General features: G+C 37.6%; 13 protein-coding genes, 3 long non-coding RNA genes and 6 pseudogenes across 19 annotated transcripts; 7 read left to right on the top strand and 15 right to left on the bottom strand.

The window, feature by feature from the left end:
• Window positions 1-43,594: 43,594 nt before the first annotated feature.
• Window positions 43,595-44,787, bottom strand: LOC145239207 (uncharacterized). 2 transcript variants are annotated; one of them, XR_013862244.1, is made up of 3 exons: window positions 44,709-44,787; window positions 44,525-44,635; window positions 43,595-43,920 (listed from the first exon to the last, which is right to left on the bottom strand). It is a non-coding gene; the product is annotated as an uncharacterized LOC145239207 (long non-coding RNA). The 2 variants fall into 2 exon arrangements; XR_013862243.1 differs by lacking the exon at window positions 44,709-44,787 and having other exon boundaries at window positions 44,525-44,679.
• A 21,326-nt stretch (window positions 44,788-66,113) lies between these two features.
• Window positions 66,114-68,374, bottom strand: LOC145209557 (uncharacterized). The gene is made up of 4 exons (XM_080079870.1): window positions 67,707-68,374; window positions 67,000-67,152; window positions 66,589-66,699; window positions 66,114-66,293 (listed from the first exon to the last, which is right to left on the bottom strand). The coding sequence occupies exons 1-4, from the start codon at window positions 67,756-67,758 to the stop codon at window positions 66,196-66,198; spliced, it is 414 nt and encodes a 137-aa protein (XP_079935996.1). The 5' UTR covers window positions 67,759-68,374; the 3' UTR covers window positions 66,114-66,195.
• Window positions 68,375-71,411: 3,037 nt separating this feature from the next.
• On the bottom strand, window positions 71,412-74,755 carry LOC145209556 (uncharacterized). Its single transcript, XM_080079868.1, has 3 exons — window positions 74,544-74,755; window positions 72,692-73,946; window positions 71,412-72,294 (listed from the first exon to the last, which is right to left on the bottom strand). Exons 1-2 carry the CDS (start codon window positions 74,597-74,599, stop codon window positions 73,562-73,564), a joined length of 441 nt encoding a protein of 146 aa, XP_079935994.1. The 5' UTR covers window positions 74,600-74,755; the 3' UTR covers window positions 71,412-72,294; window positions 72,692-73,561.
• LOC145209558 (uncharacterized) lies at window positions 72,705-78,452 on the top strand. Its single transcript, XR_013855119.1, has 4 exons — window positions 72,705-72,771; window positions 77,246-77,327; window positions 77,643-77,732; window positions 78,314-78,452. It is a non-coding gene; the product is annotated as an uncharacterized LOC145209558 (long non-coding RNA).
• A 14,175-nt stretch (window positions 78,453-92,627) lies between these two features.
• LOC145209559 (protein dead ringer homolog) lies at window positions 92,628-115,504 on the top strand. 3 transcript variants are annotated; one of them, XM_080079872.1, is made up of 13 exons: window positions 92,628-92,827; window positions 95,506-96,021; window positions 96,230-96,349; window positions 97,384-97,554; window positions 106,477-106,549; window positions 110,939-111,122; window positions 112,507-112,620; window positions 112,908-113,026; window positions 113,133-113,275; window positions 113,481-113,626; window positions 113,810-113,886; window positions 113,974-114,053; window positions 114,443-115,504. In XM_080079872.1, exons 1-13 carry the CDS (start codon window positions 92,804-92,806, stop codon window positions 114,518-114,520), a joined length of 1,845 nt encoding a protein of 614 aa, XP_079935998.1. In that variant the 5' UTR covers window positions 92,628-92,803; the 3' UTR covers window positions 114,521-115,504. The 3 variants fall into 3 exon arrangements, with proteins under 3 accessions (XP_079935998.1, XP_079935999.1, XP_079935997.1); XM_080079873.1 differs by having other exon boundaries at window positions 113,133-113,269; XM_080079871.1 differs by having other exon boundaries at window positions 113,810-114,053.
• Window positions 115,505-117,097: 1,593 nt separating this feature from the next.
• LOC145206212 (uncharacterized) lies at window positions 117,098-122,973 on the bottom strand. Its single transcript, XM_080078505.1, has 3 exons — window positions 121,030-122,973; window positions 120,274-120,391; window positions 117,098-120,097 (listed from the first exon to the last, which is right to left on the bottom strand). The coding sequence occupies exon 1, from the start codon at window positions 122,575-122,577 to the stop codon at window positions 122,026-122,028; it is 552 nt and encodes a 183-aa protein (XP_079934631.1). The 5' UTR covers window positions 122,578-122,973; the 3' UTR covers window positions 117,098-120,097; window positions 120,274-120,391; window positions 121,030-122,025.
• A 1,541-nt stretch (window positions 122,974-124,514) lies between these two features.
• On the bottom strand, window positions 124,515-125,431 carry LOC145209911 (intelectin-1a-like). Its single transcript, XM_080079956.1, has 3 exons — window positions 125,138-125,431; window positions 124,690-124,953; window positions 124,515-124,568 (listed from the first exon to the last, which is right to left on the bottom strand). The coding sequence occupies exons 1-3, from the start codon at window positions 125,381-125,383 to the stop codon at window positions 124,515-124,517; spliced, it is 564 nt and encodes a 187-aa protein (XP_079936082.1). The 5' UTR covers window positions 125,384-125,431.
• A 2,673-nt stretch (window positions 125,432-128,104) lies between these two features.
• LOC145210072 (intelectin-1-like) lies at window positions 128,105-129,480 on the top strand. Its single transcript, XM_080079967.1, has 4 exons — window positions 128,105-128,168; window positions 128,340-128,695; window positions 128,843-129,106; window positions 129,241-129,480. The coding sequence occupies exons 1-4, from the start codon at window positions 128,105-128,107 to the stop codon at window positions 129,478-129,480; spliced, it is 924 nt and encodes a 307-aa protein (XP_079936093.1).
• A 6,654-nt stretch (window positions 129,481-136,134) lies between these two features.
• On the bottom strand, window positions 136,135-137,037 carry LOC145210233 (intelectin-1a pseudogene; annotated as a pseudogene).
• Window positions 137,038-140,381: 3,344 nt separating this feature from the next.
• On the bottom strand, window positions 140,382-140,956 carry LOC145209287 (uncharacterized). The gene is made up of 3 exons (XR_013855055.1): window positions 140,693-140,956; window positions 140,513-140,575; window positions 140,382-140,445 (listed from the first exon to the last, which is right to left on the bottom strand). It is a non-coding gene; the product is annotated as an uncharacterized LOC145209287 (long non-coding RNA).
• A 13,471-nt stretch (window positions 140,957-154,427) lies between these two features.
• LOC145210552 (intelectin-1-like) lies at window positions 154,428-155,938 on the bottom strand. Its single transcript, XM_080079995.1, has 4 exons — window positions 155,875-155,938; window positions 155,291-155,646; window positions 154,903-155,166; window positions 154,428-154,670 (listed from the first exon to the last, which is right to left on the bottom strand). The coding sequence occupies exons 1-4, from the start codon at window positions 155,936-155,938 to the stop codon at window positions 154,428-154,430; spliced, it is 927 nt and encodes a 308-aa protein (XP_079936121.1).
• Window positions 155,939-158,414: 2,476 nt separating this feature from the next.
• LOC145210713 (intelectin-1 pseudogene) lies at window positions 158,415-159,523 on the bottom strand (annotated as a pseudogene).
• Window positions 159,524-162,045: 2,522 nt separating this feature from the next.
• LOC145210872 (intelectin-1a pseudogene) lies at window positions 162,046-162,872 on the bottom strand (annotated as a pseudogene).
• A 2,522-nt stretch (window positions 162,873-165,394) lies between these two features.
• On the top strand, window positions 165,395-166,686 carry LOC145211033 (intelectin-1-like). Its single transcript, XM_080080021.1, has 4 exons — window positions 165,395-165,458; window positions 165,623-165,819; window positions 166,072-166,251; window positions 166,447-166,686. The coding sequence occupies exons 1-4, from the start codon at window positions 165,395-165,397 to the stop codon at window positions 166,684-166,686; spliced, it is 681 nt and encodes a 226-aa protein (XP_079936147.1).
• A 6,038-nt stretch (window positions 166,687-172,724) lies between these two features.
• LOC145211191 (U-scoloptoxin(05)-Cw1a-like) lies at window positions 172,725-174,250 on the bottom strand. The gene is made up of 4 exons (XM_080080030.1): window positions 174,199-174,250; window positions 173,898-174,050; window positions 173,451-173,561; window positions 172,725-172,822 (listed from the first exon to the last, which is right to left on the bottom strand). The coding sequence occupies exons 1-4, from the start codon at window positions 174,248-174,250 to the stop codon at window positions 172,725-172,727; spliced, it is 414 nt and encodes a 137-aa protein (XP_079936156.1).
• A 12,152-nt stretch (window positions 174,251-186,402) lies between these two features.
• Window positions 186,403-187,995, top strand: LOC145211351 (uncharacterized; annotated as a pseudogene).
• Window positions 187,996-197,674: 9,679 nt separating this feature from the next.
• On the bottom strand, window positions 197,675-198,334 carry LOC145211832 (uncharacterized). Its single transcript, XM_080080069.1, has one exon. The coding sequence runs from the start codon at window positions 198,332-198,334 to the stop codon at window positions 197,675-197,677; it is 660 nt and encodes a 219-aa protein (XP_079936195.1).
• Window positions 198,335-206,930: 8,596 nt separating this feature from the next.
• LOC145211992 (intelectin-1-like) lies at window positions 206,931-208,581 on the top strand (annotated as a pseudogene).
• Window positions 208,582-212,818: 4,237 nt separating this feature from the next.
• LOC145212108 (intelectin-1-like) lies at window positions 212,819-214,778 on the bottom strand. Its single transcript, XM_080080174.1, has 6 exons — window positions 214,775-214,778; window positions 214,427-214,485; window positions 214,100-214,184; window positions 213,573-213,928; window positions 213,204-213,395; window positions 212,819-213,058 (listed from the first exon to the last, which is right to left on the bottom strand). The coding sequence occupies exons 1-6, from the start codon at window positions 214,776-214,778 to the stop codon at window positions 212,819-212,821; spliced, it is 936 nt and encodes a 311-aa protein (XP_079936300.1).
• A 637-nt stretch (window positions 214,779-215,415) lies between these two features.
• On the top strand, window positions 215,416-217,842 carry LOC145212202 (intelectin-1-like). The gene is made up of 6 exons (XM_080080280.1): window positions 215,416-215,475; window positions 216,430-216,514; window positions 216,667-216,939; window positions 216,982-217,022; window positions 217,271-217,465; window positions 217,615-217,842. The coding sequence occupies exons 1-6, from the start codon at window positions 215,416-215,418 to the stop codon at window positions 217,840-217,842; spliced, it is 882 nt and encodes a 293-aa protein (XP_079936406.1).
• An 891-nt stretch (window positions 217,843-218,733) lies between these two features.
• LOC145212279 (intelectin-1-like) lies at window positions 218,734-220,133 on the bottom strand. The gene is made up of 4 exons (XM_080080400.1): window positions 220,070-220,133; window positions 219,555-219,907; window positions 219,033-219,296; window positions 218,734-218,952 (listed from the first exon to the last, which is right to left on the bottom strand). The coding sequence occupies exons 1-4, from the start codon at window positions 220,131-220,133 to the stop codon at window positions 218,734-218,736; spliced, it is 900 nt and encodes a 299-aa protein (XP_079936526.1).
• Window positions 220,134-236,795: 16,662 nt separating this feature from the next.
• Window positions 236,796-237,808, bottom strand: LOC145212367 (intelectin-1 pseudogene; annotated as a pseudogene).
• Window positions 237,809-241,573: the final 3,765 nt, after the last annotated feature.

Here is a 241,573-nt window from a genome sequence, read left to right on the forward strand (position 1 = left end):
CTGTAGATATTATGCGCTTTTTTTGGAAAAACGTAATTTTTGCAAAGAATTCTGAATCTTGTAGCCAAATTTCAGGAGCATGTATCTCATTAAAAATAAATTGCTAGAAAATTTCGCCTGTTTTTGAGTCATTTTTTTTGTTTGTGCCCAAATTTGCAGCACGTGGTGAGCCACGAATCGCTATTCAATAAACATTTGGGCCACAGACCAAAAAAGTATGGGAACCCCTGGACTAGACAATTGGTGATTTCAGTTTAGTCCAACCCGGGGTTTTGCTGCTTAAGAAAACACAAGCGACCGAGATAGGGTTAGACCCACAACCGTGTGAACACACTTGTTACAACACAAATCAAGTGATTGCGAATAATATACACACATACAAAACCGTGATCGGGATTCGTCTCCGGGAGTTGCTGGTTTAGAACCCCGTAAAAAATATCTCACAGTATAATCGTAGCAATTTATTTCTTGTGAATACTTTGGTACATTCCAAATCAATGCTTAGTGAGCGAGTATAAATGTTTTGAAGATACACTATGTATAATGATGTGAAAATTTGATTTAAAGCTTCGTGAAAAACAGACCAACCACCAAAGCCAACATCATTGTAAGAATGTTGATCTTCACACTGATTGATCCGTTTCCACCGTCACTGGATGGGTCGTTTCCGGTGTTGCAGTTATCTGCAAAAATATCAATCGATGTGAACTCGGCAGCAGGGTTTCATACTTGCTGACGGTTTGCTGGTGTTAAAATTTGAGTCATATTTTAAACTGGTTCCAAAAACTGGTATTTGTAAGCACAAGATCTTTTTTATTTACGGAATTTTATCCCTGTTCATCCCGCTAACCAATCTAAATTTATTTGGTCTAGTTTTACCTGTTGTGCAAATGGTGCAAATGTCAGCTCCAGGGATACATACATCAGTGGAAACAGCAAGATCAGGAATATCATAAAAAAAACCAACATCATAAAAAAACCAGTCACTTAAAAACCGTATACGTACGTGGTCGGATAGACAAAAGCGTTTGACATGTTGACACTGCGTTGATGCAGTCAGACTTAAGTGACACGTTTGGTGAAGGACCCACGCAACCCGAGGGATCAAATACCCTCCCTGACGCGATAACGTAGCTGCACATGAAACAGCTGATTCCAGCAGCTAAAACAAAAGGGTTCTTACCCTTCCTCGGTCACTGTGTTTCCTTGAGCAAGAAACTTGAGCAGCAATGCTCCAGTTGAACTGAACTGAAATCACCACTTGCCTGATCGAAAAAATCAAATAAAAAAATGATCTAATAGAGAGACACCTCAATGGCGGGACCAAACGCATTCAGGCTTTATGCGCCAAAAGAAAAATGAAAACAAACAAACAAACAAACAAACAAACTATATAATCTTAACCTACATGACACTCAAACGCGGCTTAATATAGAGTATGGTGTGTAGTAGTTATGGTGCCAAAAGCAAACCGCTGACAAAATGTCTTTCTGGTTGCTAAAGAGCCAAGTTTTCTGCAAATCCCAATCGCAGTTGTATGAGATTTTGCTTTCGACTTTTCTTTTTACTAAGGAAAGCAAATTCAACTAAACTAAAAAAGCAGACCTGATCCGAAGAATGAATCTGTTCATATCACTTATGAAAACAAACACCTGATCCGAAAAAGAATCTGTTCATATCACATTATGATGACATGAGCATTTGCCGAAACGTTTAAACAATAATGTATGTCGCTTTATGAGTCTATTTGGGCCGCTATATTTAAAACTAATAAAGCTCATCTCAACTAAAAAACTGAAACACAGGAAACAGAACGCAAGAAAATTTAACAAAACTTAATATGCAAAGCTCTTACCATCTGCCTACATAGTCTATGCATTGAAGTGATACATTTTTATTAATTTATTTCTTACAAATAATTTTACACATTCCACACCAATGTATGGTAAGCGATTAGAAATGTTTTGAAAATACACTATGTATAGTGATGTGAAAGTTTTTAAAGCTTCATGAAAAACAGACCAACCCCCAAAGCCAGCATCATTGCTAGCATGTTAATCTTCACGCCGGTTGATCCGTTGGTGGTGTTGCAGTTATCTGCAAAGCAACATCAATTGATGTAAACATGGCTGTGCCTGTATAATTAGATGGTGAGCACAAATTTCATTCGGGAAATTTTATTCCTCGTTTTTCAGTGTTAAAATCTGAATCAAGTTCAACCAAAAACCCTGTGTTATATAAAGGTACGGCCAGCGACCTAATCATGGCAATTGCATTTGGGCCCACAGTGGCAAAGGTTGCACACCCCTGGTTTAGAATGTCATCAATACATTTTTTAACAATGTAAGGTTTGGTTTTAAACATCCACCAGAATAAGGATTTTGGGTTTGACCTAATTCGGTCGAAACTACTCGACTTTAAAGCCAAATATTCGGTTTCGGTCGGACCTTTTTGAGACAGGTTCGGTGCATAACTAATTTTTCGTTTTTCAACGGCGTTTGGTGAGCCAACTTTTGCCACTAGTTATCCAGTTAACTTGGCCTAAGCTCACCTGTTGTGCAAGTTATTACGTTGCAGGCGATGTTATTTGGGACACCTGCACATAAATCCACTGCCGGGTTGCCACAGACGCGCGTGAGAGCGGTTCCCTCAGCACCGGAAACTTCACAAAACAACAATGTTCAGTAAAAGTATATTTCGCCTAATATATGCAAGAATCTTTAGTGTCTTATTCAAATAATGTGGAAATCGTTATAAGACTGTTAACATAATTGAGATCGATTCCCAGTATCAATTTATAAGGATTAATTATTACTAATTGTATTGTAATTATCATTGGTCCACTAAATATTCATCCAGCAATTCTACTTTTACGCACCAGATGATATGACAACAGCCGTTTGGCATGTTGACACTCCGCTAGTGCAGTTTACAACGTGCGTTTGACTTGGTGAAGGGCCCATGCAGGTTGAACCAACCACAATCCCTGCTGCGTTGCCGTAGTTGCACACGAAACAGCTGCTTCCGGAAGCTACAACAAAAAATAAAACGTCAAAAAATTTAAAAAAAAATGTTTTTGTAACTTTATATTTCTCTGTCTCAAGCATTCGTAACGTGACGCTTTCAAGGAATCAGGAAAAAAACAATCGTACACAATAATATCGTGCATTATGCTGCAAAAGGTCCTTTTGGACCTGTCGTGTAAACGCATTCAATAAATAATTAGGTTCAGTTAAGATGCAATAACAACCTCACCAGTTGATGCGAGGGCAATCAGGAAAACTGCTGTCAAAACGATGTTTTGCATGATGTTAAATTTTGTTACAAGTCAAACGTTCACCTAAATATACCTGAAATGGGTATTTATTTTTAATTCAACTTATTGAATTCGACTTTATTTGAAGCACAAATCAGATCGCTGTTTTAAGCACACTTTGGCAGTTAAAACTCAACTTACAAGCAAAACGAGATCTCATAATCTAAATGATGCCCCTCTGACAAATATATTTTCGAACCAACGGTTCAACGAGACTTTTTCGCGTGACAATTAAAAAGGTGTTTCGCTTGGCAGGTCACAAAGTCAAGTCTGCGGGGATTTTGGCAGTGAAAAAAAGCCCAACTTTTTTCCGTTAAACCGCAATTTATTAACACGATGATACTAACTACTAACTTTTTTTTTAGACTTGTTCGTTGTGTTTGGCCTTAATTAAATGAGCATTCCTTTGTTTTGCATCCCTATTTTTTTTCATCATTGATTGCAATAGTGAAGTCTAAGTGGCTTTAATAGTTTTTTCATGTTTTGCACAAAGTTTGTCAAATTTTCCTAAATGTTTGTCGTGAACCCTATGTCATTTGTTAAATTTTCATTTTGCACAAAAACACAAAAACAAAAGGTACCTCAACAACCCCACTATCACCACGGTTATTAGCCTTGTTATGTTCCCTGCTCTGGCGCATAATTCACGGATCAATGCATCTCTTTTGGTGCGTATTTTGTTTTGAAAAAAAGGCGAAACATTTTTTGCCCTTTACTCGGTTCTGGCATTAGGGCAGGGGTCGGCAACCTTTTAGGCGACGCGTGCCAATTTACTTGTTGCTTCCATACGTGTTAATGACCTGGCGTGCCACGTTTTTCTAAAGAATATTGGTTCGTGCCAGCTGATATCAATAATCAAGAGAAAGCAGAGTGTTTTGTGCATGTAAGACTTAATTTTAAGACAATGGTATGATAAAAACAATAAACAAGCAGTGTAACAGGCTAAATTGTTACTTCAATATAAAGACGCAAATCGGTTGGCGTGCCATGAACAACCACCTCGCGTGTCAATCTTGGCACGCGTGCCAGGGGTTGCCGACCCCTGCATTAGGGTATGTGAGGAAACTACCAGGTTTCACTTTGAAGTTCAAACTAAGATTATACTGTGAGGTATTTTTTACGGAGATCAAATCCAGGAACTTGCCGGGGAACGAATCCCGATTACGTTTTCTTGTGTGTATATTATTTTCCTTTATCATTATTTCTTTATTTAATTCATCAAGCTAATTTATTTTGCTCAAGCATCAATTTGCAATCACTTGGTCTGTGTTGTAACAAGTGTGTTCACACAGTTGTGGGTTCTAACCCTACCTTGATCGCTTGTGTTTCTTTGAGCAGCAATACTCTGGTTCACCTAAACTGAAATCACCAATTTCCTAAATAGTTGAAAAAATAAAAAAAAGATCCAACAGACTTGCAATAAAAACAGGCAGCTCAACGGCGGATTCAAACGCATTCAGGGGTTTATTCGCCAAACGAGAAGTGAAAACAAACAAACTATATAATCTTAACAAACATGCCACCCAAACACGACTTAATATGAAGTAGTGCGAGATAGATATGGTGCCGAAAACAAACGGCTGACAAAATGTCTTTCTCGTTACTACACCTGTACTTTTCACCAAGCAAAACAGACTGAACTAAATTAAAAACACCCACACACAAACTCAGACATATTACATACGGATCCGTTCATAAGTTGTCCGATTTGTCTCATTCATATCACTGATCATGGCATGAGCATTTGCCGACACTTTTGAACAATAAAGTGTGGCGAAATTTTATTTGCTTGTTGGTTTTTGTCACCGTCACTTATTGTTTTCATTCTTTTTCGTTGTGGCACCCTAATTACGTTTTTTTTGGGGGGGTGATTGGTTTGCAAGGCGTTGATTGCGCCGGAATGTGCCTTCTTGTTCCACATGCCTTAAATAGGGCGTCGTCGTGGTGGTGTTAGTGTTGGTTTTGGTGGTGGGTTGCCACGTGCCCGGTGTAACGTACGTCGTTTTTACATTGTTTTAAATATAAGTCGCGCCCATAAGCTAAACCAGTGTGCGGGAGTAATTGGCTGTGGTGAGCCGTTATTGCAGGGTTCTCGACCGGTTGCGAATTAAGTAAGCAGGCTTGGTGTATAAGATCGATTTATCAGGCCTGCCGAAATAATTCGGTAACAAAAGCGTGTCGGTTTTTACGTCTATTTGGGCCGTTATTTTCATCATTAAAACAAACTTAACTCAAATAAATACTAAAACACAGATATCAGATCTAAAGTTAATTTAACAAAATTTCATGTACAAAGCTTTCATGTTGTACAACTATTGCGTCACCCATGCTCTGTGGCGCCCCCAGTCTCTCGTTTTGTAAGCCGTGACACTTCACGTGGCAGGAAGTTCACGGAGTTGTTATTGGTGCTCGTGGAAGACAGATGTGTGATATATGCTTTAAATACACATTGCAACAACTGACAACTGCAGGTCTACACCAAACTACAAAGGCGTGTTACATTTATACCAGCTACAATCTACATACATAGTATTTGTAATTAAGTGATGCGTTTTTAATAGTTTACACTTCTCCAGGGGTCACCTAACATTTTTCACTGCGGGCCAGCTAATTTTAATCATAATTCGAGTGGGCCGCATAGTTTACAGGCACTTGCGCCATTTTTCCAAACTTAGCCCGCGAGGCGATGTTTATAGTGACGCCACGATACGGCACCCATATCCGGACGTAGGGTACACGTCTGGTAACCATGCATTTCCCTTCCGGCAAATTTCGATGGCAATTTGTTTCTCGCGAGGCGCCGAGTTTCTGAGGGTACAACCTTAAGCACCAACGCCTCATCAATACCGAAACCTTCTCCAGCGTTGCACTGGGCTAGGTATCGCAATCAGCGTCAAACTTAATGCTGTTTCCGCCGTCAGTCTATGCTCGACTATTGGCAGAGTTCGCAGGCATAACAACTCACTTCACAGCCGCTTCCCAAGCATGGAGTTCAGCATTTCATTCCCACTAACTGCCCACCAGTGCACTCTCTCGCCCGTCGTCTCCCTTCCGAGAAACTCAGCATCGCTAAAAAGGAATTGCACAACATGCTGGAACTGGGCATTATTCGACGTTCTTCCAGTCCATGGGCCTCGCCACTGCACATGGTTCCAAAGTCGTCCGGTAGATGACGCCTCTGCGGCGGTTACCGCTGTCACCCAGCCTGATCGTTACGCCATTTCTTACATTCAAGACTTTTCAGATCGGTTGGTAGGATCTAGTTTTTTTTCAAAATGTGACCTTGTTCGCGGCTACCACCAGGTACCTGTGGCATCTGATGACATCGCGAAAACCGCGGTCATTACCCCTTTCGGCCTTTTTTAATCCCTTCGCATGCCATGCGGCCTAAAAACAGGCCTTATAGCAAATGCTGGACACTGTATGTCAATCTTTGGACTTTGTGTTCGTCTAGTCTAGATGATATCCTGGTCACAAGAAAGTCTCTGTCCAAACACTACGACCATTTAAAGCGCTTTTTAAACAGTATTTCGACCATGGCCTTGTCATCAACCTGGAAAAGTGCACGTTTGGAGTTTCCCAAATTGATTTTCTGGGGTATCGCGTTAGTACCGGCGCTACCGGCGCCCGGCCCCTTCCCAACAAAGTCGAAGCTATTCAAACTTTTCTGCGTCCCACTACTGTCAAAGGCCTTCTGGAGTCAGGTGTGGCAAACTAACCGTTTCATTCCTGGCGCAGCACGCATTTATGACTCCTATTTATGAGGCACTTACGGGCAATCCTACAGCGTTGCTTTGGGGTAACAGGTTAGATTTAGCTTTCCGCCCTAGCGCACGCTACGCTGTTGCATTTGTCTCCAATTTTTCAGAAGCTGCCAACCAAAATAAACTAATATTTCCCAACAAAATCACGGTGAACCATGACTAGTGGAGACGCTACACCGAATATATTGAACTCTTTAAATTGCTCCAAATGAAATTTAACTTACTGAAGACACCAACTGATGTTTTGAACTGAAAAACACACCAGCCGCTGAACCGCTGAATTACACTGGTAAAACGTTTATTTTAAAATAACATGTGGTCAGTTAGTGCACAAATTGAGAAATAATTGAATGTATGTTTAACACTTTTTATTTAGAGATTGGTTAGTGGTACAACACAACCTATTAAATGATGAAGTGTTATTTTGGCACGTTGCTATTGTCATGACAATCAGACAGCTGTGGCAAAACTTATCGCAAAAATTAATGTACAGTCATTAAACGTTTTTTTCAAAGCTTCATGAAAAACAGACCAATCACCAAAGCCATCATCATTGCCAGCATGTTAATCTTCACACCGGTTGATCCGTTGATGGTGTTGCAGTTATCTGCAAAGCAAAATCAATTGATGTAAACATGGCTGTGCTTGTATAATTAGATGGTGGGCACAAATTTCATTCGGGAAATTTTATTCCTCTTCTTCAGCGTTAAAATCTGAATTAAGTGCAAACAAAATATGTTGCGACCCAAGTCCAATTTAGATATCGACCGTTTGGAAGTTTTAGACCTAATTGTTGTATCTGAAACACACGAGACACGTTGTCTGGAAAATATTAGGTGTTTTGTTCAACTAACGTTTTGTAAACGTTCAATAAATTTACGTGCAATAACAATGTGACTGAGCGTTCTTATACTGGGCAATATCAGACCCTCCAACAGGCAACATGGTCATTGACGATCACTGTTTATGACAAAAAATAACTGAGAATGGAAAATGATTTCCAAGTAACAGAATCGGTGAATGAATTTACATGCAATACATGCGTTTCGCCTAAATCTTTAGGTTTTACAAAACGTCTACATAACCACTGGATAAAACATAATAAAAGATGAATACGCAAGGTTCGGTTTAAAACATCCGTAAGAAGAAGGGATTCTTAAAATGTTCGGTTTTGACCCGAACATTTTAAGAAGAGATTGGTTTTGGCTCACCTGTTGTGCAAGTTACTGTGTTGCAAACGATAGTACTTGGGGCACCTGCACATACATCCACCGCCGGGTTGCCACAAGAGCGCACAATTCCACTTCCAGTAACGCCCGCAACTTCATAAAACATACACATAATAATTAGTCTGTAAATTAAGCAACCAGTTATCGAGCACCCTTTTATACGTACTAGTTGATGAGGTAACAACAGTTTGGCATGTCGTCACTGCGATAAAGCAGTTGACAATATGTGATGAATTTGGTGAAGGGCCCAAGCAGCTTGCTGAACCAGCTGGAGCTCCCGTTAAGTCGCTGAAGATGCAAGTGAAGCAGCTGATCCCGGCAGCTACAACAAAATATTTCTAATGAATTCAGAAAGTACAGTTTTGTTTTCTGTTTTGGTAAATTTCTCTGACCATTCGTAACCTGACGCTATCAAAGAATCTGGAAAAAAACAATCATATAGTATAATATCGTACTTAAAGAGTATGCTGCAAATGGTCCTTAAAAGGTCTTTTGCTGGAACTGTCGTATTCATTTAGCATCCATTTAACAACCAGGTTTAATTAATTTAATCACAAACATAACTGATTACTTGTGTATGTAGAATACATCACGCAGACGTTTTAACAATCGCTGTTGCCATTATTAATGCAGTTTGTCAAGTTAGAACAGGGTTTAATACAATTTGCGTGGATGAAAGTTACAGGCAGTAACACGGAACGGGCGATTAGAAGGGTAGCGTTGACAAAAAGATAAAAACAGGAGATATGGGTTATTACTTTTTAAGTAAGTGTATAGTGTTCATAGGTGTACCTAGTATGTAATAAACTTACCAGTTGATGCAACAGCAATCAGGACAAGCGCTTTCAAAACGATGGCTTGCATGATGTGAAATTAAATGAGTCAAGCTCACACTTAAATATACCTGAATTGGATGCCCATTTTTAATTCAAATTGTCGAATCCAACTTTATTTTAAAGTACACATCACATCGCTGTTTTTAAACACACTTCACCTACTCTTACTCTCGTTAAAATTCCAACTCACAGGCTAACCGATATCGCAATACACCCACGTTGCAACGAGACTTTTTTTTGCGTGGCAATTAAAAAAAATGTTTCGCTTGGCAAGTCACAACCCTCAGTCAGCAGGGGCTTTTGGAAGTGGAAAAAAACAACTTTTTTCCGTTAAACCGCGATTCAAGTACCCGAAGGTACCAACTTTTTGGCTTGCTTGCAGTGCTCAATCTTAACTAAATGAGCATTCCTTTGTTCTGTATCTCTAATTTTTCACCAATGATTGCGAGTGCAACTAAAAAGCATTTAATGTTTGTATAATTAATAATGTTTGAAAAAATAAAATAAATGGACAAAGAGAAAATTCCGGGATAGAATTTTTCGCTGAAATTGTCCCAGAATCCCGGGAAAGAAACTCTAGTGTCAATGCTATTAAGCGAAATTTTTTGTCATAAACCGGACAGTTTCAAAGCTTTAGAACCAGTACGGTAAATTATGTGCAAATAGTGTGCAATATTATTGGTGAATTGTAAATGCCGCTACACCAAGCCTGTCCGCCGTAAACAACCTCAATATATAAGCTATTGCTGCCAGGCATAATATGAAGTTTGTAGAGCTTTTCTGGCAAATGTAATTTTATTCCGACGTTTCGACGTCCTATACAGGTCGTCTTCATCAGGGTAAATAACACTGAGTGTGACTAGTACAGTACACGAGAAACAAAATCCATTGAATCCTTTGTTTATCGTGTACTGTACTAGTCACACTCAGTGTTATTTACCCTGATGAAGACGACCTGTATAGGACGTCGAAACGTCGGAATAAAATTACATTTGCCAGAAGAGCTCCACAAACTTAGTAAACAACCTCAGTTGTGAAAAGACCATTAAGTTCAAAATTGGCAACTTCAAAGCCTTTTTTCAGAATAATGCTTAAAGTGGAACTGCAATTGTCGGCTACTTCTATGCAATAGTAGTTTTAAGCCGCGCTCTGTATTATGTTCAAGTTGCTGGAAAAAGAACTATTTGTTAAGTCTGTAAGTTGACTTTCAACGACGTTTTACCAGGAACTGTTTGTTGGCAAAAGTAGCAAAGTCATTCCAACTTGAAACAATAATTAAATGAATTTGCATTTTAGAAATGCAAGTTGCATCTTGCAATAATCAGTGTAAGCTTATTTCATCAAATCCAACATCATGCAACGCATCCTTTTGACAGCAGTTGTCCTAATTGCTCTTGTATCAACCGGTAAGTTCGTTTTCATGTTATAACTGAACTTAGTTTTTACTGGCACATGTAAGACTTAAAAACAAACAGCCTCTTGAAGAATAATTTGCATGTTTATGTTTCGTTTGTCCTTTTATATGATCAGGTCGCAAGACTTGAGCTTGAGACAAAAATCTCAAAACTAAAATTTATATTGGACATTAAATAAACTATTTTGTTTCAGCTGCCGGCATCAGCTGTTTCGTGTGCAGCTACGTTATCGCGTCAGGGATGGCATTTGATCCCTCGGGTTGCCTGGGTCCTGCACCAAACGCGTCACTTACAGTTGAATGCATCAACGCAGTGTCAACATGTCAAACGCTTTTCTCTATCCGACCACGTACGTATACGATTTTTAAGTGACTGGTTGTTGTTTTATGATGTTGGTTTGTTTTTCATGAAGTTGGGAGTGCCAATGCCACTTTAATTACCCGCCTGTGTGGTATTCCTGATCTTGCTGCTTCCACTGATGTATGTATCTCTGGAGACAACTGCACCATTTGCACGACAGGTAAACTATACCGAATAATGTTTGATTGGTTTGCGGAATGAACAGGGGTAAAACCCTGCAAATAAAAAAAGATCTTGTGCTTACAAATACCAGTTTTTGGAACCAGTTTAAAATACGACTCACATTTTAACACCAGCAAACCGTCAGCAAGTTTGAATCCCTGCTGTCGAGTTCACGTTGATTCATATTTTGCAGATAACTGCAACACCGGAAACGACCCATCAAGTGACGATGGAAACGGATCAACCAGTGTGAAGATCAACATTCCGACCATTGTGTTGACTTTGGTGGCAGGGCTGTTTTTCACGAAGCTTTAAAAACTATTAAACTGTCACATCATTATACATAGTCTTCAAAACATTTATACTCGCTCACCAAGCATTGATGTGAAATGTACAAAACTATTTGAAAGAAAGAAATTAATAAAAACTTATTACTTAATTACATAGACTATGTAGGTAGATGGTAAAAGGTCTGCATATTAAATTTCGTTAAATTGTCTTCAGGTCTGTTAACTGTGTTTTAGTTTTTTAGTTCAGTTTCCTATCGGCTTTTGAAACAAACGGCACAAATAAACTCATAAAGCGACATACCTTATTGCTCAAACGTTTCGGCAAATGCTCATGTCATCATCAGTGATATGAATCAGTCATTAAACCTTTGAACAGAACCGTATGTAATCTTCAGATAGGTTATCTGTGTTTTGTTTTAGAAGTTTAGTTGTACTTGTTTTGCTTAGTGAAAAGAAAAGCAAAACATCATATTGCTGCGATCGTAATTTGGAAAAAACTTGGCCTTTGTAAGTACATGTTTTCCAGATAGACAATTTTTCAGCGGTTTGCTTTCGGCACCATATCTACCACGCACTACCTTATATTAAGTCGTGTTTGGGTGACATTTGTTAAGATTGTATAGTTTGTTTTCTTTTCTCGTTGGGTGTTGGGTCATTTTTTGATTTGTTTGACTAGACCAGTGGTTCCCAAACTGTGGGCCATGGCCCAGTAGTGGGCCACCAAGACATTTTCAATGGGCCACAGAGCCATTTGAATAGATTCTACTGTTTTGTTATACTGTAGATATTATGCGCTTTTTTTGGAAAAACGTAATTTTTGCAAAGAATTCTGAATCTTGTAGCCAAATTTCAGGAGCATGTATCTCATTAAAAATAAATTGCTAGAAAATTTCGCCTGTTTTTGAGTCATTTTTTTTGTTTGTGCCCAAATTTGCAGCACGTGGTGAGCCACGAATCGCTATTCAATAAACATTTGGGCCACAGACCAAAAAAGTATGGGAACCCCTGGACTAGACAATTGGTGATTTCAGTTTAGTCCAACCCGGGGTTTTGCTGCTTAAGAAAACACAAGCGACCGAGATAGGGTTAGAACCCACAACTGTGTGAACACACTTGTTACAACACAAATCAAGTGATTGCGAATAATACACACACATACAAAACTGTGATCGGGATTCGTCTCCGGGAGTTACTGGTTTAGAACCCCATAAAAAATATCTCACAATATAATCGTAGCAATTTATTTCTGATGAATAGTTTTGTACATTCCAAATCAATGCTTAGTGAGCGAGTATAAATGTTTTGAAGATACACTATGTATAATGATGTGAAAATTTGATTTAAAGCTTCGTGAAAAACAGACCAACCACCAAAGCCAACATCATTGTAAGAATGTTGATCTTCACACTGATTGATCCGTTTCCACCGTCACTGGATGGGTCGTTTCCGGTGTTGCAGTTATCTGCAAAAATATCAATCGATGTGAACTCGGCAGCAGGGTTTCATACTTGCTGACGGTTTGCTGGTGTTAAAATGTGAGTCATATTTTAAACTGGTTCCAAAAACTGGTATTTGTAAGTACAAGATCTTTTTCATTTACGGAATTTTATCCCTGTTCATCCCGCTAACCAATCTAAATTTATTTGGTCTAGTTTTACCTGTTGTGCAAATGGTGCAAATGTCAGCTCCAGGGATACATACATCAGTGGAAACAGCAAGATCAGGAATATCATAAAAAAACCAACATCATAAAAAAACCAGTCACTTAAAAACCGTATACGTACGTGGTCGGATAGACAAAAGCGTTTGACATGTTGACACTGCGTTGATGCAGTCAGACTTAAGTGACACGTTTGGTGAAGGACCCACGCAACCCGAGGGATCAAATACCCTCCCTGACGCGATAACGTAGCTGCACATGAAACAGCTGATTCCAGCAGCTAAAACAAAAGGGTTCTTACCCTTCCTCGGTCACTGTGTTTCCTTGAGCAAGAAACTTGAGCAGCAATGCTCCAGTTGAACTGAACTGAAATCACCACTTGCCTCATCGAAAAAATCAAATAAAAAAATGATCTAATAGAGAGACACCTCAATGGCGGGACCAAACGCATTCAGGCTTTATGCGCCAAAAGAAAAATGAAAACAAACAAACAAACAAACTATATAATCTTAACCGACATGACACTCAAACGCGGCTTAATATAGAGTATGGTGTGTAGTAGTTATGGTGCCAAAAGCAAACCGCTGACAAAATGTCTTTCTGGTTGCTAAAGAGCCAAGTTTTCTGCAAATCCCAATCGCAGTTGTATGAGATTTTGCTTTCGACTTTTCTTTTTACTAAGGAAAGCAAATTCAACTAAACTAAAAAAGCAGACCTGATCCGAAGAATGAATCTGTTCATATCACTTATGAAAACAAACACCTGATCCGAAAAAGAATCTGTTCATATCACATTATGATGACATGAGCATTTGCCGAAACGTTTAAACAATAATGTATGTCGCTTTATGAGTCTATTTGGGCCGTTATATTTAAAACTAATAAAGCTCATCTCAACTAAAAAACTGAAACACAGGAAACAGAACGCAAGAAAATTTAACAAAACTTAATGTGCAAAGCTCTTACCATCTGCCTACATAGTCTATGCATTGAAGTGATACGTTTTTATTAATTTATTTCTTATAAATAATTTTACACATTCCACACCAATGTATGGTAAGCGATTAGAAATGTTTTGAAGATACACTATGTATAGTGATGTGAAAGTTTTTAAAGCTTCATGAAAAACAGACCAACCACCAAAGCCAGCATCATTGCTAGCATGTTAATCTTCACGCCGGTTGATCCGTTGGTGGTGTTGCAGTTATCTGCAAAGCAACATCAATTGATGTAAACATGGCTGCGCCTGTATAGTTAGATGGTGACCACAAATTACATTCGGAAAATTTTATTCCTCGTTTTTCAGTGTTAAAATCTGAATCAAGTTCAACCAAAAACCTTGTGTTATATAAAGGTACGGCCAGCGACCTGATCATGGCAATTGCATTTGGGCCCACAGTGGCAAAGGTTGCACACCACTGTTATAGAATGTCATCAATAAATTTATTTGCATTAACAATGTAAGGTTTGGTTTTAAACATCCACCAGAATAAGGATTTTGGGTTTGACCTAATTCGGTCGAAACTACTCGACTTTAAAGCCAAATATTCGGTTTCGGTCGGACCTTTTTGAGACAGGTTCGGTGCATAACTAATTTTTCGTTTTTCAACGGCGTTTGTTCAGCCAACTTTTACCACTAGTTATCCAGTTAACTTGGCCTCAGCTCACCTGTTGTACAAGTTATTACATTGCAGGCGATGTTATTTGGGACACCTGCACATAAATCCACTGCCGGGTTGCCACAGACGCGCGTGAGAGCGGTTCCCTCAGCACCCGAAACTTCACAAAACAAACATGTTCAGTAAAAGTATATTTCGCCTAATACGTGCAAGAATCTTTAGTGTCTTATTCAAATAGAATGTGGAAATCGTTATAAGACTGTTAACAGAATTGAGATCGATTCCCAGTATCAATTTATAAGGATTAATTATTACTAATTGTATTGTAATTATAATTGGTCTACTAAATATTCATCCAGCAATTCTACTTTTACGCACCAGATGATGTGGCAACAGCCGTTTGGCATGTTGACACTCCGCTAGTACAGTTTACAACGTGCGTTTGACTTGGTGAAGGGCCCATGCAGGTCGAACCAATCACAACGCCTGCTACGTTGCCGTAGTTGCACACGAAACAGCTGATTCCGGCAGCTACAACAAAAAATAAAACGTCAAAACGTTTAAAAAAATGTTTTTGTAACATTAAATTTCTCTATCTCAAGCATTCTTAACGTGACGCTTTCAAGGAATCAGGAATAAAACACAATCGTATAAAATAATATCGTGCATTATGCTACAAAAGATCCGTTTGGACCTGTCGTGTAAACGCATTCAATAATTAGGTTCAGTTAATCTGAAATAACAAACTCACCAGTTGATGCAAGGGCAATCAGGACAACTGCTGCCAAAAGGATGTTTTGCATGATGTTAAATTTAGTTACAACTCAAACGTTCACCTAAATATACCTGAAATGGGTATTTATTTTTAATTCAACTTATTGAATTCGACTTTATTTGAAGCACAAATCAGATCGCTGTTTTACGCACACTTTGGCAGTTAAAACTGAACTTACAAGCAGAACGAGATCTCATAATCTAAATGATGCTCCTCTGACAAATATATTTTCGAACCAACGGTTCAACGAGATTTTTTCGCGTGACAATTGAAAAGGCGTTTCGCTTGGCAGATCACAACCCTCATCAAGCCAGGGGGAATTTTGGCAGTGAAAAAAAACAACTCTTTTCCGTTGAACCGCGATTCATGAACACGATGGTACTAACTTTTAGACTGGTCTGTTGTGCTCGGCCTTAACTAAGTGAGCATTACTTTGTTTTGTATCCCTATTTTCATCAATGATTGCAATAGTTAAGGTTTTGACGATTTTTGAATGTTTTGTACAAAGTTCGTTAAATTTTCCTAAATATTTTTCGTGAAACCTATGTCATTTGTTAAGTTTTCATTTTGTACACAAACACACAAACAAATTGGGACCGGGAAAGAAACTCCGGTGTGTATGCTATAAACCCGACAAATTTAAAGCATTAGAGTCAGTACGCCATATACTTCCAGTGGCTTTGGTTATTATTTTCGTGTTTAAAGAGTTCAAAACTGGTAAATTATGTGCAAATAGTGTGCAATATTATTGGTGAATTGTAAATGCCGCTACACCAAGCCTGTCCGCCGTAAACAACCTCAATATATAAGCTATTGGTGCCAGGCATAATATGAAGTTTGTAGAGCTCTTCTGGCAAATGTAATTTTATTCCGACGTTTCGACGTCCTATACAGGTGTGACTAGTACAGTGCACCCTAAACAAAGGATCGATAAACAGAGGCTTCAAAGGATTTTTCCTTTGTTTTATCGTGTACTGTACTAGTCGCATTCAGTGTTATTTACCCTGATAAAGACGACCTGTTAGGACGACGTCGAAACGTCGGAATAAAATGACATTCGCCGGAAGAGCTCAACAAACATGGTAAACAACCTCAGTTGTGAAAAACTATTTCAAAGTTGGCAAACCTCAGTGCCCTTTTTCAGAATAATGCTTAAAGTGGAACTGCAATTGTCGGCTACCACCATGCAATAGTAGGGTTAGGCCGCGCTCTGTATTATGTTCAAGCTGCTGGGAAAAGAACAATTTGTTAAGTCTGTAAGTTGACTTTCAACGACGTTTTACCAGTAACTATTGATTGACTGAAGTAGAAAAGTGATTTCAACTTGAAACAATAATTAAATGAATTTGCATTTTAGGAATGCTAGTTAAATCCTGCAATAATCAGTGTGGGCTTATTTCATCTAAACCAACATCATGCAGCAACCTTTTGACAGCAGTTGCCGTAATTGCTCTTGTATCAACCGGTAAGTCTGTTATCATGTTATAACTGAAATTAGTTTTTACTGGCACATGTAAGACTTAAAAACAAACAGCTCCTTGAAGAATAACTTGTATATTTGTGTTTCGATTGACCGTTGCTTTGATAAGGTCACACGACTTAAGCTTGAGACGAAAGAATTAACAAGGAAACCAAAATCGCAAAAAATAAAATTTTTATTAGACGTAAAACAAACACTTTTTTGTTTCAGCTGCGGGCCTTAGCTGCTTCGTCTGCGGCTACGTTGTAGTGTCAGGGATGGTATTTGATCCATCGGGTTGCATGGGCCCTTTACCAAACGCGTCACTTAAGTATAACTGCACCAACGCAGTGTCAACATGTCAAACGCTTTTGTCTATCCGACCACGTACGTATAAGATGTTTGTGTGACTTGTTGTGCATTTTTTTGTTTTTTTATGATGTTGGTTTGTTTTTCATGAAGTTGGGAGTGCCAATGCCACTTTAATTACACGCCTTTGTGGCATTCCTGATCTTGCTGCTTCGACTGATGTATGTTTCCCTGGAGCTGGAGCTCACAACTGCACCATTTGCACGACAGGTAAAACTATACCAAATAATTTTTGATTGGTTTGCGGAATGAACAGGGGTAAAATCCAGCAAATAAAAAAAGATCTTGTGATAGCAACTACGGGTTTATGTAAACAGTTTGAAATATGAACCACATTTTAACATCAGCAAACCGTCAACAAGTTTGAAACCCTAGTGCCGAGTTCACGTTGATTGATATCTTTGCAGATAACTGTAACACCGGAAACGACCCATCCAGTGACGATGGAAACGGATCAACCAGTGACGATGGAAACGGATCAACCAGTGTGAAGAACAGCATTCTGACCATGGTGTTGATTTTGGTGGCAGGGCTGTTTTTCACGAAGCTTTGAAAACTATCAAACTTTCACATTATTATACATAGTTTGTCTTCAAAACATTTATACTCGCTTACCATGCATTGATGTGAAATGTACAAAACTATTTAAAAGAAACAACTTAATAAAAACGTATCACTTCAATGCATAGACTATGTAGGTAGATGGTAAAAGGTCTGCATATTAAATTTCGTTAAGTTGTCTTCAGGTCTATTATCTGTGTTTCAGTTTTTTAGTTCAGTTTCCTATCGGCTTCTGAAACGAACGGCACAAATAAACTCATAAAGTGACATACCTTATTGCTCAAACGTTTCGGCAAATGCTCATGTCATCATCAGTGATATGAATCAGTCATTAAACCTTTGAACAGAACCGTATGTAATCTTCAGATAGGTTATCTGTGTTTTGTTTTTGAAGTTTAGTTGTACTTGTTTTGCTTAGTGAAAAGAAAAGCAAAACATCATATTACTGCGATCGTGATTTGGAGAAAACTTGGCCTTTGTAAGTACATGTTTTCCAGATAGACAATTTTTCAGCGGTTTGCTTTCGGCCCCATATCTACCTTATATTAAGTCGTGTTTGGGTGACATTTGTTAAGATTGTATAGTTTGTTTTCTTTTCTCGTTGGGTGTTGGGTCATTTTTTGATTTGTTTGACTAGACCAGTGGTTCCCAAACTGTGGGCCATGGCCCAGTAGTGGGCCACCAAGACATTTTCAATGGGCCACAGAGCCATTTGAATAGATTCTACTGTTTTGTTATACTGTAGATATTATGCGCTTTTTTTGGAAAAACGTAATTTTTGCAAAGAATTCTGAATCTTGTAGCCAAATTTCAGGAGCATGTATCTCATTAAAAATAAATTGCTAGAAAATTTCGCCTGTTCTTGAGTCATTTTTTTTGTTTGTGCCCAAATTTGCAGCACGTGGTGAGCCACGAATCGCTATTCAATAAACATTTGGGCCACAGACCAAAAAAGTATGGGAACCCCTGGACTAGACAATTGGTGATTTCAGTTTAGTCCAACCCGGGGTTTTGCTGCTTAAGAAAACACAAGCGACCGAGATAGGGTTAGAACCCACAACTGTGTGAACACACTTGTTACAACACAAATCAAGTGATTGCGAATAATACACACACATACAAAACTGTGATCGGGATTCGTCTCCGGGAGTTGCTGGTTTAGAACCCCATAAAAAATATCTCACAATATAATCGTAGCAATTTATTTCTTACAAACAGTTTTGTACATTCCAAATCAATGCTTAGTGAGCGAGCATAAATGTTTTGAAGATACACTATGTATAATGATGTGAAAATTTGATTTAAAGCTTCGTGAAGCCCAACCACCAAAGCCAACATCATTGTAAGAATGTTGATCTTCACACTGATTGATCCGTTTCCACCGTCACTGGATGGGTCGTTTCCGGTGTTGCAGTTACCCGAGGGATCAAATACCCTCCCTGACGCGATAACGTAGCTGCACATGAAACAGCTGGTTCCAGCAGCTAAAACAAAAGGGTTCTTACCCTTCCTCGGTCACTGTGTTTCCTTGAGCAAGAAACTTGCGCAGCAATGCTCCAGTTGAACTGAACTGAAATCACCACTTGCCTCATCGAAAAAATCAAATAAAAAAATGATCTAACAGACAGACACCTCAATGGCGGGACCAAACGCATTCAGGCTTTATCCGCCCAAAGAAAAATGAAAACAAACAAACTATATAATCTTAACATACATGACACTCAAACACGGCTTAATATAGAGTGGTGTGTAGTAGTTATGGTGCCAACAGCAAACCGCTGACAAAATGTCTTTCTGGTTGCTAAAGAGCCAAGTTTTCTGCAAATCACAATTGCAGTTGTATGAGATTTTGCTTTCGACTTTTCTTTTCACTAAGGAAAGCAAATTCAACTAAACTAAAAAAACAGACCTGATCCGAAGAATGTATATATGGATCTGTTCATATCACTGATGATGACATGAGCATTAGCCGAAACGTTTAAACAATAATGTATGTCGCTTTATGAGTCTATTTGGGCCGCAATATTTAAATCTAAAAGAAGCTCATCTCAACTAAAAACTGAAACACAGGTAACAGAACGGAAGAAAATTTAACAAAACTTAATTTGCAAAGCTCTTACCATCTGCCTACATAGTCTATGCATTGAAGTGATACGTTTTTATTAATTTATTTCTTACAAATAATTTTGCACATTCCACACCAATGTATGGTAAGCGATTAGAAATGTTTTGAAGATACACTATGTATAGTGATGTGAAAGTTTTTAAAGCTTCATGAAAAACAGACCAACTCCCAAAGCCAGCATCATTGCTAGCATGTTAATCTTCACGCCGGTTGATCCGTTGGTGGTGTTGCAGTTATCTGCAAAGCAACATCAATTGATGTAAACATGGCTGTGCCTGTATAGTTAGATGGTGAGCACAAACTTCATTCGGGAAATTTTATTCCTCGTTTTTCAGTGTTAAAATCTGAATCAAGTTCAACCAAAAACCCTGTGTTATATAAAGGTACGGCCAGCAACCTGATCATGGCAATTGCATTTGGGCCCACAGTGGCAAAGGTTGCACACCACTGTTATAGAATGTCATCAATAAATTTATTTGCATTAACAATGTAAGGTTTGGTTTTAAACATCCACCAGAATAAGGATTTTGGGTTTGACCTAATTCGGTCGAAACTACTCGACTTTAAAGCCAAATATTCGGTTTCGGTCGGACCTTTTTGAGACAGGTTCGGTGCATAACTAATTTTTCGTTTTTCAACGGCGTTTGTTCAGCCAACTTTTACCACTAGTTATCCAGTTAACTTGGCCTAAGCTCACCTGTTGTACAAGTTATTACATTGCAGGCGATGTTATTTGGGACACCTGCACATAAATCCACTGCCGGGTTGCCACAGACGCGCGTGAGAGCGGTTCCCTCAGCACCCGAAACTTCACAAAACAAACATGTTCAGTAAAAGTATATTTCGCCTAATACGTGCAAGAATCTTTAGTGTCTTATTCAAATAGAATGTGGAAATCGTTATAAGACTGTTAACAGAATTGAGATCGATTCCCAGTATCAATTTGGATGTATAAGGATTAATTATTACTAATTGTATTGTAATTATAATTGGTCTACTAAATATTCATCCAGCAATTCTACTTTTACGCACCAGATGATATGGCAACAGCCGTTTGGCATGTTGACACTCCGCTAGTACAGTTTACAACGTGCGTTTGACTTGGTGAAGGGCCCATGCAGGTCGAACCAATCACAACGCCTGCTACGTTGCCGTAGTTGCACACGAAACAGCTGATTCCGGCAGCTACAACAAAAAATAAAACGTCAAAACGTTTAAAAAAATGTTTTTGTAACATTAAATTTCTCTATCTCAAGCATTCTTAACGTGACGCTTTCAAGGAATCAGGAAAAAAAACAATCATACACAATAATATCGTGCATTATGCTGCAAAAGGTCCTTTTGGACCTGTCGTGTAAACGCATTCATTAAATAATTAGGTTCAGTTAAGATGCAATAACAACCTCACCAGTTGATGCGAGGGCAATCAGGAAAACTGCTGTCAAAACGATGTTTTGCATGATGTTAAATTTTGTTACAAGTCAAACGTTCACCTAAATATACCTGAAATGGGTATTTATTTTTAATTCAACTTATTGAATTCGACTTTATTTGAAGCACAAATCAGATCGCTGTTTTAAGCACACTTTGGCAGTTAAAACTGAACTTACAAGCAAAACGAGATCTCATAATCTAAATGATGCCCCTCTGACAAATATATTTTCGAACCAACGGTTCAACGAGACTTTTTCGCGTGACAATTAAAAAGGTGTTTCGCTTGGCAGGTCACAAAGTCAAGTCTGCGGGGATTTTGGCAGTGAAAAAAAGCCCAACTTTTTTCCGTTAAACCGCAATTTATTAACACGATGATACTAACTACTAACTTTTTTTTTAGACTTGTTCGTTGTGTTTGGCCTTAATTAAATGAGCATTCCTTTGTTTTGCATCCCTATTTTTTTCATCATTGATTGCAATAGTGAAGTCTAAGTGGCTTTAATAGTTTTTTCATGTTTTGCACAAAGTTTGTCAAATTTTCCTAAATGTTTGTCGTGAACCCTATGTCATTTGTTAAATTTTCATTTTGCACAAAAACACAAAAACAAAAGGTACCTCAACAACCCCACTATCACCACGGTTATTAGCCTTGTTATGTTCCCTGCTCTGGCGCACAATTCACGGATCAATGCATCTCTTTTGGTGCGTATTTTGTTTTGAAAAAAAGGCGAAACATTTTTTGCCCTTTACTCGGTTGTGGCATTAGGGCAGGGGTCGGCAACCTTTTAGGCGACGCGTGCCAATTTACTTGTTGCTTCCATACGTATTAATGACCTGGCGTGCCACGTTTTTCTAAAGAATATTGGTTCGTGCCAGCTGATATCAATAATCAAGAGAAAGCAGAGTGTTTTGTGCATGTAAGACTTAATTTTAAGACAATGGTATGATAAAAACAATAAACAAGCAGTGTAACAGGCTAAATTGTTACTTCAATATAAAGACGCAAATCGGTTGGCGTGCCATGAACAACCACCTCGCGTGTCAATCTTGGCACGCGTGCCAGGGGTTGCCGACCCCTGCATTAGGGTATGTGAGGAAACTACCAGGTTTCACTTTGAAGTTCAAACTAAGATTATACTGTGAGGTATTTTTTACGGAGATCAAATCCAGGAACTTGCCGGGGAACGAATCCCGATTACGTTGTTTTGTGTGTATATTATTTTCCTTTATCATTATTTCTTTATTTAATTCATCAAGCTAATTTATTTTGCTCAAGCATCAATTTGCAATCACTTGGTCTGTGTTGTAACAAGTGTGTTCACACAGTTGTGGGTTCTAACCCTACCTTGATCGCTTGTGTTTCTTTGAGCAGCAATACTCTGGTTAACCTAAACTGAAATCACCAATTTCCTAAATAGTTGAAAAAATAAAAAAAAAGATCCAACAGACTTGCAATAAAAACAGGCAGCTCAACGGCGGATTCAAACGCATTCAGGGGTTTATTCGCCAAACGAGAAGTGAAAACAAACAAACTATATAATCTTAACAAACATGCCACCCAAACACGACTTAATATGAAGTAGTGCGAGATAGATATGGTGCCGAAAACAAACGGCTGACACAATGTATTTCTCGTTACTACACCTGTACTTTGCACCAAGCAAAACAGACCGAACTAAATTAAAAACACCCACACACAAACTCAGACATATTACATACGGATCTGTTCATAAGTTGTCCGATTTGTCTCATTCATATCACTGATCATGGCATGAGCATTTGCCGAAACTTTGGAACAATAAAGTGTAGCGAAATTTTATTTGCTTGTTGGTTTTTGTCACCGTCACTTATTGTTTTCATTCTTTTTCGTTGTGGCACCCTAATTACGTTTTTTTTTTGGGGGGGGGGGGGGGGGGGTGATTGGTTTGCAAGGCGTTGATTGCGCCGGAATGTGCCTTCTTGTTCCACATGCCTTAAATAGGGCGTCGTGGTGGTGGTGTTAGTGTTGGTATTGGTGGTGGGTTGCCACGTGCCCGGTGTAACGTACGTCGTTTTTACATTGTTTTTAATATAAGTCGCGCCCATAAGCTAAACCAGTGTGCGGGAGTAATTGGCTGTGGTGAGCCGTTATTGCAGGGTTCTCGACCGGTTGCGAATTAAGTAAGCAGGCTTGGTGTATAAGATCGATTTATCAGGCCTGCCGAAATAATTCGGTAACAAAAGCGTGTCGTTTTTTACGTCTATTTGGGCCGTTATTTTCATCATTAAAACAAACTTAACTCAAATAAATACTAAAACACAGATATCAGATCTAAAGTTAATTTAACAAAATTTGATGTACAAAGCTTTCATGTTGTACAACTATTGCGTCACCCATGCTCTGTGGCGCCCCCAGTCTCTCGTTTTGTAAGCCGTGACACTTCACGTGGCAGGAAGTTCACGGAGTTGTTATTGGTGCTCGTGGAAGACAGATGTGTGATATATGCTTTAAATACACATTGCAACAACTGACAACTGCAGGTCTACACCAAACTACAAAGGCGTGTTACATTTATACCAGCTACAATCTACATACATAGTATTTGTAATTAAGTGATGCGTTTTTAATAGTTTACACTTCTCCAGGGGTCACCTAACATTTTTCACTGCGGGCCAGCTAATTTTAATCATAATTCGAGTGGGCCGCATAGTTTACAGGCACTTGCGCCATTTTTCCAAACTTAGCCCGCGAGGCGATGTTTATAGTGACGCCACGATACGGCACCCATATCCGGACGTAGGGTACACGTCTGGTAACCATGCATTTCCCTTCCGGCAAATTTCGATGGCAATTTGTTTCTCGCGAGGCGCCGAGTTTCTGAGGGTACAACCTTAAGCACCAACGCCTCATCAATACCGAAACCTTCTCCAGCGTTGCACTGGGCTAGGTATCGCAATCAGCGTCAAACTTAATGCTGTTTCCGCCGTCAGTCTATGCTCGACTATTGGCAGAGTTCGCAGGCATAACAACTCACTTCACAGCCGCTTCCCAAGCATGGAGTTCAGCATTTCATTCCCACTAACTGCCCACCAGTGCACTCTCTCGCCCGTCGTCTCCCTTCCGAGAAACTCAGCATCGCTAAAAAGGAATTGCACAACATGCTGGAACTGGGCATTATTCGACGTTCTTCCAGTCCATGGGCCTCGCCACTGCACATGGTTCCAAAGTCGTCCGGTAGATGACGCCTCTGCGGCGGTTACCGCTGTCACCCAGCCTGATCGTTACGCCATTTCTTACATTCAAGACTTTTCAGATCGGTTGGTAGGATCTAGTTTTTTTTCAAAATGTGACCTTGTTCGCGGCTACCACCAGGTACCTGTGGCATCTGATGACATCGCGAAAACCGCGGTCATTACCCCTTTCGGCCTTTTTTAATCCCTTCGCATGCCATGCGGCCTAAAAACAGGCCTTATAGCAAATGCTGGACACTGTATGTCAATCTTTGGACTTTGTGTTCGTCTAGTCTAGATGATATCCTGGTCACAAGAAAGTCTCTGTCCAAACACTACGACCATTTAAAGCGCTTTTTAAACAGTATTTCGACCATGGCCTTGTCATCAACCTGGAAAAGTGCACGTTTGGAGTTTCCCAAATTGATTTTCTGGGGTATCGCGTTAGTACCGGCGCTACCGGCGCCCGGCCCCTTCCCAACAAAGTCGAAGCTATTCAAACTTTTCTGCGTCCCACTACTGTCAAAGGCCTTCTGGAGTCAGGTGTGGCAAACTAACCGTTTCATTCCTGGCGCAGCACGCATTTATGACTCCTATTTATGAGGCACTTACGGGCAATCCTACAGCGTTGCTTTGGGGTAACAGGTTAGATTTAGCTTTCCGCCCTAGCGCACGCTACGCTGTTGCATTTGTCTCCAATTTTTCAGAAGCTGCCAACCAAAATAAACTAATATTTCCCAACAAAATCACGGTGAACCATGACTAGTGGAGACGCTACACCGAATATATTGAACTCTTTAAATTGCTCCAAATGAAATTTAACTTACTGAAGACACCAACTGATGTTTTGAACTGAAAAACACACCAGCCGCTGAACCGCTGAATTACACTGGTAAAACGTTTATTTTAAAATAACATGTGGTCAGTTAGTGCACAAATTGAGAAATAATTGAATGTATGTTTAACACTTTTTATTTAGAGATTGGTTAGTGGTACAACACAACCTATTAAATGATGAAGTGTTATTTTGGCACGTTGCTATTGTCATGACAATCAGACAGCTGTGGCAAAACTTATCGCAAAAATTAATGTACAGTCATTAAACGTTTTTTTCAAAGCTTCATGAAAAACAGACCAATCACCAAAGCCATCATCATTGCCAGCATGTTAATCTTCACACCGGTTGATCCGTTGATGGTGTTGCAGTTATCTGCAAAGCAAAATCAATTGATGTAAACATGGCTGTGCTTGTATAATTAGATGGTGGGCACAAATTTCATTCGGGAAATTTTATTCCTCTTCTTCAGCGTTAAAATCTGAATTAAGTGCAAACAAAATATGTTGCGACCCAAGTCCAATTTAGATATCGACCGTTTGGAAGTTTTAGACCTAATTGTTGTATCTGAAACACACGAGACACGTTGTCTGGAAAATATTAGGTGTTTTGTTCAACTAACGTTTTGTAAACGTTCAATAAATTTACGTGCAATAACAATGTGACTGAGCGTTCTTATACTGGGCAATATCAGACCCTCCAACAGGCAACATGGTCATTGACGATCACTGTTTATGACAAAAAATAACTGAGAATGGAAAATGATTTCCAAGTAACAGAATCGGTGAATGAATTTACATGCAATACATGCGTTTCGCCTAAATCTTTAGGTTTTACAAAACGTCTACATAACCACTGGATAAAACATAATAAAAGATGAATACGCAAGGTTCGGTTTAAAACATCCGTAAGAAGAAGGGATTCTTAAAATGTTCGGTTTTGACCCGAACATTTTAAGAAGAGATTGGTTTTGGCTCACCTGTTGTGCAAGTTACTGTGTTGCAAACGATAGTACTTGGGGCACCTGCACATACATCCACCGCCGGGTTGCCACAAGAGCGCACAATTCCACTTCCAGTAACGCCCGCAACTTCATAAAACATACACATAATAATTAGTCTGTAAATTAAGCAACCAGTTATCGAGCACCCTTTTATACGTACTAGTTGATGAGGTAACAACAGTTTGGCATGTCGTCACTGCGATAAAGCAGTTGACAATATGTGATGAATTTGGTGAAGGGCCCAAGCAGCTTGCTGAACCAGCTGGAGCTCCCGTTAAGTCGCTGAAGATGCAAGTGAAGCAGCTGATCCCGGCAGCTACAACAAAATATTTCTAATGAATTCAGAAAGTACAGTTTTGTTTTCTGTTTTGGTAAATTTCTCTGACCATTCGTAACCTGACGCTATCAAAGAATCTGGAAAAAAACAATCATATAGTATAATATCGTACTTAAAGAGTATGCTGCAAATGGTCCTTAAAAGGTCTTTTGCTGGAACTGTCGTATTCATTTAGCATCCATTTAACAACCAGGTTTAATTAATTTAATCACAAACATAACTGATTACTTGTGTATGTAGAATACATCACGCAGACGTTTTAACAATCGCTGTTGCCATTATTAATGCAGTTTGTCAAGTTAGAACAGGGTTTAATACAATTTGCGTGGATGAAAGTTACAGGCAGTAACACGGAACGGGCGATTAGAAGGGTAGCGTTGACAAAAAGATAAAAACAGGAGATATGGGTTATTACTTTTTAAGTAAGTGTATAGTGTTCATAGGTGTACCTAGTATGTAATAAACTTACCAGTTGATGCAACAGCAATCAGGACAAGCGCTTTCAAAACGATGGCTTGCATGATGTGAAATTAAATGAGTCAAGCTCACACTTAAATATACCTGAATTGGATGCCCATTTTTAATTCAAATTGTCGAATCCAACTTTATTTTAAAGTACACATCACATCGCTGTTTTTAAACACACTTCACCTACTCTTACTCTCGTTAAAATTCCAACTCACAGGCTAACCGATATCGCAATACACCCACGTTGCAACGAGACTTTTTTTTGCGTGGCAATTAAAAAAAATGTTTCGCTTGGCAAGTCACAACCCTCAGTCAGCAGGGGCTTTTGGAAGTGGAAAAAAACAACTTTTTTCCGTTAAACCGCGATTCAAGTACCCGAAGGTACCAACTTTTTGGCTTGCTTGCAGTGCTCAATCTTAACTAAATGAGCATTCCTTTGTTCTGTATCTCTAATTTTTCACCAATGATTGCGAGTGCAACTAAAAAGCATTTAATGTTTGTATAATTAATAATGTTTGAAAAAATAAAATAAATGGACAAAGAGAAAATTCCGGGATAGAATTTTTCGCTGAAATTGTCCCAGAATCCCGGGAAAGAAACTCTAGTGTCAATGCTATTAAGCGAAATTTTTTGTCATAAACCGGACAGTTTCAAAGCTTTAGAACCAGTACGGTAAATTATGTGCAAATAGTGTGCAATATTATTGGTGAATTGTAAATGCCGCTACACCAAGCCTGTCCGCCGTAAACAACCTCAATATATAAGCTATTGCTGCCAGGCATAATATGAAGTTTGTAGAGCTTTTCTGGCAAATGTAATTTTATTCCGACGTTTCGACGTCCTATACAGGTCGTCTTCATCAGGGTAAATAACACTGAGTGTGACTAGTACAGTACACGAGAAACAAAATCCATTGAATCCTTTGTTTATCGTGTACTGTACTAGTCACACTCAGTGTTATTTACCCTGATGAAGACGACCTGTATAGGACGTCGAAACGTCGGAATAAAATTACATTTGCCAGAAGAGCTCCACAAACTTAGTAAACAACCTCAGTTGTGAAAAGACCATTAAGTTCAAAATTGGCAACTTCAAAGCCTTTTTTCAGAATAATGCTTAAAGTGGAACTGCAATTGTCGGCTACTTCTATGCAATAGTAGTTTTAAGCCGCGCTCTGTATTATGTTCAAGTTGCTGGAAAAAGAACTATTTGTTAAGTCTGTAAGTTGACTTTCAACGACGTTTTACCAGGAACTGTTTGTTGGCAAAAGTAGCAAAGTCATTCCAACTTGAAACAATAATTAAATGAATTTGCATTTTAGAAATGCAAGTTGCATCTTGCAATAATCAGTGTAAGCTTATTTCATCAAATCCAACATCATGCAACGCATCCTTTTGACAGCAGTTGTCCTAATTGCTCTTGTATCAACCGGTAAGTTCGTTTTCATGTTATAACTGAACTTAGTTTTTACTGGCACATGTAAGACTTAAAAACAAACAGCCTCTTGAAGAATAATTTGCATGTTTATGTTTCGTTTGTCCTTTTATATGATCAGGTCGCAAGACTTGAGCTTGAGACAAAAATCTCAAAACTAAAATTTATATTGGACATTAAATAAACTATTTTGTTTCAGCTGCCGGCATCAGCTGTTTCGTGTGCAGCTACGTTATCGCGTCAGGGATGGCATTTGATCCCTCGGGTTGCCTGGGTCCTGCACCAAACGCGTCACTTACAGTTGAATGCATCAACGCAGTGTCAACATGTCAAACGCTTTTCTCTATCCGACCACGTACGTATACGATTTTTAAGTGACTGGTTGTTGTTTTATGATGTTGGTTTGTTTTTCATGAAGTTGGGAGTGCCAATGCCACTTTAATTACCCGCCTGTGTGGTATTCCTGATCTTGCTGCTTCCACTGATGTATGTATCTCTGGAGACAACTGCACCATTTGCACGACAGGTAAACTATACCGAATAATGTTTGATTGGTTTGCGGAATGAACAGGGGTAAAACCCTGCAAATAAAAAAAGATCTTGTGCTTACAAATACCAGTTTTTGGAACCAGTTTAAAATACGACTCACATTTTAACACCAGCAAACCGTCAGCAAGTTTGAATCCCTGCTGTCGAGTTCACGTTGATTCATATTTTGCAGATAACTGCAACACCGGAAACGACCCATCAAGTGACGATGGAAACGGATCAACCAGTGTGAAGATCAACATTCCGACCATTGTGTTGACTTTGGTGGCAGGGCTGTTTTTCACGAAGCTTTAAAAACTATTAAACTGTCACATCATTATACATAGTCTTCAAAACATTTATACTCGCTCACCAAGCATTGATGTGAAATGTACAAAACTATTTGAAAGAAAGAAATTAATAAAAACTTATTACTTAATTACATAGACTATGTAGGTAGATGGTAAAAGGTCTGCATATTAAATTTCGTTAAATTGTCTTCAGGTCTGTTAACTGTGTTTTAGTTTTTTAGTTCAGTTTCCTATCGGCTTTTGAAACAAACGGCACAAATAAACTCATAAAGCGACATACCTTATTGCTCAAACGTTTCGGCAAATGCTCATGTCATCATCAGTGATATGAATCAGTCATTAAACCTTTGAACAGAACCGTATGTAATCTTCAGATAGGTTATCTGTGTTTTGTTTTAGAAGTTTAGTTGTACTTGTTTTGCTTAGTGAAAAGAAAAGCAAAACATCATATTGCTGCGATCGTAATTTGGAAAAAACTTGGCCTTTGTAAGTACATGTTTTCCAGATAGACAATTTTTCAGCGGTTTGCTTTCGGCACCATATCTACCACGCACTACCTTATATTAAGTCGTGTTTGGGTGACATTTGTTAAGATTGTATAGTTTGTTTTCTTTTCTCGTTGGGTGTTGGGTCATTTTTTGATTTGTTTGACTAGACCAGTGGTTCCCAAACTGTGGGCCATGGCCCAGTAGTGGGCCACCAAGACATTTTCAATGGGCCACAGAGCCATTTGAATAGATTCTACTGTTTTGTTATACTGTAGATATTATGCGCTTTTTTTGGAAAAACGTAATTTTTGCAAAGAATTCTGAATCTTGTAGCCAAATTTCAGGAGCATGTATCTCATTAAAAATAAATTGCTAGAAAATTTCGCCTGTTTTTGAGTCATTTTTTTTGTTTGTGCCCAAATTTGCAGCACGTGGTGAGCCACGAATCGCTATTCAATAAACATTTGGGCCACAGACCAAAAAAGTATGGGAACCCCTGGACTAGACAATTGGTGATTTCAGTTTAGTCCAACCCGGGGTTTTGCTGCTTAAGAAAACACAAGCGACCGAGATAGGGTTAGAACCCACAACTGTGTGAACACACTTGTTACAACACAAATCAAGTGATTGCGAATAATACACACACATACAAAACTGTGATCGGGATTCGTCTCCGGGAGTTACTGGTTTAGAACCCCATAAAAAATATCTCACAATATAATCGTAGCAATTTATTTCTGATGAATAGTTTTGTACATTCCAAATCAATGCTTAGTGAGCGAGTATAAATGTTTTGAAGATACACTATGTATAATGATGTGAAAATTTGATTTAAAGCTTCGTGAAAAACAGACCAACCACCAAAGCCAACATCATTGTAAGAATGTTGATCTTCACACTGATTGATCCGTTTCCACCGTCACTGGATGGGTCGTTTCCGGTGTTGCAGTTATCTGCAAAAATATCAATCGATGTGAACTCGGCAGCAGGGTTTCATACTTGCTGACGGTTTGCTGGTGTTAAAATGTGAGTCATATTTTAAACTGGTTCCAAAAACTGGTATTTGTAAGTACAAGATCTTTTTCATTTACGGAATTTTATCCCTGTTCATCCCGCTAACCAATCTAAATTTATTTGGTCTAGTTTTACCTGTTGTGCAAATGGTGCAAATGTCAGCTCCAGGGATACATACATCAGTGGAAACAGCAAGATCAGGAATATCATAAAAAAACCAACATCATAAAAAAACCAGTCACTTAAAAACCGTATACGTACGTGGTCGGATAGACAAAAGCGTTTGACATGTTGACACTGCGTTGATGCAGTCAGACTTAAGTGACACGTTTGGTGAAGGACCCACGCAACCCGAGGGATCAAATACCCTCCCTGACGCGATAACGTAGCTGCACATGAAACAGCTGATTCCAGCAGCTAAAACAAAAGGGTTCTTACCCTTCCTCGGTCACTGTGTTTCCTTGAGCAAGAAACTTGAGCAGCAATGCTCCAGTTGAACTGAACTGAAATCACCACTTGCCTCATCGAAAAAATCAAATAAAAAAATGATCTAATAGAGAGACACCTCAATGGCGGGACCAAACGCATTCAGGCTTTATGCGCCAAAAGAAAAATGAAAACAAACAAACAAACAAACTATATAATCTTAACCGACATGACACTCAAACGCGGCTTAATATAGAGTATGGTGTGTAGTAGTTATGGTGCCAAAAGCAAACCGCTGACAAAATGTCTTTCTGGTTGCTAAAGAGCCAAGTTTTCTGCAAATCCCAATCGCAGTTGTATGAGATTTTGCTTTCGACTTTTCTTTTTACTAAGGAAAGCAAATTCAACTAAACTAAAAAAGCAGACCTGATCCGAAGAATGAATCTGTTCATATCACTTATGAAAACAAACACCTGATCCGAAAAAGAATCTGTTCATATCACATTATGATGACATGAGCATTTGCCGAAACGTTTAAACAATAATGTATGTCGCTTTATGAGTCTATTTGGGCCGTTATATTTAAAACTAATAAAGCTCATCTCAACTAAAAAACTGAAACACAGGAAACAGAACGCAAGAAAATTTAACAAAACTTAATGTGCAAAGCTCTTACCATCTGCCTACATAGTCTATGCATTGAAGTGATACGTTTTTATTAATTTATTTCTTATAAATAATTTTACACATTCCACACCAATGTATGGTAAGCGATTAGAAATGTTTTGAAGATACACTATGTATAGTGATGTGAAAGTTTTTAAAGCTTCATGAAAAACAGACCAACCACCAAAGCCAGCATCATTGCTAGCATGTTAATCTTCACGCCGGTTGATCCGTTGGTGGTGTTGCAGTTATCTGCAAAGCAACATCAATTGATGTAAACATGGCTGCGCCTGTATAGTTAGATGGTGACCACAAATTACATTCGGAAAATTTTATTCCTCGTTTTTCAGTGTTAAAATCTGAATCAAGTTCAACCAAAAACCTTGTGTTATATAAAGGTACGGCCAGCGACCTGATCATGGCAATTGCATTTGGGCCCACAGTGGCAAAGGTTGCACACCACTGTTATAGAATGTCATCAATAAATTTATTTGCATTAACAATGTAAGGTTTGGTTTTAAACATCCACCAGAATAAGGATTTTGGGTTTGACCTAATTCGGTCGAAACTACTCGACTTTAAAGCCAAATATTCGGTTTCGGTCGGACCTTTTTGAGACAGGTTCGGTGCATAACTAATTTTTCGTTTTTCAACGGCGTTTGTTCAGCCAACTTTTACCACTAGTTATCCAGTTAACTTGGCCTAAGCTCACCTGTTGTACAAGTTATTACATTGCAGGCGATGTTATTTGGGACACCTGCACATAAATCCACTGCCGGGTTGCCACAGACGCGCGTGAGAGCGGTTCCCTCAGCACCCGAAACTTCACAAAACAAACATGTTCAGTAAAAGTATATTTCGCCTAATACGTGCAAGAATCTTTAGTGTCTTATTCAAATAGAATGTGGAAATCGTTATAAGACTGTTAACAGAATTGAGATCGATTCCCAGTATCAATTTATAAGGATTAATTATTACTAATTGTATTGTAATTATAATTGGTCTACTAAATATTCATCCAGCAATTCTACTTTTACGCACCAGATGATGTGGCAACAGCCGTTTGGCATGTTGACACTCCGCTAGTACAGTTTACAACGTGCGTTTGACTTGGTGAAGGGCCCATGCAGGTCGAACCAATCACAACGCCTGCTACGTTGCCGTAGTTGCACACGAAACAGCTGATTCCGGCAGCTACAACAAAAAATAAAACGTCAAAACGTTTAAAAAAATGTTTTTGTAACATTAAATTTCTCTATCTCAAGCATTCTTAACGTGACGCTTTCAAGGAATCAGGAATAAAACACAATCGTATAAAATAATATCGTGCATTATGCTACAAAAGATCCGTTTGGACCTGTCGTGTAAACGCATTCAATAATTAGGTTCAGTTAATCTGAAATAACAAACTCACCAGTTGATGCAAGGGCAATCAGGACAACTGCTGCCAAAAGGATGTTTTGCATGATGTTAAATTTAGTTACAACTCAAACGTTCACCTAAATATACCTGAAATGGGTATTTATTTTTAATTCAACTTATTGAATTCGACTTTATTTGAAGCACAAATCAGATCGCTGTTTTACGCACACTTTGGCAGTTAAAACTGAACTTACAAGCAGAACGAGATCTCATAATCTAAATGATGCTCCTCTGACAAATATATTTTCGAACCAACGGTTCAACGAGATTTTTTCGCGTGACAATTGAAAAGGCGTTTCGCTTGGCAGATCACAACCCTCATCAAGCCAGGGGGAATTTTGGCAGTGAAAAAAAACAACTCTTTTCCGTTGAACCGCGATTCATGAACACGATGGTACTAACTTTTAGACTGGTCTGTTGTGCTCGGCCTTAACTAAGTGAGCATTACTTTGTTTTGTATCCCTATTTTCATCAATGATTGCAATAGTTAAGGTTTTGACGATTTTTGAATGTTTTGTACAAAGTTCGTTAAATTTTCCTAAATATTTTTCGTGAAACCTATGTCATTTGTTAAGTTTTCATTTTGTACACAAACACACAAACAAATTGGGACCGGGAAAGAAACTCCGGTGTGTATGCTATAAACCCGACAAATTTAAAGCATTAGAGTCAGTACGCCATATACTTCCAGTGGCTTTGGTTATTATTTTCGTGTTTAAAGAGTTCAAAACTGGTAAATTATGTGCAAATAGTGTGCAATATTATTGGTGAATTGTAAATGCCGCTACACCAAGCCTGTCCGCCGTAAACAACCTCAATATATAAGCTATTGGTGCCAGGCATAATATGAAGTTTGTAGAGCTCTTCTGGCAAATGTAATTTTATTCCGACGTTTCGACGTCCTATACAGGTGTGACTAGTACAGTGCACCCTAAACAAAGGATCGATAAACAGAGGCTTCAAAGGATTTTTCCTTTGTTTTATCGTGTACTGTACTAGTCGCATTCAGTGTTATTTACCCTGATAAAGACGACCTGTTAGGACGACGTCGAAACGTCGGAATAAAATGACATTCGCCGGAAGAGCTCAACAAACATGGTAAACAACCTCAGTTGTGAAAAACTATTTCAAAGTTGGCAAACCTCAGTGCCCTTTTTCAGAATAATGCTTAAAGTGGAACTGCAATTGTCGGCTACCACCATGCAATAGTAGGGTTAGGCCGCGCTCTGTATTATGTTCAAGCTGCTGGGAAAAGAACAATTTGTTAAGTCTGTAAGTTGACTTTCAACGACGTTTTACCAGTAACTATTGATTGACTGAAGTAGAAAAGTGATTTCAACTTGAAACAATAATTAAATGAATTTGCATTTTAGGAATGCTAGTTAAATCCTGCAATAATCAGTGTGGGCTTATTTCATCTAAACCAACATCATGCAGCAACCTTTTGACAGCAGTTGCCGTAATTGCTCTTGTATCAACCGGTAAGTCTGTTATCATGTTATAACTGAAATTAGTTTTTACTGGCACATGTAAGACTTAAAAACAAACAGCTCCTTGAAGAATAACTTGTATATTTGTGTTTCGATTGACCGTTGCTTTGATAAGGTCACACGACTTAAGCTTGAGACGAAAGAATTAACAAGGAAACCAAAATCGCAAAAAATAAAATTTTTATTAGACGTAAAACAAACACTTTTTTGTTTCAGCTGCGGGCCTTAGCTGCTTCGTCTGCGGCTACGTTGTAGTGTCAGGGATGGTATTTGATCCATCGGGTTGCATGGGCCCTTTACCAAACGCGTCACTTAAGTATAACTGCACCAACGCAGTGTCAACATGTCAAACGCTTTTGTCTATCCGACCACGTACGTATAAGATGTTTGTGTGACTTGTTGTGCATTTTTTTGTTTTTTTATGATGTTGGTTTGTTTTTCATGAAGTTGGGAGTGCCAATGCCACTTTAATTACACGCCTTTGTGGCATTCCTGATCTTGCTGCTTCGACTGATGTATGTTTCCCTGGAGCTGGAGCTCACAACTGCACCATTTGCACGACAGGTAAAACTATACCAAATAATTTTTGATTGGTTTGCGGAATGAACAGGGGTAAAATCCAGCAAATAAAAAAAGATCTTGTGATAGCAACTACGGGTTTATGTAAACAGTTTGAAATATGAACCACATTTTAACATCAGCAAACCGTCAACAAGTTTGAAACCCTAGTGCCGAGTTCACGTTGATTGATATCTTTGCAGATAACTGTAACACCGGAAACGACCCATCCAGTGACGATGGAAACGGATCAACCAGTGACGATGGAAACGGATCAACCAGTGTGAAGAACAGCATTCTGACCATGGTGTTGATTTTGGTGGCAGGGCTGTTTTTCACGAAGCTTTGAAAACTATCAAACTTTCACATTATTATACATAGTTTGTCTTCAAAACATTTATACTCGCTTACCATGCATTGATGTGAAATGTACAAAACTATTTAAAAGAAACAACTTAATAAAAACGTATCACTTCAATGCATAGACTATGTAGGTAGATGGTAAAAGGTCTGCATATTAAATTTCGTTAAGTTGTCTTCAGGTCTATTATCTGTGTTTCAGTTTTTTAGTTCAGTTTCCTATCGGCTTCTGAAACGAACGGCACAAATAAACTCATAAAGTGACATACCTTATTGCTCAAACGTTTCGGCAAATGCTCATGTCATCATCAGTGATATGAATCAGTCATTAAACCTTTGAACAGAACCGTATGTAATCTTCAGATAGGTTATCTGTGTTTTGTTTTTGAAGTTTAGTTGTACTTGTTTTGCTTAGTGAAAAGAAAAGCAAAACATCATATTACTGCGATCGTGATTTGGAGAAAACTTGGCCTTTGTAAGTACATGTTTTCCAGATAGACAATTTTTCAGCGGTTTGCTTTCGGCCCCATATCTACCTTATATTAAGTCGTGTTTGGGTGACATTTGTTAAGATTGTATAGTTTGTTTTCTTTTCTCGTTGGGTGTTGGGTCATTTTTTGATTTGTTTGACTAGACCAGTGGTTCCCAAACTGTGGGCCATGGCCCAGTAGTGGGCCACCAAGACATTTTCAATGGGCCACAGAGCCATTTGAATAGATTCTACTGTTTTGTTATACTGTAGATATTATGCGCTTTTTTTGGAAAAACGTAATTTTTGCAAAGAATTCTGAATCTTGTAGCCAAATTTCAGGAGCATGTATCTCATTAAAAATAAATTGCTAGAAAATTTCGCCTGTTCTTGAGTCATTTTTTTTGTTTGTGCCCAAATTTGCAGCACGTGGTGAGCCACGAATCGCTATTCAATAAACATTTGGGCCACAGACCAAAAAAGTATGGGAACCCCTGGACTAGACAATTGGTGATTTCAGTTTAGTCCAACCCGGGGTTTTGCTGCTTAAGAAAACACAAGCGACCGAGATAGGGTTAGAACCCACAACTGTGTGAACACACTTGTTACAACACAAATCAAGTGATTGCGAATAATACACACACATACAAAACTGTGATCGGGATTCGTCTCCGGGAGTTGCTGGTTTAGAACCCCATAAAAAATATCTCACAATATAATCGTAGCAATTTATTTCTTACAAATAGTTTTGTACATTCCAAATCAATGCTTAGTGAGCGAGCATAAATGTTTTGAAGATACACTATGTATAATGATGTGAAAATTTGATTTAAAGCTTCGTGAAGCCCAACCACCAAAGCCAACATCATTGTAAGAATGTTGATCTTCACACTGATTGATCCGTTTCCACCGTCACTGGATGGGTCGTTTCCGGTGTTGCAGTTACCCGAGGGATCAAATACCCTCCCTGACGCGATAACGTAGCTGCACATGAAACAGCTGGTTCCAGCAGCTAAAACAAAAGGGTTCTTACCCTTCCTCGGTCACTGTGTTTCCTTGAGCAAGAAACTTGCGCAGCAATGCTCCAGTTGAACTGAACTGAAATCACCACTTGCCTCATCGAAAAAATCAAATAAAAAAATGATCTAACAGACAGACACCTCAATGGCGGGACCAAACGCATTCAGGCTTTATCCGCCCAAAGAAAAATGAAAACAAACAAACTATATAATCTTAACATACATGACACTCAAACACGGCTTAATATAGAGTGGTGTGTAGTAGTTATGGTGCCAACAGCAAACCGCTGACAAAATGTCTTTCTGGTTGCTAAAGAGCCAAGTTTTCTGCAAATCACAATTGCAGTTGTATGAGATTTTGCTTTCGACTTTTCTTTTCACTAAGGAAAGCAAATTCAACTAAACTAAAAAAACAGACCTGATCCGAAGAATGTATATATGGATCTGTTCATATCACTGATGATGACATGAGCATTAGCCGAAACGTTTAAACAATAATGTATGTCGCTTTATGAGTCTATTTGGGCCGCAATATTTAAATCTAAAAGAAGCTCATCTCAACTAAAAACTGAAACACAGGTAACAGAACGGAAGAAAATTTAACAAAACTTAATTTGCAAAGCTCTTACCATCTGCCTACATAGTCTATGCATTGAAGTGATACGTTTTTATTAATTTATTTCTTACAAATAATTTTGCACATTCCACACCAATGTATGGTAAGCGATTAGAAATGTTTTGAAGATACACTATGTATAGTGATGTGAAAGTTTTTAAAGCTTCATGAAAAACAGACCAACTCCCAAAGCCAGCATCATTGCTAGCATGTTAATCTTCACGCCGGTTGATCCGTTGGTGGTGTTGCAGTTATCTGCAAAGCAACATCAATTGATGTAAACATGGCTGTGCCTGTATAGTTAGATGGTGAGCACAAACTTCATTCGGGAAATTTTATTCCTCGTTTTTCAGTGTTAAAATCTGAATCAAGTTCAACCAAAAACCCTGTGTTATATAAAGGTACGGCCAGCAACCTGATCATGGCAATTGCATTTGGGCCCACAGTGGCAAAGGTTGCACACCACTGTTATAGAATGTCATCAATAAATTTATTTGCATTAACAATGTAAGGTTTGGTTTTAAACATCCACCAGAATAAGGATTTTGGGTTTGACCTAATTCGGTCGAAACTACTCGACTTTAAAGCCAAATATTCGGTTTCGGTCGGACCTTTTTGAGACAGGTTCGGTGCATAACTAATTTTTCGTTTTTCAACGGCGTTTGTTCAGCCAACTTTTACCACTAGTTATCCAGTTAACTTGGCCTAAGCTCACCTGTTGTACAAGTTATTACATTGCAGGCGATGTTATTTGGGACACCTGCACATAAATCCACTGCCGGGTTGCCACAGACGCGCGTGAGAGCGGTTCCCTCAGCACCCGAAACTTCACAAAACAAACATGTTCAGTAAAAGTATATTTCGCCTAATACGTGCAAGAATCTTTAGTGTCTTATTCAAATAGAATGTGGAAATCGTTATAAGACTGTTAACAGAATTGAGATCGATTCCCAGTATCAATTTGGATGTATAAGGATTAATTATTACTAATTGTATTGTAATTATAATTGGTCTACTAAATATTCATCCAGCAATTCTACTTTTACGCACCAGATGATATGGCAACAGCCGTTTGGCATGTTGACACTCCGCTAGTACAGTTTACAACGTGCGTTTGACTTGGTGAAGGGCCCATGCAGGTCGAACCAATCACAACGCCTGCTACGTTGCCGTAGTTGCACACGAAACAGCTGATTCCGGCAGCTACAACAAAAAATAAAACGTCAAAACGTTTAAAAAAATGTTTTTGTAACATTAAATTTCTCTATCTCAAGCATTCTTAACGTGACGCTTTCAAGGAATCAGGAAAAAAAACAATCATACACAATAATATCGTGCATTATGCTGCAAAAGGTCCTTTTGGACCTGTCGTGTAAACGCATTCATTAAATAATTAGGTTCAGTTAAGATGCAATAACAACCTCACCAGTTGATGCGAGGGCAATCAGGAAAACTGCTGTCAAAACGATGTTTTGCATGATGTTAAATTTTGTTACAAGTCAAACGTTCACCTAAATATACCTGAAATGGGTATTTATTTTTAATTCAACTTATTGAATTCGACTTTATTTGAAGCACAAATCAGATCGCTGTTTTAAGCACACTTTGGCAGTTAAAACTGAACTTACAAGCAAAACGAGATCTCATAATCTAAATGATGCCCCTCTGACAAATATATTTTCGAACCAACGGTTCAACGAGACTTTTTCGCGTGACAATTAAAAAGGTGTTTCGCTTGGCAGGTCACAAAGTCAAGTCTGCGGGGATTTTGGCAGTGAAAAAAAGCCCAACTTTTTTCCGTTAAACCGCAATTTATTAACACGATGATACTAACTACTAACTTTTTTTTTAGACTTGTTCGTTGTGTTTGGCCTTAATTAAATGAGCATTCCTTTGTTTTGCATCCCTATTTTTTTCATCATTGATTGCAATAGTGAAGTCTAAGTGGCTTTAATAGTTTTTTCATGTTTTGCACAAAGTTTGTCAAATTTTCCTAAATGTTTGTCGTGAACCCTATGTCATTTGTTAAATTTTCATTTTGCACAAAAACACAAAAACAAAAGGTACCTCAACAACCCCACTATCACCACGGTTATTAGCCTTGTTATGTTCCCTGCTCTGGCGCACAATTCACGGATCAATGCATCTCTTTTGGTGCGTATTTTGTTTTGAAAAAAAGGCGAAACATTTTTTGCCCTTTACTCGGTTGTGGCATTAGGGCAGGGGTCGGCAACCTTTTAGGCGACGCGTGCCAATTTACTTGTTGCTTCCATACGTATTAATGACCTGGCGTGCCACGTTTTTCTAAAGAATATTGGTTCGTGCCAGCTGATATCAATAATCAAGAGAAAGCAGAGTGTTTTGTGCATGTAAGACTTAATTTTAAGACAATGGTATGATAAAAACAATAAACAAGCAGTGTAACAGGCTAAATTGTTACTTCAATATAAAGACGCAAATCGGTTGGCGTGCCATGAACAACCACCTCGCGTGTCAATCTTGGCACGCGTGCCAGGGGTTGCCGACCCCTGCATTAGGGTATGTGAGGAAACTACCAGGTTTCACTTTGAAGTTCAAACTAAGATTATACTGTGAGGTATTTTTTACGGAGATCAAATCCAGGAACTTGCCGGGGAACGAATCCCGATTACGTTGTTTTGTGTGTATATTATTTTCCTTTATCATTATTTCTTTATTTAATTCATCAAGCTAATTTATTTTGCTCAAGCATCAATTTGCAATCACTTGGTCTGTGTTGTAACAAGTGTGTTCACACAGTTGTGGGTTCTAACCCTACCTTGATCGCTTGTGTTTCTTTGAGCAGCAATACTCTGGTTAACCTAAACTGAAATCACCAATTTCCTAAATAGTTGAAAAAATAAAAAAAAAGATCCAACAGACTTGCAATAAAAACAGGCAGCTCAACGGCGGATTCAAACGCATTCAGGGGTTTATTCGCCAAACGAGAAGTGAAAACAAACAAACTATATAATCTTAACAAACATGCCACCCAAACACGACTTAATATGAAGTAGTGCGAGATAGATATGGTGCCGAAAACAAACGGCTGACAAAATGTCTTTCTCGTTACTACACCTGTACTTTGCACCAAGCAAAACAGACCGAACTAAATTAAAAACACCCACACACAAACTCAGACATATTACATACGGATCCGTTCATCAGTTGTCCGATTTGTCTCATTCATATCACTGATCATGGCATGAGCATTTGTCGACACTTTTGAACAATAAAGTGTAGCGAAATTTTATTTGCTTGTTGGTTTTTGTCACCGTCACTTATTGTTTTCATTCTTTTTCGTTGTGGCACCCTAATTACGTTTTTTTTTTTTTTGGGGGGGGGGGTGATTGGTTTGCAAGGCGTTGATTGCGCCGGAATGTGCCTTCTTGTTCCACATGCCTTAAATAGGGCGTCGTCGTGGTGGTGTTAGTGGTGGTGGTGTTAGTGTTGGTATTGGTGGTGGGTTGCCACGTGCCCGGTGTAACGTACGTCGTTTTTACATTGTTTTAAATATAAGTCGCGCCCATAAGCTAAACCAGTGTGCGGGAGTAATTGGCTGTGGTGAGCCGTTATTGCAGGGTTCTCGACCGGTTGCGAATTAAGTAAGCAGGCTTGGTGTATAAGATCGATTTATCAGGCCTGCCGAAATAATTCGGTAACAAAAGCGTGTCGTTTTTTACGTCTATTTGGGCCGTTATTTTCATCATTAAAACAAACTTAACTCAAATAAATACTAAAACACAGATATCAGATCTAAAGTTAATTTAACAAAATTTCATGTACAAAGCTTTCATGTTGTACAACTATTGCGTCACCCATGCTCTGTGGCGCCCCCAGTCTCTCGTTTTGTAAGCCGTGACACTTCACGTGGCAGGAAATTCACGGAGTTGTTATTGGTGCTCGTGGAAGACAGATGTGTGATATATGCTTTAAATACACATTGCAACAACTGACAACTGCAGGTCTACACCAAACTACAAAGGCGTGTTACATTTATACCAGCTACAATCTACATACATAGTATTTGTAATTAAGTGATGCGTTTTTATTAGTTTACACTTCTCCAGGGGTCACCTAACATTTTTCACTGCGGGTCAGCTAATTTTAATCATAATTCGAGTGGGCCGCATAGTTTACAGGCACTTGCGCCATTTTTCCAAACTTAGCCCGCGAGGCGATGTTTATAGTGACGCCACGATACGGCACCCATATCCGGACGTAGGGTACACGTCTGGTAACCATGCATTTCCCTTCCGGCAAATTTCGATGGCAATTTGTTTCTCGCGAGGCGCCGAGTTTCTGAGGGTACAACCTTAAGCACCGACGCCTCATCAATACCGAAACCTTCTCCAGCGTTGCACTGGGCTAGGTATCGCAATCAGCGTCAAACTTAATGCTGTTTCCGCCGTCACGTCAGTCTATGCTCGACTATTGGCAGAGTTCTCAGGCATAACAACTCCCCACACTTCACAGCCGCTTCCCAAGCATGGAGTTCAGCATTTCATTCCCACTAACTGCCCACCAGTGCACTCTCGCGCCCGTCGTCTCCCTTCCGAGAAACTCAGCCTCGCTAAAAAGGAATTGCACAACATGCTGGAACTGGGCATTATTCGACGTTCTTCCAGTCCATGGGCCTCGCCACTGCACATGGTTCCAAAGTCGTCCGGTTGATGGCGCCTCTGCGGTGGTTACCGCTGTCACCCAGCCTGATCGTTACGCCATTTCTTACATTCAAGACTTTTCAGATCGGTTGGTAGGATCTAGTTTTTTTTCAAAATGTGACCTTGTTCGCGGCTACCACCAGGTACCTGTGGCATCTGATGACATCGCGAAAACCGCGGTCATTACCCCTTTTGGCCTTTTTTAATCCCTTCGCATGCCATGCGGCCTAAAAACAGGCCTTTTAGCAAATGCTGGACACTGTATGTCAATCTTTGGACTTTGTGTTCGTCTAGTCTAGATGATATCCTGGTCACAAGAAAGTCTCTGTCCAAACACTACGACCATTTAAAGCGCCTTTTAAACAGTATTTCGACCATGGCCTTGTCATCAACCTGGAAAAGTGCACGTTTGGAGTTTCCCAAATTGATTTTCTGGGGTATCGCGTTAGTACCGGCGCTACCGGCGCCCGGCCCCTTCCCAACAAAGTCGAAGCTATTCAAACTTTTCTGCGTCCCACTACTGTCAAAGGCCTTCTGGAGTCAGGTGTGGCAAACTAACCGTTTCATTCCTGGCGCTGCACGCATTTATGACTCCTATTTATGAGGCACTTACGGGCAATCCTACAGCGTTGCTTTGGGGTAACAGGTTAGATTTAGCTTTCCGCCCTAGCGCACGCTACGCTGTTGCATTTGTCTCCAATTTTTCAGAAGCTGCCAACCAAAATAAACTAATATTTCCCAACAAAATCACGGTGAACCATGACTAGTGGAGACGCTACACCGAATATATTGAACTCTTTAAATTGCTCCAAATGAAATTTAACTTACTGAAGACACCAACTGATGTTTTGAACTGAAAAACACACCAGCCGCTGAACCGCTGAATTACACTGGTAAAACGTTTATTTTAAAATAACATGTGGTCAGTTAGTGCACAAATTGAGAAATAATTGAATGTATGTTTAACACTTTTTATTTAGAGATTGGTTAGTGGTACAACACAACCTATTAAATGATGAAGTGTTATTTTGGCACGTTGCTATTGTCATGACAATCAGACAGCTGTGGCAAAACTTATCGCAAAAATTAATGTACAGTCATTAAACGTTTTTTTCAAAGCTTCATGAAAAACAGACCAATCACCAAAGCCATCATGATTGCCAGCATGTTAATCTTCACACCGGTTGATCCGTTGATGGTGTTGCAGTTATCTGCAAAGCAAAATCAATTGATGTAAACATGGCTGTGCTTGTATAATTAGATGGTGGGCACAAATTTCATTCGGGAAATTTTATTCCTCTTCTTCAGCGTTAAAATCTGAATTAAGTGCAAAGAAAATATGTTGCGACCCAAGTCCAATTTAGATATCGACCGTTTGGAAGTTTTAGACCTAATTGTTGTATCTGAAACACACGAGACACGTTGTCTGGAAAATATTAGGTGTTTTGTTCAACTAACGTTTTGTAAACGTTCAATAAATTTACGTGCAATAACAATGTGACTGAGCGTTCTTATACTGGGCAATATCAGACCCTCCAACAGGCAACATGGTCATTGACGATCACTGTTTATGACAAAAAATAACTGAGAATGGAAAATGATTTCCAAGTAACAGAATCGGTGAATGAATTTACATGCAATACATGCGTTTCGCCTAAATCTTTAGGTTTTACAAAACGTCTACATAACCACTGGATAAAACATAATAAAAGATGAATACGCAAGGTTCGGTTTAAAACATCCGTAAGAAGAAGGGATTCTTAAAATGTTCGGTTTTGACCCGAACATTTTAAGAAGAGATTGGTTTTGGCTCACCTGTTGTGCAAGTTACTGTGTTGCAAACGATAGTACTTGGGGCACCTGCACATACATCCACCGCCGGGTTGCCACAAGAGCGCACAATTCCACTTCCAGTAACGCCCGCAACTTCATAAAACATACACATAATAATTAGTCTGTAAATTAAGCAACCAGTTATCGAGCACCCTTTTATACGTACTAGTTGATGAGGTAACAACAGTTTGGCATGTCGTCACTGCGATAAAGCAGTTGACAATATGTGATGAATTTGGTGAAGGGCCCAAGCAGCTTGCTGAACCAGCTGGAGCTCCCGTTACGTCGCTGAAGATGCAAGTGAAGCAGCTGATCCCGGCAGCTACAACAAAATATTTCTAATGAATTCAGAAAGTACAGTTTTGTTTTCTGTTTTGGTAAATTTCTCTGACCATTCGTAACCTGACGCTATCAAAGAATCTGGAAAAAAACAATCATATAGTATAATATCGTACTTAAAGAGTATGCTGCAAATGGTCCTTAAAAGGTCTTTTGCTGGAACTGTCGTATTCATTTAGCATCCATTTAACAACCAGTTTTAATTAATTTAATCACAAACATAACTGATTACTTGTGCATGTAGAATACATCACGCAGACGTTTTAACAATCGCTGTTGCCATTATTAATGCAGTTTGTCAAGTTAGAACAGGGTTTAATACAATTTGCGTGGATGAAAGTTACAGGCAGTAACACGGAACGGGCGATTAGAAGGGTAGCGTTGACAAAAAGATAAAAACAGGAGATATGGGTTATTACTTTTTAAGTAAGTGTATAGTGTTCATAGGTGTACCTAGTATGTAATAAACTTACCAGTTGATGCAACAGCAATCAGGACAAGCGCTTTCAAAACGATGGCTTGCATGATGTGAAATTAAATGAGTCAAGCTCACACTTAAATATACCTGAATTGGATGCCCATTTTTAATTCAAATTGTCGAATCCAACTTTATTTTAAAGTACACATCACATAACTGTTTTTAAACACACTTCACCTACTCTTACTCTCGTTAAAATTCCAACTCACAGGCTAACCGATATCGCAATACACCCACGTTGCAACGAGACTTTTTTTTGCGTGGCAATTAAAAAAAATGTTTCGCTTGGCAAGTCACAACCCTCAGTCAGCAGGGGCTTTTGGAAGTGGAAAAAAACAACTTTTTTCCGTTAAACCGCGATTCAAGTACCCGATGGTACCAACTTTTTGGCTTGCTTGCAGTGCTCAATCTTAACTAAATGAGCATTCCTTTGTTCTGTATCTCTAATTTTTCACCAATGATTGCGAGTGCAACTAAAAAGCATTTAATTTTTGTATAATTAATAATGTTTGAAAAAATAAAATAAATGGACAAAGAGAAAATTCCGGGATAGAATTTTTCGCTGAAATTGTCCCAGAATCCCGGGAAAGAAACTCTAGTGTCAATGCTATTAAGCGAAATTTTTTGTCATAAACCGGACAGTTTCAAAGCTTTAGAACCAGTACGGTAAATTATGTGCAAATAGTGTGCAATATTATTGGTGAATTGTAAATGCCGCTACACCAAGCCTGTCCGCCGTAAACAACCTCAATATATAAGCTATTGCTGCCAGGCATAATATGAAGTTTGTAGAGCTTTTCTGGCAAATGTAATTTTATTCCGACGTTTCGACGTCCTATACAGGTCGTCTTCATCAGGGTAAATAACACTGAGTGTGACTAGTACAGTACACGAGAAACAAAATCCTTTGAATCCTTTGTTTATCGTGTACTGTACTAGTCACACTCAGTGTTATTTACCCTGATGAAGACGACCTGTATAGGACGTCGAAACGTCGGAATAAAATTACATTTGGCAGAAGAGCTCCACAAACTTAGTAAACAACCTCAGTTGTGAAAAGACCATTAAGTTCAAAATTGGCAACTTCAAAGCCTTTTTTCAGAATAATGCTTAAAGTGGAACTGCAATTGTCGGCTACTTCTATGCAATAGTAGTTTTAAGCCGCGCTCTGTATTATGTTCAAGTTGCTGGAAAAAGAACTATTTGTTAAGTCTGTAAGTTGACTTTCAACGACGTTTTACCAGGAACTGTTTGTTGGCAAAAGTAGCAAAGTCATTCCAACTTGAAACAATAATTAAATGGATTTGCATTTTAGAAATGCAAGTTGCATCTTGCAATAATCAGTGTAAGCTTATTTCATCAAATCCAACATCATGCAACGCATCGTTTTGACAGCAGTTGTCTTAACTGCTCTTGTATCAACCGGTAAGTTCGTTTTCATGTTATAACTGAACTTAGTTTTTACTGGCACATATAAGACTTAAAAACAAACAGCCTCTTGAAGAATAATTTGCATGTTTATGTTTCGTTTGTCCTTTTATATTATAAGGTCGCAAGACTTGAGCTTGAGACAAAGAAATTAACTAGGAAACAAAAATCTCAAAACTAAAATTTATATTGGACATTCAATAAACTATTTTGTTTCAGCTGCCGGTATCAGCTGTTTCGTGTGCAGCTACGTTATCGCGTCAGGGATGGCATTTGATCCCTCGGGTTGCATGGGTCCTTCACCAAACGCGTCACTTACAGTTGAATGCATCAACGCAGTGTCAACATGTCAAACGCTTTTCTCTATCCGACCACGTACGTATACGATGTTTAAGTGACTAGTTGTTCATTTTATGATGTTGGTTTGTTTTTCATGAAGTTGGGAGTGCCAATGCCACTTTAATTACCCGCCTTTGTGGTATTTCTGATCTTGCTGCTTCCACTGATGTATGTATCTCTGGAGACAACTGCACCATTTGCACGACAGGTAAACTATACCGAATAATGTTTGATTCGTTTGCGGAATGAACAGGGGTAAAACCCTGCAAATAAAAAAAGATCTTGTGCTTACAAATACCAGTTTTTGGAACCAGTTTAAAATACGACTCACATTTTAACACCAGCAAACCGTCAGCAAGTTTGAATCCCTGCTGTCGAGTTCACGTTGATTCATATTTTGCAGATAACTGTAACACCGGAAACGACCCATCCAGTGACGATGAAAACGGATCAACCAGTGACGATGGAAACGGATCAACCAGTGTGAAGAACAGCATTCTGACCATGGTGTTGATTTTGGTGGCAGGGCTGTTTTTCACGAAGCTTTAAAAACTATTATACTGTCACATTATTATACATAGTCTTCAAAACATTTATACTCGCTCACCAAGCATTAATGTGAAATCTACAAAACTATTTGAAAGAAATAACTTAATAAAAACGTATCACTTCAATGCATAGACTATGTAGGTAGATGGTAAAAGGTATGCATATTAAATTTCGTTAAATTGTCTTCAGGTCTGTTAACTGTGTTTCAGTTTTTTAGTTCAGTTTCCTATCGGCTTGTGAAACGAACGGCACAAATAAACTCATAAAGCGACATACCTTATTGCTCAAACGTTTCGGCAAATGCTCATGTCATCATCAGTGATATGAATCAGTCATTAAACTTTTGAACATAACCGTATGTAATCTTCAGATAGGTTATCTGTGTTTTGTTTTTGAAGTTTAGTTGAACTTGTTTTGCTTAGTGAAAAGAAAAGCAAAACATCATATTACTGCGATCGTGATTTGGAGAAAACTTGGCCTTTGTAAGTACATGTTTACCAGATAGACAATTTTTCAGCCGTTTGCTTTCGGCACCATATCTACCTCGCACTACCTTAGATTAAGTTTTGTTTGGGTGACATTTGTTAAGATTGTATAGTTTGTTTTCTTTTCTCGTTGGGTGTTGGGTCATTTTTTGATTTGTTTGACTAGACAATTGATGATTTCAGTTTAGTTCAACCGGAGTATTGCTGGTTAAAAAAACACAAGCGACCGAGATAGGGTTAGAATCCACAACCGTGTGAACACACTTGTTACAACACAAATCAAGTGATTGCGAATAATATACACACATACAAAACCGTGATCGGGATTCGTCTCCGGGAGTTGCTGGTTTAGAACCCCGTAAAAAATATCTCACAGTATAATCGTAGCAATTTATTTCTTGTGAATAGTTTGGTACATTCCAAATCAATGCTTAGTGAGCGAGTATAAATGTTTTGAAGATACACTATGTACAATGATGTGAAAATTTGATTTAAAGCTTCGTGAAAAACAGACCAACCACCAAAGCCAACATCATTGTAAGAATGTTGATCTTCACACTGATTGATCCGTTTCCACCGTCACTGGATGGGTCGTTTCCGGTGTTGCAGTTATCTGCAAAAATATCAATCGATGTGAACTCGGCAGCAGGGTTTCAAACTTGCTGACGGTTTGCTGGTGTTAAAATGTGAGTCATATTTTAAACTGGTTCCAAAAACTGGTATTTGTAAGCACAAGATCTTTTTTATTTACGGAATTTCCCCCCCTGTTCATCCCGCAAACCAATCTAAATTTATTTGGTCTATAGTTTTTCCTGTCGTGCAAATGGTGCAGTTGTCAGCTCCAGGGATACATACATCAGTCGAAGCAGAAAGATCAGGAATGCCACAAACGCGGGTAATTAAAGTGGCATTGGCACTCCCAACTTCATGAAAAACAAACCAACATCATAAAACAACAACCAGTCACTCAAAAATCGTATACGTACGTGGTCGGATAGACAAAAGCGTTTGACATGTTGACACTGCGTTGATACAGTCAGACTTAAGTGACACGTTAGGAGAAGGTCCCACGCAACCCGAGGGATCAAATGCCCTCCCTGACGCGAAAACGTAGCTGCACACGAAACAGCTATTTCCAGCAGCTAAAACAAAACATGTTTGTTTAAACCTGGCATAAAATTTAGTTCTGAGATTTTCATTTCCATATTGTCTGTCAAATTTCTTTTGCTAGAATTTTGGATGCTAATACCTTACGCCGATCCGAATAGCCCGTGCATTTTTAGAGATGTAACGTTTTAAATTGGAAAAGTGCTCTTTCGCCACCTATCGAAAATTAGCTAAATGTGGATCTACCCTGAGGTATGGTGTTAGTAGATTTTCCCAAATTTCTTTTTTTCCCAAAAAAAACGCCACCCTCATGCTTGCTGGCCTTTATGCTGGGTCCCTTTGCGTTGTTGACAAATGATTCTATTGTTTAAACCATTTCGTTATCTGTGGTTCCCAACCTTGGGTTCGCGGACGCGTAATCTTTGCCATTAAACTGACAAAATGTCCTTCTGGTGGCTAAACATGTACTTAATGGAGCCAAGTTTTACAAGTCGGACTTAATTGTGAATTTGCTTTCTAAAGTTTTCGGGTTACCAAGCAAAGCATACTCAACTCATCTAAACAACCAAAATACAGTATAGATTTCTGAAGAAAATGTAACAAAATTTAATGTGCAAAAAAGTGTTTGCCGTATACAATCTACACAATATGTACAATGAAACGATGCGTTATTGTTTAATTATTATTTGTAAAGAGTTTACTTGATGAAAAACAGACCAGTCAGCAAAGTCAACATCATGGTCAGAACGTTGATCTTCACACTGGTTTATTCGTTTTCATCGTCACTGGATGGATCGTTTACAGTGTTGCAGTTATCTGCTAAAATATCAATCGATGTGAACACGGCAGCAGGTTTCACATGTGCTGACGGTTTGCTGGTGAACACAGATTCTTTTTCGCGGTAAAATGTGAGTCATATTTTAAAACTGGTTACATAAACCGGTATTTATTATCACAGAATTTTTTTTATTCTGCGGGATTTTACCCCGTCTCATCCCGCATACCAATCTGAACGTATTCGTTCTAGTTTCACCTGTTGAGCAAATGGTGCAGTCGACAGATCCAGCTCCAGGTAAACATACATTAGTGGAAGCAGCAAGATCAGGAATGCCACAATAGCGGGTAATTAGAGTGGAATTGATACTCCCAACTTAAAAAACAAACCAACATCATTACAAAGCCATAAAATGCACAACAAGTAACTCAAACATACGTACTAAGTCGGATAGACAAAAGCGTTTGACATGTTGACACTGCGTTGGTGCAGTCAACTGTGAGTGATGCATTTGGTGAAGGACTCATGCAGCCCGAGCAATCAAATACCTACCCTGACGCGGTAGCAAAGCTGCACACGAAGCAGCTAATTCCGGCAGCTAAAAAAATATGTTTATATAAATTTAATTTGAAGTTTGGTTTCGAGATTTTCATTTCCATATTGTCTGTTAAATTTCTTTGTCTCAAGCTTCTGCTTCTCGTCTTTATCAAAGCAACGGACAAGAGACAGCCAAACATACGAGCACGTACATTACTCTTCAAGAGGCTGCTTGTTTTTAAGTCTTCCAAGTGCCTGCCAAAACTGAGTTCAGTTGCAACATGATAACAAACTCATCAGTTGATACAAGAGCAATTAGGACACCTGCTGTCAAAACGATGCGTTGCATAATGTTGGTTTTAATGAAATAAACTTACACTAATTACTGCAAGATGACACTTGCATTTCTAAACTGCAAATTCATTTTGATTCACCGTTAATATTGTACACTAATTACACATAACTTACTAGTTTTAAACTCTTTGAACACGAAAATAATAATCAAAGACACTGGAAGTATATGGCGTACCTGACCCTAAAGCTTTAAAACGTTTAGGTTCATTGCATTGACACTACTTGTTAAAACACTTTACTTCGGAAAACGGAGACAAAACCGTCATGACCACACTAGGGCGCCCGTAAATTTACAACGCTCCACTGGGCGCCGAGCCCCGAAAGGTATTTCAGGGGCAGCAAAATCAAACGCCAACCAGTCAATGTTCTGCCTATGCGCTCTTTGATAGAACCACATCGCCTTCTTATTGACACACCGTCTGTCTCTTTGAACCACCTGGGAGAAATCAACACTTGCAATCTCCTTTTGATACAGGACAGAACGGAACTGCTGGAGGTATCTCAACAGGTGATAACCAGGACCAAAGATAGTGGCGTCGTAGAATTCCGAATATTTGGGAACGTTTTTGAGCTCACAGGTCTTGAGACACCACAGCCAGGTTTGAGTAGGCGCCCACCACTTGTATAAAGGAAACAAGGGATGAGACACCGCGGCGTTGCCTAGATAACGTCTCTCGGAATCAGAGAATTCTAAGGCCATATTTAAAGGATCTTCAAAATCTGACAAATCGTCTTGCCTTTCTGCTAGCTGCCCGTATGTGCCTGGCACAGCTTCCGGGAGATCGTAGTTCGAAGAATCACTAAGTTCGCCTTCTAAAATGCCTTCGTCGATTTCTTCTTGGTCAATCAAGTTATTCTCAACAGTAGACATTATTGCAACTCGTAACTGTGCTGCATAACATTGTCCACAAAGTGTTTAATCCTTCTCTGTATTTTTTATTTACGCACCAAGTCTCATTTTCTCAAGGTAAAATAGAAGGCCGAAATGGAATAAAACACTAGTTTTTATAGTTAGATTTTCCCTTTTTCTACGATTATTACAAAGCAGTCCCTTCTTTAAACCACATTAGTTATTAGTTTGTTTTAACTTAAAAACTTGCAAAAATGCAAAGGGCGAAATATTGGCTGCAATAAATTGCGCAACTATTTCGCAATAACCAGCTTGCGCAACTACCCAGCATATAGCCAGGCGGCTCTGGCACAACAGGAAAACGGGTACATGAACTAGTGTGGGACTAGCGACACTGAACATAAAATTCCAACCATTACTCAATCACAAGAAGACACGAGCAAGTAAATAACACTCGATATCCAATGTCGTCGTGGATTTCACAGTTCTGCAAAGTTGACAATTTCATTGCAGACGAACACATTACAATAGTGAGAAACATGTTTGCAAGAATTGCAGCATTTGCAGCGTTTGCCACGCTATCCAAAGTTAAAATTTTCCATCGCTTAATGCTTAGCCAAACCAAAGTGTTAAAACGATGGTTTAAAAACACGTGACCGCTACAAACTAAACTTCCAGCTTGTGCTCATCACCATGACAACCGAATTGCACAAGAAAAAACTTTTATTCAAACTCTTATATAAAATACAAATTAATAATCTGACATATCTACAGTATGCATATCCAAACAAAATTTTAAAAAAATAATGTGCAAAGTTTTTACCGTTTTCGTTTTATCTTATATGTACATGAAGTGATGTGTTTCCTATTCATTCATTTCTTGAAATATTTTTATAATTTGAAATGCTTGGTTGGGGGTATAAATGTCTTGAAAATAAACTATGTATAATAATGTGAAAGTGAGACTCTCTAAAGCTTTATAAAAAACAGCCCAGCAATCAAAACCAACATCATTGTCAGAATGTTGATCCGCACACTGGTTGATCCGTTGCCAGATGAGCCATTGCCAGATGAGCCGTTTCCGTTGTTGCAGTTATCTGTGAAAACATGATAACAAATCAAACAAAATACTCAAGAAGAGAGGCAGACGATCAGCGTTAGTGTATTTTTTTTATTTACGAATTATAAACATTATTTTCCCTTATTTAGAAGACATTTTCAGTTTCCGTCTAAAACAAAATAAAATAAAAAGAAACATAACACTACATAATGAGACTACAAATCGTTGTCATTTGGAAAAAGAGTTTGTTTATGTGCACAAGGTCTAAAAATGTGTGTTGATAGTATGTGTTGACGACATACTACACTTTCAGTCTCATTTTGCCAAGAAAGTGACATTTTCACGCGCTTTGAAAGATCACGACCCCGCGTAAGAGTATTTTTTTAGGGACAGGTGACTCTTGATCGATATTACTCACCTCCTGAACAAGTTGTTGTACAAACACTGCCTGCTAGGGTGTTCACACATCCACCAGTTGCTGAAGAACTCCCACAAGAGCGTGTGATTGTGGTTGAGCTGACAACTGCAAGAAGAAAAAAATAAAACTTTTAATACAACGAAGAATTAGAACTTTATGAAACAAAACTCAATTATAACTATATAAATTTAGAAGGACTGAATTCCAACTTAAAGAAGTAAAAAAACGGGAAGAAACAAAACTAAATGAGAACTTTATCAATTAGACAACCATTAGAATTTAATTAGGAAAAGAAGTATTCGAATTTTATGAAACAAAAAATAATTATAACTTAAAACAAGCACGAATTGACGAAAGTGCGAATTTTTATACGTACGAGTGGATTTGGTGATAACTGTTTGACACGTTGTCATTTCGCTCCCACACGAACTCGACAATGAAGAACCCGAAGAAGGACTTAGGCAGTTTTGACCAGATACGAATCCACCCGTATTCGCATAAGTGCACTTGAAGCAATTAATGGCGGATGCTGTGGAAAAAATGTTTTTTTAATGAGGTCAAAATTGTATTAAAACGTATTGATCTATTATCTATTATTATTCTGTGATTCTATAAGTGCTAAAATGGCTTTTAGGTGGAATATATGTTTTAAATATTTTCAAAGATTGATTCTGTTTCTTTAAAACGATTTTCCCTTCTCAGTTAAGTAAACTTGAAAGCAATTTAAAATTTAATGATATTTTTTTGTAACGGCAATTTTCATTAAAATCACTGCGTTTTAGTGTTTTGCGTCGGTAGACTATAGCTGAGTCAGCTTCAGGCCATTTTGTATTGGCAAAGACGACTGCTTGCAACTAATGGTGCAAAAATGGTTGTTTACCAGTCAGTCAATATATACGCGTTTTTAACAGATAGATATGTTATTAGGTATAAAGTATTATAGGATATAGCAGACTTACCAGTTGATACAAGAGCAATCAGAACAGCTGCTGTCAAAAGGATGCGTTGCATGATAATGTTGGATTAGATAAGTCAAACTTAAGGATAAATCAGATGTACATGGAACGTCTGGAACGTTATTTGTTTTTCTGTTCAAAGAATAAAAAGAAAGTTGTTGTTGGTAAACTGGAGTGCCGTTGGATGGCTACACTAGACAATACGACCTATCTTCCGTAACCTACTGCACTGATGAGACCTTGTAAAACGAAAAGTGTCTACTGTCTCCAGCTTGTTTTGGCTTATTGCTTTCAAAATTTTTTTATTTGCAAACAACTACTTTGCAAACATTAACACTCTACTTTATGACAGGCCTGTGCAACTAACTCAGTCACTACAAACTCTTACCCCATGAACAATTATCTGTTATGAAAAAGAAACATTATGTGTGATTCATATCTAGCAGACAAAACAACATGACACCATCTTAAGTTGGTGATATAGTTTTGTCATCGTGTCATCAGGGTGACTTTATTGTTGTTATTGATCAACCTTACGTTTACCTTAGTCCTTAGCTTACCGACGTGCATGAAACCCAGACAGGCCAAGAATCAAATGACTCACTACATTAAATCATCTACTGAATGCAGCTTGATCATTTAATCAGTACAAAAGTTTGTTTGTTATGACAAATCGAATCAGAACGTTGTGTAAGGTATGCGCTTTTAATGTATGACGTCATCTGCAAACGGCGATAACAACAACAACCTATCTTGATTATGGATGTGATTGGAATGAAATGATAAAAGGAAGGGTCAAAATAGACAATGCAACTGCTAAACTACTGCTATAGCCAGTGACCAATTAGAACTAGTAAATTTGTTCTAATACTTAATTTTAATGATACAACACATGTATTAAATGTTTTGTATCCTAAAACACAGATATTAAACCTACTGGCAACATTGATCAAACTGATTGAGCTTTCAACGCAAATGGTGCACCTGTCGACTCCAGGCCAACATCCTATCGGAAAACGCGGGATGCCACAATTGCGGTAACTACAGTTGCATTGAGACCTCAAACTTCATGCAAAACAAACCAACATCATAATAAAACTAAGAAATGAACAATCAGCCAGTCAATCATCTACTCCAGGGATCACCAAACTTTTTTCACTGCGGCCCGGATAATTTTAATAATCATTCGCTTGGGCCGCATAGTTTACATGCCCTTGCGCCATCTTTCCAAACTTAGTCCGCGAGGCAATGTTTATAGTGGCGCCAAGATATAAGCGTCATACCTCCGACAGGATTAAAGTGCCGCATCAATCCTCTCGGAAAACTCTCGCTTCGAATGGCACCCAGATCCGGACGTACGGTTCACGTCTGGTAATCATGCATTTACCTTCCGGCAAATTTCAATGGCAGTTTGTTTCTCGCTAGGCACCAATTTTCTGAGGGTGAATTCCCTGTTAGTTGACCTCAAGCACCGACGCCTGTGACCGACGAAATTTCAATGCCGAAACCTTCTGCAGCGTTGCACTGGGCAAGGCCTCGCAATCAGCGCCGAACCTTCATGCTGTTTCCGCGGGCACGTCTGTCTATGCCCGACTATTGGCCGAGTTTCCAGGGATAACAACTCCCCACTTTTCACAGTCGCTTCCCAAGCATGGAGTTCAGCATTTCATTCCCACTAATGGCCCACCCGTGCACTCTCGCGCTCGTCGCCTCCCTCCCGAAAAACTCAGCCTCGCTAAAAATGAATTTCACAACATGCTGCAACCGGGCATTATTCGACGTTAGTCGTCCGGTGGGTGGCGCCCCTGCGGCGATTACCTGCGTCGCAATGCAGCTAAACAGCCCGATCGTTACGCTATTCCTCACATTCAAGACTTTTCGGCTCGGTTGGCAAGATCTAGCGTTTCTTTTCCAAAAGTGACCTTGTTCGCGGCTAACACCAGGTACTTGAGGCACCTGTATGACATCGCGAAAACCGCGGTCATTACCCCTTGCCCACACGCCTGTAAGCGAATGATGGACACGGTATGTCAATCTTTGGACTTTGTGTTCGTGATATCTTCGTCGCCAGCAAGTCTCTGTCCAAGCACTAGAACCATTTAAAGCGCCTTTTAGAACTGCTTTCCGAACATGGGCTTGTCATCAATCCGGGAAAGTGCAAGTTTGGAGTTTCTCAAATTGATTTTCTGGGGCATCGCGTTGACAGTACCGGCGTCCGGTCCCTTCCCAACAAAGTCGAAGCTATTCAAACTTTCCACGCCCCACTACTAACAAATCGCTTCTGGAGTTAGCAGGTATTGTAAACTTTTACTACCGTTTCGTTCCTGGCGCTGCACGCATTATGACTCCTATTTATGAGGCACATACGGGCAATCCTACAACGTTGCTTTGGAGTGACAGGTTTGATTTAGCTTTTTCGGAGGCAAAAACCGCCCTAGCGAACGCCACACTGTTGCATTTGTCTCCAATGTTTGAGAAGCTGCCAACCAAAATAAACTAATATTTCTAGACGAACTGAGAGTGAACCAGAACTAGTGGAGTCGCTACACCGAATATATTAAATCTTTAAACTGCTCCAAGTGAAAATGTACTTACTAAAGACACCAACTGATGTTTTCAACTGAAAACACACCAGCCGATGAACTGTTGCTTGGACTGTTACCATAACGACTAAATTACACTGGTAAAAAGTTTATTTTAAAATAACACCTGATCATAGTGCACAAATTGAGAAATAATTAATGTACAATCTATATTCAACACGTTTTATTTAGAGATAGGTTAGTGGTAGAACTCAAATGATGAAGTGTTTTTTTTGACACGATGCAAACTAAGCACATTGCAATTGCCATGACAATCTTTCTTTAGCAAACTGTAAATTGCCGAAAAAACCATATATGTACATATATGATGTTTTTTTTTCAAAGCTGCATGAAAAACGTCCCAACCACCAAAGCCAGCATCATCGCCAGCATGTTAATCTTCACACGTTGATGGTATTGCAGTTATCTGCAAAACAACATCAATTGATGTAAACATGTATTCACTGTGCTAATGTAATTTGTTCAGCTAACGTTTTGTAAAAGTTCTTTTAGAATCTCTTAAAAAAAATTACGTGCAATAACAACGTGACTAAGTGTTCTTATACTCATCAATATCAGACCCTGCTACAGGCAGCATGTTCATTGAAGATCTCTGTTTATGACAAAAAATAACTGAGAATGGAAAATGATTTTTAAGTAACAGAATCAGTGAATGGATTTACATAGAATATATTCATTTCGCCTTACTAGCATCTTTAGTTCCTACAGAACCACAGGATAAAACATAATCGCATTCAGTCTTATTTACCCTGAAGAAGACGACGTGTATAGGACGTCGAAACGTCGGAATAAAATTACCCTTGCCAGAAGAGCTCTTGATATTATACCGGACAGTAATAGCTTACATAATGAATACGCAAGGTTCGGTTCAAAACATCCATAAAAAAGGGATTCTAGAGATGTTCGGTTTCGACCAGAACATTTTAAGAATAGATTGGCCTTGGCTCACCTGTAGTGCAAGTTACCGTGTTGCAAACGATGTCATCTGGGACATCAGCACATAAATCCACCGTCGGAGTTCCACAAGAGCGCACAATTCCACTTCCTGTAACGCCCGCAACTTCATAAAACAAACACATAATAATTGGTCTGTGGATTAAGCAATCGTATAAACGCATTCATTCAACAACTAGGTTTAATTAATTTAATCACGAGTGTATACTGATGTACGTAGGATACTTTATGCAGACGTTTTAACAATCGCTGTTACCATTATCAATGGTGTTTGTCAATCGAGTTAGAACAGGGTTTAATGCAATTTGTGTGGAGTAACCTCACAGGCAGTAACACGAAACGGGCTATTAGAAGGGTAGCGTTGACAAAAAGACAAAAACAGGAGATATGGGTTATTCCTTTTAAGTCTGTGTATATTGTTTATAGGTGTACATAGTATGTAACAAACTCACCAGTTGATGCAAGAGCAATCAGGACAAGTGCTTCCAAAACGATGCCTTGCATGATATTCGATAAAATAAGTTAAGCTTACACTTAAATGTACCTGAAATGGATGCCTATTTTTAATTCAAATTGTTGAATCCCACATTATTTTAAAGTACACATCAGATTGCTGTTTTTAGAAACACTTCACCTACTCTTACTCTCGTTAAAATTTAACTAACAGGCCAATCGATATCTCCAAAGATACCTGATGCTCTTCTGACACATAGATTTTTAAACCGACGTTGCAACGAGATTTTTTTCGCGTGACAAAAAAAATGTTACGCTTGGCAGGTCACCCCCCTGAAGTCACAGGGGCTTTTGGAAGCGAAAAAACCAACTTTTTTCCGTGAACCGCGATTCATGAACCCGATGTACCAACTTTAGGACTTGTCTGCAGTGCTCGGCCTTAACTAAATGAGCATCCCTTTGTTTTGTATCCCTAATTTTTCATCAATGATTGCAAGAGTGAAGTCTTAGTGGTTTTGGCAATTTTTGAATGTTTTACACAAAGTTTGTTAAATTTTCCCTAACGTTTGTCGTGAAACCTATGTCATTTGTTAAGTTTCATTTTGTACAAAAACACAAAAAAGGGAACCGGGAAAGAAACTCTAGTGTCAAGTTATAAACCCGAAACTTGTTGTCACAAACCCGACAACTTTAAAGCTGTAGAGTCAGTACGTCATGTACTTCCAGTGGATTTGATTATTATTTTCGGTTTTAAAGAGTTTAAAACTAGTAAGTTATGTTTAAATAACGTACAATATTAATGGTTAGTTGTAAATGCTCGCTACACCAAGCCTGCCAAAATTGGCAACCTCAGTCCGTTTTTTTAGAATAATGCACAAAGTGTAACTGCCTTCGTCGGCAGCTACTATGCTCCAGTAGTTTTTAAGCCGCGCTCTGTACGTTCAAGTTGCAGGAAAAATAACTATCTGTTAAGAATCTAAGTTGACATTCAACGAGGTTTTTATTAATTTATTTCTTACAAATAGTTTTGTACATTCCACATCAACGCTTGGTGCTGAGCGAGTATAAATGTTCGGAAGATACACTATAACAGTAGTTCTCGACCTAAAAAGGGCGTAACAGGAGGTTGAGAAACACTGATGTACAATGTAAAAGTTCGCTAGTCTTTAAAGCTTCATGAAAAACAGCCAAGCCACCAAAGCCAGCATCATTGTCAGAATATTGATCTTCACACCGGTTGATCCGTTTCCACCGTCACTGGACGTAACATTTCCAGTGTTGCAGTTATCTGCAAAAATATCAATCGATGTGAACTCGGCAGCAGGGCTTCACATTTGCTGACGATTCGCAGGTAAACACAGTTTTTTTTCGCGTTAAAATGTGGGTCATATTTTAAAAGTGGTTACGTAAACGAGTATTTGTTATTACTGGGTCTTTTTTATATTCTGTGGGATTTTACCCCGTCTCATCCCGCATACCAATCTGAACGTATTCGTTCTAGTTTCACCTGTTGAGCAAATGGTGCAGTCGACAGATCCAGCTCCAGGTAAACATACATTAGTGGAAGCAGCAAGATCAGGAATGCCACAATAGCGGGTAATTAGAGTGGAATTGATACTCCCAACTTAAAAAACAAACCAACATCATTACAAAGCCATAAAATGCACAACAAGTAACTCAAACATACGTACTAAGTCGGATAGACAAAAGCGTTTGACATGTTGACACTGCGTTGGTGCAGTCAACTGTGAGTGATGCATTTGGTGAAGGACTCATGCAGCCCGAGCAATCAAATACCCACCCTAACGCGGTAGCAAAGCTGCACACGAAGCAGCTAATTCCGGCAGCTAAAAAAATATGTTTATATAAATTTAATTTGAAGTTTGGTTTCGAGATTTTCATTTCCATATTGTCTGTTAAATTTCTTTGTCTCAAGCTTCTGCTTCTCGTCTTTATCAAAGCAACGGACAAGAGACAGCCAAACATACGAGCACGTACATTACTCTTCAAGAGGCTGCTTGTTTTTAAGTCTTCCAAGTGCCTGCCAAAACTGAGTTCAGTTGTAACATGATAACAAACTCATCAGTTGATACAAGAGCAATTAGGACACCTGCTGTCAAAACGATGCGTTGCATAATGTTGGTTTTAATTAAATAAACTTACACTAATTACTGCAAGATGACACTTGCATTTCTAAACTGCAAATTCATTTTGATTCGCCGTTAATATTGTACACTAATTACACATAACTTACTAGTTTTAAACTCTTTGAACACGAAAATAATAATCAAAGACACTGGAAGTATATGGCGTACCTGACCCTAAAGCTTTGAAACGTTTAGGTTCATTGCATTGACACTACTTGTTAAAACACTTTACTTCGGAAAACGGAGACAAAACCGTCATGACCACACGTCATGAGTCATGACCACACTAGGGCGCCCGTAAATTTACAACGCTCCACTGGGCGCCGAGCCCCGAAAGGTATTTCAGGGGCAGCAAAATCAAACGCCAACCAGTCAATGTTCTGCCTATGCGCTCTTTGATAGAACCACATCGCCTTCTTATTGACACACCGTCTGTCTCTTTGAACCACCTGGGAGAAATCAACACTTGCAATCTCCTTTTGATACAGGACAGAACGGAACTGCTGGAGGTATCTCAACAGGTGATAACCAGGACCAAAGATAGTGGCGTCGTAGAATTCCGAATATTTGGGAACGTTTTTGAGCTCACAGGTCTTGAGACACCACAGCCAGGTTTGAGTAGGCGCCCACCACTTGTATAAAGGAAACAAGGGATGAGACACCGCGGCGTTGCCTAGATAACGTCTCTCGGAGTCAGAGAATTCTAGGGCCATATTTAAAGGATCTTCAAAATCTGACAAATCGTCTTGCCTTTCTGCTAGCTGCCCGTATGTGCCTGGCACAGCTTCCGGGAGATCGTAGTTCGAAGAATCACTAAGTTCGCCTTCTAAAATGCCTTCGTCGATTTCTTCTTGGTCAATCAAGTTATTCTCAACAGTAGACATTATTGCAACTCGTAACTGTGCTGCATAACATTGTCCACAAAGTGTTTAATCCTTCTCTGTATTTTTTTATTTACGCACCAAGTCTCATTTTCTCAAGGTAAAATAGAAGGCCGAAATGGAATAAAACACTAGTTTTTATAGTTAGATTTTCCCTTTTTCTACGATTATTACAAAGCAGTCCCTTCTTTAAACCACATTAGTTATTAGTTTGTTTTAACTTAAAAACTTGCAAAAATGCAAAGGGCGAAATATTGGCTGCAATAAATTGCGCAACTATTTCGCAATAACCAGCTTGCGCAACTACCCAGCATATAGCCAGGCGGCTCTGGCACAACAGGAAAACGGGTACATGAACTAGTGTGGGACTAGCGACACTGAACATAAAATTCCAACCATTACTCAATCACAAGAAGACACGAGCAAGTAAATAACACTCGATATCCAATGTCGTCGTGGATTTCACAGTTCTGCAAAGTTGACAATTTCATTGCAGACGAACACATTACAATAGTGAGAAACATGTTTGCAAGAATTGCAGCATTTGCAGCGTTTGCCACGCTATCCAAAGTTAAAATTTTCCATCGCTTAATGCTTAGCCAAACCAAAGTGTTAAAACGATGGTTTAAAAACACGTGACCGCTACAAACTAAACTTCCAGCTTGTGCTCATCACCATGACAACCGAATTGCACAAGAAAAAACTTTTATTCAAACTCTTATATAAAATACAAATTAATAATCTGACATATCTACAGTATGCATATCCAAACAAAATTTTAAAAAAATAATGTGCAAAGTTTTTACCGTTTTCGTTTTATCTTATATGTACATGAAGTGATGTGTTTCCTATTCATTCATTTCTTGAAATATTTTTATAATTTGAAATGCTTGGTTGGGGGTATAAATGTCTTGAAAATAAACTATGTATAATAATGTGAAAGTGAGACTCTCTAAAGCTTTATAAAAAACAGCCCAGCAATCAAAACCAACATCATTGTCAGAATGTTGATCTGCACACTGGTTGATCCGTTGCCAGATGAGCCATTGCCAGATGAGCCGTTTCCGTTGTTGCAGTTATCTGTGAAAACATGATAACAAATCAAACAAAATACTCAAGAAGAGAGGCAGACGATCAGCGTTAGTGTATTTTTTTTTATTTACGAATTATAAACATTATTTTCCCTTATTTAGAAGACATTTTCAGTTTCCGTCTAAAACAAAATAAAATAAAAAGAAACATAACACTACATAATGAGACTACAAATCGTTGTCATTTGGAAAAAGAGTTTGTTTATGTGCACAAGGTCTAAAAATGTGTGTTGATAGTATGTGTTGACGACATACTACACTTTCAGTCTCATTTTGCCAAGAAAGTGACATTTTCACGCGCTTTGAAAGATCACGACCCCGCGTAAGAGTATTTTTTTAGGGACAGGTGACTCTTGATCGATATTACTCACCTCCTGAACAAGTTGTTGTACAAACACTGCCTGCTAGGGTGTTCACACATCCACCAGTTGCTGAAGAACTCCCACAAGAGCGTGTGATTGTGGTTGAGCTGACAACTGCAAGAAGAAAAAAATAAAACTTTTAATACAACGAAGAATTAGAACTTTATGAAACAAAACTCAATTATAACTATATAAATTTAGAAGGACTGAATTCCAACTTAAAGAAGTAAAAAAACGGGAAGAAACAAAACTAAATGAGAACTTTATCAATTAGACAACCATTAGAATTTAATTAGGAAAAGAAGTATTCGAATTTTATGAAACAAAAAATAATTATAACTTAAAACAAGCACGAATTGACGAAAGTGCGAATTTTTATACGTACGAGTGGATTTGGTGATAACTGTTTGACACGTTGTCATTCCGCTCCCACACGAACTCGACAATGAAGAACCCGAAGAAGGACTTAGGCAGTTTTGACCAGATACGAATCCACCCGTATTCGCATAAGTGCACTTGAAGCAATTAATGGCGGATGCTGTGGAAAAAATGTTTTTTTAATGAGGTCAAAATTGTATTAAAACGTATTGATCTATTATCTATTATTATTCTGTGATTCTATAAGTGCTAAAATGGCTTTTAGGTGGAATATATGTTTTAAATATTTTCAAAGATTGATTCTGTTTCTTTAAAACGATTTTCCCTTCTCAGTTAAGTAAACTTGAAAGCAATTTAAAATTTAATGATATTTTTTTGTAACGGCAATTTTCATTAAAATCACTGCGCTTTAGTGTTTTGCGTCGGTAGACTATAGCTGAGTCAGCTTGAGGCCATTTTCTATTGACAAAGACGACTGCTTCAGACTTGGACAACTAGATAATTCTAGTTGTCTAGTTGGGCAAATTAGAGCAAAATGGCGGTAATTCTAGTTCTAATCTAATTTAGAATTATCGATAAGCTCTAATTCTAATTTTAATCTAATTCACAGTTTTCCCAAAATCGCTAGTTTGTCCAACGGCACTTTTAGGCATGTGATCTGAGCATGCATTTTGTAACCAAAGCGCACAAAACCATGCAATTAACAAGACCAAACTACATCACTGAAACACGTTATTCAGTGAAATTTGACACTCAGCTTCGTTTAAACACGTTTTAGATGCACCGAATCGTATTGTTATAAATGTGCAAATCTACAAGTTCAAATTTGAAACAAACTAATGTTGGTTGGCTTAAATCTAATTCTAGTTTGAATTCTAGTTTAATTTCTAGATTTTGAGAAAATTCTAATTCTAATTCTAATCTAATTTGCAAAAAAGGAGATGCTCTAATTTTAATTCTAATCTAATTTGAAAAACCGAAAAAAAATCTAGTTGTCCAAGTCTGGACTGCTTGCAACTAATGGTGCAAAAATGGTTGTTTACCAGTCAGTCAATATATACGCGTTTTTAACAGATAGATATGTTATTAGGTATAAAGTATTATAGGATATAGCAGACTTACCAGTTGATACAAGAGCAATCAGAACAGCTGCTGTCAAAAGGATGCGTTGCATGATAATGTTGGATTAGATAAGTCAAACTTAAGTCAGATGTACATGGAACGTCTGGAACGTTATTTGTTTCTCTGTTCAAAGAATAAAAAGAAAGTTGTTGTTGGTACACTGGAGTGCCGTTGGATGGCTACACTAGACAATACGACCTATCTTGCGTAACCAACTGCAATGATGAGACCTTGTAAAACGAAAAGTGTGTACTGTCTCCAGCTTGTTTGGGCTTATTGCTTTCAATTTTTTTTAACTACTTCGCAAACATTAACACTCTAGTTTATGACAGGCCGGTGCAACTAACTCCCAAGCAAACACATTTATCTGATACTCAGTCACTACAAACTCTTACCCCATGAACAATTATCTGTTATGAGAAAGCAACAATATGTGTGAGTCATATCTAGCAGACAACACATCATGCAGACAATTTCTTAAGTTGGTGATATAGTTTTGTCATCGTGTCATCAGGGTGACTTTATTGTTGTTATTGATCAACCTTATATTTACCTTAGTCCTTAGCTTGCCGACGTGCATCAACCCAGACAGGCCAAGAATCAAATGACTCACTACATTAAATCATCTACTGAATGCAGCTTGATCATTTAATCAGTACAAAAGTTTGTTTGTTATGACAAATCGATTCAGAACGTTGTGTAAGGTATGCGCTTTTCATGTATGACGTCATCTGCAAACGGCGATAACAACAACAACATATAAATTTGTCCTGCAAGTTATGTCATTATCCTGATGAAGGCGTCTTGTATAGGACGTCGAAACGTCGATTGTTTACAATAAAACTGCTGGATGAGCAATACTTGGTCAAACAACAACATATCTTTATTATGAATGTGATTGGAATGAAATGATAAAAGGAAGGGTCAAAGTAGACAATGCAACTGCTAAACTACTGCTATAGCCAGTGACCAATTAGAACTAGCAATTTTTTTCTAATACTTAATTTTAATGATACAACACATGTATGTTTTATAAAAATGTTTGATATCCTAAAACACAGATATTAAACCTACTGGCAACATTGATCAAACTGATTGTGCTCTAAACTGTTAAACTGCAAACGTATAAAGCAAGTGACGATCATATGATAATTTGAGTATCAATGCGTTTCTCAGTTTGCCCGATTTGCCAAGTAATCTACCTTGATGTATATGATCTCAGACAAAATACATCGGTTCCGTTGAAACCAGCTAACCGCATCGCTTATCACTTTTGACCAGTGGTGGGATTCAATTTTTTTGTCAGCCGGGTCTATCACAAAAGTCATATTTTTCAGCCGGTTCTGTTACAAAAAGTTTTTGGCAGTAAATCCGATAGGTGACGCTACGGGGCAGAGGCTTTTTTGGGGATAATTGTTTTTGCAGGAAATTAGCTGAATTAGCAAATTATTGTCCATTAACGCGTTCACAAATTCCACGCTATGCTACCTGTTGTTTCAACTTTCTGGTCACTATATTTAATCATTTTTAATAAATGTTTGGGGCTCCCAACTAATAGGTTAGAAAAAAAGATTGTAAAAAACAATAAACTGGTATCCTAGTCAAAAAGGTACGACTTTTTTAAATGCGAACTTCTGGTTTTGTACGGACTAACGTGCAGTTGTTTTTAGCACTAGCGTGTCGTATATACTGTCGTCGGTCTATAATTTCTCGATGTGCTTTCATAGTTTGTGAAACAGCGGTTGATTGCCTTTTGCAGTAACATCTATGGAGCTTTTGCATGAATTTGTGACAAAATTAACTGCTCAACTAATTCTCATCTTTTGTGACAAAGTAATCACACGGGTAAAAACCTTTTATTCAAACTTATAAGTCACAAATAAATCAAATCTTGTAAATCTAGTTTTATAATTTCCACAGCTTTGCTTGGTAGAAAAAAATAGAATTTGGAAAAAAAATCTATGTACAGTGACGAAATTTTGTCTGTTTAAAGCTTCATGAAAAGAAGGCCGGCAATCAAAGCCATCATCATTGCCAACAAGTTGATCTTCACATTGGTTGATCCATTGGTGGTGTTGCAGTTTGCTGCAAAAAACATCAGTCAACGTGAACTGAACGAACAGAGCTTGACATAAACTGGCAACTATATGGTGAAACTGGTAACTGGTATATCTTGTTTAGTGTTTGTTGTTTTAATTTTAACCAACTAACAATTACTTTTGCTTGGAAACAGAATTATGCCTTAAGGTGTTTTTTACTTACAACCATGTTTTTAAAACACATCGTTATGCGAAAGTTCCCAAAGGTTTAAGATTTGTTTGCGGGCTTTTAACTCCTATTTTCCCGCAAAAATTACCAGGATCGTTCAGGCTAGATTTACCTGTTGTACAGGTTGTGGTACAGGATTGTCCCCCACTCACATTTGTACACCCGTCAGTTGTTCCCGTAACACCACAAGTACGGGTAATGCTTGAGGTAGTTATACCGAGAACTGAAAAAAACATACAAAAAGCAAATATTATAACTAAAATTGCAAAGTAAAATTATTTTGCCAAGTACACAAATTGTTTTTCTCTTAGTTTAAAATTAAGTAGTATCTCTAAGACAATGCACACCAACTGCTAGGTGATATAGGTTAAATGAGGCTACACTGTCTGCAGATTACTAAATAATAATGACTCTATGTTAGAAAATATAAATAGAATAGTATTTGACTTGGGAATAACGTTTTATTTGTGAGCAAAACAACAAACAAACAAACCAGGCAGACATAAATTAAATTATAACGTACGAGTTGCAGATGAGCAGACTGTTGTGCATGAATCGACAGAACTGCCGCAATCGAACTGATGCGATGCATCGGGAGTCGGGCCTCGGCAGTTGGTACCGGTTTCAACCCCGGCAATGCTCCCATAGGCGCAGACGTAGCAACTGATGGCCGAGGCTGCGAAAAAAAGTAATTGTCAACCTTATAAAACCTTCAAAATAATTTTAGTTTCAAGATGCATTTAATGATGGAACTACAAACTCCTACCTCACAATTTTCGACAGGTGGCGCAATGGAGTACTTTTTTAAATTTATAACGCTATATCCCAAAAAATGATTACGATTAGGGCTATTAGGGTCGTGATAAGGTATTAGTATTTATTATTCAATAAAACTAGCAAAAAAAACTTAGTTACTAGTTTAAAAAAATTAGACAGTTATTTTCCAACCCAAACACCCCTTTAACCGCTAAAAAACAGCTCTTTACGCCCCCTTGTGAATGTGAATCTCCGGTGGGGTATGCTGTTGATAGCTCTACCGCATTGAATGGGTTGGTAAACTTTTGATAAATTTACCTGACAAAACCGAACGGTTTAAACCAGTTGAGTTGGAGGTTTATAAAAGAAAACAACAACACTATTTTTGCTTCATAACAATGTTAGATATAACTTTACTTAATTATTTAAAAAACTATAATTTATAAAATAATTACTTTACCAATACAAACTCACTGGCCGATACGAAAGAAATTAGGACAACTGCAATCATAGCAATGCGTTGCATGATGTTGGATTTGATGAGTCAAAACTTAAACTAAAACTTTAAGGATGTCTGTAATGTAAAATCAACCTACGTTACATTTTTAAAATCAATTCTCTTTCCATTAAATAACACTTCACTGCAGTTTGTCTGATCAGTTTGTCAACAGTTACTAAAATTCAATGGCATTTATCGATGCATTAAAAGTTGTTTTCAACAACTTTTCCTTGATAAAATTTAGCAGCGCTCAGCTTGTTTGACTTTCACGAATGGCATCAGCAGCGTTTGCAGCTTTACGGAACGGTAGCTGGTGGATACTGGTACACAACAGCGGAAGAACACTGTCACATATCCTGTTGCCGTTGCCATGGGAATAACAGACGCACCCCAGCTGTTGCCAACAAAAACATAGCAACCGTTCGTTCCCGTTGGAACTGTATCATTGTTCGATGCTTGTCGTGTTTTGATTGATTCACCAATCACAACCAGTCGGTGGGAGCTCCTACTTGTCTCCTTTGTTGGGACGGGCGATCTTTAGAAAGAAACGTTCGCGTTTTGTTGTCAATAGGCGTGTGAAGTTACAGCTCGCACAATCCGCTCACCCTGTTCTCGTATGAGACCTAAGACCTGTCTTGATAACCGCGTCCAGTATTGATTTTGTCACAGGGGCTACTCTTAAAAACGAAATCTTCCAAAAAAAAGCGAGTGAAAATGATAACGCCTGGGCTATTGGGGTTGGGGCGAATGTTTGTAATTGCAATAAGGTTATAATTTAAATTAAAAAACCTCTTTGAGGTTAATTGTAAAAGCTTTAAAAACGGGCACCATACGACGTTAAGTACCAGCCCCAAGATATGTAGCAATATAACCCCAAAGAAGGTATCTGTGCTGTCTTGAAATATAATCTTATTGGCATTACAAACCCTCATCTCAAACCTGTAAGCCTTCAAAACTATATCACCAAACTTGTGTTTAAAAACGAAAGCTGTTATTAGGAGCAGCAAAACGTACAAAAGCTCTCTAGCATTTGTTTTTGCGTGCTTTATATTGGACGCAACGAAGTTTTTCTCTTAACACAAAGCAAAACGGAAAACGAAATTACCAAGTATAGTCATTATGTTTGAAACCACATATGGTACGGTTTACAGTGTTGGTAACAGAGTTTGGCCAACGTTTTTAGAATGGTTTGAAACTGCAATCTCCCAAACTGGATTTAAGTAAAATTAATTTCCTTACGCACACGAAAATTTAATATTTGGTCACTTTATTATTAGAGGGTGGAACTGTAATGTAATGTAACAAAACGAAAAATCAATGTTTGGGGGCGTTACTATTTGTTCTATCTTTTGTACCGTGTCCCGGTATTGGAAAATAAATATTATTTTTCCATTGACTGGGTCTGCAGCATCACAATCGTTGATTGTCACGCGCAAAGTGTTATGACTACGCGCATGTGACAGTAGCGGACGCTTCAACGTGTTTCAAACTCTAAACAAACATTGTGTGAAAGCGAGTTCTGATTAACAACGTCTTTCTGTTAAATACAAAAGAGGGGAGAAATTGATACCTAAGTTTTGCTGCGCTACGGGTGTTTCAATTGTCCTGATCACTGTTCAATCTAAACAACAAAACTTAGGCGCTAGGTACGCCGTTTAATCAGAGAGCGATAAAATGACTGTCGGAATGCGAGAAATAGGTTTCCAAACCAGAGTTTCCCAACCTGTTATTCTGCATATTAGGTATACCTGGGCCGTTATTTTCACCATTAAACTTACGAACAGATCCGTATATAGTGTTCCAAGGTATAACTATAGGTATACAATTTTAGTGCGACACAGTTTATAAGCTGCCCTTTTCGATGTACTCTTTTCGATTTTTTCTTCTTAATATTTTTCCTTTCGATATTATGTTGTTTAACTCCGAAATTCCACATGGCACACGAGAGCACCGCTGGGCAGTCAATAACCCCGTTTTCACATGTGCTTAACGCAGTGGTTATAAAACTTATTAAGCAAGTCGGGCATAAACGTACTAAAAACTTATCGCACGGCAGACTGTGCAGACCCAAATAATCCAAAAGTTTTTGAATAAAGGTTTGTGGCAACTTTGTGTGTTACATTGAAATTGCTCAATATGACTCCTAAGAAATACAATGTTGTTATGCAAGTTTGCATTTCGTCATTAAGTTCAAAACACTAGAGAATATTTGCACTTTAAAACAGCGAAACTTTCGCGGCACACTTAAAAATCGCTTGTGGTGTACTGCTAGTGTGCCGCGGAACACAGTTTGAGAACACAATGTGTTTGTGTCGCATATATGTAAAGCAGGGGTGCCCAACCTTTTTTGACTCAAGATCGACTTTTGGGGTAGTCTCTCGAGATCAACCATTCCAATACAAATTAGCAAAGACGCAGCAAGTACCCGAATAAACCTAAAATTACTACTGCAACTATAACTATTGTAACGTAACAAAGCGCCTACTTATGAACTGATTAACATATCCTTATGAATAATTCACACAATAAAGGCATCTATGTATAGCAACCCGTTACAAAGCAACTATTTTAAATAATTTCTGCAACCCTCGCAAACGACTTAAAATCAGTCCGAGATCGACCAGTCGGGTTGGGCACCCCTGATGTAAAGGTATTTGCGAGAGGTGTGGCAATCTCTGCTTTAATTTGAGGAGTAAAAATAGCGCTCCGTTGTGTAACTAAACCCTAGGTTGGAAGTCACCTTCCTATGATTTTATAAATGAAGGTTCTTAGAAACTGCGAAAAGAACGTAAAACGAAACCCTCAGCACATTTTGAGATCAGAGTTCACAAACGTTCATGTTACAAGGGGAAAGTGCACAACCAAACAACAACTATCAAACTCCCCTACTCCTTCTCTCGAGGTCAGTTTTCCTGTTATAGCTTTACATCAACATATTAAGACAGCACATAAAGTAACCGATACTGCAAAGGTCAACTGCCTAGCGAAGCCAAATCGGGCTTGTACATCTTTTCTCGACCTGTATGTTCGATACTGTTCCACCCACAGAGATAATTTGTAACACCATCTTTATTTTTTTTACGTTAATGTATTTAAAAAAACAAACGTTTGCTTTTGAAGGACTTTCACACCGAAATAGATGGTAGGTTATCTTTCATAATGTAAAGTATTAACGTCAAAACAAACATTCAAATAGATTGTTTTGATTAATAATCAAATAACTTCTCCTCTTCGTGTCGTTTGTTTGTTTACCTTTATATCAATATACCTCATCATCGCTCTAAAATACCTAAAACCAAAACGCTTCAAATGCAACAGTTATACTAGTTCTATGTTTTACAGTTTCCCGCCAAATGCACAAAAACAACATTTAGCATTTTAGCTGTATGTTGTGCGGTGCCTAGGTTCGTTATTGAAAGTCACTTATGTTTTTTTTTTCATGAGATTAAATCTAAATCATGTACCCCTTTCTTGAATTGATAGAAAATCCCTAGTAAGACAGATGTTCATGTAAGACCTAATGTGTTTATCTTTCTTGGTATACTTCTACTATGAAGCCATACATGAGTTGAAAAAAAAACAAAACTTGAAACAAACCAGATCCAGCAATTGGAAAATAAAAACCAATAATAAAAGGTACATACTCCATTTTGTTTACATCCTTTTTTAAAATCTCCATGATGAATTTGCTCATTGTTTATTGAACGCACTTTTATTTGAGTACATGTAAATGCATATGTAAACCATATGTTAAAATTAACCTACATGCTTATCTCTCTTCAGAATGTTTTTAAGTATAACCTATTGGAACTTGATAAGCCTAATAATTCAACACACTTAACAGCCTTAGGTGAAAATGGTACTATTTCAATAACAGCTATTTGTAACTAAGTAGCAATATGCAATTTTCTGCTGTTGTTGTCAGTTGGGCATCATGAAACCATAGGCTATTACTAGTTAAGAAAATCTTTGTCGAATTGCATAATCTGATTTATCAGACATATAACTTGTCAAGTTGGCAATGCCATTAGTAACAATACATAACTGCGATTAACAAAACACAACTGTCATTAGTAACAATACATAGTATATATTACATGTTATTTAACTGCGAAACAGATTTAATAGCATTTTTATGTTTTAAATTTTGGTATGATTTGTTTTCTTTGGTACAGCACATTTGAAATACAGTAGAAACGGGCCTTCTAAATATTTTTGTTCTATTGTGTTGCATTTCATTAAACCAAAACAATAGACACTTAATGAGAATGAAAATATGACAAAAATGTAACAGCACCGATTAAACAGTTTTCTTGCTATTTGCTTATTCCTGCATTTCTTTATTTTGCCCTAATTGTTTGACTAAGTATACATATGAACAATTTGTACTGTATATACCATCACTGGCAGATTTGATGTGACTTACACTTCACGTTTCTGTTGCATTCAAATATTTCAACACTAATGCAGAATTTGAATCTTGTAAATAGATATTGTTGGTGTTTACTTTAAATTCCACAGTCATAATAAGACATATTTGTCTAGATTGGCTTTGATTTTCTCCTGAAAAGCAATGAATGTGGCAATAAAAGACAAGAAAAAGACTGCTGCAATTTGCATTAAGGGATAATGTTCTGTTGATTAATTGATAAATTCTTAAAAAATAACTTAACTTAACAAAAGACTCAAAAAATGACTCTAGTTTGAGGTTTACAATTCCTCATTAAAATAATGGAACATGTAATTAACTAAAACTATGAGATTAACTGAAACTATTTGCACTAACTTTGGTATTGCTAGGTTTCATCTGGGCATGCATATGTTTGTCTGTAAAACTGTTGTGTATTGTACTTGTGCTGCATATCTACAACTTTTTTACTCATCGCATGTAAAACAGTTTTAAAACTTACATATTAGTCCAGTTATTTATTCATTCATTTATTTGTTTCAAGGAACTTACCATTCTGATTGCGGCAATCCAAAAACCATAGATTTCATCACACATAGCAGCAAAAATAAACTAATATGCAACATTACTAGGTAAGCACATTATTGTTTTATTATATGTTTAAATAGCATCAAAATAGCATGAATTACCATACAACTTAACACAGAATAATTTACAAAGGACTTCAGTAAAGTAAACACTGCATATAACATGTTTAATTTTTAGAAATACCTAATCAATGAAAATTTAGAATGACTGATTGTTTTTTTGTACCAAACTCATATGATTTAGAATATTGAGTTTCAAACAAGCGTGAATAAATATTGCCGCTGTTTTTATAGACCATTTATATGAAAGGATTTGCTTCATGATGATTAGAGTAATCCCGGGATATAATATAAAAACAGCAGTTCACAGTGCTATAAATACTGTAACAAATACAACAATAACATACAAAATTGTAAAACACAATAAAAAAGTTCCAAGTAAAGGAACAAAAATACACAAATTCTGTTTTAACCCAAGATTCTAGCATTGATTATACTGTTTGGTTCAATAAATGTAAACAATGATCGTCAGTTTGAGCCATGCTGTTGATGGTTTTGATTCATTACTGAAACTTTGTTTTGTGTCAAAACGTTGTGATGTTTTATACACAAATTGGCTTTAATTTTTTTTGATAAACATTTAGTGCAGGTGCATTGTCTACCCATGTCTCAAAAAAATAGGTCCCATTTTGTTGAAAATTGCAAGCACAGTTGCTTGTGCTTTTTATCTTACTATTGTAAGCAAAAAGATTACATCTTCGTTCGCAGTATGTGAAACTGCGATTACATCTCCTTACAACTAACAACTCTGCAATAGCGCTTTTGATCATTTTTTTCAGAATAATGTGTTTTTTCGCTTTTTAACTCGTTTGACAAGGCGCCTTAGTCCCTCTCCGGCAGTTGTTTTTGACCTTCGAACTTTGCTCCGATTGGTCGATTTGTCGGCGTGCTCGTCTTTAGAGGTGACTTCCCTCTCCAGCAACGAACACGTTTCGTCACAATCGTCAGAGTCTGTCATCCACACATCACCGTCTATTATGACGTCACTGTTCTTGGTGATGTAGTAACGCGCGTAGTCGAGTTCACCGTTCACTCGGAAGGTCACAGTCTTCAAGGTCAAACTAGGCCAGACGTCACCGCACGATATTTCTTGTAGGTTTGGATTAAATTTGTTTTCAGTTGAACCGTCGCTCAATCGGATTGTTAAGCTGTCGGTTTGTCTGGAAAATGAAATAACGTTTGATACCACCTAATGTTGGCTTGTTGTTTTATACGATTTGCTTTCAGTTATATGTTTGTTTTGTTTGTTACGGTCGAAGGATGTAGTAACTCGCAACCGCATGAGGAGCCCGTCTTCACAGTGATGTTTGCGTTGTATCATTTTTTGCTTAATTGTTTCTAGAGAGTTTATGACTTAAATGTTTTATAATTCAAGTTGATTTAAGGGAAAAGCAAGAGGTACGTTTGGAAACCACAACCTTGTGACGTATCTTTTACTCGACCAACACCAGTTTTATTTTAAACTTGGCGTAACTCCTGTTCTCATTATAACTTTGGAACCGTTGATAAGCTATATTTGCCATAGAAAATGTATTTACCCGAAGAATTATCATAAACATATTTATGCTACGCAGCAGAAACTTATACCAGTGGTTCCCAACTGAAAGTACATATACCCTCAATAGGTAACTTTGACGAGTTGCACATTTAGTTATTTGGTTATGATTTATTTAATTTGTTAGCGCGTTAAAGAAGCTTGAGGTCTGCAATCAGAGAAAAAAAGTTGCGAAAAAGGTGTTTGTTTATACAATTCTCACCTTATTGCAAACGTCCTTGCTTCCACCACTCGCTCGTGGACACCACGTGGCGCCATTTGCAGCCAAACACGCGCCTCGGAGAAAGAATTTGCGTCACACAGGAACCACGTGATCGCAGTTGAAGCGGAAGTTGCGTGAGTTCTCTTCGCAAACGCAACGGAAGTGACGAGTTTTTGAACCGAAAGTTGTTCGTCTCGAGGAATCGTTGCTCTCAATCTAGAAAAAATGTAAAAATGATTTTAAATGTTTTTGTTGGAATGGTTGAAGTGACTGGCTTGTGCTTGCAAAAATTGTTGGGTAAAATTATGTTCAATTTCTCGCTTTGTTTCGCATTAAATTTTACATCCACATCTGGCAGATACCGTATCAATCGTGGTAAAAATTTGATTCGCTGCACCACAATTATTTATCAAGCCTACCAAGTTTTAATTTTAGTGAGTTTTGAATGGTATTTATGACAACCTGCAGTTCATGACAGTTTTAAATTCCACGAATCTTGAATTGGTGTTTGACACTTCCGTAAGGTGGCACCATTTCCTTCCATGTGAACTCCACTCAATCTTAAAAATAATAGTTTTGAGTTACGAAAACATCCTTCAAAGACAGCTTTTATCGTGGGTCTAAGAAGCTGAAATCCGTGCCTGTTCGGGCTTACACCGCAGAAGAACTGGTCTACAAACCATGGAAACCGAACTGATATATGGACAGTGTCAGGATATCAATGGATATAAAGGCGATGAATGATAAGTAAGCTGCATACAATGCATACATATTTGACCTGTAAGGTCATGACTTTTCAGCCTGTTTTTCCCAACAAATTGTGGTTTTAATGTGGCAACACTAGCCAATATGTTCAATATGCCATTTCATTTAGCAAATTTGTCGTTCAACTGGTGTAATGCTAAACAAAATACTAGCTGTTGTTTCAAGAAACTGTAGTATCTTGTTTAGCATTGCACCAGTTGAACGACAAATTTGTTAAATATGCAACCTGGTGGAAGAAACGCCTGTTCAGTATTCTCTCATTTCATTGTTGTTGTTATGAAAAAAGCATTTTACTTACTGCTATCTTCGCTTCACTGCCAATGGTAGAATAACACGTAGGCAAAAATATACGTGCCGGTTTGTCGCTGACGTCACTATCACGTTCGATAAGCAATGTTGGTGAAATGACCATATCCCGTCCCTGGTTGGCCTGCGGAAAAACATCGTAAAACTGTAAACCGACAATAAAACATATAATTCTTGTAGATGATATAACAGGGGTAATATTTTTAGTTTCATATTTACATAGACTATTTATTTATTAACTACTTGTGTTCTTTTCTTTTAGTACTCTGCGAAATAAAACGGTCCGATAACGAACGCACAAATCTCCACGAAGGCACTACGCCGAACGTTATAATTGTTGAATGAAATTCCGAATTCATGCTTTTGTATACGATAGCCTCTTATGCATTGGTCAGTAGCTAGTTTACATCCCTTGAAGTTCTGTTGTTCGAAACATTTCGGCCGAAATGCTCCTTACAGACAGCGTTTCGCATTTTTCAAAAGTTTTCGGTTGGCCAAAGACTTCGCTAACCTCGTTCGTAAACCAGCAGGTCAATTTCACTTCTTCCTCTTTGCTGCCGCCGTGCGGAACTCGTAAAATGCACCCGCCGACACTCGCAACTCCACCAAGCGGACCGATGCGCTCAGTCGATACCAGAGCGTCTGCGGGCGGCTTGTCTGCTTCGAGACTATGTCTACGGACGAATTCTGACAACTTCGTCGGCGTATTACGATAAGATAACAACGAAGACCGGCTGATTATACTTTCCGGGCGAAAAGGCAAAGTTTTCACAGAAAACTCGCTTGCGCGCCGGGAAAGATACGTTCCTGGATTCGATACGGTGTATAAAGGAACCGGATCGTCTGATTCGAATCTCCATTGCTCGAAGTTGTCGTTCGTGCACAACGTGTCAATGCTGTACATGGATTTTGTTGTAGGTAGGTAAGATGGAATGCTTAGTGGACGGTCGACTTGGTTTATCAAGTATCTTTCAGTTAATCGGAATAACTCTACATCTGTAGCGTCACGCACAGGAGTCACATCCCCACTGTGCATCGGTGTGTTGGGCAGAGTTAATTCAATGACATCTGTTGTAGTTTGGTCAGTTTTGGCTGTGGTTTCAATTTGAGCGTCATCAGAAAGTTGCTTGTCCGTAATTGGATGTAAATTTTGTGGGCGTTCAATCCTTCGTACATTCTCTTCATAGTTGAATTGTTTCCTTTTACTTTTCTTATTTTTTCTTCGATTTAACGCAGTTTGTCCGGCATTGAGCACCATGTTAAAATTACCATCATTGGGAAACCTCTCATTCACACTTATCCAATCCTTATTTGTATTTGTTGCCTCATGTGTAGCGCTTGAACCAGTGTGAGTGCGGCGTTGGCGGGCAGCTTCCCCGGCATTTACAGCCATTTCCAAATCCCAGCTCTCGTCTTTTTGGTCCTCAAATGCTGTGTTGTCGAGCTGTATATCAGGATGAGCTTCGTTGACATTGTTAAATTCTTAATGTGGATTTTGGGATCGTGTTTAAACCAGTTAGATCGGGCATTTTAAACGTGTTACGTTCTCTCTTTGTCCACTTTTTTACAAAAACAAATTCACATTTACATCATTGTTTTGTCATAATGACGCGCACTTTGTTGTTTTCCAGCCCGTACTGGTTACCATGCATACCACTTACGCCAACCAACTCACCGTGGGTCTCACAGCTGTGACGTCATCTGAAAAAAAGAGTGAGTAACTTTTTTGTCAAAACAATAATTTAAGATCATAAACATAAGAGATTTCCGAAGTTATATCTCTCGTTTTTTTTTGACGAATTAATTCCGCTAACCAACTTTTTACTATTTGCCTCCCCTAAAAACCCTCGGTTAGAAATCCGTTTTAACGCTATAAAAGTTTACATACAATAAAACTGCTTCTTGTGTTCAAGTTTCTTACCCTTATTTTTATTTTTGCATTTCACTACGTTTCCTTCCCAAACCTATAAAAAAAGAACAAACCGTTTAGATTTTGTTTCTTAATTATGTCTTTGTTGTTACGTTTAGTTCATCAAACACGTCAGTTTCTTTTTTCAAAGTTGCCATGCACATTAAACACTTACCTTTCTGAAGAGATGATTTACCCTGTAAAACACAGTAAGTTTAAATTTGATTTGGGTTGCATGTTTTGGGTAGCTCTTCTTCTATTTAATACGTTTGAGAAGCGAATTTATTGACGCATTAGTAAAATAAACCAATGTACCTTTTCTGGCAAATGCACTTATGTTACTGCTATATCCCAGAAAAGGACTTTGCAACGGTACGCAAAAGCGACAGTCAAAAAGCAACATAAGGTTCGTGTTTTCTCCGTACGAGCCGAAGTTCACATACTACAAACATGTGACAGAGGCACAGAAATTGCCCATCAGTTTGCTGCTAGTTAATGGCTATTCATTGAATTCAAATGTGTATGGAACTAATGACTAATTGCGGGTTTCAATTCACTGAGGTATAGCGAAACCGTGTTTAAGTTTCGTGTTGAGTTACCCAATGCTTTATTGAAACTGCTACAAGTGTCACAATGTGCTTTACACATTGAACTTAAAATAATTTATTGTAGTTAATTTTTTGTGCACAAATTAGGCATTGAACTTTTTGCACCTGCGCCAAATACAGTTTAATGTGCGATAGATTTGTTTAAGTCGATACATTTATGTTTGTACAGTTTGTTCTTGCAGATTTTCGGTTTGATGTGTCAAATGTGATGAAACAGTACGTCACTTGTGACGCAACAAACCCTTCCACAACAACAAACAATTCAATTTTTGTGGCAGTCAGCTACACCAATGGTATGTTTTTGTATGTTTTATAGTTTAACAAAGCCAAAATCACAATAGAGAAGAATCTATCCTATTTTCAGTCACTTTGACCAGTGGCAGCATGTATACAATGCATGATTTGACCAACGGTTTGTTTGTGATTTTAAAAAAGCATGTAAATAGCGTCAGCAAACATAACAAAAAACAACAACATTTGGGGTTAAAAACTGAACTGGCTCACAATCAGTATTATACAAGCTAGAAACAGAAAAACATATAACTACCCAATACCGTGCACCAATGTGTATTCCACAAAAAAACTTTTTTTGCAACATCTGTAGTTGTTGCATATGTTAATCAAAAACGTACAAAACACGGACAACTTACAGTATTGCGATGACCAGGGTCACTGCCCCTCTCAGAAGCACCGCAAATGCTTCGTAGTCATCCATACTTCAGCTTTTCATGTCGCTATATTGTCTATCTCTAACACCTCACTTACTAACAGTCACAACCAACAGCTATCTTCCTTCCAAACTTATCCAGAGGCAGCTGGCTGGGTTGTTGTTTACAAAATAGTTAGTGGTGCGCTATAATGGTGCAACCTACGCCATACCTGTATCACGTGTGTTGTGATGTCACAATGGGCCTAAACGCGATGTGAATCATCCTCGCGCGTCAAGCCACTCGCACCAAACGCTCCAAGACAAGTAGGAGATACGGAAATTGCAATGCATGGATGGGTTACAACTGTGTTGCATGCCATGATGACGACATTCTTTACAAAAAGCTTTTAAGATTTTCTGTTACAACTGAACTAATTTAAATTGCTGTTTTTGGTTGTTTGTCTGCCGCTAATTACAAATCCAATTTACTGCATTTCGGGCTAAACAGCAAACAGCGAATGTTTTACTTAAAGATGGATATTTCACATTTCAGTTTTTCCTCAACTGACGTCAAAACCATGATGCGATTATTATGACGTAGAAATGTAGCGGCGTTGTGACCTCACAATAACTCTTGTATGAGTGATTGTCACACGCTGTCACAAACTTATTGATCAAACGCCCACGTTAATGCCAAATTACGTCGCCTTTGCATGACTCCAAAACCTTGTGACGTCACACCCATCGTTTGTGACGTCACAGTAAAACCTTTGATTGGATGACGTCGATCACCTAAAATCATCGTGAAATTTAATGTTTGGAACTTAAGAGCAAATTTAATGTGGAAAGGCACCATTGCCAGGCGAAAAATTCAATCCAAATCTATAATTAAGTTATACAATGTTTCGGGTGTATCCAAGCAATCCTGTAACCTCTAGCCAAGGACAGTGACACGGCATTGTTTCGTCATAATCGCACAGGCATGTTCATCATAACAGCATCAATATTTATGATTCGCCGCCAAACGCTTCGGCATCTGCTTTATATAAAACCGCCGCCTCGAATTTCGTGTAATGGTGTCGAATTTCTCATATTACATCAATTGGCCCCGCGACCCAGACGTATTAAAAGCGGGCTGACTTTAAAGGTAGACTGCTCTGATTTTTCACAGACTTCTAGGTTTTTGTGAATAAATGCCCCGCCCCTGTCACGCCTTTAAATGCGTCGGTGCTTATTTCTTTGCTGCAAGGTTATTTGTGCAATGAAAAAGTGTAAACCAACATCAAAAAGGATAATGTTTGAAGATGGTTGATTTAAACACATTCGATTACTGCAATAGCAGTTATCAATGTCATTGGAATCAATGTGAACAGCAAATCCTGTAACAGTTTCATCATAATGAAGTATTTGTGGCTTAGCTTTTTAGCTGTCGTTTAATAAAAATATAAAGTGAACGATGAATTTGTTAGATACAAAAATTTTGAGGGTGAACGCAAAAAACGGTTCGATAAACGACTGAACAAGTACAATTTAGCTTAGACTATGGGTACAGAACCATTTTACTATTGTCGGTCACATAGCATATTCTTGTTTAAAGCTAAGTATAATTAAAGGCACGACCACAAGTTGTTTAAACCTTGATTTAGTTCATTTTAATGGGTAAGTCATCCGGTGGTTCCTATCAGTTTTACGCTGGTTCCTGTTCACAATGCCCTATAGTGTTCAGTTTCTGGTGCCTTATTTGTTGCGCAAGAAATTTTAGTCTTTAATTTATTAAAAATTCTTCTGGAGTCTTTGGGTTCGTATTGTTGTCTTTTTACTCAACGTTGATACTTTTCAGTTGTACATACCTCAGCCGTAATTTTCAAAACTGATATGTCAATACGTTTACCGATTGCACAACGAAAGACCGTGCTGCATTTTTGGGCGATACATTTTAGAACACATACCCTGAAAAATGATCCATGTATTGTATTGGATCATCCAATATACCCAACGCCGGAAATATTTTTGTCGGTTCCCCTTTAAACGGGCTATAGGTGGCAATCACTGGTACTCAAGTGACAATTTATTACATCCCGCTAAAACAACATACCTCAATGATTTGCACGTGTCAGACTGCCGATGTATTTAAGGTTCTACATACAACAGATTAAAGCGGGCGAAAGTCAGATGCGACGAGAAGTTGAAACTTTGTGCAGAGTATTAGATGAGTGATCGGTCGTAACGTTAAGACCAGTGGTTCTCAGTTTGTGGGGCGTCGAAGCTTGTTAGGTGGTACGCGAGTAGCTTTCTGTCATACTTATTTAAAGCCAACTAAGATCTGCGACTAAACTGTGGCACAATCCATGGTTTTTGACGAAACTCCTGTGTTGGACATTCATTTTGAATTGCTAGCATTTCTGTTTGTTTTTGTATTGGTGTGTAGTGGGTCTTATGTTATAGCGTCTGGTTTGCCCTTACTCGTGTAATTCCGTTAAGCCGAAGCGAAATAGTTTGTTTAAGTGGTGCAGTATTTTGCAAGATGCCAAACCGACAAGGGGTGTTATATAATCAAGTTAGTTTCCCAAACAAAATTTTCCAAATGTACAAGCGTGTAAAGCTTAAAGAGGCTTTTTTCTTCCTATATACAGTTGTTGATAAAACACACTCCCAACCAGCAGAAGACGTGCTGATTTAGCAAGCGCGTATTTCTAACCCTATCGCTTGAAAAAAATCCTGATGGCGTTGATACTGGTGCTGACACAAACAAATGTTTTTTATGGTTTAAAGCCAACTATGGTAAATCGCAGAATATGTTGTTTCCCGTCATTGTAGTCCGCCACGTGCAAGGCTTGTGATTTCCGACTGGTTAATCTGTTATAGTGTTGGTAAATATAACCTTAAGATCAGATTTTAACATAAACATCATGCTTGTTAAATTACAGAAGGTTTGTGTGATAAAAAAACTAAGTAGTTTCTTGCATTTACCATTTCTAGTGTTTGGTAGCGAGAGCTAAATTATTCCGCGGCGGGGCGCCAGAGGGTTTAACGGCCAACTCGAGTTTTCTGTAATGCAAATCGCATCTGTACAAGTTTCGTCTACTAGAGCCACACAGAAACGCTAGTGGCGTCTGAAACTGTAGATTTTTGTCTTCAACTGAACAGATATCGCGATATTCCTATACTATCAAATTGATCTTCTCTTCTTTTGTGACGTCACAAGCCGTTAAAGCCCTATTCTGACTGATCAAAGTACCTGTGTTTATTTTTGCTGTAACTGAGTTCATTCTGGGTTTTCTGAGACGCAGTACATTGTTATAAACACAATGATAATAATCATTAACAAACATTATACCTCTAAGTTGAAACAATTGCCACTGAGACATTACCTAATACTTGCAGTTTGCACCTAATACTTGTACTTTAAACTACTATCTCCTAGCTCGTTGCTTGGTGGATGAAAACTATAATGAATCTAAAATATGTTTATTGATTAAAGATCATGCAAAACATAAGTATATTTAAAAATAGATATGTTCTATTTCAATAAAAAAAACTGATAATGCAGTAAAGGCGACATGTATATATCGTAAAGTCTTAAGATTTTCTTAAATTAGATATTACTTTGTGATTATCTTAAATTTGTTTTTGTGTGAATTTTTCTTTGTTTTTTTGTCACTTTGCTGTCAAGAGAATCGAGCGATGTATAAAAAATCAATGAGATGAATCTAATTACCGACAAACATAATTGTATTGAACGATCATCGATTTGATTCCGTAAATATCCGTCGATTACGACACCAAAGTTAATTATATATGACGATATAATGCTTGAAGTTTTTTCCGGCTTTAAATACCTCCCAGAAAAAGTTTTTTTGATGCTAATAACTGCCGCTTTCCTTTCGTCACAGAAGTAAAAAAGTTACACTTGTGTAAAATCTGCAAAGTTGACGTTTTTGTAAATATGTGACAAGCCTGAGGTGACAGTATGCTGAGGTCAGTGGTTCGATTCTAGGCACAAGCTTCTTGTGATCATTTCGGTCGGTTCCGATCCGTCAAAAATGACATTTTGTGGATAAAAAAATGGATATTTTTCTGTTTATTTTTTGATATGCTTTGAAGCTTATTTTTTTGTGTCAGCAATTGGAATATGCCATTGGGACCGAATATTAGAAACCTGCGTTTTATGGACCAACTAGTTTCACCTTCGGCGGCGTTAATACATATGGCTAAATGTTTCAATCTTTTTACCACCTATAGATCAAAATATAAGAATAACAATGACAAAAAATAATATTGAATGCGGTCTTCACGGACAAAGGTTCCCTTACCCTGGTTTAGATAAAAAACAAAATACTTGTGAACACCTCGCTTTAAACGTTTATTTTTATGATTTTAAACCACGATTTGTGGCCGATTTGCGAAGAAATGTCACTTACTTAAATTATCTGAACTCAGTTGTTGAACAGCTAAGGTATTTTGGTGTCCGTCTATATATGTGTATCAATGTTGATGATAGATCACAATGTTGTATCGATTCTTTTGAAGAGCGGACCTTAAGTAAACAATGTGAGTAGTTAGATCTAGTTTCAAGTGCGCAAAACTCATTGTGGTACTGAGATAAACCGGACATTGGGATGTGTTTTATGCTTGACATGTTGCATATCAGAAACTGAAACTGTGTCGTTTTGTGACAGGAGAACAGTTAAACTGATTATATTGACCGATCACACAAGAAGTAGATAAGTTTGTGTGGTTTTTGTTATTTTGCCAGAGGTGGAACAATGTTTCATAAAAAAATCTTAATATTGTCTTGTGTGCTGAATAGAACATGTGCTGGTGAAAAAAAAACTTGTTAGCCACAGTTTCTAATTGCGAATAAAAATGGGAATGAAGCTTGTCTGTGACTTTCTAATATATAACGGTTAATGATAGCATTTCCACGAGTTATTTAGTTTGTTTCAACGCTTGTTTCGATGATTTTTGATTTTACATATGTGAACATTTCATTGCATTTAATTTGATTTGATAGAAATAGTATTTAAACAAACGAAACACATCTGTTTTATTTTCATTTAGTCGTATTTATTTGTTCTATTTGTTTCGTAGAAGGCCATATTTAAGTTAGTTGACTGTAAGCTCCAGGCTTGGTTTTCTAACAAAAACTTTCTAAAAAGTATAAAATTTGTTAAATATATTTAAAAATCAAAAAATGGTATATATATAATATTTCTAATAGGTTGATTGCATTTATATTATATTTCCTTTTAAAATTGTTTTATTTTCATATTGGCCTGCACAATAACGACAGAGCTCGAAATCAAAACAAAGTTAATAATTCGAACAACGTCTTTATTACATCACAAACCGCTGCGCTAATCAGCTGGCACAATAGAGCAACGTCACGGCGAATTTTCCCAAGCCCTCCCCCCAGTTCGAGATCACATAAATCGCGTTTTACAAGCGCTTTACACGTCTCGCGCATTTATTGCCGATTGTCGCGTATTCGCTAATAACGGAATCTCTACGCCCTCTCGGTCCATGCAATAAGCATCGCGACGCAGAAACGATTCCTTTACAACCCGCGCACTGTCTGTGGGCTATAATTAAACACCAGGGCGTCGACAACAATCCGGTATCAATGACGTAACAATACGATCGCGATTTATACGCCGTAGGGCCGATCGCGGTGTCATTTGCAACTTGGAGGGCCCGGATTTCATCCAGAGGCGCACAATTGTGATGGACGACCCTTAACCCCTCCCCTGAACTCTATTATTCATACACCGCGCGGTTTTATTGCGATTACGGAAATCGCGGAATGGTGACGTCACAGTCGACGTGTGTGTTACGCAACAGGTACGAAGCGTTGATTGATTATTGTGAGATAATAATAAAAATGCAATGTTTTAATTGCGAAAAAGCCGCTCACCCGTAACTTGACAAAATTTACAAAATATGCTTCTTACATTATTTACTTACTATTGTCTGCTATTCCTATGTTGAAATCAGCTGTCCATTTTTTTTCAACAACTTATCAATTCATTATTCAACAGTAACACGCTTTAACCGCATTTCTGCTATTACACAAATCTCTCCCATAAAACCCAGCATTGTTTACCCATTTTTTCGCGATTATCGCCAGTGTTTACTTTAAACATTTCCTCCGGTACCATAAGTCCTATGTGTTGTCCGAAAGTTGTTTACTTTCGAATAACGGCGGTCCCGTATGAATTATGAAGACTTCTGTAAGTCAATAAGTTAAATTATTCAAGAACTAAACAGCAAATTGTCGTGGAACTCTGCTGTCAAAACGTTACTCACAATTTGCAACTGTTTACACGATTTCGATTCGCCACCCCCCCGCAATTTGGTTAATGCCTTTTAAAAGCCAGATGTTTTCTGTAACATTTGTTTGAAACGCAGCAGTCTTGCCAATGGCAGTGACGCTTCATAGGATTAGAATCACGATTCACTTTAAATCTTTCTGAACTAATCAACATGAAAGATGAAACAGTGATAGTTAGTAGTAAGTTATGAATGTTGTATTTATTCGCACTGAAAATTCAATGTTTAAAAAACTGTTTTTGTTCGTCAGACATAAATCCATGAAAAAAAAAAACCTACACAATACTACAAAACGAAATAAAACAATGAAATTTATCATCAAATTTTGTTTTAAGTTTATGAGATGTAATATTTCTGTGCACATTAACATAAAACCGCTAAAATCAATTCACAATTAACTGGAAAAAACATCCCTTAACTTTTTAAATAGCATCGAATTGACTCCAAGCACTAATAAACGTGGGAATTGATGTTTCCTGTGAAATAAACATTAGCTCGATACGAAACATTGCTTAATTTGTCGTCGCAGGACCGAGTGATAACATACAACATACGGCGACTGACCAGGCGACGAAAAATTCGATTTTTTTATTTTCTCGGCAATAGGATTCGAATATTATTATGAAGTCGGTGAGATATTGTTCATTATTTCCTGCGGGTCCTTGTTGTTATTTCCTTTGGGGCGCGATTGGCCGGTCTCATCGCCGAACAAGCGCTCTGCTCTCAATTTAATTGCCATGATTAAGTCGAGCGCTCATTGATCGCCACGCCCGACCGTCTGTGACGTCAAACGCGATACGTGTTTGTGACGTAATACACCTCGACGTATGTTGTAAACTATGAACGTCAGACGTCCGTTTTAGTGGAATTTAATAACGGGGAAAAATAAGTATATTATAGTAAATAAGGTAAAGAATAATTTATATTTTTAGTCAAATTTAAGCTCTGGCTTTCTAAGGCGTCACAATTTAAAACAACATTTTGTAAGTTGGGTTAAGTACAAGTGTAACTTCTGGAATATTTAACGAACATTTTTTTGACAACAACGATAATTAAACGTTTGAAAGGAAAAGTATCTTACAAACACAGGTTCACTAGTCTGTAGAAAACGTTCCTAGTTTTCTTCAAAACTGTTCTAATTAAAAAAAGGGTCCACAATGACAATTTGTTTGATCATAGTGATCTTATTTCCTCTCAATGACAATGATATTGGCTGATCGCTTTGGTCCACTTAATAAGTCTAGATGTCGATTAATCTTTACTGATATCAATATAAAAATCGATACCTAATCCATAGAGTCAGTTTTGAAGTCTTGTTTAAACAGTTTTATGGTCGATATTGTCTTGTAGGATTTCCGAAATGCTGTGAAAGGTCACTTGTGGGAAAATACGATGTCTGTGTCACAATTCACATTGAACGTTTTATGAAATTTAAATTGACTAATAACGTTACACACATGGCTGCAAAATGCGTATTTGCAGTGGTAATACATTGAACTAGAAACGACATGCATTTATGTTTAAGTTATAATATATGTCATTATTAATGTCCAGAATAATTGAAAAAATACTTCGCGAGTGGAAACAGTTATAAAGTTGTCTACTTAGTGTTCATAAAAAGACTAGGTCCTCTGAATGAAAGATCGGTTGCAGACAGTGTGGGCAAAAAAGCAAAATTTGTATGCTAATTTTGCCGTAGTGCAGGTCTTTATTATTAATTATGAAATATATTCTACTGAAAAGTTGATGGTTAGGGTTCAGTTTGCTTGTGTAAAACCGCGTGGTTCACATTCGAGCTCATGTGTTTATATTGTCCAGTTATTTAGAAACGCTCAATTTTGGTTATAATTTTGTCGATGAGAAACAACCTTTATGGCGGTATATTCGTCTCTGACGATTTTGCACCGGATTTTAAAGCGCTATTTTTTGAGTGATGTAGTGGCTACGCAAACATGAATCTAAATTTAGATGCTTGGTTGTTTCGTCTTCGTTTGTTTGTTTGTAACAAACACGCGTGTTTAGGTTTGTAGGTGGGTTTCAACCCGGTTCCGCTAAGTCGAAAGTGAGTCCGTGAAAGATTTTCGTGAGTCCGTCATCATGTCACGACATTTCACAAAAACGTTTTCATACCGGTTTCATCGTTTCCTCCAACAGTATTTACTATTTCCAACACTTAGGTCCAAAACAAATTCCTATAAACAAAGGAAATTCTAATACCCACAAGAAGGGTAACGACCAGTGCCCAATAGCCACGTGCTTATACACTAGCCCAGATCGACCACGATTCGTATTCTTCACGACTGATGAGTTCATATCGGCAAGAGCTTTTCACACACGCACTTAAAGTGATCTCTAATTCATTGCGACCATTTCACCGATAGCTTCGCGATAGATTAACTTTCAATACATTAGCATCCCTGTACTAACCTTTTTACACCAACCCTCCCCACCCCATAAGGCCAACGGCCTCAATTAATGCCTTGTGACGTCACAAGGCGGTATCAGTGACATCACACAGCAAGAAGTTTGTGCGAAAATAAACCAATCGCTTGTCCGATGCCTTGTCAAGTTGGTTTGTACAACACGACGTAAATAATCATGCTTGTTTCGTCACAGGGGGCATTATGACGACCTAAGACAATAGGCCTCACGCATGTTTTACACTGTTTGAGAGTCGTCCCTGCGACCCAAATTCCTTTGAGGCGCCTTTTTAAATATTGATTATTTTTCTCGGTCGGTTATTGTGTACCGAGAGCAGTAAATTAAAGTGCTTGTTTATAACTGTATTAAGACATTTACGTAATTACCAAGCAATCCAGCTGCTATGCTCGCATTAAACTAAGCTTTTGCACCCAACTAAAATCTCGGCAACTATAATAATAATAATGCAAAGTGTATTAAAGATTACGTATGTATTCCAACTTTGCATCTCCGATTTAATCCAGCAAAACTTCTTTTTTGAATAGAATCATTCTAGTATAGTATTAAAATAAAATTTCAGTTAAAGGAATATTAAACGTTTATTTTCAAATATTGCTTAATTTGTTTTACATCTTTCTACTTTTAAAACAATAATTTGTCACAACTATTGAGTAACCGATCGTCGCTTGATTTTCGTTTCGAAGGTTCAAGTTCATGGAATACATATTGAAACTTTTAAGTGCATTCGCGATTTTATCTTTCAAGTGTTTTGGAACAAAGATGCGTAACAAACGAAGAATTCTCGAACATGCGGTATTCTAAAACGCGGCAATAGGATTTGGTCGTTCAACGCAACATTTACTTAACGAATTGAGTTAATACGGATAGTGGAAGTGCAAACAAAATGGTCAAAGAACTGTTTTATAGCGAAACAAATGGTCGCTTTCTATGAGTAGCTCCCTGTGCTGCGGTTAATTCAAACATTTTTTTGACGTTTGTGGTTATTTTTGGCAATCTGTAGTGTTTTGCAACAATCTTGGTATTTGCAGTGTAACTATGCCAATGTCAAAATGTAGGCTTAAAAATAGAAATTAAATCAAAACGTAGGAGCTGCAAATGACTAGAAAATGTTATCAACACAAAACAATTAATGACATTTACGGTAAAACTACCTGTGAAGTGTGTTTAGTTCGTTTAAGGCTTGGCCGCAAATACCCAATCGTGTGTGAAGCCTTAGGGGAAAACAGACAGAAACCGCTTTGAAGCTTCCCAAGCTTTTGACGTGAAATAATGCGAAAATACGCCAAGGCATTGCCTTTAACCAAATAAGCAATTTTGTTGGGTTTGTCATGTAACAAAGTTATTTGTGTTGCAACAATCCTATTGGTTTCTTATGGTGGTTTCGTCAATTTTCAAACAAATTTGGGAAAATTGTTGTTTGAACGTAAACATTTGTGATGTAAAATCTGGGCCGGGGTGTTTACGTGACGTCAGATGCTTGTTGAACCCAAACTATGTAAATATTCAAACAATAAGGCTTTATTTCAAATTGTAAGTTAATGTTTTTCTTTATGACGAAAACAATAACATAATTCAAATCGACAATGGTTGATCGTTGTTGCAACGTGATAAGTTTCAAAAGCAAGTACTTGTAATTGTATTTATGTACGCATAACCATTTGAAAACGGTTTAACTATTGTCTTGCTGTAGAAGTTTGTACAAGTTGTACCCATTGTTACTCACTTGACTGCACAAAGCTCTATTCGAACTTACATTTGTTGCATAAAACCTGCTACCATACACTGTGCAAGTTTTTAGGGTTTTTTCCCGACAAGCCTGATTCCCTTGCTTCATTGCACCAAGTATGTGAAAAAACAGGAACAAGAAAGGCATGACTTGTTTGTCAGAAACCAGTTTGTCTGCGGATTCAACCAAAGTGATCAACCCGCAAAAAATACCTTCGTTGTTTTTTGAACCAAGCGTATCAACAGCGGGAATTCCCTACTAATTTTCGATGGACAGGATCAAAACGTTAAGACAATACATTGACCGTAAATCATTTATCTGTTTTAGATTAAAAAAAAACTTGTTCAAATCGCAATTGGCACAGGATTTTATGAATATAAATTAGTTTTTAAACATGGAACAACTTTATAAACAAAGTTTTAGGCATGATGTTACTTGTTATGTTAATGGTATTTTGACGAATGTTTCCTATTAGGTTAACTTTATGTAAACAAAATTTGTTTGAAGTATCTGATTGACGTGTTTTTTAATACGTTTTTTTGTGTAAAATTCTATAGTGAATATGTTTTTGAAAATGATTTGCTGTTGTCTTATGGCGACGTTGCACTCAATAAAATCGCACATAACGAGCAATACAACAATACAAATACGTGGCTGTCTTGTCCAACATATCTGCCCTTGCAATTAAAAGACGCGTCTCGCTCGCGAACCGGCCCCAACTCCTTCCCTTTTTCTTTTTTCTCTCTCTTGTCTCCTTTTCTCTACTTCGAGGCGCGGCGTTTTTTATTAATTGACTGCTAACATATATCGAATTGAAAAGAAGAACGCATAACAGCGCGATACGAGACGATGAGCAGATGTAAATGTGCAAGTGAAATCGTGGAGTCATAACGGCGGTACAGAACCCCCAGAATCAGTCTTGGGGTCGTGTACGAGAGTTTTTCGGCAGATTTTTTTTCTCGGTTATTTGGCGTCGCGGCTTTCTAGTTGATGTTTTGGTTTTGTGTGTGGGTGTCAAGAAAAGCATGAGCTGCTCTGTGGGTTCGGTGTTTTGGTTAAGGATGGAATTTCGTATTGAGCGCTTCTGTTTGATGTTTGCGTCTTAAATAGTGGCGCGTTCGACTTTAGCAATAATTGGTAGAAATTATCAAGCATATATATCTACATTAATATTAAGGTTATTCTTATTTTAAGTTGTTGGTAGCTTGGTCATTACTTAACGCAATGTTACAAGGTTTAACAGTTGCACTTTCTAATCTTTAACGTCTAATCGGTATATACTATAATACAAGTATTCAGTACAGCGACAGACATGCAATGTTGTTTACAACCTGAGGAATAATGACAATAGTGTATTTCAAATTAACGCTTTGTCTAGAATTGAAGAAGTCTTTGGTAAATTGCCTAACATTGGTTAAGACATAACAAGAAGTGGTCGATTGAATTGAATTAGCTGAAATTGTCTACAGCTGCCTCTTCACATATCTTCCAGCCATTGTTTTGCCCATTCTATCATCAGAACAGGCGATTTCCTTTGCCCACGATACGCACTGGGGCGAAAAGACTAAACCCTGCAAGCATATTCGCTCGTTTCAAGCCATGTTTAATTCAGGTCCAATGTTATCGAATTCTGTAACTCTAAGCAAGTTAGTTTGCAAATATACATCAAATCATGCAGTTTATTTTAGTTTAGGAATAGTGGATAAAATTGTGCATTGAAATACATTCATAACATTATCAATTTTAGTTTCAATTTGTCGATTGTTTATGTTCTAAATCTCACAATCGCCTACGAATAATGGTTATGACATCATAATCAATTCGAACCGTTTGTTTGTTTTGTGGCAGTGGGCCACTTAATGCATCCTGGCAAGGCTTGATGTAACTTGTATAGCTTTGTACGTGATGTGTCTTTGAATGATTGGTCCATTACTTTCAATAACACTGTAACTTTGTCGGTTCATGCCAGTTGCGGGATATGTAATCTATTTTTTAGTTGTTATGCAAGTCAATAGAAGTTTGTTTATAAAAATTGCAATGCTTTGTGTTACAAATTGTTTATTACGCGTTGTTGTACGTGTGTCTAAGGTTTAAAAAGACACTACAGGCACTACACAATGCAAATTCCTTTACTAATACAAACAGCGCCTTGTGTCTGTCGGCAAGCTATTTGATTACAATGAAAGTTGGTTTATATTACAAGTGCATTATATGTATTTGTAAATACATTTAACTGTCATTGTATGAAAATCAAGCAATATTTTTTAAACTGCGGTCAAAAACTTGAGAAAAATGACGGTCACTGTAATCCACTTTCGATCGCAACAAAACAAAATGGCTTCGCGGCGTCTCGCTTTGCACTCGAAGATCCGAAAGTCAACAGACAATGCAGGTCGAAGCCTTCGATCGGCATTGTGACGAAATAGAACCAAACCATTGCCAAAATAAAGTGCATTACCTATCATGCTTTGGAATAAAAAGACAATGGAAAGATTCGAAATGCAATTGTAACATGTTTTATGTTTAAAGTGTTTAACCACAATATTTTAACGTACGAATCAATACAGTAGTGTTTAAAGTGTTGATCAAAAGCCAATCTTACAGCTGGCATTTAAACAAATAGCTTTTAGCAGCGTGAAAACAACTTGGGGCGTGGCCAGTGTATTAAGATTTACAGCAGAGTTGAGATTAGGTGCAGTACTGATCTTATCTATGTTCGTCCACTGAATTATCGTAAATGCGCTCGTCCCGATTTCATCGACGCTGCCTGTCTGTCGTTTCGCATTTCAGATTCAGATTCTCCTTTTTTCGTCCCTCCAGTCGAAACTCGCATTGTCCATAGCTTGTTATTTGCCGTGATTGGGCAGTAGGAATAGGTGGGGAGTTTACTATTAGTATATTTATTTGTTTGATTACAGTGGAACCAGAATGCAATGTAAAGTATGCAACTTTAAAAATGGAAATGTCTTTGCATTAATACTTGCTGTTTTGTTGGAGGTTTGTTTGTATTCCGTTTCACACTTATGGTTTATTACTGACTAACAAAGGACATTTAAACGTAAATAAATGATAGATAGGTTCGTAAAGTTTTACAGTTGTTTAAAAATTCTTTTTAAACAAGCGTGACGTTGCGGAGTGAAATGGGATTCGAATCTGACAAATAGCCATTGTTTTGTCAATTGTTTGGTCATAAGACAGTTTGTGAAGGTTTTGCATTTTATTGAACGTGATTATCAGTAGTTTCGTAATACAGGACTTGAAAATTAACAATACGTTTACCGTGCAGCTTTTAACCTTGTAACCAATCTTAGTTTAGTGTTTACGTGTGAACGCATAAGATAAAATGCAAGTTTACTAAATTATTTTATTTTCTAGAAACGTAAGTCAACCCAAGGAACTTTTCTGTTATGATTTTGAATTTGTTCGGTAAAATACGACAACATTCGATCCCCGGTTACTGTTCTCTCTTGCGTCACTAAGAAGACTTGTTACGTCACAAAGCAAGCTAACACCGAAACCTTAAAGATGATGGTTGGAAATCTCGCACAGGTGATTATTACGTCACAATAAAAATCAAAATTACTTTAATAAAATTTAAAAGAACACATTTTTCGTCTTTTCGGGCACTAAATATGTGATATTTTGCGAAATTCGGCAAACTATAGAATTGGACTACGAAATGAAACGATTAGAATGCCACAACGTATTGATGATCTACGCCAGGGAAAATGGTTCATTTTTTGGGGTAATAATTCAAGATTTACAAGCAGGGTTTTACCGGCTGTGGAATCTATGGGCAGGTGTTGCATATGTAGGTCAATTCGAATGAAGACAAATGCTCGTAATACACATCTAATATGCAACTGGTGGAACAATAGAGATTTAAATCCGCCCACTATTAACAAACAAAGCGCGCCGCGTGCCACGGACAATGGTATTAGAATAAAAACCGAATCATCGAAACCAGATGTCCATGAGCGATTGGACAATCAGGCTGGTGTAACGAAAATGGTTAATTTTCAGGGCCCTGTTGATTGTCGGGTTAATTGACAAGAGATGATTGGAGTGTGTTTTATCCTATTTTTTCTATTACATAACAGTAATCATCACGTAGACTATAATCTGCAAGCAGGTGCTTTCATCTGTTGCATAACATATTACATATGCACTATTACTTAACCAGTACTACACCCTTTAACACATATTGTTAATTTTTTGATCATATACTGGCCCCCACTATACCAGATGCAAGCTTAGAATCGTTCCTTTGACGTACAACAGAAGTCCGCAATTTGCAATATGACATGATAACGCCAAGTGTTACATTACAATGTCCCTATTCTACGTCACTCGCAGTTAATGGCACTTATCGCAAAATCTCGCAAGGGGCGCTGTGCACAGCACAAACGCATATGTACAGATGAACTCTTAGCATCTTGTCTGGAGTTAATCAAGATAACTGACATTAAACTTAGAATCCACTATCGCGTTGCGACTATAATTACGATATTAAGTGATGGCTTGTGCCGTGCTAATGTATGGAGAAGCCTTCGGGCCTAATCTTGAACTACGACAAGTGTAATGATGCAGAGGTACTTGTGATATCTGAAGGCAAGGCAAGTTACGGATGTTCTCAATCAAAGCGATAACAATGCTAAGTTGCAACTAGGCGTCATTCGTTGAGCGATATTCCGTTTGCCGTTCTTTTTTTCAATTTAAGTAGCAACAAAATTGAAAAGGGAATCCTTCACTACGCTCGCTATGTAAGAAGTTTTGCCTCAAAAGTGCAAAAAATATATGTCTACATGTCCATTTAACACTCGCTAATATTTTAACTGCAAAGAAACATTAGATTATTTGTCCTTTGCGTTGAAAATAAAGTCAACTTAATTCGGAAAATATTCTGTTTGTTTTCATTCACCAAGCAAAGAACCGGGTAATTTTATTTTCTAGTTTAAATACGAGTATTAAAATTAATATGTTGAACTTAAAATTTCGTCTTTCAAAATTCTTGCTTTTCAGTAGCGACATTATTACGTCATAGGGGCTGTTGTATTTTTGGAATGAGACGCGCCGGAAACGAGCGGATACAGTGCGATCCTTGTCACGTGATACCGCTGCGACCGTCGCCATTGCGGAATTCGAATTTCGAGTTGGCCCGACTCCAAATCCCGTCGTTACAAAGTTAAACGACGGGTTTTTGTTCATGTCAAAGTGTATCTTAACTCAAGCGAACCGAAGTTCGTCGCCATTTTCATGCGGGAGAGAAAGTATCGACTCCATTTTGAAAGTGAAGCGAAGTTTTATGAAAGTGTTACTTTGGGCCCTTAAGGCGTTTACAAAACTGAGGTTACCTCTTTACAATGGAATACATCCATTGGAAATGCATGTGGTAAGATACAGTTTGTAAGATGTATTAGTTTCGCCACAAAACGTATCGCATTACTGACCTATTTACATTTGTGTATGTCGAGCAAACGCGGTTTTTAGAATATTATTCACGCAATAAAATAAACAGGAATTTTAAACCGCGCAAATCTTCGCAAATAACAATTAACCCCCAAAGTCTCGCGATTCTAAAACTCTAAGCTTCTTGCAACAACGCCCGTCACCCCCCTAATTGACGCGACCGACGTTAATCCCTTGTCGAATCGCGCGATTATGACGTCACAATTAAACGTCGGGCGGGGATTTTAATGTGCGTTCGAAATGTTACGTGTATTGGGCGATGTTTGTGTAATGCGTCGCGATGCACGTTCTAAATCGCAATCTACACGTATCACGATTTCCTCTGCATGTATGACGTCACAAGCACGATTGTTTCTACGCGGCGAAAAGAATGTTTAATATCACGGCGCACCGGGTCGACGTTGATCGTTCCAAGAAAGGCGACCGCATTTAATAAACAGTTTGATATCTCGATCTTAGCATGCACGCGACGGCAGGGGATTGATACAGCGCGAAGCAACCGCAAGATTTTGCATTTCAACGCGGCCGACGCGCATTTGCTCCAAGACGGAAACTGATTGTTTGATTGCGGGCCTTGCCAGACGAAATAAAAATCGCATGTCGAGTTTACAAAGGTCGCCCGGAAAACAAATGAACAAGGCTGACATTAAAGCGGGGTTTAATCTGAAATTCCTTTGCTATAAAAGATGCCTATCATGTTACACCCAATCCTCGTTTCTCTTGTTTTGTGACGTTACAAGTCAATTATGTCGTGACAGGCGAAAGCAGACATCGGCCTCGCCGGTGGAATCGGTTCGGCGGCGTCGGCCAACAACGTGAGCGCCGCTACAATGAAACTCGAAGCGGTCATGGAAAATCTGCAGCGTCAGCATCAGCAACGCTTGATCGAGCAACACAAGGTCGATGACGTCATGACAGGAGGTGACGACTTCAGCGACAGTTCCGACCACCGGAGGCGCTCGTACTCGGAATCGCCGAAGGGCGGCAGTGGCGGTGCCGACGAATCGGGCGACGAGGACGGCCGACAACACTCGCCGATGGGAATGATGAAAGACGATGATGACGTCACTAACGGTGGGGGTTCCCCGGTTTCTGAGCGCTCTTCTGCACTGATGGCTCAACAGGTCGCCTTTGCCGCTGCCCTGGCCCAGAGGTCGTCGCCGGAAAGCAACGCCCCAGCCTCGTTGAACTCGTTCATGCCACAAGCAATGCTTCAACAGTTTGGACAGTTCCAGAACAATCTGGCTAGCTTCGATCCCTCCCAATTGCCACAGGTCCGTACTCTCTACTTTGTTGTAAACATGCATCGCCAGCATTGTAGTTTTACATCTGAACACGCCAGAAATTCTCAAAGTAAATACAATTGCTAGAAGAGCGCAATAAGGTTTCAACTCTGAAAGTTTGAAAACTACTTTGTGATGTGGTTTGTGTTTGTTACATGTCTTTGTGGGGTTGGCTAAAGTTACAGTTATATTCTTGTAGGGATTTCGTGAACTGGCATTGCTGCAACACCAACAGATGGCCCAGAGGATGGCAGTTGAAGCACAGAAGAGATTACAGGAGCAACAGAACCTACAACAGCAGCAACAACAACAGCAACAGGTTGAATAATGTTTCATAACTTGATTGTTAGCGTCCGCATTTTGCAAAGACATTTTGTCATCTTTGTTTGCGAAGATTGCTGCAGTGGAAGAAAAATTCTCCCTAAACTTAGACTAAAAATATTTACAGCGAAAAAGTAGAAGCAAATCATTGTGTAACGATATTTCTTGGGACATTTTAGCATGCATATGTGCAATGTCAACTTTAGCTACGTGTTCGCTACCACCTTTGCCTGAAAACTTTTTAAATGTCATGACCCTAACAGCACGCAAAGCGTCATCTGATGATATCATAGCTGGTTGCCAAAGCGTTTGAAATAAGAAATCTTGTTTTTATTATTATCAATTCCGTCAACATTCTTGTTGTTTTCTGCGAAACCTAAAAAACAAGGTCATTGTGCGATTAGCTTTGAATTCTTGGTGAAAAACAACATCTCATATCTGCAAAGAAACATCAAACACATCACGTTCATCGGGTTGTTACGTCCAATAGTTATTACGACAACTATTTCTCCCTAACACAGGTCACAAGCGGCACAAGATACACGAATCCAATCTTACTTCGAATGTTGGAAATTAATTCCTGCCGTGTACCTGATTTTTCGCCGGACTAAGATTAAAATCAATCCCCGAAATTTTTTATCCATCTTTATAGCGCATCTTTGCATGTATTCTGATGCTATCTCAACCAGGCTGAGGCGCAGATAGTGGCTCTAATTCAGACTCAATCGCTTTACAAGGCAGTGTTTTCAGTTTGATACGCCCGAGTGTTTATTGCAGATACATTCCAGTGTTTCTGGAGTTCACCTCTTAATTTGCAGAGTTGTATTATTGCCGCAAAATTGTTTCTAACACTTATTTCGTTATCTTACGATACTTTGTTTGGCGCATTCTACCTGAATCTGAAGTTAATAAAGTGCAAAGTGGATTTTATCTCTATTACCTCGATAATCATGCACACAATAATTTAATTAACTTGAACTTGGAGATTTATTTCACTCAACAACACATTACATCACACACTTTGTTTTGCAGCTGCCACATCACCCACAAATGCACACCCCAGCTCCGAGTCACCAAACTACGCAATCAAACGCGTCATCAAACTCGTCCATGTCATCAGGAATGACGTCACAATCGAAAAGCGCTTCGTCGGGCGGCGGCACCAACCAACAAGAGTGGACGTACGAAGAACAATTTAAACAGGTTAGCCCACATTCTGTGACGTCACATTGCGTTTTGTGACGTCACTTTGCGTTATTAGCGTCACAATATGTTGTCCGCGATGGTCCAGTTGCTGGTAATGGATGATGGGATTTAGCAAATTGGCTTGCCATTTTAATGGAAGGGTTCATCACCCAGTTATCGCCCCCTCAAACCGCTCAAAGATAATGGAACTTTGTTTGTATAGGAATGATATCATTGTTTTTATAAGCCGATGTTGTAAGACATGAAAGTTACCAGTTAAAAGTACCTCGTTCACAAAACTGTCTATAAATTCAATAATACATGTGGAAAATGCATTTATCTGAAGTATGGCACTTGCGTTGCATTTGTTTGGTTGTCATCTTATGTTGACGATACCAAGGGTTTCTTGATTTAAATTCACCGAGACGTATCGCGCTGCTTGAAATCGCTTCGACCGGTTTTTGAAACGCCAACGCCGGCCAAAACAAATTGTTACGCTCGAAGTCCATTCAACGTGTCGAAAATGATAATAAACGCGGCGCATCCATAAGCGAAACACTTTCAACAATCAGTAATGGACTCTTGTTTTGCCGAGCACTCAATGTTAGTCGCTCTGTTATTTGATCTCATCCCAGATAAAGACCAAACAAATTTCATTGGTGCAAAGATCATTCGCCCGCTTGGTCACGCCTGATTGAACACGCGTTACTGTGATGTAACAGTCGACTCGAACCCCTTGTTCTGTCTATTGTTCATTATTCTTCATTTCTACATGGCTGGTTGTTCGGTCACATAAGAACTTTTTCTGCTTTGGCGGTTTCCGTTTGCCAAATGTGATCGGTTTGATATCAAATGTCGAGATCGGCTTCAAAAACCCTTACTTTTACGCTTTACACACACTCTTAGTAGATTATATTAAAAACAAAGACCCAAAAATTTGTCAAGAGTGAGTTGTGTTATTTATAAAACATTGGATTTAGAAAGATAAATGTTGTTTAATTGCATGTAGGAAAAATCCTTTTGAAAGCAAACACACACGACAATAAATAAATACATGTAAACCACAAATGATTTGACTTTGAACGAAGATTTGATTCACGAGTACTAGCCAATTTTGTTCGCAATCAAATATATTTGTGGACATTGGATGCGAGAAGTGAATAAGTCGTTATTGAATAAAAAAAAGAAGTGGTAAAGACTTAAATAATTTGTTGCGCTAAAATTTTAAGGTTTTAGTATTCACCAATTCAACTGTTTCTTTTTAATCGTGCTTGGGAACGAATCGATCATTTCTTACAGCAAGAATTTGCGCGGCAAAATAGCTCTCAAAATATAAATGTCAATCCAAATCAATCAATTATTTCGTATTGCAACAACCTGATCCAGACACACAGTAAAGCAACGTTCGGTTGAAAAACAAACCCTTAAAACAAAACCGTCTTTGATCTCGAAAAAAGCTGATTACAATTCCAAAAAACGTGGGCGAAAAAAACCTTCACCGAAGTTAAAAATTCCTTTCTAAATTAATCGAGAAATCGACGAATGATTAGACAGACGCGCCGGGATTGAAACAACAACTTCGGCGCCGCTGGGGCTACAGGGGCCCGGCATTTGGGGCCTTTGTCTTACCCATGGGTTATCTTCGACATTTCTGATGGTCCGTTGCACTGTTGGGCAGATAGCGCGGATTATTGGAGAATTCCTGGATTGCAACGGGCCTGGCAGATTGCCAAGCAAGATGAAACGAACGCTTAAACCACTCAAATGCGACGCATAGATTGAATTAAAGATTGCTTATAGCAACTTCGTGGATAAATGCTGACTGCGCGTGTGGTGGATTAGATTTAAAGTGGAACTTTTTCTGCACTGACAGTTCAAACGTTTCCTTTTGTTTAAAAACCAAATTTACAAAGTAGTTTCTGACCAATATTTGATGGGTAAAAGCATTAAAGCGAAAATCAGGGATAGACTTAAATAGGCATGCTTTATTATTCAAAAATAGTATAGTCCTATATTTAGTGGATGTCCAGTGTGGCAATATGTAAAAACAAATAAAAAACAACTTGTAGCACACATTGGATTGTAATTAACTGTAAACAATGTTGTCAATTTACATTTTGAAACAAGAAACTGTGGGGCAAAATATACAGGTAGTTTAAATCATTCCTATGATTCATATAGTTTAAACTTGTTTTCAATTTCTTTTCAAAATATTTGAACCGCATTATAATTGACAATTTTAACAAGTATGGAAAAATCTAAATCCCACAAACTTTAATAAGCGAATCTTTTTCACTTTTGACCTTTCAAATCTTTTAGTGATCTTGAATATAAAATTGGCCAAAATTTGTAAAAATGGACAATAGGTTAAGCAATGATATACAGGCCACGAAATAATATCTTGTGTCCGATTTGTTTCATTGTAAATTTTGCATGTAAGGACAATTAAACTATCCGCTTTTTATGTCAATCTCATTGTAAAACCTTTTCCTCTATCGCCGATTTGCTGATCTCATTCAAGATTGCATTAAAATTTCATTGCGAAATAGAAAACCCGGCCTACAAGGGCAAAATTAAAATATATTCATCTCTCTCACGTGTTTGGCCCAAAAGTATTGGAGAGACGCGTTTGTTTCTTGAGATTTAAAGCGAGGAATAAACTTAAATCCTGGTGTTTGGATTGGCTCGCTACAATTGCCCCTTAACACTTGCAAAGGGAAAATGAAAATGTTTCCATTAATTATTAAAATGCATCACCTAGTCGGGGTTTTGTCGTTTGTATTTAATGTCTGTTCAGCCTTTATGGCAACTGTGTTTCTTTGTTCGCAGCTTTTTCTTGTTGCGATGATTTTTAAAGCGTAAAATAATCAATTTTGACTTTGTTTTGATTTCGGTTCAAATTTATGTCAAAAAAACTTAACATTTGCAGTTATTAATTTGCAAAACTGTCCTGTTTAACTATTTGTTCAGTTCATTGGTCATGTAAAAACATGCATAAAAGTCTTTAAATGACCCTTTCTCCCCTTTAAAACTACAAACTCATTATTTTTATAGCAAATTGCAGCTAGCAATATACCTGACATGCAATCGAAACAATATTACCAGATCAAAATTTAGCAATTTTTATCCTTGTCAGTTGATTGGTCCATTCAAATTTACGTGATTGGCCGAAACACATCGCAATTGCTTCCCCAGCGATTCGTCTAATTGCCTTTTTATTGGCCCGCCTGCGGCGTCGTTTGAAATCAACGATTGTTTCGTCACACTGACCGGATTGTTGCTTATTATTCCGTCACAACAATGTTCATTCTACCCATGGGAACGCGACAGATTTTGTCATAATTTGCCGCGTGATGGAAGATTCAACAGAATTTGCGTAATAATTAGGCATTGTTACGTCATGAATCGAACGCTTGATGAGCGTTAAATCTAGTCACGTGGATAATATGATTTCATTTTTTGACAACAAAATGCCAGAAATAGATTTTGCCTATTAAGCATTGGATGCAGGTTTGGTTTAATAACTTAATTTGATTTTGGTTTACATTACTTATAGGGTGTAGTTTCGACCTCGTTTGTCGTGAACAAAACTCCATTTCGTTGAAGACATAAAACCTTGCTTGACATGTCGTTTGTTAAGTGCTTCCTGGCTATGTGACTTTAAAACATGTCAAATGCATTTCGTCAAGGTTGAGTGCATAAAATGTTCTCATAAACCCTCTTTCAATGTTTGGCCAATAAGTTTTATCGAAACTTAAATAATGCTAATATTGACAGTAGAAAGTTTTACTGTGATGAAAAATGCCTCCATTTAACCGATGCATCGATAACTTGCCTCTCGCCTTCTCCCAACGTGCAACATTTCCAGAACAAGCTTATTAAAACGCGCGACGGCCGAAGCAACGAAAGCTGAGCGGAGGGAAACAGGGCATGGTAAACAGTGTAAAGGATTAGAGCAACATTTTCTACACGGTTGAGCGGCAAAGGTCAAGTTTCAGACCCAGGGTCGCCCCGGGATTCAGTTACCCCGCTTTCGGCCCCACTTTCTCGCCGGGGGCGCTCAGAACCCCCTTTTGCGTCGCCCCAGCTTGTCATGGGAGAGAGAAATGGGAAATGTTTGTTTTACAAAGTTACCGCGTCGCAGCCAATTGAGTCTGTTTGAGGCTAGTTGCCGCGCGTCCTGCGTTCGATTTGGCGACACTCAAGCGATTTGACTCGCGCTGAGTGCTTAATGCGCTCATTAAGAGTTCTTTTGACACTCTTTGTTGGTTTTGGTGACATCCAAGATTGCTCACAACCAAATGCTTCGATTCTTGGTTGCTTAAACATTAAAAGCTTGACGGCTAAATGTTACAGACAGAAGCATAAAAAACTTTATTTTTAACATTCAAACATTACTGGTCATTAGTTTTCCTGATATATTTTGTTCTTTTTTTTCCTCACTTTGTGACAAGGGTTAGTATATTACACTATAATAGCGTTTAATATAAGCTTATATTTATATCAACTAGAAAGATCTTTCATTCGTAATTTCTTTGTCTCCAAGCAAATCCTTCATTTTCTCATTGTGCATGTGGATAATAATTCAAAATAAAATTTCCTTGGCGACGATTTAAGCGATCAAACACAAAGATAAAAAATCCGCTGACCACTACAACTATTTCGAGTGAAAAAGTCACGTAACAAAAACACTATAAACCAATGCGAGTTAAAGATGGACATTCCTCATAGCAAGGCAAGCGTCCCAAGCAATCACTCTACACCCGGTCAGCAGAAATTAATCTTATTTGATAGAGACAAGAGCTTAGGGTCGGGCTTGTAGGGTCAAGCATGGGTCATTTCACAAATGGACATTTTATTTACCCAATATCGTCTCCCCTGTCCCCTCGAAACCGCAGTAGAAGGGATTTTATCTCACAGTTTAAACCGATGTAGGGATAAGTCGAAAGCGAACCGTGACTTGATTTGACAGCCAACCATACCCCCCTTTATCCCCCCTCAACGAAATGCGCCTTCTTATCCATTTTGACGTCACAATGGAAATGAGTTAAGACGCTACCAGACAATAAAATCATTTTCAGCCATTAAACTGGACATAATATAGTTACAAACGCTTTACACATTGCACATCGACTTGTCATAGAACAAGTTTTATTGTGCTATTGTGCATCGCGTTGCATGATTATGACACCACAAAGTGCATGCAGACAACAAAATCAAATGTCGGTAAAATTGCTGCTTTATATTAATTACGATTGTGACGAAATAAGTGTTGTAACGTCACAATGGTCGCGTGTGTGGCGCGGGAAACCGGAGACGTTCGACTACAGCAAGGTCATTATCTGACCACTCGAGGTGTGTGGACAGGACGGGCTGGACCGGATATAAAACATCACCCAGCGCCGGTCAATTTGAATCGGGGTCACGGGGTCAACCGCTGACCAATGTCCAGTTCAATGGGGCGAGAAATCTAATACTCAAACGCAGGGTGGAGGATGGGGTCACTAGATGAGCTGAAGGGTTAATGTCAAGGGGGCTAAGGGTTTCGTTATTTTAGTTTTTTTGTAGGTTTTTATAGGATTTGTGTCCAAGGGGGCAGGTAGGGGAGGGTTAGGGGTCTTGTAAGGGTCACCTCTATTCTTACTGTGTTTCAATTGGATTTTAGATTTAAAATTACATTTCGAAGTTTAATTTGCCGAGCATCGCATCTAAGTCTATGTGAAGACCTAAAATCGATTTTATCCCACTTTTACAACTTGTCGTTTAGATCGTTAAACGCTTGAGCGCTCAAATAAGCAACAAAAACTCGTAAACCGCGATTTTCGATTGTCGATTTCAAAACCAACTTTATCTCATTTGTTCCACCAATCTGCCACGTCACAATGCCCATTATGACGCATCACTGGTCATCGGTGCGGTCGATTGTTGACCACGCGGCTGTCCTTCGTGCCGGTTTCTACAATACCACAATGCGTTGTGATGTAATAAGCGATTTGCACGCGTGGAGATGTCGGTGGGGTTTCCGCTCCGGTCATTGGACATTAAAGTTTCAGCTTTGGCCTGAAAATCAGATTTCCAATTTCTGGGATTATGTGAGTCGGCTTCGTAACACTCGCCCGCCATCACTAATTCATGCTTGCGTTGAAACAGTTGGCAAAACAATCGCATATGAATAAAACATTTCGATGCCTCCGCCCTCTCTGATTCCATAAACTCTCATCTTCAACGACGCAGCAAATCTTTAATTGCGCGAGAATGCGACCAGATGTTTTATTCATATTTTAATTTTGCTACGAGGTTCTGATTGTACCAGGCGATAACCTGATTGTCATATCCAGCCCAGCTCAAACCCACAGCTAAACACCTTGGCGACGACATTCAAGGAATAGTGTTAATTATTCATTGGCCCTGTTTTGGCTCGCGAAAATCAACACACGGTAAATTATAAGTGTGTCGAATAGTGGGGAGGATGACCTCTGTAACAATGTTGCTCATGTGTAGAGTGAAAAAGGTTTCATAAAGCGGGTTTGCAACGAACTTCGTACAGTAAAAATATTTGTGTTGATTGCGAGAGGTCTTTTAACGGGCAATAACATAAAATTGTTTAACCTTTTTTATGTTATATGTAGTGTTGATGTCAGGCATATTTCATAAACTTTCGATCTTGCTCAACCGGTAAATATAAAAAATGTTGTATTTATATTAAGCTATTGTTTTTTTGCCATTATTGAAACTTCACAGTTTGGTCTATTTATTCATTTATAAATGTGTACATTAAGTTTTATAATATCAAAAAACTCATGAAAACTAGCAATTTAGCATTAATTTAACGTGGCACCATTTCGCCAATCAGAAACCTGTGACTGTGTGAACTGGGGTAAAGTCCTCTGGGGTGCGAAGCTTTTGGGTGTGGCGGGTTAGACTAAAAATGTTCGAGATTACAAAATCGCGACAGTGGGTCTGCGCTCGCGTTACATCTCGCGATTATCGCGTCACAATGGGCGTTAGTTTCATTTAGTCGAGTTGTTGAGATTTAAGTGGCTGTTAATTGTGCATCGGACCCACTCCCAGCTACAGATGTGCCCGGGAGCGCTATAACTTTTTTATTATCGAGTTAACAGTGATCAGATCGATATCCCCCCTCACGTGGCGGTCACTTTCTATTGTAGAACGCCCGTTCGAGAACCCTCAACTGATCTCACTTCGCGCTGTGGCGGTCCCCTCCCCCTTACGAGTCAACCACTTTCGAGTATTGATCGTCATTTAAGTGTCGAAAACGCGAGCGTCGCAATTAATTCGAACCTCAATTTTGTTGCGCTTGCTATCCAGGTTTCAATTAACGTTCATACGCTAATGCGACTATCTAATTATTGTGACAACACATTAGTGACGTGTGGCTGCATTATGACGTCCACGTTTATTGGTGTGACAGTTGGATGTGATGTTAGTTGATTGCTTTATGGCAGATATGTAATTTATTGTGACCGGTAAATTGCGTTCGAAACATTCTTGCTTTGTCACGTTTTCCAACTTCAAGCAAATGAAGTTACAACGTTGAATTTTAAGTTTATCAACCATAAATGGTACTATTAATGTCCGTGCTATGGTGTACAATTTCAATAACTTTTTGGGGATATAGAAATTTGGATACATTTCAAAACTTTTTTGAGGCAGAAAACCTAAAACCTGCAACGATTTTGAAAAACTCACATTACTCCTTCTCCCTTCTAACCCCAAACCCCCTAAGCTGCCTGCATTTTTTATCCCGAAAATCCGTGCAGATTTATCGAGCCTTCTAGTTGATCGCTTGGCGGACTTTAGTGCAATAAATCGTGATTATCTCGCCTAGTGAGCCGATATTACGCGGATTTTGGTCTTAATCTTCAACTGAAAAGTGCCATTGTTTGTTCACAAACACTCCACTGTGACGTATACGCTCCGTAGCTTGCTATGTAATTTCGTGAAGGAGATTTCCTTTGGCAATGTATAGCCACGCGTCAGAGGCTTGTAACGAATTTTGTTTAACATCTAAATAAAACTTTTAAATTCACAAGGTTTACCGCAATTCCATAGTTTGTTTAAACTGCTTTTATAAGTTGTTAATATCTTGGTGTAAAAAGGAAAATTTTTCGGTAATATTCACTCTACTTTGACAGATTATTGTCTTCGTTATTTATCTGCTTCTTGTCGAAACATAACAAAAAACTCAATATGTGGACAGTCACCTACTTTGCATTGTTTTAGTTCGATAAAATCCATTCGAAATCGTTTCAACTTTCGCTCGCGGCTTTAGGAGCGCAAAACGCGATTTGTGGTCAAGCTTTTAATCGATTGTTTACGAACAATGGATGTCAACAAGCGCGGAATGCGACACAATGGGTAGCGGTCCCCCTCCCCCCATCTTACCCCTCAAACGGCCTCAGCCCTCGAGAAAATTTAATTAATTCGGCGTTTTCCCCACTTCAAGACGGAAGCCTCTGAAGTTTTTAACAATCGCAAACAATCAACAATTCTCGAACCAACGTCCGCCATTTTGCTTTCCGCGCTCTTTGTTTGTCCACTGACACGTCACAACCATACAGATTGTGACGTAACACACGATAAGGGGTGATGGTAATATTTGTCGGGGTCATGCTGGTAATTGTATTATAATTGCTTTTATGCAACATCACCTGTTGCAGTGATAACAACATTTCGTTACAATCGCGCAGTTTAGATGTCTATCTCGTGTATGCGGGAAATCGTTTGTTTATCTGCTCTTTCACTTCTAATCAATGCCCTCATTATATGACTGTTAATTTATTGCAACGAACCGAGCATGTTTGCAAACAAATAACTGAAAATGACGTCAGGCTAGTGACGTCAAATCGTAAGTGCTAGATAGGCCATTGAAAAATATAATTAACTTGTTTTAGTAAACATTCACAATTTTAATTGCAGCTCTACGAAATTGACAGCGACCCCAAGCGGAAGGAATTTCTGGACGAACTTTTCAGTTTCATGCAAAAACGAGGTAACCTCCCCCCTAATGTGACGTCACAATCGAAGCACGTGAAACGTAGAAATCATGATTTTTTGGTGTTGACTTAGCGTGTGCAGCCATGCATAACACAGCTTCGAGAGCGAGGATTTATCGCTGTGGATTATTTCCACCCCAGCGCACCGGATTAGAGTCAAATTTCGTCCCCAGATTTTTCGAACCCCAAAACATCGGTCGGGTGCAATAAGGAATTAATAAAGAGATCCTGCCCCCGAACTTGTCTTGTTTTGAAAGCGGGCTCTAATTTCCAACCTAAACCTGGCATGTGAATATATTAGACTTTGGTTATACGGTTCTTGGGTCGTGTTTTTTTTTTGATGAAGTGATTATTTTTTTTCGAAACAGCTGTATCTCTGATTCAAATTAACTGGTGAATTGAGCAGTACAGTATGTGTTTGACCGTCGAGGGAAAAATTACGAACTTAATTTAATATCTTCAGGTGGTTTAAATCTATAAGGCCCTGCGTATATTTAGCAGCAACGCGCACGTCAAATGATAAAACGTCACGTGAATTTCACGTCACCGGCAACAAATATTTTCCCATAAGACCGTGGAAAAGCGATGTCAAGTTGACATAAATCATTTCTAAAAAGGGGAAACCACCGTTCGATTAACAAAGCGGTCGTCATGGGAATAGGCGGAAACGGTCAATTTGTTTGCATTTAACGCATTAATATTTCAAGAAGCCTGTAATTAAAAAGCATTCGCAGCGATGATAGAAGTAAGTGTCGATTGTGCCCGATGCATTATGCAAACCAACCCAGGCCTCTGTTACTTGTTTTCTCGAATCAATTAAAACAATGCAACGTCATACACTGCTTGCGAGCGACGCATGCGGAATTCCCTTTGGATTTTCGTCAAAAACTGTTTTCTTCGGAATACTGTATGCGGATATGTGCATTAGCAATATACAATGATTGACTCCAAATACACTTTAAGTGACATGTCTTGTATTTCAATGACTCGGCAATTGCGAATTGAGAAATAAATTCTCCTAAAATAGAAGTAAAAAGCGACATTCTTTATTCTCACGTTTCTGACTTTGATCCTGTGATGTCTACGTCAATGTGGTTTTGTGCCTGTAGCGGTTATTTAAATGTACTCCACCACGGGACTGTGGTCAATGCTAATAAGGCAACCACTCTTCGATATGTTTGTGCCCGGAAAACTCGATTTCAATTTGACACGTCACTGTGGCGGGGACGAGAGATGACAAAGGCGCGCGAAAAGTGACCCCCCCTCCCCCCAGTAACCACCAGACGCATTTTACTTGTTTAAAGGAATGCACGCGCGATAGCATCTCGACGAGTTATTCCAGCACTTCACTTCCAATCAGCGCAACGCCTGTGTGGAGTCTTGCATGACGCTTAAATGTTGTGCCTGCATACAGAAATAGCAAGCCGCTATAAAAACACGCGAATGATCGCGCGCCATACTCGCGGCGCCGCGGTGTCTGCTTTTTCGCGCCACTCCATCGCCCGAAATCCATTTTCGCAGTTGCCATGGTAAACATTGTTACATTAGCGGCGAAAGGGCCCCCGCGTCGCCGGCCCCATATTCGGGGGTCGCCTTACCCCGACGTCGATATGAAACCGTGCCCTGCCGCGCGATTCTATTGTTACGTCAACAATGAGTCGCGGTTATGACGTCAGAGAGGCGTTGTTGTGTCGACATAGTGGTTAATTACATCCATCTTGATTTTATTTCGCATGACGCATCATTGGGTGGAGTATTTGCTTAATGGAGTTCGCGAAGTCATTTTGGTTACAAATTATTTCATTGATTCTGTTTATCGTTGCTCAGCGGAATGTGCGCAAATTGTTTTTGCCCACTTGCACCGTAAAGATAATTTGTATTTGTGGTAAACTATAAAATATTAAAAACGTTACAAGCACTAAATTCGTTTCTTCGAATTACAAAAATTCTTGAGTTGGTAAATTACAAGGATGTCACTCTTGACATTTGGCATATAACATACGTACATTCTGACATTTACGCTATATATTTTTTTTTCTTTACTATATATATATATGTAGCCCACTAACCTCATATTATTTACAAATCCAAAACAAAACGCTCCATTTAAATGTCCCCTGGAACAAACGGACCTATTTTGTTGGGTGCAACGTTAAGTTTTTCATGGACGTTTTTTAATTATCCAAAATTTGTTTGAAGCGAATAAAGTGGTGACCGACGAATGCTAATATTTCTTTACTGTGCGCCAAACGCCGGCTTTCTTTCGATTTTAACGCTTAAAAGAGCAGTTAAATAGAAAATATGCCATAAAGTGGTTATGAAACTTTCTCTTATGTTGCACTCCACCCTATTATCTCCTTCATTTGGCATCAAACTTTACCCTTAAGCCCACGCAGCAAGCAGCCCCCCAATTTTATCGTTCGATCTTAATTCTCGATTCTGTCATTAATTCGCCCCAGCCGTCACGGATGATTTCGGTACGCAATCAACCGTAAAATCCCGCTCAATTAAAGCGAAGTTTCTGTCAATTCGCGAGTTTCAGAAGTGAACGCTTTTACGCGATGTTTTACACGACTTCTATAACAATAAGATTGTTGCGCAACAAAGCGCTATTGTGACGTGGCCGCGCGGCGTTCGATTAATCGGGATTTTTTTATAGCGCGCGAGTTCCTGTGAGGCCAAGAGGGATGAGGGGTGTTTTTCACGCTCGTTGGAATCGCGTGACAAAACAATCATTGTTAGCGCATAATGGACCCCCGGTGGAGATATTTATGTTTTTGGGGTAAAGAATTTAATGCCAGATATTGGATTCCAGTCATGGGTCGCTGGTTTATATTCAGTAAATGAATTAAAATGATAAATATAAAATACGAATAAATGTTCAACCATTTCTGCTCTTTCACGTTGCTCAGTTGCTTAAGTTGCTTTCTTTCCTTTTGTTTTCAAACTGCGGCTAATTTTGTGCAACAGACAAACAAATCATGAATAATGCAGTTTTCAATTAAATTAAAACCCACGTGAGTAAACGTTATTTTTAGAAAAAACAATAGCGATATATAAATAGCACGTCTCTTTAAACTTTCCTTTCAAAACTAGCGAGTTTTGGCTTCAGTGGCATTTAAGGGGTTAAAATTTACCCCGGTATGCGACTTATCACCCCTAGGGGCGCAAACACCGAACTGTGGCGGCGAGTTACCCCCCCATCGAAGGCCCCAGGTCGGCGCGTTTGTCCCAACTTCGGTCACAGTTGATATGAAGAGTCAAGTTGAAGTTTTCAAATCAGCCGCGCAGGTCTTTGTTCTTCGTCTAAGCGTAGTTTGATATTCACGTAACAATCAAATAGCGCGATGCGGGTGGCGCCCTCCTCCAACTCCTCCCCGCTTGCGCGATTCGACATTCCGCAAACTTACCGAGACGTGACGATAACGACAGATGAGAAATCGCGTCGCAGCGATTGTTGTCTTCTGGGCGGATTAGTACAGACGCGATTGGCCGTGCCCCCCTTCTTGTGGGGGCGCTTGACTCATTACGGGGGGCTTGGGTCACGGATCGACGAGGGGCATTTGCGACCCGCGCCGCCCCCTTTGAGATGAACCCAAATTCAAACAAGGGATTCGATTACTGAGCTCGATAAGTGAAGCGTGAACGCGATTGGTCTTATGTCGAATTTTGTTTCGTTAATTCTAGAACAAGAGATTGAAGTTTCTACTTGTGTGGGGGGGAGGTTTGTTTTTGGCCCGCCATGACATTTGAGCGCTTCTCATCGAGTTTACGTTGCAATATTGTTGATGCGAGAAATACCTGCACTCGCGAAAATTCTGGGAATGCGCTGCTTGCAACAAAACCTGCTGTCATCTCAACTATTAAGCAAGGCCATTTTATCACAATATGATTTTTGATGTTAACGGCGATTAGCCTATATGGAGACCAGCCAAAGGCATACTTTGGTTATATTGCGTGCCGAGTGCCTATTTAGTGTTCTTGGGGAAATTCACTCTCTAAAATGGTAGTAATCAAAGTTACAGCCAACATGTTTAATTGAGCAAACACCTATGTCAGTATATTTATCAGAAAAACAAACAAATACGGTGATCAAGATTCCTATTTATCGAGGTTTAAAAAAATCGGGTTTAGGATCTAATCGTTTCATTAACTTTTATTACCTTCTAAATCATTTGATTGCATTATGCGCGTCAGCTCTAAATTGTTGCTCTGAATTCCTAAAAGTGTTTCATGCTTGCAAGAATTAATAGACCAAAACTTTGTAACCTAACTCCGCTACAAAGTGAGCAAATACCGCATTGGTAGCAACTTAGGTTAATGAGCAGGGACTTACATTTGTGAAGAAAATGCCACGCGATAGAAATGTTGTTGTTTTTCGGCAGGAACTCCAGTGAACCGGATCCCAATCATGGCAAAACAAGTCCTGGATCTTTATCAGCTTTACAAGTTGGTGGTTGAGAAAGGCGGATTGGTTGAAGTAATCAACAAGAAAATATGGCGGGAGATCACGAAAGGACTTAATCTTCCTTCTTCCATAACAAGCGCCGCATTCACTCTCCGCACACAGTAAGTTTTGTGGCTTTTGATGTAGTTTTGATTAAGTCAAAATTAGTAAGGAATCAAAAGCAACCACCAACAGCATAAACCGACGTTCACTATTAGGCTTTCCTAACCAGTAAAACGTTTTTGTATTAAATCCCTAGTTTAAACAAAACCAGGTTTTTCTGGGTAAAGGGAATGCAAAAATATTCCGCCTATTCAGCATCAATATTTCCTTATTCAAATAGAATCCACTTGAGTGGTAACAGTACTGTGTGACGCGTTGATGACGGACGTCACAATGTAAAGTTGTGATGTAAACGTCATTGCAGGCAGACCCCAATGCGTTGTGACGTCACAACGATATGTCAACTGTGATGTCACAATCAAAGATGGTAAAATTACAAAACGGTTAAAGTTTCGCATCGCAGCAGTGATCATAGGTTGTGTGAGGTTATTTAATGTCTTTCTGACTTTGTTGCACCAATTTGTTGAATCCGTCAGGATGTTACGGGCAAATTAAACTATTTTGTGTGATGCGGTCGTAAAAAAATCGATTAATCTTCGGCAAAACACGCTTCAAACTAAAAGAATCCACTATTTGAAAAAAGCTCGCAATTTATCACATACTTTAATCAAATTCCACCCAACGAAGCTGTCACTGAAGTTGACAACATGAAAGTGAAATTGACTTGTAGAGAACTTCGCCTCTGCAAGCTAAGAGCCGTGGCATTAATTTGTTGACAAATCGTCTGTCAGGCAATTCAATTACGGGCCAAGTCCGACCCTCTCGCGTTTCGTACCCCGGTGTAATCCCTAGGTAACCGGACCCACGGGGGCAAGTCACCCATGTTAAACATATAACAAGTCGGCGGTTGAGTTTGGGCGAATATAAGTTGCAAAGTAGAAGAGACTTTGAAAGTTTTGACTTGAAATTGGAACCTGTGTTGAGCAGATTACTAACCGACCTCCTTTTATTGCGAATTCCTCTGTTCCGTTTTTTGTTGCATTACATCACCGATGGCATTTCTAAGTTTCAAAGTTGTTTAAGTGAGCAATAATTTCCCAAACAGCACAATTTATTGACTTTTTTGTGCAAACTTGTATTATTGTCATGGAAACATTTTCAGAGTATACGCCAAGTCAACTGCAACAGTTAATTTAGATTCTAACTGACAATTTTTATTCACCGCATTTGCGTGAGGGATTCTAAGTTAAAGTTTGTTTATTGCACTAAGAAATATTTCGTGGAAAGACACACATAATCCTCGGAAAAATCACACCAACTTATTATGCTTATGAACACTCATTACCGCATTTGGGTTTCAACCAGAAAACTGTGATTAAAATACATTTAACTTCGAATCAATTCTTATTTTTCTCGACCTAACCCAGCAAACTTTTTTTACAGATACATGAAATATCTTTATCCTTTCGAATGCGAGAGAGAGAAATTATCCTGCCCATCAGAGTTGCAAGCAGCCATCGAAGGCAACAGAAGAGAGGGGAGACGACCAAGTTACAGGTAAGAGAAACTGAAGAGTTACAGATTATAGCTAAGGTCTGTATGATCCAAGCTACAGGTAAAACAAACATAAAAACGGGATACAGATTAAAGCTAAACTCTGTGTGACGATTTTCAAGTTCAAAAAAATTGAAACAGAATTAAACGTTTTGTCCTGTTGGTTTAAAATGGGTTTGAAACTTTTTTTAATAAACTGACCGTGCGTGCCAATCTTTTCCTACTTTCCTGCAACTAAGTTTTTATTCGAATTATGATTTTTTTTTTAACCTTATGTTTTATTTTTTTAGCTCACACATGTTCTCATATCCTCCAAGCTCGAACGGAGCCAACATGTTGACGCCCCCGAAATTCCCCTTTCCTCCACATAATGGATTGGGGCAACTTACTTCACTCGCTGCAAAATACGGTAAATTTCAATCAATAAATTGTGCACTAACTTGCGAAACAAACTTTTTGTGTCTTTTTATTCTTACATAACAATCGTTATAAACCCATTGTTGACGTCACATCAGGTCAAAGTGACGAAAGAATGCTGCCGACGTCACCAACCCAACAATTGATAGCACAGCAACAACAACTTCTTCAGTCTGCAAATGCACAACACGTCGCTGCCATGGCGGCGCTAGAGAGCATCCAGAATCAGGCCAAAGTGAGGGTAAGTCACGTGACCCGTGACCTGTTATATTAGCTAATACTTTGACATTTGTTACGTCATAGTAAAGTCGTATCACTCCATTTTTAACATGTTTAAGACATTTTTTGTGATAGTTGGTTCTAATTTTCAAACACATCCACAGTTTAAAATAATACCACCGTCATAAGTGTTTCATATTCTAAATTTATTTGTTTTACTTTTCCAGGCGGCCCATGCAGCCCAGCAAGCAGCACAGCACGCAGCGCAACAGGCCGCTCAACACCAGATGTCGCTAAAGAAGGAAATCGACTCTGATTACTCGGAAGGGGAACTCCCCCCTGAGAAGAAGATGTGCTTTGATGATTCGGCGAGGTAAACAAATATTTAACTGAGGTTATTAACAGCTTGTTTAACTATCTAGTGAGCAAAATGATAACAAGTTTCAATGGAGAAAATAGGAAAGAATATTGCAAAACCTTAATCAAAATTTTAAATTTGTGTTAATTTTTTAGGTCAGTACAATAGCAAACTAAAATTTTACATTTTCTTTTACAGACGATTGAGCCCAGATGAACCTCGACGTATTTCTTCCTCTTCAAGATCATCTCTCAAGATGTCAATGTCAGATAGAGGTGAGTCTATCATGGATGTTTTTGCTGTTTTACCTTATGTATTCTGGTGTTTGGTTTTTAATGTTAAAATGATGTTTTGCTTGGCAGGCAAACAAGGTGACATGAACGAGGTTTCAAACTGCGACTCTATCGACATGTCAGTCGAAGTCAACGGCATAACTTATCAGGTACAACAACAAGTTACTAAAAGCTATCTTTTAACTCTAACCTTTAGACAAAAATGTTCATGACATCAATGATATAAAGCCAGAGAAACCAAACTAGATGACTACATTTTATCCTATTGTCACAACAATTTTAATCCTAGATAATCTACTTTCCAATTCAAGGTCCCTAAGCTTATTTTATGTACCGCAAAGTAAGCTTAATAGATTTTTCATTTTTTGAAACTCCAAAAACTAACAAATGGACTTATTTTAGCTGACTATTTCAGCATAATTATAAATCAGTCCGTGTATTTCTGATTACAAACAACTGCGGATATCGATTCGCCAAACAATAGCAGATCAGGAAAATTTCTGTATTAGTATATCTTTAACAAGTGTGTTTGTTTCAGGGCGTCCTATTCGCACAATATCCCAACAATTCACCTTTGAAGCAATCCACCCCACCACCTCCACACAATTCAACATGAAGAGTCCAGTACACGACTGAGTTTAGCGCCACCTAGAGACAAAACCAACATACGTTGTCGCCGCTAGTGGGCGCACATCGTCCGATCAACGCGGCGCTTTGCACTACAACTCTCTACTGCCACAACGTGTCGCGGATCGTCAACCTATCGCGAATTTTTTTTTCCAATTTTGACTTTTCTTGTGTTTTTATTTTCGGTGTTTCTTCCTTGTCGTGTTGTCATGGTCACGTGACAGCTCGGTCACGCCCGAATGCCTATGAACGAAATGTATTTTATCCCTATCAGTGTTGATAGACAAAGTGATCTCCACTACAGATGTCTTCAATCCGCCATTAATCAATCTCACCAATGTACAAACCATCCGAAACAGAATATATTGATCACACAAGAAATGGCATCTCCGTGAATGTTTTTTTTTTCATGTTATTTTGTTCTTGTGGCGCTTCGCAGCTACCTCAAGTACCGGCCCCGCGAAAAGTTTCAGTGTTTTCACACCGTCTGAAACAACGACGCGTATCAATGCCGCAAGCACTCACACCAGTACGAGTGAAACTTGCAATTTTCCGCCAAACAAGGCGATTTTCCTCATTTACTTGTGGAGATTTGAATCCGAAGTACATGTATATTTATGTATGTGCCCAGCGTGGACAAATATCAAAAATCATCCAGAACATACATTAAAAAAGTCGTTTCAAATTAACAACGGATGATATTTCACTCTGTTGTATACAGCACGTCACTGCCATGTCATTATGACATCACGCATACCAACGTAACTTAACAAAGTTTTTTTTTCCTGTTTGTTTCGAACAACTCTTGTTATTTCCCTGCCAAATTCGATATCATTGTTACGTCATATAACTGATGATGACTCGGCAGTTCGTTGATTTCTGCTTCTGTACAAAATTTTGATCGCCCTTTTGTTTTGTTTTGACACTTTCGCGCAAAATGCATTACGTCACAATAAAAAATGACTGCCTCAGATCCGTGGAACAATATATAATGTGACTTTGAGTTTAATCCTCAGAAATTTAAAAACAAAAATGTAAAAGATATGAGGAAATATATGATTTTTCATAATATTTTACCGGTTAGGAGGTTCAACAAGAGAAAGAAACACGCAAAAACCAATTTGAAACTGGAATATTCCGGAGAAAACCCACCGAAATATAACAAATATCGAAAAAACGGAGAGGCTTAGGGTGTTTTTCAAAAATCGGGTCAAAATTTCTGGTTGTCGATTCAGCTTTAAACCGGTTTGGACGTTCGGTAGGGGGCTAAAACCGGCTAGAACCAGTTTGAAACTGAAATATTCCGGCGAAAACCCACCCAAAACCAGATTTTTCTTCGATATTTGACCCCAAAACATCGAAAAAACGGAAAAGCCAAAATTTTCGGGACAAATTTCTGGTTTTCGATTTCGGTTTAGAGGCTCGATAGGAGGCAGAAAACGGTCAAAACCAGTTTGAAACTTGAATATTTGAGTGAAAACCCACACAAAACCGGTTTTTTCTTCGATATTTGACACCAAAACATCGAAAAACGGAAAGGCGATAGCCTCAGTTTTTTTTTCAAAAATCGGATCAAAATTTCTGGTTTTAACCGGCTTGAACCAGTTTGAAACTGGAATATTCCGGCGAAAACCCACACAAAACTGTTCCTATTTATCACAGTAATACAAATCTAAACTGAGTTAAACTCACTTTCAACCTCAACAATCGTCGCCAAGGAAACAGAAAACCCGTGTTACGTCATATCACGTGGTTCTGATCTATTCTTATCATCTCAGCAACCTGTTAAAACACAGAAACCATTACAATTAAGGAAGCTATTTAAATGTTGGACTTTGAGTTAGCCACATATATTAAGTAAATATATCCGCTTTAGTTAACCGTTTACATTCGCAAAATTACTAATAATTTTGCATAGCGTTGTACGCTAAGCTCGTTAGTGCCCCAAACGTTGGTTCATTTATAAAGCGGAAACTGAACAAACCTGTTTTATCGACGTTGCCTCTCAGGAGGCTGATTGAGGCGATGGAGGATTTAAACTGATTTTAATCACCTTCTGGAGTAAAGTTTTACCAATAACATGAGCTTCTAGTGGCAAAACTACTGGTTTAACTGAAAGTTAGTTGTAGTGAAAACTCTACAAAGCCGAATTTATTAAAGCTTGGTGTAATGTGACGTAGCTGTCCATTTTGCGCAAATAAAATTATTCTTCAATAAAAATAGTTGAGATTCAGCTGATTTTTTGCTGTATATGTTTAATTCACATTACACCAAACTTTAATAAAAATAGTTGACGTTCAGCTGATTTTTTGCTGTAATATGTTTAATTTTGTTTGCGTTAATAAGTTAATTACTTGCATGCGAGGCAACAAAATTACATTCTAAATGCTTTAAACCTTTTTTTGTTCATCGTCATAAGCTTTTTTACATACGTAGTCGGCTTTAAAAAGTACGTAATAACTTACCAATCCAAGTTTCAATTCATCGGATGAGGCCACCGTGCCCGAACGGACGTGGACACGTTTCCATGACAACAGCTGATGGCGTCACTTCCGTTGTGTGTCCGTCTGTGAAAGATAAATTCGAAATTGTAAATTATGTCGGAGGTTGGCAACTTGTAACACGGATACTCACATTTAAGTTGGAGGCACAACTTTGATTGTAGCAGAATGCCAACACAACAACATAATATTGCGAACACAGAAATAAACACATGTGTGGGGTTCGTATGTTTAAGTCCAGCCGTCGCTGGTTCGTAAAAAGGCCGATTTGCAACATAATAAATATTTTTTTAGGGACTGTTACTATTTCGTCAGCTGTTGCTGCGATTTGAAAAATAATGCCATCCGTCGCTGGCCAATGAGGGGAAATTTTCATCACATAAAAACAAATGTGCATTACAAAAAAGCAAATTTACACAGAGGCATAACTTTGTGAAATACATTTATCGTCAGCAATCATTGCGTTTTGAAAAATTATCTCCTGTCGTCGCTGGGTTTAAAAGTGGCTTTTTCGTAATATTGCAAAAACTGTGAGTTAAGGAGGATGAATACGCAGCACTTTGAGCAATGAAACATTTTACACAACAAAATAGCAACATGCGTTTTTAGTAATCTATCCTTTCGCCAGCATTCGCTGCGTTTTGAGAACTTTGTCCAGTCATCGCTGTGTTAAAAAGGACATTTGCACAAAACCATATGAAATAAAGACATTCATGTTTAAGGCCCAAACCTTTATCGCCAGCAGTCGTTGCGTTAAAAATTGGGTTTTCATGACATAAAAAAGCAAACTCACATTAAAACAAATAAACAAACGTTGCTAAGATCTTCTTGTTATCTCACAAACTTTGCTTTCTTTTCATAAACTGTATTTTAAAATTGCCTCAGTTTATACTCTTGCTGGTGTATTCTTAATCTGATATTAAATAAACTGTCTCAACTTTGCACAAACAGATTACCTTTCCAGAATACCGTCCGCATTACAAGACCGTGCACAGCCTGCAACACGAATACGCAGGTGCAACGTTGAACAACCAGGTGTTGGGGGGATTTGCGCAAGTTAACGTGCAGAAGGGAATTCCCGAACACTGGAGCCGAAAACTGGTTTCAGAGACCGAGAATTTTCACGCAACACCAAAATCAATCAACGACACAAACTGCTCAATATTCAGAAAAATCTTCTGTTTGTGCAACTCCTTACTATAAGCTTCTTGTTTAACATTAAACATGGGCTGATATCTCAATCATACCTTTCAGTAAATCAATACTCAAATTTGAATTCATAAAAGTAAATGAACACTGAACTTTCTTACTAAATCTAATCTCTAAGCAACTGTACTTCAATCTGAGTTTAGTTAATTACATAAAGTACTGAATATGTGAATATCTTATTAAACCTTCACTAATGCTTGAAGTGCTGAATATAAACTTGCCTGAAGAACCGGAACGTACAGTGAACAACCAATTTTTCGCGCACACAAGTTCAAGTCGATTGCGTATATTGTTGATCAATGTCCATTGTGTTTTTTGACTTTGTCCATTACGTATGTACGTCTGTGTCCATCACGTATATTGCTTCAGTAACAAAAAAAGCTTTCCATGGTGTTTTAAACCGGCAGTGGCGACTTTGCAAGTCCAAGTTGGTTGAAAATAATGGCAGTTTTCATGTAACAATCGTTTCGAACATCCAAATGGAACGAAGGTGAGATTTCGTAGGTCATAGTGAATTGTATAAAACGCGCCTATGCGTACGTCATCCACATATTCTAGCCTATGCCTTGTCATATGGGAATGCTATAGCGTACTGTGATTTATGCATACGTGAGCCGTGGTAACTGTTCTGCATGGACTCTGCTGTTCTGATCCCAGTTGTAAATTAACGTTTATCTCATCTACATCTTTACAGTCTGTTGTGGTTCGGGGTAAGTATGTAAGTATTAACGTATGGTAAAATATTTATTTAATCAGCGGTTTAATTCGCAAAAACACAAAAAATGAATTTTAAATCTTTATTTCAGAACTTCTTCCATAAATGTATTTATGTTTCTGAAACCCATAATAAAATAATCACCCGCTATCCTGACACATATACATTCAATTCTTGGTTCAAAAAGATTACAATGAATGATCAGTGCAAACCAACTTTGCGCTGTTTTAAATTAAGCTACTGCGCAACGATTGACTCAAGACTTCACTGATACTACAACAATGCCGCTAGAGGCGCTACCGCACAACACGTGAAAACGGAAGTATAACACGTGACCGAATCTAGTTGGCCGCTAAAACCAAAGGCACGCGAAAATCTCGCAATCAAAATGGAACGTGAGATACTTACAAACCAGCGCTTATTGCAAAGTGAGCGAAAATCTGCAAAGGCTTAAATTGTCACGTGACTGTTCTGCGCATACCAACAATTGTTGCGTCACTTATACACACGTGGATTAGAATAGAAATTGCGCAAGATTTGTTAGGGAAAGACTTGTCAGTGTTATTTTAATGTAGAAGACGTTTTATAACTACGACTTTTCAACAATAAATGTTTTACTGCATTGTACAAATATAGCATTTACCAGCCCAAGACGTACAACAAAACATTGTGGTAATAATACTTAAACATATCTACCCTGCGTTTCAGTATACGTTTAGTTTGCAACAAAACATCAGGTGTTGCTACAACACAATAACTAAACAACCACTCAAAACATTTTATTGTAAAACACATTTTAACGCAACTATAGCATGTTTACGTCATAATGTTATTGACAACAATTGTATGCACACAGCTTTGTTTAAGTTTTGCTCAAAACGCTTTCAATATCAGATTAGACAAACTCGAGATAAACTCATTAATCGTTAAACCGATTGACATTCGGTAGATTATAAGTGCTTATTTACACTTAGTTATTTGAGGCGCTTTTAAACGCTTTGAAAAGCAATCAGGTTCCAAACATCATTACATTAAACATGCAAACATAACCTCACCTTGATCAGGACGTCGTTGCACGTCAGCAACAAAAGGAAAATGGCCGGCTAGTCATTTGTTTGTTGGTGGACTTGAAATTAAATGTCTGCATTTATAATTTACAACATATTAAATCTCTTGACACAGTAGATCCAACAATGATATCTATAAAACTGCAATAACTTTAAAATACAATCATGCACGTTAACATCCAGAATCAAAACTAATAAGCGACTTACCAACTAAAAAACAATGCTAAAACGTAAAAAATGTTACACTTACGTTGAACTGCATGCAGCATACACGGTGCAGATTGTTAATTGCAGTTAAATTATCAGCATTTTGGATTGATGAACTTTGTGCAGCCACAAAACCAGCAGCATTCTCACACCAGCATGACCTGAAACCATGTAAGTAACTGTGGATTAACATTCAGGCTTTCCTCTCCTTCAAGCTGCCAGCGACAAAATTGCAACAACACTAACTTGCTTGGAACGCAAAACGCGAGTTTATCAGCAAAAAATGCCTCACGCCTGAAAACAGCGCCTATCGGGGACTGCACGCACAACGTGGCATTGTTACGTCACACTGCAACTGCAGAACGTGGCTATAGTTTAACAGTTAACTTGGCAAGATCCTGCTAAAACGTTACACACAAAAATGTAACAAAACATAAAGCAATTTAACTTAATCTGTATTTTTTAATTAGCAATAAGCCAGACAACTTACAATTCATAGATTTTCCAACTGATAAAAATTCATTCAAGTTAGTTTGCCGCAAATGTAATACAGGTGAAATACTTTCCTGTTGTCACTAACCAATTTCAAAAACAATTCGCAATTATGCACATTATTGTTCACAATTGTGTGGTAATCCACTTTGACATACGTAGTAAAAAACGATGATTGTGACATTTTTTATTCTCAAACACATTTTAGTCAAAATACTAAAAAAACGTGTGTGCGTATAGCAATCGTTTGCAATTAAATCTACGTAGAACGGTTAATTCGTTTGTTCTAAAATACAAAACAACGTACCTTTCATTTCCGCCTTTTCAACCCTCCCCGCACAAGCTATTGCCTCCACCGCACTGCGAGGTCAAGAAGAACTCGCACTTGGTCACGTGATCTCTTACAACAAATGCGCGTTGATTAATAGAAATCAAACACAACTCAGAAAAAGCGTTGTATTTTTGCATTATTCTTATTGTTTAGGTTACTGGTTCATCTCAAAGTTAAACTGCATCGATTATTACCATAACTGACAAAATCAAATTCAGTTTTTCGAACAATTATTTCGGTGTGCTTTCTTGGCCAAAACCTGCATTGAAAGCAATAACTTTGCCAAATATAGTTGACTTGAAAAATGGTTTCTACTTATAGAAACGTATTAACAGAATTTTTAGCTCTTCCGGCAGTTTTTTATTGTAATATGCCAACGTTTCGATGTCCCATACGAAACACCTTCATCAGGGTAATGACATACAATGCAAACACAAGTTATTATAAAGCGAAAAGGGCGGCGAAACACACATAAAAAAGGCGATAGAAATAACGCAGTGCGCACCAATGGTCGTGTGATAACACCTGGCTCAATGGTGCAAAAGTGACCGATAAGTTATCGGCATTAGAACGTCCGTTTTAACGTTCATCGTGTTGGTGTGAGAATGTATGTTCCACGACTCCAGGAAACCTCGCTTGTGAAAATCGGTTTCTCTAGCTAACACCTGGGCAGCAGAGAAGTTTATGGTGTGACCGAGGGTAGTAGCATGTTGTGCTAATGCCGATTTTTTAGCATCTTTCTTGGCTACATCCCTCTCGTGTTCTTTACGGCGCGTATTCAGAGATCTTCCCGTCTCGCCAATGTAAATCTCCTTGCACTGTTGACATGGGATCGCGTACACCACACCCCTTGCTGCGTTTGTATCAATGGGATCTTTGGGGTGCGACAGCATCTGACGTAGGGTGTTGACTGGTTTAATCCCTACTGAGACCCCAAAGTCGATTAACATGCGACGTATTACGTCTGTTAACCTAGGAATGTATGGCAAGGTAACAAATGTACGCTCTTTGGACTGAACCTTTTTTCCGAGCACCCGTGGTTTTTCGGTCACGGAGGATCCAGTTCGGGTAGCCATTTAACCGCAGGGCCTGGTGTACCCTTCGTAATTCGGTTTGGAGCATTCCGGGTTCTGTGGTCAACCTTCGGGCCTGATCTGTCAGCGATTTCACCACAGCTCTCTTGTGGTGTAGAGGATGGTGAGACGTGAAATGCAAATAGCGCCTGGTGCTCGTTGGTTTGTGGTACACTTGCGTGGAAAGTCTCCCGTCTGTTGCCTGTAATACCTCCACATCCAGAAAGGGAAGCCGGTTGTTAGTTTGCAATTCCATGGTAAATGCGATCCCTTGTTGCACGTTGTTTAAGTGATCTAGAAACGCTGTAACCTGGCTAATATTGATGATGCAGAACGTGTCATCCACATATCTTTGCCAGAATCGTGGTGGTGTGGTAAACGTTTGGAGAGCGCGTTGTTCCACCGACTCCATGACCATATTGGCAACCACCACCGACACTGGAGAGCCCATGGCCGTGCCATACACTTGTTTGTAAAACTGGCCTCTAAATGTGCAGTAAGTCTGCTGCAAACAAATCTCTAGTCCAAGATGAATGTCCTCGCATGACCACTTGGTTCTATCCTTAAGGCTGTAGTCCTCCAGCAGTCTTGACTTAGCGATTCCCAGTGCCAGGTCAATTGGTATGTTGGTAAACAACGAGACTACGTCAAACGAAACCAACGTTTCGTCTTCATCCAGTGGCCGTTGCGTTGTGACTGCTTTAACAAACTCCTCAGAATTCTTTACCGTGTATTCCGTGTTACCCACCAAGGGCGCCAATAGTCGAGCCAGGTATTTCGCAAGGTTGTAAGTCGGGCTTCCAACAAAAGACACGATTGGCCTAAGGGGTACATCTGTTTTATGGACTTTTGGTATTTATAGAAACGTATTTTGTGGCAAATAGAAAAAGCCTTTAAGAATTATTCTTCTGTAGTTGCATTTTTTGGATTTTAAATGTATGTATTTTTGACAAACAAAGCAGACAAATATTGAACACGATAACGTTCGAAATTGTCCACATAGAAATAAAAACACAAAAAAGCGATCTGATGCGTTTCAAGTTTCAAAAACAAAATCAAAACCTAGTTATGCACGAAGTAGTACTCGGTGATGCTTTTCTATATCTCCCGTGACGTCACAAAAGGTAACTAAAGGTTCGAATAAAAGTCCTAAACCCGAAAAAAATATCCCGAAAAGAATCTTCTCAAACATTTATCTAACATTGTCTTTCGTGTCTTTCTCACACATTGCCAACATCAACACTTATTATACATAACTAATGCTATTAAAATTACGATTATGAGTGAGTTTTGTTCGATTTGTTTGATTCATAGAATTTCCTTAACGATAAAACAACATAAAGGTCCTTTCAATAATAAGTTTGTTAACGCTAAACTATTTTCCTGTACCAAATCCACTGAAAGCCATACCAGTAAAATCACCACAGTGATCAGAACAGGTGTTGTGTCGGATTGATCCAATGCAAGTGGTTTCAGCTTCCACAAAATCATCGCTGAATTTGACACCAGAACACAAAGCACATGTTGCTACTCCGGCACCTGTGGCCGGGTTTCGGGCTTCACTTTCGGGTTCGGGTCGGTTTCAGGCTCCAATTTCAGGCCCGTTTACAACTCTGTTACCGCTTACGTGGTTATATCGTGTGCTTTCGATTTAAACATGTGTTATTCACACAGCATGCGAGGTAAGGAATTCAGTTTGAATCGAGCGAAGTGTTGACCCCATTTATCGGTCACTCGGTGGCGTTGTTGAGCAGTGGGTAAACGGTATATTGCAGACAAGTCCTGTTCATCTAATATGGCAAGTTAAATCTTTGTTTTGTAATTGTAGCATACGATTTGCCACTGGATTGTACCTTATTATAATCTGTTAAACAGCCTGACGCTAGGAAATAAAAAGAAAGATTCTAAACATTGCGAACAATGCTGCAAGTGTGTTTTATACGACATTTAAAACTACAAATACATCTTTTTTTTAGTTTATTTAGGCGACATTCTGCGACAAGTTCCATTGCTTAGATACGCTATGCTTGCGGGTGAATTTTTTTAAAATATTTTTAACAACAATGGTTAAATCAAAACTAACAAAAAATTAAAGCAAACATGATTCATGTTAAAGTAAATCAACAATGTAAATTAAAAGTTAAATTAATTACCCACTAATAATCATTAATTAAAGAGTGGCATTAGTTGCTTGATTTACGAGACTGAACTTAACGATAAAACAACATGAAGGTCGTTTCGATCATGAGCTTATCTACGCTCCAATCTATTCCTGTTCCAACTCCATTGTAAGCCATGCCGGCAAAATCACCACAGTGTTTCACGCTGTCGTTGTGTCCAGTTGATCCAATGCAAGCGGTTTCAGGATTGCTAAAATCAGTGTTGACTTTAACTCAGAGCGTATGCCGCTTTTGTGGTGCCGTAGCCTAACAAAGTTCTAAACTGGAAATAAATTGAATACCATTTAATACATACTACGACTTGGTATATATCTGAAACCAAAATTAAACCAATTAGTTAAATTTATGATACTATATTTTTTTCGCTAAAAACAAACATTCACCTGAATGTATCCTGGTGTGAGATAAGGTTGAGCATCCGGTCCAAAATGCTGAAGCACATCACCCACCGACCCTTCATCAAACACCACAGGTACACTGGGACCGTTGTCATCTGGCCAAGAGTAAACACCAGATTCGACAGGAAACGCTTTGTAGAGTGAATACAAGTTGCCCTTGTCTCCGAACGCGTCGAGAAATCTGTTCTCAGTTCGATATCGAAGGTAGGAAGACTTTCGCCAATTACTCAATGGTGTTTCGTTAGGAACCTTCAAAATAAAATGTTTTTTCCTTTTATCAATCAAAATTTCTCAGTCAACATAACCTAGCAGTTTATAAATTTGCTTGTTAAGTTGGCTATATAGTTTTTGAATTTGTAGTGCTGCATTTCTGGGGTCTTTTTATACGGCAAACAACGACAAAATCACTGCTTTAGCGCGTGACAAATTCAACCTGCCAAATCATCAAATCTCCGGCGTCGATGTCGAAGTAACCTGGGTTTTTGTAATCGTCGCTGGTCGCCGACACCACGTTACCGAAGGTGTTCATATTCGCCCAAGTGTTATCACCCTTGGGTAAAAGTGGGGAGTTTCCCTGCTGACTGGACCACCGGTCACCCTGGGTGCAGTATCCGTTCGCCTCGATGTTGTTCTCATGGATGCTGGCGATCAGCGTCCAACCTCCCTTGTTAGTGATCATGTCGCAATATGTGAGGTAAGGAATTCCGTTTGAATCGTGCAAAGTGTAGACGCCACTCATCGGTCGCTCGGTAGCGTTGTTGAGCAGCTCCAGACAGGACGATTGTGCATCTGTTTACACATATCAGAAATACAATATAATATCACACTAACTTTAACTTTTTTATTGTTGCCCAAAACTCTGGAAATTTATTTTGACAAAGGTTCGTAAACCGCAAAGGTTATGTAAACTATTTTCCATTACTCTACCTGTAAATCCCGGTTTTCCGCACAGTACAGTTAATGTCAGCAGCAAACCTATAAGCTTGTTCATTTCTTTCGCTGATATTTTTCTATAACAAACAAATTAAATATTTGTCACAAATGTGTTATTATTTGCTGAAGTTAATTTGCCTGATGTATTTGCCTCACAATAAAGATATTTTTGTACTTCTCTCTGTACTTCGGTTCTCTAATGATGTCGCTGATCGTATGAGCCCATTATATACTGTTTCGAAAGAAAGAAATAGGGAGAAAGCACAAATTATATCGTGGAGGACAGCTACTAAAATTACGTCGGAGATATCTCGATCAAACCTGTTGTTTTTTGGGTTACATCGAATCCCATAATATCTTATGTGTAGTTGAGCTTTTCTGTAGCAATCACAAAGTTTTTGACCATTTTTTCTGAAAACATACAAAGACCTTTGTGTTTACGATAAAGGGGGTGCTATTGCTCCCTTCAATCCACCCTCCGATTTGCACCTACCGAATCCCTTTGGCAAGCGCAGATGATTTTGTTCTCACCAACTGACCGTTCAGAATATAAAAGGGATTGGTCTTTATGAACTTTTTCATCGTTGCGCTCCCGTGGTGATAATTATAAAATGTGCGTATATTTAAACATGTGTTGTTCATATGGATAGCTTTTTTTACCCATTATGAGTCGGCAAACATGTTTTGTTCATAGTTTCTGCACCTTCAAAGTGTTTAAATTGCATTGCATACATATTCTGTTCATTTGACGAATTGAAGTAGTAAGGCTAACATTTACACCTTTAATCGGTTTTTGATTTTAGTCTATTTGAAGCAGCACTGAAAAACAAATGCGAAACCAGACTTTTTTGATAGCTTTGGAACTATACCTTCTTTCTTTGCGGGGCATCGCAGTAAAAACTGAAAAAATAAAAAAATAAAACACGTTTGAGTAAAATTCAAAAAAGCTAAGAGTACACATTTGTTGGCCTTTTGAAGACTTTGTTTACATTTAATATTGGTCGTTGGGAATAAACTTTGACAACAAAGTCAGTTAAATGTTTCGTTTTTCTAAGTCAAAGCCAATTTTAACATCTTCGGTTTCTACCCCATACATTCTATCGACGATACGATGATTTTTGATCATTTTAAAATACTTCGTTGTTTAGCAACCCACCGAGGTCCAGTTTGCCAACACAGATGGCGCGGTTCTCACCGGCGGACAGTTCTAATTTAAATTGACCTGTTCATAGCACCGCATACTGAGCGATATATCCAAGGCATTTCACAGCTATGCCCTGTACAGTGGGGTAAACAATTTGATGGACATAATGCTGTAATTGACTCCTGTTCATTAAAATGCGAAATTTTATGTTAATTTTGCTTCCAGGCTTTTAGACTTAGTCTTTTATGTGCCTGATAAGTAATGATTAATTTCGCAAAACAAGTAACTTTCTCGGTTTCTGGTTCGAGTTTTGCCATCATTATCAAATTTGCCTTCTTAATAATCTTTCAAAGGGAAATAAGATTTGACTGGAATCAAGAAAAGGCTAAAATTGTTGGCTGCTTTAAATTTTTTCAAAGCACCTTAACAATCTGGTTTGGATCTTGATTTTACTTCAATGTGTTTTTCGTTTTTCAGTTTTTACCCCGATATAGCTCAAATAAGATATAGCTCAAAAGATTCCAATCGTAAACCGATCAAAAGTGTATATTTAAGCCTTAAAACCTCTGTTTGTCAAATCAGCAGAATGAGCATGAAATGCAATTTAAAAACTTGTGCAAAAATGCGCAGAATCTTTAAACAAAACATGTTTTTTGACTAATTGGTAAACAATGGCCATCCATGTGAACAACACGTGTTTAAATAAACGAATATGATATAATTATCACCACGGGAGCGCAACGATGACACAGCACACACAGACCCGTCAGTTCTTCTGAACTGTCAGTTCGTGAGAACAAAATCATCTGCGTTTGCCAAAGGGATCGTTATACGGTACAAATCGGAGGGTGAATTGAAGGGAGCAATAGCACCCCCTTATCGTAAACACAAACATCTTTTTGCGTATTTTCACATATATACGTTTTGTGATTGCTAAAGAAAAGCTTACCTATATTTTAAATTTAAGGTATTTATTGTAACCCCAGTTAAAGATCAGGTTTCACCAGGAGATAAATTTCCGACTAAATTGTGCTAAGCTATTCTGATAGACGCCCCTTGCGAAACAATTTTGGCTTTCTCTCCATTTCTTCTTCTCCAAACAGTATATAATGGGCTCATACGATCAGCGACTTTATTAGATGGCCGAAGTACAAAGAGGAGTAAGACAAGATTGTGAGGCAAATACTTCAGGCAATTTACCTTGAAACAAATAATAAAACATGTGTGACAAGAGTTTTGTTATAGAAAAAAAACATAAAAGAAAAAATTGTTATAGAGAAAACAAATATAATTTGTTTGTTATAGAAAAATATCAGCGAAAAAATGAACAAGGTTATAGTTTTGCTGCTGACATTAACTGTGCTATGCGGAAAACCGGGATTTGCAGGTAGAGTAATGAAAAATAACATGCATATAACCTTTGCAGTTTACGAACCTTTATCCAAATGATGTTTTTCTCAATTTGTATCATCATGTTGAAAATGTAGCACACTTCTGTGGGGCCATAAAAAGTCATTAGTGTGATATTATATTGTATTTCTGATCTATGTGTAAACAGATGCACAATCGTCATGTCTGGAGCTGCTCAACAACGCCACCGAGCGACCGATGAGTGGCGTCTACACTTTGCACGATTCAAACGGAATTCCTTACCTCGCATACTGCGACATGATCACTAACATGGGAGGTTGGACGCTGATCGCCAGCATCCATGAAAACAACATCGAGGCGAACGGATACTGCACCCAGGGTGACCGGTGGTCCAGCCAGCAGGGAAACTCCCCACTTTTACCCAAGGGTGATAACACTTGGGCAAATATGAACACCTTCGGTAACGTGGTGTCGGCGACCAGCGACGATTACAAAAACCCAGGTTACTTCGACATCGACGCCGGAGATTTGATGATTTGGCAGGTGGGCTTTGTCATTGATACTAGATTATTGGAAGACTAGCATAAACTGAACTATAAACCATGTGAGTATAAAGTAAAACTTTTAGTCAAATAACCAAATTCGTTTCCAACTTAACATTTTAAAAGTTTTTTTTTTGTTATGCCAAAGGTTCCTAACGAGACACCAATGAATAATTGGAGAAAGTCTTCCTACCTTCGATATCGAACTGAGAACAGATTTCTCGACGCGTTCGGAGACAAGGGCAACTTGTATTCACTCTACAAAGTGTTTCCTGTCGAATCTGGTGTTTACTCTTGGCCTGATGACAACGGTCCCAGTGTACCTGTGGTGTTTGATGAAGGGTCGGTGGGTGATGTGCTTCACCATTTTGCTCCAAATTCTCAACCTTATCTTACGCCAGGATTTATTCAGGTTAAATATCTTTCTGTGTAAAAAAAAAAGTTCTTCCCGCAAGTTTAACTAAATGTTTTAACTTTTACATCTCTTAACATATATTATTTCCACGGCCTAATTCAAATTTTCATAATAGATGCATTCTTTTGCAGTTCAGAACTTTGAATTATTATGGCACTGATAAATCGGCATATGCACTATGTCCAGGCGTGAAAGTCAGCAATGATTTTGGTAATCCTCAAACCGCCTGCATTGGATCAACCGCACACAACAGCAATATAAAACACTGTGGTGATTTTGCTGGAATGGCTTTTTCTGGTGTTGGGACAGGAATAGAATGGAGCGTCGATAAGCTGATGATTGAAACGACCTTTATGTTGTTTTATCGTTAAATTTAGTCAAATAAATATTGCTATGTAATGTCCTATAATCTATAGATTAATTATTTGAATTATCGATTAGTTTTATTTGGTGGTGTTCGCTTTTCCATGTTGCTACTACTCATTTTCCGCAATACATTTGTGATATTTAAACTGATTTTACCATAGGTTTGTTGAATCAACTTTCCGTTAATTAAATACAAATGAAATCTTGTCGACGCAATAAAATCAGTTCACTGGTTGATATGTCTTGCATTTGTTTAAGGTGTCCAATCACCTGGTAAACGAATAATATCTTTCATGAATTTTGTGTCGAGATAAAACAGTTCAGAATATGCAAACTTAAAAAAACTTTTAATAAGCCCCGCATTAGTTAGGTTCGCTTGTCATTAAGTTTAGGGATGTTTCTGTACGTTTTACTTACCACCATACCTGTAACCAATGTTCAGATGGCTTGTTACCTGCTTCCATTTGACTGTATGAATTCCCATATAACTCACTCTCAACATTAGATTATAGACCTTGTAAAATAAGTGATTTCAATACAGCGACATTGTTGAACCTTATGTTCGAATTAGTAAAAGTTTGCTAAACAAAAGCATCGAGCAAATGCATAATAAGCTGCAGACAGGGCGCACTGTTTCGAACAACAATGAGGTCTCATTAGTGCAGCTGGTGACGACGAATCGGCCGTATTGGTTAGTGTAGCCATCCTACGGCACTCCAGGTTGTCAGAAGCAAATGCACCGATGAAGGACGTAACAGAACAAAACAATGTGCACTGTCCGCATGTTTAAATATTGCTATGTTGCTAGGATTCCTGTTGTGCTCAAATGTAATGTCGGCGTTGGGCTTCACTGCCTAAACCAGTTGGAGGTAAAGTTGCATTTTATAATGTTTAGCCCATCTTATGTGGAAAGTTTTGGTTCGCCATAGGGCTTGTATTTGTAGCGAAATACATGTAACTCAACAACCCTCAAAACCAATAGAATATAGGTCTAAATACTGTAAATAAACAGGCAACGTATAGGAAACAATCTCCAAAGTTAATGTTGAATAAAGGCAAATCAAGTTGTTTGGAATTCGTTTTCTAGAAGGTCTGTTGAAAAGTAAAAGTCGGAATATTCGAAATGTCACAATAAACGCAACTTTGCTTACTTTTGTTTGAAGTTGTTTCAAAAGTTTTAAGTGCGGCTCATAAACCTGATTTAATTGCGCAACCCCACACAAAGAACCGTTGCATAATTTGTTCTGTGATGTACCAATCACAACCAACCCACAATTTACAACTCTTTGTTAGGCTTCATTCGTGGCAGCAATCTGTACGCAATTTCGTTAAACAGACAAGCGAGATTTTATTGATAAAGTGCCATACACAGTTGAAAGGATCGTCCAATTTACAGTTTAAATATATAATGGAGTTCCACACAAATTTCATTTGAGGTAAGTCATTGTATGAGCAGACCACCGCCCCGCAACAAAAGAATCTAGTATTTAGTGTCGATCAACACAAATTTTACTGCCCAGGTAAATGTTTTGAGCAAAACACTTTTGTGATCCAAGGTAGTAATGTTACGTGAATCATTATAAACATTGAATGATCCACTATAAACACTCAATATGAGGCTCGAGTTGGACCGGTAAAAGCTTCTAGCTCAGGATTAAATTAAAATGTTTGTAATTTCAAAAACCTTTGCGCACTAATAATTTTGCTATTGTATCAACAGAAATCGAAACAGATAAAATGATGGAATTATGCTTAAATTGTATTCATGTGTTTTTTGGGTATTTAGATTTTTTCAATAAAGGCAGTCAAAGTATAAATTATTTGACTGTGCTTTGTAAACGCAAGCGAAAATACGTCATTTTAATTTGTGTTTGTTCAACTGCAGACAAACAACACGAACCTAAGTTGTTTATTCCAAAGTTAACATCTGAAAGTGAAACATGAAGAACCTGATTCTGTCAGCATTTGCAGTGCTTGTATTCGGCTCAGTGGGTAAGTAAAAAATTGATAAAGTTTTCAAAAATTCAACTATTCAAGTCGGATAAAATCCATTAAATTATCGTGGCCTGCAAGATGTTGGTTGCGTTCAACACCGACTCTCAGATACCAGAAATGCTTTCTTTTACTTTACAGCTGCAGCCATCAGATGTTACGATTGCACTTTTATTGACCCACCTGTACCGGGTGACGGGGACCCATCATGCAGTGGTCCTAAACCGGATGCATCTCATATCTCAAATTGTTCTTCTGGGTTCGACTACTGTACGACCGTTGTAAGTACGGGCACAGGTTTGTGAAAAGCTATATTTGCATTGTTTAAATTAATAATTAAAACATAATTGATGTTCATGTTAATAAAATATGTTTGCCTATTTGTAATCGGACAAAAGAAGCGCTTATCTCAACCCTAATCCAACATTACTTTTGTTGAAAACTAGTTTTTATGCTTTTTACCGCTTTTGAAAGCAAACCTATCACAAACAAAATAATAAAGAACCCTTGTTTTTCAGCTAACGGTGTTACATACACTATTGTTGAAAGGAGGTGCGGGAGCCCTTTTTCTGGTTGTGAGACTGTAGGAAATGTAAAGATGTGTTCTTATTTTTGCGATACAGGTAAGAATAAGAGAAACTGTTCCACACATTTAAAACAGCTTCATACAATATTCTGAACAGTATTTTATGGAATCTGCTACAGTAATATACTGTCTATACCCTAAGTTAGGTTGTTATAAAGACAAAACCAACACAAATAAAAAACTAATGTTGCATGATTTAATCCTTAATCTGGTGGACAAAGGGAATTATAATTCATTGCGTTTGAGTACCTACGCGATCCTGGCAACCAGCAAAAAAAAAGGCTCCAGCAACCACGCAAGGGGTTCACTTTCAACCCCAATATCTCGCCAACCAAACAAAGCATGCTCTGCAGAAACAGAATATGTCATTGGCTTTTATGCCTCGGAACGTATCGAAGAGCAATAAGCAGTCATATTCATAAGCGTATTAATATTCGTGGTTTTAATATTTTTTCAAACGAGTGCCATCGATGGTTTGTTAATGCTTACAAAAGTATTGTGTTAAAATTTTTCTGTTCAGCTTTGTTTGGTTGGCGAGATATTGGGGTTAAAAGTGAACCCCTTGCGTGGTTGCTGGAGCCTTTTTTTGCTGGTTGCCAGGATCGCGTAGGTGTTTGAGTCGGTAATAATTGGATAACTATCTTTATTAGGGCGTCCCAGGTTTAATGTAGCCTAACGTTCTATTTATCCATCCAACGTAAGCTTTCATGGGTATTTATTTGGAAGTTTCGGGTCTGGCCAACTAGCGCTCCCAGTTTAGCAGAAATGAAAAATGTTTGTTTTTAAAAAACTGTTGTGCAGAAAACATTTTTCGTATATCACTGACAAAATATAAACACATCAAAAGATGAAACAGTGAATTACAATATGCTCAAAATTGTAATCTGTGTGTTTTGGGGGTATTTTAGTGTGTATCACTTGCTAAGCTGGTGCAAAATTGGGACTTGTAACTTTTTGTAAACAAGTTTAGTAATATATTTGTATCTTCCGTTACCGTATTAAAAATGTTCAAAAAATTATACAAATTTTTCCTAAATTCATTTTGTATGCAACCTATTTCGGATTTATGACCACTTCTTCTATACGACAATAAGAACATAACTTAATTATTTCATTTAGCAATAAACAACCTAGTTTGCTTTACATTTTAATGTCTGACTCATCCAAACTACAGCTATAAACCACTAAAGCCAAAAAAGGTTATAAGATGAGGCAGACCATTTTATAAAACGAACATTTCGGGAAAGTAGCTCAAGTCGTAAAGACCTAAAGAGGCTAATTAAATTTACGACCCTGCGAAATTGCCTTTTTAACAACGAGCAAAAAAAACATTGCGCCATATTGGTCAATAGCCTATTTTTGGGGGGATATGAAATCGTATTTGTTAAATGAATAACTTGATTTAAAAATACTTGACATTTTCAGACAAGGGCTGAGCGATTTGTAAGTTTACTGTTTATTTTCCAGATTTTTGCAACTCAGACAACCCACCAGGTAACTTGTCAATAAGCTTTGTCTACTTCTAATTCAAAAACTCTTGGTTTGTAAAGGCATTAAGCGAATATATTATAAACAGCAGAAATTATACACTGGTCTGAGGCAATGCTTGGCTGCACTAGCCAATAGACAATTTCTCTCTCTAGTATGAATTTAAAACTCTGTAAAAGTCAATAAATGATAAGCAGCAGACAGTACACACTGCTTCAGCACCTATATCTCTTCTTACCAGCTTTACCAACATTGTAGGTAGAAACAGTGTGCAGTGTGCTTCGAATTGCTGTGAATTAACAAAACTTTATTGTAACTGTTGTTTATTTTTCAGCTCCAACTAACGAACCAGGTAACTATAAATCCGTGTTTATTTTTGTGGTTTTATCATTTGGTCAAAACATATTTATTGTAAAGATTTTTTTGGTAAAATGTTACAATAGCTCCACTGTAACAGTCCTATAGTTTTCGAACTAATTCCAAATTGTAAATCAGTGTTTAATTTCGCGTTTTTTAAATGGTTAAAAAAATACTTATTATAAAGCCTTTTCCGCCGAGAGATAACAATAATTCCATTGTAACAGTTTGATTGTTTATCACCAATTCGAGTTGTAGCAACGAGACAAGCGCGCGCTTATAGGCTGTGTATTTGCTGTACGGTTTTGGTGTTTGTCCGCGATAAACATTACATGAGGTATATTTCAAACTGGAGGTCAAATATGACATGCAACACTGTAACAACTTATTTTCTAGTTACTACAACCAGCAGATCGTGCAAAGTGAAACTTAACTTTCTTTTTATGATGCTTAGTCTGTTTGCTGGACGCCTGTTTAGCAACCTGTAATTTCCACGATTCTTTTGCACAAAGAACTAAAGTTTACCCAACGGTTTTGTTTTTAGAATGCTTAGACCCTTTAAGAAACTGTACAGCACTAATTTTCAGAATTATATTTTAAATTAGATAGTACTTAAAATTATCGTAAAAATTAATTATTTTAATCCGTTTAGATTTTAATAACGATTGGATCACTTGACTTTTAAAATTTTGCAAGTTGAGACCATTTTTGGCGCCAATTTGACAATGACTGTAAAGTTATGTAACAAATTTTTGAAAACCAAATAACAAATGGTTGCCGTTTTCGAGTGATGTCATGTGGTATATATAGTTGCTATTAACCGGATCATGAAATGCAGACAGGATATTGAATTCAAACCAGTTGATCATGTAGCTGGTTGTTCTGGTTTGGTTTATATAATAGCAAGATGAAACATAAAAAGTGTTGGATATGTTTTTAATCGATATACGCCAGGCCTATTTAAAACGGGATACAGAAACAAGAAATCTCCAGTGCATCGTTAATAAGGTCTGGCGTACCATCACGTATGTGTGTGTGTCGTGATCGCTGGTGTGCATAAAAACATATTCCATTAATAAATGCACGTTTATCAGCAGTATATGTTTTTGTTACGTATATTTCACAAAAATTAAATGATGTTAAACACAATGTAATCAAGAGTTAACGGTGTCAGGTACCTCGATCTTCGCTTTGTATGTTTTTCTGACACTGTTTTGTCGCAGAATCGCAAATCGCAAAACTCCTCACAGGTTTTCCAATATGTGTTAATATTTTTAGGTGGACCCTAACAACAAACAAAATCTCAATATCTACCAGCCGTATTTTGTTTACATGTGTACAATGCACTCAGAAATGTCGCTTTCGTTAAATCTCGTAATTCGTAAGATTTATGGTCCAATGTTTAGAGTGAGCTATGTGGAAAAAATCATATATTAAACCTCTGGTTCTGGTAAAGGAAGTAGAAAGCCATCTGAACATTTAATACAAATAAGGTGAAAATTTAATACGTACAGAAACATCATCAAATGTTTGATACGCCAGTCAAACTAAATGTGGGGTTTTAAGGTTTGTGGTTCCATGACACAGTTCCTATGTTGTTGACGCTCCATTCTAGTTTGTATGCATTAAAATACACTGCAGAAATATATTATAGACATAGCCTCGTATTACTTCTGGTTGATCCGATGCAAACCAGTTGCACTTCAAACAGACTATCTTCTTTTTTAACAATTACTAGAAAGGTGACATTTTCGCACATTGCCAAATTGTATGTTGTACATCTTGATGTTAATCTATTTTTACTGGTTTGGTGAAGCTGGCTAATTTTAGACTGCAAATTCCAATTACATCGAATTATGTGCTTCGTATATAGTTGGTACATATTCAAAGCTGTATCGAAACCAGTCATCTCATTGCAAAACCTCAAAAAATTTCTAAAAATCTGTAAAAAGGGCATTGTTTTCCATGGCATGTCTTGTACAGCTTATTTACTTGCGTGAATTCGGAAATCTTACATATAACTGGTCTGAGTATCAAGCAGAACTTTTGTTGGGGACTCTTCATTGTACGTAACCGATGCTATAAAAATTACGACCAGTAATTGAGTTTTGTTCGGTTTATTTTGTTTATAGGATTTATTTAACGATAAAACAACATAAACGTCGTTTCGATCATCAGCTTATTGACGCTCCATTCTATTCCTGTTCCAACTCCACTGTAAGCCATCGCAGCGAAATCACCGCAGTGATTTCACGTTGTTGTTATATCCAGTTGATCCAATGCAAGCGGTTTCAACATCAACAAAATCATTGCTGACTTTTACTCTAGGACACAGAGCATATGCCGATTTTGCGGTGCCGAAGCCTATCAAAGTTCTAAACTGCAAACATATTTATTACATCATTCAATTTAACACATACTGCAATTAGGTCGTGGTTAAAATGAATTTCAACAACCAAAGTTAAAACCAATAGTTTAACTTATTGTAATATAGTCCATAAAAACACTTTTACTTGAATGTATCCTGGCGTAAGATGAGGTTGAACATTTGGCCCAAAATGCTGAAGCACATCACCCACCGACCCTTCATCAAACACCACAGGTACTCTGGGACCGTTGTCATCAGGCCAAGAGTAAACACCAGATTCGACAGGAAACACTTTGTAGAGTGAATACAAGTTGCCCTTGTCTCCGAACGCATCGAGAAATCTGTTCTCAGTTCGATATCGAAGGTAGGAAGACTTTCTCCAATTATTCAGTGGCGTCTCGTTAGGAACCTTAAAATATTTCAACAGTTTATGTTTACATGGTTGGTGGTTTATTTATGCTTTTATGCCAACATCTAAAGTGAATGACCGAGCAAAGTAACAAATCCTACCTGCCAAATCATCAAATCTCCCGCGTCGATGTCGAAGTAACCTGGGTTTTTGTAATCGTCGCTGGTCGCCGACACCATATTACCGAAGGTGTTCATATTCGCCCAAGTGTTTTCACCCTTGGGTAAAAGTGGGGAGTTTCCCTGCTGGCTGGACCACCGGTCACCCTGGGTGCAGTATCCGTTCTCCTCGATGTTGTTCTCATGGATGCTGGCCACCAGCGTCCAACCTCCCATGTTAGTGATCATGTCGCAGTATGTGAGGTAAGGAATTCCGTTTGAATCGTGCAAAGTGTAGACGCCACTCATCGGTCGCTCGGTGGCGTTGTTGAGCAGTTCCAGACATGACGAATGTGCATTTTTTTTTAAATTAACATGCATTTACGTATATTCTTATAGTTAATATATTTTGTCTAAAAGTTTTTTTGTACATGTTAGATTTACACGAACTCTTTACCTATTAGATTTACATGATTATTTGCATCAAGCAAATGCGTATTCAAACAATCATATACCTGTTAATGGAAGATTTTCGGAGAGCACAGTCAATGTTATCAGGATAAATGGTAGAATATTTATGTTCAAAGGTGCTAACTAAACAATAATAATGTGTTTATAAATTTGTGAAAAAAGTCTGATTTGTTTAAGTTGAAAGTAAAAGTTGCTGTTCTAATCTGTCTACGCGATGCTGTAACTAATGCAAGAAACCAGGGCCAAATAAGTTAATGTCACAAAGATATTTTGCGATATTCTGCCACTATAATTTTCTTCTGCACTGCACTCTCTTGTATGAACCAAATATACCTTTCATTCAACACAGATGTCACATTTCCCAACATTGAACCTCTTTTCGCTATATACTAGCTGGTCCAAAGTTCTCGCTCTGACGCAAATATTGCTCACACTTGGATCTAATAATAGCGAGGAAATTCGATTGATGTAGAAGCAACGATGTGTACATGACCGCTCTCTGTTTATCCAATACTTTATATTAGTCCATACACCTGTTGCTTTGTCAGTATACGAAGTTGCTTTCATGGTCTTGTAACGTCATACAAGATAAACATTTGGTTTTATTTGGGTCCTTCCTGATCGACACATTAACGTGCCAAAAGTTGGAAAGAAATGTGTTGATTTGGAACAAAAGAATTGGTTTAAAGTCGGACAGTGCAAACAAAATACTATTAAAATATTTTTTGTACTTGGTCGCAGTTTTTTGACGAAAATGATTTTTGGCCTCTTTATGATCAATCCAACATGTCTTTCAGTATAAAAATCACAGGGACACAAACTTTAAAACAATTCCCAACAGTTTTTTTTTGCATTTTCCAATTTAACTACAACTTCCTTTTTGCACCTGGTTGACTGCAACGCACGCGGATTTACCTGCACAAGAATGTCGTAAAAATAAGCCATGGTAGCTTATAACATTACAAATATACTTGTTACTCAAATGTTAAGCGCATAGTTTACAAAATTAGGATGCGAAATCTAACTCATAAAGTAATGGGTATATATTATAATTTTATTTGTATTTAAAAAATACAGGTCAAATACATTCACTTAACCTGTGAACGATTTCTGTTCCGTTGACCTCGTTAATTGCATGGTTGTAGGACTTTGAGTAAAATAGGAAAGATTTCCATAATTTTCGATTGGCCACTGTGAGAATAAAAAAGAGTGTAAATGGTGAACAAACTTCCCTGAGAAATATATATTTATATATATTTTTTTAATCTGGTTTCGAAGCACAACCAAGTATTCGGGTTTCGTCAAAACAGGAAGACTTCCAGTCGAAAGATATCTTAGTGTACACGTTTGCATCTAATAATAGAAAGTAAATTCAATATTTGTTGAAACGATAAATGTGCACGTTGCCCTCCTGTGTTTACCCACACTTTATATGAGTCGATACACTTGATGCTTCATCATACACAAAGTTAAGAAGTTTAATGTAGCACGTTGTCAGTGGATAAACTGTATAATATAGACAAGTTATATCCATCTGACATGGCAAGTCAGATCTGTGTTTTGAAGTTGATTTACGCGAACTAGCTTTATTATACAATTTACCACTTGAGGGCGGTGTAGGTTGTTGAAGGCCAATTACCGTTTGACTTTTTAATAGGTGATCTACCTCATTATACCTTATAATCTTCAAAACAGACAGACCCTATATGTAATGAAAAGATACCAAGCATTGCTAGCAATGTGTGTTTCGAACCACATTTGAAACTACAAACACAACTTTTTCTAGTTTATTTGAGTTTTTGAGTAATTTGACAAATCATTATCTCGACACCAAAATTATGAAAGTATCAGTTAAAGCTTTCAATCATTTGATCAGTTGATTGTTCTCCATCAAAAAATGGCTGTTTTGGTACATTCTTAGCCTGTTTACATGGCCACTTTAAACGTGGCTAAAAAGGTGGCCTGGCCCTCTTCTTAGCCACCATGGCCAAATTTTCGCGAACGTGGCTTTTCAAGGTGGCTTTTTCGAAAAGACCGTAAAACGTGGCCTGTTTTTAGCCGCTTTTTAGGGCCGGTTTACATGGCCATATAAGCCATCCACTTCGGCCTACACAAGTTAGTTTAGCATTTGAGAAGTTAAGTACGGTTAGCAAGCAAATTATATATCATGGCTGATTGGAACCATCTTCTAGGTTTTTGGATATAAGCATAAAAATGCCTGGATCTAGTCATCATGCTGCAGTTTAAAAAAATCAAGGCTCTATAAAATGGCTGACCATATTTTGCCCAAGGTAATAGTTGTGCTGCTGTTTTGTGGTCAAAAATGTTTACAAATTGTGTTTTTGTTGTAGGGGGACATTATGATTGATGGTGTAAAAGTACCATTGATGATTGCTGGAGATGCAGCCTATCCTCTTTTGCCATGGCTTATTAAACCATATACTGGGTCTAGTATATCACCAGAACAAATTTCCTTTAACTGTTACCATAGCAGTTCAAGAATAGTGGTTGAAAATGCTTTCGGCCGCTTAAATGCAAGATGGAGAATTCTTCAAAAGCGAATTGCTATGCCTGTTGCAGATGCACCTATGCTGCTGCATTCTCCACAACATTTGTGAAAATCAGCAAACTCCTGATCCTCCAGATTTTGTTGAAATACAACCATCCCCAGTGCAAGGTGGTTTATACTTGGGTGAAAGGAGTGTTGTAAGAGAAACTATTTGCCAATTTCTTGCAAGTAAATTTCCTCTTAGAACAAGTAGTCGCTTTTGAACATGTTTTTATTATGTGTGTTCTATTCGTTTCTAATAAAAAAAAATTTAACAGCACCAGAACATTGAGGCAGTTTATAACAGTGAACATGACATGTTGAAAAAAAAGAAAAGGTCGAATGGAACGTGGAATGTAAAAAAGAACAAGACACTGTCAGTACTTAATTTTTCTTAAGTGCATCAATAAATTTTTCATTTTCCCTCAATAGTTTCATTTAGTTTTTCGTTTTCTTCTTTTATCAGAGCTCTGTCCTTTTCCCCTTCTTCAATTAAAATCTTGCACATTTTTTCACACTTCTCTCCTTCTTCTTTAGCTGCAAATGAGAAAATAATTAATGAAATGCTAAAAATTCGTTTAAATGTTAGAGTAAATGGAGAAAAACTGCAGTACCTTTCTGTTTATGTCTTCTTTTGGTTCGACCTGACTGACCTACATATTAACACATTATTATTAAACTGTCACCATTTACAAATAATCTTTTCTGACAGATATATACCTGATATTCCCACCACTTCACTTTCACCTGGCACACTGTGTGTTGCCTCTTGTGTCTGTACATCTGCATTAAGAACATTTTTTTCTAAACTATCTTGTTATCTAAGTGTATTGAAGTATAAATATGATCAAAGAGATTTGTTAAGGAGATATTCAGCAAAAAAAAAATCAAGTCAATTACCTATTGATTCCAAAATATAAAATGTTTCCTCTTCAACTAAACTTCTTCCACTAGAAGGTCCTGCTTCCTCTTCCGCTGGTGGTTCAGCAATATTTATGTTTTCTTCAGTCAAATCAGGTTGGTGTGGAGATGGTGCTGGTGTCACCTCAGCGTCTGGGGAAATTGGAATTGACTCTATTCCCCCAGATCCACATGCCTAACATAAACAATATAACTATATTCTATACCAGCCCCAAGCCTTTCGCAAATGTTTTTATGAAACCAATTTTTAACATACATGTTAACAAATGTTTTAATACATTAGGGCAATTGTGTTTAACAAAATGCTGAAACAGGTATTATCTTCATTTTTGAAATCCACACAACTTACAACACTTCTTGGTCTTGATGCTAAAATTCTGTTTATGATATCAAAGTAAGGCCATGATAATGCCTTACTGGATGCAGCACCTGATTTGCTAAGACCACCACTTAAGTCATGATATGTTTCTTTCATTTTCTTCCATTTGTTTTTTATCTGGGTTCTAAACAGCAGTACAGAGATATCATGATAAAAATTTAGGTTGTCCTACTGGATTTGTATGCTTACTTTGAAAAGTTGTAGCCTTGTAATGTCATTTCATTAACTATTCCATCAAACAAAACATTTTTTCTGACGTTCTTGGAATCCATTCGCTGCACCAATTTTTTTTCTTCAATGCAAAAAATTAGGTCCTTTGTCGCTTTTTCTGTCCATTTTGCTCTAAAATCCTAAGAATACTAATGTTGTAATATAATCTAAAACAAAAACCATTACTAAAAAGTAACTTATTTTGGAAACTAATTTTATTCATGTCTACTCTAAACATGCTTATAAAGTAATATGAAATAATTTCAGGCACATCATAGCTTTTCTGTCAGTTACAGATAGTAGAAACTGAATTTATAACAAACTTTCAGCTAACCAGTAGTCTAGTACACAGGTTTAGTTTATTTCCTGTTTGGCACATAAATGAAACCTGCCTGTCTGAAATATGCGTCTGCCTCCCTTAAACTGCCGAATTAATGGCTGTTATCTGTCCACCCCAGCAGTTTTACGACTCCAGAACCAGGAAACAGAGGCAAACACAGCTGTTGACACATGTACCAGCCGACGCACTCCCGCAAAAAGCCCTTTTTCGAAAAAGCCCTTTTCGATTAGACCACCTCGCGAGGAGGTCCGGAAAAAAGCCACCTTTTTAGCGAAAATTCGGCCACAATGGCTAAAAAGAGGGCCTGGCCACCTTTTTAGCCACACGAAAGCGGCCGAAAATTAGCCACTTTTTCCGGCCGGCCCTGTTTGAAAAGGCCACTTTTGAAATGTCCATGTAAACAGGCTATCTGCGACAATTCTCTTTGAATCGTGCAAAGTGTAGACGCCACTCATCGGTCGCGCGGTGGCGTTGTTGAGTAATTCGAGACATGACGAATGTTTGTCTGTTAGACACAAGTAAATCTATCAGAGTCAGCTCCTTTGTCCGCAGGTTAAGTTTTTGTTAGCTAATCGAAATCGAAATTTACGTAATGCAACGAAGTACCTGCAAATATAACTTTTCCATTAAGCACAGCCAATGTCAGCAAAAAACTACAACGTTATTCATTTTTTTGATTGCAAATATTTCGTTTTTAGAAAATTGCAAAATGAGAACGTTTGAGTGAGAACATTTTGTTGAAGCATTGCAATTTTCATTGAAAGCCATTTTCTCAAAAATTAAAGTTACCTAAAACATTTGATTTGTCATGAACTCAACGCTGAAATGTAGCATTCATACTCCAATTATATACACTATTGCAACGCAGACTAGAGTTGCCATACGTCAGGATTTTCCCTGACATGTCAGAAATTTAGTGTTTGAATCTGCGTCAGAAAAAAATGTCAAAATGTACTTAAAAGTCAGGAATTTAAGAAAAAGATATGGATATACTATCAAATTAATGCACCTACGGAGAAAATTTCTAGTAGTTAGCTACAACCGCGTCTATACCATGAAACCTAAAGAGGTAAACTGGGAGCGCGCAGGTTAACGCACAAGGTCACTGTTTCGTTTTGTAGAGAGTGTGTGAGCGTAACAATGCCTGTCTGTTACTATAGTTGTCCAACAATAAGCGTTAACCCTTATGCGCAAATAAAATCCGCGTCTCAAGAAAACACAGCGTTCGATTCTACGAGCGGACGTGGGAAATTTCTTTTTTTTAACTGTGTACGTAATATGCAAGAAATTGACTAACAAAAAAGTCGAATGTCGTGATAGATATAAAAACGTTTTTACAGTGGCATTTTATTTTTAATGTAAAAAGGTCTCTGCGGAGTTTTTTTCTTTTGTGAAAATTTAAAATTGGTTTGAATGGTTTTTAGAATGGTAAAGGTTGGCCACCCATGTAATATGTGCTTATTGTTTCAAAAATAGTGAGAGTAGTGAGCTTAGCCTAGTAGACTTAACTAAACAGAAGCCTCAGCAGAAAGTTAATTAACATAGATCAGAGTATCATTTCTAACGTTTTCTCGTGTCCATGTGACTTTCGAATATTCTAAATTTATTCCACAATAGAAGTATTTGGATCGCAAAAAAGGTTAACCCAGCGGTTCTCAAACTGGGGTCCGCGGTCCTTTAGAATTCCGTGAGGCAGATTTGCGGAAACCGCAAAAAAGTGGAAGTAATTCTGTATTCTAATTTGGCGTCAGTTGTGCAACTGAATAAGTTTAAATCAAAGTAAAAGTGAGAACTGACCGCCTCCATTGCCAAACAATAGGCTTTATTGCATGCAACTAACAATTGTTCGCACAAATGTAATGTTTTTGTCTTGTCTGTAATGTTAGACCTGGATCATTGTTATGCAGAATTTTCCATGTCTAGCTAAAATCCTGCAATCGACTTTCATTTTGTAAAATACAGATTCAGGCTTACGGACCGCGAGCTCTCGAAATAATAGCAAAGAGACCGTTTAGAGAAAATAACGAAAAAGTTTGACAACCACTGGGTCCAGTCTGCAGAGTATGGCAGTTCCCGACGAGATCTCGCGCGTGCAGGACCAACATGTCCCGCGTGCGCGCGTGCAGGACCTCCAAAACCGCGTGCAACAACAACAAGCCCGCGTGCAAATCCACTTTTACCGCGTGCAAACGATAAATTAACTCCTTGCAAAGTAGTAACGAAACAAGCATAACTAAACCCTTCTGGGCCAAATCCCTTCAATAAAATTTCCTTTTCTAGCAAAAATTACCCATTGCGTATTTTCACACTTACTTGTGCACAATTTAAGGTATGTTGTGAGTAGGCTACCGTATTTACTCGCATGCCCCGATTGTCAGTCGCATTTGTAACACTAATATATTGCTACATAAAACAACTATGTGTCAACAAATTGCGCTCGATTGTAAGCCGCACAAACGGCAGGGTAAAACACTTGATGCGCACAATCAAATCAACACGGTATGGTGTTTGTCATTTTTAAAACGCTTATTCAGAACAAAAAAATGTTCATGTGCCAATGGCTTGTGTACTGCCCTAGAATGGATTTTTTAATGACTGTGCTGATGAAGACATCTCCTATCGGAAAAGTGCAAGGTTTCAATAACTGCTCTGATAACGAAAACAACTCCCGCTGCACCGAAGTGACAAAAACGCCGAAGAAGCTTCACAGTAGGTGGTTGCATTGGTCTGTAAAGTCCCAACATAGTCATTGCTGGCTTCTAGAGTTTATTAACGTCAGATGCAGCCATTGTGTCTAAAATATAGCCGTTGTTTAAATGACAAAGCTCAATTTTCTGCAAACAATGCAACCTCGCGGTAACCCTGCCTCGCGATAACCCTGCCTCGCGAAAGAGACACGCGGAATCCGTGCACAAAAATGACGCATTGTATGACCCCAAAAAGTTTATAGTACAAAACGACCATATTAAAGCGGTCGAAGCGATAAAGGCAATACAAACACCACGATTCGAAGAAACGGACACGGAAGATGTCGCATCTTCTTCCATGTCAATTACAGAAGGAGCTGACAGTAATGTATCTCAGACGGCAAATACGACTGAGTCGGTGACAACTGTCACCGGGTCTGTCAAAAGGAAGGTAATTGAATGGAAGATGCGACAACCTAACGATTGCTTGACTGATTTAATTGGCTTATGTGATGCTTTGCAAAATCGACTAGACGCACGCATGACGAAATGCGTGCCGGCAGCAGCTGACATTTTGGCCGATTGTCTGTACTTGCCCGACATTTTGCGTTTGGTTACTGGAAATGTTCATCAGTTCACCACGGGGGAAAGGGCCAGACTGGAAAACCATGGAAATGATAGCTTTGCCAAGTTTTTCAAGTTCGTGTTCTCTCTGAATCACGTGAAGGTTTTATGCGGGACAAGTCCGTCTCTCAATTTACATCCTGTTTACGCTCAAAGAGTTTTAAGTGTATTTAAGCAAATTATTTTTCGAGTTGTTTGGGAAAACTTTGCTCAATGTAGAAACGAATGGTTTGATTTAGAAGTGGGTGGCATTGGGTCATCAAAACTGCTTCGATTCGAAGTTTCTTGTTCAGAAATGGATTTGGAAGATAGCTACAAATTTACATTTGAAGATGGTATCTGTCTTGCAGCTCTAAATGAACTTGCTGTTTACCAAAGCATTTATATAAACGAGGAACTGTTTACAGCTGCCGGTAAAGAGTTTTGCATTGCTCTCGATGTCGCCTTGGCAATGGGTGGGTCCGAGGCAGTCGCCCTACTTACCGTGAATATAACAACCTGTCTGTTGATGCTTGCGCATTCCGTTACTACAGCAGTTTTTCATTCACTGTTTTCTGTTTAAACATTGGCGTGCAAAAAAAAAGTTCCGCGTGCAGTAACGAAAAAATGGCGTGCAAAATTTTTTTTGAAAAAACAACTCGCCCGTGCAGCTGCCATACTCTGCAGATTGGCACTGGGTTACCGCAACTAAGATAAATTTTGTCAGGGATTGTGTATCATAAAATATGGCAACCCTACCGCAGATGGTATATTTTCGACAAACCGATTACTTCATAGATCATTTTGTGGGAAAGTTGCCATCTGCGTTGCGTTGTAATGGATCTCATGATTGGTTAGACTATAGGGGTGTGTGATGAAGTTCAGTAGAGCATGGATGTGACATGTTAACGTTAGCTAATGGCGAATAAAAGATTTGCATGTAACAGTTTTGCAAATGCGAAGCACCGACTTGAATTTCTAAACAACCTAAAGAAGAGTGCAATCTCAGTTCTTGATTTTCATTTAAAACATAATTTATGCTGTTCATGCTGGTTTAAACCGGTTTAGTTGTGTCACGAAGTGATTTTAGCATAAAGTGTTTGTAAAAAATTGTGAACACATCAAAAGCAGATTCACAACCATGTTTTTCTGTTGCAGTGTTTTAATATAAAACCAACCATCAGTCTAAATATAAAGGACAGTTGCCATCTGCGTTGAATTGAAATAGATCTCATGATTGGTTTGAATACGGGGGTGTGTAACGGGTGTGGTAAAGTTCAGTAGAGCATGGATGTGACATGTTAACGCTATGTAATTGTGGTTAGTTTATATTTAGACTGATGGATGGTTTTACATCAAAACATTGTAACAGAAAATAATAGTTGTAAATCTGCTTTGAATGTGTTTGAAATTTTTACAAAAACTTTATTCAAAAATCTCTTTGTGACACAACGAAACCGGTCTAGACTAGTTTGAATAGCTTAAAATAGTTTTTTAATGAAAATCAAGAAATTGATATTATGTTCTTTGGGTTGTTTAGAAATTCGATTCCATGCTCTGGGTTCGCGAAAATGTGAAATATGTTAGCAAACTGCGTCCTTGTTGTCAAAACACCCACCAAAATCCAACCTGATCCGACCTGGTTGCATAGATAATGTTTGACAACCAACAATCTTTCCCATACCTATTGGATCATATACAGTACTGTACACCAAATATTTTATTTAACAGTACATTTATCGAAGCTTGATCATAACACCACTTCAACTGAACAACATTAAGTAACGTCCAGACATATTGTTTATGAAAACAAGTCGTGCTACTATGACTTATTCCACTTTGTGTATTGACAAACCAACGAGATTACTGAGAATTAGGAAAGTTTGGGTAAATGGGGCCCCACATACACAACAAACGTTATAACAGTTGTCGAAAATATTTGCTAAAACCAAATACAGATGTGCACAATAATTGCGTAATGAGCCATAAAGTAGTCAGTTCGTGAAAGTAAACACATGTTGAGTTCTTGGGAAAGTTTCCATCTGCGTTGTGTTGAAATCGATCTCATGATTGGCTTGAAATATAGGGGTGTATAATGGGCGTGGTAAAGTTCAGTTGAGCTACAACAGAAAAACATAATTGTGGATCTTTTTAATTTGTTTGAACTTTTGCAAAAAAATCTTCAAAAATCATTTCATTACCCAACTAAACCGGTTTAAACTAGTTTGAACAGCATAAACAATATTTTTAAATTCGATTCAATGCTTTGAATTTTCGAAACTGAAAAATATGTTAGCAAAATGCGTCCTTGTTGTCGAAACATCCACCAATATACGACCTGGTTGCTTAGAATGTTTGACCACCAACAATCTCTCCCGTTTCCATTGGATTATTTGAAGTACACAAAGCTTTTTTAGTCAACAGTAAATATTTCGAATCTCGATTATAACACTTATCGGCTGAACAACATTAAATAGCGTCCAGACGTATTGTTTATACAAACAAGTCGTGCTACATTGAACTATTCCACTTTACGTATTGACAAAACAACTAGCAACGTTTGGATAAATAGGGCCCCACATACACACCAAACATTATAACAGTTGTCGAAAATATTTGCTGACACTAAGTTCCCATGTGCACAGTAATTGCGTGATGGGCTATAATGTAGTCAATTTGTGAAAGTAACGCATGTTGAGATGGGTCTCATGTTTGGTTAAAATACAGGGGTGTGTAATGGGTGTTTTCACCCGCAAGCCTAATGCTTCAGCAGGTTAAACTTATATGCAAATATTTTATCAGCCATTAGCTAACGTTATCACGTCGCTTCCATGCTGTACGGAACATTACCACACCCATTACACACCCCTATATTTAAACCAATCATGTGATCCATTTCAACACAACGCAGATGGCAACTTTACCTAGAACTTAACATGTGTTATAATTCAATGGATACGGGAGAGAATGTTGATGGTCAAATATTATCTGAAAAACCAGGTCGGATCTTGGTAGGTATTTTCAAAACAAGGACGCATTTTGCTAACACATTTCACAGTTTCGCAACTGCTAAGCATCGGATCGATTTTCCAAACAACCCAAACAATGAAATCCCAATTCTTGAAAAAAAATGTTTACATTCCAAAAATAACTAATGCTGTTCAAACTAGTTTAAACCGGTTTAGTTGTGTCCAGAGTGATTTTTACATCAAGTATTTGCAAAAAATCTCAAACCCATTGAAAGCAGATTTACAATCAAGTTTTTCTGTTACAGTGTCTCTATATAAAACCAACCATGAGTCCAAATATAAAAGTAACCACAATTAGCTAACGTTACCATGTCACCCTCATGATCTACTGAATTTTGCCACACCCATTACACACCCTTATATTCCAAACCAATCACGAGCTACATTCACGCAGGTGGCAACTTTCCGTAAAATGATCTATGAAGTAATCGGTTTGTGTGAAATATGCCATCTGCGTTGCCACAGTGTATATAATCCATGCCTCAAAAAAATGGTATCTCACATACAGTTTTCCTAATTTTGCTATTTTCTAGAAAAGAAATGGTTGCAATCACAAAAATGAATTACATTGTAGTTTTTCTGCTGACATTGGCTGTGCTCCATGGAAAAGTTATATTTGCAGGTACTTCGTATATTTTTATTCTTTCGAATTTTCATGCATTGCATCAATGCCGATACCATTAGCGGAACCAGACTAAACCTGCGAACAAAGAAACTGACTCATTTTTTATGTCTAACAGACAAACATTCGTCATGTCTGGAATTACTCAACAGCTCTACCGAGCGACCGATGAGTGGCGTCTACACTTTGCACGATTCAAACGGAATTCCTTACATCGCATACTGCGACATGATCACTAACATGGGAGGTTGGACGCTGATCGCTAGCATTCATGAAAACAACATTAGGGAACGTGAGAACAGCAACGGATACTGCACCCAGGGCGACCGGTGGTCCAGCCAGCAGGGAAACTCCCCAATTTTACCGAAGGGTGAAAACACTTGGGCGAATATGAACACCTTCGGTAACGTGGTGTCGGCGACCAGCGACGATTACAAAAATCCAGGTTACTTCGACATCGACGCCGGAGATTTGATGATTTGGCAGGTGGGATTTGTTTGTTTCTATTAGTGATGTACCAAGTATTCTGTTCATCAAATTCATTCGCCTGAATCGGCTGTTTTTTTACACATTCAGTTTTGGCCAAATAGTTTGTCACCATTTGGCCAAAATCGAAACGTTAGGATCGCAAGACCTTAACTTATGTCTTTTATGCCTTACAAGGTTCTACGTTGATGAAACACTAATGTTTGACTGGTAGTAAAATATTCGTTTGCTTAGCCAAACCGGTCTGACGACGGTGCATCACAGCCTTCTACTTCTTTAGCTTATAGTGTTTTGCTTGTAAAGTAGGTGTTTAATGAAGTACAACGCAGTAAACAATTCAAACAACATGTTGTTTATGGTGCAAACAACGAAATGGATTAACCGAACTTAGGTGGGTGCAAAAGTCACACAATGACTTTGCGTTTTGTTGTTTCAATAACTCTGCTTTATATTTTGATTGTTAAAAGTAGATTTTGTTGCAAAATTGCTAGGTTCCAAACGAGACACCACTACAGGATTGGAGAACGTCTTCCTACCTTCGATATCGAACTGAGAACAGATTTCTCGACGCGTACGGAGACAAGGGCAACTTGTATTCGCTCTACAAAGCGTTTCCTGTCGAATCTGGTATATACTCTTGGCCGGACGACATCGGTCCTAGTGAACCTGTGGTGTTTGATGAAGGGTCGGTGGGTGATGTGCTTCAGCATTTTGGGCCAACTGCTCAACCGTATCTTACACCGGGATATATTCAAGTAAATATTTCCTCAAACGTTGTTGTAAAGCAAATTTGCAGCTGTTCAATTTCCGGTTTGTTGAAATTCGCCACTTCAGTCATTTCTTAACCTCATGATTGTTTCAACTAAAAGTATTTTGTCGTGTTGCTAAAACTGATTTGTTTGTAGTTTAGAAACCTCTATGGGTACGATAAGGACGTAAAAGCGGCATACGCTCTATGTCCCGGAGTGAAAGTCAGCAACGATTTCACTAACGCCCAAACGGCTTGCATCGGATCAACCGGATACAACGCCTTTATAGGCCACTGTGGTGATTTTGCTGGAATGGCTGTTAGTGGATATGGTGCGGGAAAAGGATATAGTGTCGATAAGCTGATGATTGAATCGACCTTTATGTTGTTTTACCGTTAAGGTCATTCGTGTAAAGCAAATAAATAAACAAACTTCATGGTGATCTGTGAAGCTTTAAAACGGCAGAAGAAACCTTTAGGGTTCAATACAGACTTTTTAGCGGAATTTAAATTAACCTCGTATGCTTGTTTCTTGTTTCTGTCCTACTGAATCTGTATCCAAATTCCTTCATACATTTTCTAAATTGTTTATTCCTAATGGTTTTGACTGCATAAATCAAAATCGTTTAAATGTAAAATAATGATAATGAGTCTGCTGTCTTTTCAAGGAACATGATCAGTGATGATCATTGATCACTAAAAACTTAAACAACATCTACTAAAAAAACCAAAGTTTATCTAAAGGACTTAACAAAATTCCTTCCGACCAACTTTTCACAAAGACATTATCGTCACCATCTGTATGTGTTAAGCCACATATCTTTGAAAACCAACATTGTTATGTCACAAAATGACTAATACATGGATAAGATTGTTGGAGAAAAATTCTCTTCTCGTGTTACTTGTGCATTGTTAAAGAAACATTGTTAGGCCCAAGAGAGACATACACTACCAACATAAATTTGTACATGGAGGCTTAAAATCTAAAAAAAACCATAAAGTTGAGTTACGAACAAAAAAACGCTACCAAAAATAATATTAGAGAAATCACCGTAATAAGAACAAAAAACATTTTCACAACGAGCAGGACCGTGACAAAAAAAACATGATTATTATTTTACCCACAAACCTAATGCTTTACGCAACTATTTGGGAACGTGTGGTTTTATTATCGGAATTTTAATTTAAATGTTGATACGCGTATAGGGTGGCTTTTGTTCAACAAAGTTTTGACATTTATTGTACAATATATTGTTTTAAACTACAAGTTGATTTTTGGTTGGCATTTTTATGTATTTGATTCTATGCTTGCATGTTCACTTATATCGAAAGTTTTATGATTAAAAAAGATTTATCTACGTTATGCATCTCACCAATAGACCAGACAGGTTGTTAAAGATTAAAACGTGACAAAAAGTTCAGTAGGCAATTTCCGTTACATGTATTTTATAAAAACTGCATCTTTTCCACTAACTAAACACCAAGTATTCTATAAAATACAGCCACTATTACTCACATGTGGATTTAATTATAGCAAGTACATTTAACAACTGTCAAAAACATTTCGATGGATATAGGCATACCCAATGTTTACCAACATTTGTAGTTATTTTTTTTTCTGTTACAGTGTTTGGTGTTTACTCTTGGCCTGATGGACCCAGTGAACCTGTGGTGTTTGATAAAGGGTCGGTAGGTAATGTGCTTCATCATTTTGCTCCAAGTGTTCAACCTCATCTTACACCAGGATTTATTCAGGTTAACGTGTTTTTGTGGCCTATATTAGCATAAATTACACTATTTGTTGTAACTTTGGTTGTTGAAATTTATTTTAATCACGACCAAATTCCTTTATGTAATAAATTGAAGTATGTAATAAATTTGTTTGCAGTTTAGGACTTTGATAGGCATCGGCACCGCAAAATCGGCGTATGCTTAATGTCCTGGAGTAAAAGTTAGCAATGATTTTGTTGATGTTGAAACCGCTTGCATAGGATCAACCGGATTCAACCACAACGTGAAACACTGTGGTGATTTCGCTGCGATGGCTTACAGTGGAGTTGGAACGGGAAACGAGTGGAGCGTCGATAAGCTGATGATTGAAACGACCTTTATGCTGTTTTACCGTTAAAGAAGTTCCATCCAAAAAAATATAATCTAAACAAAACTCAATTACTGGTCGTAATTTTTATAGCACCAGCTCCGCACGATAAAGAGTCCCCAAGAAAGTTCTGCTTGATACTCAAACAAGTTATATGTAAGATTTCCGAATTCACGCAAGCAACTAAGCTTTGATAGACATTGCGTGGAAAACAACGCCCTTTTTGTACAAATTTTTAGAAACTTGTCTGGCTTTGCAAGGAGATGGTACAGCTTTTTTATTGGATATAGTTTTGATTTTGTAGAACTAATATACGCAGCAAATCATTCGACGTAATTAGAACCAGCCACACGATACGAGTAAAATAGATTAACAATCAAGATATAGAACATACAAACTGGTATTATACGAAAAAATCACCATTCTAGTAATTGTTTAAAATTGAAGATAGGCTGTTTAAAAAGCAACTGGTTTGGTAAGTTAACCGAACTAAGACGTCGTGAACTTCTAAATATCACAGTAAACACAACTTTGCTTACTTAGGTTGTTTGAGAAGTTTTAAATGCGGCTCATAAACCTGATTTGTTTGTGTAACTACACCAGGAACCGTTGTATGATTTGTTCTGTGTTGCACCAACCGCAACCAACACTCAGTTTACTGACGTCAAGAATTGTAATCATGATGTTATGTTAGCCATAGTTATGCAAACCTGTCTTTAAATTTTGATTTACTGTGTCAGGTTAAGAGAAAAGTCAAAGGTCCATCCGTTACAGCAAAACAACAGCGTTTGCCCGAGCGTATTGACACAGGTTGCAAAATAGGGGGGTTGATTTCGTTGGGAGCAAAAGCACCCCCTACATGCAGCTAAAAATGGGGGTTTTAAAAAATATGCGCTATACAACTTATTGTTAACAAACAAACTAATAATTTAAACTAATATGAGTAATCAAACTTACTGCCGAAAACAACTTTAAAATAAATTAAATCCTTGTTCGGTTTTGCAACAATGTGTACCCCTGAAACTACTTTGGCTTGGCCCCTAGATTTCAAACAATACATAAAACACCGGTCCGCCCAAAACCTGCACCATCACTAACCAAATGTACGGGCAGAGGAGTGGTCAAGTATGATTTTAATGTCAAGTTTAGGTTTGAATGATGCAATAACTGAATTCGAATCAAATCTACAGAAATTGCATGTTTGTTGTTTAGTAAACTGCAGCCATAAAAATGCATAATGTTGTTGTTTTTCTGCTAACATTGACTGTGCTCTCTGAAAGGAATTTATTTACAGGTATGCAGGTCATACCTTCAAACATAACTAACATATCTTATTTGTAAATTTGGGTTATTTTTTGCATTATGTATGCATATGAAAACGTTGTTTTGTGCATTCGGATGTCACTAAACGTATGGCAAATCACAAACTCTAAACAAACTCTAAAGCAATATTGTTATTAAACAGATTTTTTTTCACGGGTTTCGAAGCCAGGACACTCCCGGGGACGAATCCCGATCAAGTTTTTTTTTTAAATATCTGTATGTGGGTCAGGCGCGCCAGACCATTCGGCCAAGTTCCTGCCCAAGTTATTAAACAGATGCACATTCGTCATGTCTTGATCTGCTCAACAACGCCACCGCGCGACCTATGAGTGGCACTTTGCACGATTCAAGCGGAATTCCTTACCTTGCATACTGCGACATGATCACTAACATGTGAGGTTGGACGCTGATCGCCAGCATCCATGAGAAAAACATCGAGGAGAACGGATACGACGATTACAAAAATCCAGGTTACTTCGACATCGACGCCGGAGATTTAATGATTTGGCAGACTGGATTTGTTACTTTGTTTGGTCATTGACATTAGGTTATTGGCAGACTAACATAAATGAACCACCAACCACGTGAATATGAACCGCTTCCTAACTTTTAGTCTTGTAGCCAAATTTGTTTGCAATTTTAAGTCAACGTTTTCTTCGTACTTTAAAAGGTTATTAACAAGACACCACTGAATAATTGGAGAAAGTCTTCATACCTTCAAAAGTGTTTGCGATTCAAAATAGTAATACAAAATGTTTTTAGCAAAATAACGTGCATCTATGACCAAATGATGTTGCAAGTTTATGCTGTGAAATAGTTCTATGCAGAGTTCAGGGTCCAAATCCAATATTTTTTCATCAGAAAGAACGGTGGAAACGGGGACCAAGTAAGGTTTACCGGGAAATAACAACGCAAATGTGGCCAAATGTGATTCAGGCTGTAAGTCATACAGTTTTATTTAAAATTCAGCCCTAACCCAGGGAACACAGGCCCAACTTTTGTGTTTCAGAACAATCTTTATAGAATCATGAGATGAAGGTTAACTTATATCTTGATATACAGTCATGAAATAACGTATATCTTGCTAAACCTGAAACTTGCAATAAGAATCTTTGTGTAAGGAGTTTAAAGTGAAGCATAAAATCAACAAGTCCCAGAAAGTTTGTTTATTTGCTTCACACGAATGACTTTAACGGTAAAACAACATAAAGGTAGTTTCAATCATCAGCTTGTCGACGCTCAAGCCTACACCAGTTCCAACTCCATTGGCAGCCATCGAAGCAAAATCACCACATTGGCCTAAAACTGCATTGTATCCGGTTGATCCGATACAAGCCGCCGGAGCGTCAAGGAAATCGTTGCTGACTTTTACTCCAGGACACAGAGCGTACGCCGCATTTATGTCCTTGTTGAAGCCATAGAAGTGCCTAAACTACAAACAAACCTTTTACATTTGCAGTTTACCATTTATATATAAGCCATTGCTGCGAGGCATAAAATCAAGTTTGTAGGGGTCTTCTGGAAAATGTAATTGCCATTTATATGTTATACACTTGGTTAACAACAATCATAAAGATAAGAAATTTCTGAAATGGGGAATTTTGTCAAACAGGCAATTTTACAGCAGCTAATTTTAACTAAAGGTTTGTTAGGAGAATATTTACTTGAATGTATCCGGGCGTGAGATAAGGTTGAGAATTTGGTCCAAAATGGTGAAGCACATCACCCACCGACCCTTTATCAAACACCACAGGTACACTGGGACCGTTGTCATCCGGCCAAGAGTAAACACCAGATTCGACAGGAAACACTTTGTAGAGTGAATACAAGTTGCCCTTGTCTCCGAACGAGTCGAGAAATCTGTTCTCAGTTCGATATCGCAGGTAGGCAGACTTTCTCCAATTATTCAGTGGCGTTTCGTTAGGAACCTTGAAAATACAAAGGAGAAATTGTTTTCATTTTTCAACAGTTCGTATTCACATTGTTGGTGGTTCATTTCTGCTTTTCTGTCAACAACTTAGGTGAATGACCAAGCAAAGTAACATATACCACCTGCCAAATCATCAAATCTCCGGCGTCGATGTCGAAGTAACCTGGGTTTTTGTAATCGTCGCTGGTCGCCGACACCACGTTACCGAAAGTGTTCATATTCGCCCAAGTGTTTTCACCCCTGGGTAAAAGTGGGGAGTTTTCCTGCTGGCTGGACCACCGGTCTCCCTGGGTGCAATGTCCATTCGCCTCGATGTTGTTCTCATGGATGCTGGCAATCAGCGTCCAGCCTCCCCTGTTAATTATCATGTCGCAGTATGTCAAGTAAGGAATTCCATTTGAATCGTGCAAAGTGTAGACGCCACTCATCGGTTGCTTGGTGGCGTTGTTGAGCAGTTCCAGACATGACGAATGTGCATCTGTTCAACCAAACGAATTGAGTTGCTTTTGATTTTCAAATGTACCAAATAACGTAGCCACATTAATTGTTCATTTGTGAAATTAATACAAACAGTTTTTGATTTTCAATTTCGGTTTGCAAAGGAACTTATGATGCCTTATGTTTACACATTTGACCTGTATTTCCAGCTCGAGTAAATTATAAGAACAAACCGGTTATTGCGGCTAAACAACACATACTGTATTACCGGTACATAGATTTCTTACAGAGAGGACAATCAATGTTAGAAGAAGTACGACAACTTTTTGCATTTCAATACAACCTACAAACTAAAGGACAAAAATACATTTTTGATTGTTTGTTTCAAGTTACACCACTGCACATTTTTTATCAACATCTTCATCACTTCGTACTACATACGCGGGCACCAATTATTGTACAATACTTTTATTTTTCTAGTTCCTCCACTTAGTTTTTCTTGCATTCTAAGCTTCTAGAAGGCTGTTTCTTATTTAAACTACATATATATATATATATATATATGCCAATCGTTGGTATGAGAAAAACTGGCTTAACATAACTTAGCAAAGGGGCAGTAAGTTTTCATGCCTTGTGTGGGAAAACGACCGGCTTATTTGTACACCTCTCTGTAGTCTTTGTATTCAAAGTCAACTTGGCTGGAAAACAATACTAACGTTTGTCTGTGACACTTTACAGACACAGCAGGTGAACAGAAGGGTCTTTAATAAGGACTTGTAAATACCCACTTCTTAATCAAACATTGTTTAATTAAAAGTTGTGCTGTTCAAATTCAACAAACATTGATTCCGTACGCACCAAAAGTCCTCACAGGTTTTCTTGTAACAATCCAATATTTTCGAAAATATTTGTTTTCACAATTTTAAGTGACCCTGACAACTAGCAAAATATCACGATCTTGTCATCAGCAATGTTTTATGTGTATGTGTATAATGCACTCAGAAATGTCACTATTGTCAAATTTCGTAATTCACAAGATTTGTGGTCCAATGTTTAGAGTAAGCAATGTGGTCAATTAAATATTGCACCTATTGTTCCAGTAAAGGAAACAGAAAGACATCTGAACATTCTTTACAGGAAAGGCGATAATTAAATAAGTACAGAAACATCCTCCAATTTATTGAAAAGCGAACCAAACTAATGTGAGGCTTTTTAAAAGTTTTTGGTTCCATGACATTAATCTCAACGATTTAACAACATGGGGGTTGTTTTCATCTGTTACTGATTGACTCTCCATTCTGGTTTGTACGAAAACAAGGCAATACCGAAATATAAACGTATTGACAGGGCTCGGAATTATTTCCAATTGAACCGATGCAAGCCGTTTAAGGGCAACTAAAAACAACTTTTGCTCCATGACACAAGACAGAAATCGTGTTACGAATCCAAACTGCAATACAAAAATAACTTGGTGTTCAAAAATCAAAACATTCAAAGGTGAATTGTTCTACCAACAAAACAAACACCAAATTATATTGGATTTGATCCTTGACGTCATTAAACTGAGTGTTGGTTGCGGTTGGTGAAACACAAAACAAATCACTAAGCGGTATTTGGTGTAGTTACTCAAACAATTCAGGTTTATGAGCCGCATTTAAAACTTCTTAAACAACCTAAGAAAGCATAGTTGCGTGTACTGCGATGTTCACACATTTACGATGGTCTCTGTCCGACTGACAACAAAGAAACATAACTGATGATCAATGAAATTTAGTGTAAAAAAACATTAAATCTGTCGCTATGTTTTATTTGTTTTATCAAAACAAATGCATTTCGCTATAAACTGCATCATCAGTGTCTAAAAACAAAATGGAAAGCGGGATAAAAGCAAAAAATACAAACAACACACAAACCCGACCAACCACAAAAAGCCTTTCTTCTGTCTTACAGGACTGCAAATGCAGACCGGCAGGTGTGGCGCTGATAAAAACCACGTTAAAGGGCAAGGAAAAGATAGGGGGTGACCGCGCGACCTTTCTTCAGCACTACCACAATAAACATTTCCGACTTTTCCAAAAAAAGTTAGGTATTGCACAATGTTATAATGTGGTTTTTGTAGAGGAACCTCGGACTGAAAAATTTGACGTTTGTGAAAACAAATGGCTAATTTTAACGGGCGCCACAATAAATGTTCAAGCGATGGTCCTTCCGGCAGTTCGTTGACTGCAATCGCTTTGTTGTTACAATCGTGTTTGTTTTTTTCGTTTTGCGCCCTTATTTTTTCCTCGCCTTTTTTCGTGGTTTTTATCAGCGCCATACCTGCCGGTCTAGCGAAATGCATTTGTTTTGATAAAACAAATAAAATATAGCGACAGATTTAGTGGTTGTTTACACTGAATTTTCTTCATATGATTTTAATGACCCTGAATCGTCGCGGTCGTTTTACTTGAAAGGAGATTTCAATATTAAGAAATAGATTACTACATAACTGATGATATTATTAAACATGTGCTTTACAACATGATATTATATAACTATAAAGTTGTTTGTTTTAATGATGAAATTGTTGCATGGTTTGTTGCCAAGTTTTCACAGCCGTAGAGTAATATTTATGCTTTCCGTACATACAATTTACGTCCAAAGTTATGTATAGTGGATTATTAATATCCAAACGCTGAATTTTTATGTCTTTTATCAACAGCGTGAAAGCGAAACAATGCACCCTCCAGCAAACCTGATAAAATTATAATCACACAACTTAATTTTGACTATTCAGTGAGTTTTAGTTGGTTTATTGTTTAGAATTATTTAACGATAAAACAACATAAACGTCGTTTCGATCATCAGCTTATCGACGCTCCATCCTATTCCTGTTCCAACTCCACTGATAGCCATCGCAGCGAAATCACCACAGTGTTTCACGTTGATGTTGTGTCCAGTTGATCCAATGCAAGCGGTTTCACAAGTTGCGAAATTGTTACTAATTTTCACTCCGGTACAAAGAGCGAATGCTCCTCCCTCATTCCCTCGCAAAGCTCTAAACTACAAACAAAATGAATAAAGATTAAAGTTTTACTCCGTTATTAGATTTTAAAAGATAACGAGTCAGCCAATAGATGTCAAGTAATATTTAAATAACCATACCCATTATAGCGATGAAATTGATCATGTATTTACCTGAATGTATCCTGGTGTAAGATAAGGTTGAGCATTGGGTCCAAAATGCTGCAGCACATCACCCACCGATCCTTCATCAAACACCACAGGTACACTGGGACCGTTGTCGTCAGGCCGAGAGTAAACACCAGATTCGACAGGAAACACTTTGTAGAGTGAATACAAGTTGCCTTTGTCTCCGAACTTGTCAAAAAGTCTGTTCTCAGTTCGATATCGAAGGTAGGAAGACTTTCTCCAATCCTTCAGTGGCGTCTCGTTAGGAACCTACATTGATTTTACATTTTTAAATCAAAATACCCTCAACAACATGACCCAGCAGTTTTTAAATTTGCACGTTATGTTGGCTATATAGTTTTCGAATTTTAAGTGCTTCATATCTAAGGTTTTTTTTAACAGCAAACGACAACAAAATCACTGCTTTATGATAAAGTAACAAATCCCACCTGCCAAATCATCAAATCTCCGGCGTCGATATCGAAGTAACCTGGGTTTTTGTAATCGTCGCTGGTCGCCGACACCACGTTACCAAAGGTGTTCATATTCGCCCAAGTGTTTTCACCCTTGGGTAAAAGTGGCGAGTTTCCCTGCTGGCTGGACCACCGGTCACCCTGGGTGCAGTATCCGTTCTCCTCGATGTTGTTTTCATGGATGCTGGCGATCAGTGTCCAACCTCCCTTGTTAGTGATCATGTCGCAGTATGCGATGTAAGGAATTCCGCTTGAATCGTGCAAAGTGTAGACGCCACTCATCGGTCGCTCGGTGGCGTTGTTGAGCAGCTCCAGACATGACGAATGTGCATCTGTTGACAAAAAGGAACATGCATTTACATATATTCTTATTTATAATATTTTTTGTCTAAAAGTTTTTTTGTACTTGTTAGATTTACACGTACTCTGTACCTGTTAGATTAACTTGATTATTTGCATCAAGCAAATGCGGTATTCAAACAATCATATACCTGTGAATGGAACTTTTCCACAGAGCACAGTCAATGTAAGCAGGATAAATGGTAGAATATTCATGTTCAATTGCGCGAACTAAACAATAATAATGTGTTTACAACTTTGTAAAAAAGGTCTGATTTGCTTAAGTTGAAGGTAAAAGTTGCTGTTCTAATCTGTCTACGCGATGCTGTCACTAACACAAGAAACATACTTAGAAAGCAGGGACAAAACCATTCCTCTTGCAACCTGTAAGTAAGGTAATGTCACAAATATATTTTGAGCTATTCTGTCACAATAAATTTCTACTGAGCTGTACCACGCTCTTTTGTTTAAACCACTTACTTATAACTTTCATGTAATACAGATGTTATCTTTCCTAACATGAACTTCTTCTCGCTTGAATATACTAGTTAGAAGAAAGTTCTCGCTATGACGCAACTATTGCTAACACTTGCACCTAATAATAGCGAAGGCATTCGAGGAGTGTAGAAGCAACGATGTGTACACGGTCGCTCTCTATTTATTCAACACTTTATATAAGTCTATACACATGTTGTTTTGTTAGTATACGAAGTTGCTTTAATGGTTTGCAACGTCATACGAGATAAACATTTGGTTTTATGTAGGTCCTACCTTTTCGACACATTTATGTGCCGGAAGTTGGAAAGAAATGGATGGATTTGGGACAAAAGAATTATTTTAAACTTTGGCAGTGCAAACAATAAACTATTAAAATATTTTCTTTGTACTTGGTTGGAGTTTTTTGATGAAAATGTTTTTTGGCCTCTTTATGACCACTCCAAGATGTTTTTCAGTATAATAATCACAAGTTGACGTTGAAGGTTGAAGGTTGAAGGACACAAACTTTGAAACAATTCCCAACAGTTTTTTTGCATTCTCCAATTTAACTACAACTCTCTTTTTGCACCCTGGTTGTCTGCAACTAACGCCGATTTACTTGCACAAAAATGTCGTAAAAATAAGTCATGGTAGCTTATAACATTACAAATAGATTTGTTACTCTAATGTTAAACGCATAGTTTACAAAATTGGGATGCGAAATCCAATCTCCAAAACAACAGCACAAACTAATTTTATTTGTATGTAAACAATACAGGTCAAATACATTCACTTAACCTGTGAACGACTTCTGTTCCGTTGACCCATTAATTGCATGGTTGTAGGACTTTGAGTAAATTAGGAAAGATTTCCATAAATTTCCATTGGCCACTATGAGAATAAATTAGAGTGTAAATAGTGAACAAACTTCCGTAAGAATATTTGTCGTTGACAACAGTCTTGGTCCGGCCCTTAAACCAGTTTTTATCTGGTTTCAAAACACAAACAAGTATCCGGGTTTCGTCAAAACAGGAAGACTTCCCAGTCGGAAGACTTCTCAGTGCGCACGTTTGCATCTAATAATAGAAAGTGAATTCAATATTTGTTGAAACGATAAGTGTGCACGCTGCCACCAACTGTTTACCCAACACTTAAAACTTATAAGTCGATAGGCTCACTGTTTCATCATACACGAAGTTCAGAAGTTCATCGCAGCACGTTGTCAGTGGATAAACAGTATTATATGGTCAATCCCTGTTTATCTGACACGGCAAGTTGGATCTGTGTTTCGCAGTTGAAGTATACGATTTATTAAAGAGCTCATACAATTTACCACTTAAGGATGGGATATGTTGTTAAATGCAAAAAAAAATGTCGAATGCTTATTAATATAATCATCTAAACAAAATAAAGCGAATCCTCACTAAACGTTTTTATACAAGAAGCATTAGGAGTAATTAATAAACTGAATGAAAGAGGACATCATTCGTTGCGGGAAAAAACCTGCCCTAAACTTGACGTTGCCAATTGTTTCTATTAATGTTGTTTCTGTGATTGTTTAAAAGTCAACATTCTAGTTTTGTACGCATTACAAAAGATGTGTCAGGTACCATAAGGCGAAATGACGGGTGTTTAATTTTATTATACCCAATCGTTTATTTTGAACCCACGACAATCTATTTTTAACATGTGGAATACGAATCTGTTGATTTACAGAAATATTTTAAACAACAATGGAGAAAATCAGATTCAGTAAAAATCCAAGCTGGAACGATACATAATCAACTAAATTCCATAAGCTTTTCAGAAATTATTCTTGATTAACTACGAATAATCATAAATAAAAAATTAAATTAGTTGCTTATTTTACATAACTTATCTTAACGATACAACAACATAAAAGTTGTTTCAATCATCAGCTTATCCATCCTTCTCCTGTTCCAACTCCGCTGAAAGCCAATGCAGCAAACCACAAAACCTTACATCAACTTTCTCCAATTATTCAGTGGCGTCTCGTTTGGAACCTTGAAAATACAATTTTTACTTTTTTAAATCAAAATATATCTCAGATAACTGAAACTACGCAGCAGTTTTTATTTTGACTTGTTAGGTTGGATATATAGCTTTACATTTTACAAGTGTTTTACGTGTAAGGTATTTGTAATTGGCCAACAACAACAAAATCACTGCTTTATGATAAAGTAACAAATCTTACCTGCCAAATCATCAAATCTCCGGCGTCGATGTCGAAGTAACCTGGGTTTTTGTAATCGTCGCTGGTCGCCGACACCACGTTACCGAAGGTGTTCATATTCGCCCAAGTGTTTTCACCCTTGGGTAAAAGTGGGGAGTTTCCCTGCTGGCTGGACCACCGGTCACCCTGGGTGCAGTGTCCGTTCTCCTCGATGTTGTTCTCATGGATGCTGGCGATCAGCGTCCAACCTCTCATGTTAGTGATCATGCCGCAGTATGCAAGGTAAGGAATCCCGTTTGAATCGAGCAAAGTGTAGACGCCACTCATCGGTCGCACGGTGGCGTTGTTGAGCAGTTCCAGACATGACGATTGTGCCTCTGTTTAAACATAGATCAGAAATAAAATATAATATCACATTAACCATTTTTTTTATGACTCCACAAAAGTCAGCTACATTTTTCAACATGTTGAAATAAATTGAGAATATTATTTTCACAAAGGTTCGTAAACTACTTAGGTGGTGCAGATTGGTTTTTACATAATTCTACCTGAGAAAACAGCTTTTCCGCACAGCACAGTTAATGTCAGCAGCAAAACTATAACCTTATTCATTTCTTTCGTTGATGTTTTTGTCTACAACGAACAAATTACCGTGTTGTTACAAATGTGTTATGATTTGTTTCAAGGTAATTTGCCTCACATAGAAATCTTATCTTACTTCTCTCTGTACTTCGGTTCTCTAATGATGTCGCTGATCGTATGAGCCCATTATATACTGTTCGGAGAAGAAGATATAGGTAGAAAGCAAAAATTTTATGGCAGGGGCATCTATCAGAATTGAATCTGATATCAAATCTAATATCCTGTTGTTTCATTTGGGTTAAATCAAATCCCATATAATCTAATGGGTAGTTGAGCTTTTCTGTAACAATCACAAAGTTGTGAATAGATGTATGTGAAAAAATACAAAGAGCTCGTTGAGTTTACGACAAAGGGGTGCTGTTGCTCCCTTTAATCCACCCCCAGATTTAAACCTATGACAATCCCTTTTGCAATCGCAGATGGTTTTGTCCTCACCAACTGACCGTTCAGAATAAAACTGACTGGTCTGTGTGTGCTTTGTCATCTTTGCAGTCATGTGGTGATAATTATATCATGTGCATTTATTTAAACATATGTTGTTCATATTGATAGCCTCTGTTTCCCCATTATTAGTCGACAAACATGTTTTGTGCGTAGTTTCCGCACCTTTTTGCACAACGTTTATGTAAAACGCATTGCATACGAATTCTGTTTATTTGACAAACTAAAGGAGTAAGATTCACACCTTTAATTTTTGTGTGATGTTCTTGGCGCTACAATCTTTACAACAAATGCGACACTACGTAAGCACCTTGTGTAATTAAATGCTCCTTGGGTCAGTTACTACCCTAACTGATCCCTACTATTTTGCCACCAACGAGCACAGATGGCTTCGACCCGACCAACTCACAGTTTACATTCACCCTACCTAGTCCATAATGTTTTCCATACATTGAACTAATAATTTTTGAAACAATTCTCGTGTTTTTAGAGATCCATAAAATGTAATGTAATAATTTTTAATCGATACATGTGTTTTACGAGTTAGTTGCGATTTGAAGGACAAATTATATTTGTTTTGAATGTTAAGTTACACTCCAGCCTTTTTGTTTGTTGGTGGATCAAGAGAATTTGGATCTGAATGCTTTTTGTCAGAATGATTGAAAACGAAACCAGGGTTAAATAATTAATAAAATGTTTCGCACCTAACATTCTCGGCCCTTTCAAAATTCCAGTTAAAATTGTATTTCTGTTTGGAAGACCATAAAGAAGGCGAAAATAGACCATGATTGTAAAACGCGAACCAGTATCGAATAAAGTTACTTGTCTTACGTTAATTTATCGAGTACATAAGTTCTGTAAATCACAAAATCCACAAGGAACCTTGATTTAATGCCATTAAAATAAGTCGATACTGCATGTTGGCCATTAAGTTTGCACACACTATTGTACACGGTAAAGCAGTAAATTGTCTTGGATAAATCGCTTAGTGCGCGATGGTATAAACAGGTCAGTTTAATATAGAATTGTCCACCGGTGAGAACCATGACATCTGGGTTGGCAACCAGGACCTCCGTGGGTTGCTAAACAGCAAAGTTTTTTAAGATTATCATAAAAAATCTTATTGTCAGCAAAATGTATTGAGTACAAACCGAAGATTCAAAATACAAAACATGTATATAATTTTATAGTTAATTTGTTTTTTCAAAGAATAATATGAAAGTGTAATGAATGTAATACAAACACTTTAAAAGGGCAACAAGAATGCATTCGATAAAATTTGATTTTTACTCAAAAGTGTTTTATTTTTTTCGGTACTGTTGTAATTCGTAAAACGAAGAGAATTCGTATGCAATGCGACTTAAATCAGTTGTGCAAAAAGATGCAGAACTTTGAACAAAACGTGTTTGTCGACTAATAATAGGTAAACCAAGGCCTAACCGTGTTAGCAGCACACGTTTAAATAAACGCACATGACATAATTATCACCACGGGGGCGCAACGATGACAAAGCACACACAGATCAGTCAGTTGTATTCTGAACGTTGAGTTGGTAAGAACAAAATCATCTGCGTTTGCCAAAGGAATTCTCATAGTTTGAAATCGGGGGTTGGATTGAAGGGAGCAATAGCACCCCCTTATCGTAAACACAAAGAGCTCTATGTACTTTTTCACATACATTCGTCAAAAACTTTGTGATTGCTACAAAAAAGCTCACCTACACCTCAGATATAAACTAACTGAATGTAACCCAGTGAGAGGAAAGGTTTTATACCGAGGAAAATCGCCGACTCAATCCTGCTACGCTATTCTGATAGACGCCCCCTTGCAAAACAATTTCTGCTTCCTCCCTATTTATTCTTCTCCAAACAGTACAAAATGGGCTCATACAATCAGCGACATCATTAGAGAACCGAAGAACAAAGAGAAGAGAAGTAAGAGAAGATTTCTACGTTAGGCAAATGTATCAAGCAATTTAACTTGAAGCAAATAATAACACATTTGTGACAAATGTTTCATTTATTCGTTATAGAAAAAAATCAGCGAAAGAAATGAATAAGGTTATTGTTTTGCTGCTGACATTAACTGTGCTGTGCGGAAAACCTCTATTCGCAGGTAGAACAATGTAAAAAAAAATACTTAATCTAAGTAGTTTACGAACCTTTATCCAAATAGTGTTCTTCTCAATTTGTATCAATATGTTGAAAAATGTAGCACAGTTTTGTGGAGCCATAAAAAGTTATTAGTGCGATATTTGTATTTCTGATATGTGTAAACAGAGGCACAATCGTCATGTCTGGAACTGCTCAACAACGCCATCGAGCGACCGATGAGTGGCGTCTACACTTTGTACGATTCAAACGGAAACACTTGGGCGAATATGAACACCTTTGGTAACGTGGTGTCGGCGACCAGCGACGATTACAAAAACCCAGGTTACTTCGACATCGACGCCGGAGATTTGATGATTTGGCAGGTGGGATTAGTTGCTTTTGCCAGGCAATTGGCCTAAGGTTGCTATGTCTTATTATCGACAGACTGGCCAGGACTGAACCACTAACCACTTGGATTTGTTACATGCATTGTTTGCCGTTTAAAAAGACCTTAGGAATGAATCACTGAAAATTCGTAAACTATATAGCCAACTTAACAAGCCAATTTATAAACCGCTGGATTATGTTGTCTGAGAAATTTTGATTCAAACTGGTAAAATCTTTTTATTTTGAAGGTTCCGAACGGAACACCACTGAATAATTGGAGAAGGTCTTCTTACCTTCGATATCGAACTGAGAACAGATTTCTCGACGCGTTCGGAGACAAGGGCAACTTGTATTCACTCTACAAAGTGTTTCCTGTCGAATCTGGTGTTTACTCTTGGCCTGATGACAACGGTCCCAGTGTACCTGTGGTGTTTGATTAAGGATCGGTGGGTGATGTGCTTCACCATTTTGGACCGAATGCTCCACCTAATCTTACACCGGGGTACATTCAGGTGAACATGGTTTGATTTGTTTAACTTTAACTTTGGTTGTTAAAATATATTGTAATTCAGACCTAATTGCAGTATGTATTAAATTGAAGTATGTAATAAATTTGTTTGCAGTTTAGAACTTTGATAGGTTTCGGCACCGCAAAATCGGCATATGCTCTGTGTCCGGGAGTAAAACTTAGCAATGATTTTACTGAGCCCGAAACAGCATGCATTGGATCAACCGGATACAACAACAATCCAAAACACTGTGGTGATTTTGCTGCAATGGCTTACAGTGGAGTTGGCACGGGAAAAGAATGGAGCGTCGATAAACTGATGATTGAAACGACCTCCATGTTGTTTTATCGTTAAGGCAGTTGCTTAAAACAGGCAACTAATGCCATTTTTTAAATAATAATTATTTGTAGGTAATCAATTTAACTTTTAATGTTTCTCTTTAATTCACTTTAACGTGAATCATTTTAGCTTGCATTGTTTTTTTTTAATCTGATTTTCTCCATTGTTTTTTTTATATTTATATTTTTTTATATTATATTTCTTTGAATCCACCACCAAGCAAAACTGATTCAAGGAATACAACTTGTCACAGAATGTTGTCATCATTGGCTACTTATTGATGGAGAACAATCAACTGATAAAATGATTGAAATCTGTACTGATACTTTCATAATTTTTGTGTCCAGATAATGATTTAATTACTCACAAACCCAAATAAACTAAAAAAAGTTGTATTTGTAGTTTCAAATGTGGTTCAAAACACACTTGCAGCATTGCTAGCAGTGTTTAAAATATTTTCATTTCTTAGTGTCCGGCTGATTTGAATAATATAAAAAGGTAAATCAATCAATCGAGCTTTGTCTTTTTTTTAACCAGTAGGTCATTTTATTTCTTGCCTGCGTCGCAAACATAAGTACACGTGTCTCCGTTTGATATTTTCAAACAACCAGTAGTACCTGGATCGCCCCCGCAAAACCTTGCAACTGCCGTTACCGTATTTTTTACCAACTGAAAACAAATTGACAAGCTTTTGGGAAAAAACCAAACCTATAGCTGTTTAGGTTTTAAATTTGAAAGCTCAAACCTAGAATAAAGGCCTTTTTTACCTCCTACCGTACATTAGATATGGTAATAAAAACTTGTTTTGGTTTAGGTCGGTTTCGGCATTAAAAGGAAGTCAAAGGTCGTTAAATAAAAGTTTGAAAAAAGACGGTTGGAGTTTTAATTTCAAACCAGAAAGAACGATGTTTCAAACACAGCTTTACATACGACTTTTGCGTTTTTTCAAATAAAATGATCAAAACCGATCGTATACAGAAGTTACCTTGCGGTTTACGATGTTGCTAAAGAGGAATCCAGCAAACACAATGAACATCATGACAAGAAAGTTAAGATTCACTTTGCACGATCCGCTGGTTGTGGTATCTGGAAAATAAGTTGTTACAGTGTTGTATGACATATGTGACCTCTAGTTTAAAATATATCTCATGTAATGTTTATCTGGGACAAACACCAAAACCGGAAAGCAAATAAACGACTTTAGCGTTCACCTGTATCGTTGGGAAGATTTGAATTAGTTCGTAGACCACTGTTTTAATGAAAGTACTTTATCTCTTGCCAGAAAAAGCTTTACAGACAATTTTTTAACCAATTAAAAAACACGAAATTAAAGACTGTTTTACAATTTAAAATTCGAAAACTATAGCACGGTTACAGTTGAGCTAATGTAAACTTTTGCCAGGAAAAGCTTTACAATAAATATATTTTGACCAAATGATAGAACCGCAAAAAAATCAACACAAACTTATAGTTACCTGGTTTGTTAGTTGGAGCTGAAAAATAAACAACAGTGACAATAAAGCTTTGTTAATTCACAGCTATTTGAATCACACAATGTCCACTGTTTCTACCTATAAGGTCTCTTTGGTAAAGCTGGTAAGAAGAGATATAGGTGCGGAAACTGTGTGCGCTGTCTGCTGCTTATTATTAATTGGAATTACAAGACAAGATTTTTAAATTAATACAAATAAAGAGAAATAATGGCTAGTGGTTAGTGTAGCCAAGCATTGCCTCAGACCAGTGTATACTGTCTGCTGATTATCATTAGTTGGCTTGATGCCTTAAAGAGCAAGAGTTTTTGAATTAGAAGTAGAAAAAGCGTATTGACAAGTTACCTGGTGGATTGTCTGAGTTGCAATAATCTGGAAAATAAACAGTAAAACTTGTAAAACAAAAAGTATTTTTACATCAAGTTATTCACGAATACGATTTTAAATCGCAAAGCAAAATGTAATATTGACCGAACTTTGGCGCAATGTTTTTTTGCTCGTTGTTAAAAAGGCAATTTCGCAGAGTCGTTAAATTTAATTAACCTCTTTAGGTTTTACGACTTAGCCTACTTTCCCAAGATGTTCTTTTTATAAAAGGGTCTGCCCCATCTTATTACCTTTCGTGACTTTAGTGGTTTATAGCTGTACTTTGGATAAGTCAGACATTGAAACATAAAGCAAACTAGGCGTTTTGTGGATAAAAGAGCAATAATGATGTTATATTCCTATTGACTTTTAGGAGAAATAGTCATGAATCCGAAAAAAAAGATTGCATACAAAAAGCATTTGGGAAAAATTAATAAAAATTTTTGAACATTTTTAATACGGTAATCAAAGTTAAAATTATATTACTAAACTTGTTTGAAAAAAGTTACCAGCGTCCCAATTTTGCATCAGCATAGCAAGTAATACACAAAAAGTGGTATTAAATACCGCATGTTACGCATGATACCGTGTAATGTACCTAGAATACCACATGGTGTGTGAAATGTGCGAAAAAAAAACGACACGGTGAAATTAGGCCTGAAACCTTAATTCAATGACAAACCCTCACCACGTGTTTCTATTTTGTCCGTGACAATAGAAAAATGTTTACTGCGCAAACGCTATTTAAAATACTAACTTTTTTTATTTTTCGCTGAGCTAGGAGCGCTTGCCGACCAGACTCGAACCTTCCAAATAAATAAGTCACTCACTTATGCGGATTTAGTTATTTAAGCTTGGTTCAATACACCGTGTGGTTGACAAATACATCAGTAAAGTCTTGTTCTTTGTAGGGTAAATGCCCACTTACGCTGGATAAATAGAGTGTAAGGCTACATAAAACCTAGCACGCCCCTAAAAGACAGCACAAAAGGAATGACAATTTACTGTCTTTGCAATGTTAGCTGTGTCTTCCACAAAAGCTACGTTCAATATACCATAATAAACCTAGCAAGCCCAGATAAAGATAGTTAACCAATTACTACCGACCCAAACGCAATGAATTATAATTTCCTTTATCTACCAGATTTTTTTAAAAATACCTGCGGCATTAGTTTTCTATTTGTGTTGCTTTTGTGTTTCAAACAACCTTTTTTAAGAGACATTACTGCGGCAGTTCCCGTTAAAATATTGTTCAGAAAATTGTTTGATGCTGTTTTAAATGTGTGGAACATTTTCTCTTACCTGTGTCGCAATAATAGAAACACTCGATTCCATTTGTAACATCCTCACAACCAGAAACCGACCTCCCGCACCCCCTCCTAACATGATCGTATGTAACACCGTCAACTGAAAAACGATAGTTCTTTAGTGTTTTGTTTGTCACAGGTTTCTATTAAAAAGTGAAAATAGTATAAAAAAAACTAGTCTTCAACAAAAGTCATGTTGGATTAGAATTGAGATAACCACATCTGCCCGATTACAAAAGCGCAAAAATATTTTAATAATATGAACATTAATTATGTTTTAATTAGGAATTTACAAAAATGCAAAAATACCTAAACACAAACCTGTGCCCGTGCTTATGGAGGTTGTACAGGAGTAGGTCGCAACAGGGCAATATTTGACATAAGATTGATCCGGGTTTGGACCTTTGCATGATGGGTCCCCCTCACCCGGTACAGGTGGGTCATAAAAATGACAATCGTAACAATAGAGTGCTGAAGCTGCGGAATGAAAAGAAAGTATTTCTGATTTCTAAAGCTCTGGCTTAAACACAATAAACATTATCCAGGCCACGATAATATAATGGATTTCATCCGACTTTAATAGGTGAATTTTTGAAAACTTTATCACATTTTTTTTACTTACCAACTGAGCTCAATACAAGCACTGCAAATGCTGATAGAAGCAGGTTCTTCATGCTTCAATTTAGGATCTTAATTTTGTTACAAAACTTCAGTTTTGGTTGTTTATCTGCAGTGGTTGTAACAAACACAAACTAAAACAATGTATTTTCGATAGCGCTTACCGAACAAAAGCGAATAGTTTGAATAATTCTTTACTTAAGCATTTGTACTAAAATAACCCCAAAACAAATGATTTAATTGTTATAATTCTGTCATTTAATGGGTTTCGACTTCTGTTATGGACAAAAGAAAAATGATTTCTGCCCAAACGATGTTTAAATCACAAAATTTTACCTCTTCCTACTGATGTAGCACTTACCAGCTCGACTCAAACCTTCCAAATAAATACGTCCCTTGACGATATGGAATCTTTATACTGTAGTAAGGCATTGAACGTTTACAGTGAGTCATGTGGCTAATACTACCTTGGATACCAAAAGGTGTTTTTGCTCAAAACATTTGCCTGGGCTGTAAAAGTGCCCAGTGTTGATCGACACTAAACACAAGCTTCTTTTGTTGCAAGGCGGTGGTTAGGTGGGAACAATAACTTACCTCATAAAAATCGGGCTTTAACTGTTTTATGTTTAAACTGAAAAACACTGTAAAATGAACCACCATTTCAACTTACCATAATAAATCGACCATTAAAGGCTTGTCCTTAAAACAGTTAAAGTTTCGTTTATGGAGCGATAAAATGTATGAATAATATTTAAGTACAGTGACTAGTGGATGATAAATTATTTCTTTGCATATATATATAATTGATACATGTTTCGGCTAAATGGCACTATCGGTTCCAGAAAATACCAAAATAACGCACAATCATGTAAAGATTGGCGCTACACCAACCACGGTAAAACAAACGAAACTCGTAAAACAAAGGTGACTTAACATGGTAATTGAACGTAAAAATCAAAAAGGAGCACATGCTGGTCGATTACAATGGCGGCGGATTTCTGAGGGAAAATCCACTAACACAAGAACTCACAGAAGACTAGTTTGCTAAATACCGATGGATGATGCTAAGAGCATTCGAGAATAATTGAAGTGCATTTTTTTGTAAAAATCCAACGGTTAAAGCTATTAGGGTTGGTCTGAGGTTTCCTAATAATAATAATAATAAAATTAACCGCCCATTTACGCCGTCGACCAGTATTTAGCTACCTTTTTTTCTGTAAGGTCTAGTGCTAATACCTTTACCGTTTTACAAATACGACACAAACATATCTAGCAATGTCCGGCTTATATTTACGTACTTGCTTTGCAACAAAGCTGCTTTTTACTGTAGTCATTTTTTGCATAGCCCTAAACCACGCCAGCGTACAGCTATACAAAAATTACTATTTTAAAATTAGATTCGTAGTATAAGTTGATGTGTGCACTCAAAAAGTGGTGTAACACTGCAAACCTTAATCCACCAAAGATTTACGTGAGAATCCATAACAAGTCACAACCTGTTTAAACCGGTACGAAAAAAATGTTACGACTTGCTGTTGGGCGTAAAAAACATCCTTTTTGACAAAATATCCTGTTTGATTCAATTTGCGCCATGAAATTATCGGTTATTTCTAAGCTGTCAGTTTATAAGAACAAAGCTAAAGCTATTTGCAACCTTTCATGAGCATTTTCTGCTCATAATTAACTTTTTTGCCTTCATTTTTGCCAAGTGTGAATTGAACCTACTACAACGTCCTGCAGCAAATAGTAATTTGATTGTCCTTAACTGCAAACCATCACTACACATGGAAATATGGATTTCTAGTGTCCCACGTGTATGAAAAGACAATAAAGCTTTTTGCTTGCCCACAAAGTAATTAAATCGACAAAGAAAAAGAGAACTCTTCACATCAGTGTAGCTCAGAATAGGACATCATAAGCATGATAACCATTTTCAAAATTGCCCCTGCGTTTCTACTTCTGTAGTTATTTTATTTAATTCTTTGTCAAACAGTACTCTGACGTACCCAACGTATTAACGAATTGGCGCCAAAATATTGTGGCAAATTTATTGCGAGATTGAATTACATTTTGGCGTCGTCAATGGCAGATTAAAGCAGATGAAGTACCAAAGTTGTAGGAATCTAAATCACTGGTTGAAAGAGTATTTAAATTTGAAATCACAAAACGTTGAAATCACATCAGTACGGATTCTAAATTACAAAAATTTAATGATCCAATTAAGTCAAATGACTATTTAAGATGATTTACAGCAGGAGACTTAGCCCTTAACTTAAAACTTGATCAATATGAATCCAGAAAACAGAGACACCAACATGATGAAAAAGTTGAAATGCACTTTGCCTGATCCGTTTGTTGTGTTACAATCATCTGAAAACCAAAAACAATTAAATTTAACGCAACCTATATTAACTCCTGGTCCGAAATATTTGTTGTCCCCTAAAGCCCTAATGCATTCAGCAAAGTTTTGACCTTTTATTGTCAATTACATTTTATATTTCAGCTCTTAGACAGCACAAACGGAATAGCAATTTACTGTATTTGCCTTGTTAGTAATGCAGTGTTAGCTTTCTCTTTCACAATAGCTGGTATCAGTATAAACTGTTTGGTTGACAAATACACCAACCAAGTGTAACTCTCTGTTGCTTGAAAGGTCTTTTCCGCTGGATAAATAGAAGGTTAGGCTACATTAAACCTAGCACGCCCCTAAAAGACAGCACAAAAGGAATGACAATTTACTGTCTTTGTAGTGTTAGCTGTCTCTTCCACAAAAGCTTGGTTCCATATACCATAATAAACCCAATAAATTACAATTCCCTTCATCCACCGAATTTAAGGTATAAATCCAGCAACATTAGTTTTTTTGTGTGTGTTGATTTTGTTTTCAAAACTACTTACCTTAAGGTGCCGACAGTCAGTTTCTGCAGCAGAACCCACAAAAAGGCTGGTCACAACATTTTAGGTTGCTGTTTTACAAGTGTGGAACAGTTTCTCTCACCTGTGTCGCAGATATAGGTACACACGTTTGCAATTCCTATTTTCTCACAGCCAGAATCAGCTGGGTCTCCTCCGCACTGCCTTATTACGGCACGTGCTGTAACGCCTTCAGCTAAAAAGATGGTGTTTTTAAACGCTATGCTTTCACAGTTGCCATTAATAAGGAAGAAGTCAAAAACAACATATTTCAATCTTTATCACGATACTACTGATGTTTGGTTAGCATAACATGAAATTTTTTGATCACCATTTGTCTAAAAAAATGCTTACGGTTTGGGCTTTGAGGATTGGGCTAAGGTTTCATAATAATACACAAAAGTATACCTAAAAACCTTGGTTTTCAACGTTAAATTCAGCTCTTAACCCTAACTGGAAAATTATTTTATCATCTTGAAAATGGTTTATGATATACAATGTTAATTGCTTGCACAGAAAGCTTAACACTTACCGGAACCTGTGCTTGCTACAGTTGTACAGTAGTTAGCCCCAGGGCATTCTATAAGATGAGATGCATCCGGGTTTGGACCTTTGCATGACTGGTCCTCGAAACCCGGTACAGGTGGGTCAGAAAAACGGCAACTGTAACATCTGATGGCTGAAGCTGTGAATTAAAATAGAAGGCATTTTTCTAATTTCTTAAACTCTGGCTTAAACACGATAAACATTTCCAGGCTAATATAATTTAATGGATTTCATACAACTTAAATGGTTGAACTTTTGAAAACTTTATCACATATTTCCTCACTTACCAACTGAGCCGAATGCAAGTATTGCAAATGCTGACAGAATCAGGTTCTTCATGACTCAATTTGGATGTTAACTTTGCAATAAAAAAACTTTTGGTAGGTTTTGGTTGTTTATCTGCAGTTGTTGTAACAAACACAAATTAATTAAGCATTTTCGATATCGTTTACCAAAGTTGATACTTTCACTGTTTTTTTTGCAGAATTCTTTACGATATAATTTTGCTTTGAAATAACCCTAAAACATAGGATTAAAATTCTGAGAACATTGTAGGTAATAATTTTAACTTTTGATCTGTTTTGATTACTGTTAGTGATAATAGAAAAATGATTACTGCCCAAACGATGTTTAAATCACAAGCCTCTACCTCTTCTTACTGACGTAGCACTTATCAGCTCGACTCAAACCTTAAAAAGAATTAAGTCCCTCAACGATATGTATCTTTATAGTTAGCCATGTAATGTTTATAGTTAGTCATGTGACATTACTGCCTTGGTTCACAAAAGGCGTTTGGCTAAAAACATTTGTCTGGGATGTAAAATTTCCGCAGTGTTGATCGACACTAACTTCTTTTGTTGCAGGGCGGTGGTATGCAGGGAGCAATGACTTACCTCATAAAAAATCTGATGTGTAGGCCTACTTTATGTTACATTTTCACTATATAAAATAAACCACCCTTTCAGCTGACTGTAAATGGCACTTTCAGTACGACTTGTTGTGGTACGTAGTAAAACATGTACGTTGTGTATTTCAAACCACGTTGCTTAATGGTCGATGGCTGGCCCAAGCCGGATTAAACCGGTTAAAACAGTTTCGTTTTGGGCGAGGAATATAATATATGCCTTTTTTAAACTAGGAGTTGCTAGCAACGACGATAAACGATAGTTAAACTACTAGTTACCAAAGGCGATTTCAACGTTATTTGCAACATAATATCAACCGTTGATGTTAACACTCAGAAGTATCACAAAGAATGTTGAAATGTAGTTCGTCTGATACACTGACTGTGTTCACATCTAGAAAGCAAACAACAATAGTGAAAAGTTTTTTTTAAATCCCAAAAACCAGCTAAAATGGATATATTCTATGAAACACAAGGAATAGGAGACTGGCTTTAGAGATTACTAGTTGATTTACTGATTTACATGCGATAAACAAACAACAAAAATACGGAACAATCCTTTACATCTAAGCAAAAAGTAACCAAGTTCTGTATCAAGTGACTCTAGTGGATGATAAAATCTTTCGTTGGGACAGAATTAGTCAGTTTTCAGTAAATGGCTAAATGACATCATCGGTTCCTGAAAAAAAGTAGCGCACATTAATGTAAAGATGGGCGTTACACCAATCACGATAAAGTAAATGAAACGCATTAAACAATAAACCAACGACCAGAAACAAACCTGTAGCAAGGTGACTTAACATGGTGACTTAGGTAAAACATAAACTCGGTCGATTCTGATGGCGCTGGGTTTGTGTGGAAAGGTGTACTAACACAAGAACTCACAGCCGACAAGTTTGCTAAAAACCAATGTATTGTGCTAGAAGCATTCGCATACCAACGTAACAGGTGAGAAAATTCCATTTAAGTAGTGGCAAACAAAAGTTTCTGAAGCTCGTTTCGAAACTCATGTTGCTCATAAATTATCACCCAGTGTTTACTTTATTGGTTTTGGTTCGTGCCGCTTTGCAAATTTTAACTTCTATTTCTATTTGAATTTGTGTTTGGATCAGAGCTTTGAAGGCTCCAAATTGCAACCGAGAAAGTGGTTTTAAAAAAACAGCAAAAATCCAAACACCACAATGCAGAACAGGGGCATTTAAAGAGTGTGTACTCCAATGTCAACGTAAATTGCTATTGTGTCGGTTTACAAAAAATTCCAGCTCAATTCACTCAATAAAACGCTCGGTTGGGGTGTGTAGGGGGCGTGACCCGATGGATCCTGCTAAGATCAATGCAACTAATTTTTACTATTGTTGCCACGCCCCATTAAATTAAATTTCATTCCTTTGCTAAACAAGTTTATTGATGTTAAAAAAGGGAGTCGATTCCTATAAATATTCCATTGGCAGAATAAAACTATATTTGAAAATTGTCTGTGCAATTCCAATTAAGTAGGCGGATTTGGATCCGTTTGTTTGTTGGCAAGATGTTGGATCAGTTCCTGCATTTTATCATTATAAATAAGACAAGATATATATACTTTACCTATCTACAGATTTTAATCTGCACAGTTGATTTGAGTAGGTATTTTTAATTGTTTATAGCTTTTGTTTTACAATTTTGACATTTGTTCCCATGCCTTTTTTTTACATCAAACCAATGTACAGAATTTTACTTTGTGCGTGAACGTGCCAGTGATAGTAATTCACTTAAACTTTGCTTTTTAGCTTCGGGTATCCAGTGTTATGAATGCCACTTCTCAGAGCCTCATATACCGGACATTACCGAGTATAGCCTACTTGTGAGGGTCCAAACCCACATGCAAAACATCTCACAAACTGCTCTGCTAATTTCAAGTACTGTTTGACTTTTATTGTTTGATTTGTATTCTGGGTCTCTGGTAAGTGCCAGGTTATTTACGAGCATGTTGTAACACAAAAACCAAAGCTGATTGCGTCTTTTCACAACGTGGAGCATATGATTTATGTTTTTTCCATGAGTTCTGTCACATAACGCTTGGTAGTAAAGGTTTAATTAACATCCATCCACCAATTGTGCCTTGACATTTTCGCGCTTTGTAACATCTAAACCTAGCACATCTGTTTCCAGTTTGGTTAATATTTAGCACATTTATGATGCAACGTTTCTAGTATTGAAAGACCCCTAGCGCCCCGAGTGTACAAAACAGGTAAAAAAGATCCGTATTTTTTTTGCTTGTGCATAAATAAAATCTCCCAAATCGACAAAGAAAAAAGAGAATTCCTCACATCAGTGTAGCTCAGAACACGACATCACTAAGATGATGATGCCGATCATAAAAATGCTCCCTGCGTTTTGTCTTTTAAATTCGTTGAAAACATTCTTTGATGTATTTTGGTAATCATAACTCTGACGTAATTATTCTAACGACAAATTGACTCCAAAATATTTATTGCCAGATTTATTTACATATTGGTGTCATCAGTAACAGATTTAAGAACCAAATGTGCTAAAGTTATTAGATTCTAAATCACAGTTTGAAGGAGTATTCAAATTGCAAAACGTTGACATCGCATCAGCCTGGAATCTAAATCACAAAAATTTAATGATCCAATTAAGTCAAATATGACTATTCTTCTTTTTTACATTCTATTGTCTGCGGGAGATTCCTTAGGTGACAAAAGTTTTCCAGCTGACTATTTAAAGTTATTTGCAGTAGCGATCATCCCTGAATTCAAAACTTTCATACTAAATTTAATACTTTGGTATGAACCCAGTAAACAAAGACACCAACATGACGATAAAGTTGAAATGTACTTTGCCTGATCCGTTGCTTGTGTTACAATCATCTGAAATCCAAAAACAAATAACATTTTAGCTCAACCTATGTCAACTCCTGGTCCGAAATAAATGTTGTCCCTTAAAGACCTGACTCACTCAGCAAACGTTCGGCCTTTTACAGTCTTTAACAGTTTTTCTGCGCCTGGACAGCACAAAAGGAATGACATTTTACTGTCTTTGCCTTATTAGTAATGTAATGTTAGCTTTCTCTTTCACAGTGGCTTGTTTCATTAAACCGTTTGGTTGAAATATACATTAACCAAGTTTTACTCTCTTTAGCGAGAAAGCTCACTTACACTGGATAAAAAGAACCTTAGGCTACATTAAACCTGGGACGCCCCATAAAGATAGTTAGCTAATTATATTACCAACACAAACGCAATGAATAATAATTCCCTTTATTACACGAAGTTAAGGATTAAATCCTGCAGTATTATTTTTTTGTGTTGCTCTTGTATTCAAAACAACCCAACTTAAGGTACAGACAGTATGTTACTGCAGAAGATTCCATGAAAGACTGTTCAGCAAAAAGCAAAAAGGTTGGTCAAAACATTTTAGGTTGCTGTTTTAAATATGTGAAATATTTTCTCTTACCTGTATCGCAGACATAGGTGTAGAATTCAAGCATAGTTGCTAATTCTACCTTTCAGTCTCTCGACTGGCAGAATAAGAGCGGTCAGTTTCACATGCACTTTATTGAAATGAAGAGTGATTTAAAACGATTTTCGACCACCTAAACCAAATAGAATAAAGAACGTAATAACTACAAATAGTCAAAACAATCTTACTTGCAGCACATAAAGTATGTACCATAACATAACTTAATAAGCTCACAACTAACTCATACACTACTGTAACACTAACTGGACTGCACGTGCAGACACAAAGAAAACTGTTAAAGTGGGACACAGACAAGGTCAGCAGTTTTGACGTAACAATGCATGTATGGTGTGATGATTGCAACGGCGGGAAAAGTTTTTGTTGTAGGGGAGCGTTACTGTCCGTTACAATAGGTACACACATTTGCACCTGCTATGTTAACACAACCAGAATCAGCTGGATCACCCCCGCATCTCCTTGCAACAACACTTGTCTTAACACCGCCAGCTGAAAAACAATAGTGCTTTTATTGTTTCGCTTGTGACACGTTTGTTTTCAAAAGAAGAAATAAGTAAAAAAAAACGTATTTTAGTCTTAAACAAAAAATCATGTTGGATTAGAGTTAAAATAAGCACATCTTCTGTCCGATTACAAATAGACAAAAATATTTTAACGACATGAACATAAAAATGTGGTATGGTTGAGGATTTTAAATATTGCACAAACAGCTAAACACATAGCGGTGGCCGTGCTTACAACCGTCGAACAGTAGTTGATCCCCGCAGGACAATCTAAACGTTGGGATAAAGCCGGCTTTGGACCTTTGCATGATTGCTCGCCCGCACCCGGTACAGGTGGTTCAGTAAAAGTGCAACTGTAACATCTGATGGCTGAAGCTGTAAGATGAAGTTGGCTTAAACACAATAAACTTCTTCTCGGCCACAATAATTTAATGGATATCATCCGACTTGGATGGTTAAATTTAAAAAAAAACTTTGTCACATATTTCTTCACTTACCAACTGAGCCAAATGCAAGCACTGCAAATGCTGACAGAATCAGGTTCTTCATGCTTCAAGTTAAAATGTTATCGTCAAAACAAACTTACGGTTTAGTGGTTTATCTGAAGTTGTTGTAACAAACACTAATTAAGTATTTTTGATAGCGTTTACCGAACAAAGTCGAATGGTTTATAGTTTGACTGCTTTTATTGCAGAATTCTCTATGTATGCTTCTGCACTAAAATAAACCCAAAAACAAATGATTAAAATTTTAAGCACATTGTTTTTATAATTCCCTCTTTCGATTTCCGTTAGTCACAACTCGTCACCTTTCAAATAATTGAGTCCCCCAAGAATATGGAGTCTTCACTTTCAGTGCGACTTGCTGTACGTAGTAAAACGTAGTGTATTTCAAACAATGTCGCTTAATAGTCGATGGCTGTCCTAAGCCGGATTAAACCGGTTAAAACAGTTTCGTTTTGGGCGAGAAATATAACATATGGTTCATTTTGAAATACAAGTTGGTGGCAACGATGATAAACGATAGTGAAGCACTATTTACAAAAAAGTAGCAAACGTTGATTTAAACCCTTGCTAAAGGGAATCAAGCAAACAAGGTCAGAAGTATCACAAAAATGTTGAAATCTATTTTGTCTGATATAACTTGCTGATTGTGTTCACATCTAGAAAACAAAAAATAACAGTGAAAAGTTTTTTGAACCCCACAAACCGCCTAAAATGAAAATCTTTTATGGAAGACAAGGAATCAGAAAGTGGCTTTAGAGCTTACTACTTGGTTGACTGGCTGTGCTGAGATCCGATAAGCAAACAATAAATCTACTGGGTCAATCATATAATAAAAAAGTAACCTAATGCCGTATACAGTAAAACGAATGGAAGATAAAATCCTTGGCAAAGGAATATGTATTTCGCCTAAATCAGTGGTTCCTAAAAATACCGAAGTAACGCACAGTAATATACAGATGGGCGCTACACCAACCATGGTGAAATAAATGAAACAGAAACCTGCAACAAGGTGACTTAACATAGTGACTTAAGACGCAAAAATCGGAAAGGTAGAACACTCGCTGGTCGATTACGATGTGGGTGGGTTTCTGAGGAAAGATCTACTAACACAGGAACTCACAGCAGACAAGTTTGTAAAATACCGATGGATGGCGCAGGAAGCATTCGCAAGTATTAAAAATGCAATTTCTGTAGAAAAGGGGGATTAGGGTTGGGCTGAGGTTGCATAATAATAATAATAATAACTCATAATAATAATAACAAAAAAATCCTTATGTTAAATTTAGTTCTTAACCCTAAACCTGTCTCACAGTGAATTTAAATAACTTCGCTCTTCACGTCATCTATCGGTAGTTAGCAAACTTTTTTATTGTGAATTCTTGTGTTAGTAGCTCTACCGTTCTTCAAAGTGAGGAATAGCTTACTTTTTGGCCCCGCACATAACTAATTGTTCCGCAGAAATTTTTTTAACAAATACGACACAAAAATATGTAGCCATACCCGGCTTGCTTTTTAATATATTAACGTGCTTGCTGGTGTGGCATTGCAATAAAGCGGTTTTGTCCTTTTTTAATGTTGCCATTTTCTACCATACATCCCTATAACTGCACTATCTTACAGTTATATTGCTTAACTGCTTTAAAATTGGATTGTTAGTATGAGTTAAATTATGCAGTCAAAATGTGGTGTAACAATGTAAACCTTAACCAATCAAAATTTTAAGTAAGAATCCATAACAAAGCACAGCCTGTTTTAAACCGGTTTGAAAGAAAGAATGTTTACGACTTGCTGTTGAGCGTCTCAACTTCCTGTTTGGAAGAAAATCATGTTAGATTTCATGTTTGTAATAACATTATGGGTTCTTTTGAAGCTGTCAGTTAACAAGAACAAACCTAACGCTATTTGCAACCTTTTATGAGCGTTTTATGCCAAGGATGTGAGAAAGGATGTAGGAAAAGAAAGCGACCACCTTTTTCGCCTTTATTTTTCAAAATCGAAAGTGTGAATTGAACCTATTGCATCGTCCCCCAACAAATAGAAATGTCATTGTCCTGTTCTGCAAACCATCTGTAATACTGCTTATGCTTAAACAGGTAACAATGAAACTGTGTGGACAGAAATTCTGTACTGCTAGCGAAGTTAAGTAGCGTTCTTACCTAAGTACAACTTAAATCTTGAGAGAAACAAATCCAAACCACACGTTTATGTCTGTTCAATCTATGAGATTTTCATAGTTGGCAAAAAAGAAACAATAAGCCAAAAATACAAATGCCGAACCAAGCAAATGCATGCAGTATCAGAGTCTATTCTCAAGTTTTACTTTGTAATGAAATCTAACAATTGTTTTTCAGTTGCTGTTTAGGAAAAATAATTAAATAACTTCAAATAGCAATTTATTTCGTATGTAATGTTCTGGGCGTTTAATACAAACTGGTACTTTTTGCCAACGTCTTCCGAGGTTTTATAAAATACCATAAACAACTGGACGCTATCAGGTTTGGCAAGGACAAAACGCAGCCAAGAAAAGATACATAGTGAAAATTAAAGCAACTAAAACTTAACGACTCTTAATTACAATAATGTCTAATTCCTTAACGATATTGTATATAGCTAAAATACATGGATCAAGTGCTGGAATTAGTGCTAAAGCGTCGATGCAGACAGCAAACACGCCATAAATACATTATAGAACGCCAGGCTGATCGACAAGTCACATAAGAATGCTTGGGAATCCTTCTTGATTCGATTTGCATAGGCTTGGCGTATTATGATAAAAAAACATTAATAACGCTTTTCAAATCTTTCTTTTTTATTTTGCTATAACAGAAACCTGACCAAAATGACCAGCCAAAGGTTAATTTAGTTTGAGTTTAACATTCAGTGTGCATATCAGATGAAGCACAAGAATCAAAATTTTACATTCTGTACACATACCACCTACCACTGCTATGTCCCATCAAAGACAAAATGAAGCCAAATTGTTTTCAAACATTTTTTACTTTTAGCCAATTTGTGACGTTGTTTTGTTTTACGATGAGAACCAAAACCCGGCATTGTGTATTCCACAAAACCAAACAAGCCGCGCATTTGTACATTATTCAGCCGCCAGTCATCGTTTCTTCTTTTTTAAGAGGACCTCTAGCGCCCCGAGTGTACAAAACAGGGGATCAAATTTTTTAGTTTTTCGCTTGCGCACGAAGTAACTCTCCTAAATCGACAAACAAAAAGATAATTCCTCACATGAGTGTAGCTCAGAATACAACGTCACCAAGATGATAACCATCATAAAAATCCCACTGCGTTTCGTCTACTGTGTTTATTTTATTTTTTTAAAAACATTTGTTGATGTACTTGGTAAACAATACTAGTTATCGTCACATTAACCAATTGGCGCCAAAATATTGTGGCAAATTGATTACGAGTTTTAATTACACTTCAGCATCTTTAGTAGTAGTTTGAAGTAAAAATGTTAATGGAAGTCTAAATCACTGGTTAAAAACATTTAAATGACAAGAAATCTAAACTACAGCTTTGAAATCAAATTATTACATGACATGTGTGGCTTATTTAAGATTGGTCATCGTGGAATTTACAGCTTGCTGACGAGGAATCCAGCAAACAAAGTCACCAACATGATAAGAAGGTTGAAATGCACTTTGCCTGATCCGTTGGTTGTGTTGCAGCCATCTAGAAACAAAAAAAAATTAGCGCAACGTATGTCAACTTTTTGTCACTTCAAATACGTAAAATATTTTCTCTTACCTGTGTCGCAGACATAGGTACACACATTTGCAATATCTACATTCTGACAAGCAGCATTAGCTGGGTCTCCTCCGCACGTTCTTATAACGGCAGTTGCTGTAACGCCGCCAGCTAAAAACGGTAGTGTTATTAAAAGTGCTGCTTGTGTCAGGTTTGTTTCAAAACAAAAGAAAAAAACATATTTCATTCCTAAACGACTGACAGTTGGTGAGAAAAGGCATCATGAAAATGGCAGTACACCAGGCCTATTGCGGGCGCAATACTGAATCAGCCGGTCACCAAGCATTCACTGCCATATGGCAAGGAGTGGCTAGACAAATCTATCATGTGGTGGAATTCGAACCCACGACAGGAGTCTTTCCGGGACTAAGTTCATTTTATGTTCATCTTATGATCAAAATAATTTATGATTTTAAATGTTAATTACTTGCACAGAAAGCTAAAGACATACCAGATACTGTGCTTACAACCGTCGAACAGTAGTTTATCCCAGTTTGGCAATCTATAAGATGAGTTGCATCCGGGTTTGGACCTTTGCATGTCTGGTCACTCACACCCGTTACATGTGGCTCAGTAAAAGTGCAATCGTAACACCTGATTGCCGAAGCTGTAAAATAATGTAGAAAGCATTTCTGAGTCTGGAAGTTCTGACTAAAACACAACAAACATCTTCCGGACTAGTTTAATCAATTTGATTTGGGCGATATAATTTTGGTAAACTTTATCATACTCCACTTACCAAATGTGACAAATACAAGCACTGCAAATGCTGACAGAACCAGGTTATTCATGTTTAATTTAAAGTTTTATCTTTGCTAGGAAGCTTACGCTTTGTTTGTTTTTCCTGCACATGTAAGAAAAGGGAAATACAGCAAACAGAGTCAGAATAATGTGATTACTGCGCAAAACCGTCTAAATCATAAACATTTCTCTCTTAGAAGCGTTAACCTGTCCAACTCAAAACCACAAAACAAGTCTCTCGAAAATATGGATTTTTGTAGTGAGTCAGTGCAGGTAACAACCCACTTTTCTGCCTCAGTTCAACATTACTACTTTGGTTCAGAAAATACGTTTTTGCTCAAAATTTTTGCTTGGGCAGCAACATTTTTAAATTCCCCCTGTTAACCGACACTAAATACTACCTTCTGGTCCGCTGGTTGTGGTAACTGGAAAATAAGTAACAAAGTTGCAGCTCTTGTGACCTCCAGTTTAAAACGTCTGTCTGTTGGAATGTGTATTTGCTTTACAAGTATTTAAACCGCAAATTAAACACACGACATTTTATTGTTGAGTCTGAAAAAGATTTGTTGAAAATAAGTTTATGTTTATTTCCCAAATGTAAAAACTGCAAAACTAAACATGGACTTTATGATATACCTGGATTGGTGGTTGGGTTGAGATATACCTGGACGTCTGGAAAACAAACATGAAAATTGTTACAGGAGAGCCTTTAAGTAAATACTGTATTGTTTTTTAGCTGCACTGCCTGAGTTGCAACTATCTGAAAAGCACAAAACAACACTATTAGCAGATATATTTTTACACATAAAGTGTTTCCCCCATTTTATCACACCTTTATTGATTTACCAAGAAAAGTTACGACAAAAATGTGCAAAGCGTTAAGTCAGGCCGGAAATCAATTCTTTTTTTGAAATCGATGTAGGCCTACCAACACGACCCCAATAGCCAAGTACGACTTGCAACTGTGGTTTGCCGAGGAGTAAAAGTTAGATACGTTTGATTACACATATGCAATTTATGTACAATGTTTTATTCTCACCTGTGTTGCAAACCATAGTGCATGTACTTCTACCTACGGTGTTAAAACAACCAGTAATACCTGGAAAAACCCCACATGTCTTTGCAGCAGTTGTTGCAGTAACGCCGTCAGCTGAAAAGCAACAACATTCAAAGTTTAGTCTTTAAAAGAATAAGTCCCCGAGAGTGTCCTGGGTTCGAACCCCGTGAAAAAATAAAGATAAAATGGAAAAGACAGATTTTTTTATGAACCTTTTGCCTACTGTAGACAACTAGTGCACTACGACAAGCTTAAACAAAATGTTTGATTATATTTATCACCACATTTGACACCATCACAATTTTTTTTAATTGGGTATTTGGTCTTTTACTACAGGGTCGATAATCGGTTTAACCCAAACACGTATACGGCCTTTATCCACTTTTCACGGACCCTTACAAAAATATTAGGAAGATAAAGGGATATCAAGAACGTAAAAAAGAAATTAGAACTATTGTGCAACCTAGAGATATGCCACTACCCTATAATGATGGCGTCTTGCATGACGCAACGTCGATTATTTATAATAAACTGCTGGATGAGCAATTCTCGGTTATACAATATGCCTGGCAGCAATAGCTTATTCAGAACACTTGTGGCTAGAATGTTTGCCGGTTTGGGGCTTAGATACTCTTTAACGTCAGGTACGCGATAGTTTAAAGTTTGTTAAGCAGTCAGGTGAAATACAATAGATTGGACCTAAAGTGATAGGCCTAGCACTAAATTATTTTCATAATATAACATATTGTACCTACAACACATTTAGTTTCAGATAGGGAAGTTAATTACTTAAAAGAGCAGACAATTATGGTTTAAGATTTTATGTGTTTATTACTTGCACAGAAGGCTAAACACATACCGGTTACGGTGGTAGTTATGGTCGTACAGTAGTTGTCCCCAGGACAATCAATAAGATGAGTTTCAGCCGGGTTTGGACCTCTGCATGTTGGTTCTCCTGTAGTAGGTTGAGGTGGATCAGTAAAAGTGCACATGTAACATCTGATTCCAGAAGCTGAAAAAGTATGATTTTGTGGTTATGTTTTTCAACTGATATAATTTTGAGTTATAAAAGATTGATTTTTCCATCAAGTTAGCATTTTCAGACAAAGGTACAACTGCAAACCTTATCTGATTAGTTTAATGTTTAATGTTAAGAACAACATGATTCGTTTGCTGTTGGTTAACTTTTAATCATTGGGAAAATCGCTGTACCTGCACTTACCCGTTGATCCAAACGAAAGCACTGCCAAAAGTAATAACCTCAAGTTGTCCATGTTTCACTTTAAAGTCCTATTTTTTGTAAAACCTGGATTTTTTTTAATAAATGTAAATGAAAGTAAGTAAAAATTTTCTTGATACTGATTTGCAGCCCAGCAAGCTGTAAAAAACGCATTTTTTTCATATTATGCTGCCGGATAAGAAAAAGTAATCAAATACTCTTTAAAATTTAATTCAAGCATAACTTGACTTATTCAGTAAAACTGTTATTCAACACTGCAAACTTTATCGTTGAAATCTTACGGGCGGCAACATACCTGTGATGTATGTATTTACCGCTAGATGTCGTCCCTGAGTTATGACGTCACGTTTCGTATATAACCGTGTACCGCGTCTTAAACGTGGCAGTCAATACAGGTAACCGCTTAAAGGTGTGTGCGTTCATGACATGGTGTCAGAAGTGGTTTTTCAAATAAAATGGGAGGTTCGTTCTCACTGCCGGAAGCTATGCAATGGAGTGACAATGTGTCACAAAACTGGGTTAAGTTTATTAGGGGATTTAGGCTTTATTTGACAGCTGTTGGTTATGACGGAAAGGCTGCAAAAGTTAAAACATCTATGTTGCTCCACGTGTTGGGAGAGCAAGGTCAAACCATCCACTCAACATTTAAATTTGAAGAAGGACAAGAAATGCACTTTGAAACTGTAGTCAATGCCTTCGAAAGCTACTGTTGTCCGAGGAAGAATATCACCAGCGAGCGATACAGTTTTTTTTCTAGAAATCAAAATGATGGTGAAAGAATAGATGTTTTTATAACCGATTTAAAAAACTGTCTAAAAGCTGTGATTTCGGTGATCTTTGCGACTCATTAATCCGAGACAAAATTATTATTGGTATCAAGTGTGATCAACTTCGTCAAAGTTTGCTGCGGGAAGAGGAACTAACGCTTGAAAAAGCTATTAAAATGTGCATAACAAACGAAACAGTAAGATCGCAAATGACAATGTTTCGATCAACAAATTCTACAAGTTTTAGCTTGGATGCTGTTCAACGCGAACCACGTGGTAATCAATTACCAGCGCCTCGAGTTTGCAGATTCTGTGCCTTGCGACATGACGTCAGAGCGTGTCCTGCCTGGGGAAGGCGATGCTTGAAGTGTCGTGGAAGAAACCACTTCGCTCGATGTTGCAGTGCAGCTAATCACCCGCAAGCGCAACGCGCGGATACAATTCAGACGTACAACATGCACTCTGTAAGTACTACTAGTTCACAAAAAGATTGGCTTGTTGACGTGCACTTCGTTTTAAGATAGATACGGGAGCCCAAGTAAATATTTTGTCACGAAATGATTTTCAAAAACTTCAGGGACGTCCATATGTTTCTTCTACTAATATTCGATTGATCTCATATACTGGCCACCATATTCCAGTTTGTGGGACAGTTAGTACTTCAATACAGAGAGCAACCATTTACTCTACCATTTGTTGTTGTGTAGATTAATGCATTGCCTATTATAGGATTAAATGGACCAGTAACTCTTGGCCTAATAAATAAACTGGAACCGATTGTCAGTGACGAACAAAATTTGCTGTCCAGCTTTTCAGATTTATTTCAAGGGTTGGGTTGTGTTCCAGGTTGTCACCGAATAAAGACCGATAGCAGAGTTTGTCCCGTAGTCCGTCCCAGCAGAAAAATTCCATTTGCACTCAAAAACAAACTACAACAGGAGCTACAAAGAATGGAAAGCATGCAAGTAATCAAAAGAATAGAAGAACCAACTAAGTGGGTGAACTCTCTTGTAATAGTAGAAAAGAAAAACGGAAAACTAACAGTTTGCTTAGATCCGCGAGATTTAAATAAAGCAATTTTGCGTGTAATTAAATTGTTGCAGTTCAAACCCTGTGAGGTCTAGTTTAAAAAATGTTGGTTTGAATATATGTCTCGTGGGTAGGATTTGAATTGCCTAAAAAACATAAAGCTGCCACAGGGAAATTATTGTTACCTCTGGGCAGAAAAATGTTTGCAATAAATAAAACTTTTATGAGAATTGCAAAATTAGACACGGACTTTATAGTTACCTGGTCCGTTAGTTGGATCGGGACTGTCTGGAAAACAAACATTAAAATTATTACAGGAAAGTCTTGTTAAGTAATTAGCGTATTTGTTTCACGTGTTCCACTCCCTGAGTTGCAACAATCTGAAAAGCACAAAAATATCAGCACAAATTTTTTGACCTATAAACGTTTCCCCCACATTTACCACACGTTAAAAATTAACAAAGAAAAGTTACAACTAAAATGTGTCAAAGCATAAAGTCAGGCCCGAATCAACTGTTTTGTTTTAATTGAATTTCGAACTCGACCCGAAGAGCCTAGTCCGACTAAAAAATTTGGTTTGCTGAAGAGTACAAGTTAGACAAGTTTGATTACACAGATAAAATTGCGTAAATTACAGCTCTTAAAATGCGCACAACGTCTTTTCTCACCTGTGTTGCAGACCACAGTACACGTATTTCCATCTGCGGTGTTGACACAACCAGCAGTATCTGGAAAACCTCCACATGTCCTTGTAACAGATGTTGCCGTAACGCCAGCGGCTGAAAAGCAACAACATTCTGAGTTTTTTTTTCGTTTAGGAGAATAAAATCGAAAAGACAGATTTTAATTACTCTTTTGCCTACTGCAGAAACTACAACAAGCCTTAACGAAGTGTACAGTTCCTTTTGCTACCACCTTTGACACCAACACAATTATATTCGTTGTTAATGAGGTCTTTTACTACGGTTCGGCAACGGTTTTAAAACTGAAATTTTATCGCGGTTCGACCTTTAAATAGCAGCAAAGGTGTAGCAATAAAAATTTATATTTGAACATGGCAACACGGACTGCTACAAAAAGCATTCAAGCTGAAAAAGTATACGGCCTTTACCTACTACTTACGGGCACTCACAAAACTATTAGGAGGATAAAAAAGGTTATTAAGAACGTAGCAAAAGAATTTAAAATTTTATTCACGCAAATAAGTTGTCGTTGTTGTCTCAGTCTGTTTTAGCAGTCAGGTAAAGTAGTAACAGCACAAACTTAAAGAGATAGTACCAAATGATATAAATCGTATAGCATATTGTACCGAGATGTGATTTGAAAATAGGATATTAATTACTTAACAGAACACACTATTCATTAAAAGCGATGATATGGGTTAAGATTGTGTGTGTTAATTACGTACAAGCAAACACATACCGGTTACAGTGGTAGTAACGGCCGTACAATAGTTGATGCCAGGACAATCAATAAGATGAGTTGCAACCGGGTTTGGACCACTACATGTTGGTTCTCCTATCCCCGGTTGTGGAAAGTCCGTAAAACTGCACATGTAACATCTGATTCCTGGAGCTGAAAAATCATGATGTTGTGTTACTGGAAAGTGAAGGAAAAGTATGAATAGTATTTAAACAAACAGATGTTTGTGACAAAATTAAACCAGTAAACCATCTCAAACTTTCTTAAAGCGATCCAAAATTTTGTTTCGCGTTAACTTTTAATCATTTTTGTTTTGTTTAGCGTAAATATTTAAAAACTTACCAGTTGAGCCAAACGAAAGCACTGCCAAAACTAATAAACTTGTAGCGATTGCGACATAACTTGTGCAAACTTTGCAATAGTTGTTTACCAAAATAGCTCGTTTTTGACTCGCTAGCTCAAAGCTTGCGAGGAAGTTAAATTGTGTAGCACCAAATTCAACTCTATTGACAAATCGTGTTCGGGCTTTGTAATATTTCCTGTCGCAGTTAATTAGGATGCAGATGCGACTTTGTGATGTGGTGTTTACAAGCTTTTGCCGTATGTTTTATCTCGTGCTGTGATTGGATGCTGCTTTGTGTGGGAATTGTGCAAGAGCCAATCGCAAGAGCACATGTGTACGATTCAACGCCTTTTTCCGGGGTATATATAAAACCGCACTCGTTCATTTCGATCTCTTGCCTCTCTTTCTGTCTCTTCTCCTGCAATAAACAAACGAACCAAAGTGCAAGACACGTGTGTGGAGTTTCTAGGACTCTGTCCTGACAAGCCCAGGAGCTTGGGAGGTTAAGGACGGTGGTATACCTCTTTAATTTGTAGTGACTCGGTCTTTAGCTTGTACCGAGACACCTTATTTAACACTACAAACTAAAGTTGTCCATGTTTCCCTTTTAAACCCTAATGTTTGTAAAATCTAAAATTTGTTTTTGCAGTGAATGTAAATCAAGTTTTTATTTCTTGTAACATTTCTAAAAAAATCCTCTCAAATTTGTTCACTAGAAAAAAATTCTGTTTCTTTAGCATGTCTCGGCTTGTAAATGGTTATTTGCTTTAAACTTCTCCAAGAAACATATCGCTTAAAAATCCAAAGCGAGTGATAAATATATGAAATCACTTTTGATCAGCTGTTTAAATCACACACGTCCTGCAGAAGAGATCGTTACATTAAGTCTGCGTAAACCGATTTCCTTAGTTGGCAGGTACACTCCAAAGGCTTTTTTAGTAAAATGTGACAACGTCCGCCTTTATCAAGAAATTTATTGGAACTGATTTGCAGCCCAAGCTGGAAAAGAATTCCAATTAACTTTAATATCTTGTCGTCGCACTATAGAAATCAATTAAGTGCTCTTTGAAATTGCATTTATAGCATGACTTGACCTATGCAGTAAAACTGTAATTCAACAATGTAAACCTTATTTGGTTGAAAGCTCACGTAAGGGCGACAACAGGCCTAAGCCTGTTCAGACAAGTTTGAAAACTGGAAAATAGCAAATTGCGTATGTAACAAAAATGCGCTGCACCGATGCCAACATGAAGTCACTCTAGCGCCTCACGTGTTTGAAATATCAGTTTGTTTATTTTAATAATTCCAATTGCAAAATATTTATGAGTCTTTCACAAAAAACTATCGTTGCTTTTAAAATTCTCTGAAAGCAAATCCAGCAAACAGAGTCATTATCATCAAAAGAAGGTTGAGATTTACTTTGCCTGAACCACTGGTTGTGGTAACAATCTCTGTGGTACTATCTGAAAACAAACTTCAAAGTTGTTAATCTTGTAAACGTTTGACCAAAAAAAACTAGATTAAATGTTCTCGAAGAAACTTCACAACCCTAGAATAAGACATATCTTTTAAGGTTTACCTGGTTCTTCGGTCTGAGTTGGTTTATCTAGAAAACAATTGAAGTTTGAAATGTTACTGAGCAATCTTTTGACCCATGGAAAGAACTGCATAAATTGTTAAAATAAATAATTGTGACGCATTTTTAGAAAAGTAAGATATCGCGTAAATAGCGTCACAACGTACATGAAAATACAATGACATCACAACATGCTAAAAATATTGAGGAAACAGGTTTGCGTCCTTGATGAAAAACGTTAGAGTTGAAACCTGTTTCGTATTAGCTTTTCTACCAATTTAGGTATTTTTACGTGCCTTTCAATTTAAGTGTTGGAATGACAATGTACCTTACAAAATAGTTAAAAGTTAATGAAATATTTACCTGGTAAGCTGGTTGTGTTGAGTTCATCTAAAAAAACACCTAACGTTAAAACCGTTTACTCAAGCATTCAAACCTGTATAAAGTGGTCGCCTGGTTCTTTCAAATATGCGCTTACCGTTAAATATGGGAGCTGAACAGAAATTTGTTACAAGGAAATTGTGTTCTTATATTTGTTTTTAACCGGACAACGCAAGCGATTTAAAAAATGTTGTCTAACATTGACAACTTAAAGGCCAGTTTGAAACCCTGGCCAAAGTTGACAAACTGGTATCATTACTAAACCAAGTCCGTAAAAATAGCTGTTAGATGGTGCCACAGGAAAAAGTTTAAAAACAACACGTTTTTGCTCATAGTCAGAAAAAGAGTATAAACATTTTTGAATGATACAACTAACTTTTATAACGTTACCTAGTGTGTGAAATGTGTTGCATCCATCTAAAAAACAAAAAATTAAACTTCAAAGTTAGCGAAACGCTGACATTCAATAAAAATTTAACTGTGGACATGTGTATCCTTATCTTTTGTTAGCGTGAAACCTTTGGTACAACATGGGGTCGCAAGTTCTAACAGAGGCGTCTTTGCTTTTGGACTAATTATTTAAGGTTTGAAATTTTGGACATATTCCAGTAAGCTTTTAGCTGCGGTTTGTACAAATGTGATGTTGAAATGGGGTGTAACACCGCTGGAAAACGCAAACGATTCACGTAAAATCCCAACACAAATAGAAATAAAACATAAAAGCGGTACTGCCCTATGAATAGTTCGTTTCCCGCGTCGGTGGTTTGAGAACAAATACTGTTCACAAAAAATCACAAACAACAATCAATGAGAATTAAAGCACTCAATTATTTATGAGTAACAAGAATTTTGAAACGTAGTTCTGAAACATGTGTTCACCACAGTATTGAATTGTGGTTGTTTTTTCCTCACCTGTTTTGCAGACGTTTGAGCAAAGATTCACATTTGTTATTTTGAAGCAACCACGAGCAAGTGCAACCCCACAAGATCTTGCAAAAACTGTAACTAAATCTACAAACAAAATGCACAGTTTTCTTTATTTGATTAAAAAAGGCCAGATCTATATATATAGTTAACTTATTCTTTACTTTTTCTATTTATTTTGTGTGTGTTTACAATTACAAATTTGGAGACAATTTTGACAAAAGTCGGCTCGTTCCGATTAGAACACGATTCTTCGTTACTGTTGAAAAACGAAAGTGATTGACGACAGCTTCTGTTTATTGGAATAGAGTTACCTTGGCTTTAGGCATAATAAAAAATACGGGAATGATTACCTACCAGCTCATAAGCTGGTACAACACGCTTTAGTAGCAAATATAAACCTGGCGTTGGTTAGTTTTACAATGTCGTTTTTTTACGAGGCTATAATAGCTATAAAAGGCTATAAACAGACGTACTTGGCACCTCGACACCTACGGTCGTACAATAGTCTACATCAGGACAATCTGTAAGATGTGTTTCATCCCAATTTGTTCCCAGGCATGAGTAATCCATAGAATTACAACTGTAACATCTGATGCCTGAAGCTGCAAAAGTTTGATTTTTACTTGGTCTTGTTTGTCAATTGTCGATGACACAAACAACAATTTTGTATAAATTGTATATGTCCGAAGATAGCGTTTTGGCAAATGTAGAAATTATACAACAAATAGCGACTTACAGATTGGCCGTTAAAGAACGACAAGTTTTTTAGTTACATTTTTCAGTTATTTTTAACAATATTTATGTAGTTTAAAAATTATACTTACTGATTGTACCAAATGCCAACCAGAAAAATGCAGGCAAAATAAACTGATGCATGTTTCAAATTGAATCCTTTGTATAAAACTCCTAGGCTTGGTTGGTTAACAGCTGCAAAAAAAACACTTATACCTGCATCTTTTCAAAAGTGAAAACGGCGATTAAATTTTAGTGCAACTTAATTATATCTTGCCAATACAACGGAGTTTAACCCTGTTTTCTGCCAAAAAATAGTCTTGCTTAGGTTGATTCGGACGATTACAATTTAGCTGAGATATTTGGGGATCGCATAATGGCATTCTTTCCTGTCCGTTTAAAAAGATTGTTTGATTGAAAAAGTAAAGAAGCGCCTCGCATGTTGCAAATGTACTGTTTTATGAACATAAGAACCTGAACGAAATGATAAGTTGCTACGTCGATACCATATTTTTATTATGTCATTTTCTGTTTTACGTTTCAGTTGTAGCACAAACATTCTGTGCTTTTTTCCGAAATTTGGCATCTACAGAATTTTGTTTCTGCATAAAGTAATAAACTGTTTTCGATAAAACTTCAGTATATTTAGCTAACTATAACTAACAACAACTAAACCCCGCGTTGTGTCTTCTTTGAACAAATTCAGACTTTACACTCGGATCAGATTAGGCAGTCAGTTTTTATGGTACAGACGAAAAGAAAGTAAAATTAACAACACCAATCTGAAATCGTGTCAAAGGTTTTTATGATGTCATATATGTTAAATGGTTTTAATGTCGGTCTTGAAGTGTTTAAATTTGTTTTCCAAATCCAAGTCATGTTGCGTTGCAAAGAAAATAGTGAGGGTTAACGCTAATATAAGTTTATACAGTGATGTAAAGGCTATAGCACCGTGTTCTCCAAAGTATGGGTCTCCGAAAATTATTTTGGGTCGCCTGTTTTGAGGTAACCGCACTACTTTATAACTTGCTTTGTTGTCTTGATTTTCTACGACTTTATCTGTTGCGTAATAATAACGTCATAATGACTTGTTTTTGACTGGTAAACTTGCTTTATTTGTGACGTACCAAGTTGTTTGGCTGAAAGTGCATCCGAATTTTTTTTGAATTGTTTTCAGTCAATGGAATGTTTAGTGAAAAGAACGAACCATTTCGGTCGAAACTCGCACAGTAATTTTCACAAGAACTAATTTTTTGAAACTCTATCCCCGTTTTACGAAATAAAGCAACTATAATTCTACTTATAAGGGAAAAGTATGGCGGGAAATCTCAAATATACATTTAAGAAGTATTTAAGTAGCGTCAAAAAAAGTTTGGGAAGCACTGCTCTCGCACCAATCCTTGAAAGTCACTATAACGAAAACCATTAACCCAATCCTAATAATTGAGCATCATCGCATGACCAAGCCGCAGTTCTTGAACTATGCAATCCGTTCTCTAGCGCCTCTTGCGTTTTTTCAAATGGCTTTTCACTGAAGAGACTTTATTTATAACATGTTTTTCCTGGGTGTCCGGTTCCTGAAGACAAGCTTAAAGCCCCGACAACTAAAACAAATTAAATTTTTCAGCACACAGGAAAGTATGAGGAGTTTTGATGTGACCTAGTGGGGCATGAGTATGAATGGTCGTGGGTACTTTCCTCGAGCTCCTCTTGTGGTCATTCGTACAGTCAAAAAAGCTACTTCATTATTAGACACAAAATACAGTTTACCTCCCATGTTTAATGTAAAAGTTTTGTTGGATCGCTCTACCACCTTAAACGGTCCGTCATATGACTTTGTCAGTGGTGGACGATGTGTATCTCTCCGAACGAGCACATAGTCACTAGCCGTCAGACTTGGTGGGATTGCTGCTTTTACATTGTCGTGTCTGGACATAGGAGTTGGGAGAAGTTTGTCGACTGCATCCCGTAGGGCAGGTAAAACTTGAGAGGGAGGTGATTCATCATGACAGATAAAATCTCCTCGCACTGCGATTGGAGAGCCATATACGAGCTCTGCTGAAGATGTCTGGAAATCATCCTTGGGGGCAGTTCGAATGCCCAACATGACCCAAGTTAATTCGTCAACCCAGTTTGGTCCGGAAAGGCGAGCCATTAAAGCACTTTTTAAATGCCGGTGAAATCGTTCAAATAATCCGTTTGCTTGAGGATGGAAGCTTGTGGTGAGATAAAATTGTATCCCAAGCAGATGGCTTATTGTCGACCACAACTGGGACGTGAACTGCGGACAACGAGCAGCAGATAGGTGTGCTGGAATTCCAAACCGTGAAATCCAGACCGAAAGGAAAGCTCTGGCACAAGTTAAAGTTAAGGAATCCGTCATGGGAACTGCTTCTGGCCACCTTGTAAACCTATCTACTATATTGTCAGCAGATATCTGTCCTCGAGCTTTAGGTTTGTAACTGCTGTACGATATGATTGCACTTCTTTATAAAGTTGCGCATTCGCTATAGCTTTGTAATCGAAATCCAACATCACCTTTTGTAGACTTGAGACAGTTATCCGGGACAATGCATCAGCGACTTGATTATGTTTCCCTTGGATGTGTCGAACATCAGTGGTGAATTCGGATATTGCTGTAAGGTGGCGTTGTTGGCGCGCTGACCATGGATCAGACACTTTTGCAAACGCAAACGTTAACGGTTTGTGGTCAGTAAAAGCAGTAAAACTGCGCCCTTCAAGGAAGTATCGAAAATGGCGGATTGCCAATTGCAACGACAGTAACTCTCTGTCGAACGCGCTGTACTTTCTTTCTGGTGGTCTGAGATGCCTGCTGAAAAATGCCAATGGCCTCCAGCAACCTCCAATGTTTTGCTCAAGCACAGCACCAACAGCTGACTGTGACGCGTCGACCGTCAAGGCGGTTTGTGCCTGAGGTATAGGGTGGTGAAGTAGCGTTGCGGCAGCAAGTGCCTTTTTAGCGTTGGTAAATGCTGCCAGCATTGTGTTGTTCCAAACCAGGTGTTTTGGTTTGCCAGAAAGTGCTTCATACAATGGCATCATGATTTGCGCTACACCAGGAAGAAATCTGTGATAAAAATTTATCATGCCAGCAAATTCTTGTAAGCCTTTAATAGTGGTAGGTTTGAGAAAGCTTTGAATTGCCTTGACTTTGTCAGGTAAGGGTCTGGCACCAAATCTATCCACGCGATGACCGAGAAAATCGATTTTTGTCAGTCCAAACTTACATTTGGCCAGATTAATGACAAGTTCATGGTCAGCTAATTGTTTAAAAAGCTGCTAAAGATGATTGTGATGTTTGTTAGCTGACTTACTTGCAACCAATATGTCATCAAGGTAAACAAACACGAATTTTAAAGACTGACAAACTGTATCCATCATTCTTTGAAACGCTTGAGCTGCAATTTTAAGTCCAAAGGGCATACGCAGAAACTCAAAAGCGGCGTTACGACAGCCGTTTTGGAAATGTCTGCTGGCGCAACGGGTACCTGGTGATATCCTCGAACCAGATCGATTTTAGAAAAAATCTTAGCCTCTGCCAGTCGTGCTGTAAAATCCTGGATATGTGGGATCGAGTAGCGGTCGGGTCGTGTTGCTTCTTTTTTCACGGGGTTCGAACCCAGGACACTCCCGGGGACGAATCCCGATCAAGGTTTTTTATGTCTGTATATGGGTCAAGAGCGCCAGACCATTGTTGCTGCATTAAGGCGTCTGTAATCGCCACAGGGGCGCCATCCACCTGATGTTTTGGGAACCATATGAAGTGGAGACGACCATGGACTGGATGAACGGCGGACTATTCCCAACTCCATCATTTTACTGAATTCTGCCTTTGCAATGGCTAGTTTTTCGGGTGGAAGTCGTCTTGCCCGAGAGTGCACTGGTAGGCCGCTTGTGGGAATGTGATGTTCCACACCATGTTTTGGCATTACTGCAGAAAAATGTGGCGTTGTTATGTCATAACTTGATTGTGCGTTGCTAATTGCGTTTAGGCGAGGTGCTGCTTGGTTTGTCTTGCCTATGGTCATGCTAGTTAACGACTGAGCATGTACCAGACATTGCCGTTTAACATCAACAAGTAAACCGTGCGCTCGAAGAAAATCGTCTCCGAGTAATGGTCTCGATACGTCGGCGAGTATAAACTTCCATTGAAACTTGCCGGAAGGAATATCAAGAGAAATTAACTTGGAACCGTAGGTTGTTATGTTGCTGCCGTTAGCTGCTGTGAGATTTTGTCCCTTGTGGTTCATTCTCCTTTCATAGCCAGAAGGCGGAAAGACACTGATTTCAGCACCAGTGTCCACGAGAAAGTTGCAACCAGAGGCTCGATCCCACACGAAAAATAAATTGTGTGATTTGCCGGTTGTCCCATTCATTGTGGAAAACCGGCCTTGGCGTTTCTCTGTTGTGCAGCACATGGTGGACGACATTGTCGTGCATCCTGTTTGAAACGCCGGTGGTAAAAACAATATTGACTACTGTCGTTGCTGTTGAAAGGTGTTGTAGATTTAGCTTGCCTCTGCTTTCTTAATTTGGCAATGGTGTAGTCTGTGTTGCTCGTCCGAGCAAGCCTCAACTTATCCGCCTGTTTTGCCAAATCGCGAGGGTTTTCCAAATCTTTTTGAACGAGGACGAAACAAAACAAATGTTGGAATAGAAAGCAAGACTGGTGTTTTCCCATTAGGGCTAGCATTTCGTCCATAAGTTCGGACGGTTTTCTGTCACCGAGAGGTGCCATGTTCAGTAAGCGTGCTGCTCTTTCTTGATTTGATAAATCAAAGGAATCCAGCAGTCTTTGTTTAATTGATGCGAGCTTGTTTTCTGCTGGAGGATCTTCCAATAAATCGATTATACGCTTTGCTGTATCTTGATCAAGTGCGGACACTACATAATAAAACTTTGTTTGGTCTGCAACTATGTTTTTTAATGCAAATTGTGCCTCAATTTGTTGGAACCAAACACGTGGTTCTGCTGACCAGAAAGTCGGAAGTTTGATCGCAACTGCATGCTGGGTTTCTCCGTCGGTTGACATGCTTGTTTAATGAACTCCAGAAAAGTCGTTTCTGGATTTGGGGTCACCAAATGTAGCGTCCGTTTATTTCAATCGCAAATAATAGAATGACGCGTCAAACCAAACGCATAGCAAACGTGCGCACCAAACGAAAAAGGCAAAACACACGCACAATAGGAAAAAGGCAAACGTCACGCTTCGTAAGAAATAAATAAGCGACAGGGGTCGCTACAAGATTAACTTATGCTAATATAGGCCACAAAAACACGTTAACCTGAATATATCCTGGTGTGAGAAAAGGTTGAGCATAGGGCCCAAAATGCTGAAGCACATCACCCACTAACCCTTCATCAAACACCACAGGCACACTGGGACCGTTGTCATCAGGCCAAGAGTAAACACCAGATTCGACAGGAAACACTTTGTAGAGTGAATACAAGTTGCCTTTGTCTCCGAACTTGTCAAAAAGTCTGTTCCCTTGTAACAATCCAATATTTTCGACAATATGTTTTCCCTATTTTAAGTGGCCCTCACAACAAGCAAATTCTCACGATCTTGCCATCAGCAATATTTTATGTGTATGTATACAATGCACTCGCATTTGTCAAATTTCGTAATTCACAAGATTGGTGGTCCAATGATTAGAGTGAGCAATGTGGTCAATCAAACATGGCACCTATTGTTCCAGTAAAAGAAACAGAAAGACATCTAAGCATTCATTACAGCAAAGGCGGTAATTAAATACGTACAGAAACATCCTCCAATTTATTGAAAAGCGAACCAAACTAATGTGAGGTTTTTGAAAAGTTTTTGGTTCCATGACATTCATCTCAACGATTTAACAACATGGGAGTTGTTTCAATCTTCTGCTTATTGACGCTCCATTCTGGTTTGTATAAAAACAAGACATAACCGAAATATAAAGGTATTGGCATGGCCTGCTGTTATTTCTAGTTGAAACAAAGCAAGTCGTTTAAGGACGACTAAAAACATAGCTAACGTTTGGTTTAGGACACAGTACAGAGGTCGTATTACGATTCCAAACGGCAATGAGAAAAATCACTTGCTGTTCCAAATCCAAAACATTTAAAGGTGAATTGCGTATTGCGAACAAAACAAACAAACTGTGATTTTTACAATTTTAAGACGGTCTCTGTCCGACTGACAAAAAACAAACAAAAATGACGGCATTATAAAACTTGTACTCAACAACATAATATTATATAATTATAAAGTTGTTTGTTTTAATGGTGAAATTGTTGCAAGTAATGTAGCCATGTTTTCACAGGCGTAAAGTAATTTTTATGCTATTCATAAAATATACGTCCTCATGTATAGTGGTTTATTAATATCCAAACGCTAAATTTTATGTCTTTTGTCAACAGCGTAAATGCGAAACAATGCACTCTCCAGCAAACCTGATAAAATTAAAATCACACCACTCAATTTTGACTAACAATTGAGTTTTATTCGGTTTATGTTGTCAGAATTATTTAACGATAAAACAACATAAAGGTCGTTTCTATCATCAACTTATCGACGCTCCAACCTATTCCTGTTCCAACTCCACTGAACGCCATCGCAGCGAAATCACCACAGTGTTTCACGTTGATGTTGTGTCCAGTTGATCCAATGCAAGCCTTTTCACAAGTTTCGAAATTGTTACTAATTTTCACTCCGGGACAAAGAGCGAATGCTCCTCCCTCATTCCCTCGCAAAGCTCTAAACTACAAACAAAATGAATAAAGATTAAAGTTTTACTCCGTTATTAGATTTTAAAAGATAACGAGTCAGCCAATAGATGTCAAGTAATATTTCAAAATCCATACCCATTATAGCGATGAAATTGATCATGTATTTACCTGAATGTATCCTGGTGTAAGATAAGGTTGAGAATTGGGTCCAAAATGCTGAAGCACATCACCCACCGACCCTTCATCAAACACCACAGGTACACTGGGACCGTTGTCGTCAGGCCGAGAGTAAACGCCAGATTCGACAGGAAACACTTTGTAGAGTGAATACAAGTTGCCTTTGTCTCCGAACTTGTCAAAAAGTCTGTTCTCAGTTCGATATCGAAGGTAGGAAGACTTTCTCCAATCCTTCAGTGGCGTCTCGTTAGGAACCTACATTGATTTTACATTTTTAAATCAAAATACCCTCAACAACATGACCTAGCAGTTTTTAAATTTGCACGTTATGTTGGCTATATAGTTTTCGAATTTTAAGTGCTTCATATCTAAGGTTTTTTTTAACAGCAAACGACGACAAAATGCTTTATGATCAAGTGACAAATCCCACCTGCCAAATCATCAAATCTCCGGCGTCGATATCGAAGTAACCTGGGTTTTTGTAATCGTCGCTGGTCGCCGACACCACGTTACCGAAGGTGTTCATATTCGCCCAAGTGTTTTCACCCTTGGGTAAAAGTGGCGAGTTTCCCTGCTGGCTGGACCACCGGTCACCCTGGGTGCAGTATCCGTTCTCCTCGATGTTGTTTTCATGGATGCTGGCGATCAGTGTCCAACCTCCCTTGTTAGTGATCATGTCGCAGTATGCGAGGTAAGGAATTCCGCTTGAATCGTGCAAAGTGTAGACGCCACTCACCGGTCGCTCGGTGGCGTTGTTGAGCAGCTCCAGACATGACGAATGTGCATCTGTTGACAAAAAGGAACATGCATTTGCATATATTCTTATTTGTAATATTTTTTGTCTAAAAGTTTTTTGTACTTGTTAGATTTACACGAACTCTGTACCTGTTAGATTAACTTGATTATTTGCATCAAGCAAATGCGGTATTCAAACAATCATATACCTGTGAATGGAACTTTTCCACAGAGCACAGTCAATGTAAGCAGGATAAATGGTAGAATATTCATGTTCAATTGCGCGAACTAAACAATAATAATGTGTTTACAACTTTGTGAAAAAGGTCTAATTTGCTGATGTTGAAGGTAAAAGTTGCTGTTCTAATCTGTCTACGCGATGCTGTCACTAACACAAGAAACATATTTAGAAAGCAGGGACAAAACCATTCCTCTTGCAACCTGTAAGTAAGGTAATGTCACAAATATATTTTGAGCTATTCTGTCACAATAAATTTCTACTGAGCTGTATCACGCTCTCTTGTTTAAACCACTTACTTATAACTTTCATGTAATACAGATGTTATCTTTCCCAACATTGAACTTTTCTTCTCACTTGAATGTACTAGTTAGAAGAAAGTTCTCGCTCTGACGCAACTATTGCTAACACTTGCACCTAATAATAGCGAAGGCATTCGAGGAGTGTAGAAGCAACGATGTGTACACGGTCGCTCTCTATTTATTCAACACTTTATAGAAGTCTATACACCTGTTGTTTTTTTAGTATACGAAGTTGCTTTAATGGTTTGCAACGTCATACGAGATTAACATTTGGTTTGATGTAGGTCCTACCTTTTCGACACATTTATGTGCCGGAAGTTGGAAAGAAATGGATGAATTTGGGACAAAAGAATTATTTTAAATGTTGGCAGTGCAAACAATAAACTATTAAAATATTTTCTTTGTACTTGGTTGGAGTTTTTTGATGAAAATGTTTTTTGGCCTCTTTGTGACCACTCCAACATGTTTTTCAGTATAATAATCACATGTTGAAGGACTGAAACTTTGAAACAATTCCCAACAGTTGTTTTTTGCATTTCCTAATTTAACTACAACTCTCCTGGTTGTCTGCAACTAACGCTGATTTACTTGCACAAAAATGTCGTAAAAATAAGCCATGGTAGCTTATAATATTACAAATAGATTTGTTACTCTAATGTTAAGCGCATAGTTTACAAAATTGAGATGCGAAATCCAATCTCCAAAACAACAGCACAAACTAATTTTATTTATATGTAAACAATACAGGTCAAATACATTCACTTAACCTGTGAACGACTTCTGTTCCGTTGACCCATTAATTGCATGGTTGTAGGACTTTGAGTAAAATAGGAAAGATTTCCATAATTTCCATTGGCCACTATGAGAATAAATTAGAGTGTAAATAGTGAACAAACTTCCGTAAGAATATTTGTTGTTGACAACAGTCTTGGTCCGGCCCTTAAACCAGTTTTTATCTGCTTTCAAAACACAAACAAGTATCCGGGTTTCGTCAAAACAGGAAGACTTCCCAGTCGGAAGACTTCTCAGTGCGCACGTTTGCATCTAATAATAGAAAGTATGTTCAATATTTGTTGAAACGATAAGTGTGCACGCTGCCACCAACTGTTTACCCAACACTTAAAACTTATAAGTCGATAGGCTTACTGTTTAATCATACACGAAGTTCAGAAGTTCATCGCAGCACGTTGTCAGTGGATAAACAGTATTATATGGACAATTCCTGTTTATCTGACACGGCAAGTTGGATCTGTGTTTCGCAGTTGATTTACACGATTTATTAAAGAGCTCATACAATTTACCACTTGAGGATGGGATATGTTGTTAAATGCAAAAAAAATGTCGACTGCTTATTAATATAATCATCCAAACAAAATAAAGCGAATCCTCACTAAACGTTTTTATACAAGAAGAATTAGGAGTAATTAATAAACTGAATGAAACAGGACATCATTTTTGCGGGAAAAAACCTACCCTAAACTTGACGTTGCCAATTGTTTCTATTAATGTTGTTTCTGTGATTGTTTAAAAGTCTACATTCTAGTTTTGTACGCATTACAAAAGACGTGTCAGGTACCATCAGGCGAAATGACGGGTGTTTAATTTTATTATACCCAATCGTTTATTTTGAACCAACGACAATCTATTTTTAACATGTGGAATACGAATCTCTTGATTTACAGAAATATTTTAAACAACAATGGAGAAAATCAGATTCAGGAAAAATTCAAGCTGGAACGATTCATAATCAACTAAATTTCATAAATTAATCAACTAAATTCCATAATTCAATAAGCTTTTTCATTAATTATTCTTGATTAACTACGAATAATCATAAATTAAAAAATTAAATTAGTTGCTTATTTTACATAACTGATCTTAACGATGCAACAACATAAAAGTTGTTTCAATCATCAGCTTATCCATCCTTCTCCTGTTCCAACTCCGCTGAAAGCCAATGCAGCAAAATCACCACAAAACCTTACATCAACTTTCTCCAATTATTCAGTGGCGTCTCGTTTGGAACCTTGAAAATACAATTTTTACTTTTTTAAATCAAAATATATCTCAGATAACTGAAACTTCGCAGCAGTTTTTATTTTGACTTGTTAGGTTGGATATATAGCTTTACATTTTACAAGTGTTTTACGTGTAAGGTATTTGCAATCGACCAACAACAACAAAATCACTGCTTTATGATAAAGTAACAAATCCACCTGCCAAATCATCAAATCTCCGGCGTCGATGTCGAAGTAACCTGGGTTTTTGTAATCGTCGCTGGTCGCCGACACCACGTTACCGAAGGTGTTCATATTCGCCCAAGTGTTTTCACCCTTAGGTAAAAGTGGGGAATTTCCCTGTTGACTGGACCACCGGTCACCCTGGGTGCAGTGTCCGTTCTCCTCAATGTTGTTCTCATGGATGGTGGCGATCAGCGTCCAACCTCCCTTGTTAGTGATCATGTCGCAGTATGCAAGGTAAGGAATCCCGTTTGAATCGTGCAAAGTGTAGACGCCACTCATCTGTCGCACGGTGGCGTTGTTGAATAGTTCCAGACATGACGATTGTGCCTCTGTTTAAACATAGATCAGAAATAAAATATCATATCACATTAACCACTTTTTTTATGACTCCACAAAAGTCAGCTACATTTTTTAACATATTGAAATCAATTGAGAATATTATTTTCACAAAGGTTCGTAAACTACTTAGGTGGTGCAGATTGGTTTTTACATAATTCTACCTGAGAAAACAGCTTTTCCGCACAGCACAGTTAATGTCAGCAGCAAAACTATAACCTTATTCATTTCTTTCGTTGATGTTTTTGTCTACAACGAACAAATTACAGTGTTGTTACAAATGTGTTATTATTTGTTTCAAGGTAATTTGCCTGATGCATTTGCCTCACATAGAAATCTTATCTTACTTCTCTCTGTACTTCGGTTCTCTAATGATGTCGCTGATCGTATGAGCCCATTATATACTGTTCGGAGAAGAAGATATAGGTAGAAAGCAAAAATTTTATGGCAGGGGCATCTATCAGAATTGAATCGGATATCTCGATCAAACCTGTTGTTTCATTTGGGTTAAATCAAATCCCATATAATCTAATGGGTAGTTGAGCTTTTCTGTAACAATCACAAAGTTGTGAATAGATGTATGTGAAAAAATACAAAGAGCTCGTTGTGTTTACGACAAAGAGGTGCTGTTGCTCCCTTTAATCCACCCCCACATTTAAACCTATGACAATCCCTTTTGCAAACGCAGATGGTTTTGTTCTCACCAACTGACCGTTCAGAATAAAACTGACTGGTCTGTGTGTGCTTTGTCATCTTTGCAGTCATGTGGTGATAATTATATCATGTGCATTTATTTAAACATATGTTGTTCATATTGATAGCCTCTGTTTCCCCATTATTAGTCGACAAACATGTTTTGTGCGTAGTTTCCGCACCTTTTTGCACAACGTTTATGTAAAACGCATTGCATACGAATTCTGTTTATTTGACAAACTAAAGGAGTAAGATTCACACCTTTAATTTTTGTGTGATGTTCTTGGCGCTACAATCTTTACAACAAATGCGACACTACATAAGAACCTTGTGTAATTAAATGGTTATTGGGTCAGTTATTCCCCTAACTGCTCTTTACTTTTTTGCCACCCACGACCGCAGCACAGATGGCTTCGTCCCCACCAACTTACAGTTTACATTCACCCTACATAGTCCATAATGTTTCCTACACATCGAACTAAAAATTTTAATCGAATTCTCGTGTACATAAAACAAATGTTACTCAACACTCCCCATCTGCACAAACACTATTTTAGAGATCCATAAAATGTAATGTAATAATTTTCAATCGATATGTGTGTTTTACGAGTTAGTTGCGATTGGAAGGACAAATTATGTTTGTTTTGAATGTTAAGTTACACTCCAGCCTATTTTGTTTTCTAGTGGATTAGGAAAATTTGGATCTTAATGCTTTTTGTCAAAATAATTTAAACCGAAACCAGGGTTAAAAAAATTAAGAAATGTAATGCACCTAACATACTCAGCCGTTTAAAAATTCCAGTTAAAATTGTATTTCTGTTTGGAAGACCATAAAGACCACAAAGAAGACGAAAATAGCCCATGATTGTAAAACGCGAACCAGTATCGAATAAAGTTACTTGTCTTATGTTAATTTATCAAGTACATAAGTTCTGTAAATCACAAAATCCACAAGGAACCTTGAATTAGTGCCATTAAAATAAGTCGATTAGTGCAGTGCTTCCTAACCTTTTCCAGCTCGCGGCCCATTTAAAAAAAAATTTTTTTTCGGCGGACCACCGTTTAATATTGCGACAAAACCACAATGGAAAAGAACTAAAATTAACAGAAAAATAATAACCGCACAAACAATACTTCTGTTAATGTGAAGCCTGAGCTTGCTGATTTGATATGATTTATGAGATCACTACTACTTTCTGGGAAATAAACTGTGTAACTTTTTTTAACTTCTAAGTTATATTGGTATGTTAATAGTTTGAAAAGCTTCACGGCCCACCAGAAAGTACGTCGCGGATCACCAGTGGGCCGCGGCCCACCGGTTGGGAAGCGCTGGATTAGTGAATGATGGCCATTAAGTTTACATAGACTAATGTACACGGTAAAGCTGTAAAATGTCTTGGATATGGAACTGTCCGCCGGTAAGAACCATGACATCTGGGTTGACAAACAGGACCTCCATGGATTGCCAAACAGCGAAGTATTTTAAGATTATCACTAAGCATCTCATTGTCAGCAGAATGTATAGGGTAGAAACCGAAAATGTTAAAATTCGCTTTTGACTTGAAAATAATGAAAATATGTATCTAATTTTATAGTCAATGTTTTTTTTTTCCAAAGAATAATATAAAAATTTAATAAATGTAATAAATGTAATACAAACACTTTAAAAGGGCAACAAGAATGCATTCGATCAATTTTGATTTTTACTCAAAAGTGTTTTCTTTTTTTCAGTGCAGTTGCAATTCGTAAAACGAATAAAAGTGTCTTACAGTGTCTGAATAAAAGTGTCTGATAAAAAGTGCCTTACTACTGTAGTTTGTCAAATAAACAGAATTCGTGTGGAAAGCATTTTGAAAACGTTGTGCAAGAAGGTGCAGAAAATTTGAACAAAACGTGTTTGTCGACTAATAATGGGTAAACAAAGGCTATCAATATGAACAACACATGTTCAAATAAACGCACATGATATAAATATACCACATGAGCGCAAAGATGACAAAGCACACACAGACCAGTCAGTTTTATTCTGAACCGTCAGTTGGTGAGAACAAAATCATCTGTGTTTGCCAAAGGGATTGCCATAGGTGCCAATTGGAGGGTGAATTGAAAGGAACAATAGCACCCCCTTTATCGTAAACACAAACAGCCATTTCTATTTTTTCACATACACCCGTACACAATTTTGTGATCGCTTCAGAAATGCTCACCTACACTTTAGATTTTATGGGATTCGATGCAAACCAAATAAAACAACAGGTTTGATCGAGATATTTCCGACGCAATTCTAGTAGATGTCCCCCACGATACAATTTGAGCTTTCTCCCAATTTCTTCTTGTCCGAACAGTATATAATGGGCTCATACGATCAGCGACATCATTAGAGAACCTAGGTACAGAGAGAAGTAAGATAAGATTTCTATGTGAGGCAAATACATCAGGAAAATCACCTTGAAGCAAATAGTAACACATTTGTGACATAATTGTAATTTGTTCGTTGTAGACAAAAACATCAACGAAAGAAATGAATAAGGTTATAGTTTTGCTGCTGACATTAACTGTACTGTGCGGAAAACCTCTTTTCGCAGGTAGAATAATGTTAAATAAATTGCACCAACCTAAGTAGTTTACGAACCTTTGTCAAAATAATGCTCTCAATTTATATTAAAATATGCCTCAGACTTTTGGGTCGTCATAAAAAGTTGTTACTGTGACATTATGTTCTATTTCTGGATTATGATTGGGTTTTATGAACAGGGGCACAATCGTCATGTTTGGAACTGCTCAACAACGCCACCGAGCGACCGATGAGTGGCGTCTACACTTTGTACGATTCAAACGGAGTTCCATACCTCGCATACTGCGACATGATAACTAACATGGGAGGTTGGACGCTGATCGCCAGCATACATGAGAACAACATCGAGGAGAACGGATACTGCACCCAGGGTGACCGGTGGTCCAGCCAGCAGGAAAACTCCCCACTTTTACCACAGGGTGAAAACACTTGGGCGAATATGAACACCTTCGGTAACGTGGTGTCGGCGACCAGCGACGATTACAAAAACCCAGGTTACTTCGACATCGACGCCGGAGATTTAATGATTTGGCAGGTAGGATTTGTTACTTTGTTTTGAACTGGGGTGTTTGTAATTGTTTTCTGTTTGCCTTTGTTTCAATTGTGACATGAAAATCATTGTATTTTGAAGGTTCCTAACGAGACACCATTGAATAATTGGCGAAAGTCTTCCTACCTTTGATATCGAACTGAGAACAGATTTCTCGACGCGTTCGGAGACAAGGGCAACTTGTATTCACTCTACAAAGTGTTTCCTGTCGAATCTGGTGTTTACTCTTGGCCTGTTGACAACGGTCCCAGTGTGCCTGTGGTGTTTGATGAAGGGTCGGTGGGTGATGTGGTTCACCATTTTGGACCGAATGCTCAACCTTATCTCACGCCAGGATACATTCAGGTAAATATTTGATCAGTTTCATCACTATATTGAGCATGGTTAAAAAATATTGCTTGACAACTTCAAGGATCCCTAGGTCTAAGTGATTGTTTTTCACAATCTAAAAAACAGAGATAAAGCTTAATCCTTATTCTTTTTATTCGTAGTTTAGAGTCCTAAGAGGTAACGGAATAGCAACATGTGCTTTGTGTCCCGGTGTCAAAGTCAGTAATGATTTTGGGGAAGCTGAAACCGCTTGTATTGGATCAACTGGATACACCTCCAACCCAAAACACTGTGGTGATTTCGCTGCGATGGCTGTTAATGGAGTTGGGACAGGAATAGAATGGAGCGTCGATAAGCTGATGATTGAAACAACCTTTATGTTGTTTTATCGCTAAATTAATGTCAATTACGAATAGAAATGCAGTGGGTTTGTTGTATTTTAATCAGCATTCCTGGGGAATGTATTATGCAGTGATTCGCACAATGCACAGTAAACATCAAATTGATATTCCACAATTTCATACAAGTCAATTTTATGGATAGCTTGTTGGTGACTTTTAATCTGGTTACGCATAACATGAAAATTCCAATATTAATTCAGAGACTTGTATCATTGAATTTGGAGAGGTCGTTGATTGCATGTTTATTAAGGGCATCAGTTATACTATATTTAATAGAAAGTGTAGTAAAAAACACAGTCACGCTACGTCCCGTAGCGAATGTCAACAGCTTTAATCATCATTCTTAAACAGCGTGTTTTAAATAACACCAGGTCATAACAACGTGGTTATATTACGGAGGCGGCTTGTAAACTAAACAAACTAGGACGAGGCGTCGATCAGCGGAAGATCATTACATACTTTTGTTGTTTTATCTTTAAGACCAGTGATATGTAACTAAAAACCTTCCAAAAGCCCAATAGGTGATTTGATTGGCATGTCAATAAACGTTCTGTTGATTTTGATTACTATATTAGTACACATCAATCAACGCTTCAGTTGTTTTTTATATATGCTTTACCAATAAAACAAACTGTACAGTGCATGTTACTGCACCCAGGGTGACCGGTGGTCCAGCCAGCAGGGAAACTCCCCACCTTTACCCAGAGGTAAAAACATTGGGGAGTAGTTAGATAAAACAGCAGACGTTTTTTATTTTAGCATGTTATACAATTTCCGCCACATCTGTGAAAATAAATAAGATATTTGTCGTTATAAGCATCACAGAAAAAAAATATAAGTAGTAAAATGGTAAAGCAAAGTTTTTATCACTTCCGTAAAGAATGACTTCCCCTGTCATTCAGTTTTGATTTGATCCTAATTCTTATTGCACAAAATCGTTTATTGTGGATTTGTTTTTTATCACAAGAGTTTTATTAAAACTTGTTGGAAAGGTTATGATAAGGTGAAATCATTTCATGAAAGGAGAGGAGCAGGTGATGAACATTAGGTTATATATGGTATCTAATATAGTACTTAAATTAAGTGCACATAATTTTTATTAGGTTTAAAATTTCTTTTGTGCAATAACTTTACATATGCTTCAAGAAACTGAAAGGAACTGTGTTTTTTAGAACAGCAAACTATTGATTTGATAGCAATTACCCCACTATGCCAAATTTTACCATGCATGTGCTGAGCTCAGCACACCAAGCAAATTTGCATGGCATTTAGTGCAAGCACCTATTACTAGAGCAATTGACCACCATGCAGTTCCAAATTTGGTGTAAACTGGACACTGTTTACATAATTATTGGTTGTCTGTGCCAATCAAAGTCTTAATCAAAAATACAAAGTAACTTGTAACAGTTGTTTTTGTTGTGAAACTGTTGATATAGTTTTTTATCAAACAGAATGACCTTGTAGGTCAAAATGACAAAAAACAATGTGCTTTAAAACAAAAACTGATAGCTACAGTAAAGCATATATGAAAATTTATACTTTATAATCGCAATTTATCATTGTTTTTTATGAAATCTCAAAATTATCAATTTCCCAACTTGTTAAGAATTACCGCAATTCCATAAATGAACCAAAAGATCCTCTTATTAGCAACGACTTCTGTTTAACAGGCAACAATTGCAGTTTTTGCAGAAACGCCTAATGATTTTAGTTAATCTTTTGCTACTTCTCCTTAAGTTTCTTTTAATATTCTGGTCCACTTGTTAGTCAACAATATTATTTTAATTCAAGTCAAGTCAAGTCAAATTTATTTGCATTGTCACTATATCCAATTGTCATTGATGTACAGTTTTATAAAAACAGCAAGGACACCGAAAAAAAACCGTTGGTTATCGAGTCAAGTGTCCCGTTATTTGAATGATGCTTGAAGTTTTGTGGGTGTGTTCTGCCGTAGGATCGCAACCGACCGCACGAACCTGGCGGGGTACGTCCGGTTACATAAGACGGTGGTTGAACCCGCGGGTTCTGCTGGCCAAATGAAACCCGCCTAAACGGAAACACCAGCGCGGTTCCTCGGCACGTTTCCTGTGATCCCGTAATAGGCAGACCCGGGTGTCCCGAGGACAGTTCGTTGCGATGGAAGTTGGTTGAAAAGTGGCCGTCGCTCATCTCCTCTGCTTTCCTAGCTTTCGTAAGATCGATGGCGGGGATCTCAGATGTTGATCGATGCGAAAGTAGAAGGTGATGACTGTTCTCGTCCCGGTTGGCAGATCTGAAAAAGTCAAATCCTACGGCAGTACTTTGCTCATTTTATGTGTGACTACTTAATTAGGTCATGTGTATGATTGACAAAGCAAACATTAAAAATAAACGCTAACAATAAAAACACACTGAGATAAAACTATAGGAAGGGAATGGGAAACGAAAAATTTGAATATGTGGAAAAGAAAACAAGGCTGTGAATATATTGTTCTGGTGGGATTGGGAGCCTGGACTTCGAGGTGTATTAGTTGGAGATTGGTGGTATTGCATCAGAAGATGCGAACGGTATTTTTTTTACAAAGGAGGAGCGTGAGAGCGACTTTGTGACGTGTGGTATTTCTTCCCATACTTTTGGGCCTCGATAGCAAATTGACCTTGAGCCTATCGTGGTGCTTACACAGGGATGAAAGTAATTCTGGCTGTCAGCCCTTCTGGTGTTGTGACAATGAACTGACGAAATAGGTGTAAACAGGGTATTGTATGTGAAAGGTAGTGCACCAGAATGAAACGCGTGCAACAGTTTGGCTAACTCTAGTTTATAAATATCTCTAATTTTCAGAAGGTGCATATGGTAATATATGGGGATGGCGCGACATCGGTAGGTGCTGCGAGTGATGGCTCGCAGGATTTTGGTGTGTTTAATGTTAAGGTTTTGTAGTGACGCTGTGCAGGCACTGCCCCAAGCGGCGATGGCATATTGCAGATGGGAGTATGCAAATGAGTAATAAATTATTCGGAGAGACTTTTCTCAAAGGTAATCGCGCAGCTTATACACAATACCGCAAGCTTGAGTCAATTTTCTTTCCACATGCGTTATATGGTGTTTCCAGTTTAACTGATCGTCAATACATACTCCAAGGTATTTTGTTTTCGTCGATCGCTTTATTTGTTACGATCCTATGAAAATGGAAAACTTGTCAAAAAGAGAGTGCTTGGAAGGACGAAACAGTAGGTAAGTTGTTTTACTGGTGTTAAGCGATAATTTGTTATATCTCATCCAATTATCCACTTGCGTGAGTTCCTTATTTACGTTTTCCTGCAGATCAATCAACGAATCTGATGACATGCATAGGCACGTGTCATCTGCGAACAATTTGGTAGTGAAATGGGATGCATTTGGGAGGTCATTTATATAAAGGGAAAAGAGAAGAGGAGCCAAGGATGAACCTTGAGGACAACCGCACGTTACGTTTTGAAATTGCGATGTTACATTTGATATGCGTGTGCATTGCCTGCGGTTACTTAAGTAGCTACAGAGTAATTGTAAGGGGCTTCCCCGTATTCGATACAGGTGCTCCAACTTCCACAACAAAATTCAATAAAATACAGATCAATGAATTAAAAAATGGGAAAATCCATCTGTATGACAATTCAAACCCCAGTTTATTTGCCAAGCAAGTGCTTTTTTACTAAAAATGTTTGATGTATCTCCGTATTTTTATGATCGACATTTTTCGCGCACATTATGCAAAAAAAGTTCAGATGCCCATACATACAAATGTACATAAGAACGTGAGAAATTTATTTGTAAACATTTGTACTTTTAAGTTGTTTTTTGTTGAATTGTAAAAGCGTACCCGTTTTCAAAGTCTTTTCCGTTTTTCTCAAACGTAATTTCTTTGAACGAAAATTGATCAGTAAGCGTTTAAAGTTTTGTGTTACTGTCCGCACAAATTAGGTTTATGTCTTTCGTGTAGGGGTCTGATATGCGTCGCTCAATAGTGTGTTATCCGTTGTGCGTCCGTTAACGTCGTAAAAAAAACATGTCTTGACTAAATTATACAAAATAGCTTTTATAACGCTGTGTTGTGGCGCGAATAAGAAACAAGAATTTTTTTGGGAAGCAGGAAAAATATGAACCTAACGAAACAAGTAATTAGAATACGAAAATGCCTATTTGCCAAATGATGGACAAGCAAATAAATATTTTTCTGTTTTTATTTGTTTCGTTTGAACAACTACTGTGCTCTTAACGATAAAACAACATAAAGGTTGTTTCAATCACCAGCTTATCTACGCTCCATTCTGTTCCCGATCCGTAACCGTGACAAGCCATCCCGGCAAAATCACCACAATGGCATGATGACCAGCTGGTGTACCCACTTGATCCAATGCAAGCGGTTTCAGCAGAGATAAAATCATCGCTAAGTTTTACTCCAGGACAAAGAGCAAATGCACCTTCTTGGGATAACTGTTTCAAAGTTCTAAACTGTAAATAAGGTGATTTTATTTTTGTAATTTTATTTTCGAATTTTAGGCATTTGAATGGAAACCGATTATTTACTTGAATATATCCTGGTGTAAGATAAGGTTGAGCATTCGGCCCAAAATGCTGAAGCACATCATCCACCGACCCTTTTAAACACCACAGGTACACTGGGGCCATTGTCTTCAGGTCCAATGTAAATACCAGATTCGACAGGAAACACTTTGTAGAGGGAATACAAGTTGCCCTCGTCTCCGAACGCGTCGAGAAATCTGTTCTCAGTTCGATATCGAAGGTAGGAAGTCTTTCTCCAATTATTCATTGGTGTCTCGTTAGGAACCTTCAAAATATAATGATTCTATTTGTTTAAACCAAAATAACTCGCCAACATAACCTAGCAGTTTGTAAATTGTTAAGTTGGCTATATAGTTTTTGAATTTTAAGTGCTTCATATCTATGTTCATTCAAATAGGCAAACGACGACTAAATCAAAGCTTTAGAATGTAACAAATCCGACCTGCCACATCATTAAATCTACTGCGTCGATGTCGAAGTAACCTGGGTTTTTGTAATCGTCGCTGGTCGCCGACACCACGTTACCGAAGGTGTTCATATTCGCCCAAGTGTTTTCACCCTTGGGTAAAAGTGGCGAGTTTCCCTGCTGGCTGGACCACCGGTCACCCTGGGTGCAGTGTCCGTTCTCCTGGATGTTGTTCTCATGGATGCTGGCGATCAGCGTCCAACCGCCCATGTTAGTGATCATGTCGCAGTATGCAAGGTAAGGAACTCCGTTTGAATCGTGCAAAGTGTAGACGCCACTCATCGGTCGCACGGTGGCGTAGTTGAGCAGTTCCAGACATGACGATTGTGCCTCTGTTTAAACATAGATCGGAAATAAAATATAATATCACATTATCCACTTTTTTTAAGACTCCACAAAAGTCAGCTACATTTTTCAACATGTTGAAATAAGTTGAGAATATTATTTTCACAAAGGTTAGTAAACTACTTAGGTGGTGCAGGTTGTTTTTTACATTATTCTACCTGAGAAAACAGCTTTTCCGCACAGCACAGTTAATGTCAGCAGCAAAACTATAACCTTATTCATTTCTTTCGTTGATGTTTTTGTCTACAACGAACAAATTACAGTCTTGTTAAATGTGTTATTATTTGTTTCAAGGTAATTTGCCTGATACATTTGCCTCACATAGAAATCTTATCTTACTTCTCTCTGTACTTCGGTTCTCTAATGATGTGGCTGATCGCATTTGCCCATTATATACTGTTCGGACAAGAAGAAATTGGGAGAAAGCACAAATTGTATCGTGGGGGACATCTACTAGAATTGCGTCGGAGATATCTCGATCAAACCTGTTGTTTTATTTGGGTTATTTCAAATCCCATATAATCTAATGTGTAGTTGAGCTTTTCTGTAACAATCAAAAAGTTGTGAATGGATGGATGTGAAAAAATACAAAGAGCTCGTTGTGTTTACGATAAAGGGGTGCTGTTGCTCCCTTTAATTCACCCCCGATTTGCACATAGGACAATCCATTTGGCAAACGCAGATGATTTTGTTCTCACAAACTGACGGTTCAGAATAAAACTGACTGATGGTCTGTGTGTGCTTAGTCATCGTTGCGCCCCTTTTGTGATAAATATATCATGGGCGGGCGTTTATTTAAACATGTGTTGTTCATATTGATAGCATCTATTTACCCATTATTAGTCGACAAACATGTTTTATCCAACTTTCTGCACATCTTTTCACAATGTTTTAAAATCGCATTGCATACACTTCTGTTTGTTTGACATACTAAAGTAGCTAAATTTATTGTTTTACGATTCCAGACTTTCCAGACTTTTTCGACAGCTTTGGAGCTATAACTCCTTTCTGGAAAAGAAAAAAGGAAAACTGAAAAAAAGGAAAACACTTTTGAGTAAAAATCAAAAATGAACGAGTGCACACTTGTTAACCTTCTGTACTGTTTGTGTTAAATTTTTATAACATATTAGTTTTTGAGAATAAAATATTGACAATAAAATCAAATAGGTGTTTCGTATTTTATAGTCAACAGTCAGTTAAAACATTTCGGTTTCTACCCCATACATTCTGCTGACAATAAGATGCTTTGTGATAATCTTAAAATACTTAAAATACGCTTTTTAGCAACCCACCGAGGTCCTGTTTGCCAACACAGATGTCATGGTTTGACCGGCGAACAGTTCTAATTTAAACTGACCTGTTTACAGCATCGCGCACATGGCGATATAATCAAGGCATTTCACAGCTATACCCTGTACATTAAGGTAAACAATTCTATTAAGTCAATTTTGCTTCCAGGTTTCAGACGTAAAGAATGTTATGTACTTTAGTTGAAAGGGAATCGCAAAACGATGCTGCGCGATGCGATAAACAGGTCAGTTTAATTTATACCAGTCCGCCGGTGAGAACCATGACATCTGGGTTGGCAAACAGGACCTTCGTGGGTTGCTAAATTAAGAAGTATTTTAAGGTTATCACAAAGCATCCCATTTCTGGTCAGTTTTAAATCATGGGTTAAAATCCGAAAATGTTTAACGTAGCTTTTGACATCCAAATACAAAACATGTATCTGATTTTATTGTCAATGTTTTGTTCCCAAAGACTACTACGAAAATACAAACACTTCAGAAGATTAACAAGAGTGCATCCGATCTTTATCGATTTTTACTCATAAGTGTTTTCTTTTTTTCAGTTTTTGCCACGATAGCGCAAGCTGTCAAAAAAGTCTGGTAACGTGGGTCTTTGTGGGTGAAACAAAGACCATCCATGTGAACAACACATGTATAAATAAACGCACAAGATATAATTATCGCCACGGGGGCGCAACGATGACAAAGCACACACAGAACAGCCCGTTTTATTCTGAACGGTCAGTCGGTGAGAACAAAATTATCTGCGTTTGCCATGGGATTGCCATAAGTGAAAATCGGAGGGGGAATTGAAGGGAGCATTAGCCCCCTATATCGTAAACACAAACAGCTCTTTGTATTTTTTCACATACATCCATTGACAACTTTGTGATTGCCAAAAAAAGCTCACCTACCTACACAGTTAAAGAACAGGTTTAATCAAGAGAAAATTGCCGACTCAATTATATTTCCGTATTCTGATAGACGCCACCCTTGCTAGAAAAATTTTGCTTTCTTCCAATTTCATCTTGTTCAAACAGTATATAACTGTGTCCTCGTTCCATCAGCGACACCACCATAGACCCAAAGGACAGGGACAAGAGAGGTAAGATAAGATTTCTATGCGAGGCACATCAGGAAAATTAACTTGAAGCAAATAGTAACATGTTTGTCACAAAATTGTAATTTGTTCGTTGTAGACAAAGACATCAAATGAAGAAATGAATAAAGTCGAAGTTTTGAGGCTGACATTAACTGTGCTGTGCGAAAAACCACTCTTCACAGGTATAGTGTAAAATAATTTACATAACCTTAGTAGTTTACGAACATTTGCCAAAGTGAAATTCTCAATTTTTCTCAAATTAACATTTTGAAAAATGTAGCAGACTATTGGGGAGTAATAAAAAGTGGATTTTTTCTGATATGTGTGTAAACAGAGGCACAATCGTCATGTCTGGAACTGCTCAACAGCGTCACCGTGCGACCGATGAGTGGCGTCTACACTTTGCACGATTCAAACGGAATTCCTTACCTCGCATACTGCGACATGATCACTAACATGGGAGGTTGGACGCTGATCGCCAGCATCCATGAGAAAAACATCGAGGAGAACGGATACTGCACCCAGGGTGACCGGTGGTCCAGCCAGCAGGAAAACTCCCCACTTTTACCCAAGGGTGAAAACACTTGGGCGAATATGAACACCTTCGGTAACTTGGTTTAGGCGACCAGCGACGATTACAAAAACCCAGGTTACTTCGACATCGACGCCGGTGATTTGATGATTTGGGAGGTATGATGTTTTTCTTTATCAAAAAGCTTTGATTATGTCATCGTTTGCCGATTGCAAATACCTTGGATATATAGCACTGGAAAAAAACTCTATAGCCAACGTGAGAGGTCAAATCAAAAATTGCTGAATAAATTAGGCTGCCTCAGGTGTTTTGATTTAAAAAACAAAAATCATTGCATTTTGGAGGTTCCTAACGAGACGCACTAAATAATTGGAGAAAGTCTTCCTACCTTCAATATCGAACTAAGGACAGATTTCTCGCCGCGTTCGGAGACGAGGGCAACTTGTATTCACTCTTCAAAGCGTTCCCTGTCGAATCCGATGTTTACCCTGATGACATCGGACCCAGTGTACCTGTGGTGTTTGATGAAGTGTCGGTGGGTGATGTGCTTCAACATTTTGGACCGAATGTTAAACCTTATCTCACACCAGGATTTATTCAGGTAAATGTGTTTTTGAGTAAAGAAATTTTTTACCATCAATCCAAATAATTGGTTTATCTTCGGTTTTCGAAATGTTATATAAGCAGTACATAATTAGAGTATATGCATAAGTCGTTGTATGTATTAAATGGTAATCGTTTTATTTCCAGTTTAGAACTTTGTTAGGCTACGGCACCGCAAAATCGGCATATGCTCTGTGTCCTGGAGTGAAAGTCAGCAATGATTTTGACAATCCCGAAACGGCTTGCATTGGATTAACTGGATACAACAACGTCGTGAAACATTGTGGTGATTTTGCCGGCATGGCTTACAATGGAGTTGGAACAGAAAGGATGAAGCTGATGATGGAAACGACCTTTATGTTGTTCTATCGTTAAGTTCAGTCACGTAAAACAAGCAATGAATAAAAATTTTTAGTTAATGTTTAATTGTTGCTAATCAAACTTAACTTTTGATAAAGTTTTTTTCATTCATTTCGCTATGAATCGCTTGAACTTTTTTCAATGAATCTGATTTTCTTCATTGTTGTTTAAAATATTTTCTGTAAATCCACCCCCAAGCAAAACTTATCTAAACAATACAACTTATCACAGAAAGTTGTCATAACTACTTTCATTAAAGGAGAACAATAACTAATGTGATTTGAATCTTACTGATACTTTCATAATAGTGGGTCCAAATTTATGCATTTCTTTGCGCCTGGCTGTTTTGAAGAATATAATAAAGTGACATTTCCACGTAAAATGTAGTGAACCAATAGTCGTTTACCTTCAACAACCCATTCCGCCCTAACGTAGTAATTTTACACAAGTCCCAAAAACAAAACAAAAAGAATGATTTGATAAAGTTTAATATTTTTTTAGAAAAGAACAGATTTTGAGAACATTGTGCATATCAGCAGATTTGTTTTGATTCCACCTGGATTCGAATTGTATTTTACGGGATATTCATCAACAAAATTTAAAAGAGGCGATGATATTGTTGCTTTAAATACAAAATACAAGGAATGAAACTGTAAAGCGATACCTAATTGAATTATTTCGCAGTTAATTAATTTGTAATAAGCAATTGCTGAAAAAATGCCTTGGCAAGAAGACACAAACAGTCTGTGACAAAGTCTTGTCGTTTAACGTCGGCCCACGAATGCTGTTTAGTTATGACAAATTTGAGGTTTATTACAAATTATTGACAAAAAAAAATCAATTTGGGACAAGTAAACACAAAATCAGTTAGAGTTGATTAGTTTATTTGTTTCATATTATTTTCTCTTAACGATAAAACAACAAAAACGTTGTTTCAATCATCTGCTTATCGACGCTCCATCCTGTTCCAGTTCCGTATCCGGAGGTAGCCATCACAGCAAAATCACCACATTGCTCTGATGAAAAGCTGGTGTACCCACTTGATCCAATACAAGCCGTTTCAAGTTTTATTCCAGGACAGAGTGCAAACGCCCCTTCTTGGGATGACTGTTTCAAGGCTCTAAACTGTAAATAAAGTGATTTAAAAATTTTTGTTTTTATTATTATATTTTCGAATTTTAAGTATTTGAAGGGAAACTATTTACTTGAATAAATCCTGGTGTGAGATATGGTTGAACAGTCGGTCCGAAATGTTGCACCACATCATCCACCGTCCCTTCATCAAATACCACAGGTACACTGGGGCCATTGTCGCCAGGCCCAGAGTAAACACCAGATACAACAGGAAACACTTTGTAGAGTGAATACAAGTTACCCTTGTCTCCGTACGCGTCGAAAAATTTGTTATCGGTTCGATAACGCAGGTAGGCAGAATTTTTCCAATTCTTCAGTGGTGTCTCGTTTGGAACCTTCAAAATACAGTGATTTGGTTTTGAAAAATATTATGGAACCACAGTAACCCAAATTTGTGAATTTAGGCAACATAAAACGCAGCACGGAAAACAGAAGAAAAAAAATTGAGCCGAAAAACTATGTGCAACTCAAACTACCCAACAGTTTATGAAATGGCTTATTAAATTGACTACACGATTTCACAAGTGAAATTTACATTTAGGATTTTTCAAAATGATCAAATCGAAGCTCCATAACAAAGTAACAAATCTCACCGGCCAAATCATCAAATCTCCGGCGTCGATGTCGAAGTAACCTGGGTTTTTGTAATCGTCGCTGGTCGCCGACACCACGTTACCGAAGGTGTTCATATTCGCCCAACTGTTGTCACCATCGGGAGAATATGGTGAGTTTCCCTGCTGGCTGGACCACGGGTCACCCTGGGTGCAGTATCCATTTTCATGGATGTTGTTTTCATGGATGCTGGCGATCAGCGTCCAACCTCCCGAATCAGTGTCCATGTCGCAGTATGCGAGGTATGGGGCTCCATCTGAATCGACCAAAGTGTGGACACCACTCTTCGGTGAAAAGATGCCGCTGGCCAGTTCCAGACACGACGATTCGGCGTCTGTTTAAGAAAAAAAAATGTTTTTGCATGGTTGGGATTTTTAGATTTTTAAATATTAACTATGTTTATACTTCAACGTTATCAATTTCAGCAGGATTTGCTAACGACTAAGTTCTCATAGTTTTGATCGCAAAAAACATTGAAAAAAGCAGACTAGGCTACCTGTCAACAGAAACTTCCATGAAAGCACGGTCAACATAAGCACAAAAACTACAATCTTGTTCATTTATTTTCTTTAACTTGCAAACTAAATGACATAACAAACAATATATTTATTTCAGTTTACACATATACGACCCAGTTATCAACATTTTTCAAAATTCAAAAAAAGTTTTGTCTTGAATCTAAAAGAGATTTCTGCGGCAAGAAAGTTGCTCAAGGATGATAAAACAATTTTGGAGCACGTGAAATTAACTTAACGCTGATATGTTGCATTCATCTCTAAAATAGATTTGTGCAATACACATGGCATCTTTCACACCTAACTGTATGTCTTTTTTTGTCACACCTAAATACCTTGCGAGGGATTCCAGTGGGAATATTGCCATTCGCGCTAAATTGAATGGATCCCATGCTTGGCTGTAACCACATGAACCACAAAAATCAACTCTTCAACTTTCTGAATGAAAAAGCAACAAAACAATTAATTGGGCTCCCATATGCGTCCTAATGTTTCAATAGGTTTATAATGTGTTTGCTAGGACAAAAACCATATGTGAACAATAATTGCCTAATGAACTATGACATAGTCAGGTTTGAGAAAACAACTTGATGTTGAGTTTGTGCGAAAGATGCCATCTGCGTTGGATTGAAATGGATCACATGATTGGTTTAAGTATAGAGGTGTGTAATGGGTGTGGTGAAGTTCAATAGAGCATAGATGTGTTATGTTAACTGCAGCTAATGGCGGACAAAATGTTTGCATGTAACTTTAACCTACTGTAACAATAGCCGTGCGGGAGAAATTTTAGGTAACGCTCGCAACGAAATATCCGCTGTAGTAGGTTCGACAGTGAAATAAACAGAAAACTTAGATAATGTTTGACCACTGACAATCTCTGCCGTACCCCATGGATCACACGAAGTACGTAAAAGCGTTCTTAGTCAACAATACATTTGTCGAAGCTCCAATATTAGAGCAAATATCAAGCAAACAACACTAAACAGCGCTCAGACATAGATTGCTAAAATAAACTATTTAATTTGAGTATTATCAAAACAACGGGTTTTCTGACAATTGGAAAAGTTTGGATACAACAGGGGTTGCAAAAATACCAATGTTTTAACCGATTTTAAGGTGCTTGGTATAATTAAATCCATATTTGCTTAATAGTTACTTAATGAACTGTAATGTAGTTAGGTTTAGGAATAGAGACATATGTTCAGTTTTTTGGGAAAGTTGCCATCTGCGTTGGGTTAAATGGAACTCATGATTGGTTTCGACATAGGAGTGTGGTAAAGTTCAGTAGAGTATCGAGGTGACATGCAAACGTCAGATAATGACGCAGTAAATATTTGCATGTAACTTTAACCTACTGTAGCAATAGGCTTGGGGGAGAAATGTCTGGTCAAGGTCACAAACAGATAAACATACGTTCAGTTTTCAGTTTCTGCGTTGCGTGCAAATGGATTTTATGATTGGGTGTAACAAAGGGGTGTGCAAAGGGTGTGGTAAAGTTTAGTAGAGAATGGAGGTGACATGTTAACTTTATCCAATCACGGATAGTTATTTGAATCTTACGACTTTGTAACAAAAATTACACATATCGTCGTGGATCCGACTATTGACACAACAAAACCGGCTAACCGTTTGAAACATTTTGAACATTACAAAATTGAATAATATTTGTGGGGTTGTTTAAAAATTGATTGAAAACAATCTGTGAAGGAGTATAACATGTTAGCAAGATGATATCGGAGTCAAAATTGCCTCATTTTAACAAAATTTTAACAAGATCCTACCAAAAGAATGCATTTACTGTTGTAGCGTATGTAAATGCAAGGAACTCGTGTATTGTATTTAAACAGATGCACACACGTCAGGTCTGGAGCTGCTCAACAACGCCACCAAGCGAAGGCGACATGTCTGAGTGCATTGTACACATGAAGAAATATTGCTGAGACAAAATCGTGACATTTTGCTTGTTGTTAGGGTTCACCTGAAAACATAAATACATAATAGTGGATTGCTGCACATCCATGAGATTTTTTTCTGTGTGCGGACGTAATATTTAATTTACGTTGAAACAGACCACTTTTTAATTAAACGATGTGTGATTGTGAAGTGGGTAAAAAAAATTTTTGTTTTCCAGCATTAATTTTAAAGACTACACCAGGTGAATAAATATGCCCGTCGTTTATTGCGCCTCCATCAATTTATTTTAAGTCCGTTTTTCTCATACAAACAATTGACCTGTATATATAAACATCTTGTTCAAATCAGGAACAACATTCTAGACCAGTGTTTCTCAACCTGGGGGTCGCGACCCCCCAAGGGGTCGCCAAGCACTTTTGAGGGGGTCGCGGAGACGCAACCGAACACGGAATTATTTTATCTGTATCAAAAAAACTTTCCCTGTGACTTTTGTTTAGCATATAGTAACTCACACGACCGTTTGATTTAGAACGGGCGCAACAATATTTGCGATTGTATACTTCTATAATTGCGGGTTTTGGTTTTTCTCAACATAAAAAAACACGAAATAGTGAAATAGTTAGTGAAAAATAGGCGTTTTCCGGAATACAGCAAAACGCCGAACTATTGCAGCCACGTTAGATTGCAAATGTGTGATGAACACAATCAACACATGCTGGTAGTTAAACTTCCTGTGTGTGTGCGTGTGTAAAGGGGTCGCATGGTGTTAGAAAATCTCTAAAGGGGGTGGCATAGTAAAAAAGGTTGAGAACCACTGTTCTAGACACTCTTGAAAAATTGAAAATGCAAGAAAAATAAAAGTATTTCACAAACTAGTGGCTCCCGTATTGGTAAGAGCGGCGTATTACAAAGTGATGAAATAACAAGTGATGTTGATCAAAAAATCGGAGTTGTGTAACTTGAAACAAACAATTAAAAAAAAATAAAAAAAAATAAAAATAAAAGTTGTATCAATATAAAATGCATCAAGTTGTTGTATTTCTGCTGACAGTGACTGTGCTTTCTGACAAAAAGTTATTTACAGGTACTTTTCAGGTGATGCATTCAGGTAAATAGTTTGTTGTTTGATAAACCCATTTTACCATCAATTGAACTCATTAGTTCAACTTTGGTTGCCGAAATATTGGCTAATTTGTTTACGACCTTATTACAGTATGTATTGAATGATAATCAATTATTTGCAGTTTAGAACTTTGTTAGGCTACGGCACCGCAAAATCGGCATATGCTCTGTGTCCTGGATTTAAAGTCAGCAATGATTTTGTTGATCCCGAAACCGCTTGCATTGGATCAACTGGATAGAATCACGAAGTAAAACACTGTGGTGATTTCGCTGCGATGGTCTACAATGGAGTTGGCACAGGAACAGGATGGAGCGTCGATAAGCTGATGATCGAAACGACCTTTATCTTGTTTTATCGCTAAATAATTCTAAAAAAGCAAATGAAACTCAATTGATAGCCAAAATTGAGCGGTGTGATTTTAATTTTATCAGTTTTGCTGGAGAGAGCGTTGTTTCGCTTTCACACTGTTGATAAAAGACATTAAGTTCAGCGTTTGGATATTAATATGCCACTATACATAACTTAGGACGTAATTTTATGAATAGCATAAATATTGCATAAATATTACTTTACGCCTGTGAAAACATGTCTACAAAACATGCAACAATTTCACCATTAAAACAAACAACTTGATAATTATATAATATTATGTTGTAGAGCACAAGTTTAATAATATCATCAGTTATGTTTGTTTTTTGTTGTTGTCAGTCGGACAGAGACCGTCGTAAAATTGGAAACATCACAGTAAACGCAACTACGCTTACTTAGGTTGTAGTGGTTTTAAATGCGGCTCATAAACCCGATTTGTTTGCGTAACTACATATCATTTGGTCTGCGTTGCACCAACCGCAACCAACACTCAGTTTGCTGACGCCACAAAAAAACCTTTAAACGTTTTCGATTTGGAACACTAAGTGATTTTTCCTCATTGCACTTTGGAATCGTCGACTATTGTCTTGTATCCTGAACCAAACGTTAGCCACATTTTAGTCGTCCTTAAACGACTTGCTTTGTTCTAACTAGAAATAATACCAGGCCATGCCAATACGCACAAAGAACCGTTGCATAGTTTGTTCATTGCTGTGCCAGCCACAACCAACCCACAGTTTACAACTCTTTGTTAGGCTTCATTCGTGGCAGCAATCTGTACGCAATGTCGTTAAACAGATAAGCGAGATTTTATTGATAAAGTGCCATAGACAGTTGAAAGGATCGTTTAATTTACAGTTTAAATATATAATGCAGTTCCACACAAATTTCATTTGAGGTAAGTCATTGTATGAGCAGTCCACCGCCCTGCAACAAAGAATCTAGTATTTAGTGTCGATCAACATTGGGTACTTTTACTGCCCAGGCAAATGTTTTGAGCAAAACACCTTTTGTGATCCAAGGTAGTAATGTTACGTGAATCACTATGAACATTCCATCATCCACTATGGCTCGAGTTGAACCTGTAAAAGCTTCTAGTTCAGGATGAAACTGAAATGTTTGTGATTTCAAAAACATTTGCGCAGTAATAATTTTGTTATTGTGATCAACAGAAATCGAAACAGATCGAAAGATGGAATGATGAAAAACAATGTGCTTAAAATTTTAATCATATGTTTATTTTGGGGTATTTGGAGTTTTGCAATAAAGAAAGTCAAACTATAAAGTATCTGACTGTGCTTTGTAAACGCAAGCGAAAATACGTCATTTTAATTTGTGTTTGTTCAACTGCAGACAAATAACCAAAACCTAAGTTGTTTATTCCAAAGTTAACATCTTAAATTGAAGCATGAAGAACTTGATTCTGTCAGCATTTGCAGTGCTGGTATTTGGCTCAGTTGGTAAGTAAAAAAGTGATAAAGTTTTCAAACATTCAACTATTCACCATTAAACTTATCAACTATTCAAGTCGGATAAAATCCATTAAATTATCGTGGCCTGCAAGATGTTGGTTGCGTTCAACCCCGACTTTCAGATACCAGAAATGCTTTCTTTTATTTTACAGCTTCAGCCATCAGATGTTACGATTGCACTTTTATTGACCCACCTGTACCGGGTGACGGGGACCCATCATGCAGTGGTCCTAAGCCGGATGCATCTCATATCTCAAATTGCTCTTCTGGGTTCGACTACTGTACGACCGTTGTAAGCACGGGCACAGGTTTGTGAATAGCTATATTTGCATTTTTCAAATTAATAATTAAAACATAATTTATGTTCATGTTAATAAAATATGTTTGCCTATTTGTAATCGGACAAAAGATGTGCTATCTCAACCCTAATCCAACATTACTTTTGTTGTGAAGTAGTTTTTATGCTTTTTTCCACTTTCGAAAGCAAACCTATCACAAGCAAAATAATAAAGAATCATTGTTTTTCAGCTAACGGTGTTACATACACTATTGTTGAAAGGAGGTGCGGGGGCCCTTTTTCTGGTTGTGAGACTGTAGGAAATGTAAAGATGTGTTCTTATTTTTGCGATACAGGTAAGAATAAGAGAAACTGTTCCACACATTTAAAACAGCATCATACAATATTCTGAACAGTATTTTAAGGGATCTGCTACAGTAATATACTGTCTATACCCTAAGTTAGGTTGTTATAAAAACAAAACCAACACAAATAAAAAAACTAATGTCGCGGGATTTAATCCTAAAATTTGGTGGACAAAGGGAATTATAATCCATTGCGTTTGCGTAGGTAATAATTGGATAACTATCTTTATTAGGGAGTCAGGTTTAATGTAGCCTAACGTTCTATTTATCCATCCAAAGTAAGCTTTCATGGGTATTTATTTCGAAGTTTCGGGTCTGGTCAACCAGTGCTGCCAGCTCAGCAGAAATGAAAAATGTTTGTTTTTAAAAAACTGTTGTGCAGAAAACATTTTTCGTATATCACTGACAAAATATAAACACATCAAAAGATGAAACAGTGAATTAAAATATGCTCAAAATTATAATCTGTGTGTTTTGGGGGTATTTTAGTGCAAAAGGATACGTAGGGAGTTTGTTTAAAAAAAGTGCAACTGTAAAGTTTTTTAAGTATGCTTTTTTGTATACGTCGTTGAAATGTTTTCATACACCTGCAGAGAGAGGTCAAAGTTGTATTACAAGAGTAAAATTTTAAATTAAAAACATGAACCACCTGTCAGTGCTATTCGGGTTGGGTGAGGGTTTGTAATTGAAAGAACGTTAAAATCAGGTCTAAGTTAACTGTATTGGGGCTTGTATTCTCACATTTCACACACCATGCGGTATTCTAAGTACATCATGTGGTATTATGCGTAACATGCGGTATTTAATACCACCTGTTGTGTATCACTTGCTAAGCTGGTAAAAAATTGGGACGCTGGTAACTTTTTGTAAACAAGTTGAGTAATATAGTTTTATCTTCCGTTACCGCATTAAAAATGTTCAAAACTTGTTCTAAATTTTTCCTAAATCCTTTTTGTATGCAACCTTTTCCGGTTTTACGACTACTTCTCCTAGATGACAATAGGAATATAACTTAATTATATCGTCTTTGCTGTTTTAGCGATAAACAGCCTAGTCTGCTTTGTATATCAACGCTTTTGCATCCAAACTACAACCGTAAACCACTAAAGTCACGAATAGCAATTCAGACCATTTTATAAAATGAACATCTTAAAAAAGTAGTTTAAGTCGCGAAGACCCTAAAGCAGGGGTGGGCAACCTTTGTTACTGTAGGGCCAATTACAAATGTCAAAATTGGATCGAGGGCCGCACATGTTCATCACACAAAGTGATTTTGCTTTGTTTCTTACCAAATATGCTTAACTACAAGTATACTTCGTATTTGATTCTAGTCTCATTTTGCCAGGTCGCAGAAAACTAGCATCAGGCGCATTAATCAGCTCAAAAATATGTAATAATTGTACTCGTTTGCCAGTATTGATACTTTCAATATCAATATTAGTCAATATTACATTTTGCTTTGCGATTTAAAATCCTATTCGTTGAGTGAACAACTTGATGAAAAAAAAATACTTGACATATTCAGACAAGGGCTGAGCGATTTGTTTTACAAGTTTTACTGTTTATGTTACAGATTTTTGCAACTCAGACAATCCACCAGGTAACTTGTCAATACGCTTTTTCTACTTCTAATTCAAAAACTCTTTCTTTGGATAAGCATCAAGCCAATAAATGATAAACAACAGACAGTATACACTGCTTTAAAAACAGTTCTTGGCTACACCAGTCAATAGCCAATTTCTCTCTTTAGAAATAATTTAAAACTCTGTAAAAGTCAATAAATGCTAAGCAGCAGACAGTGCACACGGCTTTCCCACCTATATCTCTTCCTACCAGCTTTACCAAAGAGATCTTATAGATAGAAACAGTGGGCACTGTGTGCTTCGAATTGCTGTGAATTAACAAAGCTTTATTGTCACTGTTGTTTATTTTTCAGCTCCAACTAACGAACCAGGTAACTATAAATTTGTGTTTAAGTTTGCGGTTCTATCATTTGGTAAAAATATATTTATTGTAAAGCTTTTTTTGGTTTGAAGTTACAATAGCTCCACTGTAACAGTGCTATAGTTTTCGAACCAATTTCAAATTGTAAATCAATGTTTAATTTCGCGTGTTTTAATTGGTTAAAAAATATTCATTATAAAGCCTTTTCCGCCGTGATATAACAATAATTCCAATGTAACAGTTTGATTGTTTATCACCAATTCGAATTGTCCCAACGAGACAGGCGCGCGCTATCCTGTGTATTTACTTTACGGTTTTGATGTTTATCCCAAGCATACATTACATCAAACGTGTTTCAAACTGGAGTCTATAAATGTCATACAACACTGTAACAACTTATTTTCTAGTTACCACAACCAGCGGATCGTGCAAAGTGAAACTTACCTTAATTTTTATGATGCTTAGTCTGTTTGCTGGATGCCTGTTTAGCAACTTGTAATTTAGACGATGATGATGGTTTGTGTAAAAAGAGTTTGAAGTTTCAATCAATAATTTCGTTTTTAGAATGTGTAGACTTTTTGAAGAACTGCACACCTAAGTTTTTTTTCCGAGTTGTTTTTCTTAGATTTAATCATAGCCTACTCAAAATCAACGTAACATCGGTATTTTATTAATTACTTTAATCCGTGGTTTAGATGTTAATAGCTTTTGGATAACCTAATTTTTATATTTTGCAATAAACGTGACACCATAATTTGGCGTTAGTTTCACAATGACGCCAAAAGGGGGTAGTCTTATAATATCTCATAATGGAAAACAAAATTACAAACGGTTGAGTAAAGTTACGAAGCGTTTTTGAGTTATGTCATGTGGTAGATTTAGACTGTTTTAAGGATTTTCATTTTTTTTGTGTCGATCGATATTTTTCGCTTAAAATATCCGTAAAAACCTGGCGATCGAAAGAGGTACAAATGTGCCGCTTTGATTGAAATTTTTGAATATACATTGCCAGGTTTAGTCACTAATTTGGTAGCAGTACAGCAATTTTGGAAGACAATTTGGTTTTATTTCGTCTTGATCATTAGCAGAATGGCAGCGATTATGTTCACACAATAGTTTATCACTGGATAATAAACTTAAACTAAATTGGCCTTGATTTGGGGAAGTTAGGTCTGATTTATATAACAGCTAAACATTAAATTTAGAAGAGATAGATATGTTTTTATCAATATGCGCCAGGTCTATTGATACGGCAGGCATTTTCACAGAGCAGACAATCGTTTTATGAGATTCATTTAAGCCACGAAATATGCGGGCAAAATATTATCAAGTTACAGCAAGCTTTGGGTGGACAAACGTTTTTTTTTAAGGAGCAGACAAAGAAAAGAATACAATAAAAACATAAAGAAGCTGGTGTTGTCTACATTTGTGTTACTCTCACTCGGCTCAATCGGTTAGTGGACTTATCAAATTGAGAAACACAGTTTTTACATTGACAAAGTGTTATTTCTGCGAATTATCAAAAAAGGGAATTCTCATACTCAAATAAGTTAAACCTAGACAAATGAAAAGAGGAAAATAAGGCCTGTATCGAAGAAATTTGTGTAATCTGTTGATAACATTTTCACATAGGTAATGTGTAATTTCTTCAAAATATTGAACAAAAGGAACTGTCGTACTAACATTACACAAGTTAATTTATTTCGCTGGGAGATAAAATGCATAGCAACACAATTGCACTACAGCAAATCTTGATAAACCAGAAATGCACAACTTTGAAACGTTGTAAAGCGCCAAACAGTGAAGGCGACTTTTAGAGGGGCGCTAAGATTTAGTCTTTAAACGAAACAAAACATTCTTGAAGCGCTTTAACCATTTACCTGCTCTGTTGCTTGTGATACAACCGTCTAGAAAACAATGAAACCACAATAAAGTTTTAGCACAAGGTTTATAACCCACATAGTTTGATCCAAACTAGATACAGGTTACAATATTTTGAGACTTTTATTGCAGTTTTGTGGTGTTACGCTATTCGTGGTGTCAAATTTCCAAAACTGTTTCATGATTATGTTAGCGCTGTATTGTCTGCACGAAAGCACTTAAATAATATTGATTAACTTTTTGTCCTTACGGCCATTCCAAAAGTGTTGTAACGTTAATTTATGTAAAACCGATCAAATACCTTTGCGTTTCAAAAAGTCATGTTTCTCTCATAAATAAAATTTGCGTAACACTAAATTACAAAATGATGAAAGTACTGTTGAAACATATGGTCCTATGTTAAGCGAGTGCATGTTCTACCTTTTCCCTTTTCACGTTTTATATTTTTTCACCAATCCGCATGTTACGGTGTGTTTTAAGTGATATTGTTACAGGTTTGTTAGTAACGGCAACTACTCGATTTAATGTTATGTTCTCTTTGCCGTGGTTGGACTATCGCTTATCTTTACATTGGTGTACTTTACCTCTGTATTTTCAGGAACTGATTATGTCATTTAGGCGAAATATGACCGTAGGTGTCGAGGTGCCAAGAACGCCAATTTTATAAATGCATATGGTACATCAATTTATGTGAGGGTTAGTATGCAGCCCGTGTTTTTATTATGCCTAGAGCCGAGGTAAACTGGCTCTATAAATAGCCGTCGATTAATACTTTTTTATAACAGTATAGAAGAATTGTTTTCTAATTGAAACCGAGTCAAAACACTGCAGCTTCTATGGATCTTAATTGAAATCACGACTTGAGCAAGCTACGGCTTTCAGATTGACACTACTTTTTAACACAACGATTTAAACAGACATAAAACGCCCACAGCAAGCCGTAACATTCTTTTTTTCCGGTTTTAACAGGCTGTGGCTTGTTATGGATTCTCACGTAAATCTTTGATAGATCAAGGTGTGCAATGTTACAGCATTTTTTGACTACACACATTAACTCATACTATAAATCCAATTTTAACATAGTAAATGTTTTATTGTACGATGGCGTGGTTTTAGGGCCATGCAAAAAAAATGACTACAGTGAAAAGAACGACAAGGCAGTTTTATTACGACACTACGAGTACAAGTAAATATATCAAAAATCAAGCCGGATATTGTTACATATGTTTTTGTCGTATTTGTGAAATTTAGAGCTTCTAATACAAGACCTCACAGTAAAAAAGGTAGCTAAATACCGGTTGATGGCACAATGAGAACATTCCTAACCATCAGCATTTTATACACAAATTGCACTTTAAATATTCGCGAATGCTCTTTGCACCATCCATCGGTATTGAGCAAACTTTCCATCTAGCCGAAATATAATAACATTTTACCGAAAACTGACCGATTCTGTTTTAAGGAAATATTTTATCATCCATTAGTTTCACTGTATACGTAACTTGGTTACTTATTTGATTACATATGATAAGGATTGGTCCAGTAATTTTATTGTTTGTTTATCGGATATCAGCACAGCCAGCAAATGAACAAGTAACCTCTAAAGCCAGTTTCTAAATACTTGTGTTTCATAAAATAATGTCAATCTTGAGGTGTTTTTTAGGTTTTAAAACAACTTTTCACTGTTTCTGTTTGTTTTCTAAACACAATCAATGATCATACAAACTCCATTTCAACATTTTTGTTTTACTACTAACGCTATTGGCTTGATTTCTCTTCAGCAAGGGTAAAATCAACGTTTTCTATTTTTTTGTAAATAGTGTTGAAACAACCTTTGGTAACTAGAAGTTTAACTATGGTTTATGTTCGTTGCTATCTTCCAATTCAAAATGAGCCATACATTTTATTGCTCTCCCAAAACGAAACTGGTTTAATCCGGCTTGGGCCAACCATCGACCATTAAGCAACGTGGTTTAAAATACACATTTTTTGCAAGTACATTTTTTACTACGTAAATCATCAAGTCGTACTGATAGTGCCATGGACAGTTAGTTGAAATGGTCGTTTAATTTACAGTTTAAATATATAATGAAGTTCCACACAAATTTCATTTGAGGTAAGTCATTGTATGAGCAGACCACCGCCCTGCAACAAAGAATCTAGTATTTAGTGTCGATCAACACTGGGAACTTTTACTGCCCAGGCAAATGTTTTGAGCAAAACACCTTTTGTGATCCAAGGTAGTAATGTTACGTGAATCACTATGAACATTCCATCATCCACTATGGCTCGAGTTGAACCTGTAAAAGCTTCTAGTTCAGGATGAAACTAAAATGTTTGTGGTTTAAAAAACTTTTGCGCAGTAATAATTTTGTTATTGTGATCAACAGAAATCGAAACAGATAAAATGATGGAGTTATGAAAACATTGTGCTTAAATTGTATTTTCGTATGTTTTGGGGGTATTTGGATTTTTTCAATAAAGACAGTCAAACTATAAAGTATCTGACTCTGCTTATTAAACGCACGCGAAAATACGTTATTTTAATTTGTGTTTGTTATAACAACTGCAGATAAATAACCAAAACCTAAGTTGTTTATTCCAAAGTTAACATCTTAAATTGAAACATGAAGAACCTGATTCTGTCAGCATTTGCAGTGCTCGTATTTGGATCAGTTGGTAAGTGAAGTAAGATGTAATAAAGTTTGCAAAAATTCCAACATCAAGTTGTGTAAAATTCATTAAGTTGTCGTGGTCCAGAAGATGTTTATTGTGTTTATGCAAAAACTTGACTCAGAAATGCTTTCAAATTCATCCTACAGCTTCAGGAATCAGATGTTACAGTTGCACTTTTACTGATCCAGCTCTACCAGGTGTGGGTGACCAATCATGCAGGTGTGGGTGACCAATCAGAGGTCCAAACCCGGACGCATCTCATCTCTTAGATTGCATCTCATCCCTTTGGGGATCAACTACTGTTTGACCGCAACAAGCACACCCACGGGTTTATGTTTAGCTTTTTTGCAATTTTTAATTCTCAATCATACCATATTTTTATTTTCATGTTGTTAAAATAATTTTGCCTATTTGTAATCGGACAGAAGATATACTTATCTTAACCCTAATCCAACATGACTTTTGTTTAGGACTACTATTTTATTTATTTATTTCCACTTTAAAAAGCAAACCTGTGACAAGCAAAACCATAAAAGCACCATGGTTTTTCAGCTGCCGGTGTTACGGCAAGTATTGTTACAAGGGCATGTGGGGGCGTACCAGCTGATTCTGGTTGTAAGACTGATGAAATTGGAACCATGTGCACATATGTTTGCAACACAGGTAAGAGAAAATGTTTCACATATTTGAAACAGTAACCTAAAATTTTCTGAACGAACTTTTATGGGATCTGTTGCTGTAACATACTGTCGATACCTTACGTTAATGTGTTTTGAAGACAAAAGTAACACCATAAAATTTAAAATTTGCCAGATTTAATGCTTAAATTCGGTAGATAAAGCAATAATTATAATTTATTTAGTTTGCGTCGGTAATAATAAATAGTTAACTATCTTTATCGAGACGTGCTAGCATTAATTTATTATAACATTGTATTTATTCAGCGGAAAAGAGCTTTCACGCAACAGAGGGTAACACTTGGTTACAACAAAACGTTTTATTGAAACAAGCTATTGTGAATGTTAAAAGCTAACACTGCATTACTAACAAGGCAAAGACAGTAAATTGTTATTCCGTTTGTGCTGTTTAAGAGCAGACAAATGAACCGTTAAACACTATAAAAGAACGAACATTTGCTGAAGGAGTTAGACACGTTTTACGAAATATACTGTCAATGACGTTTTGCCTCGCATTAATTGACTAAGGAAAAACAAGCAGATGTAGTTTGCACAATAATGTGCTATGCTCTTCGACAAATAGAAAAATATGTATTCGCTTCAGTTTTATTAAACGAGCTTTTAAGCTTTAACCTTCTTGTCTTTGGCGAATCTGCAGGACTGATGTATGTTACTAAAGTTTAGGAATATCAACTCAAAATCTTTCAGTAGCCGTTATAAAATGTTCAAACAATATAAAGAATGAAAAATTTTCCTAAATGCTAAATTTTCCTAAACTTATCCCTGACGACAAAAAATAGTCTAGTTTGCTTTATATTTACTCTCTGATTCATCCAAACTACAGCTATAAACCACTAAAGTCACGAGAGGCAATAAGATTATGCAGACTATCCTAAATAACTGAACATATTGGAAAATTAGCTCAAGTAGTAAAAAGAAGTAAATAAAATTTCACGAAAATTCATAACACCGCAAAAATGCCTTTTAAACAACCAGCAACAAGCATTGCGACAAACTTCAATATTCTATTTTGCTTTGCGATTGATTGAAATTCCTATTCGTAAAATAACTTGATGTAAGTAAGAATACTTGGATTGTTTAGATTTAGACCAGCGGTTCCCAAACTTTTTCATATTTTTTTCAAAACGGTCCCTTTGCCATTATTTTGAGGGCTCGCGGTCCTTGAGCCTAAATATGTATTTCATAAAAACGAAGTTGATTTCAGGATTTTAGCTAGTTATGCAAAATTGCGCATAAAAGTCATCCAAACACAGCTTGTGACATCACAGACAAGACAAATGCACTACAATTGTGCGCGAACAATTACATTTTTGATAGTTGTCATTCAATCAAAGGCTATTGTTAAGCAATGGATACAGTTGATTCTCAATTCTACTTTGATTTAAACATAGTTAGTGGCACAAACTGTCGCCAAATAAGATTATAGAATTACTTCAACGGCTTCGCGGTCTCCCCAAAATTGCCTCACGGACCCCCAAAGGACCGCGGACCCCAGTTTGGGAACCGCTGATTTAGACAAAGGATAAACGATTTGTAAGCTTACTACCGTTTTTTTCTATTTATTTTCCAGATGGCTGCAACTCAGACAGCGGGTCAGGTAACTTGCCAATACGTTAAGCATTAAGCTAATAAATGATAAGCAGCAGGCAGTGCACAGTGTTTCGACCTATGAGGCCACATTGGCATCCGACGGCAGTCCAGTTCGGTTGTACTAGCCAATACGGCTTATCTTTTGTCACCACTAATGACATCCAATAGGTCAAAACATGCACTGTGTGCTTCGACTTGCTCTGATTTAACAAAGCTTTCCTGTGACAGTTTACGTTTCTTTACCAGGTCCCGACCCAACCAACGAACCAGGTAACTATAAATCCGTGTTTAATTTTGCGGTTCTATCGTCTGTTCAAAATATATTTATTGCAAAGCTTAATCTGGCTCACGGCAACAATAGTTTCACAGTAACAGTAATATAGTTTTGAACCAATTCCAAATTAATGTTTAATTTTGCGTTTTTTTATGTAGTAAATTCGTTGTAAAGCTTTTGCCGACTACAGATAGAAATAATTCAACTGTAACAGTCACGTTCAGGTCGTGTATTTGCTTTACAGTTTTAATGTTTGTCCCGGGTATACATTACATCAAACATGTTTTAAACTAAAGGTCACAAGCGTCAAACAACACTGTAACAACTTTTTTTCTAGTTACCACAACCAGCGGATCGTGCAAAGTGAATCTTACCTTTCTTGTCATGATGCTTACTCTGGTTGCTGGATTCCTGTTCAGCAAGTTGTAATTTCCACGATTCTTTTGTATATAGAACTAAAGTTTACCCAATGGTTTTGTTTTTGGAATGCTTAGACCCTTTAAAAAACTGTATAGCACTAATTTTCAGAATTATATTTTAGATTAGATAGTACTCAAAATTATCGTAACTTTCTGTATTTTATTAATTATTTTAATCCGTTTAGATTTTAATAACGATTGGATCACTTGACTTTTAAAATTTTGCAAGTTGACACCATTTTTGGCGCCAATTTGACAATGACTGTAGACTGTAGAGTTATGTAAGAAATTTTTGAAAACCAAATAACAAATGGTTGGCGTTTTTGAGTGATGTCATGTGGTATAGTTGCTACTGTTGATGCAATCAACTGGATCATGGAATACAGACAGGATATTGAAATCAAACCAGTTGATCTTGTAGCTGGTTATTCTGGTTTGGTTTATATAATACCAAGATGAAACATAAAAAGTGTTGGATATGTTTTTAATCGATATACGCCAGGCCTATTTAAAAGGGGATACCGAAACAAGAATTCTCCAATGCATCGTTAATAAGGTCTGGCGTACCATCACGTATATATGTGTGTGTCGTGATCGCTGGTCTGCATAAAAACATATTCCATTATTAAATGCACGTTTGTCAGCTGTATATGTTTTTGTTACGTAAATTTTAAAATTTAAATGATGTTAAATGCAATGTAATCAAGAGTTAACGGTGTCAGGTACCTCGATCTTCGCTTTGTATATTTTTCTGACAGTGTTTTGTCGCAGAATCGCAAATCGCAAAACTCCTCACAGGTTTTCCAATATGTGTTAATATTTTCAGGTGGACCCTAACAACAAACAAAATCTCAATATCTACCAGCCGTATTTTGTTTATATGTACAATGCACTCAGAAATGTCGCTTTCGTCAAATCTCGTAATTCGTAAGATTTATGATCTAATGTTTAGAGTGAGCTATGTGAAAAAAATCATACATTAAACCTCTGGTTCTGGTAAAGGAAGTAGAAAGTCATCTGAACATTGATTACAAATAAGGTGAAAATTTAATACGTACAGAAACATCATCAAATGTTTGATACGCCAGTCAAACTAAATGTGGGGTTTTAAGGTTTGTGGTTCCATGACACAGTTCCTAGGTTGTTGACGCTCCATTCTAGTTTGTATGCATTAAAATACACTGCAGAAATATATTATAGACATAGCCTCGTATTATTTCTGGTTGGTCCGATGCAAACCAGTTGCACTTCAAATAGACCATCTTTTTTTAACAATTACGAGAAAGGTGACATTTTCGCATATTGTCAATTTGTATGTTTTATACCTTGATGTTAATCTATTTTACTAGTTTTGTGGAGCTGGTTAGTTTTAGACTGCAAATTCTAATTACACCGAAAACCGAACAAGTTCCCAAAAATCTGTAAAAAGGGCATTGTTTTCCACGCCATGTCTATCAAAGCTTATTTACTTGCGTGAATTCGGAAATCTTACATATCAGTGGTCTGAGTATCAAGAAGAACTTTTGTTGGGGACTCTTCATTGTTCGTAACTAATGCTGTAAAAATTACAACCAGTAACTGTGTTTTGTGTCGAATATTTTATTCATGTAACATTTTCAACGATAACAAAATAAAAGTTTTGATTAACTACGAATATTCATTGATTCAAGAAAAGGCATTCCTTTTTTGTTTTATGCAACTGAACTTAACGATAAAACAACATAAAGCTCGTTTCAATCATCAGCTTATCGACGCTCCAATCTTCTCCTGTTCCCACTCCACTGAAAGCCAATGCAGCAAAATCACCACAAAACCTTACATCGTTGTTGTATCCGGTTGAACCAATGCAAGCAGTTTCGGCATCAACAAAATCATTACTAAGTTTCACTCCCGGACACAGAGCATAAGCCGCTTTCTGGGTGCCGAAGCCTATCAAAGTTCTAAACTGCAAATTAATTTAAAATTAAATAAATATTGCAATTAGGTTGTGATTATGATACATTTCCACAATAAAAGTAACAACAAATAGTAAAAAATTAGTCTAATATACGACAAAAAAAAACTTTTACCTGAATGTATCCTGGTGTGAGATAAGGTTGAGCATTAGGTCCAAAATGCTGAAGCACATCACCCACCGACCCTTCATCAAACACCACAGGTACACTGGGACCGTTGTCATCAGGCCAAGAGTAAACACCAGATTCGACAGGAAACACTTTGTAGAGTGAATACAAGTTGCCCTTGTCTCCGAACGCGTCGAGAAATCTGTTCTCAGTTCGATATCGAAGGTAGGAAGACTTTCTCCAATCCTTCAGTGGTGTCTCGTTTGGAACCTTTAAAATAGGTATTTTGACTGTTCCTTAGTCACAAAGCAAGGGGTTCAATCCTGGCCAGTTTGTCGATAATAAAACTGGGGCAACCTTAGGCTGATTGCCGGGCAAAAGTAATAAATCACACCTGCCAAATCATCAAGTCTCCGGCGTCGATGTCGAAGTAACCTGGGCTTTTGTAATCGTCGCTGGTCGCCGACACCACGTTACCGAAGGTGTTAATATTCGCCCAAGTGTTTTCACCCTTGGGTAAAAGTGGCGAGTTTCCCTGCTGGCTGGACCACCGGTCACCCTGGGTGCAGTATCCGTTCTCCTCGATGTTGTTTTCATGGATGCTGGCGATCAGTGTCCAACCTCCCTTGTTAGTGATCATGTCGCAGTATGCGAGGTAAGGAATTCCGCTTGAATCGTGCAAAGTGTAGACGCCACTCATCGGTCGCTCGGTGGCGTTGTTGAGCAGCTCCAGACATGACGAATGTGCATCTGTTGACAAAAAGGAACATGTATTTGCATATATTTTTATTTATAATATTTTTTGTCTAAAAGTTTTTTTGTACTTGTTAGATTTACACGAACTCTGTACCTGTTAGATTTACTTGATTATTTGCATCAAGCAAATGCGGTATTCAAACAATCATATACCTGTGAATGGAACTTTTCCACAGAGCACAGTCAATGTAAGCAGGATAAATGGTAGAATATTCATGTTCAATTGCGCGAACTAAACAATAATAATGTGTTTACAACTTTGTGAAAAAGGTCTGATTTGCTTAAGTTGAAGGTAAAAGTTGCTGTTCTAATCTGTCTACGCGATGCTGTCACTAACACAAGAAACATACTTAGAAAGCAGGGACAAAACCATTCCTCTTGCAACCTGTAAGTAAGGTAATGTCACAAATATATTTTGAGCTATTCTGTCTCAATAAATTTCTACTGAGCTGTACCACGCTCTCTTGTTTAAACCACTTACTTATAACTTTCATGTAATACAGATGTTATCTTTCCCAACATTGAACTTCTTCTCGCTTGAATATACTAGTTAGAAGAAAGTTCTCGCTCTGACACAACTATTGCTCACACTTGCATCTAATCATATCGAGAACATTCGAAGAGTGTAGAAGCAACGATGTGTACATGGTCGTTCTCTGTTTGATCAACACTTTATATTAGTCTATACACCTGTTGCTTTGTTAGTATACGAAGTTGCTTTATGGTTTTACAAGGTCACACGAGATAAACATTTGGTTTTTTTCGGTCCCGCCTGTTCGACATATTTACGTATTTACGGAAGTTGGAAAGAAATGGATGGATTTGGGACAAAAATATTATTTTAAAGGTTGGCAGTGCAAACATTTTCTTTGTACTTGGTTGGAGTTTTTTGATGAAAATGTTTTTTGGCCTCTTTATGACCACTCCAAGATGTTTTTCAGTATAATAATCACAAGTTGACGTTGAAGGTTGAAGGTTGAAGGACACAAACTTTGAAACAATTCCCAACAGTTTTTTTGCATTCTCCAATTTAACTACAACTTTCTTTTTGCACCCTGGTTGTCTGCAACTAACGCCGATTTACTTGCACAAAAATGTCGTAAAAATAAGGCATGGTAGCTTATAACATTACAAATAGATTTGTTACTCTAATGTTAAGCGCATAGTTTACAAAATTGGGATGCGAAATCCAATCTCCAAAACAACAGCACAAACTAATTTTATTTGCATGTAAACAATACAGGTCAAATACATTCACTTAACCTGTGAACGACTTCTGTTCCGTTGACCCATTAATTGCATGGTTGTAGGACTTTGAGTAAAATAGGAAAGATTTCCATAAATTTCCATTGGCCACTATGAGAATAAATTAGAGTGTAAATAGTGAACAAACTTCCGTAAGAATATTTGTCGTTGACAACAGTCTTGGTCCGGCCCTTAAACCAGTTTTTATCTGGTTTCAAAACACAAACAAGTATCCGGGTTTCGTCAAAACAGGAAGACTTCCCAGTCGGAAGACTTCTCAGTGCGCACGTTTGCATCTAATAATAGAAAGTGAATTCAATATTTGTTGAAACGATAAGTGTGCACGCTGCCACCAACTGTTTACCCAACACTTAAAACTTATAAGTCGATAGGCTCACTGTTTCATCATACACGAAGTTCAGAAGTTCATCGCAGCACGTTGTCAGTGGATAAACAGTATTATATGGTCAATCCCTGTTTATCTGACATGGCAAGTTGGATCTGTGTTTCGCAGTTGAAGTATACGATTTATTAAAGAGCTCATACAATTTACCACTTAAGGATGGGATATGTTGTTAAATGCAAAAAAATGTCGACTGCTTATTAATATAATCATCTAAACAAAATAAAGCGAATCCTCACTAAACGTTTTTATACAAGAAGCATTAGGAGTAATTAATAAACTGAATGAAAGAGGACATCATTCGTTGCGGGAAAAAACCTGCCCTAAACTTGACGTTGCCAATTGTTTCTATTAATGTTGTTTCTGTGATTGTTTAAAAGTCAACATTCTAGTTTTGTACGCATTACAAAAGATGTGTCAGGTACCATAAGGCGAAATGACGGGTGTTTAATTTTATTATACCCAATCGTTTATTTTGAACCCACGACAATCTATTTTTAACATGTGGAATACGAATCTGTTGATTTACAGAAATATTTTAAACAACAATGGAGAAAATCAGATTCAGCAAAAATCCAAGCTGGAACGATACATAATCAACTAAATTCCATAAGCTTTTCAGAAATTATTCTTGATTAACTACGAATAATCATAAATTAAACAATTAAATTAGTTGCTTATTTTACATAACTTGATCTTAACGATGCAACAACATAAAAGTTGTTTCAATCATCAGCTTATCCATCCTTCTCCTGTTCCAACTCCGCTGAAAGCCAATGCAGCAAAATCACCACAAAACCTTACATCAACTTTCTCCAATTATTCAGTGACGTCTCGTTTGGAACCTTGAAAATACAATTTTTACTTTTTTAAATCAAAATATATCTCAGATAACTGAAACTACGCAGCAGTTTTTATTTTGACTTGTTAGGTTGGATATATAGCTTTACATTTACGTGTAAGGTATTTGTAATTGGCCAACAACAACAAAATCACTGCTTTATGATAAAGTAACAAATCCTACCTGCCAAATCATCAAATCTCCGGCGTCGATGTCGAAGTAACCTGGGTTTTTGTAATCGTCGCTGGTCGCCGACACCACGTTACCGAAGGTGTTCATATTCGCCCAACTGTTGTCACCCACCGGGAGAATATGGTGAGTTTCCCTGCTGGCTGGACCACCGGTCACCCTGGGTGCAGTATCCATTTTCATGGATGTTGTTTTCATGGATGCTGGCGATCAGCGTCCAACCTCCCGAATCAGTGTCGCAATATGCGAGGTGTGGGGCTCCATCTGAATCGACCAAAGTGTGGACACCACTCTTCGGTGAAAAGATGCCGCTGGCCAGTTCCAGACACGACGATTCGGCGTATGTTAAAAAAAATGTTTTTGCATGGTTGGGATTTTTAGATTTTTAAATATTAACTATGTTTATACATCAACATTATCAATTTTGCTAACGACTAAGTTCTCATAGTTTTGATCGCAAAAAACATTGAAAAAAGCAGACTAGGCTACCTGTCAACAGAAACTTCCATGAAAGCACGGTCAACATAAGCACAAAAACTACAATCTTGTTCATTTATTTTCTTTAACTTGCAAACTAAATGACATAACAAACAATATATTTATTTCAGTTTACATATATACGACCCAGTTATCAACATTTTTCAAAATTCAAGAAAAGTTTTGTCTTGAATCTAAAAGAGATTTCTGCCGCAAGAAAGTTGCTCAAGGATGGTAAAACAATTTTGGAGCACGTAAAATTAACTTAACGCTGATATGTTGCATTCATACCCCTCTTATATAGATTTGTGCAATACAGATGGCATCTTTCACACCTAACTAAATGTCTTTTTTGTCACACCTAAATACCTTGCGAGGGATTCCAGTGGGAATATTGCCATTCGCGCTGAATTGAATGGATCCCATGCTTGGCTGTAACCACATGAACCACAAAAATGAACTCTTCAACTTTCTAAATGAAAAAGCCACAAAACAATTAATTGGGCTCC

This window comes from Phallusia mammillata, chromosome 1 (genome assembly GCF_965637545.1).
Source record: "Phallusia mammillata chromosome 1, kaPhaMamm4.hap1.1, whole genome shotgun sequence".
In the NCBI taxonomy this organism is placed as follows: Eukaryota; Metazoa; Chordata; class Ascidiacea; order Phlebobranchia; family Ascidiidae; genus Phallusia; species Phallusia mammillata.

Coding starts and splice junctions, on each gene's coding strand:
- LOC145209557 (XM_080079870.1), bottom strand. CDS start 67,758: ATGCAACGCATTGCTATGATTGCAGTTGTCCTAATTTCTTTCGTATCG. Junction 67,153..67,706: donor AATTTCTTTCGTATCGGCCA/GTGAGTTTGTAT, acceptor TTTTTTTCGCAG/CCTCGGCCATCAGTTGCTAC. Junction 66,294..66,588: donor TACCACAACCTGTACAACAG/GTAAATCTAGCC, acceptor TGTTTTTTGCAG/CAAACTGCAACACCACCAAT.
- LOC145209556 (XM_080079868.1), bottom strand. CDS start 74,599: ATGGCGCCACGTGGTGTCCACGAGCGAGTGGTGGAAGCAAGGACGTTT. Junction 73,947..74,543: donor GCAAGGACGTTTGCAATAAG/GTGAGAATTGTA, acceptor TTCATTTTCCAG/ACAAACCGACAGCTTAACAA.
- LOC145209559 (XM_080079871.1), top strand. CDS start 92,804: ATGATGGTTGGAAATCTCGCACAG. Junction 96,350..97,383: donor AGCAACAACAACAGCAACAG/GTTGAATAATGT, acceptor TTTGTTTTGCAG/CTGCCACATCACCCACAAAT. Junction 113,027..113,132: donor TTCACTCGCTGCAAAATACG/GTAAATTTCAAT, acceptor ACGTCACATCAG/GTCAAAGTGACGAAAGAATG.
- LOC145206212 (XM_080078505.1), bottom strand. CDS start 122,577: ATGGGCTCTCCAGTGTCGGTGGTGGTTGCCAATATGGTCATGGAGTCG.
- LOC145209911 (XM_080079956.1), bottom strand. CDS start 125,383: ATGATCACTAACAAGGGAGGTTGGACGCTGATCGCCAGCATCCATGAG. Junction 124,954..125,137: donor GAGATTTGATGATTTGGCAG/GTTGAATTTGTC, acceptor TTTATTTTGAAG/GTTCCTAACGAAACACCATT. Junction 124,569..124,689: donor TCACACCAGGATACATTCAG/GTGAATGTTTGT, acceptor ATTTATTTCCAG/TTTAGAACTTTGTTAGGCTA.
- LOC145210072 (XM_080079967.1), top strand. CDS start 128,105: ATGAACAAGGTTATAGTTTTGCTGCTGACATTAACTGTGCTATGCGGA. Junction 128,169..128,339: donor CGGAAAACCGGGATTTGCAG/GTAGAGTAATGA, acceptor ATGTGTAAACAG/ATGCACAATCGTCATGTCTG. Junction 128,696..128,842: donor GAGATTTGATGATTTGGCAG/GTGGGCTTTGTC, acceptor GTTATGCCAAAG/GTTCCTAACGAGACACCAAT.
- LOC145210552 (XM_080079995.1), bottom strand. CDS start 155,938: ATGCAAAAAGTTGTCGTACTTCTTCTAACATTGATTGTCCTCTCTGTA. Junction 155,167..155,290: donor GAGATTTGATGATTTGGCAG/GTGGTATATGTT, acceptor TGTATTTTCAAG/GTTCCTAACGAAACGCCACT. Junction 154,671..154,902: donor TCACGCCCGGATACATTCAA/GTAAATATTCTC, acceptor GTTTGTTTGTAG/TTTAGGCACTTCTATGGCTT.
- LOC145211033 (XM_080080021.1), top strand. CDS start 165,395: ATGAATAAGGTTATTGTTTTGCTGCTGACATTAACTGTGCTGTGCGGA. Junction 165,459..165,622: donor CGGAAAACCTCTATTCGCAG/GTAGAACAATGT, acceptor ATGTGTAAACAG/AGGCACAATCGTCATGTCTG. Junction 166,252..166,446: donor ACGGTCCCAGTGTACCTGTG/GTGTTTGATTAA, acceptor ATTTGTTTGCAG/TTTAGAACTTTGATAGGTTT.
- LOC145211191 (XM_080080030.1), bottom strand. CDS start 174,250: ATGAAGAACCTGATTCTGTCAGCATTTGCAATACTTGCATTCGGCTCA. Junction 174,051..174,198: donor ACTTGCATTCGGCTCAGTTG/GTAAGTGAGGAA, acceptor TTTAATTCACAG/CTTCAGCCATCAGATGTTAC. Junction 172,823..173,450: donor TACCTATATCTGCGACACAG/GTGAGAGAAACT, acceptor TTTGGTTTTCAG/ATGATTGTAACACAACAAAC.
- LOC145211832 (XM_080080069.1), bottom strand. CDS start 198,334: ATGTCAACCGACGGAGAAACCCAGCATGCAGTTGCGATCAAACTTCCG.
- LOC145212108 (XM_080080174.1), bottom strand. Junction 213,929..214,099: donor CGGAAAAGCTGTTTTCTCAG/GTAGAATAATGT, acceptor ATGTTTAAACAG/AGGCACAATCGTCATGTCTG. Junction 213,059..213,203: donor TACCTGTGGTGTTTAAAAGG/GTCGGTGGATGA, acceptor CCTTATTTACAG/TTTAGAACTTTGAAACAGTT.
- LOC145212202 (XM_080080280.1), top strand. CDS start 215,416: ATGTTATGTACTTTAGTTGAAAGGGAATCGCAAAACGATGCTGCGCGA. Junction 216,515..216,666: donor CGAAAAACCACTCTTCACAG/GTATAGTGTAAA, acceptor GTGTGTAAACAG/AGGCACAATCGTCATGTCTG. Junction 216,940..216,981: donor GGCGAATATGAACACCTTCG/GTAACTTGGTTT, acceptor ACAAAAACCCAG/GTTACTTCGACATCGACGCC.
- LOC145212279 (XM_080080400.1), bottom strand. CDS start 220,133: ATGAACAAGATTGTAGTTTTTGTGCTTATGTTGACCGTGCTTTCATGG. Junction 219,908..220,069: donor ATGGAAGTTTCTGTTGACAG/GTAGCCTAGTCT, acceptor TTTCTTAAACAG/ACGCCGAATCGTCGTGTCTG. Junction 219,297..219,554: donor GAGATTTGATGATTTGGCCG/GTGAGATTTGTT, acceptor TGTATTTTGAAG/GTTCCAAACGAGACACCACT.